This window comes from Canis lupus, chromosome 10, assembly GCF_003254725.2.
Source record: "Canis lupus dingo isolate Sandy chromosome 10, ASM325472v2, whole genome shotgun sequence".
Lineage (NCBI taxonomy): Eukaryota > Metazoa > Chordata > Mammalia > Carnivora > Canidae > Canis > Canis lupus.
In genome coordinates this window covers 28,721,764-29,007,075 of record NC_064252.1, presented here as the reverse complement: position 1 = coordinate 29,007,075, position 285,312 = coordinate 28,721,764, and the positions used below count along the sequence as shown (strand labels likewise).

At 50.2% G+C, this 285,312-nt stretch overlaps 4 protein-coding genes, 3 long non-coding RNA genes and 1 pseudogene across 36 annotated transcripts in view; 2 read left to right on the top strand and 6 right to left on the bottom strand.

The window, feature by feature from the left end:
* RBFOX2 (RNA binding fox-1 homolog 2) overlaps window positions 1-25,265 on the bottom strand; it is a 273,967-nt gene extending 248,702 nt beyond the window's left edge. The window contains 1 exon segment of the mRNA XM_025461198.3: window positions 24,998-25,265. Coding sequence (XP_025316983.1) covers window positions 24,998-25,186 — 189 coding nt within the window. The 5' untranslated portion in view covers window positions 25,187-25,265.
* Window positions 25,266-28,026: 2,761 nt separating this feature from the next.
* LOC112674989 (uncharacterized) lies at window positions 28,027-33,172 on the top strand. The gene is made up of 4 exons (XR_003145698.3): window positions 28,027-29,018; window positions 30,117-30,255; window positions 32,708-32,938; window positions 33,029-33,172. It is a non-coding gene; the product is annotated as an uncharacterized LOC112674989 (long non-coding RNA).
* A 62,797-nt stretch (window positions 33,173-95,969) lies between these two features.
* LOC112668674 (apolipoprotein L2-like) lies at window positions 95,970-119,624 on the bottom strand. Of its 29 annotated transcripts, none has more exons than XM_049115822.1 (8): window positions 118,838-119,041; window positions 117,484-117,549; window positions 114,567-114,605; window positions 114,328-114,391; window positions 113,950-113,992; window positions 101,550-101,664; window positions 100,435-100,561; window positions 95,970-97,243 (listed from the first exon to the last, which is right to left on the bottom strand). In XM_049115822.1, exons 6-8 carry the CDS (start codon window positions 101,578-101,580, stop codon window positions 96,418-96,420), a joined length of 984 nt encoding a protein of 327 aa, XP_048971779.1. In that variant the 5' UTR covers window positions 101,581-101,664; window positions 113,950-113,992; window positions 114,328-114,391; window positions 114,567-114,605; window positions 117,484-117,549; window positions 118,838-119,041; the 3' UTR covers window positions 95,970-96,417. The 29 variants fall into 29 exon arrangements, with proteins under 29 accessions (XP_048971779.1, XP_048971778.1, XP_048971783.1 ...); XM_049115821.1 differs by lacking the exon at window positions 113,950-113,992 and adding an exon at window positions 101,844-101,886; XM_035696459.2 differs by lacking the exons at window positions 95,970-97,243; window positions 100,435-100,561; window positions 101,550-101,664; window positions 118,838-119,041 and adding exons at window positions 107,564-109,768; window positions 112,586-112,718; window positions 113,656-113,770; window positions 119,487-119,617.
* Window positions 119,625-122,908: 3,284 nt separating this feature from the next.
* Window positions 122,909-214,653, bottom strand: MYH9 (myosin heavy chain 9). The gene is made up of 41 exons (XM_025461089.3): window positions 214,405-214,653; window positions 181,903-182,254; window positions 176,823-176,979; window positions 163,305-163,332; window positions 162,408-162,501; window positions 158,239-158,331; window positions 157,748-157,811; window positions 156,911-157,009; window positions 156,424-156,567; window positions 155,579-155,674; window positions 154,419-154,537; window positions 152,395-152,547; window positions 151,300-151,473; window positions 149,325-149,498; window positions 147,156-147,270; window positions 145,087-145,280; window positions 144,622-144,743; window positions 143,717-143,786; window positions 142,138-142,298; window positions 141,178-141,286; window positions 139,618-139,749; window positions 139,013-139,219; window positions 138,387-138,524; window positions 137,294-137,417; window positions 135,525-135,696; window positions 134,593-134,805; window positions 134,178-134,322; window positions 133,491-133,697; window positions 133,148-133,252; window positions 132,791-132,943; window positions 131,457-131,705; window positions 129,944-130,156; window positions 129,581-129,793; window positions 129,116-129,277; window positions 127,814-127,942; window positions 126,784-126,872; window positions 126,568-126,691; window positions 126,135-126,343; window positions 125,463-125,571; window positions 125,204-125,376; window positions 122,909-124,464 (listed from the first exon to the last, which is right to left on the bottom strand). The coding sequence occupies exons 2-41, from the start codon at window positions 182,233-182,235 to the stop codon at window positions 124,347-124,349; spliced, it is 5,883 nt and encodes a 1,960-aa protein (XP_025316874.1). The 5' UTR covers window positions 182,236-182,254; window positions 214,405-214,653; the 3' UTR covers window positions 122,909-124,346.
* Window positions 214,654-234,641: 19,988 nt separating this feature from the next.
* On the bottom strand, window positions 234,642-238,867 carry LOC112668661 (uncharacterized). Its single transcript, XR_007413753.1, has 2 exons — window positions 238,336-238,867; window positions 234,642-235,408 (listed from the first exon to the last, which is right to left on the bottom strand). It is a non-coding gene; the product is annotated as an uncharacterized LOC112668661 (long non-coding RNA).
* Window positions 238,868-240,550: 1,683 nt separating this feature from the next.
* Window positions 240,551-240,966, top strand: LOC112674983 (BET1 homolog; annotated as a pseudogene).
* Window positions 240,967-259,243: 18,277 nt separating this feature from the next.
* Window positions 259,244-260,463, bottom strand: LOC112674982 (uncharacterized). Its single transcript, XR_003145694.3, has 3 exons — window positions 260,249-260,463; window positions 259,945-260,002; window positions 259,244-259,588 (listed from the first exon to the last, which is right to left on the bottom strand). It is a non-coding gene; the product is annotated as an uncharacterized LOC112674982 (long non-coding RNA).
* A 24,646-nt stretch (window positions 260,464-285,109) lies between these two features.
* The window catches only part of TXN2 (thioredoxin 2), a 12,977-nt gene continuing 12,774 nt past the window's right edge, over window positions 285,110-285,312 (bottom strand). For both annotated transcript variants that reach the window (XM_049115817.1, XM_049115816.1), the window contains one exon: window positions 285,110-285,312. This exon is cut by the window's right edge. The gene's annotated coding sequence lies outside the window, so the exon portion shown is untranslated.

The following is a 285,312-nucleotide window of genomic DNA, read 5'->3' as shown; positions in this document are numbered from 1 at the left end:
CTTCTCCCTCTGCCTGTGTCTCTGCCTCTCTGTGTGTGTGTGTCTCTCATGAGTAAATGAATAAAATCTTGAAAAGAAAAGAAAAAAGAAAAGAAAAGAAAAGAAAAGAGAAGAAGAAGAAGAAGAAGAAGAAGAAGAAGAAGAAGAAGAAGAAGAAGAAGAAGAAGAAGAAGAAGAAGAAGAAGAAGAAGAAGAAGAAGAAGAAGAAGAAGAAGAAGAAGAAGAAGAAGAAGAAGAAGAAGAAGAAGAAGAAGAAGAAGAAGAAGAAGAAGAAGAAGAAGAAGAAGAAGAAGAAGAAGAAGAAGAAGAAGAAGAAGAATGTTAAAACCTGTACACGAGGGATCCCTGGGTGGCGCAGCGGTTTGGCGCCTGCCTTTGGCCCAGGGCGCGATCCTGGAGACCCGGGATCGAATCCCACATTGGGCCCCCGGTGCATGGAGCCTGCTTCTCCCTCTGCCTGTGTCTCTGCCTCTCTCTCTCTCTCTGTGACTATCATGAATAAATAAATAAAAATTAAAAAAAAAAAAAACCTGTACACGATATTTAAACACAGAATTTAAACCTGGAAAGCGACTGATTCTAGACAATAAATCAGTATTAAAATAACAATTCTAACACACACTAGGATGCAAGGAGTTCAAAGCGTCTGGCTTTAAGTATTATGTATGTGCAGCATGAAGAAGACTGAAGCTTTAACTTTTGCACTTTAGGATTTGTGCCAATTCACAATCTGTATTACATTCATCTTTATTCTAAGAAGGAAGGGAAATGGAGGGAAGGAGGAACAGAGGAAGAAGGAATGAACAAAGGCATCCAAAATGTGTTTGGCCTCCTATGATACGAAAAATGTATTCCACTCGGGGGGTCTCAGTGGCCACCTTCCTGTGTCTGTTTTCCCCTGCTTTTCCTCCATCTTTTCTAGGGCTGTTTTGGGTTTTGTTCACAGTCTTGGTTTCTCTCTTCACCGTTCTCTGTGCCTTTTGCCTGCCTTCCTTCCATGTCTGCCTGCCAACCTCTTTATCTCTTTCCCTATCCCTGCTGCCAACTTCGTATCTCCACACTACACAAAGTAAATTTCACTCTAAAGCAAACAAATGCTGTAACTGAAAGTTCCTTACAATGTTACATATCATCTGATCTGATCCTTCCAGTGTAGGAAACTGAGGCTCTGAGAAATTCCATCATTTGCCTGATATCACCAAACTAATAAATAGAACTGAGACTATACTCTAGGTTGTTCCATTAAAATACTAATAGAAAGTTATTTACAAATCTCAGAGTGGAGGAGGTCTTTCCCAAGGAAAAAAAAAGATCCAAAAATTTGAAAATACCTTATATATTCAACTATATTCCAAAATATATGCAAGCATATACATATACTTATATGCTACAAACAAATTCAAAGGACAAATGACAAAAATGAATGGAAAATTTTGCAACATGAACAAGAGCGAATTTCCTTAATTCGTAAAAGTTCTTATCAATTAAAAAAATTCTTTCGAACCTGAGTTCATGACAAAGAAATACAAATGAATTTGAGACATATAAAAAAAGATCCCCTTATATTACAGATATACAAAAGATCAAGATACCATTTTTCACTTAGACTGCTGAAAATCGAAGCATGGAAACAGTTTACCAAGAGAACAGGAAAAAGTCACTCTACTTTGCCATTCAGAGGAATATACAATTTTGGAGGTTGCTTGGCAAGACCTATCAAAAATTTAAATGTACCTGCCCTTAGAAACTAACAATTTGGGCAGACTGGGTGGCTCAGTGGTTTAGCGCCACCTTCAGCCCAAGGCATGATCCTGGAAACCCGAGATCGAATCCCACGTCAGGCTCCCTGCATGGAGCCTGCTTCTCCCTCTGCTTATATCTCTGCCTCTCTCTCTGTGCCTCTCATGAATAAATAAATAAAATCTTAAAAAAAAAAAAAAAAGAAACCAACAATTCCACTTCTTAGACTCTGTCCTCATGCACCTATGTGCACAGAAGAACACATATACAACCAGCACTGCTTATAGTAGCAAAAGACTGGAAACCTAAATGTCTAGCAACAGGAATGTTTAAACAAATCATGATTAATTTAAAAAAAAAAATTTCTATGGAATACTATGTGGTCATTTCAAAAGAATGAAGTTGATCTGCATAAACTGAAACAAAATGTTTCCTAAGACATTCTGTTCAGTGAAAAACAGAGAGCCTTTAGGTATATAAAGGGGTACGCATCTCTAAGTACATACATAAACAGAATTCCTCTAGAACATAACAGAAACTACCAAGGCTTCTATCACACCAACTCCCAAAGGAACTCTAGGACTCTTCCAGTTCTGTAAAAAGCTCCTACATTAGTAAGTTCTTCTTGATTGCTAACCTGCAATAACTTTCTTCAAAAGACTTGTTCCCTAATACCCCTCCCTGAACTCTTGAACCCTATATAATGAAATTCTGTTCCTTCATAAACCCTTCTTTGCCCGTGTACCAGCTCATCACCTTGTCCACGTGCCCCACCCTTTCACACCTCTACAGTTTTGAATTTTTCTTCACTCTCTCAGTATTTCTCTATACTAACTCATTTTCCCCATAAACATATCCCACAGCCTTCCAAAACCTAAGGGCCATTACTAGGACTTGGCATTCTCTCTGCTCTCCCCACTGCTACTTTTCTATCAATTCATTTCATTCATTATTCATCAAACATTTACTGAGTGACAACTGTATACCATATGTAAGCCAAAAAGAGAAACCTAATACCTGGTCCCCGTTTTAAGAAACATGCAGCCTAGAGCAATGTTCTAAAGCAAACCTCTTGGCATAGCATATATGAGAAAGAAAAATAGACAGGGTAGGCACTCTGTGTTCAACTGCACATCTCAAACTGACAGCTCAGGCTACTTCTAGAGATGGAACAGAGATTGCAGGTGGTGGTCAAAGTCACCACTGGCTTTACATGTTTGTTTCTGGTTTTTTATTTGTAAGAATATATTTGCATATTATAATTTAAAATAAACTTTAAAAACGAAGTGATATCTAACTAATCTTTATGTTCCTAATGCCTATCTAGAAAGCTACATGGCACATAAGTGGAGCTACATACATGATCTCTTAAATAAAAGAACAAACGGATGTGCAGAGTTCTACAGAGCAGAGTGGAAGGAAGGAGAAATAACCATATTCTGTTACCTTTAATCAACGAAGTTAATGCAGGGTGTCTCTCTACCTCAGCACTACTGACATCTTGGATTAGATCACTCTTCATGAGGCAGCTGCCCTAGGTAGTTCAGGGTGTAAAAGCAGCACCCCTGCCTCTACCCACCAGACACTAGCAGCACTACGACAGCCACAAAAATAAAAAATGTCTCCAGACACCACCAAATGTTCCCTGGTGGGCAAAACCTAAGTTGAAAACAACCAAGTTGATGCTTATACATCATTCTATTTCCTGAACTGTCATGACGTTCTGTCAATCTGACCAATGATTCCAATGCTTAGTCCTCAGTAGTGTGAGTACTCAGGCTGACAACCCTTCCAAAGCCTCCAAGTTCTTCAACCTATTTATTTCCAGCGGGCTTTCCTCCACAGTATCACCCAGCTGGTAACTATTCCTTAGGAATCATCACTACCCAAACTCTCCCAACATCAAGACCTCAAATTCGTATCACAAGCCCCTGTCCTTTTTCTCCCACCCTCTTCCTGCACCTGGACCACATGTTTGTTCCAGCTTCCCCCTGCCCAGCCCAGGGTACTGTACACTTGGCTACACTTGTGGGCTTCTCAGTAGGTTCTGATAAAGTTAAGAAACCATCAGAACCACCTCAATCCACGTTGGCACTTAACTGAGACTTAGTAATCCTTTTATTCCACTTTTTGATGAATTCTCGCTACCCTAGAACAGCACCTACTTCTAAAATTTCTCTCCTCTCCTCAAAATGTCAAGGACATCCTGCCTGCAGGTTACTTTTCTTCCCAAACTGAAGAAAGGCGGTCCTCTGACTTGAGCTTTAATCACCTTGCCTTGGCCTTACCTCCTACACATTCGGTGCTCAATAAACAGGTGTTAAATTTAGGAAGGAAAAACATCATGGCTTTATATTGGCTCTATTTAAAAGAGTGGTTTTTATGAGAAAAAAAGAAAAGCTCTAAATATCATTCTAATTCAAGATTTTATTCTACAATTCTAAGCAACCTCAAGGAAAGTCAACACGCCTTTCCAGGTTCTTAAGCTATTCCCACCAAACAACGGCACATACTGCTGCTGCAAAAGGATCCTCTGGGTAATCAGTAAAGCACAGAATGAAAAATAAAATATAGGCTCCAATGATACCTGACCATACAACAAATAAAAAGTGCTGCCCAGAAGTGTAAGTGACTCTCAGTTCCATGAGTCAGTGAGATGCAGAGAAGTACCTGAAGGGGCTAAAAGAGCATCAATGGCAATCCCACAGGCTAAAGACCTGTCCCTTGGTTCTGGTTCTCTGTGAACAACAACCAATATTCTCTGAGAGCACAACTGCTCTGCAGCAGGAAACAAGGGCTTTAAATAATTAATCAGCATAAGGAACTGTATAATATCTTGAGAATTAAATGTCCCATTTCCACCCACCCTCATGCCTTCCATATGCACAAGTTTACCATCAGAAGAAACAGGCAGCATTAATGTTCCACTTAAAGACTCTCCAGGTCCCTACCAAATTCAAGGCATAACACTTTCCACCAGTTTTTGTCCCATGAGATGATTATGGAATAAGGAGCTTGGCAAAAGCTTTGGCAAAACAGAGCCAATCATTTCTCAAGACATATTCTAAACTTTTTTCTTGACCCTCAGGCTTATGGTAGCTTAGACAAGTATCTTAAAAGCATTTCTAGTCAGCCATTTTTGGAAACTTGGGAGCAAAATTATTTTTAGCTAATAAAGTTTATTTCAATCCCTCCCTCATAACTCAGAAGCATCTAACCAGGTTTGGTTCAAGCTTTCCAGAATAATTTTTCTTTGGGTGAATTCAAAGCATAAGATATTTCAGCTTCAGAGGAGAAACTCTCCTTAAGAGGCACTAACAACCAAAATGCACTAATATATGATATGAAAAAACAGAACAAAACAAAAATCACTTGCCTACCTGCCACCTACCCTGGCATACTAGGAGATTAAGCACATTAACATTCATAAAATTTTTTGAGCACCTCTGATGGACAAAACATTGTTGGTACAGCATTCCAAGCTATGAAGAGGAAAATGCCTGCCTGCATGGCAGAAAGTACGTCACATAAACTTAAATATAATGAAAGGGAACACTTCGGGTTCAAGCTGTTTCCATGTAGCACTCAAACCGTGATTCCAAACAGGGAGAAGGCCTCTTCAAAGATGAAGACAGCTGCAGAAAAATAAGGACTTCTGCTAGAAGACAGCTCAACTAAATACATACAACATAACCAAATACAGGTTTGCTTTGTTCTCTTTTGTTTTTCTTTGATGAACAGTGTCACTATTCCACCTACCATGAGGTTATATTCCTCGAGCCGTGGGATAATCCAATCACCATTATCATTACATCAACTTTGAGAACAACGGTATATGATTGCAAGGGGACAGCTGTCTCTGGGTGAACTAACCACCACAGACACTTTGGGAAAACCCATGTCCTCATGCCCTCCATTCCAACCCCACTGATCCACCTGCAGTTCCTCTCGCACCTCATCCATGCACATACTGCTCCCTCTCCTCTCCCTGCCTAGCCCCTACTCACTCACTCAATCCTCAGCAACAGCTCCTGCAGAATGTTCTTGCTGGGCCAATGCCACCCAGCTGGATAGGAATCACTCTGTTATGCTCCCACAGAAACACTGCACTCATTCCTATCAGGGTACAGAAGATTCTCTATTACCATCAGGTTAGGTCTGGAATGAAAGGCTGTTCTTAAGTCCACTAGTTCATAAAATTCCAATGTGAAAAAATCTACAGAACCCCCTAGGTATACATCTAGTGAGGAAACATTTCTTAAGAAAACTGGCTTAAGGTAAGGGTTCTAACTTGTTTTATTTCTTTTCAACTCATTTTATGATTTTCCCTTGCCTCTTTAGAACTGTCCGCATTGTTAAATAATTCAACCTATACACGTATTCAACACCTATCATTTCTCACATGACTTACATTTGTAATCCTGTCTACATTTATCCATCCCTTCATATCAGCATTTATTATAATCAGAGGATTTAGCCTTACAGAATAAGACACAGATAATAAATATAAGCATGGGTAACACCCTATATGTTAATAAACAATGTGACAAACAAAATGAAAATGATCGTGTGCCAGCACTATTGTTTTTTCTGTGGTAAGAAAATCTGGCACATTTGCTCTAACACATGACTTCATTTTTCTATGAAAATTAGCAAAGTCAAGTATTGTAAGTAAAATAGCTCCTATACTTACAACTCTATATCATTTTAATAAATTAATTTTTAAAATAATACAAGTATGTAATGCAAAACTCAAAAGACACAAAAGGCTACTACAATAACTAAGTTTTCACCTATATACCTACTTCTCTGTCACTCAGTAACTCTCCCTAGAGGCAACCCACTATCTGAATCTTGTGTTTCCTGGCAAAGAGAGTCTGTATGTACAAGAATATATGCTTTTCTTATTTACACAACAGTAGCATACTATACTTTTCTGCAACTTGCATTTCTACAGGGATGTATTTGAGTCTTCTAATGTTTGTTCATGTGAAGCTGTTCTGATTCTTTGTAACGGCTACATGATATTCCATTCTACGAATGTATCTTATTTTAGTTCACCGATTTCCTGTCAAAGAGCGGTTTGTTTTGTTCAACTATTTGCTACTGCAAGTAACGTTGTAATGTATATTCTCATATACAGATGCAGAAATATCTGTTGGATAAATTCCTAGAAATAGAGCTGCTGAGTCAAAGAATACATGCATTTTATGTTTTAGCAGATACTGCAAAACAGCTTCTCATGGAGGGTATGTGGTTTTTCACACACCCCCCCCCCCTGCGGAAAGATGAGTACCCATTTGTCTGCCTACACACTTAGCTATACATTGTGTTTCACAGGTTCCATTATAACATTCCTTTAACTCTGTAACCCCACAGTCCAATGTTGTTGAATGAAAGACCAAGCAAAAGAGCAGCGGCTTTGGGAGCACCTGACTGGATGAGGCAGTGGAGTGTGTGACTCTTGACCTTAGGGTAGTGAGTTCGAACCTCATGTTGGCCATAGAAATTACTTTTAAAAAGAGGGGGAAGGGGCTTTTACACAATGAGAGGTTTACCTTTTTTTAAGATTTTATTTATTTGAGAGAGAGAGAGAGATAGATCATAAGTGGGGGAGGGGCAGAAGAAAAGGGAGAGGGAGAAGTGGACTCTCCCCTGAACATGGAGCCTGACAAGGTACTCCATCCCAGGATCCTAAGATCATGACCTAAGACAGATGCTTAAAGTCAGATGCTTAACCAACTGAGTCACCCATGCACCCCAAAGTTTACCTTTATTATAAGGAACGATGAAAGTTATTTACACATCAGTAATGTTTCCCTTTTGGGGGGGTGGTGGTAAGAAAGGATGGATAGACGGATGGATTCTGATCTAAAGTGGTTTCTCCTCGGGCACCTGGGTGGCTCAGTGGTTGAGCGTCTGCCTTCGGCTCAGGTCGTGGTCCCGGGGTCCCGGGATCGAGTCCCACGTTGGGCTCCCTGCAGGAGCCTGCTTCTCTCTCTGCCTGTGTCTCTGCCTCTCTCTATCTCTGTCTCTCATGAACAAATAAATAAACTTTAAATAAAAATAAAAAATAAAATGGTTTCTCCTCTGAAAGTTTTTTTAAAAGCAGGAAATACCTGCCTGAAATAAGTATTGTCCTACCTTAAAGAAATACAGCCTATCTTCAAAATTTCAAGAAAGCAGAGGGACTCCAATGCAACTCCCAAAGGAACAGTAAGATTCCTTCTTTCAAACTACCATGGGATCCTGAAGCTCCTCACATTAATATTTTTTTACACAATTCTCAAAAAAAATGGACTCTCGTTGTGTATTGTACACAATCACAAGGTTGGTTAACATTTTTCATTCATTTGTTTCTGTACAGTACCTGGCATAGTTAGTGCTAAAAATCTTTCAGAGGATACAATAACTACTGAACTCTGCACTGCCCCTGGTCAGTATGTGTTTGCCTTGGTCTCTGGTACCCCTGCTTGGTGCCTCAACCACCACTACCAACAGGTAACACAGTGTTTACCATGGACCAGGCACTCTTCTAAACACATTTTAGTATTCGCTCATTTAATATTCACAACAACTTTGCCAGGTAGAAACTATGTTCCCTATGTTACAGATAAACAACTGAAGCAACGAGGAGGTAAGTAATTTGCCCAAAGGACACACAGATAAGTAGCTATAGAGATCATCTTCATCTAAGCAGTCTGATACCCATGGCTTTTAACCCAATATTTTAATACAGTGTGATAATTGCTCCAATAGAGTTGTACACAGAGTATACGTGCCCAAAGTACTAGGCTTTGACATACGTAGTCAGTGTATACCTCTATCAGAGCAATTATCACATGACATGAAAATTATCTGTGTAGACATCTACTTCCCCACCGCAAATTCATGTCTTAGTTGTCACTGCGCCTAGCACTACCAGACTCCAGTCTTTAACTGAGTTTTAAGTTAAGAGATTGGATAACAAAATACCAGTTCTATTCCTTGGGCTTGTACTTCATATTTTTAACATTGGTGCTTCTGTTCCTGTGTCACCATTTTCTAAGACCCATCTCTTCAAAAGGCAAGATCTGCTTCTCAAATTGCACTATTTCCCTAGAGATGTTGGCCAGACCCCTCAGACTGCCTTAGGCACATTCTTGGGAGTCCTGAAACACCAGAGAGACCCACACCACCATTCCTGCTGAGGAAGGCACTGGCAATACGGCTCCCACCCCCCGGCAGCCACCAGCATGGATCAGTGGCTGTTATCAGGAACGTGGAGTAACTTGAGCCACCTGCCAACCCATCTCTCAACTGCTAAGACAGGCGCTTTCTGCTATCGAGTTGCACAAATGCCTGGAAACCTTACACCAGGTGTGAAGGAAGAAGCAATAGGGGAAACACCACAGCATCTGGTGCCCCACCTGCTTCCATTCACTGCATGGGGCCAAAGACTGAGCAGGATTCACTCACTCATGGCAAAGCCTTGGGACCATAAGGACTGTTCGGTGAGATTAGCATCACCATATAATGGAGGTCAGCATCCATCTAGAGTGCAAGACACATCCCCACTGGCCTCATTCTCCAAACAGCTAAAATGCTACTTCCTCTCTAATATCTTTGTAAAGACCAAGTTCCACTGCAGAAGCTAACTCCAAAAAGTACAGTTTTACTTCATACCTTTAAATGCAGAAATCTCTAAAGGTTAACGTAGCTAGAGTCAAGCCTAAGCATGCAATCCTTAATGCTACGTCTGAATCAGAATCCACTGTCTAGTAAACAAAAGAAAAATATTCTGTGTTTGTTGAACCCTATCTATTTATTTACTCTGCACCAAGTCTCAGTGCCAGAGTGGTCATATCCCAAGGATGTAGAGTATCCCCTTGGTCCTGGGCTTTCCACAAACACAGGGGGGTTAAGTGAAACCAACAACAATTATGGCTGCTGAGACACAAACACCTACTAGGAACTAAACCTTCCTTTCTCACAATTCAACACCAGACTTGGTTCACTGAACTGCCTCCTGACAGCAATGACATTCAATCAAAATAAACTGGACATTCTGTGTGTCTGGTATAGATGTGTCTGGTATAGAAGATGTCATACTGAATAAAATCACATTCCAGTAAGATACTATGTGCAATGACTCAAGGCAGATCCTGAGTATCATTACTAACTCAATGACAAATAGGATATCTGAACCAAGGGCCCTTCTTGCACAAAAAGACAGGGTCAGGAGCAGCTGACTGGGACAGGGGTAGGCTGAGGATGCCTATCTTTTGCCCAAACATCTTCAAAGGTATCATCAGTCAGAGATCTGTAGGGCATTCACATAAAAGAATTGAGATGCAGATTAGGTCTCCGAAAATAAAAACCTGAAACATTAAAAAAAAAGAATGAAAATTAGGTCTCTGACTCTGTGATTCCATGAAATGCAGACTCCCACTTTATGAGGTCCTATGCCAATCAGGGTCATCCCTACCAGAGACGTTTATTTTTTTATTTTTTTTCAGAGACGTTTAGACATAGCTATCTCAGTAGCCCATGATAGATAGATCCTAATTCCAGAAACCTAACAAATTTTTTTAAAAAATCTACACACTGCTATGATCTCCAAATACAGAGGAAAGCAAAGTATAGAAAATATGCATATTAATAACCATTTGAGATTTTGAAAGGGAATAGAGAAAATACTATCTAGGTACTACTTCTGAAAGGATACTCAGACAACTAACCATGCTGGTTCCCTCCAAGGAGAAAACTAGGTAGTTGGGGAAAGGCAGAGACTTTTTACTTTTTTGTGTATTTTTAATCATTCACCATGTGATTATATGCTTAAAAAATAAATGGTAAGTGGGGGGCAGGGAAGACGACTCCACATAAGAAACCCTCAGAGAAACCATAGCAGGATACTAAGAAAGACTAAGAAATGAAAGATTCTACTTAGACCTAAAGCCAAAGGTTTGAGCCTACTGCTCACTGTTATACACGCTCTCTGAGCCTGAAATAACTGAAGTGAGCACATCATCTCCCTTACCTGACTGAAGCAGGGAGCTGGTCAGATAACTCCCAGATGCCTTCAGCTCTCATTTCATACCTACCCACCATTATCAATCCATTGATTTATCTATTGCTGATCTATTATCTGATCAATAGTAAAATTAGAGATGGGATACTTTGAGGCAAAAAACAAGCAAACAATAACAAATTACCATACACAGAGCAACTAATTATCCTACTGAATCTCCCCCAAATATGAACTACTGGAAAGTGAGACAAACACATGAAGCATCTAACACAATGCTTGGCACATACAAGTACACACTAAATTTTAGCAAAATCCCAATTCAAAACAAGGCTACTTTCTGTGCTTGGTGCAGTAGCAGCAGGCACACCATCAACAGGCAGACCCCACACCAGCAACTTCGTGGACCTGTCTGTGCCATGCGGCAGAAATACTCCTGGTTGGCACCAAGGACCACACGTCCATCAAGAGGAACGTGGCAAGGCTGACAAGGTCACAGGCAGGCTCCACAGCCAGTTCAAAACCTATGCTATCTGTGGGGCCATTTACAGGATGGGTGAGTCAGATGACTCCATCCTCTGACCGGCCAAGGCCAATGGCATTGTTTCAAAGAACTTCTGACTGGAAAGAATCATGGATGTGGAATATTTGTCATTAATAAATAGCAAAATTGGAAGGAAAAAAAACCCACTGGGTAGATGCAAATTACTAAAGAAACTGGGGATCAGTGTTGACTTCTACATTAATCAACTGTTAGGTAATGGACAAAATGCTTTCAATATTAAATATATGTCTCATGAAAACACTGAAGTTCATGTTTACTATTCAATCTTTCTCAATCATACCCTTCGGTCTTAGGGGCACAAGGCCCAAAGAACAGGCACTGAATAAAGAGCCATTAAAGCTGGCAGAAGCATCAGTCTGGCTGCTTCCTAGTCATGAGCTTAGAGAAGTTTATCTTTGCCATCTGAAAAATGGGAAAAAGAATCATCTATCTTTTGGGTTGGTTGTAGGGAATAAACAAGAACTGTATCAAAGCATTTTATAAACTATAAAACATAATACAAACTTAATTATTGTATATTACATGCAATCTTAGTCACCAAGCTCCAAATCCAGAGACGGCGATTACAGAAAAAGCAACAAAAATTATTAGAAAGACTTTTACAAATTCCTATAAAGACTGATTTATTTTTTCAACAAATACTCACAGGGTTTTTATTATAATACCTCTCTGACAGTTATGGAGAAGCCAGAGATACAAAGACTAAGAGACTGTTCCTGCTTTTAAAGAAAGTCCAGGGGAGCCTGGGTGGCTCTGTCAGTTAAACATCTGACTCTTCATTCCGGCTCAGGTCATCTCAGGGTCCTGGGATCAAGCCCCATGTGTGGCCGGCTCCATGCTCAGTGGAGAATGTACTTGAAATTCTCTCTCTCCTTCTCCCTCTGCCCCTCCCTCCCATGCTTTCTTTCTCTATCTCTAAAAAATAAATAAATCTTAAAAAAAAAAAAAAAAAACAATTGGGGTACAAGAAAATAAGGCTTGGTAATTATAATAAAAATAGCTATTATATATTGAACATCTATTATGTCATACCCTGAACTAATAAAAAGCACATTATACACATCATCTTTTTTTTTTAAGATTTTATTTATTTAAGAGAGAATGTACACAAGAGAGCACAAGCAAGGTGAGGAGCAGAGGGAGAAGCAGACTCCCCACTGAGCAGGGAGCCTGATGTAGGGCTCGATCCCAGGACTCCGGGATCATGCCTTGAACCAAAGGCAGATGCTTAACTGACTGAGCCGCCCAGGCACCCCTACAGCATCTCTTTTAATTCTTACACTAATCCTATAGTATGTTTCACAAGGGAAGAAGCTGAGGCTTAGAAAGTTTAAATAACTTAGCCAAGATCATACAGCTGTGATATGGAAAAGCCAGAGCTCCACCTCAGCTCTGTCTGCAAGCCCATTCCATTATTTATAATCTTGGAGTGGGGAAAAAGTTTTTTTAAGCAGGACACACACCCCAGAACCCATTCATGAAAACGCTACTAGACCGTGTTACATTTAAAAAAAAAAAAAAAGTTAACCTTGGGGCACGTGGCTAGCTCTGTCAGTAGAGCATGCAACTCTTGATCTCGAAGTTGTGAGTTCAAGCAGCCCCACGCTGGGTGTAGAGATTACTTAAAAATAAAAAATTTAAAAATAAAAATAATTTTTTTAATCTTAAAAAAACAAAAAATAACTTCTGGTAGTCAGTGAAAATAGCAGTGTGAACAAGCAGGCAGAGAGTTTGCTAGCATCTGTGTGGAAAAAAAGGAGAGGAATAACACAAGAAACCAACAACGGGGGGTTATTTGTTTAATGAAGAGGTACAGAATACTTGAGGAACCCAGCTCTTCAATAAATACATTCTTGTAAATTTAGAGCTGCATCTGCTTGTGAAAATTAAAATGTGATAGTTCAAATTTTGTTTAACTCTATTCCAAAGTTACTTGATTCTCCTCTTCTCAGCACAATGACACCTATCTCCCATGTCTCAAAGAGCAATCAATGGAAAACAGCTTGGGACACTCTGAATTACAAGTTCCTCACCTAAAACAGGATACTGGACCAGTTAGGCTTTTCTCTTATATTGGAATTAATACTTTTTTTTTAACTGAAGTATAGTTGACAAGTTGTTTAGGTTTCTTCAAACTCTAGGATAAGGTTAAGCCAAACAAGTATTTACTATTTGCCTAAAACTAACACTGAAAAAACAATTCATAGTGAAGCTCAAATTCAGTAAGGGTAAATGGTCCCTACACAAGCCCAAGAAAAAAACACAAAGGTTTCCTGAAAGAGGCTTCCCAAGAAGGATAACACTTATCCAAACTACTCCTAGAGAAACAGAAATGTGAAGTAAGCATAAAGGAAAACTGCACATACACACAGATAACATGGGTATCTGTTCATCACAGCATTTTTACACAGCTGACAAAAATCACTAATGGTCCATGATAAGCACCTTTCTGAAAGACTTCTGCTGTATGTATGCAAAATTCCAAAGTTAACCAATGGATCTCCAACGCTGTAAAACACAGATCAAAGCAAAAACGCTGCAGCAAAAAGATCTATTTGGAATCACAACAAGCAGCTAGAGACCTATAACACCAAGTAGAGGAATCAAAAAATATGTCTATAATGCATATAAGCAGTATAGATAGAGTAACTTCTAAGCCCCCACATAGACCTTTTAAATATGACCAGCAACACTTCAAAGTCCAGGATGATATCAAAATCAGCCAAATCAACTTACTCAAAGTCACAAGTCAGACTATGACCTCAAATATTAATACAACACACAAAACACACAGCAAGCCCTGCATGTCGGGATGGCACAGACTGACATATATAAAATGGCCCACATCGGTGACAGCTGCGTAGCACCTCTCCCCATTCTTCAAACAAGTCTGCCCTGGCTTTCTCACAGAGATACACAGCAGTGTTAAGACCAGAGACAAGCTTTCAAAACAGGCCCTACCAACTCCCAGTAAGCCTTGCCAAAGCTCCCACTGTGAGAGGCAGCCATTGTGGAGACTTCCTGAAGTTCCAACAAAGTCCTCAAACCCATTGTGCCGGCTATTGACAGGGACAGTGTTCCTGCCAGTCTGTATGAGGTGCAAACCAATGAGTTAAGCTTTGTGGACGCTGGGAACCACTACAAAACGTCTTCCAATTTTGCCAGGTTTTGCTTTGAAATCGCACAATCCCACCATCCCATCCCCTGGAAACCAAGAAATAGCAGGTGAAAGCTGTCAAAGCCACATATTCAGCACATTAGGGGACAAGACAGTCTGAGTAGGGGATAAGCAATCCCATCTGCAGACTCTTTTGTAAAGGACTGGGTTGGGGGGACTAAGAAACAATTCCTGCCCTTTACCCAAAAAAATTGTTTTTACTTTTTTTTTAACCCGAAATTATTACCCACCCACCTCAGAATTTTTGTGGAGTACTGAACTGCAGAAGGAAAAGAAAGGAAAATAAAACTTAAGGCTGTAAATGTAACTGTATAAAAATCCCCAGGGGAATATGACCTATGAAACTAAGCTCCATGCACAAGGGCTAACTATGCAGCTGCTTTTCTACTTGCCTAACCATCCAAGATAAATAAAGCAGGCTCATGGAAGCCCACCAACTTCCAGGAAAATGGAACCAAAGTCCTCCTGACTCAGGACAAACCACATACCCCGAAGTAAGGCCCTAAATGAAATCCACACAGGTCTGTTTTGGAAATCATTCTGGCTGGCAGCAATTAACACCCCCTCCTCCCAACAGCTGCCAATATGCAGAGGAAAAACCTGCTCAAAATAAAGCAAATGGAAGAACTTCCCATGAGCCTCTGCTCCAAAAGTGTTCCAACTCAAGCAGTAGCTGGGGCCCACATTCAAACTCCAGAGTGTCCAGGTCTGCACTTCCTCTAGTTCTACTAGTAGCATTTCTGCCCACCACCCACCACCTCCCCTAGTAAAACCCCATCACTAAGAGATTCCCATAACAACTTTGCCCATCCTTCATGATAAATCATGCCTTGCTGTGATATTTATGATTAGGATCCGACAAAATCAATTCAGCCAAAAAGAAAAATAAACAGTATGCCTCCTCAGAAACCACATGCCTGGAATAAAATATCCAATACTCAGTGCAAAATCTCTTTTCCTCAGCAGAGGAGAAACCAAGGAACCAGCCTTCACATGGGAAAAATCCCACATACCAAGGTATTATCTGAGGACTTAGATCCCTAAAAAACCCAAGTATTATGGTTGAACACACCCAAGTATTATGGGAAGTCTAAACTTCAAAGGCTGTTTCCACCCTTGGGAAGATGAGTTTCTAAGCAGTTACTCAACCATTATCATTTAGCAATTCAAAATTGTCATCTACTTCATAAGCAATATTTATCATGTGTCGCATGCCTGGAATCCCCAGCTGAAATTTCTGGATGCCACGTATGTGCAGGACACGTCAGAAGGAAGTGATATTACTGGGCACTCTCCCTTTCATTCCCTTCTTAGAACCTGCTTACCTCAGAATGCAAAAAGCCAGAGACATTATAAAGTATATCCAGTCACCTGTAAAGGGGCCCCAACTAAACTAGTAAGAGAAGTCTCAAGGCTGGAGAACAGGCAAGGATTAGACAGACAGAAGCACCAATCAGAAGCTGACAGGGAAGGAGGCAGGGAGAACAAGGGACAAGGAGAGATGATTCCTGTAAAATAAATTTATGAGTCTGTTTCCAAGGTTGTGGTTTAAAAGAACTGTATCAAGCTTCCTCGTTTTCAAGCACATCCAATGAGTGATCTGAAAAACAGCAGGCATTTTGTAAGGTGTCTCAGTTGGTATTTTTCCCATATCCACAAAAAAAAGCTGTAATAGCTTATGAAATTCATTGGTTGAGAAGGGAAAGGTTAAGGTCCACAGTTGATCAAATGGGCTTAGTCCCAAATGGTGGCAATATCTCTGAACTGCAACACTCCAGAATCTCTCAGCAGCACTGTAAAAGGCAGATCAACAGACTACTCCAATGAACCGGAACAGGTTAGCTCTAATTGCTCCTCACTTGTGTGGTTCCTCTCTTTTCCTTAACCACACCATCACAAAGGTGCTTTTTACACATACACATGTGCACTCAATTAATATCTGAGCACAGGAAACTAAACATTAGGTTGCCATGCCCACCCAACACATTCAACAGTTAAATTCCACACCAGCTTCTGTTTTCAAAGACCCCTTTCTCACCTTTAACCCTGATATCAATGGAAAGATCAGGTACTATTCACAAATCCCACAACACCCAGTCTTCACAAGAGCTGGAAAGCAGACCAAGAGCCAGACCCCCCAGGGAAAATCTGGAGAAACAATTAAAGCCATCTGCAGGCCCTACTGAGGATCAGAAAGACCAAGTTCAATTCAACAAGAATGATAGTTTCTTGACTACTGGGTCACAGACACAGCGCTAAATCCTACGGATCCCAAAGGATCCCTTGAGTATTGGTGGACCGGCAGACATTTGAACAAATGGTAAAGCAAAATGTCCTGAAAGAGCTATGGACCCAGAGTTTTAGAAACTGGCAGGAATGCAGGAGGGGATGGGAGCAGACACAAAAGGCAGCCTGGAGGAGTCAATAACCCAACTGACTCTTGAAGACTAAGCCTTACAGATGAGAGAGAGAGAGAGACGTTGAGGCAAGAATGTCAGGTAGAAAAAACAGAAACCAAAGCACAGATGTATGAATGAGCCCACGTGGCACAGCATGCTTAGAAAACTAGAAGCCCAATAACACAGACTCAGGAGTAGACTGCAGAAAATTCGATGAGGCTACAAAAGACAGGCAGAAATTAGGCCAGAAGGAGCCCAAGGGAGAGAATGGACTTTATCTGGAAGTCCAAGATGAGTTATCAAGGGTTTTTAAGCTCTTTTAGGTGGATGATTCTTAGTAGGCTGCAGGCAGGTTGGAAGAGACCACAAGAGACAAAGGCATCCCAGCTCTATTTCCACAAACCAGAATGAGAGCAAAAAGCGCCATCTATTTGATGTAATATACTTTAACTAGCAAACCCTGTACCTTTTGCAACACAACCGACATTTTCACCTACTCCTGCATCCCCGGTACCATCCAAACAGCCAGCACATATGTCAGGCACATTCCCAGGAGAGATCTTACAGGTTCCAGGAAATGTCCACATGCTCAGTGCAGGCATTGTGATAACTCACTAGCTCTTTTAGTGCTTAGCAAAGAAGCAAACCTCTCCTCTTCCTCCTCTAACTAGAAAGCCCACAACAACCAGGCCCATTCACCTCCTCCACCCAGATGACGAGCAAATTCAGTTCAACACACTGTTCATCTCTAGTAGTCCCCAACTCTGACACTTAATCAATCAGAAACGCATTAACCACTCCATGCTGATCAAGCAGTAAGCAGGAACTCAGAGTGCTGTACAGCATGTTATAAGGGAGGCAAGGGATAAACAGTTACTGCTGGGCTTTAGACACTTTAAATCATCTCAGTTACTCATTACGGCAGCTCATTAGAGTATGTATTAATTCTCCTAGTTCACAGATGTGTAATCAGAAGCTCAGATGTTAGACATCTTACCAAAGGTCATTCGTCTGCTAAGTGGAAGAGCCAGGAGTCAAACCCAAAAATGAGAAACTCTAAATAGTGTTTCTTTCACTACCCTATACTTCAAATATACACAGATATTAGATATAATTGTATACATTAAGGTTGATCATAATAATAGTAGTAACAACATTTCCTCTTTAAAACTGAGAGGGGACCCATACCGTACAATGTCAGATCGATGCCAGATTCACTCAAAATAGTCATAATTAAGTGATCACAACTGGAATCCTTAAGTGATTCTAAAAAAGATTATTAGTGAGCATTAGTGACCCAAAAATGTTCAGACTCAAATAATCAAAGCAACTTGGCTATACTCCAGAGAAATATATCAAATCCTCTATAACTTTCCCCTCAGAGTCCCTATGACAACATCTGAAAAAAACTCATGGCTGATAGCTCACTTGTGCTCTCTCCTGAGTAAGTGATTTCCCAAACGACTTTACCCACCCAAATTACAGAAATATGTCCAGGATTCACATGGCAGTTCTGATCCGATTTGACCCAACCGTGGCTCAAGCAGCTTTGCACTACCCTCCTAACTAGATCAGCGCCAACCAATGGGTTTATTCAAGCTGATCTGTGATGGATTAGATAATGAAACCTTAGCCATGTAAGCTGCCTGCTTGTACTGGGGCTGTAGGGGAGAAGAATAAGAAATTCAATACTCCTAGGGGCCACCTAAAACACCGAGTGCACTTGCCATCCCTCACTCCATCTGTTTGCTCATCCAATTACTGCCATTTCCTTCCCATCATCCCTGATGCTCTTCCCTCCGGTCTTTGAAGGAAGTACGCATAGGCACCAGAATAAAGGCGTTTACTATGCTTTACAAATGCATATCAACAAAAATTCAAGCAAAGCCATTCACTAAAATGACTGTCTTTACTGTTTCCACAAATTATGAAAGCCTGGCATCAAACTGACGGCCTGAGAGATGTCAAACTGGAGCTGTGCTGGCAACATTCTTGTTTACACGAAGTGGTGTCGTGAGTGTTTCTCCCCAATCCTGTAATCTTGAGGCCTGTCTGCACCAGTCTGTTTTATACCAAAATGAAAGTTAAATCTCTAGTTAGCTTCTGTTGTGTTCACATGTCAGAGTGAGAGAGAAAAAAACATGACAAGGTAGCTACAAAATAGGAGAGGGAGTTGGGAGACAAATTCGACTCAGGCTAATCTCGTGAGTCACCCTAAAGAATAGTCCTACTTTGAATGCAGATCTGTCCTTCTCCTTCTCAAAGACATTCCATGTGTTACGTTCACAGGCTTCATTGTGTGGCTTGAAAACAATCAGTAATTTTTAAAGTGACTGTGCCTCAGTTTCTCCATCTACAGTATTCGTGGCTCTTGTGTATTATTGGCCGAATGTCTGTGGCCCTGCAAAATTATTATGTTGAAGCTCTAGCCGACAGTGTGATGGTATTTGGGCAGGAGAAGGGGCCTTTGGGAGGTGATAGGGTGTTGGTATCAAGGGTAGGACCCCCATGACAGGATTAGTACCCTTATAAGAAGAGGAAGAAAAGAGATCTCTCTGTGTCCAGGAGCATACATCCAGAAAAGGCCATGTGAGCACAGCAAGAAGCCAGGAAGAGAGCCCCTCAACAGATAGCAAATCTGCCAGCACCCTGATCTTGGACTTCTAGCCTTCAAAATTTTAAGAAATAAATTTCTGTTGTTTAAGCCACCCAGACTTTGGTTATTTTGTTATGGTGTTTGAGGAGACTAAGACAAGGAGAAATGAAAAATTCAATTTCTGTGAGACATCAATCATGAAATTACTGGGAAGAAAAGCACATTATTGGAGCACCTGGGTGGCTCAGCTGGTGAAGCGTCTGCCTATGGCTTGGGTCATGATCCCAGTGTTCTGGGATGGAGCCCCACGGCAGGCTCTCTGCTCAGCGGGAAGCTTGCCTCTCCTTTCCCTCTGCCCCCACCAGTGCTCTAGTGCCGTCTCTCTAAGAAATAAATATTAAAAAAAAAAAAAGAAAGCACATTATTTTTATAGCTCTACTCATATGGTAGCACCATGTACAGCATCAGCAGCAAACACCCAACAGAAGTCCAATGAGACATCCACCTAGGAGAAAAGAAACCCAGAAACAAGCAAATAGAAAGACAGACTATTACAAGGGATGTAGCAACACATAGCAATCATAGGCTACCTGGAACCCCTGCCCTAAGACCAGGAAGAAAGCTTTCCTACTACCAGAATCAACCACTAATATGAACTACGGCCAAGTCCATTTCACTATACCAGATTTATGATTCAATGGTCAGAAGCAGTTAGCTGGCCATATAATAATCACACACCAATATTTTACTGACATAAAGAATTTTGCTGAAAGCTGTCAGAAATAATTAAGGTGCTCCTTGCCTTATTTATACAGCAGCTAAATTCCTAGAAAGTTACACAAAACTGTATTTTTGTTCGTCAGATTGTTTACAGTCACTACAAGAGCTGACCGAAAGCATTCACTCACCAGTATGTTTTATAAAGCCCAAGTTTCACACATATCAGACTTGCTTACATAGTGAAATGATATACCTATACCTATACCCGTAACTCATTTAGCTTTCCACCAGGCTGGAGTACAGTATTTCCAGCACCCTCTTTAACGACTAACCACATTTCTCAAATCACATTTCAATTTTCAGGTTGAATGTCTCTTCCCTCCCCCCACCCCCCCTCAGGGTTCTCTATTCCTATACTGTTTCCAGAGCTGTACTAACTCCTCTTCTGTCCACATAAAGCTTCTGAAAACTGCCCTTGAAAAGTACAATCCTTCCTCTCTCCCTCATGGTTCCTACTTAGCAGAATGATTATAACATAAGCACCACAGGCTCTCTCATGTCCTCTCTACCCCACTTTGGGAAGTAATGATTTACTCCCAAAGCTTCCTGGCCGTAACTCAACAGAGTCCAGCTTTGGAATCTACAGCCTCAAGTTGTAGTTACATTTAGTAAGCAGCCTTGGAAATTTAACCCCAGTAAAGGACTTCTTTCTTTAAAAAAAAAAAAAATAAATAATAATAATAATAATAATAATAATCCTTTGACACTCAGAAGATTCAGGAATTTCATAAACGAACTCTCACCTCTGAATTCCATGACTTTTTCCATCCCTTAATCATTAGTAAAACATAAATTTCAACTTCACAAGGCGCCGAGCACTTACTATGTACCCAAAACAAAAGATAGAACAAAGAAAATATAGTTCCCGTCTTCTAGAAGCTTACAGTCTCACTAGGGAAATAAGAATAAAACAAGGGACAACACAAGATGATGCATAATTAAGCATCAATGCAACAGGAGGCCAGAGGAGAGCCTGACTGGTGTGAACTAAGTCATGAGGTAAGGCTTCCTGGAAGGAGCTATGGCTCAAGATATGGCCTCAGAAAAATTCCATTTGTGTTAAACTATAAGAAAAAAAATATACTATTTTTTTCACATACACCATATACTAAAAGGGTTGGCTACTCTAGGTTTTTTTTTTTTTTAATTTTATTTATTTATTCATGATAGTCACAGAGAGAGAGAGAGAGAGGCAGAGACACAGGCAGAGGGAGAAGCAGGCTCCATGCACCAGGAGCCCGACGTGGGATTCGATCCCAGGCCTCCAGGATCGCGCCCAGGGCCAAAGGCAGGCGCCAAACCGCTGCGCCACCCAGGGATCCCTACTCTAGGTTTTTTTTTTTTTTTTTTTTTTTTAATTTATGATAGTCACAGAGAGAGAGAGAGAAGGCACAGACACAGGCAGAGGGAGAAGCAGGCTCCATGCACCGGGAGCCAGACGTGGGATTCGATCCCGGGTCTCCAGGATCGCGCCCTGGGCCAAAGGCAGGCGCCAAACCGCTGCGCCACCCAGGGATCCCTACTCTAGGTTTTTTAAGTGTGTATCTGTATTGGGCCTATAGGCATTTCCACACAGCCACAATCACCTTCTAAGACTACCTTTCCCCTGCTCCTCCTGCTCCAGCTCCACTCGCCTCTTCTTCTCAAGTGCACTTCTTTCTCAATGGCCCTGCACCCACAGTTCCTCCACCTGGACCCCTTCCCATCAAGTATCTGAATGGTCCATCCCCTCCCTTCACTTCATTCTAAACCCACCTATCAGAGAGGCCTTCCCTGACCATCTTCTTCACTCTCCATCCCTCCCTCTGCTTTATTTTACTATTTGGCACTTACCACCCCATAATAACAGTTGTTGATTTGTTTACTGTCTCTTTCCACGAGATTATTATTACATGAGAGCAGAGTCTTTGTTTATTGCCGTGTGTCCTAGGCTCTAAAAAAGAGCCTGGCACATAGCAGCTGCTCAATAAACATTAGTTAAATGAGTATTAAATATCAATATTAGCTAAATGAGTATTAAATAATAATTATTAGGGGATCCCTGGGTGGCGCAGCGGTTTGGCGCCTGCCTTTGGCCTAGGGTGCGATCCTGGAGATGCGGGATCGAATCCCACGTCGGGCTCCCGGTGCATGGAGCCTGCTTCTCTCTCTGCCTGTGTCTCTGCCTCTCTCTCTCTCTCTCTCTCTCTCTCTCTGTGACTGTCATAAATAAATAAAAAAATTTTTAAAAATAAATAAATAAATAATAATAATTATTATTATTATCACAATGATATAGCAAAGTGCTACAAGTGTGGGTCACTGAGTGTTAGATTCTATCTTTTCAGGAACATTACTTCTCCTTTACTCAGATTATACCTCAAATTTCAGCCTTCCCATAAAGCCTCCCTTGACCATTTCAGCAGGAATGACCTTCCCCTTCATCTAGCACAAATCCTCTGCATACTTTGGCTCTAAATTATGCAATGACTTGTAACATGCATCCACTCTAGGGTATCTCTGCTCCTGTTCCTCTGAAACTTACACACATACACACAAAACCACACATACACCCACACACGTGCACTCTTTTTTTTTTTGTCACCCAGTTTTGTCTTCTCCACCCAGACTAGAAACACCAAGTACACCTTCAGGTCAAGGAATCTGATGCCCTTTTTTTTTTTTTTAAGAGATAATTTAGAAATCATCGTGTACAAGCCTTTTCTTTTACAACTAAGGACACAGAGCCCCCCCCCCCCCAAAAAAAAGCAGGGATTTTCCCGAAGTGTACAGCTAGTTGAAGGCAGAGGGCTAGATTAATGATGATCTGAACACCTGTGTGACATGGTGTGTCAGAACTACAGCAATGATAATGCATGACCTGAAAAATAAAGATCCACAAATGCACAGAGTGAAAAAAAGATTCTCTGTGTGATAGTTCTAAGTTGCCCATTTGTACCCAAAGAGTCTAATCCAACTCCTTCCTCTGCATACTCCAAAGTCCCTATGTGATGCTCCATTTCCAGATACTACTATCCTTAGCCAGTTTGAAGCCAACCAGCAAATAATGGGCCCCACGGGGAAAGGAGAGGAAAGGGAGGGGGGAGCCTTAGAGTTAACAGTGATTGACAGAAACAATGAATGAATACAGACCCACACGAATGTAGGCACACACCAAGCGGAGGCGGTGCTCACCAGCACCCACATCCAGTCACCCCTTCTGATGAGCTCACGTTAATCCACCTCACCTGAAGTCTCCCCACGTTCCTTGATATTTTTTCCATGGCCCTGAGCTTTTACTTCTCACAATCCCTCTGCCTGACACAGTTCTGATGGAGAACAAAAGCAGGCAAACAAAACAAAAGAATTCAAAAACAAACAGCAAGAGGGTCACTTTATCCAAATCAACACAAGTAACTGAGCGGCCTCTGCAGAGGAGACCCGTAAGCACACAGCAAACATGCCAGGCTCAAATACAGCTCGGTCTCTAACACAGGAAGTCAGGCAGAGCCTTGAAAAGCAGGGAGCAGAGCACAGGAAGTCTTTTAGCACTGCAGGGATTTCCAAGAGTGGTGTAATGGAGAGAGCACAGGAATAGGAATTAGAAGAGGAGGCTTCTAGTTCTAGTTTTGCTACAAGCTAACTGGGTGGCCTTAGGCAAGTCACTAGTCTTCTCTGGACCTCTGACTCCCCATCTACAAAATGTGGTGGCTAAAACATTTTGAGGCTTGGACACTCCCCCCCCCCAAAAAAAAAAAAAAAAAAAACACACAAAGAGGAAAACTATTGACTTCCCCCGCACACACCAAAAAGTGCACGTAAACTGTTCTGCCTAAGAGTCTTCCGAGCCCATCCAGGTCAAGAACTTCTGGAAAAGATGATGTCTCTGGTCCCTTCCATCTCTAACATTCTATGATTCTAAGAGAATTAGGCAGATGTGTAAACAACGGGTAGGTGAGCTCCACCATTTCACAGCGAGTGTATTCAGAACAGAGACCAGATCCTAAAAGGTCCGAAGGCTTTAGCTCTTGCTGGAACTACGGAGTCAACTGACACCACTACGTTTCCCGCTCCCTCCGCGATCAGCCAGCTTGTCCTTGAGTCCACAACTCCGAACCCGGTCTCCCAACGGCCCTAGGAGTCTTGTCCGGCGCCCCGGGACGTTGGGCAGCGGCCGGGGGTCCTCGCCCGCGCAGGAAGCGACTGGCGTGGCGAGGCGGGGCGAGGCGGGGCGAGGCGAGGCGGGGCGAGGCGGGCGCGCTCGGCTCGGGGCTGCGGACCCCGGCGGCACGGTGCCCACCCACCGCCCGGCTGCCCGCGCCTCTCGCCGCCCACGAGCTGAGCCGCATCCCCGGGCCCTCGAGGAGCCTGGTCGCCTCCGCGGCCCTGCCCCGGCCCCGGCCCCGGCCCCGGCCCCGGCCCGCGTGCGCCGAGCGCTGCCCGAGAGCTACTTGTCGGGAGGCTGCCCGGCCCTCGACGCCCCGCGGCGGCCCCCTGGGCAACTGAGCCAGGACCCCCGGCTCCCACTGCAGCCCGAGGAGCCCTGGAAGGGGCCGAGACATGGAACCCGCCTCGACCGTGCTCGATCCCCGCCAGAACCCGCTCGGCCGCCGGGCCCCGCACCCCCCGCACCCCCGCCCCGCCCCGCCCCGCCGCCGCAGGCCCCGCCGGCCGCCTCCCACCTCCACGCGGCCCCCCGCGCCCCGCCGTCCCGGCCCCGCCGTCCCGGGGCGCCGTCCCGCGCGGTCACCTGCATCCCGCCGCCGCCGCCGTCGGCCGCCGCCTCCTCGGTGCGCGGCCGCTTGCTCAGGCCGGGCTCGGCTCCGTCTCCTCCCCCTCCGGGCACCGGCAGCTCCAGCTCCGACTCCCGCTTCATCCCCCGGGCAGCGGCGCCGGGCCCGAGCTGCGGCGGCTGCTGCGGCTGGGCGCCTTCCGCCATCCGCCCGCGCCCCCCTCGCCTCCGGGAGCCGGGCGACCCGCGACAGGCCACCTCCCCCTGGGCCTCGGCCCCGACTGTCGCGACAGGCGGGCGCGCGCCTCCCCGCCCCCGCGTGCGTGCGTGTGCGTGCGCGCGGGCCCGGCGCCCCTCGGCGGCTGGCGGCGCGGGGCTCGGCGGCTCGGGGCTCGGCGGCTCGGGGCTCGGCGCTCGGCGCTCGGCGGCTCGGCGGCTCGCGGCTCGGCGCTCGCGGCTCCGCGCTCGGGGCTCCGCGCTCGCACACGCGCCCCCGGCCCGGCCCGGCCCGGCCCCCCGCGCCCCGCCTCTCGCACTCACGGAGCTCGCCCGCCGGCCCGCGCCCGCTCCTTCACACCGCCCCTCGCCACCCGCCGGGCCGGGACGAGCTGACTGGCCGGGAGCCGCCGACCCGCCACTGTGGCAGCCCCGGGAAGGCGGGCGCAGAGAAAGGAGGAGGGAGGGACCGAGCGCTGGGACTGCAGCCCGCGCGGGAGGCCGTGGCGGGGCGGGGGCGCCGGCGGCAGCGGCGGCGGCGGCGGCGGCGGCGGCGGCGGGGGCGGGGCCAGCGCCCCTCGGCAATCTCCGCCGCCTCCGCTCCGGGCGTCCGAGGGAGGCCGGGAGGAGATCGGGGGAGCTCGGGAATCTCCGGCCCGGGCGACGGCCAGTCCTGGAGGCGCCGTGCCGCGGGCGTGCCGGCCCGCGCGGGGGGGCGGGGCCTGCGCCGGGGGGCGGGGCCACGGCCCGGGGGGCGGGGCCACGGCCCGGGGGGCGGGGCTTGAGGGGCCGAGCGCCCGGGAGGGCGGGCGGTGCGGAGCGGTGACCTGAGTCCGCCCAGGTAGCCGCCTTGGTTCCGGGCCGGGAAGGAGGCGCTGCGTGGAGGAGGAGGGCTCGCTGAAGAAAGGGATCTCGACTCGGAAGGTCCAGGAATGAAGCCACCGCTCCAGGGCTCTCTGCGGTTCTGAAACACTTTAAGAATTACTGTTATCGCTTTCTGGTCATCGTAATAACACCCGGTGCCCGTAAGAGCTTTACAGCGACGCCGGGGTGGCTCAGCGGGTGAGCGCCTGCCTTCGGCGCAGGGCGTGACCCCGGATCCCAAGATCGAGTCCTGCCTCGGGCTCTCCGTAGCAAGCCCGCTTCTCCCGCTGCCTGTGTCTCTGCCTCTCTCTTTCTCTCTCCCTCTCTGTGTGTCTCTCATGAATAAATAAATAAAAGTCTTTAAAGAGAGAGAGCTTTACAGTTCGCACCAGGTGTCCACAGACCCTTTCAAAGCTGTTGGTATAAGCAGAGTAAATACCAGGATCTCCATTTCATTGATGATGGACCTAAAGCTTAGTTAAGTCCTGTATCTAAATACTGGCGGATCCAGAGCTCAGGCACCAGATCATATTCTCCTCCTCTGCGCCTTGCTGTCTGTGCAACACTTTATTGCTTCTCAGCCTTGTGCGATTGGAGATAAATGTGCAATAGTTTTTCTATCCTACCAGACTGTAAGGACCAAGAGGGCATCTACTTCCTCTGAGTTCCACCTATGCTCTGTACATTATAGGGGTATGGTGATGCTTTGTGAATGACCTGGATTCTGCTAACTAGCTTAACCAACTTATTTCATCTCTTTGGACCCCCACTCCACCATTTGTAAAATGAGGAGATGGTTTGGATCAGTGGTTGGCAACCAGGGCGATTTTGCCCCTTCTCCTCCGTCCCAGGACATTTGTCAACATCTGGAGACATATTTGTTTGTTACAACGGAGGGATGACGGGAGTGATCCTGATAATCTAGTGGGTAGAGAGGCCAGGAACACTGTGCAATATGCTGCTGTGAACAGTTATCCAGCCCAAAATGTCAGTAATATTGAGGTGGAGAAACCCTACGTTAGATGATTTGTAAGGTCATTTCCATTTGGGCCTATGATTTGTCCTTTGAACTTGGGTTTAATCTGGCCGGTTCTGAAATAGTACAGTGGTAAAGATCCCTGCTTTGGAGTCAGACCAACACAAATTTGAATCCAAGCTTCACCACCTACTATGCTTGTGATGCTGAGCCAGTGATGACTTAAGAATTTCTATACAGAAGGGATTTAGGGCCCGCACATTGCTTGGAAAGGAGGACTAAAGGGATTGTCTTGAAGCAGAGTTTTCAGAGCAAGCACATTTTTTTTTAACCTAAGCTGTGTTATAGATCATCAATAAAAATAGCCAAATTTTAGCTCTGCCACTTATAAGTCATGTTTGCATTGTAAAAACTGCCTAGCCTCTCTATGCCTCACTTTCTTCATCCAAAAATTAAGAATACTAATAGTACCTCCCTCAAGGGATTATTGTGAGGCTTAAAGGAGTTATCACACATTAAGAACTTCAAACAAATTGCCCCAAAGTAAGTACTCAATGTTAGCTATTATTATTATTACTATTACCATGATCATTTTATTCACATTTTAAATGAGAGTGAAAAAAGTTCATGATCAAGATCAAAGACTATCAGTATCACTACTATGGGTTTTTTAATTTACATAAGATAGTTTCTTTGTGGCTGCTAGAGATTAAGCTAGGCAGACCGAGTTCCCCAAATCACCCCTTGGTGCAACCGCTGTGTTGGGCAAATCATTTTCATCAAGCCTTATATTCCTTGTTTGTAAGATGACAATAACAGTCGCAATGTTGTTCTAAGGATTAAATGAGACAAAATAGAGCACTTAGCACAGTGCCTAACATATAGTGACTGCTTAACAAGCAGTAAATATTTATCATCCAATTTGTTTAGTGATTGTAAGCTACTGGCCAGGGGCCCACGGGGCTGGAAAGAGAAGCCCAGCATCTCTTAATACTGCTACTTGGGCAGTATTAAATATTCCATTAAACTGGAAATCCAAATGCCTATGGCCTGTTCTTGAGCTGAGATAGGCAACCTCAACCTAAGTCAAGGATCCCTATTGGCAATACCCCCCACAGCTGATGGGGCTTGAGCCTGTCCAACTAAGTGTTATAGCTCTGAAGAAAAATTAGGATATTTCATGGCCTGTGGAACAACTTTTTTTTTTTTTTTTTTTTTAACATAGGGACAAGTGGTTGGCTTTCTGAAAATTTTACCTTCCAAACTGGCTTCTTAAAAATTCTCATTCCCTCTCTACCTGCCTTGCCAAAGTACTGGAATCTAAATGATGCTAGATCCTTCCTGGCCTGTTCCATGACCCAGCAAGAAATGAGATTAGTGTTATTCAAGTAGCACACACGTCCCTAAGAAAAAGAGTGGTGTAGTATAGGAATGTTTGAATGACCAGACAGAACAAAGAGAAATTGGACCCTGCCCTGTAAATAAGCATTTAGGGAGAGAGAGACTAGAAGCCTGTAACTAGTAGAAGAGGCCAGAGGCGCCTACAGTGACACAAAGACCAGATTCATTTCTTGCATATACGTCTACAGCTACCTGTTTGGAAACAGATTATAAAACATTACAGAGGATGAGGACAATTAAAGAATCTTTTCCTGGAAAGAATTTTTAGCTGCAGAAACTACTAAAGTCCTAACATTTGTTCATTTATCCATTTAACAAATATGGGCAAGAGTCTAGGATACCAAGATGAGCAGAATTGATTCCTGATATCAAGGAGCTCACATGCTGGGGAAGAAGGGATGAACAAACAGAAAGACAACTGTAACACATCATGATAAGGAAGTCCTCTCTCACAGCAGTCAAGGATATGGTCTCTGGTATCAAACAGACATAGATTGGCATCTGCCTTGGCCACATATCTGAACTTGGACAAGATCCTTGGCGTCTCAGATGCCAAGTTTCTTCATTTCTGTGACAAGCATGGTAGGTCCTAATCCAATATCCATCCTCCTCTCCTTACTTACTAGCAGAACTCCAACTTTGTTCAGAGCAAAAATCTGCTTAGCTTTAAAAAAGGAAAGAAAAAAAAAAAAGTTGAATTCTCAGGCTCCTGCTAGCTAAGGGTGACCATGTAACACCACTCCGGCCAGTGAAATGTAGGTAAGGGATGGTGTCCCTTCCCAACTAAGAAGACAAAGCCTCAAAAAGAAAAAAAAAAAGAAAAAAAAGGGTTCTTTGCCCTTCATCCTTTGCTGTTTACCCTTCCTTCTTCCTGGAACACAAATTGGAAAACAGCAGATGTCTTATCTCCACAGTGACAAAAGCCACATGCTAAGAATATTATGGACCTGCCATAGCACCCTTAGCCCATCTACCTCTAATTTATTATTATTTGAGCAGAGTAAGTTCCTGTTTGGTTAAGCCACTGTGAACAGGTTGCTACCTGCAGCCAAACTTAACTCCCAATTCATATAATCTATAAACTGAGAATAATAATAGTATCTCCCACCCCCCCCCCCGGGGTTCTTTTGAGCATTAAATAATGCATGCAAAGCACTTAACATGACACCTGACTCATAGATACACTCAGTAAATGGTAACTTAGACCTCTTTACTACTATTATTCCCCCTTATTATCCTTATTAATATGATTAATATATGTGCCAGCAGCTCTAGGAGCATATAGGAAGATGGAACTCCTCCTGCCTGGGGGAGGGAGGATAAGCTTCATTGAGAATGTTATGTTTCATGTGAGTCTTTAAAAGTGAGGAGGAGTTTTCCCAGGATATGGGTTCTGATCAAAAATAAGCAAATTCTTTTGTATCTGCAAGGGCTTAAGAGGGATGAGGTACTGTTCACCAAGAGAAACATTTGTCTAGAAGGTAACAGCACTGAAATTGGGGTCATATCACTGGGAGGAGAGTCAGTACTGGCCATGGTCCTCACATTGAGACTGGAAGAGCTAGGTCGATGCCCCAGCTAAGTGGGTGCCTAAGCCCCTAGCCGCAGGGCTATTGTGGGGCCACAGGAAATGTGTAGTCCCCCCACCCTTATCTGTGGCTTTGCCTTCCACCATTTCAGGTACCCACGACCTGGAAGCAGAGGATCCCTTTTCTCATAACTTGTCAGATGCTACATTGCAACGCCTGCATCATTCAAACTTCACCACACTTCATCTCATTGTAGTGGCATGTTATCATTTCCCATCACTACAAGAAGGGTGAGTACAGGACAATAAGATATTTTGAGAGAGAGAGAGAGAGACTACAGTCATATAACTTGTATTATACTTATTGTATAATTTTTCTATTTTATTTTTATTGTTATTAATCTCTTACCAGGCCTGATTTAGAAATTAAACTTTATTGTAGATGTGTACTAATAGAAAAAGTATATATAGTATACAGAGAGTTCAGTACTAGCCACAGTTTCAAGCATCCACTGGGGGTCTTGGAAAGTATCTCCAGTGCATAAGGGGGGACTGCTGTAAGATGTCTTATGAAAGGTCTAATCAAATGCCAGTTATTGTAAACCCAGTACTCGGGTTACCGACAACGGTCAGACAAGTTGGTGGTCTAAATCTTTGTTATTTGTAAACTCTTTGAGAATAGGAGCCTTTTCTTAATCCCTTACTTGATTTCTGCGTCCCTAGCCCTGAGCATAGAGCTTGGCACGAACATGTGGCTATTCCAACAATCCTGAAAATATTTAAAAAAACCCAGCCTTAGCTCTCACATCCCCCCTGAAAGAACATATAAAGACCCAGAGCAGAGCAGATGATCTTAGAAGCGCTGCCTTAACCATGCAGTCTTCTAAATAAAGACAGAGGCTGGGGCCTGAGTCCTTCCCCAAAATTTATCATCTCTCTAATCAGGGAGAGAAGGGTAGATATAAATAGAAGAGAGTATTTTCTACTCCAAAGCTTTCTTTTCCCAAAAAAGAAAGGCGGAGAATACCCTTGATAATTCATCGGCCAGAGGAAGCGAAAGCAGCTCCTGCCATGTGGCTGGCCGATCTGGGAGCAGATACAGAGCCTAATGAGAAACTGAGTTCAGCAAAAGAGGGACGTGTGATGTTTAGGCCTCATTAGGACTATCAAACCAGCCTTTCTGACACAAACGCCGCTATTGACTTTGACCTCACTTCCCTACCTCCCTCAGCTCATGGCATTATTGAACCTGGGTTTTTCCTATAGGCCAGAACCTTGCCAACCCTTTTGCCCTTCACATAATGTGTTTGTCTGGTTTCTATTTCTGTAGTTTGATGAAGGATGATAGCAGGGTATTGAGTTGCTGTTTTTCATTTAGTGCAGTCACCATGCTCACCCTGCCCCTACCCCCACCCTGCTCTCAAGTCGGGCTTCCATTGTCTGTTTTGTGCTCTGTCCTAGGTTTGTATTGCTTTCTTACAGAGTGGGGAAAGACATTTTATTTTATTTCCCAGGCCCTAGTATACATAACCTCATGGATCCATCTTTCCCGTGGAGATGTAAGGTGTTTTGAGATTGGGAATGATCTCAGGAGGGAAAGATAGGGAGGGTTCAGCTATTCACAGAGCCCCTGACATGCGCTGGGCCCTGAACTAGGGGCATTTTTTTTTTTCTTTTTTTTTTTTTTTTTTTGGTATTTAAGCCTCACAACACATTCTTGATGCAGGTAGTATTACATCTCATTTTACAGATGAGAAAACTGAGATCCAGAGAGGTATAAGGACAGACTCAAGGTCACACCTGATGGTTGGTGCCAAAGGTCCCCATACTCCAAGTCCACTGCCCCTCCCAAGCCTCCCCATGTCTCTGTGGATGTTTTAGGGTAGTTTAGTTTGGGTGAGTACAAATCTTCTAAGGAAGAGGGAACAGAAAAGTCTTAACTTTTTGTTCTCTGAGACAGAACTTAACTGTCATGATCCTACCTTCCACCTGAGCATTAGCCCCTGGCCCTCTGTTTCGTTGTCCCTACCAGCACCTACTCAGGTGTCTTTCTCCAGGTCCCTATCTGCCATCTACCTTGATCCTGCTGGCCTCCACTGAGCTGCCTTGTCTGCTCTTCCAGAGTGCCGCTGACCTAGAGCCTCTCCAGGAAAGGCTCTGTCTGAGGCTTCGCACCTCTGCTAAGGTCACAGAAAACTCTAATTGTTCCCACACTGCTCTGGGGTCTTGGGAACCTCTGAGAGGCTGTCTCTGGCCTCTGCTCTGTAGACACCCTGAGGAGGCATCAGTACTCCTCATACCCTTGTTGCAAATGTGTCCCCCCATCCAGGGTCTCTGATGGGGACAGCAGGCATAGACCTCCTCTCCCTACAGAGTCACACCCACATAGAGCTCTGTGTCTCTGTGTCCTCCCTGGGGCTCCTTCGAGGAGGAGGTAAGAGACAGAGATCCTCAAAAGATGCAGCTCTGTTCCCCTTGACAGCTCACCTCTCAACTCAGCCCTTGCTACCTCTGTTCTCCTGGGAGAGGAGGCAACGCTGGTCCCGGCTGATTCTGATTCTGGGGAAAATCTCTAGGTTGCATGGAGCATTGATTGCATGATCAGAGTCATGGAAGGGTTAGACTATGGGAGTTCAAGAGACCAGACTTTTGAAACACAGAGACTTTTTATCTCAAGCCATGTGTTTCAAAAGTCTATTTTGAAATTCAAAAGCTCGGTCCTGACTCTTCTTTCTCTTTACAGTTCCACTGTAACAGTCTTACTCCTGAAAGAAAGAGAAGGTGTGAATAGTGGGAGGTACCTGCAGAAGGAGGAAGAGAGAACATGAGCTAACATTTCAAAGGCAAAAAAAAAAAAAAAAAAAAAAGGCAAAGACCATCCCTGCACTGTTTCCTCTTTCTGCCAACACAGGGAGACAGTGCCTAGCCTCCTCTGCAGTTGGGATGGAGACGTGTGCCAACATCCTGGCCAACGGTATGTGAGTAAAAGTGATAGAGGCCACTTATAGGCCTGGCCCCTGAAAACATCCCTGCTGACCCTCTGGCTCTCTTTCCCCCTATGCAGTAGCTGTGGAGGTCACCAGCTAAAGACAGTGACATCACAAGAGGGAAGGAGCCTGGGTGCATGAGTTGTCAACTGGAGGAGAACTGCTTATATAAGACACTGCCTTGCCAGCAACAGACAAGAAAGAAATAAAGCTGAATTGTGTTAAGCCACTGAAGTTTGGGCCGTGTGTGTGTCTGTGTATATTTTATAGCAGGTTATATACTACTTACTCTGAGAAAATACCTAAATATTGTTCTATCTCATAATGAATGTTTAAAAGATCAGAGATTAGGAATCAGAAGTGTAACCATTTTGATTAAAGCCTATGAAATTAAAGGTGCGTAAAATGACACCAATTTGAAGAAAATACTAAGTATTATCTTTGGATAACATTCAAAGCCTGATGTCAAAGGAGAGTGATGAGAAAGGAAACAAGAACAAACATCTCCATAATACCTGCCATACCGAGATGTTTTTTAAGTAATGATTGAATGAATACAGCATCCCTTAACTTATCAACTCTGGTTTAAGCCCAGGAAGTTGACTCTTGTAGGTTTTATGGGGAAGAACAAAGGAGGTAGAGATGAAGAAAAGAGAAGAAAAGGAAAAAACAGTGAAAGGCAAGGTAGAAATAGGCGTGTTCCTCTCCCTGTTCCCATTTTTCTGACTTAACAGTGCTTTCAGCCAGAACCCCTGTGATGTTGCCCTCTGCGCGCTCACAGAGTAAACACACAAGTAAAGTTGTCATTGCCATTTGTTATTGATGTTAATGTACAATATGAAGCTGAGGGGCGCCTGGGGGGCTCAGTGGTTGAGAATCTGCCTTTGGCTCAGGTCATGATCCCAGGGTCCTGGGATGGAGCTCCACGCTAAGCAGGGAGCCTGCTTCTCCCTCTCCCTCTGCTATTCCCCCTGCGTGTGCTCTCTTGCTCTGTCAAATGAATAAAATCTTAAAACAAAAAACAAAATGAAGCTGAGCATGAAAAATGCCACAGTGCAAGGCAGGCAAAAGCCAGTAAGGTGGAAAAAGCCTTTGGGGAGGAGAGGGTGAGAGGCAGAGGGAGAAGGAGAGAAAGACTCTTAAGCAGGCTCCATGCCCAGCCCAGAGCCTAATGCCAGGCTCCATCTCAGGACCCTGAGATCATGACTTGAGCTGAAACCAAGAGTCAGATGCTCAACCAACTGAGCCACCTAGCCATCCCAAAAAAAAAAAGCCATTTTATTCGTGGAACCATGCAGAGACTTTGGGGGCTAACAGGGGCTCACTAAATAGCACCTCTCTTCTCTATCAGGTCAGGAACCAATTTAAAGATGGACACAAGAGACAGACAGAGGAAATAAAAATGTTTGATTTATTACTGATAAACACAAGGTTTGAGTGTACAGCCAAAGGGATGTGCTGTGAATCTCCACTTCTGAATGAGACATGCTCAACCACCAAGCCACAGGCATAGCTGGAAAACCACAAGCTGTCCCTGCAGGGACAGACCCCTCGCTGCATGGGGTACACAGCTAATCAGAAACCCCTGCTCTCAGGGTCAAGCAGATCTGAAGAAAGAGTAAGGACGGTGCTGAGCCAAGCCACGTCCAGTTTTTCTTCCCTAGTCCCCAATCAGATAAATCACTCCTTCTATTAGGAGCCAGCTAAGGTATGTGGCAGGAGGCAATATCTCTAAATTCTCGGTGGCTTACAACCACGAAGATTTCTTGTTCATATATCCATTGTGGGCTGGCAGTATGTTGTCTTCACTCTGAGACCCAGGGTGATGGGCTGTTCTGTGTCTTGGTCATTACTGTTCTGTGGCAGAGGGAAGAGAGGAGGGCAGTGGGCCCCATGAAGGAAAAGGCACACCCGTATTCTCTCATTCCATCGGCCAAAGCAAGTTATGTGGCCAAGCCTGCCCTCAATAGCTCGGGGATGTTTAATCCTTCTGAAGGGAGCGGCAATAAATTTTTTTAATAAGAATATAATGACTACATTCCTTCTCCCTTGGGGAAACTGAAGACGTGGGATTCATTTTTCCCAATCTGCACCCAAAGGCCAAAAGAGAAGTAGCAGATGCTGTTGTGGCCTACCTTGAAAGTCACCTGTGGGTTCTGCTGACAATTCCCACACATTCCACACTTGTCACTTGCTCCCTAACTGGAAAGAAGGGCTTTCTTTGGTTGCAGGAATATGCCTGCCTCATTGAGCCAGGATTTCCAGGAGCACCCCTTAGCCAAGGGCACCCCTTAACCAAGGAGAAACAGAAGTTGGTGTATAAAGTTCCCATCTTCCTCATCTCTTTGTAGGACAATTTTGAGGTATTTCTACACAATCCCTCAAAGCATCCACAATGGGAGTGAGTCCCAGTGGCCTACAATGTTAATTTGCTCATAAACGTGCCTTTTTCTCTCCTTTTTTTCTTAAAGATTTTTTTATTTATTTATTCATGAAAGACAGAGAGAGAGAGGGAGAGAGAGAGGCAGAGACACAGGCAGAAGGAGAAGCAGGCTCCATGCAGGGAGCCCAATGCGGGACTCGATCCCAGGTCTCCAGGATCAAGCCCTGGGCTGAAGGCAGCACTAAACTGCTGAGCCACCTGGGCTGCCCCTCTCCTTCTTCTTCCCTGTCTTCCTTCCCTGCTGCTTCACTGTGCTTCCTGGGGTCATGACCCAAATAAACCACTGCACTCAAATCCCTGGGTCAGGATCTGTTTTGAAAAAAAAACCCAACTGAAACAGGGAGGGATGTTCCTCCTATGAGAAACCTATTTCCTAATCTCTCATGGTTCTCCAGCAGTTCTTCTGCCTACTTAGGTTCACAGCACAAAACACAGCATGGATGCAAAACTAGTCTTGAGCAATAACTGACACCTACCTTCCTTTCTTCCAGAACAGCCACCTCCCAGTGATATACCCAAATGACCAATGTTAAGGGAAAGAGGAGAGGCACCGCTATGTGTTCTCTGGGCCTTCTAGAAAATGTGGAATGGTTCCTTCAACACATACGTGCGAGTCGACAAGAAAGGTGATGTTGCAGACATGAAGGGAATGGGCACTATTCAAAAGGAATGCCCAACCCCTGTTACCATGGCGAAACAGGAAGGGTCTTCGATGTCACCCAGCATGCTTCTGGCATTGTAGTAAGCATACTAAGGGCAAGATTTCTGCTAAGAGAATTGGTGTCTATATTGAGCATATTAAGTGTTCTAAGAGCCGAGAGAGCTCCCTGAAATGTGGGAAGGAAAATTATCAGAAGAAAAGAAGGAAGCCAAAGAGAAAGGTACGTGCACTCAACTCAAGAGCCAGCTTACCCACCCAGGGAAGTATGCTTTGTAAGAACCAACAGAAAGGATTCTGAGCCACTGCTGAGACTCTTCCTGATGAATTCATGGCTTAATAAGTGTGAATACGTATTTACATATGTACATCTATAACCAACCAACCAACTTCCAGACTATAGAAATAAATAAAATAATTAACATTTGCATACCAAGCACTCTCTTTTTTTCCCCTAAGATTTTATTTATTCATGAGAGACATAGAGAGAGAGGCAGAGACATAGGCAGAGGGAAAAACAGGCTCCCCACTGAGCAGGGAGCCTGATGCGGGACTCGATCCCAGGATCCCAGATCACCACCTGAGCCAAAGGCAGATGCTCAACCACTTAGCCATCCAGGTGCCCCACCAAGCACTCTCCTAAACTGAATCTCTCTTATTTATTCTCAAAATAACCAAGTAAGGTTGGTATCATATTATCATCCTCAATTTTGTGGATAAGCCAAGTGGGGCTCAGAGAGGAGTCTCCTCCAGGCACTGCCACGTTTTGGCCGTCCAGTGCCAGCTCCTCTAGCTCTTGTGGGGAGGCTTCTGGCTTCTTGTCAAACCACCTTGACTCTGTGGCCATCTCAGCTGGTGTCAGCCAGCCACTGCCTTAGACATCCTGGTGCCTCTCTTTCTTTCCAGCCTGTCATTTAGGATTTCTCAACTGTCCCTCCATATCCATCATCATGTCTCGTACACAGTTCATTCACATTCAACAAACGCTGAGCGGCTTCTAAGAGGCAGGATTACTGTAAGTGCCAGAGACATGAGGGTACAGAGGACAGACCAGATCCTTGCTCCCATAGAGCTTATATTCGAGTGGGGGGAGAGACAGAAAATAAACAGTAATAATGTTGGATAGTGGTAGAATCAGAAAAGGATGACGGGATTGAGGGACAGTGGGGAGTTAGGGTTTTGTTTTGTTTTTTATTCATAGACACAGAGAGAGGCAGAGACACAGGCAGAGGGAGAAGCAGGCTCCATGCAGGGAGCCCGACGTGGGACTCGATCCAGGGTCTCCAGGATCACACCCCGGGCTGCAGGCGGTGCCAAACCACTGTGCCACCAGGGCTGCCCGGGGAGCTAGGTTTGATTAGGAGAACAGAAAAGGCATCTTCTCTGAGAAGGTCACTTTGAAGCTAAGAGCTCAATGACAAGAAGGTGCCAGTCATGGAAAGAGTTGGAGGGAGACTAGTCCATGCAGAGAGAACAGCAGATGGAAAGGCCTTCAAGGGAATACCGGCTTGAGGAGATAAAACTAGGAGGGTGTTAATAATAACACTGGGCTTCGGCGGTGTACATCTGTCAGAGGCAGGCACGCTGGAGTTCCATGCCTTGAAGAGTCAATCCAATCACAGCTCCTTACCCCCCACCTACATGAGCTGATTCTCTCTCGACACTGCTTGGAATGTGGAATCTGTTCCACTCCCAACTTTGGTGAGATGAATTGCTTCTTTATGACCCCACGACAGCACTGTGGCCCGTGCCACTGGCATGGCACCGCAGGTCTGCATCAGCTGTCTGCCTCCCTCCTAGACGAGGGGTTCTCAGGGAGCTGGAATCCCTCTCCCTCTCTCTCTCCTACTCTAACCTTTGGAAATGTGCAGGACACAGGGCGGATGTGCTAAGCATGCTCCCTTAGCACTCGGCAGCAGTTCCGGCGAAGCGTTTCACACGTTGTTCCTTATTAGCATGTCTGTCTTCCCCTCCAGCTGTACATCCAGGCGCAAACTCAAATGCCCACAGAGTCAGGCAGGGAGTGTAGGACTGCACAAGTGATGACGGCTGGGGAAGAAATGGAAAGCTAATTTTCATATAATGTCAGAAATGTAGATTTTTATGTGAAATCTCCAGATATTTAAATGCTGGCAACTAATTATTTGGAAAAGTTAACTGAGCTCTCAAGTGCATTTTAACTGCATTTACGATAAAATACATTCTAAGTGCATTTTATCCATACTGGTATTCTCAGTGTCCCACATAACAAATGACAAAGAATCACTGCTCAATAACATTTGTTGAATGAATGAATAAATGAAATAAACTTTATGGGAATTAATCATATCAGCTCTTCTCACTGGAGTCTATCTAAGGCTTAAATTGTCAGGACTTGGCTTAGCCGAAATTGGATTCCAGATGAAATGTAGGGTGGACTTCATTTTCATCATTACGTCGTGTGATGGGATTCCAGTTTGTTTTTCTTATTGCTCCACTATCCCAAATGACTCCAGTGGCCCTGGGGTTTTCTGGGCAGGAGATCAAATGTCTTCAAAGCAGGCTCAGCTGGGTTGATACACTCATCAGACAGACAACTCAGGAGTAAGTGCTTAGAATTCTACATTAGTAGAACCATAGAAGGTTAACACTGGAAGCACTCTTAGCCATCTCCTATGGACTAGCCTCTAGCTGGGTAGCCCCAATTAGCTGATGAAGAAACTGATTTGCAAAGCAAGGCACCCAAAGTCATGTGACAGCACCCCCCCCACCCCCGCCCCCAAGTCATGTCTCCTCCCTGCACTGATCGCTTTGGTTCTGCTCAGAAGAGGCCATATGCACTCATCTCTCATCATTGCTAAGGCAGTGAGCAGCAGCCTTTGGGAGAAACACCCACATGTGTCAGAAAGCCCTCCAGACTGGTTAAGAAAGTAGGCTGGCTACACACTCTTGGACTAACACCAGGACTACTGCCCTGAAAGGGTTTCCAGAGAAACAGAATTAGGTTGAGCACAAATCTTCTACTATCAGAAGTCCTTCTGGGCTTCTGGAGACGTGCTTCAAGGGGAGGGGCTGGGTCTTTCTTATTTGTGTATCACCAACAGCTCCTGGCAGAAGGCTTTCTGCAGAGCAGGCACCGAGTTATGTATTTGTTGAGTAGTGCTTGCTATGTGCTGGTCATCGTGCTAAACAGTGGTTCTCAAAGTAGAGTCCCAGGCACTCCTGGAGGCTCCTCAGGCCCTTTCCAGGGCTCACCAAGGTCAAAACTATCTTCATAACAATACTGAATGTGACTTCACCTTTTTTCACTCTCATTCTCTCACAACTGTATGTGGAGTTTTCCAGAGGCTACCTAATGTCTGTGTGCTTTTGAGTCTTGTGTTTTGACATTTTCTCAGTTTTAGTTTCAGACATGGAAAATGTCAATAGATACAACACACATAAGCAAGAGTTTTTTGAAGTCTTCAATAATATTTAAAAGCATAAAATGGGCCTCGGAACAAAAATTTTGAGACCCACTATTAGAAGGTTATGAGTATCATAAGAAAAAAGAAAAGTAAATCAGGATAGAAGAATTGGAAGAGTCCGAGGATGAGGGGCAAGTGATGGAGGCAGGGAAGTGGTGATGGGAAGAGGAGGGGCAGCTTACAATACCAAATAAGGTGATACAATTAAGAAATAAACCTATAAACAAATATCTAATTTCCCTGCGTTGCCTTTAAAATCCCTTCATTGGGCAGCCCAGGTGGATCAGCGGTTTAGCGCCGCCTTCAGCCCAGGGCCTGATCCTGGAGACCCAGGATCGAGTCCCACATCAGGCTCCCTGCATGGTAGAGCCTGCTTCTCCCTCTGTCTGTGTCTCTGCCTCTCTCCCTCTCTCTCTCTCTCTGTGTCTTCATGAATAAATAAATAAAACCTTTAAAAAAATAAAATCCCTTCATTTATCGTAAACTTAAAATTTTTATTGCAGGCAGCTGGGTGGCTCAGTAGTTGAGCATCTTCCTTCAGCTCAGGGCATGATCCCGGGGTCCTGGAATTGAGTCCTTCATGGGGCTCCCTGGAGGGAGTCTGCTTCTCCCTCTGTCCGTCTCTGCCTCGTGTGTGTGTGTGTGTGTGTGTGTGTGTGTCATGAATAAATAAATTAAATCTTAAAAAAAAAAAAAAGATATTGGTTAAAAGGGCACCTGGATAGCTCAGTTAAGTATCTGCCTTCAGCTCAGGTCTTGATCTCAGGATCTTGGGATTGAGCCCCATGTTGGGCTCCCCACTGAGCAGGGAGTCTCCTTCTCCTCTCCATCTGCCAGGTGCTCCACTCATGCTCTCAGTCTCTCTCTCAAACAAACAAATAAATAAATAAATAAATAAATAAATAAATAAATAAGAAATTGGTTAAGAAATAAGATTACTTCTTCTGGTAGCTTAAAAACTCCACCCTGAGAGGTGCCTGGGTGGCTCAGCCAGTTAAGCATCTGCCTTAAGCTCAGGTCATGATCCCGGGATCCTGGGATCGAGTCCCGGGTCAGGCTCTCTGCTCAGCAGAGAGTCTGCTTCTCCCCCTCCCTCTTCCCCTGCTCGTGCTCTCTTGCTCTCTCCCTCTCTCAAATAAATAAATAAAATCTTAAAAAAAAAATCCCACCCGGAGCCCCTACAAGACAGCATTGCTCTCCTCACAGAGGTAAGCCCTAGTCTGAATCTTAAGTATTCCCTCCCACTTCTTGGCAATCCTCCATCTGCATGTGGCTATGTGTTTATCCGTAAATACATTGTTTACTTTTGCAAAAGTGGGAAGCAAGCTCAAGCCAATGTAGGGAAAGGGTAGTATTGCTACTAATAGACGAAATCTCCCAGGAGACAATGACCTGGACTCAGGGTGGGATAGCAATGTGGCTCCTTATTCACAAGGGCAGCTTCCAGGGAAGTCAGTGGGTGTTACCAGGGCATCTGAAAGGGCTGTAGGGTTAGCCATGACAGAAATGCATTCACAGGGAGACAGTGACTCTATTGGTTTTGTTTTTGCCTTGCTTCTCAGCTCCACCACCTCTCTCCAGGCCTTGGGAATGGGTCGAAGCTGTATACCCTCACGCAATTGTAACACTCTCAGAGAACCACTGGAAGAACAGAAATTCCTCAACTTCTGGCCAAAGCAACTCTGATCTAGAAAACACTTGGCGTTCTGCTTATCCAGGCTTTCTCTTCTTCAAGCTAGGACCCTGCCGATAATGCCCCAAACACATGTCTGTATGCTGAGGCCCAGGACTCTAGATGGCTTGAACTGGTTGCTCTGAGTCTGAGGCATGACTGTCACTCTCTCATGTGATAGGTCTCCTGTTTACTGAACCCACATCTTCCCACTTAGTGGCTGACATTCTCTGTTTTGGTGGGGCTTATCCTGCAGTAGCTTTCTGAGGAAAGTTGCACTGGAAAGTATTTGGGGATTTTAGATAGCTGAAGATGTTTTTGTCAAACTTACATAACTGGCTTATACCTTCACTGAGAATAGAATTCCAGATTAAAGACTATTTTCATTCAGACTTTTGAAGGCACTAGGCCATCCTCTAGCCCTGAGAGTTGTTATGAGACATCTGGAGCTGTTCTGTTTTTTGTTTTGTTTTGTTTTGTTTTCCCTCTGGAAGATGTCAAATCTTGTCTTCCTCGGTATTTTGGAATTTTAGTGATGCACCTTGATTTGGGTCTGTGTTCATCCATCACAGGACACAGGGCCCTTGGGTTTGGAAACTTGCATTCTGCAGAATTTGTTGAGATTTTCCCAAGTGATCCCCTCCTCTCCACTTTCCCTGCCCTCTTCTTCTGGAGCCCCTGCTAATCTGCTATTGGATCCCCAGTCCGGACTTCCACTCATCGTGTTTGTTTCTGGCTTCCACGTCTTTGTCTAAATTCTCAGGTGTTTCTCCAACTTGATCTTCCAGCTCTTTTACTATTTTTTTTTTAAAGATTTTATTCATTTATTTGACAGTGAGAGAGCACAAGCAGGGGGAGCATCAGGCAGAGGGAGAGGGAGAAGCAGGCTCCCCACCGAGCAGACAGCCCGATGTGGGACTCGATTCCAGGACTCCAGGATCATGACCTAGGTGCTTAGCCAACTGAGCCGCCCAGGTGCCCCTCTTTTACTATTTTTATCTCAACACACTTATCTTTAATTTCTAAAGCTTTTCCTAAACCTTTGAATGTTTTATAAAGCTCTCCTATTTTTGTTTTGGTTCAGGGATGCAATAATCTTTTCTCATCTCCCTGATGGCATGATGCTTTAAAAACAAAAACAAAAACAAAAACCCACCTCCCAGCACCTGGGTGGCTCAGTTGGTTAAGCATCTGCCTTCACCTCAGGTGATGGTCCCAGGGTCCCGGGATTGAGCCCTGCATCAGGTTACCCTGTTCCAGGGGGAATCTGCTTCTCCCTCTCCCCCTGCCTTATACTTCCCCTGCTTGTGCTCTCTCTCTGTGTCAAATAAATAAAATCTGGAGTGCCTATGTAGCCCAGTGGGTTGGACATCTGCCTTCAGCTCAGGTCATGATCCTGGGGTCCTGGGATTGGCCCTGCATTGGGCTCCCTGCTTAGTGGGGAGTCTGCTTCTGCCTCTTCCACTGCCTGCAGCTCTCCCTGCTTCTGCTCTCTCTCTCTGTCAAATGGATAAATAAAATCTCTTAAAAAAATAAGTAAATAAAATCTTAAAAAACAAACCACCACCACCAACAACAATAACAACAAAAAACCTCCCTGTGTCTGTTTGTCCCAGGATACTTTTATCCTGTTTGCTTTGGTGTCTCTCTTCAATGTTCAAGTTGTGCCCAGACATGAAGTATTCCTTAGCCCAGCTGTCAATGAAATATGAAAAAGCTAATGGGAAGCTTTGAGCACATGAAGGACAGTCTACTTGGAGCTTCGTAGCAGGGTAATCTGGGGGTGCTATTTGTTGGGAAATCCAGTATGTCAGTGTTTCTAAGTTGTTCCTTTCAGCCAGACATCTTCCAACTCCCTTCCTGGAGGGTAAGGCTTTGGCTGCCAGAGTTCTAGGCACCAACTGAGGGGGACGGGGGCGGGGGTGGTGGCAGTGAGGGTGTGGTGTTTCCACATTCGGCAGTGACCTACATATGGTTCCTTTATTCCTCATTTTCTGGGCCATACCCTGTCCTTGCTGTGCTGAGTGTCCCCCAGTCTGTTCCATCCTCTCCTGAAAAGAATCTTCCAGGCTTCTCCCAGTGTGGAGGAGGACCAGTTGCAGGCGAATGTGGGGGATTGTTGGGTGGAAGAGGGGGTCGAGGACCTAACTGCTTCCTAGAGAGCATGCTCAGTTCTTCTTACTTTAGCACTGGCCTCCAACCCCCACCCTTACTCACAGAGGGGACCTGGTGCTGCCAGTTTCTTTGTCTTGGGCTGAGTCCGCTGTGTAAATCAGGTCTGTGCTCAGCCCTTCCCACGGCTGCTTTTCTTGGCTTTCCCAGGCCTGCCAAGTGAGTTACCACTCTGCATCTCCTCTTGTGGCTGTGGTTTCCCATCCTGTTTTCTTGACATTGTGGGGTTTTGTTTTGATTTTTTTTTTTTTTTTCAATCCTTCTTCCAGAAGTCCTAGTGGGGTTTCGGGAAGGAGCAAAATTAGATGCCTACAGCCAATCTGTCACTGTAACCTGAACATTACCCTCGAATGCCGAGATCCAATCTGCTCCGTAAGATGTGATGTGGGAGTTCTCCACGGAGTTATGGAAAATTCAGAAAATCAACTTATCCCACAGAGTTTGCTGCATGTGACCACACACCAGGCGCTCTGCTGAAATCTGGGAACACAGATGTGTTTGGGATATGATATCCATCATCACAGATATCAATCAAGCAGAAGAGGTGGACATGCTCAGGAGAACAAAATACAAGTCCACAGTCCCTCATTCCAAATCCTCGAGGATCAATGGGTTTTGGATTTCAGAATTTATCAGATTTTGGAAAGATAATAATAATACCACTGTTCTCATAACACCTCCGTGGGCCTGTAGGAATACTTGGGAATTAAATGCCCTTATAGGGCAGCCCCAGTGGCTCAGCCGCTTAACGCCGCCGACAGCCCAGGGCGTGATCTTGGAGACCCGGGATCGAGTCCCGCATCGGGCTCCCTGCATGGAGCCTGCTTCTCCCTGTGCCTGTGTCTCTGCCTCTTTCTCTCTCTCTCTCTCCTCTCTGTGTATTCTCATGAATAAATAAATAAAATCTTTTTTAAAAATGCCCTTATATTACTGCAGTGACATGTATGGATATTCACATTAAATACAGTTAAAAAAAAAAGACTATAAATAGCCTCACGTCCATGTAGAACGGGTTTTAAAACCAAATGATTTAACAAACCACAGTTCAGTTTGCCGTTTGGGGATTTCTGAATTGTTGAGAAGGCCCTATGAACCTCTATGGCATATCAAGTTTTTTTTTTTTTTCTTTTTTAAGATTTCATTCATTTATTGGTGAGAGACACACAGAGAGAGGCAGAGACACAGGCAGCGGGAGAAGCAGGCTCCCTGTGGGGAGCGAGATGCAGGACTAGATCCCCGGACCCTGGGATCACACCCTGAGCGGAAGGCAGATGCTCAACCGCAGAGCCACCTAGGCATCTTGCATGTTAAATTCTATATAAATGAAGTTTGTACAAAGTACTGTGGGTAGAGACTGGAGGGAGACAGGGCATTATTACCTAACACATTATTTGCCTTTTATTTTTTTTTAATTTATTTATTTATAATAGTCACACACAGAGAGAGAGAGAGTGAGAGGCAGAGGGAGAAGCAGGCTCCATGCACCGGGAGCCCGACATGGGACTCGATCCTGGGTCTCCGGGATCGCACCCTGGGCCAAACCGCTGCGCCACCCAGGGATCTCCTTATTTGCCTTTTAAAAACCTTATTGACAGATGCAATGATACAAAAGCAATGTTGAGTAAAACTCTTGGCCCCTTAGCAGGAAGCAAGTCACCAAACTGTAGAAGTACCCTGTCTTAGTCTTCTGCTTAGCCTTATCACCACTGGGTGTGTTATGGATTTATATTTGTTTCCTTGTTTGTGTATTTTATGCTCCCCTTCGGTACCATGTATGCTCTCTGAAAGCAGAGATGCTTGAGGTCTTTATCTTCAATACTGAGAATGAAGCTTGGCCCAGAGTAGACATTCAATATTTATTTGTTGAACAAATGAATGAATGAACGAATAAATGATCTGACATCTACCTAAGTTTTTATTTAGAAAAAAAAAAAAACAAAAAAACTTTGGACACTACTAATCTCTGGATGAGATGACCTGTGGGTGACACATTTCTTAATGGTATTTGTTACAATAGCTAACATTTGCTGAGCCTTTATTGTATACTGAAATAAATATTTTTCAGGTTTTCTCTCATTAATCTTTCCAGCAATCTATAACATAGACACCATTATCTCCATTTTACAGATGAGGAAACTGAGGCACAGAGATTAAGTTGCCCAAAATCATACACCTCATTAGTGTCAGGGCAAGAGTTGAACCAAGTGGCTTGGCCCTGTAGTCCACATTCTTAACCACTCTGCCATGCTAAGTAGATCTAGGAAAACCATAAACATCTCATAGGAGGGGGTTAGGCCATCATCTGTAAGGTGTTTCCAATTCTATGGATCTATAACCTGGAGATTCTATCTACAATTTTTATTGATTAATTGACTACTTAATTTATATATAAATATATATCACAAATTAAATAAATACACATTTCTTTAACTTCTATATTTATATGTAAATTATTTATTTATTCAACAATTATTTATCAGCTGTCCACAACATGCCAGGTACTGTGCTAGGCACTTCACGTACCTCTTCTGTAATCCTAAGAGGTGGGTTTTATGAGGCCCATCTTAAAGATGAGAAAACTGAGGCTGGTAGAACTTAAATCAGGGTCAAGATGGTATCAGCAGAAACAAGATTCCAAACATGGCCTCAGGCCTACTTGTTTCCCAATCTCAGGCTCCTTCCCTGAGCCCAGCCTGCCTCTCTTCAAGCATGGAGGAGGCCTTGCGGGTCCGATTTTCATGAGGGACTGATGAACTCATTGAGGGGCCTGTAGGACCGCCTCTTGACCGCCCAGGCAGGACTCTGCAGTCTGAGGGCGCCAGCCTCCTCCAGGAGCCCTGGCTGGGGAGTTAGTAAAGGGAATTCTTTTTTTTTTTTTTTTTTTTAAGATTTACTTTATTTATTCATGAGAGAGAGAGAGAGGAGAGACACAGGCAGAGGGAGAAGTGGCTCCCTGCAGGGAGCCCGATGGGACTGGATCCCAGGACGCCGGGATCACGATCTCAGCTGAAGGCAGACGCGCAACCACTGAGCACGCAGGGACCCCAAAGGGAAGAATAGTTAACAAAGCCCCAGGAGGTGCCACTTTTGAACTCGATCCTCTCCTTTCCCTCCAGCTTGCGGTGGCCTGGGTCCATCCCAGAGAGGATGCCTCATGAGCACAAGGCCAGGCTGAGTGACGCGCAGGTGATGGACCTGGCAGGGAGGGACCCTGCGGCCTCACAGGGGCTGCTTTCCCATCAGGCACCCCAGGGGGTCTGGAGAGGCTAAATAAAGCTCCCTCGGCTCCTGGGGGAGAGGGACACAGGCACCATCAGACCTAAGGACGCTAATTCAGGGACTAAATTGAAGGGGGCAGAGGTAACCACAGCGGGCGCCCAGGAACGCGCAGCTCCTCCTCCCCGGTCCCCGCCCCGGGAAACCGGGCAGGGCCACGTGACTGGCGTCCTCCAGGCTGGCAGGGCAGATGAAGTCACGGCCGCGGCCCCACCCTGAGTCCCAGACTCCCGCGGTCCGCACCCAGCCCGCTGCAGGAAGGGCGGCGTGTCCCGCGGGCGCAGCGCAGCGCAGGGCGCCCCCTGGAGGCGCGCGGCTGCGGACACGGGTGCTGGCACCCGCTTCCCGGCTGCGGCCCCCCCACCCAGGGAGCCCCCCAGGAGTCTTGGGGTGAGCGCAGAAGGACGCCTCTCCCGTGTGCTGCTGCTCTGCGTCCCGCCGCGGAGCGGCCTGCGTCCCAGCCGAGTATTTCCCCGTGTTGCTCCCCGCATTCCTCTGGGGGCGCGCAGCGCCGGAGCGCTTGGCGGGGGCGGGGGGCGCTGTGTGCCTCGAGGTCCTCTGTCCTGGCCACCGGGGGTCCTCTGTCCTGGCCACCCGGGGGTCCTCTGTCCTGGTCACCCCGGGGTCCTCTGTCCTGGCCCCCCGGGGTCCTCTGTCCTGGCCACCGGGGGTCCTCTGTCCTGGTCACCCCGGGGTCCTCTGTCCTGGTCACCCGGGGGTCCTCTGTCCTGGCCATCCGTGGTCCTCTGTCCTGGCCCCCCGGGTGTCCTCTGTCCTGGCCATCCGGGTCCTCTGTCCTGGTCACCCGGGGGTCCTCTGTCCTGGCCACCGGGCGTCCTCTGTCCTGGTCATCCGGGGTCCTATGTCCTGGCCATCCGGGGTCCTCTGTCCTGGCCACTCACCTGGCGGCCTCGTAATGCACTCAGAACCATCTGGTAAGGTTGGAGATCTGAGAGCAGTCATCCCAGCGAGGCCAGCAGGCCCCAGAGCTCCGGAATCCGGCAGGGCGCCGGCGCAGGCTGAGACAATATTTACCCCACCTTCTGTGTCAGCCACTGTTCTAAGTCCTTGCAACGTGTTCTTGCCCAGTTGGTCCTCATGACAAGCACAGGAGGCAGATACCATTATTACCCCCCTGAGTCAGGCATGTGGAGGTTAGGTAACCTGCCGGGTGCCCCGCAGCTAGTGATGGCAGAGCCGGATTCGGATCCAGACTCTCTGGCCCCGCAGCCCCTGCTCCTGTCCGCCACAGGGTGCTGGGTTGTGAGGAGGCTGTGAAGAGGGGGCCCTCTGGCCCTAGACACCCCAAGGGGCTGGGTGGAGAGGACGCCGGAGATGGGGATTGGTGATGGCGATGCTCAGGTGTCTGCGTCAATTTGGGTAGACTGTAGCCCCCAGTGACTCAGGCCAACACCAGGTGTTGCTGTGAAGGTACTACATAGATGTGATTAGTCTATAATCAGTTTACTTTAAGTAAGGGAGATTATTCTAGATAATCTGAGTGAGTCTGATTCAATCAGTTGAAAGGCTTTCCAAGCAGAACTGAAGGGCCTCTAAAGAAATTCCACCTGTGGATGGCAGTTCCAAGTTGAGAGTTCCAACCTTACTGACAACCTACAGATTTTGGACTCACCTCCCACAAGGCCAGCTCCCACAATTGCATAAGCTGATGCCTTGCAACACGCTGCAACAAGTTGATGCCTAGTATATCCTGTGACTCTGTTTCTCCAGGTGAATGCTGACAGATGACCCAAGACCAGGCAGGTGACACCCCTCCCTAGAACTTGGTTCAATGTAAGTCCCTTCCAGTGGCTAGCCATCTCCCCCACCTCTACCCCAGGGAGAGTAGGAAAATCCTCAGTTGACTCAGCTAAGTTTCCATCATCCAAAGGAGTGGAGAATCGATAAAGAAATTCAGTTCTGACATTGAAAAATGAAGAAAGAGGCATTTTGCACTACCAAATTGATGGGCTAAGTAGATTCACACCTACTACACCATTTTAACACCCTATACCTACTTTAGGGTGCAACACAGACACAATAACGCTAGCCAAACCATAAAAATAAGAATAATAACTACCTTGTAGTAAGGGATTCTCGAGTGTCTGGTATCGTGCTTTACTTACATCATCCATCTAGTCCTCACAACTACCTTGTGAAGGAGAGGTGGTTATTAGATCCAGAAGGGTGAATGACCGCCCCAATGTTCCAGGGCTGGTGAGTGAGAGTCAGGATTCAAGACCTGGCCTATTTGCTTCCAGAGCTGTGCTTTACTGACTGCTGTACTGGTCTCTGGCCCCAAATGACTGGAACTCTCCCTTCAGATCCACCATTTCTCCTTCAAAGTTCCCAGAGACTCAAGTGTGCGCTCCTCTGCCACCACAACAGACCTCTTCTCCCTCCTGGCATTTGTTTTGTGTTCTTTGATCACCCTTAGAACCCACCAGGAGACTCCCAGACTCTACCACTGTCTCTGGTCCAGGCTGAAGATTGCTGCTGTGTCTCACGACTGGTCACCACAGCTGCCCCATTGGTTTCCAGCAGTCCCATCCAACTGTCATCCTTCCTTATTTTCCCATGGCTAGGAGCATGTCCATAATTACCAAAAGGGGGTGCCTGGGTGGCTCAGTGATTGAACATCTGCCTTCAGCTCAGATCGTGATCCTGGGGTCCTGGAATCGAGTCCTGCATTAGGATCCCTGCAGGGAGCCTGCTTCTCCCTCTGCCTATGTCTCTGCTCTCTCTCTGTCTCATGAATAAATAAATAAAATCTTTTAAAAATTTACCAAAAGGCAGAGACCACCCTAAATGTCCACCAGCTGATGAATGGGGAAAATGTGGTATATCCTACCATGGACTATTCAGCCACAAGAAGGAATGCAGTGTTGACCCGTGCTACAACATGGATAAACCTCAAAAACATCACAGTGAGTGAAAGAGACCAGACACAAATGTCACCTATTGTATGTTTCCCTTTATGTGAAATATCCAGAAAAGCTAAATCTACAGGGACTGAAAACAAATGAGTGGTTGCCGGGGACCAGGAGGAAGGTGGAAATGAGGAGAGACTGCTTAATGGGCACAAGGTGTCCTCTGGGGGGCAGTGGAAATGTTTTGGAACTAGACACAGATGGTGGTCATCACACAACACTGTGAATGTACTAAATGCCATTGAATTGTACATCTTAAAAATGGTTAATATTATGTTATGTGAAATTTGTCTCAATAAGAATAAAACACCCACACATAACTAAGTGCTAAGTCATCCACATATGACCAGTCATATTGCTTTTGCATCAGACTGACACTTGTCATCATGTCAAAAAAATATTGGTCATGATGTCCCTAGGAACTTGGTTCAAGAGCCTGTGGCTGAGGGCAGCCCTGGTGGCGCAGCGGTTTAGCACCGCCTGCAGCCTAGGGCATGATCCTGGAGACCCTGGATCGAGTCCCACATCAGGCTTTCCGCATGGAGCTTGCTTCTCCCTCTGCCTGGGTCTCTGCCTCTCATTCTCTCTCTGTGTCTCTATTAATAAATAAATAAAATCTTAAAATAAAAAAGAAGATCCTGTGGCTGCGGCTGGGCCAGCAGGTGACTTGACAGCATCACCCTGGTCCTCCCGAAGTTCCCCTGTCCCTCTGGTCCCCCTGGGTCTTCCCTGGCAGGTGGAGAAAACTGTTCCTCTGAGACACTTCTCCCACCTGCTACCTGCTGGGGGACGGGGGAGATTAGAGGGCCATTAGGGCTTTTCCTCGCAAGTAACAGAAACACGTGCTAGCTGATTGAGCAGAAAAGGAGCTTCTAAAAAGAATATTAACTCGCAGAATCAGTTGAGGAGCTAGTGGACCCGGATCGAGGCTCTGCCTCCAGGATCAATGCCTGGAAACGACCGTAGAAACAGCTGGATGACCAAAATACCACCACCACTGTGGCTCCTCTAGAACATTTCTGAACCAAGAACTTGGCCCTAAACTGAGGGCCCGTGGCCACCCTCACCACACTGAGCCTCCTTCCCTGGTTCTCACTTCCTTATCCAAGTCTTTCCTGGGCATCTGATTGGTGGAGCCGGGTCACACACAGGTGCTTTGACTTCAAGGAAGCCTGGACAGCCGACATTCCCATGTTCCACGGGAACCATGGGGAGATGGGAATTTCTCAAATATAACAAAATGTTGAAAATGTGGTGGGCATACAGAAAACAGGACAAATAGCTGATACGGTATCTATCATTCTTCAAGTGCTTGAAGGACCATATGGCAGCCCTAGCTCATTTGACCTTGTCTCTCTCATGAGGAACTTGGAACTTCTGCAGACACTCAGCCTGGCCAGCTCTGATTTGTGACTGTCCAGAACCTTTAAACCTGCCCTCAACCCCTCCCCCAGACATGTAGGCCTCATGGGGCTGTGAGGCAGAAAATCCATCCACCCCTAGTTAGGGGGGCAGGTAAGTAACTCTGACCCTATCAACCACTGCATTCTATTTTGCAACAACAGTGATTGGTCTAAGGAAGGCCTATGATCAGAACGGTGCCATTTCAAATTTTCCTTGGGATTGATAGGGTGATATATGTGTCAGAGGGAGGTGGAGAAGCTCTCTTTTGCCATGGAATTGTTAAGCTAGGAGGAAATTTATTGATTACGGCTGGGGTCATCTTCCCTTGCCCCATGAAAGAAATTATATTCAGAAGAAAAATCTGGGGGCACCTAGGTGGCTTAGCAGTTGACCGTCTGTCTGCCTTTACTTTTGGCTCAGATTGTGATCCTGGGGTCCTGGGACAGAGTCTCACATCGGGCTCCCTGCAGGGAGCCTGCTTCTCCCTCTGCCTCTGTCTCTGCCTCTCTCTGTGTCTCCCATGACTAAATAAAATCTTTAAAAAAGAAAAGAAAAATCTGCCTGTGTGAAAGAGGGATGGTGAGACAGCCAGGAAAATTCTGTTTCATTTCCTGGATCCAGCTAAGCCTGAAGCCATTCCATCTCTGGTCTTTAATTACAGGAGCCAATAAGTTATTGGCTTTATACAGCTTCAGTTAGTTAGGAGTTGGATTTCTCTCATAACTGAGTCTGTAATAAGCCACCCACTCTCTAGTAGGAAATTAGCTATGAAATATTTTCTCAATTAGTTCATTTGACAGTGAATTTTAAAGTAAGGAGGGAGCTTTAACAATAAAAGATAGGAAGTATTGTTATTCAAATTTTACATAGAAGAAATTTTGGGCTCAGAGAGGTTGAGGCACTTGCCCCAGTTCATACAGGTCATTGTGTGCTGGCTTGGATTTGAACTCAGTTCCACCTGCCTGTAAGTTCTAGAATTCCAGAGCCCAATTTTATTTTCAGAACTAATTCCATTCTTCATAGTTTTCTGCAAACCTTGGTATACTCAGGCCTTTCAAAGCCAGTTCTCTCCTCCTGATAACAGAATAACTGCAATAGTTTATAGGATATTCCTAGGTGTTTTCATTTTCAAAATGTGTAAAGGCCAAGCTATAAAGCTTTGAAGGAGAACTTTCTGATTGTGGATGTGGGGGACTCAGAGCTCCGGGAACCTTGATCCTCATACTCACACTTATGGGAAACCCTGACCCTCTGAGAGGCCTTTCCCTAGCTAGAATGCCTTTTTTTTTTTTTTTTTAAGATTCTATGTATTTCTTCAGGAGAGACACACACAGAGAGGCAGAGACACAGGCAGATGGATACAGGACTCGATCCCAGGACCCTGGGATCATGCCCTGAGCTGAAGGCAGATGCTCAACCACTGAGCCACCCAGGCATGCTAGAATGCTTTTTTGTCTGGGAAACCCAAGGATTTCTGGCCGGTAGGGGCTGCCATATTAACATGTCTTTGGAGCCCTGTGTCCTTCATGGGACCTACCATTTGGGCACAGCCTCTTCCAAGTCGAAATGCTCACCAAACCAGGTCAGCACCTGGAGGTCAGTTACTGCGGAAAGAAATGTGATGGAGAAGAGTCATGGGAACGCGTGCTCATTGAGCACAGGCCAGTGACAGCAAATCGAGTTCCTCTTCAGCCTCAGCTTCACTCAGGCGCTGACCAGAACGCCGAGGCAACATCCAAGCTCCGCGGGTAATGAGCGTGGCCACCAACCAGCTCCCTGCCCTTCCTGGCCCGAGCCAGGCGCTCTGCATCCTTAGCCCCCCCTTCTCATTGCAGCCTCTGGGGTGCGAGTTCCTTGTTTCGCTTTCTAGAGGAGAGAACGAGTTCAGAGAGGATATTACTCGCTGGGTAAAAGCTGCTAAGTGGAGGATTCTTTAATATGAAAATAAATAAACACACTCGCACGTTACTTGTCATTTACCTTCGACACGCAAGACGCCGTGCTGAGCCTGATGTGTGTGAGGTCATCTTCGCTCGTTTCCCAAAGGCCTGGTGAGGCGATCTGCCGGTTTGCAGGTGAGGGAACCCCAGAGCTGAGCATCCAAGTGTGGGGCCCGGTGTCCGCAGCTAACAGGTCGCCAAGCGGGGGTGGAAGCTAAGTGTGTCCAAGACTAAGGACCGCTTCTAACTCCTGCTCCACGGCCGCTTATCTTCACCGTGAGTTGCCGTGTGAGTCTGGGGAGGGAAAGCGATTGGCAAATGATGACCACGGAAGCTGGTCTAAGCACTTCTGGAGAGGCCTTCTAGCACCTCCCTTCTGCCAGGGGCACGTGATGGGGCTTCCTTCCACACAGCAGGCTTATTCAGAGCAGGGCTGGCCCATCCCTTGTGGCAGCCAGCCTTCTTGAGGTATCTGGGGCTCCCTGTCCCGCATGGGAGGGCGGGGGGCGGGGGGAGGTGGAGGTCAGCCTCCAGCCCCTCAGCCCCACCTGTTCCCATCTGGGGGCGTCAGAGGCATACAGAACTTTCTGCACAGGAAGGATGCCTTGGGAAAAATCCTCGGGAGTTTTGTATCCAAACCACGAGGCAGCTTGGCAGTGTGACAGAAGTGTTGCCATTGCGCCTGGCCAAGTGACATGAGACAACAGAGACTTCCCCATCTGGAAAGCAAGGAGGCTGACCTAGGTGACACCCCAGTGACTTACTTAGTTGCTCTCAGTTGTCTACAATGGCTGAGTCCACAGGTGGTTTCTGCGGCCTCTCTCAGACCCTGCTCATCCTCTCTCTCTCTCTCTCTCTCCCCCCCCCCCAGCTAGTAATTTTTCCAACATCTTATTAAGAGTATTTTCAAACAAACAGCACAATTGAATCCATTTTAAGGGAGCTCCCATACACCCACCTGCGAGGTCCCACCCCGTTCTCTTAGCTTGTTTTCGGGTGACTACTGAGGCAGAAGCCTCCCACCACCGCACCTCGAGGACACGCTGGTGGGGTTCAGTTTGAACCCCCTCTTCCTCCTGTGCCCTTCACGCACCCTCCTCATTCTGAACTCCTTCCTCTGCCGGTGGCCACCTCTCTAGCCATACCCATGTCTGTGCCCTGCTGTGGTCACCGGGGACGGGACCCCCAGCGCCTTTCTCAGAGGACCTCAGAGAGGGAAGGACCTTCCCAGATGGGAGGTGACGTTTCAGGAGGTCACTTAGTGCCAGGCATTTGCTGTGTGCTTTTCTAACACTTCTCCCCCCGGAGATGTGGAAGTGACACACAATGATGTAGAAACTTGGGGGAATTCCACAGAAGTGTCATGAAAAACCTTAAAATCATCGGTGAGCCCGCAGAGTGAAGTAGCTGGCATTTATTGAGTGCCTACTGTGTGCCGGGCATCATGTTGCCGGTATATCCTCAGCAACCATACCCAGCACGAAGATGGTTATCATCATCTGGACATCCCAGCTGGGGAATCAGGCACAGAGAAGGTAGGCGGTTTACTCCCATCCACACAGCTAGGAAGGGACGCGACTGGGATTGACACCCCTCCTGGTTCTAGTTAGTACGAGCTTTGCATCACCAGCCTCCACTGCGTCCCCGAGTCCCGTGATCCACGACTCAGGTATTTTCTGTGCAGCATCATTCGAACATGCCCCTCGATATTTCTTTTAATAAAATCGAGATCCTGTTATTTTCCCACCTGTTTTTTTTTTCCACTTAAAATATTTAACCATCTCCAAATAAGCCCGTGAAATGAACTAGGCCAGGCACCATTCTAAGTGCTCTATAAGTAATTACCATCTGTACAGCAACCTATGGGGCGCGTACTCATTAGATCTGGTTTGCGAGGGAAACCCAGGCACAGAGAGGTGAAGTAAGTTGCCCCAAGTCACATGGCTAGCAGGTGCCAGAGCCTGTGAACAAACCCAGCAGTGTGGCTCCAATGTCTGGGCTCTTACCATGGATACTATCTTTTTGTATCAGTCTCAGTCCCATCGTGCCTGACCATGCCCCTTTGCAAACGCCATCTAGTTTGACTAACAGAATTTCTGAGGCTGGACGTGCCAAGAACAGTGTATTAGCTTCCTTGCTGCATGACAACTCGCTCCAAAACAAAACACATTTATTATCTCATGGTTTCTGTGGACCACAGTCCACAGTCCCCCTAAGGCCACCTGCGGCAGGATCCCCTTCTAAGCCCCCTCAGGACCAGGATCCGTTGGAGAGAGGACCTCAGTTCCTTGCATGTTGGTTCTCCCTGGGGCAGCTCATGACACAGCTGCGGGCTTCATCAAGGGCAGCAGTGGGAGAGAGAGCATGCCAGCAAGACAGAAGTCACACTTTTAGAAATTATTATTGATTTTCTTATCATTGTGCTAAAATATGCATCACACAAGATTGACCATTTTAACCATTTTTAAGGATACAGTTTTGTGGCATGAAGCACATCCGTAATATTGCACAACCATCACCACCACCCATCCCTAGAAGTTTTTCGTCTTCTCAAACAGAAACTCTGGCCCCATTAAATAGTAACTTTCCATTCCTCCCTCCCGCAGCTCCTGGCAACCTCTGTTCTACTTTCTAGCTCTATGAATTTGACTTCTCTAGAAGTCTTAGAAATGGAACCAGGCAATACTTGTATTTTTGTGGCTGATCTATTTCACTTACCATCATGTCTTCATGGTTCATCCACATTATAGCAGGTGTCAGAACTTCCTCCTTTTTAGAGCTGAATAATATTCCATTATATGGATTGACCCCATTGTATTTATCCATTCATCTGTCATGGGTTGATGGGTGGCTTCTGCCTCTTGGCTATTGTGAATAAGGCTGCTGTGAACATGGGTGTGCAAATATCTGTTGGAGTCTCTGCTTTTGGTTCCTTTGGATATATACCTAGAGGTGGAATTGCTGGGTCATAAGGTAGTCCTATATTTAACTTTTTGAGGAACCGCCCTACGGTTTTCCACACTTGGCTGCACCATTTTACATTCTCACCAACAAGGCACAAGGGTTCTAGTTTCTCTACATCCTTGCCAACACTTGTTTCTTGTTTCATTTTTGGTTTTATAGTGGCCATCCCAATGAGTGTGATGTGGTATTTCATTAAAGGTATCCCTTTTATAGCCTCACCTCAGAAATTACATCACATCAATTTTGCTGTATTCTATCTATAAGAAACAAGTGGCTAAGTTTAGCCCACACTCAAGAGTGGATAGTATGGAGGGCCTCAATAGCGGGAGGCAGGGATCATTGGAGCTATTTTAGAAGGCTGCCTATCACAAATGTCATAATTATTCTGTTTTTGTATTTTTTATTACTTTATTTTATTTATTTATTCATGAGAGGCAGAGACATAGAAAGGAGGAGAAGCAGGTTCCCTACAGGGAGCTTGATGTGGGATTCAATCCTAGGACCCCAGGATCACAACCTGAGCTAAAGGCAGACACTCAACCACGGAGCCACCCAGGTGTCCCATGTATTTTTTATTACTTTAAATGTAAGGCAGCATATTATTAGATTTAGCACCATTGTGTAATGGCAAATATATGGGCTTTGTGGCTAGAAAGATCAGAATTTGGGCAGCCCCCGTGGCGCAGCAGTTTGGCACCACCTGCAGCCTGGGGTGTGATCCTGGAGACCCGGGATCGGGTCCCACGTCAGGCTCCCTGGATGGAGCCTGCTTCTCCTTCTGCCTGTGTCTCTGCCTCTGTGTGTGTGTGTGTGTGTGTATGAATAAATAAATAAATAAATAAATAAATAAATAAATAAATAAATAAAATCTTAAAAAAAAAGAAAGATCAGAATTTGAACCCTTGATCCTTGTCTTCCCTGCTGTGTGACCTTGAGAAGTTACTGGACCCCTCTAAGTCTTGGTTTTCTTTGTTAAATGGGAAGAAAAATATCTGCCTTGAAAGATTATTGCAAGAATTAAATAAACTAATGTATGTCATATACCCTACACTTTGTAGGATCTCAACAAACTGTATCTCACCATCACCATCACCATCACTCTCACCCTCACCATCACCCTCACCCTCACCCTCACCCTCACCCTCACCATCACCATCACCATCACCATCACCATCACCATCACCATCACCATCACCATCATCACCGTCATCACCACTGTGGCAAGAACAAGGGAGTCAAAATTGTGCAGTGGTTTTCCATCAGGGTGTCCTTACAGGCATCACCGCCAGGTGGCAGCTGTTGTCAGGCTGGGTATTAACCTCCCCTCGTTGGTACCAGATAAAGATGTGTGTCTAGTAATAGCTAAGGATTATTTTGGGCAGGCTGAGCATATGAAAAAACGTAATATCACAATCTCTACCTACATTGGGATTAAGATATTACTTCATTGTCCTTCCGTGAGCTTGTGTTCTGTTCCTCTGTGGCTCCCGCCTCCTGCAGAGGACAGCCTTCCCCACACCCGTCTGGCTTGATTGGCTCCTGCCAGCCCCTTTATGTGCAGTTCTCAAAGCTTCCTCAAGCCTCTCTGCCTTTGCTTGAGCTTCCTCCGCTTTTGTTCCATTTATGTCACGTGTCACCTTCCTCTAGAAGCTTACGCTGCTCCTGCTGCTCCCATTCTACTCATGTCAAGTCTGACATCGTTCTAGAAGCCTTTCTTGACCTCCCCACCCAGACCCCAGGTAGCAAAGGCTCCATCATCCAGGCTTTCCCCAGTCACAGCCCTTGACTCCACCCAGTGTAATCTCTGATCTGTGGTCACAGGACCTGGGACTCAGTAGGATATGTGGGCAGATAATCATTCTGTAAATGTTTATCAAGCTCCGTCTCTATGGCAGGCATTAGGTGCTAGGGACCTGCTGGGGAACTTTCTTTGGATAAATAAACCAGAATCCTGAAATATAGAGCCTCTGCTGGAAGGATCCTCAGACCTTGAGCAATCAGAAGAAGCTTGTACCTCTCTTCAGTTCTTAATAGAGTTGCCGGGTAAAATACAGGATGCCCATTTAAACTCAAATTTCAGAAAAACGACAGATTACTTTCTAATATTAATACATCTGGCTCAATATTAAGATGTATTAAATAATAATGTAAATAATAAATTAAATAATAGCTCCTAAATGTTGCAAATGACATGAAAATACTAAAAATTATTTGTTGTTTTTCTGAAATTCAGACTTCAGCGGGCATGGTGGGGTTTTGCTCTTTTGGTATTCAGTTTGGTTTCTAACAAATCTGGTGAAACGCCTTGTTTGTGGGGAGGCAGTACAACATTGGGATGTGGCTACATTTCCACAAAAAGCCCGTGTGGCACAAGCCTGGAACCTAAGGTATTTTGAAGTTTAATGGACTATTATGTTTTTAGCCAGAAATCCCTCTTTCCAGATGATTGTATGTTTTCTGACCCTGAGGGATCTCTCCTTAGAATTTACACACCCACTCCAGAAACATTTAAGACCAAAAGCTTTGGTCTTTTTTTTTTTTAAGATTTTATTTTTTTATTAATGAGAGACACACAGACACAGGCAGAGGGAGAAGCAGGCTCCACACAGGGAGCCCTGCATGGGACTCGATCCTAGGTCCCCAGGATCACACCCTGGGCTGAAGGTGGCGCTAAACCACTGAGCCACCAGGGCTGCCCAAAAGCTTTGGTCTTAAAGCAGTCATGACAGGGCGTGAGGGCCGGATGGGGCTTGGAAGGGAGGGTTCTTTCTTTGTTACGCTTAGGTTTAAACTCCACTCAGTCTTGGTCTTTGGTGATGGGGGCCAGTACATTACTTCTCCTCTGGCCTTGAAGGCTGCATCCCAAGCACACTGCCCACTGCCCTGAATTCACAGACGCATTGAGCCAGTCAGAGGCTCCTCAGAGAATGCACACAAATGTCCCGGGCAGGTGGACTGGCTGCTGACTCTGGACACTCCCTCAGGGCACTGCAGGGGAAACAGTGCTGCACCCGAATCCGAGTTCTGACTCTGCCACCTGCCAATTGGAAGACACTCGTTCTAGTCATGCGCTGGAACACCTGGGTGGCTTAATGGTTGGGTATCTACTTTTGGCTCAGGGCGTGATCCTGGGGTCCTGGGATGGAGTCCTGCATCAGGCTCCCCGAAGGGAACTTGCTTCTCCCCCTGCCTGTGTCTCTGCCCCTCTCTCTGTGTGTCTTGTGAATAAATAAATAAAATCCTAAAAAAATACTAAAATTAAATTAAAAAAATAAAGTTACACACTAATCTATTAATGGGCTATTAGACTCCATGCTAGGGACCAGGGTATGAATAAATGCTAATGAGACATTCCTCTTAGCCTTAAGTCCCAGAAGTGAACTAACATGGCACAGTTCACTTTACCTCGTTGAGCCTGTTTCTAATCTGTAAATATTTAATCTGTAAAATGGGGCACGTAATAGGGACTTACAACCTATCACCTAAAACCCCTGGTGCCAAATATCCTCTTCCATTCAGAAGTGGGATTTGTTTCCTTTCCCCTTGAGTCTGAGCTGGGCTATGACTGCTTTGACCAACAGAACGTGGCAAATGTGACAATGCCTTTGTGTGGACTTCCAGCTCTGCCTTGTTCTCGTGGCGCATGAGTCACCATGTGAAAGTTTGGCTTCCCTACTGGGGAGACCACCTGGAAAGAACCTGAAACTACAGGGCAAGGAAAAGGACCTCAACTGAGCCCAGCCATCCAGACGCCCTCGCCCAGGTGCCAGACGTAGGCGTGAAGCTACTCTCCAGCCCCGCTCAGCCACCAGCTAGAGGCCACCATGTGACCACTGTTGATACCATGTGAAGCAGAAGACTCACCCAGCTGAGCCTTGCCCCAATTCCTCCCCCAAATACCATGAGACATAACAAACCGGTGGTTGTTTTAAGTCAATGAGTTTTGAGGTCATCTGTTGCACAGCAGTAGAAAGCTGGAGCTGCTGGCAGCTCAAGCTGCCACCTATATGCTGGAGCCTGGTTCCAGGAAGGAACAGTAGGGCAGGAGAAAGAACAGTAGAAAGAGCCAGGGAAGATTATGAAAGTAAAAAAGGAATATGCCCTTTAGCCCAGAAATGTCATTTCTAGGAATCCATCCTCCTGAAATATTTGCACGTGTGCTTGTTAGGATTCTACGGGATGGTTCCCTGCAATGGTATTTGCGGTCAGGAACACCGGGAGGCAACCTGGGTGTTGTCCACCAATGGGAGGACTAAATAAATCAGGACACATCTAAACCATGGGACAGTAAGGAAGTATTTTATTTTATTTATTTATTTGGGAGAAAGAGAAAGGGAGAGAAAGATAACAAGTAGGGGGAGGAGCAGAGGGAAAGGGACAAGCAGACTCCCCCTGAGAGTGGAGCCCGACACAGGACTCAATCCCATGACCCAAGACCACAACACTGAGTCGAAATCAAGAGTCAGATGCCCAACCGACTGAGCCACCCAGGTGCCCGTGTAAGGAGGTATTTTCAAAGAATGGCATAGATCTGTGTGTACTGATAAGGAAAGGCCAGCTGAGTCATGAGACATAGATCAACAAATTGTTGAGGGGAACAAGGCAGGTTACAGAATGGTGTAACATTATAAAATATATTTCTGTGTATATATACAGATGTAGTTACTCTGTATATCTATACCTACACCTGTACCCAGCTCCAGTTGCAGTCCCATCCTCTAGGAGGACGCTGTAGTAGACACTTGTTGCTTCTGCTCGTTCAGAGACATTCATTCTGGTGTCTTCTGGAAACAGCACCCAGATTCCCTTTTGAGAACTGCTTTTTCCCCACATTCTGTCCTGATGGTTTGGGTTTGACTCTATTCCTCCCACAGTTGCCAGAGCTGGAGCATGGATATCAGGCCTGGACAAGCAGGAACCAGCTTTTCTCGGCCACGGCGATGGTTCCGGACAACCAAGCTTGTCCGATCACAAGTCAGGCCTGGAGCAGATACTACAAAGTTGTCCATCTTCCCTGGGGAGGTCTGATTCTGGGGTGTAGAGCCTCAGTGATTGAAGAGAAACCACTAGAGATGTCTCTTCAGACCGTGGTGTCCTCCTGAGGCTGCAGCTCGGCTTCTGACCCTGGAGCCCTGGGGTTTCCAAATTGAGCAAACTGACATCATTCCAATGAACACCATCCCTGCCTGCCCTCGCCAGGGCTGGTACCTTGAAACCTAAACACCTTCATGGATCCAGAGGCTCGCAGTATTTTCATCGTGGTCACCTCTGAGGAGTGAGAATTAAGAGGCTCTTCAGTTATCTCTCCATACTATTCATAAGTTTTGATTAGCATATACTACTTTCATAATTCAAAAGTACGTTGTGAAGACATTGGTCTGGGGATGTCTTTTTCAGCTCACTCCCTCTCAGTTCCCATCTTCCCGGCTTCCTTTAAACAGGTCTCCTTGGTTGCAAGTTATGTAAAGCAAATCAAGATGGACTATAAATTTTTAATAACGGCTTTATTGAGATATAATTCACATACCATAAAATTTGTCCTTTTAAAGGGCACAATTCAGTGGTTTTAGTACAGCCACGGAGCTGTGCAACCAGCACCCATTCTAACTTCAGAACATTCTTGTCGTCTCAGAAAGCTCAGGGCCCATCAGCAGTCTCTCTCTACCACTGATCTGTTCCCTGTCTCTGTACAATCCACCTCCTCTGGCTGTTCCACATACATTCACTGAATGACATGACATGATCTTCTGAGCCTGGCTTCTTCCACTTAGCATCATGTTTTTCAGGTTCATCTGTGTTGGAGCAGATGCCAGTCAGTGCTTCATTCCTTCTTTTGTTTTTGTGTAGTTTTTAAAACTTTTTTTTTTTTTACGATGTGTACATTTACGATGGTAAAATGTGCACAGGACTTACCATTTTAACCATTTTTGAATGTGCAGGCCAGTGGCATTAAGCACATTTACACCGTTGTGCAACCATCACCACCACCCACCTCCAGGATGTTTTCATCATCCTATATTGAAATTCTCTTCCTCTTAAAGGACAGCTCCCACTCCTCCCCCAGCCCCTGATGAGCACAGTTCTAGTTTCTGATCTATGCACTTGGCTATTCCATGGACCCCATATAAGTGGCATCATACAGTAAATATTGTTATATGTTCCATACAAGTCGAATTATATATATTATAATATTATGTATATATGTGTGTACTTTTGTGTCTGGCTTAATTCACTTAACATAATGTCTTCCAGGTTCATCCATTTCATCCATGTTGCAGCTTTATCAGGATCTTGTTGCTTTTTTTTCTTAAGAGAGGGACACACAGAGTGCACAAGAGCAGGGTGGGGGTAGGGCAGAGGGTGAAGGAGAGAGAGAATCTCAAGCAGGCTCCATACCCAGCACCAAACCCTACGCAGGGCTTGATCTCACGATCCTGAGATCATGACTTGAGCTGAAACCAAGAGTTAGACACTTGACCAACTGAGCCATCCAGGCACGCCAGGATTTGCTTTTTAAGGCAAAATACTATTCCATCATAAGGGTAGACCATATTTTATTTATTCATTCATCAGTTGATGGACAGTTCGGTTGTTTCCATCTTTTGGCTGCTGAGGATAATGGTGTCGTGCATATTGACGTACAAGTTTTTGTGTGCACATATGTTTTTGTTTCTCTTGGGTTTACATCTAGAATTGCTGAGTCATATGGGAAACCGCCCATTTGAGTTTTTGAACAACTGCCAAACTGCTTGCTAAACCAGCCATATCATTTTACATTCCCACCAATAACATAAGAGGGTTCCAAATTCTCATCTTCACCAATGCTTGTTATTGTTCATCTTTTTTAATGAAGTATTATCTCCTCGTGGTCTTGATTTGCACTTCCCTAATGTGTAGTGACACTCTGCGTCTTTCCATGTGCATGTTGGCCATTTTCTGGTATACCATTTTAATTTCTTTGTCAGGATTTTTTGGGGGGTATATTTTTCAAGATTTGGGGTGAGAGTTACTCTGAGGATTGTAATTAACATCCTAACTTAAAACAATCTAGCTCAGATTAGTATTAACTGAATTTTAATAGTATACAAAACTGCTCTGGCGTGACTCTGTTCTTTCTCCTCCTTTGTGCTAAAATGGTCATACGAACTACATCTTTATGCGTTATAAGTCTGTCAGCACAGTTTTCTAGATATTGCTTTATGCAGTTATCTTTTAAATCAGACAGGAGAAGAAAAGAGTGTAACAAAAAAACACATATAAACTGCCTCTTCTATTTACCTTTCCTGGTGCACTCCTTACTCAAATCTGCTCTTGGGTACCTCTAGTGAAATTTTCATTTCAGTTATTATACTTTTCAACTCCATAATTTCTATTTAGTTCTTTTAAAAATATAATTTCTTTTTAAAAATTTATTTATAATTGCTATACCAAACATGGGGCTCAAACTCATGACCCTGAGATCAAGAGTCACCTGCTGCTCTGACTGAGCCAGCCAGGCACCTCTTATAAATATAGTTTCTATCTCTTCAGTGGATACTGTGAGATAGCATCCTCATAGTTCCCTTTAATCTTTAGGCATGGTTTTCTTTAGAGCTTTGAGCATATTTATAATAGCTGATTTAAAACTGACAGTAACTCCAACATCCAGGCTTCCCCAGGGACAGTTTCTATTACCTGCCTTTTTTCCTAGTAGGGGCGAGACTTTCCTGTTGGTTGGTTGATTGGTTGGTTTGCAAGTCTCATACCTGTTTTATTGGGGCACCTGGCTGGCTCAGGCTGAGAAGCATGCGACTCTTGATCTCGGGGTAGTGAGTTCGAGCCCCATATTTGTTGTTGGATTGTTGCGTTTGCTGTTGTTTGTTTAGTGACCCTCCTGGCCTAATTCTGTCTATATTCTTTGTTATGTGCAGCCACTGAAGTGTCTGCTAGCTAGTTAGCCTAGTAGCTACAAGGGGTCAGCTAATGATTAGAGATTTCCTTAAATGCTTTAAAACAAGTCTTCTATCCTTTGCTGAGGGCTCTCTGCTGTGTCTGTTGGGTGTGCCTTCAATGCTCCAGCAGGTAGTTTACAACTGCCTTAGTATCCACTTGCTGGTTGGTCGGCCAGAGAGGGGCTTGGTGGGGAGGGGAGGTGCTTGAAGGCAGGACCCCTGTCACATTATCTCTGTATTGGTAAGGGCTAGGATAGCGACTGGTACAGAGTAAGTAATCATTGCATGTCTGAATGAATGATGGTCCCATATTTGAATTGTGGTTTTCAATTTACAAACTGTTTTCTCATGATCAGATTCCATATGGTGGATTTAATTCAGCAATATTTCCTGCTCATTAACAACATGACGATCAGTGTGTCAAGTGTCAAGGGTGGAAATATAAAGAAGACAAAACCTTGCTTTGGAAGATATTTTCAGGCTAGCGCAAGACACCAGATACACGTACATATACAAAACAAATAGTAATGTGGAGTATAGATTCCATGAGAGTGGCCACATCTCTGTCTTGTGCTATTCTATAATTGCAGAGCATGCAACAGCATCTGGTACTTAGATATTCGTGGCACATTAAACGATGCCACAATTTCTTGTATATTCCTTCTACTGAGGGGTGGGGTGGGGTCTATGTTCCTCTTCCTTGGGTTGGGTGGGCTTTGTGACCACTTTGACCAGTAGAAGACAGCAGAAGTTGTACTGTGCTCATTTCTGCACCTAAATCTTAAGAGACCATCTGTTTCCATGTTGTGTTTCTTGGAACACACACTCTTGAAACTCAGCTTTTCTGTTAGAAGGAAACTCAAGTAGCCCTATGGAGATGCCCACACGTAGAAGAACTAGTAGGTGCCCCAGGCAACAGCCTACACAAACTTATTAGCCATGTGACTAAGACATCTTGGAAATGGATCTTCCAGCCCCAGCTGAGTCACCCTGTACGCTGAGAGCAGACATGGGCTGTCCTACTTAGCCCTGACTAAACTCAAGTCTCAAAGAGTTCAAGGCACTGGGGTTTGGGGATGGAATGTTATACAGAACTAGACACAACAGCATTCAATAAGTAGTTGTTGGCTGCCTGATTGTTGACAATCTGTGATTGTCAAGAGGGGTAATGCACGTCATCACATTTAATCTTTTCAACAATGCTGTTGATGAAGCAACCTTCCCAAGATTATACAGCGGGTAAATGGTAGTACTGGGAATAGACCTCTAAATGTTTCTGATGTCAACACTAGATTTCCACATTTGCACTACACCATGCTACCTCTCTCTAGAGAACTGGAATGAGGTTCGCTAGCCACCAAGGGGGAATTAGATCTGTAGGGGTTGGACTGATCAAGAAAGGCTTTATGGAGATGGAGCTTGAGCTAATTCTTGAAGAATGAGGAGGAATTATCCAGGTAAGAAAGAAAATCAATGGTGTTCCAGGGAAGGATAACAATATGAGAATGGTTCTCGTGCAGCTGAGCCCTCATGGCTTGTGTCCCATGGATTATTTGGGGTTGTCTAACTTGATGTTTGGAAATGTGAAACAACCATTTTATAAACTTTATGGATACTAGGGGTCAGGAACTTGGACAGGGCACAGCAGGGACTGCTTGCTTCTGTCCTACCATGTTTGGGACCTCAGCTGGGAAGATTCAAAAGCTGGGAGTGACTTGGCTGGTAAGGTCTGGAATCATCTAGATATGGCTTCACTCACGTGTGGGGCAGCTGATGCCGCCTGGCAGCTGGGATGTCAGCTGAGCTGCACACGGCCTCTCCATGTGGACAAATTTGTCTTCCTCAGAGCATGATGGCTGGGTTTCAAGTGTGAACGTCCCCAAAAGAGCAAGGTAGAAGTGAAAGGCATTTTAACAACTCAGCCTCAGAAGCCAGAAGGTGGTGGAGTTGATCTTAAAACATTCAGCAATAGTTTGAAAAATTATCTTTCTTGAGGGTTGGATCAATGTAGTAGACTGTGCACATGTTTTTACTGCTACTTTCATCATCAATCCCTAGCAATGACAGAAAAGAAATATTTAAGAAGAGTAGACTCATAACAGAACTCGAAAACTGAGTGGAGGCAGCCCCGGTGGCCCAGCTGTTTCATGCCACCTTTGGCCCAGAGTGTGATCCTGGAGACCCGGGATCCAGTGCCACGTCAAGCTCCCTGCATGGAGCCTGCTTCTCTCCCTGTGTCTCTGCCTCTCTCTCTCTGTCATGAATAAATAAATAAAATCTTAAAAAAAAAAAAAAAGAAAAAGAAAACTGAATGTACCACCTACTGATGTTGAAGAATCTCAGAAGGACAGAGAACATATAGAACTGATTTGGGCGGCCCAAATCACACAGAACCACAGCCCAAAACATGTGCCGAAGAGGAAGGCTGTGAGTCGTGGGAGTTCAAGTCATGGACAATGGATTTGAGGAGCAGGATGAGGTCTTGAGGTCATCATCAGGGTGGTTGTTTGAAAACAGACATCTAGGGCAGCCCTGGTGGCGCAGCGGTTTAGTGCCGCCTGCAGCCCGGGGTGTGATCCTGGAGACCCAGGATCGAGTCCCACATCGGGCTTCCTGCATGGAGCCTGCTTCTCCCTCTGCCTGTGTCTCTGCCTCTCTCTTGCTTTCTCTGACTGAATAAATAAATCTTAAAAAAGGAAAGAAAAGAAAAGAAAACAGACATCTAGAATGGTAGACAGTGGACCCTGTCCTTTGCCCAGCAGCAGGCAGCAAAGGCACTAGGCCCCAGGCCAGAGCAATGTGTCCAGGACTTGGGTGGGAAAGCAAGAGACAGGGAAGAGCCCCAGATAGCAGTAGAAGTTAGGAACAATCTGAGGCCCCCTACTCCCAAAAGATAGCTTCTAGAACAGACCCCCATACTTTTTCTCTTCCTCACCATTAGCCCCAGTCATGCAACAAATTTTCCTGAAATCAGTAAAAGTAAAATCATTAAAGGGAAGCACCAGGCTCTGCAGAAGAGGGACCAGCATTCAAGGAAATACCAAGAAGTTTAATAGAAGTTGTTAAATGTCCTCGGAGGAAAATGAGATGAATAATGCACCCATGAAACAAGACGTAGTCGATGCCCTGTCCATGTCCCCTCATCTTTCTACTTTGGTTCACCATACCTACATTTATTTGCCTGAGAATTTTTTCCTCTTTTAACCTCCATAGATATCTTTGCGTGGCATGCTTGAAGTGCTGAGGAATTAATACCCGCTCTACTAGAAGCAGCCCTCAACCAATGACCAATGGGTGTCGGTATAAATACGCCAGCTCCTTCACCCCTTGGGTAGAGTAGCTCTGAGATGCATGTTCACATGGCCTTCCAGAGCTCACTGGCACACCCCTCATTGGCTGCTTTCCCTTCCCCATCACACCTTCCCACTCCCCTTCAGGTAGTTTCTGATATCATCCCCCAAATAAGCCACTTTTCCTCAAATCCTTTTTTTTTAGGGTTTTTCTTATTGGAGAACCCAAACTAAGCCTGAGAAACAGGCAGTTATGAAAAAGGAATGGGGAGAGGGACTGGAGAACATAATGAGCATAGAAGGGTAAAGAACTAGGACGGTATGGGAATTATGAAAAAAGTTGTCACATGGACAATAGATCCAGAGACTCCCATACCTGACTTAAAGAAGAGAAATAATTCAAAGGAAGAAATAATCCAAGAAATAATAAGAGGAAAAATTCCTCAGGCTGGAAAAAACTCATAAATCTTCAGATTGGATGGTCCATGAGTGAACAGCAACTCATGCTGATGAAATCTGCAAACACCAAGGGAAAGTTCTAAAAGCTTTTAGAGGTAAAAAGCAGATTACCTACAAAGAAACAAATTTGGGGGTCCCTGGGTGGTTGAGCATCCAACTTGTGATTCCAGCTCAGGTCACAATCTCAGGGTCATGAGATTGAGTCCCGCGTTGTGTTCTATGCTGGGCATAGAGCTTGCTTAAGATTCTCTCCCTCTCCTTCTGCCCCTCCACTTTTCTCTCTCTCTCTAAAAAAAAAAAAAAAAAAGAAAAGAAAAGAAAAGAAAAAGAAAAAGAAAAAAGAAAGAAAAGAAAAGAAAGGAAAGAAAAGTTATGAAGAGGAGAGGGGAGAAGACTGGAAGAAAGAAGAGAAGAGAAAAGAAGAAAAGAGAAAGAAGGGCAGCCCCAGTGGCGCAGCGGCTTAGCGCCGCCTGCAGCCCAGGGTGTGATCCTAGAGACCCTGGATGGAGTCCCACGTCAGGCTCCCTGCATGGAGCCTGCTTCTCCCTCTGCCTGTGTCTCTGCCTCTCTCTCTCTCTCTGCATCTCTATGAATAAATAAATAAATAAAATCTTTAAAAAAAAAAGAAAAGAGAAAGAAGAGAAAAGAAAGTTTCAATAGGGCCATAAATCCCATCAGCCACACGAGGGCTGAAGGACCATGGGACTATCTCTTCTCAGTTCCGTGGGAAAGTATTTGGAACTTAGAATCCTGCGCCTAGCTAAAAATCACTTATATGAAAGGGGAAAATAAAGACATTTATAAACATGCCAAAGCCCAGACCCAGAGTCACTTTCAATCAACAGGAAAATGAAGCCAAGAGCAAGGTTTGTAGTGCAGAAAGCAGGGGGCTGAGCTCTGACCCTTCTCGGGGACTCTCTCCCCTCGGACCTCCATGCGCTGCAGCTGGAGCCCAGGGACCTTGCCCACCTCTGACTTCTCCCTCTGATGATTGCCTGGACGCCGCTGCCTTGACCTTTAAGGGCGCACTGGCCCGGGGGAGTGCCCTGAGCCGCAGCAAACCATTTTGCTGTGGCACTGCAACCTCGAAGCTCCTGCCTAGATTAGGAACCCTGCATAGCCAGGGCCATATCGTCTACGTAACGTGTCAGTATTGGCTGATCTTTACCAGCTCTGTCTCTCTCCTTTCACACATGATAGGGTCTCTGCTGCTGCCAGCCTCCCCTTCCCCATCTGAGCTGCTCGAAAAACCTGCTCCAAATTCAGTCTGCTGGAGTTTCTCCTCTCAGCCTCCCCTCCATCTGCCTTTCAGCCTCCTTCCCCTCCCCCTCCCCCCTTCTCCCCAGCTTCTGCACTTGCCTGGGTGTTCTGGACTCAATCTCCTGATCCGTATAATCAGAGCCAAGGAGGTGGAGGGCTTATCAAGACCCCGCCATGTGCCAGGCAGTGGTCGAAGCCCTTCGTGTGGATCAATGAACTCCCTTCTCGTAGCTTGTCCTATGGAATGAGAGCTATTATTCATCCCATTCTTTCAGATGGGGAAAGCAAGGCACAGAGAGGGGAGTAGCTTGCTTGGAGGCTCACAGCAGCTGATAGCTAGAGCTAGGCTTCTACCTTGGCGGTCTTGCTCTTAACCATAATGAATTTCTGGGGCACTGCTCTGAACCTTTGCCAACCAGTAAATGCCCAGAGATTGAAAAATTTGTGGGATGTACTCAGGATGGGAAAGAACAACAGAGCAGAACTACAGGATTAGGATTGGAGTTAATGGAGGGCACCTGGGTGGCTCAGCAGTTGAGCATCTGGCTTCAGCTCAGGTCATGATCCCAGGGTCCTGGGATCGAGTCCCACATTGGGCTCCCCGCAGGGAGCCCGCTTCTCCCTCTATGTCTCTGTCTCTCTCTGTGTGTCTCTCATGAATAAATAAAAATCTTAAAAAAACAAAGGATTGGAGTTAATGGGAGATAGCAAGTGGAAATGAGTTTGGAAGGCAGGGCACGCACAGAATGGTCATATGTGACGTGAGACATGTAGGTAGTTGTAGAGTTTGCAAAGGCTATCTGGGTGGGCCTTTCACACTCCAGCTGATCCAGGTAGCGATACTCGGAGAGTTGGGTTCAAGAGGATCATCACTTTTGACCTTTTACAGATGATGAGTCTGATGCTTAGAGAGGTTAAGTGACTTGCTCAAGGCCACACAGCCAAGTAATGGCAGAGCAGAGGCACTTGAACAGTAGAGCCACCTGACTCCAGGCACAAATAACTAGAGCGTGAGGTCCTGATGGTTGGTACAAAATGCCAGTCAGTGCTTCAGCCATATTTGTTAACTGATTCTCTGCAGTTATAAAACATGTTGTTTCTATTAATATATCTACTATTTGTCCTCTGGACAAAGACAAGTAATATTCTTGGTTTGGGTTCCACAAGGGAAGGATTTCCTCCTCCACCCATTCAAGTCCAAAAATTGCTGCCCCTGCAGCTGCCCAGCCCTCGCCAAACAATCCAAGTTTGGAACGGAGACCAGGCAGGAGGGGAGGAGCAGAGGGAAGGGAACAGGAAACCAGGAGAACTTTTATTTTCCATGATGTAGGAGTGACCTCCACCCGTTTTCATCAGAAATTTTTAAGATGCTTTACATCTTTTTTTTTTTTTTTCCCCAGTTACTTGGCTGTTAGGGTAGATGGGAGGGGAGGAGGGAGGCAGGATGGTAGAGATCAAGGCAAGGGCCCACCTCGCCTCTAAACACTGCAGAACACTTGTGTTTTCACAGAGATGTTGCTGGAAACAAACAGGGACCTGTGGCCCCCTGGAGCCAGCCCCCAGAGCATACCTCGGTCTTCTTCCCCTCCTGGCTGTGGGGCAAGGACCCTGTGAAGGATGGCCTCGGGGACCTAGCGGCTTCCCTGCCCCAGTCCCTTCTGATCACACTGGAATGTCCCTTCAGCTAGCTTCCCTGCCACCCCGTGTCCCCCCGTCCTTGCCTGGCCCTGGGGAGGCCAAGGTGAATGCCACCTGGTCTCTGTTCTTGAGGATCTCACCACTGACGAGGGAGCCACACGTACGTGTCATGCCTCTAATCCAGAGCATGCGTGAAGCAGGGGCTCCCGGGGCTCTGTGGGGGACAAGAAGCTAGGACCGTACTACAGGACAAAGACTGGTGCTGTTGACCAGCGCCGGAACCACGGCTCCATGGCTTCCTCTCTCTGTGACCCTGGCAGGACTTCTCTAGGTTTCAGATCCCCCTGCTGTGAAATGGGGACACGGCACCACTCACCTCGCAGGGCTGTTGAAAGGAGAAGTAGCATCGCGGGGACAGTGCAGCCCTCAGCTCTCAGAGCAGAAAGTGGGATCTTGGGAGGAGGCCCCTGGAAAGGCGGCGGTGGAGGGATGGGGGCTGAGGTCCCTAGCAGGAGGGGGGCTGGAAGCCAACAGAAGCAGCCCCCTCCCCGGTGCCTGAGAGTCCGAGCAAAGGTTCAGCAGGGAGGAGAGGTAGGACAGGCCCAGAGGGAAGGGGATTGGGGCCAGGGCCCACGTGTGTTGGAGAGCCCGTGCACCTGTCTCTGGATCCAAACTGGACCCACCCGGGCCCAGGCAGGTAGCTTCCTGCCGGGTTGGGAAATTATTTTGCCCTGGGATTTTACTGCCTGGGGGGGTGTTTTTAGGGTCCAGTTCCGTTACCAATATTCCTGCAACAGATGTGGAGGAGGCAGACACGGATTGCACGGTCTCCATTGGGGAGCAGGGAGGGGACAGGGGAGGGACAGAGTCAGCTGCCAGTTCTGGAACCATCCCTGGGGTCCTCTTGTGCGGCCATCGCCTCTCCTCTCCCTGGGCATGCCACTGAGGACAACGTCGGGGTCCGTAAGAGGTGCCCATGTGAGAAGGCCTGCACCCTGAATCCTAGAGTGCCAGGGCTGGGACAGCACCCTGCTCAGCCCACCCACTGTACAAGGAAGGAAGAGAGGAAGGAGCACCTGAGGTCACATGCTCCACCTCGCTGGCAGGTCCCCACCGAGAGCCGATGTCATCGTGTTCTGCTGTGGATAGAGAGAGCCAGCCACCTGCTGCCGCCCCCCAGCACGTTGGCTGTGATCGGACACCTCACCTTTCAGGAGTTTGCTACACTAATAACAATGCTGAGCCACACAATGGGGAATATTATCTTCCCCCATTTTCCTGATGAAGGAATCAAAGTTCAGAGGGGCTGGATGACCTCTCCAAGGTCACAGCGTGGGGACCCAGATTGTTTTGCTGCAGGGACTATGTCCATCCCACTAGCTCAGGAAGTCCTCAGAGCAGTGCCACCGTGCTCCAACCTTAGAATTTTGCTGCCTTTGAAAGCAGCTCAAATCCCAGCAGGCATCCGAGAGTGTCGCTTCAGTATGGCAGGTGCAGGCGTCTGTGCCTTCCCTTGGATTTCTGCTACCTCTTATGTCCCAGCAGTGCCCAGGTGGATTGATTTAGGTTAAAACGTTGGATTTATGTAACATCTTGTAATGCAGGGAACAAACTCAGGCTCATGGTTGCAGATCTGTGTTTGAGTCCTGTCTTTGCCTTCTGGTACCGAATGATCTTGCTTAGATCAATCACGAAACGTGGAGGGTTTTTGGACCAAGTAATAAAAGTCCATGTCACAAAAGTCAGAAGTGTATAAACTGAAAAACAAACTTCTCTCTCAGCCTGCTCCTAGCTCCTTGGCATCTTGTCCCAGAGGCAATCGCTTATTTCCCTGCATCTTGCAAAGATGCTCAATGAACGTGCAGGCATTTTGTGCTCAATTGTAAGATGAAGGCTACAGTTACTTTAAGGAGCGAGGTCTCAGTGAGCGCTCAGGTTTCATGCCCGATAGGAAGCCAAAAAGATTGTGCCGCCTTCGATCTGCCTTCTGTGGTCCCTCCTGGCCTTCTGCTTCCTGAGAGCAAAGGTGTGGTGGACCTGGAGGAAGCAGGGAGAGTCAAAGGGTCAAAATGCCTGTTCTTTATCCTCAAATGGATCAGCAAAAATATTAATGGTAATAATGCAACTAGTAATGAGGAGCGACAAAATGTTAACCAATGATGATTCTCGGGTAATGGCACACATGAATTTACAGCACCCTTCTTTCAACTTTTCTGCAAGCTTGAACAGTTTTTCCAAATGGAAACTTAGGGGGAAAAACAAGAGATGACTTAGGAAACCAGGAAATCTAAGTCCGGGCAGCCAAGAGCAGGAGTGGAATAAAAGCCTGAGTGGTTGGCAGCTGCTCAGGGCGGGCGTGACATGCCGGGAAGGCGGTGGGGTGTGGGCCAGCTAGGAGGCCAGCCAGCCGGTGCCAAAACTCTGCAGTGAATCCATCTCTTGGTCCTGAACCGCAGCCAGGGGGAGGCTGAGCAGGGTCATGTCATGGTTTTAATGCGTATTTCCCATTTTCTAATGGTGTTTGTTGGCCATTGTCTCGGAATTCCTGTTCATGCCTTGTGTCTGTCTCTCCATTAGGTTGTTTTTTCCTTAATGGTTTGAATAATTCCCCCTACAGTCTCGATAATAATCCTATGTAACATATGTGTTGAAAATATCTTCATCTAGGTTGTAGAGGTTTTTTTGTTTTGTTTTGTTTTGTTTTGTTTTTTCACTCCTTTAGTGGTACCTTTTGAAGAATTTTTTTTGAAAGATTTTTATTTCTATATTTGAAAGAGAGCATGAGCAGGGGGGAGGGACAGAGGGAGATGGAGAAGGAGACTCTCTGCTGAGCAGGGGCCCTGATGTGGGGCTTCACCTCAGGACCCTGGGGTCATGACTAGAGCCGAAGACAGACGCTTAACCGACTGAGCCACCTAGGTGCTCCTTGAGGAATTTTAATATAGTGAAATTTATGAATCTTCTTTCTTGAATGTTTTGTGTCTTTTATTTTTTTAAGAAATCCTTCCCTGGAGTACCTCGGTGACTCAATTGGTTAAGCACCCGACTCTTGATTTTGGCTCGGGTCATGACCTCAGGGTTGTAAGATGGAGCCATGTGTTGGGCTCTGTGCTCAGAGGGGAGTCAGCTTGAGATTGTCTCTATTCCTTTCCCTCTGCCTCTCCTCACACTCTCACACATACACATTCTCTCTTTCAGATAAATCAACAAAAAGAAGGAAAGAGGGGATCCCTGGGTGGCTCAGCGGTTTGGCGCCTGCCTTTGGTCCAGAGCGTGGTCCTGGGATCTGGGATCGAGTCCCGTGCTGGGCTCCCAGCATGGAGCCTGCTTCTCCCTCTGCCTGTGTCTCTGCCTCTCTCTCTCTCTCTCTCTGAATATCATGAATAAATAAAATAAAAATCTTAAAAAAAAAGAAGGAAAGAAAGAAATCTTTCCCTACCCCAAGGTCATAGAGATACTATCCTTTTTTTTATCTTAAAAGTCTTGGTGTTTTGCCGTTCATATTTATATCTGGAATTGATTTTATTATGGTGTGAGGTAGCGATCCGTTCTCACTTTAAAAAAAATTTTTATTTCTTAATTTGAGAGAGAGAGAGAGAGAGAGAGCTGGTGTGCATGGTGGGGGGAGGAGGGCAGAGGGAGAAAGAGACAGACCCTGTGTGACCCTGAGATCATGACCTGAGCCAAAATTAAGAGTCAGATTCCCAGCCAACTGAGCCACCCAGGTGTCCCTTTTGTTCTCATTGTTTTTTCCTTTGTCTCCTCACCCTTGTTTGCAGACCTGCTGGAAAATAGACTCATGCTGGAGACACCAACCCAGGGCAGCTTCCAGCAATGAGGAGAGGGAAAACTCATAAGTGGTCCTGGTGCAAAGTCTAATGTTGACACCTTCTGACCACACACAGTAGCCAGAGGCAGTCTTTAGGTGAAGGTACAGGGAGGGAGGAGGACTTTAGTAAAGAATGGAAGACCCACGCAGGAGGGGTTGTGGTGTCAGTAACCAGGGTGATCCTGTAGTGGCCCTAGACACTCAAGGCAGTTGAGGAATTAAACTTCTCTCCAGAGGGAGCCAGGAGTCAGAGGGGACAACACTGGTCTGAGCAGAGACCCCAGCCCTCTCTTTCCTGTTCCTCCTCCAGCTGAGCACTGCCTGGACTTATAGGCTCTCAGCCTCAACAAAGCACCCGCCCCCTCCCACTGACCCCCCTTGCCCTGGGCCTGAGCTCCCCTAGACTGCAGTGTGGAGCATAGAGAAGTGCCTGATGAGGAGTCAGAGACACACAAGTGGGAGGGGGCCTATCACTTCCTGCAGAAGCAAGCCCAGACCTCTCACTGCATGTGGCACAAAAACCACACTGCCTGCGTGAGCATTAGTGCTGCCCAGTTGGTAGGATGACCTGGGGACCAACAGTACCCCTGGGCCATCCTGCAGAGGGGATTTTTTTTTTTTTTTTTTGCAAAGGGGATTCTAATGACAATCTACCCAAGCAGGTTATCGTGAGGCCTGAGGATAATGACGCAAACAGTTGGTGCTCAGTACACAACGGAAATTCATCATTTGCATGCAGCTACAGAGCTGATAATCAAGCCCATGACAATTTATCTCCTGTGGCTCCATCCATTTCTGCGATGCTGAGCCACTCCTGTGTGTTGTGACCATCTATCTTGGGGTCTGCTTAGATACATCATGGCCCATCCATAGGTTGGAACAGCATGTAGTCATTCAAAGGAAGAGAATCCACGTGAACCAACTGATTAAAAAATATGGTCCAGGGCAGCCCCAGTGGCTCAGTGGTTTGGCTACAGCCCAGGACCTGATCCTGGAGACCCAGGATCAAGTCCCATGTCGGGCTCCCTGCGTGGAGCCTGCTTCTCCCTCTGCCTGTGTCTCTGCCTCTCTCTGCGTGTCTCTCATGAATAAATAAATAAAGTTTAAAAAAAATATGGTCCAGATATGCTACTAATTGGAAAAGGCGAGATCAGGAGCTGTGTAAAGGAGGATGCTAACATGCCATACTTGAAAGCACATTGCTCAGCACACACATGTGCTGGTGTATGCGTGGGGGCCTCCAGTAGCACACGTTCCTTTTGGGGAAAGGGCCCAGCAGAGCCGGCCTTTACTTTTCTTTTCTCCTCTTTCTGCATGATTGACATTCCCTATCAACATGGATGCGGGGCGAGTGATTCTGCAGTGGCCTTGGGTCTCAGTGCTTTTCATGGATGGGCTCCACATCATCGCCTCACCACAAGCAAGCTCTATTGCTGTCCCCACTTTACAGGTAAATGAAGCAAGGCGCAGAGAGATTGAGTAACCTGCTGAAGGACACACAGCAAATCAGGAGTGGAGCTGGGATTCAAATCCAGACAGTGAAGTTCCAGGGTCTCCACTTGCTATGTGACATTATTTCTTAATGTATTCTTTATCTGTTTGAAAAAGTCACACCATATTTCCGTTTGGAGAGAAAGAGAGAGAATCTTGAGCAGGCTACACACTGAGTGCGGAACCCAACAGGGGGCTCAGTCTCATGCCCCTGAGATCATGACCAAGCCAAAATCAAGAGTCAGACATTTAACCAACTGTGCCACTCAGGCGCCCCTCAGGCCATTTTAAAATTCTATATGCATGTGTGTGTATTTTTTAAATAGAAACAACAAATGCTCTATGATGAATTGTTTCATAATCTGTATTTTTTAAAATTCCAGTCACTATACAGCACTATATTATTTTCAGGTGTACAATGTGGTACGTACTCTATCATTCTTCTTGTCTGTTCTTTTCAGGCCTGACCACAGCCTGATGGGAGGCACAGGAGAGGGAAGGACATGACTTTGGGAGTCAGATGATGTCCATCCTCATCTCTGCTCTGTGTGAATTGTGGCAGGATCCTGGCCAGGCCCCTTCCCCTGCCTGACCTCAGCCTCCATCTGTAGAGCGAGGATGACCCTGAAGCCAGTGACCTCCACAGGCCCTCCTGCTCAAGGATTCTCTGGCTTTCTCTGGTCTATTTTTGCCTGACACCTCTCCCAGGGGCCTGTGGGCCTGAGCTAGTTTCCCTGGCTGGCCCCGATCCAGGCAGCTCAGGTGGAGAGCGCCAAGCTAATGAGGCCAAGGTCATGGGCCAGTTAGTGGCTCTTGGAGAAAACCGTGGCTCTGCAGCCAGAACACAGCTCCCCCATCAGTCACTGGGCTGGGGGCGGGTGGGGGGGAGATGATGAGAGCAAAGCTGGCTCCTGCAAGTCATCACTTCCAGTAGGAGCCACTGGGAGCCCAGGTCCCATTGCCCTTTGTGACTGTACTCAGCATGCTTGTCTCCCAATCACACTGAGAAGCTGGGAGTATATGGGGGTGGGGGTGGGGGGTGGGGGTGGGGAGAAGACTAGATGGTTTATTGAGTGCATCCCCTGCCTGCAAGCAGACTCACACCACATTAAGCCAAGAAGATCAGCTCATTTTTTTAAAGCTACAGCAGAGGGTACCCACATCCCCCCAGGGCTCCCCGCTGCAGGACTTTCCTTTCCTTTTCTATGGGGGCGAGGTAGGGAAGAGCTTCCTCTTTTATGTTATTACCTGCTGGGAGTACCAGTCTTCTCTGTTTTGTTCACAGCAGCAGCCTTGGCACCTAGATCAGTGCCTGGCATGCATGCAGTAAAAGCTCGATATATATTGTTTGAGTGAGTCAATTCACCTTTGTCCCAGGAAGAGGCTGTGTGCTGCATTAGGAAGGACACAGCATCACCAGGGGGTTCTTCTTGGTTTCCAATGAGGGTGGGCAAGCTTGACACTCAGAGAAAAACTATGTAAAAGCTCTAGGGAGAAGGAATTTAATTCTTTTAGAGTGAGTCACACACCCCCCCCCCCAATTTGAACATTTTGCAAATTTGAATTTTCTTATTCCAGATTTTTCATTTCAGTTCACTGAATGTCTATTATTAATGATGCTATATTATTAATTTTTAAGATATTTATTTATTTATTTGAGAGACAGCATGTGGGGAGCAGGAGAGGGAGAGAAAGAGGCAGGCTCTCCACTGAGCAGGGATGTGGGGTTCCACTTTAGGACCCTAAGATCAGGACCTGAGCCAAAGGCAGACACTTAACGGACTCAGCCACCCAGGTGCCCCTTCTTAATCCTTAGTTGAGTTCTTACCATCAGCCAGGCTTTGGGCTAAGCACCTAAGAAGGGTTGATTCATTTAGTTTTCATAATAACTATATGAGATGGACACTGCCATCATTCCCATTTTACAGATGAAAAATTGAGGCAGACAGAGGTTAAGTCATTTGCTAAAACCTACATGGATAATGAGTTGTGGAGCTTGGAGTCCAAGTCCAGAGCTCACACTCCTAATCACTGCTAATGCTGCTCTTCAGGATCCCCTTTGCGTGCAAATATCTGTCGATGAGGTGCTGGTGCTTAAAACATGAAGGAGGTTTTCAACAGGTAAACGGTAAAGGAACTGGTAACCCGCTCCTGGAATCCGCTCTGTAGGCAAAGGGGCAGACGACAGATACTAATGGGCCAACTGAACGACTTTCCTGAGAACCTTGCGGAATGTGAAAAGGCAATCTCCCAAAGTGTCCTACTGTGCGATCCCGTTTATACAAAGGATTTGCAAGAACAACATTCTGGAAATGAAGACTAGATCAGCAATGTCCAGGTGAAGGAGGGGCGGAGGTGGGCGGGGAAGTGGGCGTGGCTATCAGAGCAATTGGAGGGCTCCCTGCCGACACATGAGAAAATGCTCCCCATCACTTGCCATCAGGGAAATACAAATCAAAACCACAGTGAGATACCACCTCACACCAGTGAGAATGGGGAAAATTAACAAAACAGGAAGCAACAAATGTTGGAGAGGATGCGGAGAAAGGGGAACCCTCCTGCACTGTCGGTGGGAATGTGACCTGGTGCAGCCACTGGGGAAAACTGTGTGGAGGTTCCTTAAAGAGTTAAAAATAGAGCTTCCCTAGACCCAGCAACTGCACAGCTGGAGACTTACCCCAAAGATACAGATGCAGTGAAACGGTAGGACACCTGCACCCCGATGTTTATAGCAGCAATGGAAGGGTTCTATCTTGTCTGTAGCAACGTCAACATCCTGCTTGTGATGATGTTGAAGACCAGGGAAAGAGGCCGCATTTGCTACAATAAACTACAACTGGCAGACTCTAACCTCAAAGTAGAAACCTGGCTGGTTGTGTGCTAAATGCATGAGTGTGTTTGCATCTATAACATTTAAATGGTTAACTAACCACTGGGACGCCTGGGTGGCCAGTTGGTTAACCAGCTGACTCTTGGTTTGGGCACAGGGTCGTGAGATCAAGCCCTGCACTGGGTTCCACACTCAGCATGGAGCCTGTTTAAGTCTCTCTGCCCCTTCCCCTGCTGACTCTCTGGCAAATAAATAATCTTTAAAAATAAATAAGTGTTTTATTTATTTACCAAGTTGGGGCACTTGGGTAGCTCAGTTGGTTAAGCATCAGACTCTTAATTTGGGCTCAGGTCATGATCTCAGGTCTGTGAGACTGGACTCCATACTGGGTGTCTTGTCTCTCTCCCTCTCAAAAAAAAAAAAAAAAAAAAAGGTCCATGAACTATCTTTATATTATTTTGTGCAACTCTAAAATAAAAGGTTTAATTTAAAAAAAAAAAAGAATGAAACATGCTTCTGCCTTTGAGGAGTCTAGAGTCTCAGGCCCCACCTGACATGTCCAGGTCACTTCCATGTGTCAGAGTATGGAGGATAGAGCTCGGCCTGTGAGGACAAGTAGGGTAATCCCGTACAGGCAGAGAGGAGCTGAGTCCTCAAACATTAGCAGGTCAGGGGTGAGAGGAAGGACGTCGGAGGCAGGCAGGACCACAGGGGCAAGTGGGATGCTTGGGTCTTCTCTTCCCTAAGCCAGCCCTAGGTGAAAATATCTCAGACTGCATCCCTGCAAAAATGCAAACTGCCAGCTATTATCTAACTTGCAGTGGAAACATTTTAAATGATGAACAAAATTGTCCTCTTAAAATTTGTCTTCAAGCTTTGGTGCCTGCCACCACTTATCTGGTGAGGAGCCCAATTAGAGGAGAAAACAAATGGAGATCCCCTTGTCAGACATCTCACCAGAGAGCCAGAGGCTTTGTTCAGCCGTCGAGATCATCTTTCATGTCCAATTTAGTAAAAAGGCAGATGTTCATGTTTTTCCTGTTAAGAGATCATTTCTTTTTAAAATGCATGGGTTAAAAAAATAATAATAAAATAAAATGCATGGGTTTTTTTTCTTGATAGACTTAGTCTGCATTATATATATACTTTATATACAGTCCACATATATACAGTGGAAAGCCCGAGCGTTACGGGGTCAAAGGACCCTGCATTTCATCTCAATTCTCCCACTTACTACCTATGGTCTTGATCTCCAGTCAAGAATCTGAGTCCCTGGGTCTCTACGATGAGACTAATTATACTCAACAGGCCAACAATACCGAATTCTAGGGCTATGGTGGGAATTCAGGAGAAAACATTTGCCAAAGAACCTGGCAGTAATACCTGAGTTGTAGTAAGTGCTCACCAGGTGATAGTCAGTGTTGCTAATTGTAATTCTAGCTTACGTAAGAAATTAAAGATATGCACTTTTCATGGTGCTCTACAGATAGCACTGTGATTCCCAGGGGGCTTTGCCATATCAGCCCCGATAGTGGAGCTGATCCTATAGCTGATCCAACAACCCCCAAACCTTGCGGGTTTACAACAATAGAGTATACTTTTTTTTTTTTTTTTAAGTAGGCTCCATGCCCAGTGCGGAGCCAGAGGGCTTGAACTCACAAACCCTGAGATCAAGCCCTTAGCGCCTGAGCCCCCCAGCCCTCCAGCCCTCCAGCGTTTACTTCTTGCTCATACCACATGGCCATCTGAGGCAGGTGCAGCCCTGCTCCTGTGATCCACCCCCCACCCCGCCCCAGCCGGCCTCTGAACACTGCTGCTCGTCATGGGAGAGCAAACAGTTCTTACAGCAACAGTAAATGCCATGGCTCAGAAATGACACACGTTATTTCCATTCAGAGCTCATTGGTCAGAACTCATCACACATTCGCACCTGTACCGCCAGGAGGACAGAAGAATCAATCTGTCTTGTGTCCAGAAGGGAGGGAACCGGAGGGTGCAGCCCCCAGCCCTGGCGCGGTGCAGGATTGCTGCCTGCGTGAAGGGGTGGCCGCTGGGGTGGTGGGTGACGCAGGAGACAGAGGGCTGCGATCCTAGGACCCTAGGCCCTTGTGCAGGGCTGAGGCCAGGGGAGCGCCTTTCTCAGCTGCACGCGACCCGGACAGACCCGACCCATTCTGTTCTGCAGGCCACCCCGCCGGCCCCACTAGTTGGTGGGAGTCCCAGGCTCTCGACTTGGGTGCTGAGGCCGTGGGGAGCCTGCTTCCCTGGCCCCCAGTTCATGGGCAAAACAGGCACAAAGCAGTATCTTCAGCTCCACCCCTCCTGCCCCATTGGAGCCCAGGGCCTATGCTTCTAATAGTTTGGGGGAGCCCCCAGGCAGCCAGTGTCTCTGGGTGCTCTTTTCCTGCACACCCCCCCCCCCCCCCCCCCCCCCGTGCCAGCCATCAGCCCCTCCCTGCTCTGGCTGTGCCTCTCCTGTCAGTGCTGACGTCAAAGGCAGGAGCTCAGCCCTCATTGTCCTCTGAGGTCCCTGGGGGTTGTAGCTCCAACAGCAGCCGTGCCTATGCGGACAGTGCCACCTCCCGTCCCCTTGGAGGCTGCTCATGGTGTCTTGTGCCCCCAATGCCCCAAATCTCATGCATGTGCGGGGCAGCCCTTGCCAGAAGATTCACCAGAAGCTGAATCAGGGCAGCCAGAGCAGGCCCTCTCTCAGAGGGATGGCCTCAGGCCCTCCTTTGTCTCCCTCCCAGCCACAGGCCAGGGCAGTGGCCTGAGCACGCTCACTTCCACTTCCTTGCCCCTCCTCCTCAACCCTTGATTCCCCAGACTGAGTCAAGGCCCCAGTATAAGATTCCCCTAAAATTGGATCGGCAGGTAATGCTGGCCAAGCCCGGGCAAAGAGACCCACTGGCCCAAAGCTCTTCCAAACAGCAAACAAACTCTTCCCATTGCTCGTGTGAATTCACACCTTGCTCCTGACCAAGCTGCTCACAGATTCCTTTGTGGCCTTCAGTGGACAGATGCAGGCCTGTCAGACCCATTGGCTTCAGTGAGAAAACTTCTGGGGGCTTCCAGTTTGCCCAGCGAGCTGGCGTGGCTACACGTATACGTTGACCCGAGTGGCTGGGGAAGCAGCCTTCTTTGTTTTCCGTGGCTGACACACCTTCCTTGCATCAAGGGGAGCAGACCTCTCCTTGCCCTCATCCGGGGCCAAGGAAGGCAAAACCAAGGTTCCAGGCAGGGCAGTTTCCCAACAGGCCCGTCCTCCTTCAGGAGCTGGCTGTTACCTAGCACTACCTCCAATGTATAAAAGAACATCAAGGAAACTCAGTAGCAGTACACGTGTCAGGAGCAAGTAGATAAATTAGGATCCACTCTTACCACGGATACCAATGCCCAGAGGAAACACATGCCCACAGCTGCTGCCTTCTTGGGTCACCTGGCCATGCAGGTGGTCTGGGCTCCCATGTACAGCACTCCCCCCTCCAGGAGTATGGGGGCGTGGAAAGAGCAATCAGATTCAAATTCAGATTTGAATCCAGGCTCTCCTACCTTGCACCAGGTACCTAAACTTCCTATGCCTCAGTTTCTCCATTTGTCAACAGGGGCAATAATCTGGTTTGCAAAGGGTTATTTCGTGAAGCTCCTCCTCCCCCTGACCCCACGCCCTCAGGATCACTGACCAGGGAGGTGTGGCTGTTATCATCCACGGAGATTCCAGTCCCCAATCTGAAGACCTGATTTACTGAGTTATAACCACACCCCCCGCCCGTATCCAAAATATACCTGATAAGGAAACAGATCGCACGGAAGAAGTTGGCCGACCCCACCCTCAGCCTCTCCCCTCGGCTGGCCAACTCCGAGGAAGCCCATGTCCAGACCTGCTGGGGCCTCCTCTGGTCGCTCGGGTCGCGGGCCTAACTGGCTGTGGGGCCAGAGTTCCTTCTCTCCACTCTGGGTGCACCTCCCGCCACTCCTGCTGCAGCCGCACACGCAAGGCACGCCAGCTCTGGGCATGCGGCCTGGAGTACAGGAGGCTCGGCGAATACAGTACCGACTTCTGTTGTTGCTTTGTTTTTACTCAAATACCTCTAGTAGGAGGATATCTGTATACCAGCTTTTTCTAGCACGTTACCATTTTGAAACAAATCTGGGGCAGGGTTTCCCACAATCCAACAGAAAAACTTGGCAAATGCTGACAATCCGCAGGACACACACACTTTTTCTTCTCCCATCGCCCCCAGACCTGAAGAGCTTCCAGCTGCCCTCTTCTGTGAGGGTTGTGGCTGGGGTAGCACCTGCAAGAACCTCCGAGCTTTCCGTGACGTTAACTCTTGTACGAAGCTGTGAGTGCCAATGAGGAAGCTGTGAAGTCATTTCCCACCATATTGCAATGATGGGTTAATGAAGAAAGCTACACTTGGATCTGATTCTCTTTTTCTTTCTTTCCTTCTTTCTTTTTTTTTTTTTTTCCAGAGAAAGAGCTCTAGAGCATGTGTGGGAGTGGAGGGGGTGCAGAGGGAGAGAGAATCATAAGGTGCCATGTTCAGCATGGAGCTGGACGCAGAGCTCAGTCTCACGACCCTGAGATCATGACCTGAGCCAAAATCAAAAGTCAGACACTCAACTGACTGAGCCACCCAGGTGCCCGGATCTGACTTTCATTTGGATGAAAATAGTCTCTATTACAAGCAACAGTTCCCCAGGACTTACTCCTTGAAGGAAGGATCAGAAACTCCTGGGCTCGAGGCTGCCAAGCATTGACTAGTTGTGGTGACAGGTACACATGATGACAGAGGTTTAAATGAGGAGGGATTTTCATCAGGATGACTATGGTTTGGGCTAGTGTTCCAGCTACAAAGCCACACAGGTTTTGAGGGGTCTTTCTCAACCTAGCTTTTGCATGAGCCCAATTAGCTGTGGTTTAGGATCTTGCAACATGTATGGTGTCAGAGCAGAGACAGCTGTCCTGATTGTCATGTTGAATGCCATCTACCTACCTGCATGCCTCCAGGTGTTAGTTTAGAACATTCCTTCTACCAGGACACTTGATTCCATCACCTGGAAAGACCTAGGCCATCCTCCAAAGCCTAACCTGCTTGGAAAAACTTTCTTGAGTCCTCTGTGGCAGAGTTGACTGTCACCAGTCAGTGCTTCCCTGGTACCTGTGATTGCTGTAATCTAGCCTCATGCCTCTTTCCTTGTCTGTCTCCTTCTGCTGGACTCTGGTGACTAGACTATGGTTTTCCCTCATGCATCTATGTTCCCAGTGTCCTATGCAAGGTCTAGACTTGAGTAGGCAGAGGTGAATAGTTTTGGAATAAAAGTGGAAATCAAAAAGCATAAGTTGGTGCCCACGATGTTTGGATGGACACAGAGCCTGGATTTTCTGCAGCAGCTTATCTCTGCTTGACTGCATATCCTTACCTGGAAACAGGGGGAGCCAGGAGTGGTAAGTATCACAGTAACTTGGAAGGCCCTCAGGAAGGAAAGCAAATCTTGCTTCTGCCCAATGGCTGTGGAGAACAGGAGTCAGCTCTTGAAGGCTTCGCATGCTAAGGTCTTTACGAGCAGTTTTGAATTTAAGTCTCACATCCACTCGACATTTTCTCAATTAAGAAATCAAAGCTCAGAGAGGAGAACAAATTACCCAAGACCTCAGAGACACAGAGAGAAGTAAAAATCCATGTCTGACCCCAAAGATAGTCTTAATTATTCTGATTTATCTCCAAAAGGAAGTGAGTAGGAGTGGAGCTAGAATACAGAGGCCCAGGTTCACTCTCACTATAAGAGTTTGTTTTACCAGGATAAACATCATGGGGTACCCTGGACCCTTAATAGTCTGTGAAGAGACAGAAGAGAGATGAATATTATTATATCAGAAGAGCACAATGCAGTTTGAAACTTACTTTTTTTTATCATATACTTTTTTAAAAAAATAATTTTATTTATTCATGAGAGACATAGAGAGGCAGAGACACAGGCAGAGAGAGAAGCAAGCTCCATGCAGGGAGCCCGATATGGGACTCGATCCCGGGACTCCAGGATCACGCCCTGGGCCAAAGGCAGATATTCAACCGCTGAACCACCCAGGCGTCCCTATCATATACTTTTGTGTAAAGACAAAATTACCTCCTTATGTATAGAGGGAAATTGAGGCAAGCTCAGGGGCAGTGGTTTGCTCAACATCACACAGCAAGTCCTCAAAGGACCTAAAGCTCAAAAATAACTTCAATTAAGTTCCTAACAAATGGACTCTCCAGCAGATAACAACCATATACTCTGGACAGAGTACAAAACAACTACTTCAGGGCTCAGCAGAGCGAACAAAACTAGGAAGATTTTGAGAGGGGTCAGAATGAATTAAGTGATGAGCAAAGAGTGAGTTCTCCATTTTTGCAGCTTTCCCTTGAAAGCAGATGTAATTTGGCACAACTCAAAGTGACTAAAACTCTGATAGAAAGCCTTCCATCTTTCTGGAAAAATTAAAACCAGAGAACAAAACCCAGGACAACCATGAATGCTGGAGAGTGCCAGCAAATTGTTAAAGGAGAAAGCCAAAGAAGGGAAAACAGTAGACTTAAGTCCAAACATATGAATAACTACAGTGTATGTTAATAAACTAAATACTCCAATAAAAGGCATAGATTATCAGAATAGATGGGAAAGCAACATGCAACCATGTGCTGTTTGTAATTTACAGATTATAAACAAATATATGTAAATAATAAATGTAAAGACACAGATAGGTTGAAAGTAAATGGATGGTAAAATACATACCATGCAGACTGTCACCATTAGAAAGCAGGAATGGCTATCTTAATATCAGATAACATAGACTTCAAGACAAGTATATCACCAGACATAACAAGGGGAATCTCATAATGATGAAAGGGTCAATTCATTTGGAAGACATGATAATAAAAATTTTTGTATGCATCTATAAAAGAGCTTCAAAATATATGATGCAAAAATTAGAAATAAAGGAGAGAGAGAAAGTTCCAACTGGCAGTTAGAAAATTTAACATCCTCCTTCTTAACAGTTGGTAGACAAGTAAATAAAAAATCAATATTCATAGAGAATCTGAACAACACTATTAATTATTTTGATATATACAGTGATATATACAGAATCCTGCACACAACAACTGCTGATTACATATTCTTTTTTTTTAATTTTTATTTATTTATGATAGTCACACACACAGAGAGAGAGAGAGAGGCAGAGACACAGGCAGAGGGAGAAGCAGGCTCCATGCACCAGGAGCCCGACATGGGATTCGATCCCGGGTCTCCAGGATCGCGCCCTGGGCCAAAGGCAGGCGCCAAACTGCTGCGCCACCCAGGGATCCCTGATTACATATTCTTTTCTGGAGCACATGGTATAGTCACCAAAGTATACCATTTTCTGGTCCATTAAGTGAGTATCAATACATTTAAGGGATTTAAATCATGCAGACAATGTTCTCTAACCACAACTGAATTATATTCAAAATCAATAAGAATAAGATATCTAGGAGAATCCCAAATATTTGGAAATAAAAATATTAACTTCTAAATAATCCATAGGTCAAAGAAGAATTCTCAAGGGAAACTTAAAAAACATCCAATTGAACTGAATTAAAATGAAGAGTTGGTGTATAAAAATTGGTGGGATGTTCCAAAAGCAGTGTTTAGGGGAATATTTATAGTGATGATAGGCTCCCAAATATGTTCATGTCCTAATCCCTGGAACTGTGACTATTGCCTCATATGACAAAATGGACTTTGCCAATGTGATTAAGGTAAGGATCCTGAATAAAAAGATTGGTTTGTGGCAGCCCGGGTGGCTCAGTGGTTTAGTGCCGCCTTCAGCCTAGGGCCTGATCCTGGAGACTGGGGATCGAGTCCCACATCGGGCTCCCTGCGAGGAGCCTGCTTCTCCCTCTGCCTGTATCTCTGCCTCTTTCTCTCTGTGTCTCTCATGAATAAATAAATAAAATCCTTTTTTTTTTTAAAGAAAGATTGGTTTGAATTATCTGAATGGGCACAAAATTAATCACAAGTGCCCTTATAAGAGGGAGGAAGGAGGAGATTTGTCTACAGAAGAGAAAGCAGGAAATATATGTTGATTAAAGCAAGAGGTTGAAGTCATGCAAGGAAAGGGTCATGAGGCAAGGAATGCTGGTGCTTCTAGAAGCTAGAAAAGATAAGAAAACAGATTCACGTCTAAAGCCTCCCAAAAGAATCAGTCCTGCTTATACCTTGATGTTAACCTGGCAAAACTGATTTCAGACTTCTGATCTCTGGAACTGTAAAAAAATACATTTGCTGTGTTAAGCCATCAAGTTTCTGGTAACTTGTTAGAGGTAACAGAAGACTAATGCAACAGCTTTAAATGTGTATATTAGAAAAGAAGAAAAGTCTAAAATCAAAGGTTTCAAGTTCTAGACCTAAGGTTCTAGATCAAAACCTAGAATGATAGATCAAGAAGCTAGAAAAAGAAAGAAAATTAAACTCAAAATAAGCAGAAGGGAGATGATGAAGATGGGAGCACAAATCAATAAAATAGAAAGAAGATCAACACAGAGAAAATTAACAAAACCAAAAGCTAGTTCTTTATTTGTTTTCTTCTTTCCCTTTTAGAGAGAGAGCAGGAGTGTGTGTGCATGCGCATGTGTGACCTGGGAGGCGGGGAGGGAACAAGAGAATCTTAAGCAGGTTCCATGCCCAGCGCGGAGCCCAGTGTGGGGCTCAATCTCATGACCCTGAGATCACGATCTGAGCTGAAATCAAGAGTTGGATGCTTAACTGGCTGAGCTACCCAGGTACCCTCAAAAGTTAGTTCTTAAAAAAAAAAAAAAAGCACCAGAATTAATGAACTCCTAGCTAGATTGATCAGAAATAAAAGAGAAAGAGAACATGCATTACCAATATTGAGAATGAAATGAGTTTATCATTATAGATTCTACAGATATTAAAAGGACAGCAAGAGAATATAATGAAAAACTTTATGCCACAAATTTGACAACTTAGATGAAGTGGGAAAATACTTAGAAGAATTCAACTTACTAAAATTGACACAATATGAAATAGAAAATATTGGAGTACCTGGCTGGCTTAGTTGGTAGAATGTATGACTCTTGACCTCTGTCAAACCCCATGTTGGGTGTAGAGATTACTTTAAAAATGATAATAAAATCTTAAAAAAATACAAAGAAACATTCTATTTACAATAGTGCCAATAACACTTGGCCGGATGAGCACTGGGTGTTATGCTATATGTTGGCAAATTGAACTCCAATTAAAAAAATAAAAAAAACAATAGTGCCAATAACCATTAAAGTCTTAGGTATAAGTTTAAAAAAATCATATGAGACCTCTTCACCAAAAACTACAGAACATTGCTGAGAGCAATTAGACAAGACTTAAGTGAATATAGACATATAACATGTCAAGGACTGGAAGACTCAATATTGCTACCACAACAGCTTTCCCTAAATTGATCTGCAGAGTCAATGTAATACCCATCCAAATCCTAGTACACATTTTTGGTAGAAACCAAGAGGCTGATTCTAAAATGTATATGGAAATGCAAGTGATCTGGAGTGGCCAAAGCAATTTAAAAAAGAACAAAGTTGGATGTCTTACATTATTTGAGCATATGACTCGCTTAAGCTATAGAAAACAAGACAGTGAGGTATTAGCAAAAGGACAGCCATATAAGTTAATGGGACAGATTGGAGAATCCAGAAGTAGACCCAAATACATGTGATCAATTGATTTTTGGCAGAGGAGTAAAGGCTGTTCACTAGAGAAGAAGTCTCTTTAACAAACAGTACTGGAACAATTGGATATGCATGTGACACAAATGGTCATTAGTCTTTATCTCACGTCATACACAAAGCTTAACTTGAAATGGATCAAAAAGCTAAATGCAAAAGCCCTAACTTAACACCTGCAGAAGAAAATATGGGAGAAAGTAATTGTAACTTTGGGGCTAGGCAGTGATTTCTTGAATTAAGACTCAAAAAGCATGGACCATAAAAGAAAAAAGTTGATAAATTGTATTTTATCAAAATGAAAACTTTCAATTTTCAAAAAACATTAAGAAAGGGAAAGACAAGTCCCAGAACAGGAGAAAATATTCTCAGCACACATATCTGCCAAATGACTTATATCTAGAATATACTAAAAATTATTTTTTTAAAAAAAGATTAAAAATAAATAAATAAAAATTAAAAATTAAAAAAAGATTCTATTTTATTTTTTTGAGAGAGAGCACGAGAGGGTGAGGGGAAGAGGGAGAAGCAGCCTCTCTGCTGAGCAGGAAGCCAAACAAGAGACTTGATTCCAGGACCCTGAGATCATGACCTGAGCCCTGGCAGGTGCTTAACCAACTGAGCCACCTAGGCGCCCCATACTAAAAATTCTTACAACTCAATAACAAGACTACAACTCAATTTTTAAAGAGGGCAATAGATTTATTTTTATTTATTTACTTGAAAGAGAAAGAATACAAGCAGGGGGAGAGGCAGAGAGGGAGGGGAAGCAGACCCCCTGCCTGTTGCAATACTAGATTGCACGCCACTGAGATCGTGACCTGAGCCAAAACCAAGAGTCAGATGTTTAGCTTCACCGACTGAGCCATCCAGGCTAAGTGGGCAATAAAGATAAACAGACACTTCATAAAAAAAGATACAGGAATGGTTCATAAACATATGATAAGATGACTGACATCATTACCATAAATGCAAATTAAAACATCAGTGAGGGGCACCTGGGTGGCTCAGTTGGTTGAATGTCTGCCTTCAGCTCAGGTTATGGCCCTGGGGTCCTGGGATTGAGCCCCGAGTTGGGCTCTCCGCTCAGTGGGGAGCCTGTTTGTACTTCTCCCTCTCCCTCTACTGCTCCCCCTGCCTGTGCTCTCTCTATGTCAAATAAATAAATAAAAGATTTTAAAAAATCCATCAGCAAGACACCACTACACGCCCATGGGAATGGCTACAGTGAAAAAGACGGCCAATTCTAAGTTCTGGTGAGGATACAAAGCAACCAGAACTCTCATAAACTATTCGTGTGAGTATAAAATGTACAACCGGCCTGGAAAACTACTTGGCACATTCTTCAAAGGGTAAGTATGCACCTACCATACAGCCACTCTCAGCACATACCCAAGAAAAATGAAAACATGCCCATGCAAGACTAGTACAGAGCAGTCTTGTTCACAATTGCCTCATATTAGAAACAGCCTAGGGTGCCTGGTTGGCTCTGTGGGTGGAGCATGTGACTCTTGAACTTGGGGTCATGACTTTGAGCCCCATGTTGGGAGTAGAGATTACTTAAAAATGGAATATTAGAGAAAAAGAAAAGAAACAACCCAAGTGTCTGTCAACAGGATAAGCAAAATGTAGTATATCCATACATATCACTCGGCAATTTTAAAAAATGAACTACCAGGGCGTCTGGATGACTTGGTCAGTTGAGATCGGACTCTTGGTTTCAGCTCAGGTCATGATCTCAGGGTCCTGAGACGGAGCCCCACGTCAGGCTCCCTGCTCAGTGGGGAGTCTTCTTCTCCCTCTCCCTCTGCCCCTCCCTGCCACTCCCTCACTCCCTCACTCCCTCACTCTCTCTCTCTCTCTCTCAAATGAATAAATAAAATCTTTTTTAAAAATGAACTACCAATACACACAACAATGTGAATAAATCTCAAAAGCATTATGCTGGGAAAAAGAAGAATACGTACAAACATATACTATATTATTCCATTGATACAGAATTTCAGAAAATACTACGTAATTTTATTTATATACAATTCTAGGAAATTATATATAGTATATACATGCAATATATATAAGTCACTGTAGCGACAAAATGTCCATAGGGGTTGCCTGGGGCCGGCAGAGAAATGGACCAGAAACAGGAATCTTTTGGGGTCATATACATGTTCCATGTCTTGATTGTGCCTGCGGTTTCATCTGCTAAAGTTCTTTTTTGTTTGTTCGTTTGTTTCCACTGCATTTATTACTAACATAAAAAAATGTTAAAAAGAAAAAAAATTCATTCTCAGTTCTCCAACGGCTCTCATCCTTCCCCCTTGCCCACACAACTCCTGACCCATTTCCTCAGGGCCAGTGCAAAACTGAACCTGTTCACTGTCGTTTTCACAGAAAACAACCAGTGCCAGGGATGTAGGGAAGAAGATTAGATGAGGGCGACAGTACTGTCCAGGTTCCCAAGGGTAGGCTGGGTGGAGATTCACAGAATTCAGACGAAAGGGCTGGTGGCCTCGCAATGACATACTCTAACTAAAGTGGCCTGGAGAGGAGATAGGATAGCCCGTAAGAGGCTTTAGAGGACATCTCATAGGCTTGTGTCAAACCCCAAAAAACCGACACCAGGAGGATGGGGAGACCAGGGAGGCAGTCTTGCGGAAAGTTTCACAATTCTCCCATGTTGGGAGGTGTGGAAAGTCTAGAGGGTATCAAGAGCCTCACTCATTTTGGCAGGAAAACTTACTCCAGTGTTGGGAAGTCATAATGATGCCACGGACACCGAGAGAGGCTACGTACGAGGGGATGCATGGTTTCACAAAGCACAGTGATCACAGACCAGAGCGGTGGGGACCATGCTACTGACGCAGGATCTACAACACCCAAAAGCAGGGAGAGTGGCCTTTCAGGGAGTGACTCTGCACCAGTCATCCGTCCTTGACCCCAGGTCAACCTGGTGAGTTTCACGGAGCAACTGGCAACTTTGGGGGTAGGATTTGTTACATAAAGAGGACTTAAAACAAGCAGCTAGAAGAAGGGAATGGTAGGAAACTGCTCCAGGGCTCTTAGGAATGGAGGGCAGTACTGGGGGCAGTACCGAGAGCTGGGTGGACAGATGCACAAGAAACAGCACCAGAGGGCAGCCCCGGTGGCGCAGCAGTTTAGCGCCACCTTCAGCCCAGGGTGTGATCCTGGAGACCCTGAATCGAGTCCCACGTCGGGCTCCCTGCATGGAGCCTGCTTCTCCCTCTGCCTGTGTGTCTGCCTCTCTCTCTCTCTATGTCTCTATGAATAAATAAATAAAATCTTTAAAAAAAAAATAAAAAGAAAGAAAGAAACAGAACCAGAGAGGTTTCCTGTTCAGTGGTCAATCGGCGAAGGGGAAGAGGATCCAGGAGGCAGTTGAAGAGAGCAAAGGTGGGGTCCTGAAGGCGAGTCTCTGGAGGCTGGATTGGAAGAAAGCCCACATTCTGGGCACGTGATGAAACACAACTCTGGACCCCAAATGGGGGAGGTGGGTGTCACTGACTGAGGGTGGTGGGTGGAACAGCCTCACAGTAGCCGTCACAGGGCCACAGGGAAATATATGGCCGCAGGGTCAGAGGGCCCCTTCCAGCCTGGATGGGAAGGCACGGTCTCACAGAGGAGGTCCACTGACGCCTGGGTGGTAGAAGGCACGGAGGTCCTCATATCGACAGTGGCCCTTTTTGGCAAAGTGTCGGCAGACAAGGAGGTTGGATTTGTCTTCTGTAACTTGGAGGCCGTCCTTGGGCGGGCAGGTATTTTTGATAAGAGACCAACTTTTGAGCCTTCGGGGATTTCTCTGCTCTTTGTGAAAGCCTCCTCTGGAAGGACCCCCATGGCCTGGTCCAGAAAAAGGAGGTTCAGTATTGGCCCCCCACCAGCCACAACCATATGGGTCACACCTGGGGCCCAGGCCTCCCTGAATTGGGCCTCTACCCCTGGGAGAGGGTAGGAGGCTCAGCTCATCTGCTAAAATTCTTGAATTGTGCACTGGAATTAGATGTAGTTTATCATATGTAAAATTTGACCTCAATACTGTTGATAGAAAACAAACCAACCAGTCCTCTCTCTGTTACACACATTCCATTTGGGTCCCATTGCCTGCAGCGGGTCAGGGGTGGGGAGTGCACAGGATGACCCTGGTCCCTGCAGCAGGAGCGGGAGCACATAGAACAGTGCATGAGGCTATGCTGCGTCAAGGCTATGCCAGAGGAAGCCCGTGGGATTGTGGGAGCCCAGAGGAAGAGCATCAGGATCACCCGGAGGGTCTGGAGAGGTCTAGGGAAGAAGTCACTCTGTGTCGAGGGAGTCATGAAGGATAAGCAGGAGGTGGCCACTGCGGGAAGGGCCAGGATGCAGAGGAACCGAGGAGGAATGTCCCAGGGGACGTGGAGGAAGCTGCCAGGATTTCAGGGTTGCTGGGGCACTAGGGGTGAGGGAGGCACAGGGACGGGATGAACATGGAGAGGGCATGGTTGGGAACCCCTACCCTCCTCTTGCACTGTGCACACATGAGTGCTCCCTTGGTTTCTGAACTCCAGAGAGGGCAGGAACTTATATGATCTCTGTGTCCCCAGAACCTTGCAAGTACCAGGCACACAGAGGGGAGGGATGTCAACAAGTGTTTGACAAATGAATGATGAAATGAATGAATGAATGAATGAATGAATGAATGAGGGGCTTGCCTTGCAGATCCACTTCTTTGGCCCCATTCTGTGGTCTCCTGCCAGTGTTGACACTGAAGCTCACCCCTCCTTAGGTTCTTCTGGGGACCATGCTTTCTCCTGGTTCTTCTGTCATTGGCTAGACAGGTCTGTCACCCTGGGGACAAAGGCAGCTATGGGAGGGATGCAGGTCCCATTTGGACGCCACCTCAATGTTCATGTGAGACGAGGCTCTGGAAGCAGACGAATCTGAAGATTACTTGGGAGAGACCAGTAGACTGTGGAATTCAAGAACAAGGTATAGTGAAGGGGAAGAGGGTGGAACGCCAGTCAGGAGGCCAGTGCACCCCATGGGCCGCCCCTTCCCAAAGCCACCCTTCCCTGGGCCTTGGAGCTTCCAGGCCTGGGGAACCCATGTGGCTTCTGTGGCAACATTCTCTTCAGCAGCCTCCCTCCCTGGAGAGGCGAGACAAGCCTCTGACAGCCTCTGCTCTCAGATCGGTCCCTGCAGGGACCCCAGGGGCTCCAGGATCACACCCTAAGCCATAGTCAGAAGCTCAACCACTGAGTCCCCCAAATACCCCCTAATCTCTTTTTTAAAAAAATTTTATTTACTTATTCATGAGAGACAGAGAGAGAGAGAGAGAGAGAATGAGAGAGAGAGGCAGAGGGAGAAGCAGGCTCCACGCAGGGAGCCCGATGCGGGACTCGATCCTGGGTCTCCAGGATCACGCCCTGGGCTGAAGGCGGCGCTAAACCGCTGAGCCACCTGGGCTGTCCAAACCCTGTCTTTTAAACCAATCTAATTCCTTCCTAATCCTCTGAGTAACCAGATTCCTACAATCCAGACTCCTAAGGGCCTTTTCAATTCTTAGCTGCTGGGTTTTCTCAAGACTACTGAGATCTTTTGCTACTTGAAGGATAGTCGGGATGTCATAGCACCTGAATGATTAGGGCCCACATGCTCCTGGTTGCTTCAGCGATAGAGCCCATCAGTCCCTAGGGTCCAGCGTCCTGTGGCTGAGGCTGGCACATCCCCGTGCATCCCTGTGATGGGGGAGGGACGGTTCCTGGGTCCCACGGTCTTTGATCTGAGAGGTCGGCCCCACCCAGGGCCCTCCCTGCAGCAGGATGACATTCAGAGAATGCCAAGAACAGAATTTGGGGTGGCTGGTCTATTGCTCCTAGCAGTACCCCACGCCATCCAAAGGCCTCAAGCCTCGCACTCTGAAAACTCTACTTTGCATGGAACACAGCAGAGGTTATGGCCTCTAACGGGATGGATAAAGGATGGTGAGAAAAATAAGAAGCCGTGGAGCAGAGCATTTTTCCACTCACCAAAGAGGAGTTATTCGGAAGCCTACTACCTGCTTTGTGTGGAGCCTCCAATAAACGGACGAGGCTCTTTTCTCTCTGGATGGACGCCTGCCTTGGCCCAGGCCTGGCTGCTGCAGCTTCACTACCTGGGGCCCTGGGATCCCCACGTGACTCCTTGGGCCCCAAATCCTAGGTGGTCGTTTGCATCTTCTCAGCCTAACACACCCTCCCATACATGGGGGGATTTGGGTGAGGCTGGTTCCTTGAATTCCTCAAGGCACACCACCTCCTTTCTTCAACTTCCTGTTGTGCTCCCCAGACACAGAAGAGCAATAGGCACGTGGAAAGAAATTAAGGGCTAGATTCTTTACGCCGGGGACATCTCCCATGCATCCTTCTCTTTAATCCCAAGGCAGAAAATCCCTGGTCATGAATCCTAGGTGACAATTGGACCAGAAAACTAGGTGAGGGGCAGCCCTGGTGGCTCAGTGGTTTAGCGCCGCCTGCAGCCTGGAGCGTGATCCTGGAGTCCTGGGATCGAGTCCCACGTCGGGCTCCCTGCGTGGAACCTGCTTCTCCCTCTGCCTCTCTCTCTCTCTCTCTCTAGTAAATAAATAAAATCTTAAAAAAAAAAAAGAAAGAAAAGAAAAGAAAACTAGGTGAGGCTTTTCTTGCCTTCCCCCGAGATCTAAAGGCTGGGCTTGGCCGGTGAAGCCATAGGACAACTGTTTATCCAACCAGCCACAAGGGTGGCCAGGAGCCCCCTCACCAGGGCTCCTTTCGGGGACAGACCAGACACAAGGCAGGATGACTGACCCAGAGAAAGTCAGGTGGGTGGAGTCTGGGAAAGAAAGAGGGAAGAGAGACTCACGTGACCCTGTGGTGCTTGGCAATCCAAGAGGAAGGGAGTGAGGATGAAGTCTGCGGCCCCCAAGGCTCGGGCCTCCTGCCCACCAGGAAAACACAGCCATGTGTCCCTTCAGTCCCAGGTTCTGGACACAGGCTGAGGGACACGCCTGTGCTCAACCCGACGCCAGCCGGGTGCAAGCTTCCCCGGGTGTCCCACTGGGGCCAGCAGGGTGCCGGGGTCTTGGGAAAATAACCAGATGGGGGCGGGGGGAGCCCAGTGAGCAAGCAGGATGAGCCAGGGAGGACATGCTCCCCAGATCCCAGGACACAAGCCCCGGGGAGGGGAAGTCAGGCCTCCAGAGCCCAGGCGAGCGCAGGTGCATGGTCCTGTCCCCAAGCAGTCTGGGGAGGTCGAGGCGGGGAGGCCGCCGGGTCCCCGGTACTCGGCCCCCACCCCCAGCGGGGAGGCTGAGGCTCAGACACGAGGGGTCTCAGCCCCAAGCTGGTTGACCTCCACCTACCACAAGGTTCCTGGACATCTGCTGGCACCTGCTCTCCCTTTTCTATCCACCCCCTACCCCGCGCTCTTCTCTTTCTTTCTTCCCCCCCCCCCCAAATCACCAGGGCTCCAAACACCACCTTGAGAATTTCATTGGAACTTCATTGGTGTCTCAGAGCACCCGGCCCCGAAGAGCCCCGGCAACTCGCCAAACGTTCCCCGCCCTTCTGCCATCGTCCCCACCGCCAGCATCGTCCCCACTGCCACCATTGTCCCCACCGCCACCATCGTCCCCACCACCACCATCGTGAGGAGGTCGCCGCCTAACGAAGGTCAGTCGACTGAGGCGGGAAAGAGTCCGTTCCTGGGGAGGGTGGGCAGAGGAGCACTTCTCGCAGATTCCAACCATTCTCGCTTGAGTATTCGGGCCTCGCTGCGTGTTCCTGCGCGCCCCTCTTTCCCCACATCCCCCGTGTCCTCTTTGGTCCATTCCCCTCTCTCTCTGTCCCTCTCTCCTCATTCCAGTCCCATGTCCCTTCCTCCCCGGGACCCCTGCCGCTGCAGTAACCCCACCCTCACTGGGCCCAACTAGCTAAATGCTAAGCTCCTTAACACCCCACCCCCAAACTTTATTTTACCCCCTTTCCCCTCTAATAAAGAGCCTCCACATCATTGTCCCACACACACCCCTGCTCCCTCTCTGCTCGGAGTCATGGAGTCCGGCCCTACTTCAGACTCTCATAGATCTCTTTGAGCAATTCCAACTTTCTATTCGGCTCCTGGGCCTCCTCCCTCATACTTTCAGCTGACCATGTCTTTGCTTCCTCATGCAAATTCCCTGACTTGAACACAAGGCTGACCGCTTCCATCAAAATGAAGAGACCAAGGCTGGCCGTACCTACGACCCGGGCTCCTCTGGCTATTGCCCGAAGAGAGCCTCTAACAACTCTCTTCACCTGTGCCCAACCTAGACCTAAGGCTGTGCTTGCTGTCAGGAAGCCTGCGGCCGCGACTACCGGTTGACAGGTGAAGCGGCCTAGCCTGAGGTTACGAATATCTCTTGCAGCGCGAGCCAGGACTTTCATGCTATCAAGAGCTAAGGAAGAAATACTGGACCAGTTTTCATGCAGAACCTTTGCAACTACCTCCTCTTTATCAAGAGTGGTCTCGGCAGTTGCAGGCGACTCATGTGAGCCTTCCACGATGCTGGTGGTCACCTGGGTAGCATCAGATGCTGCTCCCAGCCCCACTCCAGCTACCAAGGTTTCCGGACTGAGACCCCCTATGACGGGTACCAGACCCAGACCATGAATGCCCAGAGGGCCAGTCGCAGCACCAGTGGAGCTGGCTACTATATTGGTGATGGTGCAGCCCTCGTGGACCTGGTCAACCTCATCTGCACACTCACGGAGCCTTTTTATGTACCCCTCAAGCTCCACTTTCACCTGGGGAAACACATTCAAAAACTTCTCCCTAGCCTGGCCTTCATCTTCAATATCCATGTCTCCTTCCAGGTCATTCAGACCTTCACGTAGCGCATCGGCGTCTTCCCTGTAACAGCAAAAGTCAGGTGATGAAGAAAAGCTGATCTGTCAAAGGGGCTTGATTCCATCTGTCCTACATAAACCACAGAACTTTCATTAGAAATCAAATGGGATAGAATTTTACAAATGTAAAGAATTTTTCTTGAATGCAACTTTTTTTTTTTAATGCAACTTCTTAAATGCATTCAACATGAGCAGTGTTCCATAGTACACAGTCAATAGGGAGAAAAGGTGTCCATGTCATGTTAATGCTCTTGAGTGTTGGGTATTTGAGGAAGATAGCTCCTCATCAAGGAAAGGTCAGCACAGCTAGTGTCAGTGTTTGTAGACTGGGAACTCTGTAGATGAACATAGGGAAGTGGGGTGGGAGCAGAAAAACCTTTGCTGGGAAAATCTTCGTATGTGCTGAAGGATTAGCCTCACTCTCAGACCCAGCCCTTTGCCTTTGGCACTGGGAGGTGAGCTCTAGGCCGCACCTAGGGTGTCAAGGGTTCTAGAGTGATGATAGGACTGTCTTGCTTGGCCTGGGCCTCAAGCTGCTGGACAGCCTGACAAGAAAATGTATGATGGGGGCTTTTGGGTCATGTGCAGGGTCATGACCTATGGAAGAACTAGAAGATAAAGATATTAGTGAGACCTCCAGCAGGAGCTGGAGACCACAGGTCAGCCATGCAGGCAGCATGGGTTTGAGCCCCATAAAACTCTGTATACTGAGGCTCAGGATGAAAAAGACTCTTTCCCTGACCAAACATTATTTGGGCTCTTCTGAGCCCTCTTCTTAACTAGGCTTTGACCTTAGTCTTCTGTGCTCTGTCCTTGACAACCTGTAGTGCCCAGTTTTAGCAACAACCCTGTTGGATCAGGTTAGAAAGAATCCTCTACCTTCATGTCTTCTCTTAGTGATTGCTCATCCCCTGCCCCTGAACTTTTCCTTGGCTATAAATCCCTAGGTGTCTTCACTGTATTCCAAGGCGAGCCGATCTCTCTCCCTTACTACATTCTCAATGCCTGCAACTGAATTAAGTCTTCTTTATCATATTAATAAGTGTCATGATATGGTTTACTTTCATACCTTGAGCTTCGCTGGTGGGCATTGCTTCATGGGCTATTGTCACACACTGAATACTGGACAGTAATGCTTCCCGCAGACAATTAAAGCTTTGCATTGACACCCTCCTGGACACTGCCCCAAGTGTCTCTTTCTTCGGTTGATGATAACCCATACCCTGCCCTTTGACACAGCATTACCGAGAGTAACAGCTCTCAGTGAGTTCTACGAGTGCTCCCAAAGAAGCATTCAATCTCAGGTGGTGGGGAACCCCACTCCCCAGTTACCAGTTGGTTTCAAAGTAAGAGTAATGTTAGGGAAATCTCTCAGAATTTACAGTGTAGCTCACTGTGGGCACTTGGAATTCACAAGAGAAAACCAACAAACGCTCAGAGCAAGATGGGACCTTAATGATCATTTTGTTGTGCACTTGCTGTCTCTGAAAAGCATGATGTCCTCTGCTGGGGCCCAGCCACTGCCCCAACTGACTGAGAGGCAGCACACCCGCTACCCTGGTTCCCCTCAGACTCTCCAGCTCACATCACAGACCTCTGACCCAGCACCCCCCGACCTCACAGGTGTCACCAACCTAATTCACACCCCAGCTGGTGACAGATTCGCATGCATGCCCACCAAGACCATGTGCAACTTGACAAAATCTCTTAAAGATACAAGAGAGCTTGAGAACCTTCTATCTGAAGCACTAAGCCAGAAAAGACCTACCTTTGGGCAAGCTGGTGGAGGAAGTACTTTCTTCTTTGGTGGGTACTTCTGAGTTTCCTCTTTGGTGGGCACTTTGGTGTCCTCAATGAGGACAGAATTGGCAAATGCCCCTCAGGTGCTGGAAGTTGTCACATAGCCACACTGACTCCCACTGGCCTGACTCTGCTCTATGTAGAGGACAAGACACTTCCAAATGGTAATCAATACTCCCAACTCCCAGGCAAGGCATAGAGGAAACACCTTCTTATGGCATCAGATGCCTGGGGGGAGGAGATCAAAGAAGAGAGAAGAGAAATGTCCCTTCTCCCTCTCACAAAAGCTCTGTTTGGTCCAAGGCCTCCTCGAGTTTTGTCCTCTAGAGCTTCACCCAGTCCTAGCCCTGCTGCCCAACCCTACCTGGTCCTCCAACCTAGACACCCCTTGTCCATCCTGACAGCCAGCTCTGCCCTGGTCCAAGCCTCCTGGGCCATCAGATGGGATGACATCTCTTGGATCCTCAACTTTGTTTTTTTTTTTTTTTTTTAAGATTTTATTTATTTATTTATTTATTTATTTATTTATTTATTTGAGAGAGAGAGAGAAAGAGAGAGAAAGAAAGAGAGAGAGAGGCAGGCAGAGACACAGGCAGAGGGAGAAGCAGGCTCCATGCAGGGAGCCGGATGTGGGACTTGATCCTGGGACTCCAGGATCACACCCTGGGCTGAAGGCAGCGCTAAACCATTGAGCCACCCAGGCTGCCCGGATCCTCAACTTTGACCTTGCAATTCACACTGAGACCTTTACCACAATCTTATCAGATTCAATTCGAGCTTCCATTAAACAAATAATAAATCTGAGACTCCAAGACATACAGACCCAGAGAACCCACTAGGACTGGGCAGAGATAGAGTCAGGATCCAACCCATCTCAGTCCAATTCAACCCAAGCCTCTCCATCTTGTGGGCCAGCAGAATCTGGTATGTTCATTAAATCCTTTGACTGGGGGGTGGGGGTGGGGGTGGGGAAAGGCTCTAGTCTGAATCCACAGGGCACAGACTGATCTGTCAGTGTTTCTGGCGTGTCCCAGAGCAATTCCTGCTTAGCCCTCATCTCCAGGAAGAAGACCCATGGCCCTGTCTTTTCCCAGCAATCTTCTAAAAAGTTAACATCAATTGAGCACCTACTATGCATCAGTCACTATGTTCAGCATTTTACCTGCATTATATTAGTTTCCTTGTGATAAAATTGAACAGATGAGGAGATCAAGGAAGAGCTAGGTCTGCTTTAGGTTAAGGCCCAAGGTCGTACAACCTGCCCTCAGCCAATGTCATTGAAGACGTTTCCCTATGGAATGTTGAGAGGAACATACTCAACCCCAACCCCAGGATACTGCTGTGCAGAGATTGGGGTGTCCATCCTGGGACATTCCCGGGGGGGGAGGGGGTTACCTGGACAATGAGGTCTCAGCCACAAATTTCTCCCAGGTTTCATGGTTAATCAGCAGGAAGTGCAGTACCTCTCGATTCACCGTGTCCTGGAAATACTCAATAGCATCCTCAATAAAACTTTTGTTCTCTAGATGGATAGAAAAAAAAATGAAAGGTCGTATAGTTTTTTTCTTTTTCCTGTTTCACTAAGGGAGACAGGAAACTTGGACTTAGCTGGAGGAACCCACAGTGTTAAATCTGAGTATTTATGAACTGATTGGCGGAAGAGGGATAAGAGAGAGCTGGCATAGGGAGAGGTATTGAGATCAATAGAATCAGTTCCTGCTCCACTTTCATATCAGATAAACAGGTGCTTATGGTAGGGACACAGGGCAAGTGCCCTAATATAGCCATCGGGGTGGGGAATGCTGGGAGAGAGGAGGTAAGTAACAGGTTCCAGGTCAAGAGGAGAGTAACAATACTTAGGGAGGACATCCAGTGTAGCAGGTACTGGCTCAAACCACATAAACACAGTATATTTGATCCTCATAACAACATAAGGAAACATCCACATTTATAGATAAGGTTAAGTAAGGCACCCAGGTCACACAGGTGGGTTGTGGCAAAGACCCGACTGGGGGCCTGGTCGGTGTCCCACTGACCCTCACAGAGCAGTCAGGCTGGCAGCAGGGTGAGAGCTGGAGGGAATGGCCTCTGTTGCAAAGCCAGTCATCCTGAGCCATGCCGGAGGCTTGACCAGGGCAAGAGGGCAGGAGAGGCCTCCAAGGTTGCCAGTCTATCTCCCCTCCCACCCTGCTTCAGGACCCATTCATTCTCCCTCCTTTCTTCTCTGTTGTCCCCCCCACACACACACACTCCTCCGCATCCTGTGTGCTATCCTGGCCTCACTTCTGAGTCATTTGAAGGATAGCAAGGGGAGGGAGAAAATGGGCATCTAGGTCATGACTCTGAGAAGGCAGGAGGGAAGTGTCCCTACAGACCTTGTGGTGGGGACTCCCCTTGACCCCTCTTGGGGGCTCAATGACACTCTCAAGGGACTGACTCCTCTGTAGGTTAACTCAGCTGGAGGCATCCCCGCAATACCAAGCATCATCCAGAAAGTGGAAGGTGACTACCTGGAGAGAGTTCACGGCCTTCCGAGGTCATGGTGCCAGCAGTGGGATCTGAGGAGTTTCCCTACAGTTGTGTCTGTGTCTCAGCTGGAAGGAAGTATTGCAGAAGAGATTCAGCCTTGGGGAAGAGAGAAGAAATGGTGGGGTCAAATGTGAGCCAGCTGTGGCAACAGGGAGCAGCCAGGGTCCAGGCCTCTGGTGGCTCCCTCTGGGATGGCCACAAATGCCAAAATGGACTTAATCCCATGTGTTTCTCCACTGGCCTTGGCTGGCTGCTACTTAAGGAAGGTTCCTCACCTCACTCCAACTCACTCCCAAGCCAAGTCAGAGTCCTGTCCTCCTGTTGGGGCACAAGGAGAAGATAATCAGACAAGGAGACTGCCATCTGAGAAGCTACGGAAGCAATAAAACCAAACACAGAAGAAAAGATGGAAGACATGTTCTGGAGTTCCTTGAGGTCAAGAACATGTGTGTTTCCTAACTGATAATAGCTAATATTGATCCACTATCTAGGACAGGCGGGGCTTCTTATGTGATCCCTCACTGAATAGCCACATGCACTCCATAAGGTGGGTGCTCTTGTGGCTCCCACTTTAAAGTGGAAGAAACCATCACCTGCTCCTTCCCCTGCCAGGATGCCTTCCCCCCCTTCCTCACCTGGTCAAAGTTTACCTGTGCTTAGAGGTCCCCGGCCCAAACTCCTCCTCCCCTGCCGGCTTCCCTGCACCCCCCGACTGACTCTCTGGGCTCCCCTTGAATGTGTGCTCTCCTGACTGCAGTCCTTCTCTTGTGTGTTCTCCTCCCTGAACTCTGATGTGCTCTAAGAAGAGACAAAAGCTGAGCAGGCACCAAACATGACAGATCCTATGAATCAAATTGAAAAGACTGAAACCAAGATTTTAAGAGACGTGAACAAAGAATCTCCAGGGAAGGGACTCACCCAGGGTCACACAGCCTCCGGGGGTGGGCAGGGTAGACGCAAAGACCAGGCCTTCTGATGCAGGTGTTTGGCTAGAAATGTGACTTTAACCATCCAAAGGCTTCTAGGTTTTTCTCTGCTGTTACATCCAAACGCGTAAACACAGAGATCTAAGCTCACACCCTTATCGTCATCCCCATGAGTCTACAGTTTGGTGTTTTTAGACTATGAAGCCCAGACCGCCTCGCTATGATGACTCAGCCTTTCTTACCCTGGCCCTTCTCTTCCTTCTGATGGGGACACTCAGTCCGACCTCTTCTCTTCCTGCCCCATGATGTGAGAACAGAGGGTCCGGCGTGAGGTGATGTAGTAAAAGACATTAGGGTTCAGGGCCATGTTCAAGAAAGAATTCATCAGATGTCTTTGGTGCAAAAAGGTGGTTTTATTAAAGAACAGGGACAGGCCCCGTGGGCAGGAAGACCTGCCCCAAGGTCATGAGGAATGGCCCCTTATAGACTTTCAAGTTGAGAGGGGGTTAGGGAGAGTGTGAATCTCTAAGGAATCCGGGAACCAAGATTTCTAGGACCTTGACGGGGCTAGTGACTATTGGGAGAAGGTCATTTTTTACTGTCTAATAAACCCTTAGTCATGAGACCTTCAGATGTATATCGGTGGGTTATATGCTTGGGGGATGATTGCCAATGAGTATCTTGAGGGTAGAGATAAAGCAAATTTCTAAAGAAATTTTTGTATGTTAAAGTAGACTCACAGGATTCTGGGGATCAGGCTAGGATTGCCTTTTGCCCTTAGCAAACTGTCAATATTGAGGTAGTTGTGTCCCTAGAGGAAGGTCACTCTGCCTGTTTCAAGGACTTGTCAGTGGTCTGTAGGGCGTAAGCATATTTCATAATTCCTCTGCTGCCTTTATTCCCACATCATTCCCCCCTGAACACTTGTGACCCTTAAATCTTTAATGTTGCTGAGAGTGGAAGGGTCATCTTCCCTAACTTCCTCCTCTGATTAGAAGAAGCACAGATGGGATCCCTGGGTGGCGCAGCGGTTTAGCGCCTGCCTTTGGCCCAGGGCGCGATCCTGGAGAGCCAGGATCGAATCCCACGTCAGGCTCCCGGTGCACGGAGCCTGCTTCTCCTTCTGCCTGTGTCTCTGCCTCTCTCTCTCTCTCTCTCTCTCTCTCTCTCTCTTTGTGTGTGTGACTATCATAAATAAATAAAAAATTTAAAAAAAAAAAGAAGAGGCACAGACATGGCCCCACCTATGGGTCGACCGTGCTCAGTTGGGGCTCTTATAGATACTGGGGTTACAGAAGACAGAGGCAGCTGAATCCATGTGTGAATCCACATGTGTGGATCTTTCTGAGTGGAAAGGATCACCCGTTGGCTTGAAATTATGGCAGCGAAGGTGTCTCGGCACCACGTGGAGAGACGTGGGAGAAAACAGCAAAACATGATTAGTATAACACAAAGAAAGAGAAGGCCAAAGAAGACTCCTCTGATAGTTGACAAAAGTCCTTCTCTAGTCTATGTGTTTAACCAATCGTTAAAGGAAAGAAGAGGGATCCCTGGGTGGCGCAGCGGTTTAGCGCCTGCCTTTGGCCCAGGGCGCGATCCTGGAGACCCGGGATCGAATCCCACGTCGGGCTCCCAGGGCATGGAGCCTGCTTCTCCCTCTGCCTGTGTCTCTGCCTCTCTCTCTCTCTCTCTCTCTCTCTCTGACTATCATAAATAAAAATTAAAAAAAAAATAAAGGAAAGAAGAATCCTTTAAAGCACCAATTTGAGTATACACGTTGCTTAGAAACCCAGATATGTGGTAATCTGGAACATACCCAGAGCGTTTTGTTTTTATGATAGCACAGAGCACCCAGTTAAACATGTAGTGCTGCTCTATTTTGTAAAACTGCTTTATGCATTTGTGTTACCCCAGTATTTAGTGGAGAAATGCTCTTTTGAGTATCACTTAGGGCTTTGACCGTGAACTTACTAAGAGCTTCTGTGTGCCATACGCCACTGTCCAGTCCCAAAGAGGCAACAAAGTTGGATGCGAGGTGGTTATACCAATGAGACACAGAATGTGTCCACCATTGTCTTAAATTTGGAAGGTCGACTGGCTTGGTAATGGTTTTAATAATGCATCTGTGCATCCAGGCAAAACCCTGAGTACAGTGGCCTATCCAGCCATGGGGAAAGCCATGGACACAAGTTAGGGCCACAAGGACATTGGGTCCCATTAGGAGACAATCATCTAATTCTGGGCCTCCCTTAACTGCAGTCAAGATATCAAGGGCGATTCAGGCTTGGAGGGCCACCTTTTGAATTGAAGTAATAAAAGAGGTCAGCTGTCACTTTGTAAGGACCAAGGGAGTCCAGATCCAGGGACAATTTCTCTTAGTTTTTTTGTTGCCTCCAAGGTCTTTTTTTTTTTAACCCAAATCAGTAGCCTGGTATAAACCCTGTATTACCTTCCTTGGTTATATTTGGGTATAATGATTTTTCTTTATTATTACCAACTCAGTCTTGTGGCATTTCCTTGTCTGAATAGCCTGGACTTACAGACTTTATTAGAGGTAAGAGTGGTAAAAGACTTAATGTTGTTTATTTTGTGCTGTCTGCTTGGCTGCATGGTGAATTGTTCCCTTTAGAATCTCATTCCTTTGGATATCCTTTGAGGTGAATTACAGGTACTTCCTTAGGTAGGAGTAGCCTTAAGAAGAGTAATAATTTCAAGTCCTTATTTGTTTGGGGATAATGGCTTGATAATAATCCCCTTTTCTTCCAAACGGCTCCGTGAGCATGTAGGACTAGGAAAGCATATTTGGAGTCAGTACAGATATTAATTTTTAAGACTTTGGCAATTACAAAGCATGAGTGAGCACTATAACATACCCAGCTATTCTCACTCCATTTTCCACAAAACTATTGCCACCAGAAAACCGACTGTTGTCTGTTGGAGAATCTTTGGGGAATCTTTAAACTCTGGTTGACTAAAATACACAAGGTCACTAACTTCTGAATAGTTGTGCTCTCTGGAACTATGATAGTCAGGCCAGGCATAAGGTAGCTGGTTTAGCATACGTTTGACACGTGTCAAGTGCTATTTCAGGTATGACTATAAGCACAGCCTGGTATTCAAGAAGTTGGCCTCTCATCATCTATTGGTAGCCTTTGGTCTCTATGACACTCTGGAACCAATGTGAAGTCATTCCACTCAGGGACTGTCCCATAGTGACCTTTGAGGCTCCTTTTACCAGGAGACCTGTTGTATGCTTGGCTAAAATCTTTGTTTGCAATTATACATCAACAGAGGTGGTTCTAGGATAAACGTGATTAAGGGGTAATACCATCAAGAAGCCCTCTTTTATGTGAGATCCAACTTTAACAAGATACTAATATAAGGAATCAAAGGCAAATGGGAGAAGGCTGGTCTCAAGGGATATGGGCATCCCCAAGTGCATCATCCAATCCAATCACAAAGTGGGGTCATCCGTTATCTCCACAAACCCACACTTAGCCCCACAGTTTGGGTATGCTGTGGCTTTTAGGGAGGGATTTTGTCATCCCAGCCACACAAAATTGGTCAAGGTGCTAGTTGAGTTATACAGTCGTTGGGGACCCAATCCTATTTTCCAGTTGTTTAAATGATCATATACCCATGGGGTCCTGTTATTCCCACGGAATAAAAAGCATGAAGATTGTCTCTATGAGCTTCTGTGGCAATTTCTCTGAAGTTTACCTCAAGTTGTCGGGCTTAGGCAAACAACATTAAAAGACATTTAGAAGTAGAATTTAACATCCACAAAGGTGGGTTATCGAAACATCATTTTTCTCTCTGAAATAACCCTAATTTCTAGAGATAGCCAAATCACGACTCATTTATTTGAAAAACAAGTCCAGTTTTAACAAACTTGGAATCATTATTTGCATAAGCTCAGCAAGAACAACCATTGATCGTATAGACCCTTAAACCTGTTTTTCTGGAACATTTTATAAGGAATCTCTAGCTTGAACTTTTAGTAGCCTCTCCAGGCAGAAGCCAAGTCAAGCACTCGCCTCCAGCATGCCTGCAATACCTGTAGATGTGGGCAGATTGCTCTTCATCAGGTCCCCAGTTATCCTGAGGTTCTTGTACCTGCCAGGAGATGACGACATTCTTTACTCACCTGGTGAGGCTGCTGGGAACTCTGTAACAGGTATCAGGCCAACTGTTCCAAGGGGCTTTGTGGCTTTATGCACGTCTCTCTCAAATATGACATTCCAATTAAAGCCTTGGTAAAATAACCAATGTTTCCAATGCTCTCCTATTACAGAGAGAACAGATTCTTATTGAACTTATGCAAATTACTGTGATTGTCATGGAAGAAAGAATACTCACTGAGACCTTTTGATTATCAGAGGGTTTAGGTCGACAGAAAAGTTAAACGCTTCAATTTGTTCATAAGTGAATGCTTTATCAAATTTCTGTAAGTCATAGGTATCTTACTTAAGACTTTCCTTATTCTGGAAGCACAGACATGAGAGAACCAGCAGTGTTTCAAACAGAAGTCACAAAACCACACTCTTCTACTTAGTTCATTTAGTCCCATGTTACTAGTTCTTGTTTAATTCGAATGCAGCTTTTTAGTTAGTTCTGGAAATTCTTACCCATTCAGTTTTATGATCTTAAAGATATCGCATACCTGTATTCGTCCTAAAAATCCTTTATATGAACCTCCTTCAGGATGAGACACGGTTGACCTTGGCCCCAAGTTGACCTCAATCTACCACAAGGTTCCTTGACCCGCTGCTGACATCTGCTCTCTCTTTTCTAACCCCCCCCCCCCAACCCATGCTTTTTTTTTTTTTTCCAGATCACCACGGTTCCAACACCACCTTTAGAATTTCATTGGTCTCTCAGTGCACCTGGCCCCCCAAAGCACCAGCAACTTGCCAAATGTTCCCCCACCCTTCTGCCATCGTCCCCACCGCCACCATCATGAGGAAGTCGTCATCTAATGGTCAGTCGACTGGAAGACAAAGGTGAATTGAGGCAGGAAAGAGTCCATTCTTTTTTATATATATAATTTTTTATTTAAATTCAATTTAGTTAGCATATAGTACATTATTCGTCTCAGGGGTAGAGTTTCATGACTCATCAGTGGCATATAATACCCAGTGCTCATTCCATCACGTGCCCTCCTTAATGCCTATTACTCAGTTACCCCCCCACCCCCCACCTCCCCTCCAGAGACTCTCAGTTTGTTTCCCAGAGTTAAGGGTCTCTTATGGTTTGTCTCCCTCCTTGTTTTCCTCTTATTTTATTTTTCTTTCCCTTTCCCTATGTTCACCTGTTTTCTATCTTAAATTCTACTTATGAGTGAAATCATGTGGTATTTGTCTTTCTCTGATTAACTTATTTCACTTAGCACAATACCCTCTAGTTCCATCCATGTTATTGCAAATGGTAAGATTTCATTCTTTTTTGATGGCTGAGTAGTATTCCATTGTGTGTATCTACACATCTTTATCCACTCATCTGTTGATAGACCTCTGGCCTCTTTTCAGTGTTGGACTATTGTGGACATTGCTGCTATGAATATTGGGGTGGAAGCCTGGGTGTCTCAGTCAGTTAAACATCTGCCTTCAGCTCAGGTCATAATCTCAGGGTCCTGGGATTGAGCCCTGAGCTGGGTTTCCTGCTCATGGAGGAGTCCGCTTGGCCCCCTCTCTCAGCTCCTCCCCACCCTTCCCATGGCCTCTCTCCAATAAGTAACATCTTTGAAAAATAAAATAAATAAATATCGGGGTGCACATGCCCTTTGAATCACTATGTTTGTATCATCTGGATTAATACCTAGCACTGTAATTACTGGGTCATAAGGTAGCTCTATTTTTAACTTTTTGAGGAACCTCTACATTGTTTTCCAGTGCAGCTGCCCCAGCTTGCATTGCCACCAGCAGCATCAGAGGTTTTCCCATTCTCTACATCCTTGTCAGCATCTGTTGTGCCCTGATTTGTTCAGGCCATTCTGACCAGGGGGAGTAGAATCTCATCACGGTTTTGGATTTGTAGGAAAGAGTCCACTCCTGCCAGTGCGTCACCACGGGGAGGGTGGGCAGAGGAGCACTTCTCGCATATTCCAACCATTCTTGCTTGAGTATTCCTGGCCTCGCTGCTTGTTCCTGCGTGCCCCTCTTTCCCCACGTCCCCCGTGTCCTCTTTGGTCCATTCTCCTCACTCTCTCCATCCCTGTCTCCTCATTCCAGCCCCATGTCCCTTCCTCCCTGGGACCCCCCCCCAAAAAAAACTGAATAAACCCCGCCGTCACTGGGCCCAACTAACCTAATGCTAAACTCTGGAACGCCCCCCCCAAATGTTATTTTGCCCCCCTCCCCTTCTAATAAAGTCCCTCTACGTCTTTGTCCCACTCTCGCCCCTGCTCTGTCCCTGCTCGGAGGTCATGGAGTCGGCCCTACATGAGACTCTCATAGAGCCGTGTGAGCAATTCCAACTTTCTCTCCAGCTCCTGGGCCTGCTGCCTCAGCACTTCAGCTAACTCTGCCCTTGCCCCCTCATGCAAGTGCCTTGACTCTTTTACAAGGCTGGCCACATCCATCAGAAGGAACACACCTGAGCTAGCCATGCCCAGAAACCGGATTCCTTTGGTCATTGCCAGAGCAGTACCTCCAAAAGCTTTCTGCACCAGATTGCCACTTCGAACTGAGACACTCCTACCTGTCATGAGGCGCCTGGCCTTGTCTACCAGGTGAGGTTGGACTGTGGCTACCTTCTTGGCACTATTATTCTTTGCAATTTTTTTCAGATTTCTAATGACAGATCCTAAAGAAAGAATTTTGAGTATGGTGTTCTGCAGATCCAATCCAACTCTGTCCCCTTGATCAATACCAGACACCAGGTCACTGGCTTCAGCTCTTGCAGACGATGTGTTTGAGTATTCCACAAGGCTGGTGGACATGTGAGTCACAGTAGCTGCAACTCCCAGCATCGATCCAGTTGTCAAGAGTGTCAGACTGAACCCTGCTGTTACAGGTGCCAGACCCAGACCAAGGACGCCCAGGAGGCCAGACGCAGCACCGGTGGAACTCGCTACCATGTTGGAGATGGTGCAGCGCTTGTGGACCTTGTCAACCTCATCTGCAAGCCTACGGAGCTTTCTTATGCGTTTCTCAAGCTCCACTTTCAACTGGGGAAACACATTCAAAAAAGTCTCCCTAGCCAGGTCTTCGTCTTCCATATCCATGTGTCCTGTCAGGTCATTCAAACCTTCACGTAGTATGTCAGCCTCCTCCCTGAAACAGCGAAGGTCTAGTGAGTAAGAAAGACTGATCTGTCAAATGGGCTTGATTTGATCTATCCTACGTAAACCACAGAAAATGTTTACTAGAAATCGAACGGAAAAGAATTTTACAAATGGAATGAACTGTTTCTGCAGTGTTAAAAACATTCTTCCCATTGCTCATGTTCCGTAAGACACAGTCAGGTCGGGGAAAAATAAGTCCGTGTCATCTGAAGATGCTCTTACTTGGTGGGTATTTGAGGAAGATGCCTCTAGAGTCAAGGTCAGGTCAGCTGGTCAGTGCCACAGTGTTTGTAGACTGGGAACTCAGTAGATGAACACAGGGAAGTGGGGTGGGAGCAGAAAAACTTTTGTTGGGAGGCTCTTCATGTGTACTGAAGGATTAACCTTACCCACAGAGGCCTGCCCTTTGCCTTTGGCACTGGAGGTGAGCTCTAGGCCCTACCTAGGATGTCAAGGCTGCTAGAATGATGATGCCTGGGCCTCAGGCTACTGGACAGCCTGACAAGACGATGTATGATGAAGGCGTTGGGTCATGTGCTGTCAGTTCTGATCTATGGAAGAACTAGAAACTAAAAGCGTTAGTGTGACCTCTAAGTGGAGCTGGAGATCACCAGGTGGCCATGCAGGGAGCATGGGACTGACCCCCAATAAAAGTCTATACCCTGAGCCTCAGGTTGAAAAAGACTCTCTCCATGAACAAACATTACTCAGGCTCTTCTGAGCCCTCTGCCTGACTAGGCCTTGCCGTTGGTCTTCTGTGCTCTGTCCTTAACAGCCTGGAGTGCCCAGTCTTTGCAAGAACCATGATGGATCAGGTTAGTAAGAATCCCCCCACCTTCATGTCTCCTCTTAGTGATTATTCATCCCCAGGCCCCATCCTGCTCCTTGACTAAATCCCTAACTATCTTGCTGTAGTCCCAGTTAAGCCAGATCTCACTGTCCTATGACAAACACTCTCTGGACACCTACAACATGAATTAAGTCTTCTTTACCATTTTAATAAGTGTCACGATAATTGTTTACTTTCACACCGAGAGCTTCCCTGCTGGGCAATGCTCCACATGCCATTGTTACACACTGAATACAGGACAGTAATGCATCCTGAGGACAATTGAAGCTTTGCACTGGAAACCCTCCAGGCCTCTGCCCCAAGTGTCTCTTTCCTTGGCTGAAGGTAACCTGTATCCTGCCCTGTGACACAGCATTACCGAGAGTGACAGCTCTCAGTGAGCTCTACAAGTGCTTCCAGAGACTCATCCAATCTCCGGTGGTTTGGGGAACCCCACTGCCACAATTACCAGTTGATGCCAAAAGTAAGGGCAATTGTAGGGAGAGTGCTCTCAGACTTTACAGTGTAGCTCACTGTGGAACTTGGAATTAAAGAAAAAAAAAAAAAAACCCTCAGAGCAAGAAGGGATCTTAATGATCATTTTGCTTGGCACCTGCTCTCATCCCAAGCATGATGTCCTCTGCTGGGGCCCAGCCACTGCCCCAACTGACTGAGAGGCAGCACACCTGCTCCCTGGTTCCCTCAGTCTCTGCAGCGCACATCACTGACCCTCGACCCAGCACCCAGCACACCCGACCTCATAGGTGTCACCAACTTAATTCACACCTTAGCTGGTGACAGCTTCGCATGCATGTCCACCAAGACCATGTGCAACTTGACAAAGAGATCTTGAGAACCTTCTATCTGAAGCACTAAGCCAGAAAAGACCTGCCTTTGAGCAAGCTGGTGGAGGAAGTACTTTCCTCTTTGGTGGGCACTTCTGAGTCTCAGAATCCCTCAATGAGGACAGAATTGGCAAATGCCCCTCTGGAGCTGGAAGCTGTCACATAGCCACACTACCTCCCACTGGCCTGGCTCTGCTCTATGTAGATGACAAGAGCTTCCAACTGGTAGTCAATACTCCCAAACTCCCAGGCAAGGCATAGAGGAAACACCTTCCTATAGCCGCGGATGCCTGGCGGGAGGAGATCAAAGAAGCAAGAGGAAAAAGGTCCCCTCTCCCTCTCACAACACCTCTGCTAGGTCCAGGGCCTCCTCAAGTTTTGTGCCCTAGAGCTTCACCCAGGCCCCGCCCTGCTGCCCAATCCTACCTGGTCCTCCAACCTAGAACCCCTTGTCCATCCTGACCACCAGCAGGAACTGATCCAAGCCTCCTGGGCTTTTGGACGGGATGACTGCCTTTGGATCCTCACCTTTGACCTTGCAATTCACACTGAGACCTTTACCACAATCTTACCAGATTCAATTCCAGCTTCCATTGAATCAATGGCAAATCTGAAACTCCAAGCCATACAGACCCAGAGACCCCCAGGACTGGGCAAAGATAGAATCAGGATCCAACCCAGTTCAGTCCAATTCCAGTTTCTCCACAGACTGATGTGTCAGTATTCTTCTGAATTGTCCCAGAGGAAGTCCTGTTAAGCCCTCATCTCATGGAAGAAGACCCATGGCCCCTGACTTCTCCCAGTAATCCTCTGAAAAGTTAACATTGAGTACCTACTATGTGTCAGTCACTATGCTAAGTAATTTACATGCATTATCTTAGTTTCTTCAGGATAAAATTGAACAGTTGAAGAGACCAAGGCAGAGATAGTTCTACTTTATGTTAAGCTCCAAGGTCACATAACCTGCCCTCTACAGGTTTCCCTTCTCAATCCGAGGCCATTCACTGCCAGTGAATATCATGGAAGACATATTCCTTATGGATTGTTGAGAGGGAACATACTCAACCTCCACCCCAGGATGCTGCCAATCAGAGATCGGGGTGACCATTGTGGGGCATCCCTGAGGTGTTACCTGGGCAATGAGGCAACAGCCACAGCCACAAATCTCTCCCAGGCTTCATGGTCGTTCAATAGGTGATGCAGTACTTCTGGGCTCACGGTGTTCTGGAAATACGCAATAGCGTCCTCAAGAAAACTTTCGTTCTCTAGATGGAAAGAAAGAATGAAGGGTTGTTTAGTTTTTTTCTTTTTCCTGTTACACTAAGAGAGAGAGAAAACCAGGGCGTAGCTGGAGGGAAACCACAGCTTTAAAGCTATGTATTTATGGATAAAGGAGGGAAGAGCTGAGAACTGGCCTAGGCAGGGGTACTGAGATCAAAGAATCAGTTCCTGCTCTGCTTTCAATACTGATTAGCAGATGCTTAGTTGGGACACAGGGCAAGTGCCCTAATATAGCCGTCAGGGTGGGGAATGCTGGGAGAGAGGAGGTAAGTAACAGGTTCCAGGTCAAGAGGAGAGTAACAATACTTAGGGAGGACATCCAGTGTAGCAGGTACTGGCCCAAACCACATAAACACAGTATATTTGATCCTCAGAAACATCCACATTTATAGATAAGGTTAAGTAAGGCACCCAGGTCACACAGGTGGGTTGTGGCAAAGACCCGACTGGGGGTCTGGTCGGTGTCCCACTGACCCTCACAGAGCAGTCAGGCTGGCAGCAGGGTGAGAGCTGGAGGGAATGGCCTCTGTTGCAAAGCCCCCAGTCATCCTGAGCCATGCCGGAGGCTTGACCAGGGCAAGAGGGCAGGAGAGGCCTCCAAGGTTGCTGGTCTACCTCCCCTTGCACCCTACCTCAGGACCCCCTCTTTCTCTTTCTGCTGTCACCCATGTCTTTGGGCTGTCCTTGCCTTACTTCTGGGTCATTGGAAGGACAGCAGGGGGAGGGAGAGAAAGTGATCATCTCAGCCAAGACCCTGAGAAGGCAGGAGGGAAGGGTTCCTGCGACCCTGTGGTGGGGACTCCCCTTGACCCCTCTTGGGGGCTCGATGACACACTCAAGGGACTGACTCCTCTGTAGGTTAACTCAGCTGGAGGCATCCCCGCAATACCAAGCATCATCCAGAAAGTGGAAGGTGACTACCTGGAGAGAGTTCACGGCCTTCCGAGGTCATGGTGCCAGCAGTGGGATCTGAGGAGTTTCCCTACAGTTGTGTCTGTGTCTCAGCTGGAAGGAAGTATTGCAGAAGAGATTCAGCCTTGGGGAAGAGAGAAGAAATGGTGGGGTCAAATGTGAGCCAGCTGTGGCAACAGGGAGCAGCCAGGGTCCAGGCCTCTGGTGGTTCCCTCTGGGATGGCCACAAATGCCAAAATGGACTTAATCCCATGTGTTTCTCCACTGGCCTTGGCTGGCTGCTACTTAAGGAAGGTTCCTCACCTCACTCCAACTCACTCCCAAGCCAAGTCAGAGTCCTGTCCTCCTGTTGGGGCACAAGGAGAAGATAATCAGACAAGGAGACTGCCATCTGAAAAGCTACGGAAACAATAAAACCAAACACAGAAGAAAAGATGGGAAGACATGTTCTGGAAGTTCCTTGAGGTCAAGAACATGTGTGTTTCCTAATTGATAATAGCTAATATTGATCCACTATCTAGGACAGGCAGGGCTCCTTACTTCAACAACAGCAACAACCAAAAATAAGCTGGACTAAGTAAAATTTTAAAAAAATGACATCAAAAGAATTTTGTAATTTCAATATAATTTCATAAATAAATAAATAAATAAATAAAATAAAATAAAAATAATTTTTTAAACCTTGAATCAGTGTCCTCAGGGAGATCAGAAAGGTGTTTTCTTCATAAAATGAGAGCAGGATGCACTGAAAAGCGGGAAAAAAAAAATTAATGGGACCAAAAAAGAGATCTTGGGTATTAAAAAGTGACCAACAAACTAAAGAAGTCTAAGGAAAGGTTGCAAAGGCTAAGGAAAACTTCCAGAAAGTGAAATGAAAATGTGAAAAAATAAATGGAACTAAAGGGGGAATGACAAGTTACCTTTTGAGGTCTTTTCTTAGAAAATCACTTGAGGAAGAGCTGCAGGAACAAAAAGTTTGTGTGCTTATGGGGGAAGTTGACGGTACTAACCAAGACCGAAAGATGTGAGGGATCCAGGAAACAGGAAACAGAACATAGGGAGAAAGGAATCCAAGGAATACAGCGGGGCATGCAGCAAGCCTAGAGAACAACCAGCCCAGGATGGAATAAGAAGTGAATAGTTCTGTGGGGAAAGGGGACTTGACCTAATACCTCACATAATGCACAGTTGTAAAGAAATTGAGGAAATGTTGAACGCAACACGGCAAGGTGCAAAAACAAAGGCAACTAGAAAATTAGGAAAAACTAAAGCTGTGCAAGGAAGCATGTGCAACTGTATTTCACAAGTTACCTCTACAGTAAACAATACTGAAAACAACACAAAGATGTAAACAATCTTGTTTGCTCTTTCACTTTAAGAACACAAGAGACTATTAAATAAGAGAACTAAATGCCCTCGTTGCCAATCAACATGCACCTAAAGTACAATAGCAGAAGCTGAGAGGTGAAGCATGAGGAGAGGAGAAGGATTAACATCCTCATTTCACAGAGTGCGGAGTCCAAAAATCTTGAGTGCAATTGAGAGGCTAAGAAATAAAGACATAAGAAAAAAAGGAAAAAGAAACAAAGGTGTAAATAAATTGCGACCACTAGAAAGGTTTCTCTTTTTTTCTTTGTTTTTCTTTCCTTTTTTTTTTTTTTTTTACTAGAAAGGTTTCTAATAGAGGATATAATATTAGGGCTATATTATTAGGAGAAGGTGGAAAAGTGTGTAAAAGAAAGTATAAAAATAAGTGAAACTCTTCTCTGTCCTGGTAAGAAAGAACTTTTAAATATCACAATTTAAAAATCACATTTTAAAAATCAAGGGAAAGAGATTAGCTCTAGTGGTTGAGGACTACCTGCATTGCGCCAGGCACTGTTCTAAATGCTCTGTGTGAATTAACTCACATACTAGTTCTCACCATGACTCTGTAAGAAAAGGAACCGAAGCTCTGAAAGGTTAAATAATTTAGCCAAGCAGCCGGCTAGTGCCAGAGCCGGGACTCAAATCCAGACTTCCTGTCTCCCGGAGCCGACTCTTGCACCTATTCTGTTTCCAGTGTAAGAATATCACTTAAAGATCTTGATGAACCACGTAAAGAAAAAGCAAAAAATTAAAAGCGCCTGTGTTTCACTGGGAAGGTGGGTGGGCATATGGGTAAAAACAAGTCCGTGAGTAGAGAGGGAATCTGTACTCTCCAGGAGTGGCCCTGGTGGCTTCAGGCTGAGGGGCACTGACCAGAAGGCCGTGGGTGGACCCTGTGTCAGGACAGGAGCAAAGCAGAAACACAGCTGTCGGGTGATCAGGGCAGGTCCAGCGAGGGGGGCACACGGCTCCCAGCAGGTCCCTCTCTCTGTCTCCAAGCCACTGTGGCTCTGCTCGCGTCCTGCCACCCATGCACGGCCAGCTCTTTGCTCTCAGCTCTGGCCTTCACAACGCATTGGTTCTCCTGGCCTTGCTGCGTCCTGCCCACCAGGTCCCACACACCTCCACGCTCCTCCAAGGCCACTGACCACCCCCTCCGCCTGCTGCCGCTCGTCTCTGGGCCTGGACATCAGGGACGAGTTTACTGGTCATCTTTGCAGCAAGGGCTGGCTCTCCGGCCCAGCCTCGGCCAACAAGATGCAAGGGGACCTCAGCTTAGGGGGGGTCCCTTGACCCTGGAGAGGGGGGAGAGGGCAAGGCAGCCAAATGACACCACGAAGCCCAAGGACCAAGAGAAGAAGGAGGAGAACCCGGGGTGACACCAGACGTTTGCCAGAGGTCCATCCGTCCCGTCTTCTGCTATTCTCGGCCTGGCCCTGCCCTCGGCCTGGGCCTCAGCTGGCCTTGGAGGCCGGACCGTGCTCCCTCCTGCTTGCTTAGTACCCGGGGTCCTCGGCCAGCCTGCGGAAAGCTCAGTTCCCGGCAAGGCCGTCAGGAGGAGGAGGAGGGAACCCGACTGCACGGCCCGGACAGGACAGGGGCCCCCCCGGCCCCACCGGCTCTGTCTAAGCTCCAAGGCAGCAGGACCGAGATCCTCACACAGCATCGCCCTGCAAGTGGCTGCGGCCCCTGCTCCGGGGCAGGAAGGGGAAGAGGAGCCGGAATCAGCCTCACACCCCTTGGCCTGGCCCCGGGCCCCCACCCGCGCACCCCTGTGTTCCTCTCTGCTCCCCACCTGCACGTCGCCTCCGTCCAGGCACCCCACGCACCCCTCCTTCCGGCTTCTATTTTTCTTTTTAATTTTTATTTTAAGGAGGCTGCAAGCCCAACGGGGAGCTTGAACTCACCACCCTGAGATCAAGAGTCGCAGGCTCGACCTGCCCCGGCCTTGCTTCTGATCACACCTCAGCCTCCAGGCCTTGGCTTAGGCCGCTCCTTCCGCCCCGGGATTCCGTCCCCCACCTCCCTCACCAGGTCAGGGTTTGGAGCCCCCCTCTCTGCGCTGAGAGGCCCAGGAGCCCGACCTCCTCCTCCCCTGCCGGTTTCCCCCACTGACTGACCCTCCGGGTTCCCCTGAATATAAGCTAGAGAGAAAACGCTACAAATGTCCTGGAAGAAATATTAAAAGAAAAAAATAATGTCAAGTTGGGGAATCGTTCCTAGTCAAGATGGAAATCCCGGATGCAATAAAGGGAAAGTTTCAGTGATCTGACCTGTTAAAAATTGAAAATTGCAAAGGGCACCATGAACACAGTCAGCACAGCGAGAGGCCAGGAGGTACTAGCCAGGATCTGAGAGCAGAAGAGCTGAGCGGGCCCCAAACACGACAGATCCTATGAATCAGCGTGAAGAGACTGAAGCCAAGTTTTGAAGGGACGTGAACAAAGAATCTCCAGGGAAGGGACTCACCCAGGGTCACACAGTCTCCGAGGGCGGGCGGGCGCACGGGAACACCAGGGCTTCCGATGCAGGGGTCTGAGGAGGAAAGTGACTTTAACCATCCAAAGGCCTCTAGGTTTGTCTCTGCCGGCGGAGACACACAGATCTAAGCTCACACCCTTAGAGTGGTGCCCACAGGTCTACACTTCGGCGTTTTCAGATTACGAAGTCCACCGGCCTCTGCTGCGACCACAGACCCTTAACACCCGCCTCCACCTTCTTTCTTTCTTTCTTTCTTTCTTTCTTTCTTTCTTTCTTTCTTTCTTTCTTTCTTTCTTTCTTTCTTTTCTTTCTTTCTTTCTTTATCTTTCTTTCTTTCTTTCTTTCTTTCTTTCTTTCTTTCTTTCTTTCTTTCTTTTTCTCTCTTTCACTTTTAGTATTTATTCATGCGTGACACAGAGAGGCAGAGACAGAGGCAGAGGGAGAAGATGAGGGGCTCCTTCCCAGGCCCCCGGGATCATGACCTGAGCCAAAGGCAGACACTCAACCACTGAGCCACACAGGTGCCCCTCTGGCTCTTTTTTTTTTTTTTTTAAGAAGTTATTTATGATTTGAGAGAGAGGACAGCGAGCAAGCAGCAGGGCTAGTGACAGAGGGAGAGGGAGAAGCAGGCTCCCCTCTGAGCAGGGAGGATGTGGGGCTCCATGCAAGGACCCTAGGATCATGATCTGAGCCAACCAGGCCCCGCCCCCCTCTTTCTGATGGGGACACACAGGCCTCTCCTCTCTTCCTGCCCCACAGAACACGGTAGAGAGGGCCCAGTCGGGGGGGTGGGGGGAGCAAAGCCCGGCCACCCCCCTGCTCTGTCCCCAGGTCACGGTCACCCCACTGTGGGCAGTCACTCCCCCTCAGGTTCCCTGCAGGCCTTCAGAGACAATGTGGGCGACACAAGGACCCCAAATCCTGGTACCTCAAGACAACCCACCCGAGCCTTTGCACCCCACAGAACTCCTTTGCTGGTCAGCCTGGCAGCAGCGCCCTGGGGACGCTCCAGAGGCTCTGACTCCCCTCCCCTCCTCCACCTCCTCTGCTTCCTCCCAATTCCCCAAAGACATGAGCCTCCGGACCTGGCCCTGCCCTCTCGGCCTCGAGGGCCGTCTGGAACCCTCTGGAACCCGGGCTGAGCACTGTCCCCTCCCTCTCTACTGTTTGGGGGCTCAGGGGGAGGGGGGAAGCTATCAGATGAGCGAACCCGGGTTCCAATCCGGGATATGTCCCTGCTTAGCTTAGAGCCTGGGCTGGAGCTCCAGGTCACAAGGATCCTTTCCTTATAGAGTGGCTTGGAGGGGGAGCCGCCGGGCCGGGCCCCAGCCCCCCAGCTTACCAAGGGCTCTTCATCACACTCGGCCCACCACGTCCAGCTGGTCTCAGCCGTGGGGACCCAGTCGCCGCTGGGCGTCTTGTGGGAACCACACGGCTGGGCCCAAAGAGAGCAGGGCCCCGATGGGAAACGGAAACCCCCACTGCTCGTGGTGAACCAATGACACCCAGGCTCATCCGGAGCCCGTCCTCCCTGGGCAGTCCCCGGCCGCCACAGGAGCAACCGCGCCCCTGACACCCCCACCCCCCACCCCACAAGCGTCCCCCTCCACCCTGTGGGTTCCTGCCCAGCCCCCTCCTCCCTGTCCTCCCACCCCACGTCCCCCCACGCCCGCCTTATTCTCCTTCCTGCCCCAACTTGCCGGATGCTCCCTGCGCACCTACCACTTCACAGCCACAAAAGGCCACACCCACGTGGCTCCTAGGCACCCGGTACCCAGATCCCGCTGCAGGAGCACCTGCTTCTGCCACCCGGAACAATCGGGCTCATACATCAAAGCCCAAATCTAGCATCACCGCCTCTGAGAAGCCCTCCGCACCGGCCTGGCAAAGTCCACGGTCCCTTACTCTGCTCCCATGGGCCCTGGGGGAGGGCTTAGCTCCCCGGCTCGGCCACCAGGTCCCGGTCTTCGCGCCACCACCGCGGATCTAACCTGGTGTCTCTAGACTTGTCCCTGATGTCAGGGACACCCCAGCAGGCCCATCCTTGGTGGCCGAGTGCTGTTTGCTCGGGTGCAGACCTTGTGGGAGAGGAAATGAGGGTAAGGCTGTTTTCTCAAAAAAAAAAAAAAAAAAAAAAAAGGCTGTTTTCTCTCCACCTATTTCCACTTGATGTAAGATCTCTTTCTCTTTCTCTTTCTCTCTTCCAGGAAAGCTAGTGTTTCTAGGAAACAGAAACAGCCAGCGAGGCCTCCTTCCCACTGGGAAGGCAGATGCCCAACAGCAGAGTCACGCAGGCGTCCCTTAGCCACTATGTCTAAAACAAAGCAGCATCATGGGTGGGTGGGAGGTGGGCAGCTCGGCTCCTTCCCTAGCACAGTGTTTATGGAGATGGCTCTCTTTCAAGGGGATCCAACAGCAACGAAAACCTAAATCACGGTTATGCTCCGTTACAAAAAAGGGAGGCACCTGGCCAGCTCAGTCCATGGAGCTGGCCACTCTTGGTCTCAGGGTCATGAATTCGAGCACCATGGTGGCTGTGGACATTACTAAAAGTAATTTTATACTTAAAATCCCCAAAACCAAAGAATAACAATGATGGTGGTGCTGGCCACAAAACATTGTGAAAGTATTTAATGTTACTGAAGTGTTGGGCGCCTGGGGGTTCAGTGGTTGAGCGTCTGCCTTTGGCTCAGGGTGTACCCCGGCGTTCTGGGATCGAGTCCCTCATCGGGCTCCTCGCAGGGAGCCTGCTTCTCCCTCTGCCTGTGTCTCTCCCTCTCTCTGTGTCTCATGAATAAATAAATAAAAATTTAAAAAGAACACTACTGACGTGTATGCTGAACAATGGCTACGACGGGAATGCGGTGGTGTGCATATTTTACCACCATAAAAAAATCGGAGGGAAAAAGCCAGTCACCAAAGAACAAATACTGGATGATTCTACTCATATGAGGTACCTAGCACCCTAAAGTAATTAAACTCCTAAAGACAGCACAGCAGTGGTTGCCGGGGGGTGACCAGGGGACAGGGGCCTAATGTTGAGTGGGGATGGAGTTTCAGTTTGGGAAGATCAAAAAAGTTCTGTAAGTGGACAGTGGTGATGGTCACAGAACAGTGTGAATATGCCTAATGCACTGAACCGGACACTTAAAATTGGTTAAAATGGTGGGGTTTCTGGGTGGCTCAGCAGGTTAAGTGGCCAAATAACTCTTGGTTTCGACTCAGGTCACGATCTTAGAGTCGTGCAATCGCCCTCTGCCTTGTTTTCAGAGAAGAGTCAGCTTGGAGATTCTCTCCCTCTGCCCTTCCCTCTGCTAATGCTCTGTTTCTTTCTCTCAAATGGAGGAATGGATCTTTAAACAAAAAATTTTTTAATTAAAAAAAAATGGTTAAAATGGTGAGCACCGACATCTGGCAACATGCACAGATCTAGAGGATATGATGCTAAGTCAGTCAGTTAGAGAAAGATGAATGCCATATGATTCCACTCATCTGTGGAATTTAAGAAACAATACAAATGAACAAAGAAAAAAGAAACAAAAATGAACTCCAGACTCTTTTTTAATGTTTCAAGATTTTATTTAAGTCAGACTCTTAAACACAGAGAAGACACACTGGTGGTTGCAGGAGGGAGTCGGGCAGGTGTATGGGGGGACAGGGGAACAGGATGAGGAGAGCACTTGTCATGATGAGCACTGAGTAACGTACAGAACTGGATTTCTGTATTATACACCTGAAACTAATGTAACACTGCATATTAACTATACTGGAATTCAAATTTTTAAAGTTAATTAATTTTTTAAAAGAACGCACTTCTTGTGATGCATGTTGAGAAACAGAAAAAATTGTTTCATCATATTGTGCACCTGAAACGCATATAAGACTGTATATTAACTACTTGAATTAAAACAAAATAAGAAACGAAAAATAATAAATCCCTAAGAAGCTCAACCTTGGTGGAAAGAAATAAGAGCACCGGACTCCTCCACGAGGGCTGTGCATGTAGGGATTTTACCCTCTGCTGTCAAGAAAAAGAAAGAAGATCCCTCCCTGCCCAGCCCCGACGCGCTACCCACCACTGGCGGCCAGTGAGCAACCGCACAGACCTTGAACTCCTTTTCTTCCCCATGGAGCTTGTGTTCCCAACAACCCTCCCGGATTTCCTCCAAAAAGGGAATAAAAGCTACCTCGCCTTTGTCTCTCCTGACTTGCCATGGTTTGTTCTGAACTGCCATTCCTCTGCTGTTCTCGAATAAACTCATTTTGCTGGTAAAATGGCCCTTTTATTTTTAAGGTTGACAGCCCAGAGGGAGAGAAATCCTTAAAACCCTCAAGTATTCTAAAAATGTGGTTTTCAGCCCTAAGTTCTCCCTGTTGGCTGGAGATGAGTCACAAAACTTCCAATACCACGAGAACTGGCTGCTGGATCTCAGCCGGCCAGCGGGTGCGCCCGACAGTCTGAGTCCCCAGTGGCCGGGCCGCAGGGGGTGGGGGCTAGGGCTGGCTGGGCCCATGTTGGCCCGCAGCCCCTGGCGCGGGTGTCAGGTGCTCCTGACCCAGCTCCTCACCTCCAGGGGGTCGGAGAAGCTGCCCTGAAGTGCTTCTGTCAGGGCGCCGTAGGCCCAAACCCCGCTGTGTCCAGGTCTCCCTTCCACGAGTGGTGGAGACTTCAGGGCATCACACAGCCCTGCTCAAATGCCACCCCCCCCCCCCCCAGCTTCTCACCACACCTCGGTTTCCTTGCTTTTGGAAAGCGTACATACCTGACCGTGGTACTGAGGGGATGAAGAGAGGAAGGGATGAACTGTGCTCGGCACACAGTAGGTGCTTAATAAGAATTGCAATTTCCTGAGCACTCACTGTGTAGCTCAGGCACTGAGCAGTCCCAGTATCTGCATGACCTCCGTCCGTCTTCCCAGCACACCCTTGAGGGGCGTCTGCTGTCCCGGTCACCTCCATCTTCAGACGAGGACACACACGGACTTGAGAATCTAGTCCTTTCCCCCAGATCATGAAGCTGCCCGTCACCGACTCCCTTGGTCCTGCTCGTCCAGAACTCAGCTCCAGAGGAACCTCCAGAGAGCAGGCTTTGTCTGACAGCGAAGGAAGCTCCTGGAACTCAGCACCTAGGTCCGTGTCCCTAACCCCAGTCAAGCACACGTAGGTACTCAGTAACTGAAGTCAGCAGAAGTTTCCAGGAGATCCTCTTAGCGCCCTTGCCCCGGGCCCAGCCTGCCTTTTGAGCTTACCCTTCCCTGCACAACCACCGCCCCTCATCCAAGCCTGTGCCTCAGCCATGTTGCACTTCCAGAAGCTTCCAGAAGATGCACAAAGTAGGTGCCCGCTGCAGAAGCCCAGCACAGTCCCATCCAGGCCACCTGCTTGGACACACAGACACCACCAGACACAGGGCTCGTAGCACATGGTTCTCTTTATTGTGACGCTCAGTGGAAAACATCTGTAAACCAGCTTACTGTAGTGGTGACAGCTGTAACACATGCTAAGGCACTTTTATTATATAAAAAAGGGGTGGGGCTGGGAGCTCCGTTCACTCCTTTGTGACAGCAACTGGGACCTGAATTCAGAGCTTTTTAGCCATATGTAGCTTTCATATATCATCATGACTTCAGTTGGTTTTTCTTTAAAAAAAAAATGCCTTCTTTGCTATAAGTAAGTCTAAATGCAGCATATACAAAACAGTTAGGAATACAGGTAAATTCAGCAACCAGTGTAGACCAGTGTAGGACAAGCTACTCTCTTCTAAACATGGTTCCAAAGGAAAGGCAGTGATAAAGACTTGGAATTTTATCATTTATTATAAGGGGAGGGAAACTTTTTTTTTTCCTTTCAAACACAACCGTGCAGATGACAGATTTTTAAACCATACCGAGTCCTCGGTGCGGATAGTCTACACTCGGGCCCCAGTCTCTGAGTAGGTACAAGGTCATGCGGGAGGGCCACTGGCCCTTTGCAATGCTCTGGCTGTCAGACTCGGGACAAGTCCCTTAACCATTAAATATATTTGGTCCCCAAGAACGTTGGGAGAAGCCACTGCTGGCCTTTCCAGCTTGGCCCTGAGGCCCTGTCTGCTAGGCCTGGCCCCGCTGTGGCAGGGGCAGGCTGCCCTCGGCAAAGGAGGGAAGGGGGTCGTCATTGCACTTGAGACACTTTAGAAACAGGAGGGGACAGTGGCGCTGCCCAGAGCAGGTGGGGAGGAACGACTCTCCTTCCCCGCCCCCCGCAGTCTGTGCCCCGCACAGAGGTGGCAGCCCTGGGCCTGCTCTTCCCCAATCACCCAGGGCCCACGGGAGTTGGGGGGGCCAATGGGGCGGAGGTTGTGAGGTCGCCGTGTGTGATTGCCAACAGCAAAGGAGGAGGGGGAGCTGGTGGCGGAGGTGGGGGAAGGTGACAACTCTCCTGGGGTGTCGGGCTATCAAAACTTCTTAGTCTGAAGAAAAATAGATTCGTAGAAAACTCTTTGCCCCTCCCCGGTGGCCTGCCCTCCTTGCCTCGCCATCTTGTGCTTTTTTGGCAAGAGAGGGCCAAAGATCCTGCTGGTCACTCTGTTCCCAGGCCAGTGGCCCAAGACTCTGACTCTTTGGTATCAGGTTCTGGGGGTAGGAGGGGAGCAGGAGGGGGCTGCAGCAGAGAAAGCCGAACGCCCTGGAAAGGCCTGGGGTGGGGAGCGGGCAGGGAGGCACAGGCCTGAGGTCCCCCGGCCTGGTGGGACTGGGTGAGGAGGTCATAGTCACAGCAGTCCCAAGAAGGTGGACGGGGTGCTGCGGGGCTGGAATGGGGAGGCGGAGTCGTCTGTCGGTCTGTCCATCCGTCTTGGGCAGCCGGAGGAGAGGTTACTCGGCAGCTTTGGCCTCAGCCCCGTCCGCCTTGCCGTCCACCTCCTCGTCTGAGCAGTCGCCAGCACCTTTCCGGGCCACCCGGCGGGGCACAACAAACGGCAGGTCCCCTCGCCTGGGGGCAGAGGCACAGCGTCAGCAAGGTCGCTAGGGTGGCCGAGTACCGCTCACACACTTCAAAGCCATCTTTAGAGGGACACGAGGCCCAGATATCCGACAGGGCCTCAGGCTCCCTGGCTTCCCACTTTACCCCAGAACACGGGTGCACAGACGTCACCTTTCATACAGATGCTCAAATGGCATACAAAATGAGGTGAACCCAAGAGGTCACCGAGTGACCATCCTGTAAGCACATCCCAGCACCTTCTCCTGATCACGCATAAGAAAGTTAATATTCGTTGTGGGCCAGAATGTTGGAGAGAAGTGAGAATCCTGGAGAAAAAGACCCTCTGCCTCCCCCACTTGAACTTCTTCAGTGGACCCGCTCCTCAGGAGCCACACCGCAGCCCCCCAGGGGCGCAGGCCTGGATGGTCAGGGCCCTGGGCCACACCCAGCCCATGCATGCCAGGGACCGGCAGGCCACCTCGGGCCACCACTGGGGCGAAACACCCAGCCTGGACACCTTGTGAGGTTTGGAGCTACCAGGCCAAGTGTGCAGGCAAGATGGGGACAAAGGACCCCAAGAGCCGCCGTGCACCCGGAAAGCCGGGGAGCGGTCCAGCCGCGGAGGACAGCGCAGCATGGGGCGCCTGGCCACTGACCGCCAGGGCACAGATAGAACCAACTCTGGAAGCTTTGTCCACAGTGCACCCTTCAGAGCCCACGGGCTTCGGGGAGGGGAGGCAGGGCTCACCTGAGCTTGTTCTTGAGGGAGCTGACCTCGCGGTTCATGGCATCGGCGGTCTCGGTGGCGTCCTCCAGCTCGCGCTGCAGCTTCCGGCGGGAGGCGTTGGCCCGCTGGGCCTCCTCCTCGGCCTCCTCCAGCTGCCGCTTGAGCTGCTTCAGGCGGGTGGATGCCTTGTCGGCCTGCAGAGACAGGCGGCCGGCGGCCCCGGTTAGGGACGGGGGCGCGGGACGGTCCCGGGGCCCCACCGCTCGGTGTGCACACACACCTGGTCCTTGAACTGCTCGGCGTTCCTCCGCTCGTCGTCCACCTGCAGCAGCACGTCCTTGAGCTTCTTCTCGGCCCGACGCACCTGCTTGCAAGCTGCCTGGCGCTCCCTGCGAGGCACAGACGAGGCGGCTCAGGGACCCTCCTTCACAGGGTCCGGCTACCTGCCAGCAGCCGGATGAGCTGTCCTTAGGCCTCGCTGGCATCTCCCCACCTGGAGGCTCTGAGGCTGAGGCAGGCGCTCGTCACTGAGCACCCACGACCGTCGGTCTACGGGAGGCATGGTGACCAGCTCCATTTCACAGATGAGCAAACGGGCTCAAGGAGGGAGGGGCACAGTCCCAAGAGCATGTATGTGGCAAGGAGAGGGAAAACTGAGATTTGGGGCCCGGGGCAACCTGCCCATTACCACCAAAGAAGCCTCAGTCTTACTGAGCCTGCAGACTGGCTGCCCGATGGGACAGGAACCCTCACCTCTGCTGATTCAGCCCCCAGGGACGGTCACCAAAGCCCCCAACCGCAGAGGTGGGCCGTGGGCTCCTCCGCGAACTCCGTGAAGCCCAGTGGAAGGGACGAGGGCAGGTCAGGAGGGGACATGGGCCCCGGGACTTGGGATTCAGGCAGGCACAGAGCACCCTGCAGGATGTTGCAGGTGATGGGCAGGAACACCTACTTGGTCTCGTTGTCCAGCTGCTCCTCCAGCTGTGCGATCTTGGCCTCGAGGGCAGTGATGGAAGCTTTGTACTTGGACTTGACGGTACCCTCCATCTCCTGCAGCTTGACCTTGAGCTCCTTGTTCTGGCGCTCCAGCTGCTGCCGCGCGTTCTCGTTCTTCTGGGCGTGGCTGCGCTCGAGGTTCAGGTCGGTGTTGATCTGGTCGATCTGTGGGAAAGAGGGCAGGTGACCTCGAGGAAGGCCGGGCACGGGGGGCAGGGAGCACGATGGGGCAGAGGTGGGGCCGCTGGGTCCCACAGAGCCCCAAGCTCTGGGCCCTCCCAGGGTAGGGAGCCCTGCCACATCCAGGGTCCAGAGAGGGAAACCAAGGGAGGCTGTTGCAGGTGCCAGGATGCGCTGGGAGGGGCGCCCAGGGGCCCGACCCCGCCCACCTGCAGGTTGGCCTTCTTCAGCCGATCGTTGACCAGCTCCGTGTTGCCCTGCTCCTCCTCCAGCTCCTCCTCCAGCTGGGCAATGCGGGCCTCCAAGCGCCGCTTCTCCTCCAATGCCAGAGCTCTGGGTGAGGCAGGGAGGCAGAGTGAGACGGGGCCTGTCCCGGAGGAGGGGCGCCCCCCACCCTCAGCTGAACACGCCACGCCACGGCTCACCCCTTGCCGCTGCTGTTGGCGATCTCGTCTGCCAGCTCGTCCCGCTCCTGCTGGGCCTGGCGCTTGGCACGCTCGGCAGCTGCCAGTTCCTGCCACGAGAACCCAGACCATGACCTGCTGGGGCCGCCCACCTGAGGCCCCGCAAGCCCCCTCCCCCGTTCCTGGCACTCTACAGCACCATGCTCCCCAAGCCCCCCAAGCCCTGGCCCTTCCTCTCGAAACCTCTCCCAGGTCTGCCTCCTCCATGAAGCCCTTCCTCATCAGCTCCTCTGATTCCTTCCACTGAGGCCACAGCTTAGGCACCACATGTTTGCAGAGCCCCTAGATCTAAGTGTGGGAACCAAGTCATGTGCTGGGGATGTAGACATAAATAAAAAACCGTTCTTCCCTGACGGGAGGCTGGTCCCTCTGCATCCCAGGGAGACCAGAAGTCAGAGGAACGAGGCAGGGATGGGAGTTAGGGCAAGAGCACGGGGCCTCTGAAAGTCAGGTGGGTAAGGTGGTCTCAAGAGAGACCCACACATGACCTCAGAGGGAGGGATCACCTCAGGCCAGGCAGGTGAGAATGGACTAGGACAGGCCTGGACACCCAGCCCAGCCAGGAGCACCGGGTGGCCAGTCAGCTCACACTGTAGACCACCTAGGGCGGAGGGGAGGCTTCTGGGATATGGCTCACAGGTGACCGACAAGGCAGTGCGGGTCTGGGAAGGTTCCCCCTTGACAGGAGCCAACGCCCAACAGGAGGTGGTGATTATCACAAAGCCTCATTTCACGCAAGGGAGCTGGCCCCAAATGGCGACAATTTAATTCACACAGCGTTTTAATCACACCAGGGAGCCCAGCTACTTAATGAAACCCTGCAGGGAATTGTTTCACGAAGCCAAAACCACCCCCAACCCACTGCTGGAGTCAGGCTAGTTCGCTGCCAGCTGCGCTGGGTGGCCCAGGCTGGCTGGGTGGAGGCCCTGGGTGGCGGCTCTGGGCTGCCCCCTGCTGGTGACCCCGAGTGCCCCCCTGAGGCCCGGCCCACCTCCTGCAGCTGGATCATCTCGGCCTCCATGCTCTTCATCTTCTTCTCGTTCTCCTTGGCCTGAGCCAGGATCTCCTCACGGGAGGCACGCGTGTCATCCAGTTCCCGCACGCAGTCCTTCATCTGGGCCTGGGGTGCAAGGACAGGCTTGACACCCTCACCACGGCCACCGCCCCTCTCAGGGATGCCCCACCCCTAGAACTTCAGGCGGCCCTGCAGCCCGGAGCCATGTTCAACCGACTTGGCGGTAAAAGGGCAAAATAATAAAGACAGTCGTCTCTTTTACCCTGTGCCATTTTCACATGATTTTGACCATCAGGATTTACCAAGCACACCTCTGGCAGCGTTAACGTCGCTGGCTACGCCTTAGCCCAAGCTGCAACTTGGGCCACACTTTCTACAACTGGCTGTTGACCCGAATGCGGCACTCTGACACCATTCCCGGGACACCTGCCACTCTAGGTCAATGCCCACCTGCCGGATCAGCCCCCACTACAGGGTAGAAACGCGTCTCCTCTGTTCTTCTCCCATGATTCGTTTTAACTCTAAAGATCTTGCTCAAATAGGGTTTTTTTCCCTCTTCTGCAGATAAATCCCAAATTGAGATTCCCTGGGCCACAAGGCAGCAGATAGAATTGCCACCAGCAACAACCCTAGGACCTCACCAATGGCCCCGACTACATTCTTCCCGTGGCTGCTCTTCTGGGTACGATGTGGTTTCGATGTGGTTTCTTAGGATTTTTATCTTTAATGCTTATCTTGATGAACACTGAGTTCAGACATACTGACACATCAGTGCATCGTATGCCTGAAACTCATAAATAACACTGTATGTTAACTACGCTAAAATCATTATTAAAGTACAAGAAGGAATACATGAATAGACAAGACTTGTGATTTTTAATCCTTGATGAGGTGAGAGTCTCCCAAGTATGTGTCCTGTGCTCTGGGCTGCACGTGGGGTTCTGTGCTCAGCTCAGAAGCTTCACTCACTGTCCACCAAGACTGGATCAGGTCGGGAGCCAAGGCTCTCTCTGGTTTACTCTGGAAACCCGCCACCAACTGACTACCTCCCTAACGTCACTGTGTTTCGAGGTTTCCATAGCTTTGTTTCCTTGTTTACTAGACACACAGTCAATGATCTCAGAGCAGCTTTGCTTCTGTTTTGCTTCCCCTCAACCCCAGGGCCACAGTCTCCATCTGCGAGATAGGGCTAAGGGCACCCCATCTGTCCGCGGAGAGGGGAGGGTGGCACCTCTCAGCATGTCCCGGCCACCATGCTGCTGGCCCAGCCGACCTCACCTGCAGCTTCCGCAGCTGCTTGATGGCCTCGTCTCGGTTCTTGTTGGCTGAGTCGATGTGGGCCTCCAGGTCCTTCAGATCCATCTCCAGCTTCTTGCGAGCAGCCACAGCCATCGAGCGCTGCTTCTTCTCGTCCTCCAGCTCAGCCTCCATCTCCCGCACCTGGGGCACATGCCAACAGCTTGGGAGGCTGCACCCAAACTCAGACCCAGGCCCGCTCTGAGCCCGGGTGGGCTACACAGGGCCTCTGGGGGCCCATGAAGGTTACTGGCCTTAAGGAGAGGGTCCCTGAACACTGAGACAGAAGACTGGAACATAAGGACAGGGGAGGAGTGGACAAGGAGCCCCCAACACAGCCCAGGGAAAGGGGAGACGGGGAGGGGGAGGGAGCTGTCCCCAGCATGCCCCTGCCCAGAGCCGTTCTCAGCCTTGTTCCAGGGAAGGGCAGTGGGAGGGCCTCCACACCTGTCTGACCAGCTGCTTCTTCTTCTCCTCACTCTGCTCGTCGCGGCCCTGCAGGTCCCGCTCGAACTGGGCCTTCATGGCCTGCAGGTTGACCTCCAGCCGCAGCTTGGCGTCCTCGGTGGCCTGCAGTTCATCCTCCAGCTCCTCTAGCTGGGTCTTCATCTCCTCCACCTGCTGCTCCAGAGCCCGCTTGGACTTCTCCAGCTCGTGGACCTGCCACCCCAACCACCAAGGAAGGCTGAGTCAGGAGCAGACGGACAAGGTCCCCAAGGTCCCTGACCTCAGGGTTTGCTCGGCCCCTAGTCCCTTGTGACTTCCCCACTCAGGTCCCTCTGGAACCCTGGCGGCTGACATGGTACTCACGCTCTTGCCGACGTCGTCCTTGGAGCTCATGAGGTCCTCCATCTCAGTGCGGAACTGCTTATTGAGCCGCTCCAGCTCCGCCTTCTGCTCCATGGCCTCCTCCAGGGCCCGGGCCAGCGACAGCGCCTTGGTCTCCTTCTCCCGGGCCTCTGCCTCGGCCCGGTCACGCTCCTCCGCATACTTGGCAGAGATGGTCTTCTCCTCGGCCAGTAGCTGGGGAAGAGGAGGTCACTGTGAGCATGCTGACCTCAGGTGGGCTAAGCACCCGGACCCAAAACTCCTTGGGGAATGAGCATCCTAAGTGCTGGTCTGAGGGGAGGGGAGCACAAAGAGCCGCCACAAGGCCATCACCCAGGGTACCCAGCGGGCTCCAAGTGGGGCACATGTAGTCCAGTGTGTCCTCGTAACCAGACAAGGTGATCTCTGTCAGCACACTGTGAGGTCTGTTTAGTTTGGATTATTGGAGAATCATGATTCTGTACGTCACATGGCGACCCTTCCAATGAAAACCCACAGGAAGCATGACACAAGAAAGGCCCTGTTCTCCTGAACAACCACTTGGTGTTTCCTTTAAAACCCATGTGGAAAACAAAAAAAACAAAACATGTGAATCGGGACGCCTGGGTGGCTCAGCCGTTGGGAGCCTGCCTTCGGCTTAGGTTGTGATCCCGGGATCTAGAATCAAGTCCCGCATTGGGCTTCCTGCGAGGAGTCTGCTTCTCCCTCTGCCTAGGTCTCTGTCTTTCATGAATAAATAAATGAACCTAAATAAATAAATAAATAAGTACATACATACATATGTGAATCTGGTTGCTTAGAGGCCCCACCTGCAGCCCGCATCAGAGATGCCCATTTACGTTCAAGTTCTCAGGTGTTCACTCTCCGTGCGGGCCCACCATGGCCAGACCTCGTCTCCCCATCTCCCCAGTCCCTCTTGTCCAGGTACCTCTTTATTCCCCAAGGCCCTTAAAGGGCCAGGTCATGAATGCTCTAGACTTTGCTGGACTCTGCTGCAGAAGCACGGAAGCAGGCAGAGACAGCCGCAAAGAGGGGAGCATGATGGAATCCAGCACAGGAGCACAGGGCTGCACTCGGCTGGTTTTGCCGACCCCTAATTTATTCTATTTTTCTATCCTACCCCACAATCTGGGTCTCTGAAAGCTGCCTCAGACCTTGTGGAATGAGGTGGAGGTATGCCAGATAAATAAAAATCCTACATAATGGGGGTATCTGGCTGGCTCAGTTGGTAGGACATGCACCATCTTGGCCTTGGAGTTGTGAGTTCAAGCCCCATGTTGAGGGTAGAGAAAAAGAAAAAAGGCGGGGGGCGCGGGGGGGGGGGCAGAGGGAATTCTACATACGAATAAAACTGGTTCCATAGAAACGATCTGAAAGATGGTAAGAAATGGGAAAGAGGAAGAGATGCCCTGCCCTGAGGGGGACCCCTGTGTGCCTGCCCCGTGGCCTGTGCCAGGTGGGAAATGAACGGTGGGGGGGTGCCTGGGGCCCACACCTGGTCAAACTTCTTCTGCTTCTTCTCCAGGTTGGAGGCAGTCTGGCGCTGGTGGTCCAGGTCCACGAGCAGGTCGTCCAGCTCCTGCTGCAGCCGCGTCTTCGTCTTCTCCAGCTTGTCGTAGGCAGCCACCTTCTCCTCATAGCGCTGGCCCAGCCCCTCCAGGTCCTTCTGGAGCTTCCTCTTCGCTTCTTCCGCGGTCTCCAGGCACCCCACGCCATCCTCCATCTTTTTCTTCATGTCCGTCACCTGGGCAGGAGTGTGGAGTTAGGGAGACAGCCCCGTGCCCCAGGGCAGTGGCAGCTGGCCTACACCCCACGAGTGGAGGCCCAGGCACGGGGATGCCCCTCTTCCATGGAGGCAAGAGAAATGGGGTTTCTGCAGAGGGTGTCTGCCCAGTGCATGCAGCCCCGGGGAAGGCCTCTCAGTCGAGACATACACCAAGCCTCTTGTTTCTTGTTTTACAGACAAGCCCAGAGAGGGGAGCCTCCTCCATCGGCCTCTGCCCAGGGACAAAATCTGTCTGCTGCGGAGGCAGGAGCTCTGGGGGGACCCACCCCGCAACCCCTCTTGGCACCCACAGACAAAACTGCCTTGACGCACACACACGGGCTACCCCCACCCAGACTGAACACGGACTATGGGCCACCCCCAGGAGGTGGTGTAGATCTTCTGGCCCGGCAAGGAGAACCCAAGACAGGATGTGCAAAACAGGGCTCTTGATCTATTTCTGGTTGCAGACCCTCTGGGAGTCTGGAAAGAAACTATAGTTTTAATAGGCATAAAATGCATAGGATCAGCAAGTAAACCAATACAGGAAAATGCAGCTGACGGCGGTGGTGCTGGCATGACTTCCTGCCTACATTGGCGATACAAGAAAATGCTACACATCCGTCAGGTTGGTGGAAATACAGACCTGATTATCTCCTCCATCTAAGCTGACAGACCCCTGAATTCTACCTGGGGACCCTGGCTAGGAGCTCCAGCTGGAGAGGGCAGGAGGTCCTGCAGGAGGACACCCAGCTTGGGGCAGGCCTGGGCCTCCTCTGCCCCTCAGGCCTCCCCTGCTATGTCCCAGGCGCCCCCTGCCTCCTGGGCCCCCTCTGTCCTCTGGGTCTCCCCTGTCCCCCGGACCCCCCCTACCCCCGGGCCCCCCTTATCTCCCAGGCCCCCTCTGTCCCCCGGGCCTCCTCAGTCCCCCAGGCCTCCTCCTGTCCCCTGGCTCTCCCCTGCCCCCCTGGACCTCCTCTGTCCCCCCCTGGGCAGACAGGTGCCCAGCAGGAACTCCCCAGCCTGCAGCACCCGAGTCATCTGGGTGGCACGCCGATAAGAACCTGGGCATGGAGGGTGGCGATCTGCTTCTCCAGGTTCCGCTTAGCCTCCTCCTCCTCTTCCAGCTGCTCCTTGAAGGAGTTCTTCTCATCCTCCATCTGCTTCAGCTTGGTGCTCAGGCTCAGCTTTTGCCGGTTCTCCTCCTGGAGCAGCTCCTACACCAAGGATGAGGGGGCCGTGTGTGCTCAGGAGGCGCAGGGTCAGACCCATGTGGGCCCCACACCCCCAATGGGAGGGAGGAGCTGATCCCTTGGATCCGGGCGACAGCTGAATTCCTGGTGGGGGCGGGGGGTGGAAGACCCCATGGATACAGGGAAAGACAGGGCATCGGAGGAGCTGGGACCCGCTGCCACCTTTACCTGTGTGTCCTGAAGCTGGGACTCCAGAGCAGAGAAGTCCTTGGTGAGTTTGCTGGACTTGCTGTCAGACTGGGTGAGGAGACCCATCACATTGTCCAGCTCAACCTGTGGCATGTGGGGGAGAGATGGGACAGGAGGGACAAGGCACATGATTGCTCTGGCACCACCTCAGCAGTCAGGCAAAGGGGAACTGCACCCCGAATGCTTTGCTGACAAGCCAGTTTGGGGGGGGGGGGGAGAGAGAGAGAGAGAGAGAGAGAGGTGCACAGGCGGGGGAAGCCCTGGAGATCTGGGCCAAGGCCGAGGAGCCACAGGCAGGAACTCCCGGCCATGGAGGCCTCACCTGCAGCTTGGTGACCTTGTCCGCCAGCTCTGTGCGCACTCGCTCCCCCTCGGTGAACTTGACCTGCAGTTCCTGCAGCTGGGCCTCAGCCTTCTTCCGCTTGTGCTCAGAGTCCCCTTTGCCCTGCTGCAGGACCTTCACCTCGTTGGCCAGCTCCCCTCGCTCGTTCTCCAGGGTCTGCTTCGCCTTCTCCAAGTTGGCTTTCACCTGGTGGGGACACAAGCCAAGATGTGGGAAGGGGCGTCTGTGTCCGGGCAGAAGGCTGGTCCTCCTTCCAGCGCTGGGAGAGCTGTGAGCTCCAGATCCAGAATGTGCTCTCAGCGAGCCTGCTGGCAGGCCAGTTCAGGGATGGTGTGCTGGCAAGAGCCCTGGACCCGGGAGCGCAGGCCTGACCCACACTCATCACTCGGCTGAGCGTGACACGTGGCCTGGGTCCTCACCTCTAGAACGATCCCTGCCCAGCCTCCTTCACGTTCAAGTGTAAAACGTAATCATCACTGACGCTAGGACTTTAGCAGTGTTAGAAGATGAAGGAAATTATAGTTGCTGGGAGTCAGGCTTCCAGTAAAGCCTCTGAAATTTGACATTCTGGCTAATAACATAACGATCTTCCAGAAAATATAAAAGTGGCATTTATAGAGTCCACCCGACATTCCCATTCTATTGGTCCTGGGGGAGCCCACGCACCCGTTTCGTCTGCTCCAGCTGCTCGGCCAGCTCCTCCACGGCCTGAGAATGCTTCTGCCTCATCTCCTGGATCTGGGCCTCGTGGGTCCTGGCCTCTTCCTCGAGGGTCTTCTTCAGGATGTTCACCTCCTGTTCGCGTTTGGACCTGGAGAGAAGCACAGAAGGGCCTCAGAGCGGAGGCCCGGGGCCGGGCGTGCTGCCGGGCTCTCCCTCCCGTGTGTCTCGGCTGTGCGTCTCCAACCCACACTCGCATACCCACTTTGCGGAGGAATCGGGGCCCTTTCAGCCTGAGAGCCCACCCTGGCCTCACTCGAACTCCAAGCCAGCTTCCTCGACGGGCCTCCCACTCCCGACCGACCTCTGCCTCCCACGCGCCCCCGCCTCAGGGACTTGGCCACTTGGCCGCATGGCACACCTGAGCTCCTGCTGGGCAGCCGTCGAGTCCAGAGTGTCCTCCAGCTCCGTTTTCAGCGCCTCCAACTCTTCCCCAAGGTCCCGCTTCTGCTTCTCAGCTTTATTCCTAGAAGCTCGCTCAGATTCCAGGTCTTCCTGGAGCTCGGAAATCTGCGATTCCAGCTCTCGGATCTTCTTCAGGGCCATGTTCTTCTGGGTGGCTTCCTCCTCCACTCTGCCAGAGAGACCAGCAATATCAGGGGAGGCTCTTCCCACCCAGAGAGCAGAGGGTGCAGAAAAGGCTTCAGAGAAGAGCAGCCACCGCCGCTTCTGGAAGCCATAACCATGCCCTCAGGTGCTCCTCTCCGCAAAAACATCTAAAGCTTCCAGGAGATTTAAGAGCAAAACCACTTTGAGAACTGGAAAACCTCATAGGGGAGCCACGTCATTTTCCAAACTGAAATTCGGTGCTCTGAACATGAGGAGAAGAAAAACTAAATATTAAGTGAAAATGAAATAAAATGCTAGAGTCCATCATTCCAGCAACTAAGGAAAAAATACGAAGGTGCCAGAGACGCTCTCTGGGTGATGACCACCTGTTGGTGCAGGTTCGTTCGCAGCAGCCAGTGGGCCCCCCCGGACTGGGATGTGATAGTGGGGGATGGACAGGGGTGTATAGGAATTCTCTGCACCTTCTGCTCAATTTTGTTGTGTATCTAAAACTAATCTTTTTTTTTTTTTTTCCCCAAGCACATCTGTAGTCAGAAAGTTTAAAAATGCATGAAAGACCTATGGTGCTTGGGTGATGTTGTGGGTGACTTCTGGGGGGGTTGCAAATAAATGACAACAAAGGAGCCACACGGGTGCTCTTGGTGGACAGGACAGGTCTTGCTGTGCAGCGGCTCCGAGGGCAAGGAGTGCTGGCCCCACCATGGGCTGAAGCGAGGCCCTCACCTGGCCAAGGCGGCCTGCAGCTCCTCCTCTTTCTTGGCCAGCTGCATCTTGAGCTCGGCAATCTGAGCCTGCAGCTCGGCGATCTGGTCATTGAGGTCGGTGGAGTCCCCCTCTAGCTTCCGACGGGTCTTTTCCAGCTCCTGACGCTGCTTCTCCTCTCTTCGGAGGCGCTCTGAGGAGGGAGCCCGGGGAGATCAACAGAGCCCTCAGTGCCCACTGATTCTTTTTCCGTTCTTGTTTTTCATTCTTATGTAAAATACTGAGTTTTTGTTATAACCCACGTGAGCCTTAAAGGATAACGATATGAAGATACTCGTACCCAACGCCCGGATGAAAGAAAGCACATCCCTGAGCTCCCACATCCGAGGTCACCCCAAACCCCGTTGACCTGCCCCGCCAGGGACCTATGCTCCCCTGCAGGTCGTGTTCACAGCCCCCTTTAAGGCTGCACCAGGTTTGCCTCCCTAAAAACCAGCTTTAGTTTTGCATGAACTTAAATTATGTAAAGAAAGTCCTGCATGAATTCTATACGGTCGGCGTGGGGTGTGGGTCAGGGTCCAATGTCTGGCTTTATGATTTCCACTAGGACATCCCTCAGGTAATCCCTTGACCTTGCTGTGGGGCATCTGAGTAACAAGGATGAGGAGACAACCCGCGCCATTAGGTCGTGAGGCTCATGGGCATGAGTATCTGCAAGCACTCACCACAACCCCTGACGCCGTGTGTGTGTGTGTGTGTGTGTGCGCGCGCACGCGCGCGAGGAAGCGCGCATGCACATGGCTCACTTGGGCTATTCCACATCTTTGTTAACACTCATCAGGGTCAAACTAAGACCCTGTGTGTTCGCCTGCCCAGTGGCTATGCCCTCCTGGACCTGGATGACATCGTGTTTCAGACTGTTCCCGGGTGGAGGGAGATGACGGGCAAGGCCTCTGCCAGCACCTCGAGTCCCCTTGCCACCCTGTCTCACCACATCCCCCAAACGTGAGGGGGGCAGGCGGGGCTGGGCAAACCCTCCTGGTGGTCAGCCTGGACAGTCTGGGCCCGACATGTGCAGGGAGTCAACAGCTGCCTTGGACACGCCAGGTGGCCCCACATCTCTGCTGAGGGAGCACTGGTTTCTGGAATGAGCTCGGAGCCCCCACAGCACTCTACTCTCTCCTCTCCCTCTGCTGTCTACACCTCTCAAGAGGCAGGGGCAGGAAGTCCTCAGATAGACCCAGACCTGCATGCTACCCCGTCCTCCTCCCGGGACTCAGGGAGACAAAGGCACAACGGGTCACCTGGCCTGAGTCAAGCAATGGCCTGTCGCGGCATCTGTCCAGCACAGCAGAGCACGCATGGTGTGTCTGTATGCATGACTCAGTTTAGTCCCCACGGATGCCCGTTCCGTGTGCCCCCTTAGAGGGAAGAGAAACCAAAGCCCACAGAGATTATGGGATAGCTGTAAGATGACCCAGAGCTGGGCTCAGACCTACGACCTCTTAGCAAGTGAATCTTGTGCAACTCATGACACAGACAGTAGAGAAATGCCAGTGTTCTGAGAGCCCTTCACGTTGGGGGACATTCCTTCCCAGTCCTGCCAGTGCCTGGAGGCCCAGACCCCGTGGGGACCAGAGCTGTCGCTGCGGTTTTCAGGGCAGTGGCTGGGGGGTGCAGACAGTGAACCCGAGACCAGTGCAGTGCTCCTGATCCTGGCAGCCGGGCCCACGAGGGCGCTGGAGCAGCGATGCCTCGGTTCCCAGGTCAGATGGCTGTTACCCTCTTACCTTCCAGGTCGGTGATCATCGCCTCATGTTTGTTCTTGAGCTTCGCGAGGCTCTTTGATTTCTCCTCCTCTTCCATGAGGTTGGTGGTAAACTCGGCTATTCTGTCTTCCAGAAGCTTCTTCTCCTGGGGGGGGGGGGGGGGCAAGGGTGGATCAGAGCTTAAAGTCAGTTGGGCACAGAACACTTCAGCTCTCTTCAAAGTATGACTTACCCAGAAATTTAGGATTAAACCAAGGAGAGGGCATTGGTTTAATACTTCAGATTCATTAGGATTTTCTGGATCAAAGGATAACCTTGAAAGATCACTAGCACCCGTGAAATAGCTGGATAAGCTTCCTTAGGATATACAAATGTGGTTGCTATGTCACCCCTTTGGGCTCAGGTAAGAAAGGCGTCCAGCCAGCATCGGCAAGGGGGTGGCTCGACGCTCTGTACCTAGCACTCATCCCCTGGGTAGGCTGGGATCTCTGCCTTCCTCATCTCCCCAAGCACCCAGGCTGCTCTCCCCACTTTCTGCTGTGTGGCCATCACTGGAGTCGTAATCTCAGCGAGGTTCCCAACAAGGCTGACTACACAGGTGACAGCACGGGGATCTCGGTCTCGTGTCACAGAGTCCACAGGCAGGCATCCTGTTGCTTCAACCCCCACCACATGCTCGGGACTGAGGATGGCCTTCTGACCCTGTCTTTCCTTCTCTGACACGACTCTGGGCTTTTATCTGCTCAGAAGCAGACTCTGACAGGGACCCGACTTGGCTCTAAGAGGAGCAGTCAGTACCCTGGGGATAGTTGGAGGAGAGCACCTGCCCCTCAACAGTAAGCCACCACGGTGCCCAGAGCCGCTGGTGACGGACGTGCAGAACCTCGCAGGTGGCTCAGCTACAAGTCTCAGGAGCCTGTGGAGAGCTTCGCTAAGAAGGCCAGACCTTTCCCTCGGGCCCCACTCAGCGGACACATGCCTTCGAATAGGATGCTGGTGCTCAGAGGCCACGGACACCCAGGAAAACCATGGCAGGCGGGAGAGGGAGGGTGGTGGTGGGCCCATACCCTGCCTGCGCCCAGCCACCAGCGCTCCGCAGCACCACGGGCCTCACCTTGGCCAGTTTGCAGTTCTGGTCTTCCATGATGATCTGGTCTTCCTCCAGCTTCTTCAGCTTGGCCTCAGTGGTCACCTTCTCCAGCTGTAGCTTCTGGCGCGCGCTCTCCTCCTCCTCCAGCTGCTCCTCCAGTTCCTACCATGGAGTCGGGGAGACCGTGAGGGGCGCAGACCACAGAGACCCCGCCTCGGGACCCAGACCTGGCCCCACCCCGTTGAGGGGTTCAGTCTTCCAAACTGAGGCCAGAGCACAAAGGACGCCAAGACCCCGGACCCATCGTGTGCTCGGCTTGTTATGAGGGGCTTCCTTGAGCAAGCTGCCCACCAGAGGCATGGGCAGAAGGCAGAGCTGCTCGCCCTGGCTCCCGGGACTGGCCGCGGTGAGGACAGAGAGAGGGAAGTTAGTTAAAGTGGCTTTGGTGCTCTTCTGACGGTGCTCGCAGAGGTCTGAGCCCGTGGGAGAAATCACTGCCCCCAGAGAGCAGCTCTAACAGGCAGCCCAAGCAAACAGAAGAGGGGCCGTCCATGGCCCTGGGATTTCTGCGTTTCCTCCGGCTCCGGGGGCACACACCTCCCTGCACCCCATCCCCTTTGCCCCTCCTTGCAGGGAGGGAAGGGGCTCACTTGGATGTTCTGCTGCATTTTCTTCTTCTCTGCCTGCAGGTGCTGGCAGCGCTCCTCCTCCTCCTCTACCCTGGCCTCCAGGTCATGGCAAATCTCTTCCAGCTCCTGCTTCTTGGCGGTCAGACGGGCCCGTAGCTCCTCAGCCTCAGCACACAGCTCTGTTTCTGCCTGGAGCTGCTCCTGCAGCTGCAGCTTCTCTGCCATGAGCTGCCAAGAACACGTGAGCAGCGTGAGCCCCCGCATGCTCCTCAGGCCCCAGCAGTGCGGAGAACCCCTCACTCGGCCTTCCATGGTGAGACCGTCCCAATGAGACCAGTTCCCATCTCTCATGTTCTTGATCTTCACCACTACCCAGCAAGCTGGGCACCGCCATCGCCAGGAACAGGCTCATAAGGCTAACCCAACACTCAGGAGCTTTCCGCCACACCGGGGGCCTCCCTACATCACAGGACCCCGAATGGGGCCTGCAGGGAGGTGAGCTGCTGATACAGTGACAGCAAAACCTGGCTATCAACTCCAAACACGCCCCGCCCGCTGGTGGCCAGCAGGTGGCGGCACCTGGAGCAGCCGCCCCAACTCCCTGGGCAGAGCCTGCTGACACCTACCTGGGACTGCAGCGTCTCCATCTCCGTGAGCCTGTTCTCTGCAGCCAGCTGCTTCTCGCGGACCTTCACCAGCTCCTCCTCCTTGGCCATCATCTCCTCCTCCTGCCGGCTCACCTGCAGCAGTGGCTTGACCTAGAAGAGACGGAGGTAGACGATAACCATTCGGGCCAGCAGTCCCCTCACCTGTGCCCAACGTAAGCCCGAGGGAGTGACGGACACCCAGACACGCTGTGGGGAGGAGGCACACACTCAGACCATCTTTCTGGAGATGGATTCAGTGCTATGCTGCTAAGCACGGGTCAGAGAGAGGACCCCGTGTGTGCATGAAGATGTGCAGGGCGGCATTGTTTACAACGGTGAAATACTGGGAATAAGAGAAAGAAACACCGCGGGAAAGGTCACCAGATAAAATCGGAAACGGCTCCAGGGAACGACATGCTAACTTTTAAAAGATGATGCTCGTGGGGATCCCTGGGTGGCACAGCGGTTTGGCGCCTGCCTTTGGCCCAGGGCGCGATCCTGGAGACACAGGATCGGATCCCACATCGGGCTCCCGGTACATGGAGCCTGCTTATGTCTCTGCCTCTCTCTCACTCTCTCTCTCTCTGTGACTATCATAAATAAATAAAAATTAGGGGATCCCTGGGTGGCGCAGCGGTTTAGCGCCTGCCTTTGGCCCAGAGCGTGATCCTGGAGACCCGGGATCGAGTCCCACGTTGGGCTCCCGGTGCATGGAGCCTGCTTCTCCCTCTGCCTGTGTCTCTGCCTCTCTCTCTCTCTCTGTATGACTATCATAAATAAGTAAATGAATAAATGAATGAATGAATAAATAAATAAATAAATAAAAATTGAAAATTAAAAAAAATAAAAAAATAAAAGATGATGCTCGTGAAGGAATTTTAAATGGAAAATACAAACACAACTGTTTATGCAAGTCAGAGCTCAGCTAGGTAAGAACGCATACGGTTTACAGAGCGGAGATTTAAAAGGAGTAAAGACGGGGGATAACATGGAAACATCTACCAGACGCCAGCGCTGGTTCAGCGCTGGCTGAACGGATCACACGGAAAGTTTTATTTTCTTCTTTATACTTTTTGTTACCCTGCCTTTCACCAACTGCCAGAAATTATTTACTACAGACAAAAGCAGCCTGAATGACTTTTGTGATGAAGGGATGGGGGGGTGGGGAGAGAGGCAAGGGAGCAGAAGGCCTGTCCAGCTGTGTGCAGGTTCTGACCCACCGCCCTGCGGCTCCCTGGGAGGACTGAGCCCCCAGCATATGGGGCCCCAGCAGCCAGGGCCCTCACACCCTGGGAGCTGCTCTGAGCCTGATGGCAGGCTGCGACCCTCCACGCCACATGCTCTAGACCCCGGGGGGCAGGCCCAGCTCAGGCTCACACCGGCAGGCTGCAGGGCGGTGGGTGAGAGGCAGAGTGCTGCTCCCAGGGCCCTGGGGCCTGCAGAGGCCAGTGTGAGGCCTGCCTGTCCCCTCCACCACATCAGAGGCCGTCACAGCGCTCGTAGGGCTGTGGTGTGGGAGGGGCCCCTTCCAGAACCCACCTTGGTGAAGAGCCTCCACCACTGCCAGTTCCGCAGCTTCAGGTAAGCGGCGCAGTTCCTCTGCAGGACTTTCATGGCTGTCAGTTGCTGCTGCCGCTTGGCAAAGGCCCTGGGGAGAGGGACACAGTCAGGGCAGGGGACCACAGACCTCCAGCAGACCGGAGGTTTTTTCAGGGGAGCCTAACCCTTCCTGCCTGAGACACCTCAAAACAGAAGCATAGGGAAGGAGCCTGGCCTTGGGGTTGAGTCCTGTGGGTGCCCCCGTAGAGGGTGACAAGGACCTAGGTCACCAGGCCACTTTCCTTCACCAAGGGGCAAGTGAGTTCTTGAACTAACGAGTTCTGCATTGAGTATGACACTGGTCATTAAAGAGAGGCAGTGACTTCAGCTTTCCAGCCTCCTGCCACTCGCTATCGGGGGCCTCTGATACAGGGGGACAGGGGGATGTCAGCAGCCAATGTCCTGCAAAGGTGGGCTTAATGTGTCAGCTTGGGGGGCTTTGGGATCAATGAAGGCTCCGCTTGCCCAAACACCACAAAGCCATGCTATGTCTCCCAGGGCTCCCAGCTCACACCGGAACATTCGGCCCCGAGCACAGACACGGGTTCAGGAGGCCAGCATGCAGCTGCCGCGCCCACTGACTGCTGCAGGTGAGTCCCTCTCTCAAACAAATTGCTTGGGACTCAAGGACGGTCTCCTGCCCCAGGAGCACAGGCGACTCGGGGGACAGCCAGGCTCCAGGCATCATCCTCACACGAGGGACATGCTGAGGAATACTGGTAAGCAGGCCTGTGTGGGGCAGGCAAATCAGGCACTGAGTCACCCCCTTCCCAGCCTCAGGCATAAATCCAGAAAGCAGGGGGCAGGGAGCTCCTCCTGGGCGCCCCTCAGACAGACCACCGACTGGTGCCACAGCCCTGTACAGCAGGAAAGCCGGGAAGGGTCCCTTTAGGAACTCACTTCCTGGCCAGGTAGCCCCTGCAGCAGGCCTGGAACCCGATAATGACGTCTGTGATCTTCAGGTCCCGCTCCTCCTCCAGGTGGGCCAGCACGCCGGCCCGGAAGAAGACCTTGCTCTGGCCGATGCGGTACAGATTGCTGTCCAGCTCCAGGGCTTTGATCTAGACGGGAGCAGAGCGATGCATCACACAGCGGAAACACACAGAACCTCCACACTAATGGGACCTAAAGGTCTTCCCTCCTTCCACCTCTCGCCTCCACGCTCTGCAATCACAGCCTACAAATGCCCAGCTGGGCCACTTTCCACCCAGAGGTGGCCGAGCGTCATCATTATTGTCACGACGAGGACATGCTCCAGTTCAGGCCAAGCCCAGGACCAAATGCTGATTAGGTGACCTGGGGCTGTGCTTCCTCAGCTAGAAAATGGGAATAATGCTTTCTTTAATTAGAAGTGAAGAAATCAAGCAACTAACAGAGCCTCCTCCCCAATACAGCTGTGAGAAATGAATAGGAGGGCACAGAGCTTGGCACAGGGCGTACTGTGTACACAACAGATCTGCGTGCTCGTTACCATCACTGTGTGGTTTGGGTACAGGATGGGCTCTCTCTACCTGGGAGAGGATTCAGAACAAGCTTTGAAAAGGGAGGAGTGGGATCCAAGGGAGCTTGGGGCCCCCATACAGTCCCGGTAACCGTGGAAGAGGCCCCGGGAGGGGCCAGCACAGGCATCTTCCCTCCCTGTCTGAGGGAGGGACACCCCTCACTAGGACAGCCACTAACCATGTCTCCTGGAGAAAGGGTGGCCCACGCACCCTCCCTGGTCATGCCCTGCTTCCCCCCAGGCTGGTGAGCCCTGGACAGAGGGAGTGGTCTCCTCCCTCCTCATCCCCACCTCCCAATCACCTAATGCAAGGCTTTCCACATAGTAGGTATCAAATCCCTTCTTCCCTTTCCTTTTTCTGCCAATCCCCCAGCTTATCCTCTCTCCTTTTTGGAAAAGAATGCAGAATAAAGACCACGGAAGGCAGTGGCCACTAACCCTGGCCCTGTTAGGAACAGTGTGACACCCATATAATGGGAAATAGGACAGGGTGGGATCCAGCCCCAGCTTGGCCACTGAGTCACTGTGGGCCACCATTCATTCTAACAGAGGTCAGAGTGCTGCTGCATGTCAGGCACTGCTCCAGGGGCCGAGAGGAAATGTCCAGAAGCGGGCACTGCAGGGGCTAGGGGCAGCTGCCGTGCTCCGGGCCTGCTGCCCTGGTGCCGACCATACGGGGCACAACGACCAGAGGAAACGTGAGCCAGAAAGCATGAGAATGTGCCCCAAAGGAAGGCACCAGCTCACAACAGTACCCTGCCATGGCCACAGAGCATGTCCTCCACCCTGCCCACATGCCACGCGACCATCCCAGCATCCCAGTGCCGAGGGGGCCTATGGCTCGAGACACCCTGCAGATTCAGGACTGGAGCATCAGCAGGTCGACAGGGCACAGGCATCATCCAGGTACATGGATGTGGGTGCCCACCTGCCAAAGGTCTACCCCTAGAGGGAGGCAGAGGCAGCAGCTCTACTCACCATGAGCACACACGCCTGCTTCCCATCCATGAAGCCCTTAGGAATGGAATTTGGTGTCAAGATCTCATATCTGAGGGAAAAAAAAAAAAGGAGAAAAGCCTGGTCAGTCTACCCCTTGCTTGTATTCCAAGTGGCCTGGGACGCACAGGAGAGAGGAGAACTGTCCCTCCAGGACAGCCCATGTAGGATCCTCCTCCCAAAGTCTCCCAAGGAAGGAAAATGTTCGGTAAATCCCACCCTGCTCTTTCCTTAGACTGAATGACCCAGAAAGGCTGCGTTGTTTTCCAGAAAGTGAATGGAAACTCACATTGGACCGTTTGGATCACACTGGACCGTTTGGGTCACTCGGACCTTGTGAGTCACATTGGACCATTTGGGTCACTCAGGGGTGAGCTTTAGGTTGGCCTCACCGACTGCTCATGGCCCGGGATGGCCACACTCCCCATTCCCCCCAGGTGCTGCAGAGACTGCTAACAGGTGGGATGGTCACAGAGTCAGAGGGCTGCATGGCGCCAGCAACTGGCACTAAGCGTGGTTATTACATGAATGGGACCGTGTCACCCATGCCCCTCTCTGCATACATGGCCAGGAGCCACAGTGCCCTGAGATCTGCATTTCTATGAAGCTCCTCTGGCACCCCACTTTCTGGCTGATTCCTCTTTAATGCCTCTTCCAAGATCCTCTAACAGTAGCAAACAGGGCTAGGCCCCCTGGTTGCTAGGCATGACAGCCAGCTAGGTAATTTCTGCTTCGGTAATAAAATGGGGAGATCCTTTCTCAAACAGAGGGTGGCAGACAGCAGGGATGGGAGGAGCCAGCCGGACCTCAGCTCCATAGGGATGAGGAAACTGCTCCCTCAAGCAAGTGCCCTGCACCGGATGAGGCAGGCTACAGGCCCCGCTCACCTCTGCCGGAACTCCTGGAAGACCACCCTGTTGGGGAAGCCCTGGCGGCAGATCCGGATGCCCTCGAGGACCCCGTTGCAGCGCAGCTGGTCCAGCACCAAATGCGGATCCAGTTTGCCAGCCTGGAGACAAAAATACACACATGTGGTCTTAAATCTGTGCCTAGGATTGACGGAGAAGGGTGGGGCAGGCCCCTGCGGACTCAGCAGGTAAAAGCCCCCAGGAGAGGGGTCACTGCAGCCCACAGGTTTGGACAGCCAAGTTTCCTGACTGTGGACCGGGAAAGGCTCCAGTCAGGTAGTGCACCCCAGCCGGAAGACAGGCTACCACTGCAGCCTATCTGCTAAGAGTGCCTTGTGCTGACCCGCAGAGGGTCTCCCCCGAGGCTCACGTGTCGGGGGGGGGCGGTGGGGAGGAATCAATCACTTCTGCTCAGGGAGACAGACAGGGGCCCAGCACCCGCACCTTCTTCTCGTGGTTGGGGATGATGCAGCGGACAAAGTTGGGGTTGGTGTTCCTCAGCGTGGCCATCAGCTTGGCCAGCTGTTCCTTGTAGAGCTGGCCCACGGTCCGGAACATGCCCTTCCGCGTTTTAAAGGCCCCGGGCAGCGCCGTCTCAGACATGCCAGCCACCTGGTCCAGGCCGATGATGCGGTCCACTGCAAAGACCACCCGAAAAGCACATGAATGCCCAGTGGGCCTGGAGGGGGGTGGAGGGACAGGAAAGAAACAGACACCCAGACAAGAGGAGGAGAGACCACAGGACAGCAAAACCATTTCTACTTGGAATCTACACAGATGGCTAGGATCAACTCCAAACGCTCAGCAAACTTGTCTTTGTGAACAGGAGGCAGGAAAGGGTTTGGAGAGCCTGGAAAGCCACAGTGGGGTGGGAGGGTGCGCGGGGAGTTCATATTGCACATCTTCAGCCCTACTCAAGCTCTTACTGCCAAACAGATGTACTAAAGTGGCAACACTATTTCAGAATAGCAAGGGGGCTATTCCACTAGGCTGGCTCTAAGGAGGTGTTAAAATCTGATCTACAAAATCCTGTAGTAGTTTCCTAGTCCCATTTAAAAAAAAAAAAAAAATCAATATCCTGAATTCCCACTGACCTTTACCTAAGAGCAGTAGGAGTTAGAAAGTAAGAGCTGTACAGCTACCTATTAGGACTCTGGATGATTCCCTTACCATTTGGAAGCCTGCCTGTGCAGAGCCCCTAAATCAGGGACTTAGAGCAGCACATGGCATCAGAACAGAGGCCCCAAGAACCAGCACTTGTCACAATGAATATTCTGAAGTCTGTACACCCCCCCTTCCTGCTCTTGTGTCTTGCTTGGGCTCCTAGCGCATGGGTCTTTATCATCTCAAACACCCTCCGAGGACATAGCCCTTGCGCCATGGCACCTGCCCAGAGCAATGAGGAACCCTTTCCTCAGGGGTGAAAGCAAAGTAACAAGCAAACCCAACCAAAGTGGCTGGTGATTTGAAGTCAGTTTTAAGCAAAAGCCAATATTCAATCTAAAGCCTTCCACTACTGGATGTAAAAGCTAAGAATTCTGTGACAAAGTCACAAAGTTTCCTATTCCTTTGTGACCAGACCTCTAGGATTTGTCTGAAGACAGCAAAAAGAACAGGTGCTCAGGACAGAAGCCGGGAGTGAGGATAGACCTGCTGAACCGGTCAATAAAAATGGGAGGCACTTTTGACCTCACGCACCCGGGGCACATTTCACTGGCTACTGAAGGTGTCCTGAGAGTGGGTGGCTGGCAAAGGCCACTCAGGTTGCCCAGAGAAGGTCGAATGTGCCCCATGATAACTGGCCGTTTCATGTGAGCATGTCCTGCCCCCCAGAGGCCCAGCCTAGAAGGAACAGGCCCTTGCTGGCAGCGCCAAACAAAAGCAGATGCTATTTTAGTTTTAGCTTTTGGGTGCAAATACACACAGCAGGGCGCACGACACCTAAACCTCATGCTGAGACACCCACAGCCATTCAAGCAGCAAAACAGTGCTGCCTCCCCGGGGTGGAGCTCTGAGGAGGATATGAATGTGTACACTGGGCTTTGTGGGGGTTTTCCCCCTCTCTCAGATCTCTATACAGATCGAGGTCGACAGCCTGCCCACAGGCCAGAGGCAGACCAGGGAAAGGGGCAGTTGGGCAGGAAGAGCCAACAGGTAAGAAGACTCCACAGAAGCGTGCCTCACACAGCCCTGGATGCATCACACACAAGGGACAGCACTCCGGGGGGCCAGTCACCTGGTTCTAGGTGGAGAATGGGAAAGCGTTGATAGAAATAGGCTCTCTGAGTGCTCTGCATCTCTGCAACAGAGAGGTCAAAGCAAAACCAGGCAGAGGGAAAGGAGGAACCAACAGAAGCAAGGAAGAAGAACTCCCGAGCAGCAGCCTGCCGAGGAGGGGCAGGCCACCTGCACCACGAGGCTCTGGGCTGCCGGGCCGTTCCCGGAGGTGGAGGCTGGAGGCCCAGCCCTCGTCCAGGGCGGGAAGAGGCCCGCCGCGGCCAGGGGGCACGTACCATCCTTCCACAGCTCCGAGACGAACTTGTCTGATGACTGGTGCAGAAGCGTGGCGATGTTGTCGTTCAGGGGGTCCATGTTCTTCATCAGCCACTCGTCGGCTTTGTAGTCCACCTGCAAGGGTTGGGGGCCCAAGTCACAGGTTGCCCTGGAGACACAAGCTCTCACCCAAGTGCTCCGGAAAACAGCTGGCCCCCATGGGTGGCAGGGTTTAAAAACACGGACACCCCTTGACCTGGTATTTTCTTCCTCAACAAAGAAGTGAGTAGCAAGGGCGGTTGGTCGTCAACAGGACATTCCCCGCAGTGGGATGTGGAACAGCAAATAAAACTAGACATGACACAGATAGCCAGCAATGGGGGATTGGCTGAGAAGTGTTATGTTGCAACCTTTGATAGAATAGCTGGTTTTTAATATTTTTAAGGTAATATAAAAAAAAAAAAAATCCTGGCAGGACATAACCAAAATCTTATAGTATTTCTTTTTAGTAACAGGAAATGGATTTTTGTTTTATCTTTTCAGGATGTGTGAGTTTCCCCTGAGCTTGTATTCTTATCTTTTCTGAAATACATTCTTAATAACTAATCCATTGCACTTTTACTGCAGAACTGCCTCAGCCTCCCTCAGTGCAGAGCTGATCACTGTTTTGGGGCCGATGCTCCTCTACAGCCCCTTTTGGAGGCTCTCGCACATGTGCACTGCTGTGGATGATGGGTTGTGTGATGCTGGCTTCTTGTTACCTCCTGGGAGGTGAACAAAGGCCCAGAGACAGCGCCTTGGCAACCTGGCCATAGCCAGCATGCTTGTCCTTTTAGCTGCTGCCCTGCAGCCCAAGCGTGCACACACAAGGCCAGTTTCGTTTGGGCTCGCCCCCAATGGGTTTTCAGGTGTGCCCATCTTTTTTGCATTATAAATAATACTGCAATAAAAGCCCTGTGAGTGGCTCTGTACATGCATTTCTAACAGAGACAGATGTGGAAATGCAGGCTCAGGGACATTATATTAGGTAACTATAGAAACAAGGTTGTTCGGATTTTTTTGTGTTTTTAATGGTTTTTATTTTATCTTATCTTATCTTATTTTATTTTAATTTATTTTATTTATTTTATTTATTTTATTTTAATGGGTATTTTTAAAGTCAAGAGTTGTGTGCTTCAGCAGCCATAGGAACCAGACAAGCTACATAGAAGAGGCCGGGCAGTGCGGGGCCACAAGAGCAGCAGGTGGGGACCAGGTGTGGCTCGGCAGCAGCTGTGAAAGCTCACAGTTCGCCTCGCCTGATTCATCACACGTTCTGGCCGCGAGTGTCAGGAGCTTTGAGCAAGGAACACAGAACTTGCTGCAACCAGCTTGATTCCCAGTACAGACCTTTATGGACTCGGGATACCCCTCTTCGGTTAGCAAGGAGAGCGATTTTGCCATTTTGTGGCTGGTCAAACTTGGCCATGAACAAAGCTGTCACCCAGAGTGGTGGCTCTCAACCAGGGTGACGGTGCCCGCCTCGTGTTTAGCGATGCCTAGGGACCTTTTTGTCTCATCTAGGGAGAGTGCTACTGACCTCTGGTGGGTAGAAGCCATGAGTGCTGCTGAACAATGCACATGACAGTCCGGGGACACTGCAGATGGTATAGCCCATGGTGTGAGGAGCGCAGAGGCTAAGCAGCCTTGCCCTAGACTGCTGACCTGTGCCGAGCACTGGGCTTCACAAGCTTATTTAGGACACCTAACACTGCCCAGCGGCAGTTACTTATTTTCCAGATGAGGTGATCAAGGCTCAGAGAGATTAACTGGTCCAAAGTCACGCCACTTATGAGTGGCAGGGTTCTAGTTCAAACTCCAGTGTCTGCCTTAGCACAAATGTCACTTCCACACCCGGAAAATGCCACTAATGATGGGACACCTGACTAGCAGTCTGAGTACCTTACAGGACTGCTGCAAGCCCTAAGTACAATGGTGCACAGGACAGTGCTCTCGCAGGTGTGAGAGCCACATGAATGCAAATTCCTGCCACCAGGCACACCACTGGAGGCATCAAGAGATAAGCACTGTCCTTGCCAGCCGCCCCCCTCGGGCTGCCCAGTTCCTAGGCCTAGACAGCATCATCTCTGCTCCCCCCCACCCCCCCGGAAGGGCCAGCCGGCGCCTTCCCGCCCACGTGCTTGCCTCACCTTGCCTGCATAGTGGATGATGCAGAAATCGGCTTTGTCCTTCAGCTGCTTGGGCTTCTGGAACTTGGGGTGGGTGCCCTGCTCCTGCACCACCTTCTCCACGAAGCTCTTGTCAGTGGCTTTGGGGAACCAGCATTCCTCATCCAGCAAGGCCAGGATGCCAGGGGGCCCTGCCTGGGAAAAACACAGCATCACACAGGTGAGCACGACCTGGGGAACCCACCCCACACCTACCCTCACAAGAAGCCAGAGGTTAATATTCAGAATCCCCAGAATCTCAGCAAACGGTAGGTGGCACTTGTCACCAAAGGCAGCTGGTAAAAAAAGCATTAGCAGAACTCAAGAATTCTAGTCTGGGGGGTCTGGCCAGCTCAGCTGGTGGGGCACACAACTTTGACTTCAGGGTCATGAGTTCGAGCCCCACATTGGGCATAGAGCCTACTTAAAAATAAAAGGTAGTTCTAGTTTAAAAAGAAACTTCTGGGGTCTCAGCTGTGGCTGACACACCTTAACCAGATGATCCATCACCAAATTTCTCCAGCTTTGTTGCACTGGAAATCCCCTGGGAGGTCTGACAGATGTGGGCCACGGCCCCCATGCCCAGGGGCTGTCCTCAACAGGCACCTCTGTCCCTGGAGCCACTGAGACACTGCCCCACATGCTGTGTCTGTCCCACTATGTGGTGAAATGTGACACTTCAGTCAAGTCCTCCAAGGAAGCCCCCACAGCCCCAGAAGCACACTGAATTGATAAGAAAGCCAATTAAAATGCTGTGGGGCCTAGCCAAGAAGACTCTGAGCCAGATGGGATCTTATTCATTGGAAAACTTAACTGAGGGGGCACCTGGGTGGCTCAGTGATTGAGCTCAGGGCATGTTCCCAGGGTCCTGGGATTGAGTCCCACATCGGGCAGGGAACCTGCTTCTCCCTCTGCCTGTGTCTCTGCCTCCTTCTGTGTGTCTCATGAATAAATAAATAAAATCTTAGAGGGAAAAAAAAAAGGAAAACTCAACTGATTTAAGAGAAGCTCACCATAGAAGTAAATTGCTTAATGTTAGGATCACCAGTCATTTCAACCCCTGCCCCCTGCCTTAACTAACACTTCCAAGTGCCCAAACTTCTTCCTAGATCTTCCAACTAATTGGCATTTTGGTATAATTCTGGTTGTACCCATTTTCAGCAGCTCAGGACTCTGGGAAGACGTGAGTTCAGTGCTTTAACTCAATCAAGAGATAACCCAGGGGCACCTGGGTGGCTTAGTGGTTGAGTGCCTGCCTTTGGCTCAGGGTGTGATCCCAGGGTCCTGGGATCAAGTCCCACACTGGTCTCCCCAGAGGGAACCTGCTTCTCCCTCTTCTTATGTATCTGCCTCTCTCTCTCATGAATAAATAAAATCTTTAAAAGAGAGAGAGAGATAACCTAGAAAAAGAAAGGGCACACCCTGTCCAACCTAAAACACAAGATGACCCCAACCACATCTGGCAAGACCTTTCGCTATGAAGTGAAGGCAAAGGAGAAGGCTCCTTGGCTACCGCCACCCACCAACAGCCAATGCTGGGGGACGGCAGCTCTGGCACCGAGTTAGTCCTAAGGGGAACAGACCACGCACGCCTCAGCACTTGTACACCCTGGCTCTGCACAATGCCACGCTGCAAAAGCACCTGGGATAGGATGCTATGACACAGACGCATGCCTGTTTCTTTAAGACAAAGAAAGGCCTGTTGAGCCCACCCATCAGGTAAACACTGGGTGGTCTTGAGACTGAAGACGGGATCCTTGGGCATCAGCCACAGCCTCACCTGGCCAGCAGCTGGGTGAGGCCCTCAGGCACCAGATCTGAGCCCGCGGGCTTATTCCTGCAGGTGGCACCCACAGGGAGGGGGCCCAGACACAGCCCCCCATCGGTGCCCCCCCCCCGACACTCAGTGTCCCGAGGGGACGAGTGACAAGCCAGGTCTGACAGGTCTGGCTCTTACTGGCTTCTCGATGAGGTCGATGCAGGGCTGCAGGTCAAGGCCAAAGTCGATGAAGTTCCACTCGATGCCCTCACGCTGGTACTCCTCCTGCTCCAGGATGAACATGGTGTGGTTGAAGAGCTGCTGCAGCTTCTCGTTGGTGTAGTTGATGCAGAGCTGCTCGAAGGAGTTCAGCTGCAGGGAGAGAGGACTGTCAGAGAGGGGCCCACTCTCCTGCCACGACGCCGTGGCCCTCCTCGGGCAGCTCGGTGCTGGCCCTGGGGAGCCCCAGTGGGCAGGCACCTTCCCTTACCAAACCCAGAGCAGGGGCTCCTGCTTTCTGGGGCCCAAGGACCTTTCTAGCTGCTTGGGAAAGCTTCTCTCAGAACAAAGTTTGAAAATGAATAAACTAGATTGACTGATGACAAAGGAAAGGATGCTAAAATATAATCATCAAATTACTGTGCCATACGAATAGATCATGCTTCCTTATTAAAAAGCACGAGCTGCGGGCCTTGTAACTTCCAGAAGTTTGAGGCAGATGAGTGTAAATGACATCAGAACATCTCTACAACTGCTATGCATGAAAAGCATCTGATTTCCACTAGAGACAGACCCCAAGCACTCCTGGGGCAACTGCAGTTTGTATATTTTGCTCAACTCACAGCTGAAAATAAATGTGCCACATCAATGAGATGTTAGTGAAAAATAAGAGGTCATTTCCACCCCCACCGAGTTCATGATCTCTCTAAAACCTGCCACAGACCCCAGGTTAAGAACCTCAGATCTCCTGCAACTATCATTTTTCCCAGGCCTTGGGTCTTCATGGGCAGAGACAGTGTCTTGTCCCAACGCTCAATAATAGTCGCTGGAAGAGTAAATCTCAGAAAGCACCTGCCCAGGAAGGCTCCCCTCCCAGGACACCCAGTAAAAGGTCCCATTGTTTCTAGCACTGCTGGTTGGGAATGGGCATGAAGCCCCAGAGGGGCCTTGAGCTTAAAATATGCCCAAGTGAGGTGTCCTGTCTCCACATGAGGGAGGAGGTGGCCCACTGAGATTGCCATGGGGCCACAGGAAAGAAGATTCCTAGCCCCAAGAGCTAGGAGAGGAGCTCACATCAAAGATCTCGAAGCCAGCGATGTCCAGGATCCCGATGAAAGAGGCACCCTGCCTCTTGGTCTTGTCCAGAGCCTTGTTAATGCGCAGCACCAGCCAGCGGAACATTCGCTCATAGGTGGCCTTGGCCAAGGCCTCGATGGCAAAGTCAGCCTGGGGTGGGGGGAGACAGGGAACACACCCAGGAGAACAGAATGTCAGATGCAGGTGCTTTTAAACTTTGTAACCCAAAATAAATAAATAAATAAATAAAATAAAATAAAATAAAATAAACTTTGTAACCCTTTGCTCCAGTAACCCCCCCTGTGGGGGGACCTTCCCCCAGAGACAGCTCTAAGGACAGGGTAAAAACGCTTCGAACACAAGTATATTCACTGCAGTGTCATTTATAATGACCTAAAATTTAAACAACTTCTATGCCCAACAATATAGGCATAGCATTAAGTACTTAGATACAAAAAAATTTTTAAGATAAAGAGACATACTGTGGTAAACTACAGAAGAAATGATGAAACATACGAGGTTTCCTTCAAATAACAGGTGTGGGAGGTGGGGGACTAAGATTAATGATGAGCCAAGACCTGCCAGGAGTCAGTTAACTCTTGAAGCTGCCTGTGCAACAGGCACGTGGGGCTCATTTCTATTTTGCCAATGTTGGAATAGTTCCATGATTTTAGAAAAAGCCAGGGCAACAACTAAATTTTAGGAAAAAAAAGCCTCAGGGTGCGAGGGTGGCTCAGTCGGTTGAGAGTCTGATGCTTGATCTCAGCTCAGGTCTTGATCTTGGTTGTGAGTTCAAGCCCCACATTGGGCTCCACGTTGGGCATGGAGTCTACTTAAAAATAAATAAATAAGTAAAACAAAAATGTAAAAAAAAAAAAAAAAGTAAGTAAAGAACCTTGTAGGCGCCAAACTGCTGTGCCACCCAGGGATCCCAAAGAACCTTGTAGGAAATAAATATCCCACAACGGTCACTGGCTAGGACTGTGACAAATTTTTTTCCCTTTTTCTAGCTTCTTTTTGTATTTTCTGAACCTTGAAGTGTTCATGTAGAAGTTTCGTAACAGAAAGATAAAAGTTCTTTAATTATTAGAGAACTGAAGAGTTGATAATAACTACATGCACTGTCTTTAGAAAACAGTGTCCCTGGGACACCTGGGTGGCTCAGTGGTTGAGCGTGTCTGCCTTCGGCTTGGGGAGTGATCCCGGAGTCCCAGGATTGAGTCCCACATCGGGCTCCCTGCATAGAGCCTGCTTCTCCCTCTGCCTGTGTCTCTGCCTCTCTCTCTCTCATGAATAAATAAATAAAATCTTTAAAAAAAAAAACAAAAAAGTGTCCCTGGCTGTGGTGGGACAGCATTGCCTGTGGGCCACCAGCCACCAGCATGGGGCACTGTGGACAGCACCCTTAGGAAAAGGGACTAATCAAGATGAACTTTGAAGTATATTTGAGAGGTGGGATTAGCACCTTAAAAACACCCACCACCAGTGGCAACAGAGGGGCCTGGCGAGGAGAGGGGACCCAGCTCCTGGGGGAGTCAGGGTCCCTGGTGAGGGTGCAGCTGAGGCAGGATGCTGATTTCACCACACACAACAGGACAGCAGGCGGCGGAGAGGCAGCTGCTTGGCACAGGCCCGAGGGTAGGGATGCCGCCGTCCTGGCCCCAGAATGAGCTGTGCTAAGACAAGCAGCAAGTTCTCGCTTCACCCTGTACCAGCACAGGACGTGCCCCACAGTCGCCGACCAGCCAGTCTTGACGTCGACTCCATGCAACGGGACACCACATACATGTGGCCCTTCCCTAGCCTGCAGTCTCGGGTAGCATCCTGACTCCCAGGGCCAGTTTCCTCGTGTTCCTGCTGCAGGTAAATGCCACCCTGCTCCCCGAGCTGCTGTGGGGACTGGAAGAGGGCCCCCGGCCAGGTGCCTATCACTGCAGCGGCCCAGAGTGGGCCCAAAACCGGCTGCTGTGGCCAGCGACCCTGTAAAGGAGGCAGCCCGACTCCCCGGCCAGAGAGCCTACCTGTTCCTTTGTCTGCGCCTTCTGGACGTAGTCCCGTCCCACCTTGATGCGCGGCGTGAGGATGCCTCGGGTGAAATCCGTCACGTTGATCCCCAGCAGGTGGGACACTTTCTGGGCAGCTGCGATTTTTCAAAGAGTAAGAAAGGGAGGGATGAGAAGTTTTAATTAAACCCAAGAGATGGGCACCTGGGTGGCTTAGTGGTTGAGTGTCTGTCTTTTTCTCAGGTCATGATCCTGGGTTCCTGGGATTGAGTCCTGCATGGGGATCCCTGCAGGGAGCCTGCTTCTCCCTCTGCCTGTGTCTCTGCCTCTCTCTCTGTCTCTCTCATGAATAAATAAAATCTCAAAAAAAGAGAGAGAGAGAGAGAGAGAATGAGTCCCTCTGCTTAGCTGAGAGGTGGTAACCGAGAGGTCACTACTAGGACAACTGGCTCCAGGCCCTTCCTCAGCAGGGTGCAGAGTGCCCAGCTCCCCGCTCAGACCCCATGGCCATGGCACAGCAGCAGCCACTATCCTCACCAGGGCAGGGAGGCATGTGTCCTCGCTGGGGGCCCGGGCTGCTTCCTCTGCCCATCCTTGGCCACAGGGTGAGTGTGGAAGTGGGCCCTACCCGCAAACAGGATGAGAGGAGCAGCCCTGCCACCCCACCCGCAGTGCTAGGAGGCGCAACAGCACACATCCCACGGAAATAGCTTTTATGGTTCAAACACGCATGCATTACTATGGCTGATGGCTCAAATGGAGTTCCCTGCAGTGACTCAAGGGAGCGGCAGTGGCCGAGGAGCAGGTGTGGCGATGGCAGTGTTTCGTGGTCCTAACGTGTTCATGGGTAAGGCACGCGCGAAGATGCAGCAACAGCAGGAATCACTGTTTCACTAACTGGGACAACTGGTTTGGCCTCCAGAGAGAGAGGGAAACCCTGGTCCACACAATCAAGGGCTTTTCTAATTTGTCCTGATGCTTACTCCCTGATGCAGCACCAGAGTCACGTTCCTGTATGTTTTACTAAAAAAAAAAAAAATTACAGAGCATAGCCAGCCATAAATACACATAAAATGAAGAAGAAAGAACTGACTGGACTTCCTACAAGACTTCTCCTGAGCGAATCCAAGCCCAGACCCCGGGCCCTGTGTTCCAGGTGATGGGACCACAGGCGTTACCTGTGTTGTCGGGCATGGACGCCTGGTCGGTGTTACGTTCCTTCTTGAAGACGATGTTGCCGAGCTGGAGAACCCCTGAGATGACTCGCAACAAGCCTTCGGGGGGCAATTAAAGGTAGGGATTTGAGTAAGCCCCTGGGTGAGGGCAATCACTCCCCCAGGGGCCCTTGGACATGTGGAGGGCCCAGCCACCCCAGAAAGCTCACTACCAGAGCCTTGGGCAGCCCTATGCTTAGACCCGAGCTCTGTTAAAACTCCCAAAACTTCTAAATCTGGACCAAGAACATGCCTCTGACCTAAAGGGCCCACTGGTTATTTTTGCAAATGAAGTTTTATCAGACAAAAACTGTGCCCACCATTTACGTACTATCTGTGGCTCAGCCAAGGTGGTTCCAACCCTCACGTTAAGAACAGGGTGTATTCCCTTTCTCCCCCAGTCTTTTAAAAAATGAAGCCAAGAGGCCTCTTTACCCTCTTTCTGGAGAAACAGGAAGACACAGGCATGTTCCACACTTGACCAATGCAAAGATCCCAGCCCTGGCCCCTTTCAATCCTCCACTGAGATGAAGCAGAGATGTTCCTCTTTCAGCAAATGGCAAGCCCTGGAGCAGGAGGCCCAGGCCCTGAGCAGTGAAGCACCTGACCTTACTCCCCGTGTTATCGCTGGGAGCAAATAACCCTGGAACTCTGATCTGAGGTACCATTTCCTCCTGGCCTCTAGAGGACTCTGAGTCAGAGCCAACAGGAAGCTCTCCCCAGGCTGATCAGCTGCCCCAACGCCTCCAATGGCGCAATGACCAGTCTCCCACCTCCCCTCCCTCACCCCAGAAGGGCCAGCTCTGTACCCATTTGTTCTTCTTCTGGGATGCCCATAATCCTCATGGCCTCCATGGTCTCCTGGAACATGTCCTTGTCCTGCTGCCCAGGGATGGTGACATGCCCATTGGACAGGAAGCGGTATTTGTTGTATGGCTCCAACAGGAGATCAGCTGAAAGGGGTGGAGGGCAAAGATGGGGTCGGTGAGGTGCTGCAACCAGGGTTCTAGTCAGCACTGACTGTGACCTCAAAGGTTTTGGAACATGGGAAGCACCCCTGAGGCCTGAGCTATCCCAGAACTACAGAGTAGCCAGTCTCTCTGGGAGACTGACCCCTGGGAACGTCAGGGCCCCGTGATTCACAGAGGCACACTCCACCGCCCTGGCTTTTCTCTGGCGTGCTCAGCACAGAAGGCCAAGGCATCGGAAGGTGCCTGGCACTTTCACTCCCCGACTACAGTGTGGCCCGACTGGGGCCAGCAGCCCATGTGCCAGGTTGCTGGGCTCACTACTCACTCTTCAGGTGCTCTCCAGCCCCAGACAGGAGGTAATAGAAGATGTGGAAGGTCCGCTCCTCCTTGGCTTGGCGGATAGCACGTGATTTCTCCAGAAGATCTTTGCAAACGTTAAGGAGCTGTGTAAGCAGGAGGGAAGGCAACTTTCCGCTTTCCCCACCCCCATCAAAACGAACTGAGGAACGCCTGAGTGGCTCAATGGTTAAGCACATCTGCCTCCAGCTCAGGGTATGATCCTGGAGTACGGGGATCAAGTCCCACATCAGGCTCCCTGGATGGAGCCTGCTTCTCCCTCTGCCTGTGTCTCTGCCTCTCTCTTTCTGTGTCTCTCATGAATAAATAAATAAAATCTTTTTAAATATAAATAAATAAATAAATAACCAACTGAACCTCATGAGGCAGCAAAGGGCAAAACAAAACAAAAGCAAACTATCTTGACGCTCCTTCCGGGGAGGATAGCCTGTCAAACAGCAGCTCTGACACTCGGGAGCCCTGCCTATTTAAATAGCCCCTGCCCATGAGGGGATAGAGACCAGAATATTCTTGCCAGTGAGACTATAAGGCCTACGTCCAGGAGACATAAAGTAGCACCCACTCAAAATCTGCCCCTCTGGGAACCTCTTCATCATCCCATCTCTTCCAAAGTACAACTCCGTCCTGCCACTAACGAAAAACTTGAGCTCAGGGTTGGGTGTTCAATGAGCTTCTCCTGGTACCCTTGCCAATGCCACAGGTGAGGCGTCCCAACAGGCCCATAAGCAGGGGAGGACAAGAGCTGGAAGCGGCCGCTTCCCTCCCCACCAGACCCAGGATTCCTGTGGCAATCAACCAAGGATACAAGTCTCAATGTTGGCTCCAACGATATAGCCATTGACATCAAAGTTGATGCGAATGAATTTGCCCTAAAAAAGACAGAGGAAGCGATCAGAGGCCAGAGGCCAAGGGAGAAAATCAGGAGACCACCCACCTCGGAGGCCAGGGACCCTGCGCCCCGCACTGCAGAGGTACTCAGGACTCCCAGGGCCACGCTGCTTAGAGCCCGGCCCGCACATGGTCAAGAGGGCCCACGTTCCCCACAGAGGTGCAGAGATGTTCTCTCTCCTCGAGCTGGCCCTGGCTTCTAACCCGCTGCAGCCTACAACAGGACAATCCGTGGGACTGGCAGGTAACTCCCCACTGCTTTCTGCACTGCTGGGTTGAAGAAGCCACTTATACAGGCCTGCCCCGACTGGAGCGTGACCCAGCCCACTCCATGCAACAGGCCGGGGAAGGCAATAGGCGCTAAAGCTGGGGATGGGTGCACTGGCCCCGCAACTGGCCGCTACTCACAAATCGTGAGGAGTTGTCATTCTTCACAGTCTTGGCGTTCCCAAAGGCCTCCAGGATGGGGTTGGCCTGCAGCAGCTGCCTCTCCAACTCACCCTACAAGGGAACCCAGACATGCAACTGAAGTCTGGGCAGCGGCATGGGCTGTCACGCCTGCTCTGTCAGGCAGAGGGGACACTGGCAGAGCCATGTCTACGACCCATGTGCCGGGAACAGAGGCTTCCAGATGGGCCCTGGCCACACCGGCCCCGGCCTCACCCCAAGTCACTCGAGAGCAGCCTTCCCGCCAGGCCTTTGGAAATCTTCAGTGGCTCCGACTTACTTCCCAGGACTGACCAAGTAGTGTCCCTAGAAAGGGAAGGTGGGTGGCTCTCCCGGCTCTAGGAACCTGGCACAACGGCCCAGACTGCCAGGGAGGACGTGTTGGGAAGCAGCCTGAGAGTCAAGGAGAGGCACCGTTTCTTCTCCTGGACAGAGTCCCTACCCTCTAGGACAATGGCTCCGCTCTGCCCTGCTTGCCGCTGGGCCCCACCCAATACCCGACAACACTTCTCTTCCTTTTTACAGGACAAGGAGAAAACCAGCTCCAGAAAAGACACCAGCTCATTTCATCCGTGTCCCACTAAACTCTGTCTTTTCCTTGCTGGACCCTGGCCTGCCACCCTCCAAGCCTGCTGCCAGCATGTCAGGTGTCCAAGCAGGTGGCCGACAAGGCCCACTACGGGCTTCGAACCGCCTATCGCTAACACGGACGAACTCTACTGTGGTCTTATGAGACTCCATGGTTGACAAAACACCCCCTTCTACCTCCTATCCTGGGTCCTCATGATGCTCAGGGTGATAAACAAGGTGGTCCCAGTTCCCGGAAAAGAAAACAGGTCGAGGGAGAGGGCATGATTTGCCCGAGGTCACCCAGCTGTCAACCAGCACCGTGGGTACCAAGTCTTCTATCGAGCACCTGTTGGTCCCGGCCGTAGCCCCCACCCTGTACAGCCCTGCTCAGGCTCTCCTCTGTCAGGTTAGATCAATTCTAGAAGCAGCCATCACCTTCCCAGAAGGCCTGGTAATAACCGACACTGGCTGAAGAAAACTCGGCTCTCATTCACCTTAATACCTGGATCCTCTCTAGGGGGAAAGAACATCGCACAAGGGCTAGGCTGGCTTTTGTATTTATTAGCAAGGCTGGACCCCGGCCAGGACTTTACGGGAACGGCTGCCTGTGAGTGATGAAAAGGAAAACTGGTAGTAGCAGGAGCTCCCAGGAGAGTCGTGACAGCCTTCCAGGCACACCTGCTGCAGACAAGACTTGTCTGCTGAGCTCTGAGCCAGAGACGGGAAGGGGCCCGAGTGGGCCCTCCTCCTCCAACTGCTGTCCTCAGCCAGGGCTCCCCACAGGGGTCTGGGGATCTTCTGTTTTCACACCACAGAGATGAATGAAGGAAGGTCAGCAGAGCCACAGTGAAGGGCAGGGGTCCCTGTGTGCTTGGCACCAGCAATCCCAGGACACTGGGCTTCCACCCACAGGGCTTGGGTGGGTCTGCAAAGCCTGCGAAGCCAGCCGATGGAGCCTGATTTGGATGAGCGCTGCTCCCCCACCCACTAAAACGTTCCTCTCGAAGCACAGGCCAGGCTGCCAGGCTGGCTGAGCCACTCCCATTCCTATTTCCACAGACTGGGAGCATGGTCCCCACCAGAGCCTGCCGCCAGTTCCTATTTGAAAGCAGAGCTAAAGTCTGTTTTGGGACCCCACACTGTTGCCGTGGAACGTGGGACCACCTGGCCATCTAGGGAGTGGCGACGTCGGGCTCCAGAGCCAGGCTCCATGCAAACAGTGGTGAAGGCCAACCTATGGGTTCTTCCTTATTGACCCATAACTGGGCACGGGAGAGACCTTTATTTTTCAATAAAATCTGCACACTATGACATTAGAAGGGTCTGTTGGCAGTGTATGCTCATAAGATATGGAATTACCCATCCAGTTTATGAAAGGCTTCACTGGGTGGTGTTTCTGCCAGTGGCTTCCAAACTAGCACATAAAAAAGAGAGGGAGGAAGGGGAGGGGGAGCCAAAGGTCACTGCCCAGGCTACAGAAGTCTACCTGGAAAGTCCCTTCCCCCAAGCTGTGCCTTGCCAGGCTGCAGCTCTGGCCAAAGCCTGGCCTTCCCATGGCAAGGTGAGATTTGGGACATTCCAGTGAGTAGTCTCGGGACAAGCAACTGGGTCAATGCAAGGGAGAGCTCTCGCCCAGTGTATGCCATGATAGGTTCCAGAATACGAGAGCCACAAACCAAGTTTGAGCATCTTGGGCCCCAGCTGTGTGCAGAAAATCACTGTACGGATTCAGGCAATAAATCAACCCAACTGTCAATGGCCTTTACAACTGAGAGCCTGAGCAGTAATCGGAAGCCAGAGGCAACCTATTCAATCTCCCGGCTGGGGACAGAGTGCCTGTCACAGGCTACGACCTGAGACATAGAATGTGACAAGTTTGCTCCCACTTATCACCCCATCCCCAGCACACAGTCTTCTCCAAGCGGGGTGCCAGGGGCCAGTCGGCCCCTCTGCAGCGGGAGCCCCATGGGTCTCCATTCTTGCTCTGTAACTGTGGTCCCATCTCCCATCCTCCAGGGCAGGGACTCCAAGGTCACCCTCCAGAGACCCAGGAGCATGTGAGGCATTTAATAAATAGCTGGAAGATGAATCTGACTGCAAATTCTGAGAAGGAAAACCACAGCTAGGGGACTCCTAACCTCACAGTCCTGTGTTTAAAATAGGCCTCCTAAAAAGAATGGAAAATGGAGGTTGGAGAGAGAGAGCAAGAGAAATTTTATTGGTTTCTAAATATAACCCCTGACACCCCACGGAAAAAGATTCAGAATGTCTTGAGGAGTTTGGCATATGAAAAGTTACTTTTGGTTCAGTTCCAGAAGACTGTACTCATTAGGACATTCTGCAGGACACACCCCAGGTCTGCATGCAAAGAGACACACACCGCTACTTACTGACACGCTGTACACAGCTCCCCAGTAAGGGGGAGCCACAGAGAGACGGCGCAGGTACCCCCGATGGCTTGAGGGGACACCGTGGGCACTTAGACTTCACAAGGAAGCTTAAGAGTGTGTGCTTAGGAGAAAGAGAGAGAGCACCACACGGGCATGCTTTTGACCGATCACCCTGAGCCCTGGGAAGCTCCAGTGTGGGGCCTTCTGGGCGCAGCTCCTGACAGGCACACTGGTGGCGGGTGGGGGGCCAGCCATCTCCATCTGGTCCGGACACTGACCACGTGGGGCTCCAGGGGAGCAGATGCCCGTTCCACTGTGCCCCCTCCCCCCGGTCGGGGTTCTGCACGGGGCCTTATGGCTGCCGCGCGCGTGGGAACAGTGGGACTGGCCAGAGCTTCTGAGAACAGCTTCCGGGACAAGGCCCATACCCGCTCTGCAGGAGCTGACATTTCAGAGTGCACAAGAGGTCACCGTGTGTCACACACCCCCCTCCGCCCAAGACAGTCAGTGAGCCGAGCCTACAAGAACAGGTCTAGCCGCAGAAAGTGACAATGGTGTGGAGTGAAAAGCTGCTCAGGAAAAAAAATACATAATTCAAGGGCACACGATGGGCAGAACACGCATTCCCGGTGCAGAACGTGCAGTAAACGTGCAAGCTCACCTAGCGAGGACACTGCTGAGTTCGACCATAATCCATCAAGAGGGAGGGGGAGAAAAAGGGAAGTGAGATGACTTTCCAGTTGCCCTTCCTCTCTTCACTGGGGGAATGTCCACCCAGAGGCATTTCAACAGCGGGGGAAGAGAAGTGGGGATGCAAATGCAGGCCTGCCCGAGAGGCTTCGGGTCTCCATCAACTTGAGAACCAAGTTTTGGGATCTCTCTTCTGACCTCAGGGGTAGGAGGTCACACAGCAATTAGCTGCAGACCCCGGGAGGGCTGCTTCGCAAAACCCAGTGCTCTCCCGTTTCCAAAGCAACTCAGAAAGTTAGGAGGCTGGGGGAGAAGCGGACTGGCTACCACCGGACCCACTCCCAAGACGGCCACGCTGCAGCCGCCGGGAGAGTGGGACCAGCCTCTGCTCCAATTCCCAAAACGCTCCAAACCACAGCTCGTTAAATGCTCTTCCTCAGGAGGATCGGGCGCCTCCATGGGAGGAAGGCCCGCACTCACCTGATCCTTCTTGCTCTTGTGTGAGGAGGCCACGTGCGCCAGATACTGAATGACTTTCTTGGTGTTTTCTGTCTTGCCAGCTCCAGACTCACCCCTGCCGAGACAGCCACGAAAGTTCTCAGGGGAGACACGGCCAAATCCCCAAAGTCTGTCCCTTGCCCAACGTACCGCGCTCCACTATCTCCCACTTGCTGGCTATTAGTGGGGGACCCAACAACACCTAGCGGCGGGAAAGGGAAGATCTTGGCAGATGAATGCTGGGTTCTGGGATCCTCACTCTGGCCGCTTCCCATGGCCCTCGGGCAGCCGGACAGCAGTACAATCAAACACATTGCCTGCCCTGGTCACTTGGCAGCCCTCGTGTCCACAAGTCTCAGGCATCAGTTTTAGGTAGCTATTGACTCAGAGGCCAAAGGCACTTATACATGTCCCTTCGAAACCCCTTGAAGGAATGTTCTGTGCCATCAGCTCCCCCAGCAACAGGGTTTATTTATCTCCTTGTTCGGTTCAGAGGAGGGCAAGCAGCCCCAGTGTCTGCTGCAAAGCAGGTAAAGAAAGCCACTGTTCAGAGCCAGAAGGAATGTGTTCTGGAGGGGCCAGTCAGTTCCCAACTGTGCTTTGCTGAGAAGACTCCTGCCTCTCCCTGATACGAACCTCCCCGCACTGGGAACTGGCTCCTCCGAGGAGGGTGAGTCAGTCTTTGACCCTGAAATAAAGCTCATCCGTGCTGGGGGGCTGCCAAGAGCAAACTTACTACCTCAATTAAGACATATCCCTTGGGGAAGGAGTGGGGGCTTGACGGGGAATGTTACCCATTGGTCTGGGTTGGGGTAGGAGCCCTCAGAGTCAGAACAAATTGGGGTGACATAGGCCCCACCCCCAGGCAGAAACACTTACGTGCACAAAATGGACTGGTCCTCTCGGTCTGAAACAAAGGAAACATCACGTTAACTTCTACGGGATACAAAAGCCTCCCCCTTGGGCTTCCAAAGAGCGGCCCGTTTCACAGAAGCAGAAAGCCTTGACTACCACCCTTTGCGGAGGGTCCCGCACACCAGCCGGTGACACCCACCCAATGCCTCATTGGATGAGGGAGGGACATGGGCAGGTGGCAGGAGCTCAGACTGCCCACCCTCGCGCCTGCCCCACCCCTAAGAGGCCCCCTCCCAGGAAGCTCCCCGGGAATCTGCTGCACTGAGTATTGAGGGGTGGGGTATGCTCTGAACTGGGGCCGGGGACCCGTGTGCTCTGAACTGGGGCGGGGGTCCTTTGTGCTGTGAACTGGGGCGGGGGGGCCCCGTGTGCTCTGAACTGGGGCAGGGGAGACGTGTGTGCTCTGAACTGGGGCGGGGGGCCCTGTGTGCTCTGAACTGGGGTGGGCGCCACAGGGAGAGGAGGCCTGTGCAGGTGTGGGAAGTACCATCCCGACCTCACTCAAACAAGGATCACAGGTGAAGCGGCTGGGTGCGGGCTGGGGTAGACAAGGCTGGCTTTGCAGTGCATCGGCCCTCGGGGTGCGTGGGCCCCCCAGACACATTGATGGGTGCCCAGAGCCCCAGGCCCTTCGTGTGATGGGGAGGAGAGCACACATGCACGAAGCCCCCACGGTGTCTGGCACATGGGGGCCGTGACGCTGGTGCAGGGGCCGCATGGAAGGAACAAGATCACAGCTTCCGACTGGCCTCTGGGACAAGCTGGGTCTCGAGGCCCAACTGTTGGGATCTTTCAGCAACAGTCTCCAGCTGCACCTCAGTGAGCAAGGAAGGATATAAACAGCCCACTCCCCTCGCTGCTGCAAGAACAGTAACATCCACACTCTGCAAGCGAAGTTTGACAGAAATGCTTGCAGGTGTTTGGGCTGACCTGGTTCAGTGCCGGGGGGGGGGGGGGGGGGTGCAATTTTAAAGCAACAACTGAGAAGACAAACTTATTTTTTTCCCTCTTCATCCCACCCCATGTCATACCCTCAACTCCTTGGGGTCAAACCAGCCAAATCCTGGACCAGGCCACTTACTAATATTTGAGCTGCAGTGAGGCATTTCAACCTCATGTCTCAGTTTCCTTATCTATAGAGTAAATATGCTACTAGCTCCCTGGCAAGTTTAGCTTGGAAAACAGAAGTAACAGATGAAAAGAACCCGGCAAGGAAACAATGAACTCCACACATGGCTGCGGTTTACTTCTCCGTCATGAAGTCTCCACGATGGGTGGTGGTGGCACTGTCAGGGCAGTGGGAGTACTAGTCGAGGAGTCATAGGAGTACTAGTCGAGCAGTAACAGAAGAGTACTAGCTGAGGAGTAATAGGGAAGTAGCGGGTACTAGTCGAGGAATAACAGAAGACTAGTCAAGTAGTAATAGAGAAGTGCTAGCTGAGGAGTAACAGAAGAATGCTAGTGGAGGAGTGATAGAGGACTACTGGTCAAGCAGGAACAGAGGAATAGGAGCTAAAGAGTAATAGAGGAGTACTAACTGAAGGATAAGAGAGGAGTGCTAGCCAAGGAGTAATAAGCACTACTCAAGGAGTAATAGAAGACTACTAGCTGTGGAGTAATAGAGGAGGACTAGTCACTGTTAGCATTAGAGGTACTGCATGAAACCCAACGTTGGGGACCTGGAAGGACACCTGGAAGGACACGCTTACTAGCTGCCCCTGGCCGGCCAGGCCCTGCAGAATGGAACAATGGGGAGTGACTCATGGCTCCCTGTGTGCACAGCCTCAGGAGACGGATTTAGCCATTCAACACCAACAGAAAGCACTCAGCTGGGTCACCTGCTGGGTCACTTTCCTGGTCGCCAGGAAAGCCTCCAATGTGCCCACCTCAGCAAGCACAGGGGGCTGGGCATTCCTACCATCTCTGCCCCCATCTGACGGTCACTCGGGGCGGCGGGGGGGCGGGGGGGGAGAGGACATTCAGAACAAGAGGCAAATATGAGCCACACACCCGACACCAGTGGCAGCTGCTCCCATCCTCCCCCCAAGAAATCCACGGTGCAGGGGTGCAAGGGAACTCAGCCAGGCACCCTCATGCACGTACCGCACACCCAGCTCACCACTGTGGAACTGCCCAGAGCAGGCAACCTTGCTTCCCCACTCCCGGCCCCTGTCTCCACATTCCCACAAAACAGAGACCAGGTGGCCAGGGTTGCAGGAGCCTCCACAGCATCTTCATAAGACAGATGGGACGAGGCAGGGGCTGAGGGCTGGAAGACGGGGCAGTCACCATCACCTGCCCCCCCTCCAAAGACACTGTGGCAATTGGCACGGTCTGGAATGCGCAGGGCTGTGATCCCTGGGCCTGGCCTCCCCCGCTGCCCACCCCCCACCACCCCACCCCACCGCCCCGCGCCAGCCCCAGCTGCAGGCATGTTTAGTCACTGCTCCACAAGTGGGCAAGAATGTACCTGCACGTTCTGGCAAGCTGTAAGGCAGCAGCAGCCGATGCTACCATAAAAGGAAACATTCCCATCCCTTCCAGAAGGAACCGTTTTCCCAGGGCTGTCCAGGCCCCGTCCCTGGGATGGCTGGAATTCCTCTAATTGTGTGAGGAGGAGTCAGATGCTGGGCTGCTGAACAACAGGAAGCAGAGCCCCACAAACACACACATACACACACACACACACACACAGACGTGGACAAGCTGCACGAGGACGCAGAGACAAAGATGCGCATGAGCACAGGCAACACACATGAGCACATACAAGCACACATGTAAACACGGACACGTGGCGGGGGCACGCAGGAGCCTGCGCACCTGCACGTCAGTACATACACAGAGGCCTGCATGCGTTTCAATTTCCAAACTGAGACCCAAATTCTATGCAATTTACATCCACCCCACCACCACCACTCCCTCTGCTCCTGACCTTTCACCTCCAATCCCTGAAGCATGACTATCGACACAACCCAAAAGGATACACGCCCATACTTTCATTTTACACTTTAAAGAAGCGTCAGTTCACTTTGCCAGAATATTCTTGTGGGCAAATGCTTTTGCAGGGGAAAATTGATGGAGGCCCCTCTCATCACCTCAGCTCTTATCCCCACTGCTTGGCACCCCAAATCCACCTGTCTACAGTGAAGGACACCGTGGCCCCGTGAGTCTGGAAAGGCCCGTTCAGTTCTTACAGTGAGTCTGGGTCCGTCATCTTGTGGCCTCACCACAACCTGAGAGTGAATAAGGCAGGCACCGTCCCTGTTGTACGTGTCTCTTCTCACAGTGCTTCTGGGCTTGCTCCTGAGCTCTGAAGCAACTGTTCCCGGTACTGAATGGTCAAAATTCTCAGCCGCCAACAAGCTCTCTGCCTCAGTTTACTCTGCCACACTCCAGTGCATTCCAGCGGGGACCCTCCCGAACACCCACTCCCTCAGCCCCTCCCCACACGGTCACCTCACGGCACACACACTCCAGGGCTCAGTCTGCTCTGTTGTGACTGAAGTCCTCCTTTGGGCCTATGAGACTGAAGGCTTGTTTGAAAATGCCCTTCCTTCCGCCACACCAGGAGACAGACAGCCAGACAGGAACCTCATGGCCCAGAACCATGGAGGACACCCACCAGAGACAACTCAGTTCTGGGAAACGGGTTCCTTCCTGGAATGAAGGCATGTTAGCCTGCCAGAGGCCCCAAACCCATCCTGCCTGGTCCCTAACTTGGTGGGAGTTGAGTAGAGACAGGACACGAATCTCTCTATGGTGATTTTCAACTCTTTAAGAGAAGCAGCAGCCTTGCCTCAGATACAATCTTCTCGAATTCCTCATTTGAAGAACAGGAGATGAACACCAGAGCTGCCTGCATAATGGAGACAGGGTTCATCAGAGCACCCTTAGCAGACCACTGTCCAGGCATGCAGAGCAGTGCCAGAAGAGAGAGGACAGAGATTCCCACTCTGCACTCCCCATGGAGATGCCTGGCCCCTTGACCTCTCAGAACCAGAGGCCAGGGCATCACCAGCAGGGCTGTTCTAAGGACTGAATGACATCGGTGCCTGAAGCATGCAGAACAGCCCAGGTGCCTGGAAACATTGTCCTTAATAACCCCAGGCCTTTTGCACCTCCAGAGCTCTGCACTGTGCACCATCCCCCAAACAACAACAAAAAGGTTTTAAGTTACATGTTCAGCGATGAGGCCATTCCCTCTCCTGATTTTATTTTAAACCCCAAGCCCCCAGAGACCTTTCGGAGCTGATGGACATCCAATGCAGACAGGTGTTTCCAACCAGCTCAGAAGGCCCAACGCAGGTGGGAGGAGGGGAAACCTGACCACAGGTCTCTCACCCCAGGTACAGACGTATGCTAGGGGCTTTATTTATCGTTCACTTCCTCAGCAAGAGGAGCTGCTGATTCTTGTCCATAAAAGGCCACAAGGCTCGCAGAGTGGTGACATCAGCCCCAACAGGAAGTACAGAAGGAAGAGACCGGGCCTGGTCCACCAACAGCCGCTGCCGGGACTGACTCATCAAACTCGGAGATAAAACCTCTCGGGCCTCCTGCGGACCTGCTCTTGGAGGCACACCTGGATGAGCACTGTGCCCTCAGGATCTGTCTTCAGGCCAACCAGGCTTGATCAATGGCCGTGGGCCAAGAAAAAGGGAAAGCAAAGGGCAGGTTCAGGTTGGCTGACACACCTGCGTGGGGTGAGGCTGACGGGGTGACGCACGACCAACAGGCCTACACTTTCCATCACCCTGGGGTCGCTCACTGGGCTAACTCTTGCTCCTTGTCGCCTGGGACAGGAAGCATCAGGCTGCCCAGGGCAAATCCCTGGGCTCCAGAGTCAGTTCTCCCCAGACTCCCATGAGCGTCAGGATCTCATGGGCCAAAACGCAAAGTCTTTCACCAGGTTCAAACTGTGGAAAGACCTGTGGGTTCAAGCTCAGAACTCAGGGGGCTGGGAAGGCCCGGGGCCACCAGCACTCCTGCCCCAGGCTGCAATGAAAGAGCTGTCCACTCTCTCAGAAGTGTTGGGGGCCTTATAAACTCATCTGGGACTCTGCCCAGAGCCAGCCCCATTCACGAGCTTGGGCTATAGGCACCTGGGGACAAGTAGGGAGGTGAGAACAGTAGGTACAGCTGGCGCTCCATGTTGGCACAGGCTGCACACCGACGCCAAGCCCCAGGCCCCCTGGGTCATGGAGCCTCTGGCAGCCTGCTTGCGGAGCCACCCACTGCCCCTGGCTCCTGAGCACGCAGCGTGGTTGCCAGCAATGTCCTCTCTAAGGCACAAAGGTAGGCCCAGACCAGGGAGATGCTGGCTCAGCAGCAACCCCAGCAGGAACACAGCTGGACTTGGCCCAGAGTCTCCACCCACACCCTCCCCCAGGTGAGGCCGTGTGTGAACCCCACTGAGGCGGCCCACGTCTCTAGTCCCAGGAGGCCAAGAGGCGGAGAACAGGCACCTCCCCCAGCAGGCACCCTCGATAATTAGAAAGAAGCCCCAGGGGCTACACTTACAACTTTCATTATGGTAGAGGGCAGGCGAGGTCCCAAACAAGCCCTCTCTCAGCCAAAATGCACCCAGCCACTCACACAAGCCGAGCTGAGCTGCCGAGCTCCCGGTACGCAGGGACACCTGCCAGGAACCACTGCTGGCTGCTCAGACACCTTGTCCATGGGCAGGGCTGGGAGTGAGAACGTTCTCTGTGTGGGGCTGCTGCTGAGACAGCTCAGACAGGTTTGTCAGGGTGGAGGGAAATTCAAAAGTCACATGTGAGTGCAGACAGCCCACAGCAAACACCACTGGGATGCTCAGAGAGACCAGACCTGGAGGTCGGTCTGCTTTGCTCTTGAACCACATTCCCCTTGGGGAGCAATAGGAAAGAGAGAGGGCACCTGGGTGGCTCAGCGGTTGAGCGTCTGCCTTCAGCTCAGGGTGTCATCCTGGGGTCCTGGGATTGAGCCCTGTATTGGGCTCCCCACAAAGAGCCTGCTTCTGCCTCTGCCTGTCTCTGCCTCTCTCTGTGTGTGTCTCATGAAAGATAAAATCTTAAAAATAAAAAAAGGAGTCCCAGCGGAGTCCCAGACAAGCCCCAGTCCACAGCTCTGCAGAGCGTAGGAAGGAAGACCAACAGGACACTGAGAACAAGGTGGACAGTACCAGGCAAAGCTCTGGCTTTGCGAAATGCCCTTGGGATGAGTTTCATCAGGCTTGTTGGAGAATGGCAGGAACATCTGTGCCAGGAGGTGAACAGTAATGGCACGGAGAGACACATCCTAAAGAAGCCAGGCGCTCCCGTCGCCTTGACGAGGGTCGATCAAATGAAATGAACAGTGTGTTGGTAACTGCTAGGCGAGAATTTGCTCCCAGGGCACAACCTCTGTCCTTGGCTTTCAGCTTAGACCTTGGCCCTGCTGTATTTGTGGACTGGCTTCAGGGTGGAGACCAGATCTTCATCGAGTCACAAAGTCTGGCTGGCATGACATGCAGGGCCCCGGTCAGTATTGACTGTCGCCCAAAGGAGCACCAAGGGTCCTCAGAGTTTTCTGCAAAGGGGGACACTGGGCCAACAGCCTTGGTCCAGACCAGAAGAATTTTACAGAAGCCACTTAAAGAATCCTTACTTTCATGCCTGCAGACTTTGAGCACTGACTTTTCTCTTTAGACAATTAGTCCTGTTCTCATCTGACAGCTTAATTCCAGAAATCGGGCAGGGGGAAGGAAAGCAACCCTTTATTCTGAACACACCAACATTCAGTCCTGACCTATTGGAACACGGCTCTGCTGGAGTCTCAGAGCCAGAACCTGAGAGAACAGGAAAAACGGCGGTAAGCAGGGTTCACAGGCAGCCTGGGAGGAGCACGTCCAGGGGGCATTAAGAGCACAAAGCGGCTCAGCCATTACTGATTGTGCAGGTGACTTCTGGTTGTTTGGGGGTGAGGGGTGGTAACAGAGATGCCACGTCTTCGACCACCCTCAAAATTTCAGTTCCTGAAGAGCGCTTCATGCTTGTCCCCCACTTCAGGTGGCCTGGTGCAAAGCACAGCAGGCCTACTGGGTTGAAATTAAAAAACCAAACAGAAAAGTAAGCCAAAATAAAGCTGAATCCTTGAAAAGGATCCGTGAGCCACAGATTCCTCTTCTAGAAAGAAGATTTTACAGAAATGAGACTGGCAGGCATGACCACATCATAACTAAGCAGCCTCGTTCCAAGGAGCAGGCTTTGCTTCTGGGGGCCTAGCAGGGCAGTGGTCCGGGTTCTGCTGGGCCCAGGGCTAGGGTCACAGGCCCCCCACCCCGGGTCCCCACCACACATGGCCAGAGGATCCCTTCAGTGTCACTCAAGGGCTGCCTCCCAAGGGCACGTCGTTCCCCTGAGGCCCCCCCTGAAGCCACGTGGGCCCACGGACGTCCTGCAGCCTGCTTGGGGCCGCAGACGAGACGGGACAAGTCCGAGGCCGCGTCTGCCTGCGCACGCCCGTGTGCTACGCGGCCCTGCAGGGAGGCGCCTCTGACAAGTCACTTCCTGTGTGTGCTGCCACCCGGAGCCCCGGCTCTCACGGGCCTCCTGGAGATGAAGAAGTCCGCCTGGAGGAAGCATTTGGTTATCACCTGCATTAAGCGAGTGGGAGCGTGGAGGGAAGGAATGCAGTGCAGGGAGGGCAGGGGCGGTTCGATCAAGAGGCTGCATTTCCAGGCGCTCCCCACTACCTTCCAGGGGGCGCTCGTTATGGCCCGGCACCGTCCACACACACCTTGGGTCATCCCTGCAATAACCCTCCAAGGAAGTAGGCGTCACTAAGCCAAGAGGCCACAGGGCAAGGAAGGCTCAGTGAAAGTGGCCCCCTAGTCCACAGGGACCGACAGAGCCAGGCCCCGACCCAAATCCAGTGCAAACCCAGCTCGCTCTTCCTCACACACGTCTTGCTCCCAAGGCAAGTTGCTCCTCAGGCTGAGGCTTACAGAGGCCCAGCAAACTGGTGCCGGTGACTTTACTTGTGGAGGAGCTGGGTCATTGGCCAAAGCCCCTCACACTTTGCCCCAGCCCCCGGGCTAGGTGGGGCTCCCTGCCCGGGGCTCGCTTGCTCTCTCTCTCGAGTTCATCTCCCTGCCTCTCAGGACCTCCTCCCGTTGGGCCAGGCCTGGTGAGCACACAGTGACCATGTGCGGCCGGGAGCGCGCCCCTCTGGGGTGGGCCAACGCGGCACCCGCGGCCTCCACGGCACAGACGGGCACTCGGGGCCTGGCTCCGGACCTCCCCGCAGACAGCGGGCCCTTTGTGTGCGGCGGCGGCGGGCAGGGCTCGCTGGCAGGGCCCGAGCCTCCTGGCGGGTGCATTCCTGCTCAAGTGGAGTCATCACATCTGTGGCTGCCTCAGCCGCCGGTCCTGGTGAGTGTGCTCGCAGTCATGCTTCACTGTACCCTTGAAGCATTTCCCCAGCGCCTCACCCACACCGTGCTTCCCACCCTCAAGAAGGCCTTGGAAAGCAGACAGCTCCCCAGAAGCAACTGGCAGGGAGAATGTGCAGAGGGAGTGAGGGCCTGCAGCCAGCCGGCGGGCCAGCAGTCCTCCAGACACAGCCAGAGGACCTGGGGCAGCAGCCCCAGGGGACAGGCACCAGGGTGGCAATCGGGAGACCGTGGTTTCTGGGGCTGACTCTGCGGGCCCTGGACAGGGCAAGTAGATCTTTATTTCTGGCCCGAAGCCTTCGGATGTGAGGCTAGTGCTAGAACTCTACCCCTTGTTTGCCCTCAAAGGTTAGTCAACCAACTGACAGAACGTGGACACGCAGTGGACACCGGGCCACTGCTTGGTGACCAGCCGCTTCCGGCGCAGCTTCCACCGAGCAGCAGGGGTGGGACTAGCACAGAGTCAAGGGTTAAATAGTTCTCAGATTAGGTTAGGCCTGGAATGAAAGCAGACCCTGCTGCCACTCCCCCAGAAATGCTGGGAGCTCATTAAAATACCATGAAGTCACCGAAAGTGAACCAAACCTGGCATTTTACCTAATCAACATTGAGGTTTTCTGCTAGTCTCGCTGGGGAGAGAACAGTGCGCAAGTCGGATTCTTCAGTGGGTGGGTTCTCCTTTCAGAACCCACATACACCCTTACCCCCAGAGGGAGACCCTGGAAGGCCAGGTCCCAGAGGAAGCCAGGAGCGCCATTTCCCAACCAGGTCACACCTTTTATAGACCATGCGCTGCTCCTGCCCTGGGACACACCCCCACGCCCCACAGGGCTGCCGCTGCCCAGAGAGGGACAGCCACACAGAGTTCATGCCCATCCTCAGTGTGCCTTTACAGAATCCCAAGGAACGGTTCAATCCCCAAGGCAGGAAGACCCATTACTGGCCAGGACAACAAATTAACCAAAGGGAAAAGCCAGGGTTGGAAGGGTAAACCAACCAAGTTACCACGGGACTTTAATTAAACCCAAGGTTGAGGATTAAAACAAACAAAACTGCCAGGCACGTCTGGGCTGCCCTGGAACCGCTTATTGACACATACCTGCCAGCCTTTCCACAGGATCCGACCTCTGCAGTGCCTTCCCCGCCACCCCTGGCCTCAGTGGCCACACCTTCCCCTCAACTCGCAAGACACCTGACACCTGCTGAAGCCATGCTGGCACCAGGTGTAGGTAGCAGCTTGTCTTGTCATATAGCCATGGCCCCAGATGTCTGGGTACAAACACGTCTCATCCCTCCCCCTGGACTGCCAGGGCCTCCAGTGCCAGAATAATGTACTAGACCTCTTGGTATTCTGGCACTTTCTATGTCCTATCTCCATGGACTCCTCCAGCGCGCCAATGCTGCCATGCCCCATCCCGTGCCCATGGCAGACAGCACTAATCTATCCCAACATTCCTTGGCTTTGAGTCTTGGATCTTTGACATGCCAGGCCCAGAGGTACTACTGATCCACAGGAGTCGATACTCAATAAAAATAATCTGCAGTGCTTGGTCCAGTGGTGCTCAAGTGGGGGCACTTCAGCCCACCCCTGCCCACCTTGGGAAATTTGGTAGCAAGGTCTGCAGACATTTCTGGTTGTCACCAGAAGAAGGAGGGAGCTGCTGGCATCTAGTAGGTAGAGGCCAGGTTGCTGCTAAATATCCTACAATGCATAGAACAAGCCCCCCACACCCAAGGGAGGATTCTCCGGCCCCAAAGCCAAAGTCCGCCAAGTTTGAGAAACCCTGGCTTACTTAGTCTGATACACGCGCAGAGTGACCATATGATTTATCATCCAAACTGGGCAGCTTTTCAAAGTGAAAAATGAATACTAATACTAACTACAGGACAAGCGGCACTCATCAGGACTCACAGATGAAAGACAGGGAGGCCCCAGGAACAGGCAAAAGGAGCTCATCTCATAAAAGTCCCCAGACAAAGACACCAACTACCTTATTTGGCAGAGTAAGTGCTAGTATGCCATAAGCCACAGGCAGCTCAGGGAGGAAACCCTTTTCTAGTTCCCGTTTAGAGAAAAAGCAAAAAAGGAACTAACTGTGCTTTTTAAGAGGTGAGGGGCAGAGAACACCCCTGTTCTCCCCACAGAGCCTGTGCTAAGAAGCATCCTAACAGCCACTGACCCTGAAGCATCACTGTCCACACCTGACTTAGGGCGACAACCACAACTCCTCTCAAGAACTTTCTTTGCTTAGTGAACCACCTTATCCTTAACAGGAGAGCCAACTTCTCTTAAATAACTTCCTCTCTGCTCCAAGGGAAAAAAAACCTGTTGCTAAGTGCTTTGCAGGTCAGCTGTAAACAACGAGAAGGGATTTGGAAATGTTCTCAGTAGGTCCCCACGGAGGCTAATGGCTGCACCAAGTCCGGCATTCATGAAGGAGGGGAGGGAAAGGCTCGCAGGCTGAAGGTCAGAGATTACAGGGACCCAGCACCCCCACAGATTATTAAAAAGAGGCACCAGCACCTCTGGCTTCCTGGGTCCAGAATGGATTTCCATCCCTGGTCTCCAAAGAATGAAACACCTTCCCGCTTGCTCTCATAATTTGGGGAGCTCATGGCTTCCTGTCAAGGCCATTCCGCTATGGCCAAGACTCTCTGGTCAACACAAAGGAAAGCTCCAGCCTTCTGCAGATCGCTCTCTTTATTTCAATGACCTCCAACCTACAGAGCTGACTTTTGGCCCTTTAAATGTTTTTGTCGTTGGATAAAAATTGGTCAAATCTCTTCAAGAAGGAGTCATGCAGACTGTCGGAAGAAAGGCTGGGAGTCCAGTTCCCAGAACTCCAGCCGCTGTTGTCACGCTCTGCATCATGACATTGTTCTTGCGATAATGGCTTGCCTGACAGTCAAGGAAGCCGATGTGCTAGAAAACCATTCAAATCCAGGATCCAAGGATGGGAACATGCCCTAATTCAGCAGCACAGGGCTCAGGAAGACTCCAGGGTGAATTTGCACCGGGCCAATTAGCACAGCTAGGAGAAAACTGACTCATAACCTCTAGAGACACAGACTCAGGGTCTTCTGGAATCTCACAGAATGTTCTCCAACCAGATTGCTTTAGTTAGCACTTTGAAACACACATCCTACTTTAAAACTAAAGGGCTGGCTTCCTCCAGAAATTTTCATAGACATAAACATAAGCCAAAGGCTAGGCCCAACTTGTACGTCCTGCATAATTCATCAAGCTTGGCAATGAAATGCCTTCCCCACAACACCGTGCAGAACGAGACAGACTTGCTCACTGTCCCTTCAAACCGCTACACCAGGGACTGACTCTGCTAATACAACAAGGTTCTCTACCACCACTGCCCAGCTTCACTGCAATTTTAAAGAAAAAAAAATATGCACATGTACGAGGATTTGGAAAACCACTATCGATATGAAGTCATGAGAATTCAGCCCTGCCTGGAAGTTGGGCTTGACTGGGAATTACACGAAATGCCACCACATGCCAAGCATTCAGCTGAGCTCAAGAATATATAGGTGACATGGGCCCTGTCCATGTCTAGGAGAGAAAACCAAATGTGTAAACACCTAAGTCAAAGTATCACTAAATCAAAAAAAAAAAATAAAAAATAAAAAATAAAAAAAACAAAGTATCACTAAATCTAGCCCAGATATCCTCCCTGGAAGGCAGGAAAGCTTTAGTCTTATGTTTAACAAGAGATTAGGGACCTGCCAGGCATTGCAAGTAGTTGGCATGGGCAAGGTGGCTGGACGCAGGAAGGCCCGGGAGAAAAATGTAAGCAGGTCCATGTGGCAGGAAAGTCAGAGGAAGGCAGGAAGCCAATTACAAGGGCGCTGTTTGTGGCTAGTGGGTTCTGGGGTTACCTCTGGGGCCATGAGGAGCCTTTTCGAGTTTTTTTCAAGATTTCAAATCAAGGAGTTTGATCAGATTTGCATTCTAGAAAGATGACCCTCTGCTGAAAGTAGAGGGAGGGCTCTAAAAGTGAAGGTTAAGAGGTCACAGCAACAGTGCAGGCGAAAACCGTTGGGAGGCCATAACTGAGGTCATGGCCACAGGATAAAAGAGGGGCAAGGCGGTGAGAAATATGGAAGGAGATTAAATCTATAGGCAGTGCTAATGGACCCGAGAAAAGGAGGTAGAAAGAGAGCAGAGAGGGGAGGAACAGCCAGGTTCCGGACCTGGGTGGCTGGAGAAACGGCAGCCCGAAGCAAAGGGAGCTGCTGAGTCCCAGTCCTCAGCCAGAATGTGCTGGCAAAGCCATTCGAGCGGATGTGTCCAGCATCCAGAGGAATACAGGAGCGAGCGATGAGGCCCTAAGGGGCACCAATGCGCAGAGGCAAGAGAGGGGCAGGAGAGAACCATGCAGAGGGCCAGGCACCGATTTGGAGAACCAGAAAGAGGGTCACACAGGAAGGAAGGGCTTTCCAAAGGACTGGTCAAGATTGTCCAACGCTGGGGAGAGGTTAGGTAAGAGAAGAACACATGAGTACCGTGGATTTAGCAATGCAGAAGGGAGGGTAACCTTTGTCGGACAATCTGCAGAAGGGGTGAGGGAGGCCTGTGGAGCAGGCACTTCCTCTACAAAGCTCCACTATGATCAGAGAGACAGCAGAGACAAACCAGAGGAGGTGCAGAACCCAGGAGAGATTTGGTGTCTGTTTCTTAATGATAGGAAAAACTCAAGCATGTTTCTCGACCATGGGGAAGGAGCAAGAAGAAAAGATATGAAAAGCCAGGAGGAAAGGGAGTAACTGGTAGAAGAAGGGGCCTGGAAGTGAGGAGACTGGCACAGAGTCTGGACAAGAATGAGAAATAGCAATAATTAGGAATTGTATTTTTTTAAAGCTTCTAGAACACTCTCTCAACATATAAACACGTCCTTTGATAGCCATTGACCTTGGTTCTCACACACCAGCTCAGAGGTCTCCATAATGCACGGCGCCACCACCAGATCACTGTGACACTGAATGTGAATGAGCACCTGCAACGGTGTCCATGAGGCTGCAGGTGAAGACTCAGCCACCAGGAAGGCCGAGGCACTCACCTTGCATCATACTCCTGTAGGCGGTGTCTGTGATGGCATAGATGTGGGGGGGCATCTCATGCCTCTTCTTGCCCTTGTACATTTCCACGATCTCTTCGGAGTAGATGGGCAGGTTCTTATAAGGATTGATGACCACACAGAACAGGCCTGAATAGGTCTAAAGAAAAGAGGAGCAAACAGAAATGGGTTAGGAAGTCTTGGTTCTTGATAGCGTGCAAACTTCTGTGGCAAAGTTCCTGCCAACAAGGGCCGGGAGTCAGGCTGACGTGAAAGCACCCCCTACAGCCCCTCGCTCCCTGTGCCCTGCCCTGCTGCAGGTGTAGCGGCGCCCACCACCAGCTCTGCGTGTTGGGTGAGGGTCCTCCCTCAACTGCGTGATCGCTGTCAGCTTTGCATGCCAACAAGCTGGTGCCTCGGGCGAGATCCGCACACAGCAAGACAGTAGAAATCCGGTTACAAAACTCAGATCCGAGGACAGTAAGAGATGTGTCTGTCATCGTGAGAGGCAGAGAGAAAAGGATTCAGCTGCAGCAAGCAAACTGCAGAAACACCAAGTGTTCTGCCCTGAAGGCCTCTCATGAAGATATTCAAGCCTCAACTTCTCCAGCACTGAGAAAAACTCATGGCCCACCCCACCCAACCAGATCTTCTGTGGGAGAGGACATATTACAGACAGCTCTCTCCCTCAAATCTTCTGGAGACATTCACATGGCAATCCCTCAAAAACTCAAAGATCATTTCCCCGTCCCCTGTGAGCCTTCTCCAAGACGCGAGTCTCCTCTGAAGGGGAGCCCACTTAGCCAACACCCTTGATGTGAGGCACCCCAAAACACACCCACCCAGTACTCCAAGGCTGATCTGACCAGGTTAAAAAATCAGACCCCAGGGTCAGATGTCCTGAGTTCCAATCCCAGCAAGGCAAGTTTCTTAACCTCTCTCCCTTCCGTTTTTCAATCTCCAAAATGGGGACAGACCCTCGGCTGCCTCACAGAGTAGTTATCAGGATTGACACAGCACCCAGCACAGCGCTGTGAGCAGGTCAGGAGAGCAGATGCCAGCGGCAACCATCTAGACAGATCTTCCTTCAGTGTCTTATGGTCAATTCACATTAATTTGTGACTACTCTTTCCCTAATAACCTGCTTCTTTTTCTTCCAAGATCCTTCTTCCTGGCCGAAGAAGAAGAAGAAGAAGAAGAAGAAGAAGAAGAAGAAGAAGAAGAAGAAGAAGAAAAGAGACCCCTCACAAGCTGGGCAAGACTCCTGAGACCACCCAGGTGGCAGGTGTTCATCTGGGGGGTGCAGCTGTCTTTAACCCTCCAGAGCAACCCAAGCACCCTCTTCTGAGGACAATGCACCAAAGGACCGGAAGCAGCCGCGCAAAGCCAAGATTCACACACACCTATGGCCCTTGACTCTGTGGAGTGACAGCTGAGGGTCAGGAGGCAGTTCAAGGCAGAGCTGGGAGCAGCCCTGGCTCTCCTGCCACCACCAGTGCAGAGCATCCTGGTCAGGGGCCAGTTCTCTGCACCCGTGTCTTTCTGTTTGCGTCATGATATCACCTCACTGTCTGGGGCTGTGCCCCTCAATCCTACAGCAGCCAACACCTAAGGGCGCTGTGCTATGGGCCAACCCGGCCCCCTCCAGCCCCGGCCTCCCTAGTCCTGTCCAAACAGAAGATGGATCTAGTGGCTGAACCTAAAGACAGGTTCCACACAGGAACCAGTCGGGAGGACAAAGGCCCTTCCCAGCCTGGGCCAAGAGCAATGGCACTTGGACTTTGCAAGCAGAAGTTAAACACAGGAAGCAGAACTGGGGAGGGACCCAGTAACCTACAGCGGCCTGCGTGCAGAAGAGCAGCCAAGTTTGCAAATGACCAAGTGTGTTTGGCTGCCTCTTCTGTTTGGAGGCGGGGACTCGGGGCTCTCTGCTTTTCTTTCTTCCTGGGATAATCGGTCATTTGCCTTCCCTCCAACTACTTTTTCACGAGGGACGGGGGAAAGCTCCAAGGCAAAGCAGTCTGCACGTGGTGCTGGCCACCTGCAGCGCGGGTTATCACAGGCAGATGAGAGAAAAGCGGGAGACTTCTGGTTTTTCCCTGGGGGGCAGGGATGAAGAGGAAGGCGGTCAGGGAGCAGTGAGGTCATCCCAGGAGCTCAGAAACAATTGAGCTCTGTTTCTGGGGTTTGAGAAAACCCACACTCTAGGAAATCAGCCCGATGAAAGCCAAGGACACATGGCCACACTTTTAGGGTGTGCCTCGGAGCCAGATGTTTGCAAACAGCTGTCTGTGACAGCAAAAGGGGACTGGGGGTTCCTGGGACCAGGCTTTCTGACAGCTGGGTGGGCAGATGGTCCTGCGGATGGTTCTCTTTGCAGAGCTCCAAAGGTCTCTGGGCTAATCTCATCAAACCAGCAGGTGTGAGCCCTACAGCCCAGGTGGGAAGATGGAGACCTGCCGGCGAGCCTCCCTCTGGATGCTCCTGGAGGTGCGGACAGAGAGCAAGTGGCTCTCTCCCCCACGGCCACGCCAGGGAGCTGCTCCATTCACGGGCCACAGAGGCTCTTTGTGATCGGCCGCCCCCTATCCCAGAGCTCACCCCCCGGGGAAACAGGCAGAGCAGCTGTGGGCCAGGATTAGCCACGCCGCCCACAACACCAGGCAAACCCGCTGCACAAAGGCTCCCGGGTCGCAATTTGGAACGACGTGTGCAGAGAGGTGGACCATGAATGAGGCGGTGGCCCCCTGCCCAGCGGCTTTGATCCCCCCCGCAGCTCTGCACCTGCTGGGGTCCCCATTAGGGCAATTGCAGAGACAATCGACTTCCCTTATGGGGAGGATGCTTAGGAAGGGGGCTGGTGTGAGGCAGGAGGAACGGCGCAGGAGGGGACAGATGCAGGAGTTCGGGCCTCCAACCAGAGTTCTGCCTCTCGAGGACAACCCACGCTTTCAGAGGAAAGATGAAGCAACTAACAGTGAACACACTTTAGTACTATTTCCCTTTGTGGGAGAGCAGACCGTGGGCAGCCAGCCAGTAGCGGCAAGCGCAGGCCCCCCCGATGAGCGTCAGGCTCACCAAATCCCTCGCAGGACAAAGGTGAACAGAGACACCAGTGAAGGCCTCACAGAGGACCAGCTGCCTTCACTAAGAGAGCCCAGGCCCTGCCATGAACCAGGTGCAGGCTGGCACTTGCACACTTCTCACCAGCGAAGAAGTGAGGCTCGTGGTAGCCATGGTGTGTGGTGGGGAAAGGATCTGAACCGGGTCCTGGAGGCTCCAACTCTCACGCCGTTAATCACTCTGCTTCCCTAAGCAAAGCCCACGTCGGCTTAGGGACCCACCAGGATGGGTACAATGAGCGATGGAGGCTGCCCAGGGGGCATCCCACTCCCAGATGATGGGACTCAGCTCCCAGCGGGCACAACAGACAAGCAATGCTTCCTTAAAGGTCCCTAGTCTTTCTGCAAGCCTCCAATTCTGAATTTCAGTGGTCAAGATCCCTAGGGACAGAGGCTTTGAATTCTGTCCATACAATGTTCTTATGAAGAAAGAGGCAGCCAGGCTGAGGGTCAAGATACCTGAGCTCCAGTCTCAGGCTGTATGACTCTGTGCTGGGCTCTGGCCCTCTCTGGGCCTCAGCTTTCCCCACTTGCCATATGAGCAGATAGGACTAAGCTGGTTTATAAAAAAGGACTTCCAGGAGGACCATTCTGTGTATGTCCTCACTGGTGGGTCCTGACTAATCAGGCTCATCCCCCAAAGGGTAGTCATCAATGGCAAGAGATTAAGAACCTCCCTATCATAAACCAATTTAGCAATCAGCAAGGAAACACAGCTCTGGCATGCTATCTGGCCCAATCAGGAGCTCTGGGCAACCCAGGATGGTCCATGGCTCCACAGAGGACTTTGGCACATTGCAGGGCACTCGGAAGTCCCTGACCAGTGTGCTGGGGAAGTGCCCTACGGAAACGTGTGCTGAAGTCACCCTCAGATTATAGAGAAAATAAAATGGCTTACTGAGGGGGCCACTTACCATCCTTGAGCCCAGCATGTCCTTTATTTACATATGTGATCATCAACAAAGCCCCAGATCCAAGGCTTGGTCTCCCCACCAAAAGGGTTATAAGACTCTCGAGATGTTTTCTTCCTCCAATTCAAACACATTTTGAGAACTGTTTTTATTCAGCTCCAAGACTGAGAAGGCCAAGGTGAACGTAACAACATATTCAAACAAAGAGCTATTTTAGGAATAATAAGAGCCAGATATCTCTTCCCTACCTGAGACAAAACTAGAAGGAAATACCTTGGAACTGAACAGAAGAAAGAAGGAACTAGAAAGAACTCTGTGGCCCTAGGACCATAAGATCTTGGAGCCTATTACACAGGAGATGGGGCAACGCCCCTCCTCTGATGTTTTCTAAAGCGGTGACAAGCGGTCTTTCTGCGAAGGTGGCCCCGCTGGACAGAAGACAGAGAAAGGGCTGCTCCTTGTCCTCTGCAGGCTCCGGGCCTTACACACGTGCCGTTCTCAGATGCTAAGCCTGCTACGGCACCAGAACTAATGTGCCACATGGGCTGTAGGTGCAAGCCTCGCTCCTGATGCTCGTCTCTGCCCAAAACACATTCCCCGGGGAAATAAGGCACGCCGCTAGGCCTCTACGAAGAACAAGATGGCAGAGAGTCCCAAAAAGAGCCTGGGCAAGCGGGGAGGGGGAAGGGGACCAGGTGGTGCAGGAGGACAAGGTGGGAAACCAGGACACGGCATTCCCTCGGTTTTGAAAGAACTACCCTTCCTACCTCCACCAAGCCTGAGGAACAAGGCCCAAGGGTGGGCACAGCCCACCCACACCGTGATACACTCCTCCCTCCAGGCGACCTAAAACAGGCGTCCTGGTGTGATCTCAGCTACGCAGAGAAAAGCTAAAACAGAACACTCCATTAGGACACCCGCAGGCCAAGGTTCGAGGTCGTCACCCCAGCTTTCCTCAAGTCCCCTACTCCCCCAGGGCACCAGCGCCAGGCCAATGAGGGTGAAGGGACAGAGCCAGACCTCCCACCCCGGGCCCCAGGCCCCACTTACGTAGATGAGCCCTGAGTAGTAGCGTTCCTTGAGGTTGTGCAACACGGAGGCTTCGTTGAGGCACGTGAGCTCCGCCATGTCCTCCACCTTGGAGAACTTGGGTGGGTTCATCTTCTGGATGTCATCCTTGTTCACCTTCACCTTCTTCCCGTTCTCCACCAGCTCCACGATGGCCTCCTCGCCCACCTCCTCCTTGAGGCTGGCGGGCTCAAAGCCGCTCTTGTCGGAAGGCACCCATACCAGCTTCTTAGCAGCCCAGTCGGCCTGGGCCAGCGGGTTATTGATGAAGTTTTTATCCACATAGAGATACTTATCGGCAGCTTGCTGCGCCATGGTGACTCACAGCCAGGACCTACAGCAGACACAAGGACAGAACGTCAGACACAGGGACCTCAGCTGCACGAGGCCCGCTAGAGCCCTCTTATCAGCACTGGAGTAGAACAAAACTTGTCAAACCAGGCTGCACAGCTTCCAGAACTTTCCCGCTCTCCATTTTTGAGAAAAAGATGCCCGTGATTGAAAAAACAAGTTGTCATTAGAGCCTCTGTAAGAAAATCATGGTAAGGCAGATCCTAGGATCCATCCACAATCACACAGATCTATTAACTCCCGTGGTGCCGAATGACAAGCCTTAGTTGAGTTGCACAAACAGATGGAACTATGGTCACTATGCTACATGCACTGAGGCAGAAAAGAGACCACGCAATTTAAGAGCACTTCCAACAAAAGCAAGTTTCTAATTAGCCCTCCCAAAAAGGGCAACAAGCTACAAACCGCGCATAGCGGAAGTTGCCAGTTTAAAAAACTTTTTATTTCAGAGTCAACGAAGAGCGGAAAAAACCACCACCACCACCACCACAACACACCAATATGTTGCCAAGAGATGATAAGTCCACCTTGAGAATACAGCCAAAGAAATAAGGCTTGAGGAAAAGAAGTCAGGCTCCAGGAAACATCATGAGCAGTAAGAGTGCTTCCCTTCTGGGGCACTAATGCGAAGGCAGCCTTCACAATCCATGTCTCGGAGAACATGTGTGTTTGCTTTTTTTCAAAACTCATTTGCAAAATAAAGATGAAATAATAATCCCTTACACCTGTGTGGTTTAATGGTTTATGAAACTGCTTTCACACGCACTTGGCCACCTGGAAAGATCCTCATCCTAACTCTGTACGGTAGGGGGGCACCTGGGTGGCTCAATAGTTGAGTGTCTGGCTTTGGCTCAGGGTGTGATCCCAGGTCCTGGGATCAAGTCCCAAATCAGGCTCCCTGTGGGGCACCTGCCTCTCCCTCTGCCTATGTCTCTACCTCTGTGTCTCTCACGACACATAAATAAAATCTTAAAAACAAACAAACAACTCTATAGGGTAAGAAAGATGTGTGCTTCATCCCATTTTACAGACAAGGAAACGGAGCTCGCTGGAGGAACCTTGAGGTCCCCCTGGGCAGACTGGTCCCATGGCCTTTCCACAGGATAACCACAGTGCTTATTCCTGCTCAAAGGCTCAGGCTAGGACCTGCTGGGAGGACAGCTGGTTTAGGTAAACAGAACACAGGACTTAGAAACTGTGGTCTGAGACAGAGCCAGCTCACAGCCACCGGAGGAGCATCCCAGAAGCTCACAGCCCAGTTCACAACACAGGAAGGCCTTTTCCTTATGAGGTCAAGGTCCCTTCCCCAGGCCCAGGAAGCCAGGAGGACCCCAGATCCAAATCCAGAGTTACCTGGGCTTTCACACTTCTAGATCCCAACAGGGACCTGGATGCCAATGAGGCTAGAGATTTGGGAGGGAGAGAACAAAAGGAAAAGTCTGGGCCGCCCAGGCCTTCTTATCTGGGCTCATTAAATGCTTTCCAGATCAAGACTAAGGGGCTCCTCTGGACATGCTCCAGGAAAGGGGTTGTTTTCCAGGAAATCTGCTCGCTCGCCACCCCCACCCCCCACAGGAGGGAAGGCAAGTCCATGGAACAGAGCCTGGCAGCCTCCCCAGCAACCTCAGCCAGTGGCTCTGTTTATATTCCCAGCCAAGCAAACCCTCACAGACCCTCTTAGGGGACCAGGGGTATCATCCACCTGCAAGGACCACTCCCTGAAAGAAAGCAGGGCCCAGAGTCAGACAGCAGTCCACAAGGCAGGAAGGGATGGCCTGGCTTCATCTGTGTGGGGCTGGGGTCTCAGGAGGCTGCAGTCCCCAAGCCATGCCAGCTGACTTCCGACTGTCCAGGCTCCCACACCCGCCAGGCCATCCAAGCAAATCAAAGGCTTCCCTCTGCCAGAGTACATATCAGCTGTCCTCTCCCTCTCTGCCATCCAGCTGACCACTAACTAGCCAGGCAGCCTCAAGTCTTAGGACCCAGGCTCTCGAAATCAATCTCTCCAACAAGCCACTGTCCTGGTTGAGGACTTGGAACGATCACACAGCACAGGGCTTCACAGGCTGTTGGTTCTGAACCTTTCTGCAAACTTCAAGCCTGAAATGGACAATCTCCCATCAACATGCAAAAAGGGATTCACTTGAACGCTGTCCCCCAAAATCCTAAGTCACTGCTGGTTAAGAGTTCTAGAGAAGACACCTGAGGATATCACATGCTCTTTACGAGATCCCTCCAAGAGGAAGGAAAGGGGATAGTCATTAGGTAACCTACCAACATCAAGCTCTCTTAACCATCAATCACCCTGCAAAAGATCTTTTATTATCCTCAATTTATAAATGAGAAAACAGGCTCAGAGAGGGCAAGGTACTTGCCCAGAGTCACCCAGTCCAGTCATGGGGTAGGGCTCTAACCCAGATCCGCCTGCCCCTGCCCACCCCACCCCACTCTAGGCTCTTCCTAGCACACTTGTGCTGGGGTCCCTCAGATGAAGTCAGACTGGCATGGGAGCCAGGTCAAACTGTCGATGCAGTGAGTGGGACATGGGATGTGTGGGGGAATACATCCCACAGTACTCAAAAGATGAGTTTGATCGGGCAGGCAGGGAAGCTGACTGAGTCTTCCCAGTGTGGCCAGTTCAGAAAGCAGAGCACAGTGGAATTTTAACGTTCTCACTCCCGTGGCCAACTACTGTCCATGACAGCAGCCCATCAGTGATGGCACAAGGACTTCTGGCCTCTGCAGACTCACTTCATCCCAGCAACACCAGCCCTGGTAGAACCAATACAAAGAAACCATCTGGTGGCCTGGCACCTCGGCAGCACACAGATTCCCTCCGGGCTGCAGGCCCTGGGCACTCAGCCTACCCTGGAAATCCAGGTAAGCCGCTCAGCCAGCTCTTCGGTGGGGGTACACTGGAGGGTGTGAACGTGGCAGCTGCTCTCAGGGCACAACTCCACCTGGCTCCTCGTTCTACCTTCAGGCCTGTCTACCTGTGATGAGACCTGGAGTCTGTACTTCCTGTAAGGAGGGGGGCTCATCCTGGGTCTCCTCAGAGCGGGACCAACAGAGAGGGCTGCCCCCCCTGCCTACAGGGGTGCCAAGACCCCCGTGCATGGTCTAATGTCCAAGGAGTCTTCCTCTCTGAGCGGAACTTCCATTTCGCTCGCCTGAGCACTGTTTGGCCAGGCCAAGGACAGAGCTATTTGGTGTCAGCAGCTCTGCTGGAATGACGTGGGTTAGCAGCAGTGCCAAGATCAATACATGGGTTGGACAAAGGGGGGGGGGGGCACGGAGGTCACCATAAACAATGGGGTTTATTAAAGCCCTCTCACCAGCACAAACAGGAACATCCACACTCAGTGACAGCCCCAGTGTCCACCTGAGTCAGACGAAGACCCCAGGGCCTTAGCGGCCGCTGACCCATGCACACCCAGTAGGACTGCCAGCGATGCAGATGGAGTAGGCTGTCACTGCTGAAAGCTCTTAGAAATGAAAAGGAGTGTCAAAGAAGGGATGCTAGGGAGGAACAGCCACATCTCCTCTCCCTGGCCTGAGACCACGCTAAAGGGCCTCTCCTGACACTCTGTACAAAATAAGATGAAATCAGAGAGGGAGGCAAACCATGAGAGACTCTTAACTCTGGGAAACTGAGGGTCACTGTGGGGTAGGAATGGGGGTCGGGGTAACTGGGTGACGGGCATAAAGGAGGGCGTTATATGCAACTGATGAATCACTGACTCTACCTCTGAAACTAATAATATATTGTATGTTAATTAATTGAATTTAAATAAAAGTTTTTTTAACTACACATAAGTTTTCAAAATGAAAGAAAAATATCCCCATAAATTCCTAAGACCCTCCCCCTAAAAATCAATTTTCTCTCTTTTTTTTAATGGTCTTTATAGTCTTTATTCATAGAAACACTTGAGATTTTTTTTTTTTTAAGGTTTTATTTATTCATGAGAGAGAGAGAGGCAGAGTCACAGACAGAGGGAGAAGCAGGCTCCATGCAGGGAGCCTGACATGGGACTCGATCCTGGGTCTCTAGGATCACACCCTGGGCTGCGGGCCCTAAACCGCTGCGCCACCAGGGCTACCCAACACTTGAGATTTTTAATTGCAGGCAGAGTGTAGAGTTTCACATTGTGGATTCTTCCTATTTATTATGACCATTTGGGGATCCCTGGGTGGCGCAGCGGTTTGGCGCCTGCCTTTGGCCCAGGGCGCAATCCTGGAGACCCGGGATCGAATCCCATGTCGGGTTCTGGTGCATGGAGCCTGCTTTTCCCTCTGCCTGTGTCTCTGCCTCTCTCTCTCTCTCTCTGTGACTATCATAAATAAATAAAAAAGTTAAAAAAATAAAAAAATAAAAAAAGAATATATAAAAATATTATGACCATTTGTTTCCCCAGAAGGCCACAGTTTGCTTGCTGATCATTTTTATCCAAACACTTCACTTTACGGCTGACAACACAGAGGCTCTAAAAAGGAAGGGATCCCTTGGGATCCCTGGGTGGCACAGCGGTTTGGTGCCTGCCTTTGGCCCAGGGCGCGATCCTGGAGGCCCGGGATCGAATCCCACGTCGGGCTCCCGGTGCATGGAGCCTGCTTCTCCCTCTGCCTGTGTCTCTGCTTCTCTCTCTCTCTCTCTCTCTGACTATCATAAATAAATAAATAAATAATATTTTAAAAAATAAAAAAATAAAAAAATAAAAAATAAAAAGGAAGGGATCCCACTCAGCCACACACGTGGGAAGCGAGAACTAGAATTCAGGACTCTTGACTCCAAGGCCTCCTTGGGAGACACTTTTAATGGCTGCATAATATTCCACAGTGATGTGGTTTTGGTTTTTTTTTTTTTTTAGACCACCACTTACTAGGTTTTTTCCTTATATGGTAGGCCACCTTGAGATAAATTTCCAGAAGTGCAGTTATTGGAACAAAGGAGCATCCAGACACTTTTATGGCCTTGAGAAGTATTATCAAAATGCTTTAAAAAAAAAAAATGCTTTCCAGAAGGGTTGACTGGGGTGCACGGCCACATGAGCAGCCTGCCCATGTGGCAGCAACCACACCAGCTCTAGGAAAACCCTCTGCAGGAAAAAGCTTGGGGGAACAGATTAGGGACCCTCAGGAAATTCTGGAAATTTGCGGGACTCACAGCCAGCAAGGAGTTAAGGCAAAAGAAGGCAGCTTTCCCCACTGGAAGATCAGATCCGGTGGAGGCCGGCCCTTTCCACACCAGCTTCCTGCGGGTGCCAGTCCAACTCCAAGAAACCCAAGTAGTTGCCTTTTTAGGCCATAATCGGGAGGACATAACCAGAGGCTAAATTAGGACTCTCAGGAAATGATGAAACTGAAAGTAAATAGGTTGACCAAAAATCTCTGCTTTCAACCCAAAATGTAATTCCTTGATTGTCTGCCTTCTCCCCTCCCCCCCTACAACCCCTGCCCCCTAAAACATCCATGTGGACCTTTTACTCCTTTCTGTTTTCCCAAGGACCCTTCTTTCTCTCTCTCTCTCCCAGCTTCCCACCCTTTAGCTTGGTTCTTTTACGGAGTTTTGTGCTTGTTTGGAAAAGAAACAGCTAGCGCCTTAAAGACAGAATTTATTCGCCTGAAGACAAATCACTGGTCCAAACACTGAGTTTGTCCGTTACGGGGGGTCTATGTAAAGTCTTCCGTAGCCACGTTCTGGGCCTGGAGCTTCCCACCCTGTCACTAAGGCTACCCTGTACGAGGGCCTGCCAAGAAGCCCTCTACTTCCTCCATCCCCACAGGTGAGGGCACCGAGGCCCACACAGGTCCTAAAACCCAGGTTCAAACTCCGACCCACTGCGCTTCCCCCTCAGCTTCCTTCCCCAGGAGCTCTCTGATACTCTCTGGAGAGAAAACACCCCGAGCATCCCCTGGTTAATGAAGCAAAGCAGGGCCGCTGACACTAATTGTGCCAACGTGAAGCTGCAGGCCTCGCCTGCTGGGGCTGCTTAGGACCAGGGACTGCACACTCCCATCTTAGATCGCTGGTGCTGAAAGAAAGGTCAGGGGTCTGTCTGACCTTGGGTGAGCCATTTCCGTTCTCTGAGCCAAGGTTCCAGTTCAGAGACCCAGTGGCCCCAACCCAGACACCAGGAGTCTGTTCCAGCATGGTCACCAATGCTTGCGAGTAGGTTCCTCCGATTGTTTCTTTATCCCCAGCCCCACCCAGAGAGCACAGCTGAACATGTCCTCCTCCTTTCTTCCTAGAACCACTGCTTTTGAGTCAAGGAAATTATCAATGTGCCTGAGTTCCACTGTTAGGAAGGCTCTATGAAGGCAGCTGCTGAAGTAATAGAATTTGTCAAACCTCTGACATTTACTTATTCAATGAACAAGTGCATACGGAGGGTCTATGCGCAAAAATACTGTGACAAAGATACAAAAGACCCAAGGAGCTTATAACATAGTGGGATGACACTCATGCCACTAAAGTCCCAATCTGGACAGTGCAGTCTGGACAAGCAAAACCAGGCAAACTCCTTGGTTTTTGTCCTGTGCACAGCTGCATGATGGGTGCCCAATACATAGATCTACCATATGCAGACGAAGCACTTGTTCTGTGGCCGTGGGCACGTGCCACCTCTCTGGCCCATCTGTAATGCGGGCAGCATTACATACTGGTAATCCTGGTAATATGCCACCAGGAGCATTTATGTGTCTCCTCTCTCTGTCTCTCTTTTCCTCTCTCTTGAGGCTGTTTCATTCAATGTATAGTTATTAAATGTGCACAAGGAGATGGGACCCCCGTCACTGTGGAGGGGTAGACCATGTAACCAGCCAGCTCCAACACAAGACTCAATGAAGAAAGAAAAAGGGACAAGTAATGCACTGCGGAAACACAGAGGAAGGGGTAAGTCAATGGAAAACTCAAAGCAGCAGGAACTTCATGGAAGGGATGGGGTGTAAACTGGGTCCCAGAAGATGGAAAGGGTGCTGGTGGGGGTGGGGGAGAGGTGGTAGCAGGCCGAGGGAGAAGAGGGGGCAGTTCTTCATAAACTACGTGATGATGTGATCTGATATGATTGGCTGAGGCAGGGCTGTGAACACCTGGGGCCTCCTAATCTTTTGCTGTGGGGGCTCTCCTGTGTATTGTGGGATATTTAGCAGCATCTCTGGCCTCTCTCCCCACCATCTCCAGCTGTGACTGTCCCTGTTAATACACTGTTATGTTAAGGGATCTGACCTGAATCCACTACTGGACTGTACTCTAAAGATTCCTAAATATCCCAATTTAAAACAAAAAAAAACCTCAGGCAAAGGAGGCTGATGTGCCTCCTCCAGCAGGGCCCGTAACTCCAGAACCTCCAACACAGCTGTTTGGCTGGTGATTCACATGTAAGTTCACCAGCGTGAAGGGGTCCAGGTGATTCATGGAAGGCAGGCAGCAGCCACACTGTGTGGGGGGTGGGGAGGCGCTCCTCTGGCTGTGCTGGTTCATGCCATATTCTGGAATTCCATCAAACGCCATTTATTCAAAGTTCTTTTTTTTTTTTTAAGATTTTACTTATTTGGAACAGAGAAAGAGAGAGAAAGAGCATGTGCACAAGCTAGGGGAGCAGCAAGCAGAGGGAGAGGGAGAAGCAGGCTCCCCATAGAGCAGGGAGCCTGAGGTGGGGCTTGATCCCAGGACCCTGGGATCATGACTTGAGCTGAAGGCCAACGCTCAACCAACTGAGCCCACCAACCAGGTGCCCCTATTGAAAGGTTTTGATAAATCAGGATTAGTCCCAGGGAGGATACCCAGATAAATGTATCCCACCCAGAAATCTCCTGCAAACCCCCTCAAACATATCTGAGTGCCTACCAGTCGATGTCTCCACCCAGAGAACCCACAAGCACCATCACACCTGAACTCCCCCAAACCTGCACTCCTTCTGGGTCTCCATCTCTGCAAAAGACACCTGGTCACCCAAGACCATCACTGTAAACTCCTCTCTGGTGGATTAGCAAAACCCTCTGTCAATCCCATGGCCAGTGCCCGGCTCCAGCTAGACTACACAACAGCCCCCTTCCTGGCCTTCCTTCTGCAGAGTCTTCTACCTCCTTCTAATCCATACCCCTTGCTGCTTCAGGAGGACTCAGCAGCTCCATTTCTTGTGCATGCTATATCCTATTTTATTGCCTATTTTATTGATAATTACTCGCCAGTTTGAAATGGTTCAATGACTCCACATCTTCTCCAGAATAAAATCTAATCATCTTTGAATGTCGAGGAGGTCCTGTGTGACCCTGCCCTTCCTCATAACCGAGTCCTGTTCACAGCCTCCTCTGCACCTCTCTCAAATCTCAACTCCAACACCCTCCGCTGTAAGGCCCTCCCTGTAAGGCCCTCCCGGATGGCTACAAAAGGACTTCCCGTGAGTAATCAAACAGCTGAACTGCCATTATCTGCAGTTTCATCTGAGCACAGGAGGCAGTCTCATTCATGGATTTCGAATGTCTAGCACAATGCCTGACCCCAGTTCATGCTCAGTTCAAGTTTCCTGAACGAAATGAATGTATGAGCAACAAGGAAAAGAGAAAGAAGGAGTAGTGAGAAAGGTTTCTAGGAAGCTGGAAAGTCGCCTTGAACTGTGCAGAGGGCCAGAGGGTTAGTTGACGGGAACGGAGACCCAAGCTGGCAGCACGCTCAAGAGTCACGGCCACTTACCTAAATTGTTACAAAACCCAGCTCATTGAAGGACTAGTTCTTCTTTCTGTCCCCAAAACAAGAAGGCAAAGAAAGCACAGTAAGGCTTTCAATCCACAAAGAGAAATAGGAGTGAAGATTATTTACTGGTCCTCAAGAAGCTTTGCATAAGGTTGAATAAAATCATCTGTTTTCTGGAACCTTCTGACACCTCCTGACTAACCAAGGTAGAGGCACCCACCATCTACCACCAGACACACCAGAAAGGACCTGGGCCGATGTGGCATGGCTTTTACCCTTGTCAGGACTCATGAAAAGGCCTCAGGCCACCCTTCCTGCCTCTCAGCACTTGGCCTGCATCTGCTAATAAGCAAGTACTGCAGACACTTATCTTTGGTACCAACTCTCAACAGACAGATGGAACTTGGAAAAAAACCACTGCGATGTGGAGCACCAATTCTGCAAATCCCAAGATAAGCCTGTAATGTGCTGTAAGATAATGGAATGGGTGTGACTTCAGAGTCACATGGACCTGGGTTTGAATCTCGCACTCAATTCCTATAATCTTGAAGCTGTTCAATACCGCAATTTCTTAGCTTTGGAGTGAAGACAAAATCTGTATCAGAGGAGCTGTAACTCAAATTGACAGGAAAGACTCAGACACTGAATAAGAACTTCTGGATCTCGTCCTCCTGACCTAATTAATCCTAATCCTTCTCTAGAAGGACACCTGGGGCCTATGAAAAGTTTCTAGGAGTTTGGTGACTCCTTCTCCAGATTACATGAATACAAGGAGAACAACATGGCACAGTGTGACCTCTCCCAGCTGGGAATTTAGCATGAAGGAAGAGGGCTGAATGGCCAAAGAGGTTGGAAACCTGCCTTTCCGTGGCCCTTGTGCAGTCATGATGCCCACAAAATGCTCTGCAGTCAAGGAAACCCGCTTCACTTTGTCCAATCAGGTTAAGCACCCTGGGATATCCTGCAGGAGAACTGCTCCTCAGCGCTGGCCTGGGAAGTGCTGGTCTGGTGGGATGTGCATGAAGCCTTGGGCAGAAGAGCTAAATTTGAGTCTGGCTTGGCACAGACCAGCTGCTTGGCTATCAGGCTTGACCAAGATAGCGGACCACAGGAGCCAGCCTACATAAACACCAGAGCCATTAGAACAGTCAGCTCCAGGGAGGAGTCTGGCATCCTGTCACCCAGGGCTCACCTTATAGTAGTCGCCCACCCTATGGTGCTGGGTCTCCCAGGGATGAGGAGGAGGGGAGAGGGAGGGGGAGGAGGAGGGGGAGGGTCCTCCCAGAGCCCATGAGGCAGAAGCTGCTGAAGACTGGGAGGTTGCCCCCCTCCACCCCGCTTCTCCCCACCTCAGGAATGCTGTCTGCTTACAGAAGAAGCTAGGACTTGTTGCCATTAGCAGTATTCCAACCCAAGCCTGTGTTGATGCTTAGCAGATAAGAAAAGAGACCAGAGACAGGCCAGAGAGGAATTTAGCACCAGAGCCCCAGAACCCACCCCCTTTGCCCTTCCCTCCTCAGAGGCCACATGGAGGGGCTTCCCAGGATTCCTCAAGAGCCCAGGAACACAGAAATGGTCACATTAGCCTGACTACAGAAGGCAGGGCCTGGGGTCACTTTGAATTTGCCCTGTACCCAACACAATCAGACCATCACAAATGACACTAGAGGGACTAAAGGGACTAGAGGGACACCTGGTGCCTCAGTCAGTTGACCAGCCAACTTCTCGTTTCAGCTCAGGCTCAGGTTGTGATCTCGGAGTCCTGGGATAGAGCTCAGCTCAGCAGGGAGTCTGCTTGAGGATTCTCTCCCCAACTCCTTCTGCCCCTCCTCCTCCCTGCGCGTGTTTGTGCACACACACTCTTTCTCTCCCTCTCTTAAAAAAAAAAAAAAAAAAGACACAAGAATTTGGTGCATAGATTCCCTCCCTCCTTCGAGGTAAGGACAGAAGAGAGAGGGAGGGGGAGGGAGGAGCTGGGGCTGGAGGGGATAAGCAGAGCAGCTCACCCAGGATCTTATCACCCACATTGAAGAATGTGGATTTTAGTTGAGGGACAAGGGGAGGCCACCTGGGGTGGGGGGAGGGTGATATCACTGGATTTGTATTTTAAATAGATCACCCTCTCTGACTCACTTGGAGGGGACAGGAGAAGTGAAGAGCTGCAAAGCGGCCTGGACGACCCAGGAGTGGACTTGCAATCTAAGAGAGGGGAGTCTCAGGACGGGGCTAGGGGGGACACTGGTTAAATGCCACAAGATGAGGACAAATGAAGGCACAGGTGTCACCCTGTGATACTACTGCAAACAGTCAAGCTCAGGCCTCAGGGAGAAGCAGGAGTCAATGCCCACCACAGGCATTTCCTCCAAAGTAAGAAGTAACCTGGCATCCCAGGGCCTCTCCAGCCTAAGTGTCTTGGGCATAGATCTCAGGCATCACATGTCATTCAGACCAAAGTGCCTAAATGGGTCTCCCCCACTAAGATCCCATCCCTGTCTTCTGGGCTATAAGATACTTTCTTAACTAATGAATCAATCAACCAGTGGGGGCAGAAGGCAGAGCGAGAAGACGCCCCGTTGTCATTCCATTCAAGAATTCTGACACTGAGCATGCCCATCCTGCCTAAAGAACAAGAACCTCGTGACCTTTAGGACCCAACCAATTCCTGTACCCAACACCTCCCAACTGTCCTTCCAGCCCCCCCCCCTTCCCCTGCCAGACACTCTCCATTCTAGACATGGCTCCCTAGCGGAGAGCCTGTGCTCCGTGGCCAGCTCTCCCATCACCTGGGTAGACTTCCCTAACACCCCAGTACATTACTCATCTAACTCCCTCCCCTCTCCAGACCTGATGCCAGCATAACCTCCTTATACCAGAAGCACTGCTTCTCTGCCTGTTTTCCCATCAGCCCTCAGACTCCTTGAAGGCAGGGACTGTCCCCCACACCCCGACCCCACACGCAGGTGCTGACTGAGCCCAGGGATCACAGAGAGGGTCGTCAGTTAGTGCTTGTGGAAGTGAACCAAACTGTCCAAGATGCTTGGGTTCATGGCTCACGGTGTGTCTTCTTGGCTGCCCAAGAGAACAACCATTCCAAAGGAAACCCTCCTAAACCCTGCTGTCTAATGTTGAGGGGGTGGGGCACATTAGCAACAGGTTATGCAGCTTTCACTCAATGGGAAGAGGCCGGGTGGAGAGGCGGAGAGGCCTCCGGCTGAATCTGCAGTAAGTCACCTGCACTGGACCCTCGACTTTGCTTTTAATTGGTTCAATATTTGCGTAGTGAAATCACACACGGGCCTCACCTCCTCCGTGATGAGCTTTCACTCAGCCGCCCTTTGGTTCTGCTGATAGGATGGTTTTTCTCTCCTCAAGCATGTGAGCAGTTTGCTAGAACCCAATGCAGAAAAATAACCATACTGAAAAGATCTAATTATACGGCTGCTGTCTCAATGGGAAAGTGCAGCATGCTGGGTTTCCTTTTTTTTTTTTTTTTTTTTAAGATTTTATTTATTTATTCATGAGAGATACAGAGAGAAAGGCAGAGACACAGGCAGAGAGAGAGAAGCAGGCCCCATGCAGGGAGCCCGATGCGGGACTCGATCCTGGGTCTCCAGGATCTCGCCCTGGGCCGGAGGCAGGCGCCAAACCGCTGAGCCACCCAGGTGTCCTCATGCTGGGTTTCCTGAGTCCACATCATGACAAGCAGGGAAATGCAACCTGAGATGAGAAACTAAAGACAATTTCTGAAGACCACTCTGCCCAGGACCCACCAGGCCTACAGCAGCTTGTTATTCTGAGTGATGTTTAAATAATACAAAAAGAAAAAAAAAAACACACAAAACAAAACACACACACACAGAAAAGCCCCGAGTAGCGTAGCCACTACCACCAACAACCATCCCAATGCTATTCCTGCTGGGAACCCTATCCCAGGCACCGGTGGGTCCCCGAGGCCCAGCACATGTAAGTGCTGAATAATACTAATGAACCGGAGTAATGGGGAAGGTTCCAGCTTCCCAAAAGGTTCGAAGTCCAGGGGTCAAACACCATAGACTCTCTGCCACCCATTCTCAAAGTGCCTAATGATAAGACCAATAACCCTGCACCTTATTGTCCAAACTGAAGTGACTTCTAGTGTGGTTCGCCTCCCCCTTGAGCAGGCAAAGCAGCAGAGGCTCAGAACAGATGGCCTCCAGGATCACATCACCTTCCTCCTCCTCCTCCTCCACATCCAACCTTCCAGCTAAATGTGATGTTCATTTGTTTCTAAGAGACATATGACCAGCCGAGGTCAACACAAACTTCCTGAATTGATTAAGTAGTCATTTAAGTCAACTCTGATAATGAGCTTCATCACTGAAAGGGAGACAGCCCTTCCAAATAGTGATAACTTATTCATGACCTTCCCAGAAGGCGTCTTAGAAGGATCTCAACTCAGGAGGCAGCCAGACTGGCCCTAGAATTCCAGACCCATTCACTTCCAGACCCACCACTTAAACAGAACAAACTTTGCCCAGTTGCCTTGGCCCCCTGGGCCTTAATTTCTTCTGGGCTTATAAAAGGGAAGTGCTATCAGCTTCCCCGCCCCCAGGACAGCTGTGAGTACGAGAGAGCATGTGGGGGTGCAGCCCCCACCAGGTCTAGCTGACAGTCCCAGTTCTGCAGCATGGTCGGGGCACTGCTCAACTCATAGAACTATTGTGAGGCTCACAATGGGCTAACGGAGGAGCCGTGCTTGGTGGCGCCCCGGGGCCTGCAGGCCCCTCTCTCCACAATCTTTGCCTCTTCTCTCAAGAAGTCTGTGTCACCACTGAGTCCATAATGACTCAGTCGCAAGCTCTGCCCTCACACAGCCCACTTCGGGGGGTTTTGAAGTCACATCCTGCCTAGCCTAACTCAACATGATTTATTCCACCCCAGGAATGTAGCTCATTTCCCAGAATTTTGTAAAGAACTTTCAAGAGTTTGATCTTGCAAGGGACTCCATTTACAGGCTCAGCTGGAGTGGAGGAGGAGATTTCGTTCAGCTCAGACCTGTAGGCGGGAACCACACAAAGTCAGGGCTGAAAGGGGCCCCCAGATCTCATCCTGGAGTGCCAACATTTTTTTTAAATCTCAACCCACAGCTTAAGAAAAAAAGAGAGAGAGAGAGAATTTAATTTAAAGGCTTTTAATCCCAAATACACACAAACAGGTCAAACAAAAGCTCCATAACATGATATATACATGCTATTCTTGGTATTTTCCATTTGAGTCTATTTTATTTCGTGTCTAAAAACACTGGTTGCCGCCTATGAAAGTAATTTCACCACCCACCAACAAGGTTTCCTTTCAGTTGACAGTCTGAAAAATGCCAATCTGACACAACTGTCACTGGGTAGAGGCAGCTCGGACTGGTCCAGTGACCAGACCACAAGTGACCCAAGACCACAAGTTAGGTCAGGCAGAAGCTGGAGCCCAAAGCCAAGCGAGGCTCGGTGAGGGTCAAACCTGCAGCAGGTAGGATGGCAGTCACCTGACATGTGTCAGATACATTCATCGCCCACTGCTCCATCCCCTGATCCTGACAAGCTCAGTAAAGCTCTGGCATGCATCCTGTGGCTCTGCCCTATTCTTGCTCCTCATCCTCCCCCTTAAAAAGAAAAAAAAAAAAAAAAAAAAGACACTCAGAGGTTCAGGCAGGTGAAGCAAACTGCAAGGATGTGGGCATTTAGGAAACATCCTTTGAGGACCTGGAGCCCAGGGGGGCAAACGTGCAAGGACAGGGTTCCCTTGGTATGCGGAATCCCAAAAAATCCAATCCACTACAATCAGAACATCACCCCTCCAGCCCTAGCTAGTTGCCCAGAAGTGATAGGATAGTAACAGGTTTTTTTTAATATATTTTTTTAAGATTTTATTTTTTTATTCATGAGAAACACAGAGAGAGAGACAGAGACATAGGCAGAGGGAGAAGCAGGCTCCATGCAGGGAGCCTGATGTGGGACTCGATCCCGGGTCTCCAGGATCATGCCCTGGGCCGAAGGCAGGCACCAAACCACTGAGCCACCAGGGATCCCCCGATATTAACAGTTTAATGCAAGAAAGATCGCTATCCTATAGAGATGAGCTCAGAGAGGTGCTCTCTGCATATTTATATCCCTGGGGTAGCATAACCTAACCCTGTAATGAACAGACCCTCATGTCTGTTAATAGCCTGTCGATGGCATTTGTTCACACACACACACACACACACACACGTGTGTGCACATACACACTCTATAAGCAGGAAACCCAAAGTTCTCTCTAGATCATTGGTTCTGAGCACTTTCAGCCAGTAAGGACCCCTTTGGGAACTGGATGAAGGCAGTGAACCCCATGCATGCCACCTTACAGAGCTCACCGAGACCCCCCACGTACAGTTCATCAGTTACAATTTCAAAGGCAAAAGGACCCTCAAGTGACCTCCTTCTCCACCAAGGCAACATGAAAGACCTGAGAGGATCCTCTTTCTTCATTACCCTCCAGAGGCATAATCAGGATCTCACAGAAGAGGTCAGAGGGGGCAAAAGACAAACTGCAGGGCAGCCTGGGTGGCTCAGCGGTTTAGCACCTGCCTTCAGCCCAGGGTGTGATCCTGGAGACCCGGGATCAAGTCCCACGTCGGGCTCCCTGCATGGAACCTGCTTCTCCCTCTGCCTGTGTCTCTGCCTCTGCCTCTCTCTCTCCCTATGTCTCTCATGAATAAATAAATAAAAAATCTTAAAAAAAAAAAAAAGACAAACTGCAGTCAGGACAAGCCAATAGTGAAAGTTGGCACGAAAAGTGGAGGAGTCAGGATGGTGGGGCAGGAGGCCATTTCCCCTGAGCTGCTCTGGATCACCTTGGACTGCAGGAACAAGAAATCCAAACCTATACAGCCAACAGTCTCTTCTCCCTACATCTCCATCACTTTGGGACTATTCATGAGTTTGCCAGCAGATGCCAGCCCGGGGCACATGGCAGCCTGGAGGACAGAGCCAAACCCTCCCAAGAAACTAGGGTAGACAAGCAGCATCCCAGAGCCTTTGGCCTCCGGGCGGAGCAGGGGGATAAATCACTTGAATACTAGTCACACCGTGAAGATACAAACACACATATTGGGGCACCCGGGTGGCTCAGTGGCTTAACATCTGCCTTTGGCTCAGGGCGTGATCCTGGGGTCCTGGGATCAAGTCCCACATCAGGTTTCCTGCAGGGAGCCTGCTTCTCCCTCTGCCTATGTCTCCGTCTCTTTCTCTCATGAATAAATAAAATCTTAAGAAAAAAAAACCCACATATGTCCCACTTTATGGAAAACTTCAATTACTAGAGAAGGCTAATAATCAATCCCTAGAGAAGGCTGGCCAACCCAGCTGTCCTTGAGCAGGGAGCCTGGCTGCGGGGATGACCTCAGCATGTCCTTCACCAGAAACCTGGCTGCTGCTTATTTTACCACCCACCAAGAACTGCTCCTCTGCCCAGGCCGTGGTCTGGTTCCAAAGGGGTCAAGGCTAAGCTGTGCGCTGGAAGGAAAGCACAGCAGCCCCCGCCCCACATAGCTGCCAGACTGGGAACGAACCCACCCCACGGGGTGCACACACGCAAACTGGTACACACACCGATGCAGGCACACCTGTGTGCATATGCACCCCAGGGATGCGGCACCAGGGCAGAACATGACGCTTCTGGAATCAGGCCACCCTGACTCCAGCGTCACAGTCTCCACTCACAGGTCGAGGGAATGTCTGGGGATGTTATTTCAGTGCCCCGAACCTCCCTTCTCTTCATCTGTAAAATGGGCGCTCAGAGGGCCCACGTCCCAGGACTGCGCTGGCAAATAATAACTGCCACTAGCACTTGGTTCTGAGATCTCGCCAATCGGCAAGGCGACCCTGGGTGGTAGGTTGTAGCCATATCCTGTTTTGCACAAGAGGAAACTGATGCCCAGAATATTGAAATGCCTCACTCTAGGACACACAGGTAGTAGCACCTGGTGTCTGCGCCCTAGAGGTCTGCCTCCTGGGCCTCCTGGCCGGCTCACCGCTTCACTCACCCTCTGAGCAGGTGCTGAGCAGCAAACACCTGAAGTCTGTAAAGAGCACAGAGGGATCAGCAGGAAGGGGAAGGAGCCCAAGTGACCCACCACCTGTCCCGCCACACGCCGCAGAAGGGGCAGCCCAGTTTCCCTGGCAAACTTCTTTTTGACCTGACTTCCCCCCACCCCTCCCAGCTGTCCCCTTCAGATCCCACTAGCGAGCTTGGAATTTAGAGCACCCACTGGAGTTGTCAGAGACTTCCAACCACAACCAATTCGGAATGTCCCAGGTCCAGGAGCACAAAAGGCTGCCTGGTAAAGCCCCCGGAAGAGCTCTGAATCCTGCCCCTGATCTTTGCTCAGGTCCACACAGAGTATCACATTCTTCAGATTCTTGTTTGAAAGCCAGAAGGGGGGGAGGGGAGAGGCCTCCACTATGTCAACCTAAGGATAATTAGAGCCTCTGACTTGTTTTAAAGGGGAAGAGAGCCATCCTTTCCCAGCTTCTCTTGAATACACTGGCCTGCCAAGGTGTGTGATACTGCAATAGTCCGCACATAAGGGGCTTCGCATCCTGGAAGCGTCCTCACTTAGAAGAGACCAAGGCTCCAGTGCACTCGGCTATTAGGTGGTGGGGAGGGATGCTGCTAGATCCTCAGTCTCACCCTCAGAGGCCACTGTCCACTCCTTCTCTGACACAAGGCTTGAAGTACTAACCAGAAAGTCAGCAGAACTAACTCCAGGTGGTTTGGAGGAAGGAACTGAGACAGTTGGAGTTGAGAAGTCACAACACTGATGGGGTCCTATAAATGCCACAGTGCCCAGTGGCCAGTAATTAATCCCATAATGAGGCAGTTTTCATAAGCACTTGGCGCAACACAGCCACCTCCTCCTCACCCTGGCAAAGGCAGGAAACAGTCAGTGGGCAGCAGGCCCAGCTCTGGGCAGAAGACAGACTGAGAGCAGGGTACTGTGGGCTAGCAGGCGGCTTGGAGGCGGTGGCACTGGGAAACGGAGGGAGAAAAGCTAGTTTCCCCCACAGGAACCAGGCTGACCAGACCTCACACATCTGGCTGTGCATCCCCACCTGCTGCCGTGTCTCAGAAGGATAGGGAGGCTGTATACCTGGGCCCACAAGCCAGCGAGGCGGCACTGGGCCTCGTGACTCTAAGGCTATGTACAAAAGCACAAACTACGAACCCCCAACTTCACAAACATAGCCTGCCCCTCGCCCCTATTGAAGGGGTTCATTGGGATGAGAAGGCAGGAGAGGCAATGAAAGCAGACATGGAACATGTAGGAGCAGGGGAGGATTGAGCTCTCTCACTGGCTACCTGGGGCTCGGCACTTAGGTTCTTTGAGTCTCAGTTTTCCTAGCTATAAAATGGGAGCACTGAGGTGCCTGGGTAGTTCAGTCCATTAAGCATATGCCTTCAGCTCAGGTCTGATCCCAGAGTCCTGGGATCAAGCCCCACATCACCCCACATTGGGCTTCCTGCTCAGTGGGGAGCCTGCCTCTCCATCACCCTGTGCCTGCCACTCCCCCTGCCTGTGTTCTCTCCGTGTCAAATAAATAAATGAAGTTAAAAAAAAAAAAAAAAAAAAAAAAAAACCAGGAACAATATTACCACCCTCATGGGATTGGGAGACTTTCATTGCAACAACCTGAATGTGACTTCAAACTTTATCATGATAGAAAAAACTGATCACAATAGGTTTTTGAACCTATTGGATAAGTGGATAAAAGCAGGTATAAGACACTGGCACTGTGCTGGACAAACAGTATATAAATAGGAGTACCCGGTTGGCTCCATCCGTAGAGCACAGGACACGATCTCAGGGTTCTGAGTTCAAGGCCCACACTGCACATAGAGCTTACTTTGAAGAAAAAAATTTTTTTTGAAAAATTGTTTAATTTATATATAAGATCAAACATATAAACAATAGAGCCAAACTTTACTGAGCATCAAAGTCCTCTATGGGGACTCTCATTTTCCTCATTCCACACACAAGGAAAACAGGAGCAGGAAGGGTACATGGCTTGCCAAGGTCAAAGAGCTGGCAGGTGAGAAGATCAGGATCAGGACAAAGGGTCCTGCCTATTACACATTATGAGACGTACACACATCACAATGGTTAAGACTCAGGGCTCAAAGAAATAAGCTTTCTACCCAAGGTCATGCAGAGCTAAGTGCTGGAGCAGATGCTAAGCCAGCACACTCAGTAGAATGAATATATTGACCCGTTTCTCAAGCATACACTAAGTGCCGACTGTAGGCGAGGCCCCATATAAGGGTCCCAGGAGCAACACCTCTAATGGGAAGAGCAAGACCTGAAAGCAGACCAGCTCAGAGAAGTGCCAAGGAGTCCCGGGTCCAGGGAGGTGTTGACACGGCAAAGGAAGCAGTATCTCGCAGCATCTAGGATTTTACACTTAATTCTACAAACTGTTACCCGTCACTTGTGTAAAAACAATTTTTATGGCTCATCAGAGGGGAGAAGCCATCTTCCAAGAAGGACTGGTCAACAAGTAGGGGGTGAGGGGTACAATCACCCCGGAAGGAAGGCAGAGCAACCTGGAAAGAACACGAACCCGGCTACCCTGGACCTTGATCACAGTGGAATTGGCAGCAGAGAGGAGGAAGCAGGGTAGAAGGGAAAGGTGCCCTGGTGAACGAGGGGCAGGGAGCAGACAGGTGAGGGTACGGGGACCCACGGTGGGCAGGCATCCTGGAAGACTCTCAGTCCCTTCCTACGTTAGCGACTCCAAGGACACCCACATGGGTTCTACTAGCCACACTTTACAGAGGAGGAAACCGTGGCTTGGAGCAGTGACATAAACACCTGGGGAAATCCAGAAAAGTCCCTTGCACCTGGAAGAATGGAATAATCCAGGACTGCCCTGGATTACTGGAGAGACCGCTACTGACACACTGACACACACACACACCCTCTCTCTTCTCCCGATGCAGACAGACCTGTGTCCCACACCTCCCTAAATGCACCTGTTGAGGCTTTAACCCCAGGACCCCCAAATGGGACTGTCGTACGTGATGGGCCCTAACAGAGGTGATGAAGGTAAAATGAGAGCATTTGGGTGGGCTCCCCAATCTGACCGGTGTCCTAATAAGTGGAGGACAGGAGCCACAGCCACCAGGGATGCCCGTGCATGGAAGGCAGCTGGCTGCAAACCAAGGAGAGAGGCCTCGGAGGAAACCGAGGTGCTTGCACCTCGCTGGTGGACCCCCAGCCTCCCAGCCTCCAGGGCTCGGGAGAGAGAGTCCTCTTGACCACGCTGGCCTGGGGGACTCCGTGCACACCCTCACCTGAGCTGCTTGCCTTGCTGCTGCCTGGTTCGCACCCCTCTAGAATGTAAACCACAGACTCTGGTTGTTTCATCCAGACATGCGCCTGGCACCTAGGCAGTCTCCAGCAAACCCCCAGGAATTATACATATTTTTTTTTAATTTTTATTTATTTATGATAGTCACAGAGAGAGAGAGGAGGCAGAGACACAGGCAGAGGGAGAAGCAGGCTCCATGCACCGGGAACCCAACATGGGATTCGATCCCGGGTATCCGGGATCGTGCCCTGGGCCAAAGGCAGGCGCCAAACCGCTGCGCCACCCAGGGATCCCGGAATTATACATATTTTAATGAACAAATAAACTGGGTGAAAATAACCCACCTGCTGCTTCCAGAGTCACCCACTCCCTTACCCACAGCCTGCCGACTCCTGCTTTATCTAACTCACTAGTCCGTGTACCCACCTCCCCCTCTTCTGATATAGGAGCTGGCATGTAACTGCAGATGGTATAATTACCAAGACAACCTCTAGCGTATATCCATCACCCAGCAGTAGTGTAAAGTAGGGGATGGGAGAGAATCTATCAAGTGCTGCAATCTCCTAGCTCATGTTTTCTTCTTATTACCAATTTCCAGTCAATATGTAAAAAATAAAATAAGATGAGGTTAAGGCATTGGTTTTCCTTGGTTTGGGGTTTTTTTGAGTGTGCGTTCAATGGGTGGCATTGAGGACCTGACAACTGGGACAGAAAGTGTCCTTGTCCAACATGAGCTCCGGGCAGCCGGGTACTGATCCAGGCTGCAGGGGGGCTCAGGGTGATGGACAAAGCCTGAGACACCAACAGGACAGGAAGTGCCCCAGTGACCCCTCCTATCCCCACCCCATGGGGTGGGTGACAAGCCTGTGGCTCCTTTCTGAATAAAGGATCTCTCTCCTGACCTCCAGGCTCCCTGGAGCCAGGGCTGAGGGACAGGAACAGGGACAGTGCAGGGCTGGAAGAGGCAAGGAACACCAAACCAGAGCAAAGGCATTACATTCCAGGTTCTAGACCCTTGACCATGTGTATCTTCTCCCAGCAAGCCCAGCTCCCAAAGAACTCCCTTACCATTACAAACACCTATCTGCTCCAAAGGGGCCACTAGGATTCTGAAACTTTCTCTTCACAACAAAACTAAACTGTTGCCACTTGTTGCTACAATCCTGCACCTTCCCTGGGCAGCAGGAGCCACAGCAGAGCCCCAGTGGCCTACTGGATGTTTCTGAGACCACCCCTGCCTCTCTCTGTGACTCAGTCCGCAGGGGATGGGGTGGGTGAGAAAGATCTCCCAGTAGGGCCAGGGGGCTATGTCCCCAGCCCCCCTGTGGACGAGACCCCTTGGAGCCTCTGCCCCTCACTTCCTCCGAGTGTTTTCCAGCCCAGGCCTGTGAACTGCATCAGCCATTCAGATCTTCCTCCACTGAGCCCAGAAAGATCTCCCAGGTCCTCATTCCTAAGCTGTGCCACCACTAAAACCAAAGTGGTCTTCCATCTATTCAAACTGGGCACCCGAGCTGCCATTTCCTCCCGGGCTCACTTCTCTATCACAACCCACAACACTAGAGGGAAGTGCTTTTTCCCCCGGGGTCCAGAAGTGAGCCCTTTGAGGGCAGGGCCTATGACATCTCACGCATCTGCATTCTCATCTACCTCCTAGCCACCAGCAGTTTCTGCCCTAGTACGCCCAGGGGAGCAGCTGCTGAATGAATTTCCAAAGGGTCAGGGTGGCCTGGGTGGCTCAGCGGTTTAGCGCCGCCTTCAGCCCAGAGCGTGATCTCGGGGTCCTGGGATCGAGTCCCATGTTAGGCTCCCTGCATGGAGCCTGCTTCTCCCTCTGCCTGTGTCTCTGCCTCTCTCTCTGTGTCTCTCATGAATAAATAAAATAAAATCTTTTTTTTTTTTTTTTTTTTTTTTTAATTTATGATAGGCACACAGTGAGAGAGAGAGAGGCAGAGACACAGGCAGAGGGAGAAGCAGGCTCCATGCACCGGGAGCCCGATGTGGGATTCGATCCCGGGTCTCCAGGATCGCGCCCTGGGCCAAAGGCAGGCGCCAAACCGCTGCGCCACCCAGGGATCCCAATAAAATAAAATCTTTAAAAAAAGGAGGTCACTAAAAGCCATGGAACTTTCTGACAATGTAAATAATGGTTCTTCCCCTTTGTGGCATAGCCATTAAAATAATACCTGTGGAGACTGCTGGAAGACAGGAAACTTTACAATACTGAACACATGACATTACCTGTCCCCCTGTCACTTGTACACTGTGCATGCCTGTGTACAGACAGGGACCCCAGGGAGAAGCAAGCGGTGGATGCGGTGAGGGGCAAATCTGCTTCCGGTCAGCTTTGTTATTATACTGTTTGTGCCATAAACACCCGCCCTCATTTTACTTCAAAAAGGAAACTAATTCCAGCAACAGTTTCATCTTTCTCAACACTCCATGAAAACCTTCATCCCCCTAGTCCTTCAGCTGGGGACAAGCTGACCACACAACCAGAGGACCCAGGCAGACTGCCCAGCAGCCACCCAGAGGCTAAGGATCCGGGAGTGGAAGGCTGCACTCTCACATTTCGCAGAAAATGGCACACGGAAGTAGATCTTAATGGGCCCTGTGAGCTACGGAGGGGGCTGGGAGTGGGGCTGGGGCCCGGTGCTCCTCAAAGGAGAGGAAATCCTTTACCACCTGAGCAAGAATGCTCCCTGGACATTCCATGCCACGTCCCTACCTGCAATCAGCTCGGAGGCCGCTTCCTCCCAGAAGCCTTCCCAGAGGCCCCTGGGCCCTCTTCCCTGGGAGGCCATCCACTTCTGGAAACAAGGGCCCCACCTCCTTCTCCTTCATCTCCATAGTCCCATTACCCAGCCCAGTGCCTGGCATAGAGTAAGCTCTGAGGAGTGATACCTGAATGATGCAGGTCAGATAAACAAATGAAGAAGGAAAGAAAGAATGCACGTTTGCAAATGGGTTGAGGTCAAGAAGAGCCCACTAGTCAAGATGGCAGCAGGCCCTCTGGCTGGTTGGCTCTCCAGGGAAGACCAGCGAGGGCCCAGCTAACAGCAGCAGGCACGGCGGCCAGGATTCACGCTGCTCAGCCATGGTTTGTCACCTGCCCTCCCTTCGCACCAACCACATACATTTGAAGAATGGCCAGATGAGGTTAAAGGTGACGTCAGTAGCCAAGACAAAGCTACAGAACCAGCAACCCCACTCTGAACAGCCATTCACACTGTGGGATGGAGGCCCTGTTCTGCAGCAGCCCAAAGCTCTGCTCCTCTCATTGATTCTTGGCCACTTGTGCCAGTGGACGCCTTGGGATCAGCCCAACCTCTCACTGTCAAGTGAGGAAACACAAGTTCAGGAGTGAAGGACATCTATAAAGTCACACAGGGGTCTGCAATCAGTGCTGGAATCTGAATACCTGCTCAGTCTCCTCATCTGTAAAATGGAGCTAATTTCAGGACAACTGGGTGGCTCAGTGGTTGAGCATGTGCCTTCAGCTCAGGATGTAATCCCAGATCCTGAGACTGAGTCCCACGTCAGGCTCCCTGCAGGGAGCGTCTGCCTGCGTCTCTGCCTCTCTCTGTGTGTCTCTCATGAATAAATAAATAAATCTTTTTAAAAAATGGGTAATTTCTTACCTCATCGGAAATGAGGTAAAAATTAAATGATTCATGTAAAAGCACCAGCACTGTGCCTAGCACACAGCAAGTGCTCAGAAGAATGTAACTATTAGTACTCCTACTATCAGCACAGCTGGGACTTCAACCCAGACATCCTGATTCTCAGGCCAAAGTCCTTCCAAAGGAGCCTCTTCCTTCTTTCCCAGCCCACATTTCCCATCTTCCCGCCCCCAGCCCCGCCCCCTGGCAATCCTAGCCTCCAGGGGACTGGCTCAAGATGCTCAGAAATCCCCAGTCACTCAGGGTGCCCGGGCCTGCCTCTTGTGACAAGTCTCTCCCCAGTGTCCCAACCTCCTATCAGAGGGGAAGACTCCTGAGGATAGAGCTGGGCTCTGCCCTCCACCCACACTGAAGCCTCACCAAACCCAGCACAGTGAAGGCCATGCAGCAGCAGGCCCAAGGAGTGTTTTCACGACTGAGATTTGCCCAAGAAATTTGGCATCAACACCCTCATACCCAATAGCTGCTCTTAAAAATTAAAAATAGATGAAAACTGGGGGCACCCGGCTTGCTCACTCAGTTTAGCGTCTGACCCTCAGATCTCAGCTCACATCTGGATCCCAGGGTTGTGAGTTCAAGACTCATGTTGGGCTCCATGCTAGGCAGGCATGGAGCCTACTTTAAAAAACAAGAGACAAAACAAAAAAACAGACAAAAACTTTAAAATGACTCCCTGCCACCACTTCTCTTACTCCAGAGATTTCCAGACAAGTGCCTGAGCATGTGCATCTGTCAAGGAGAGAGATGAGTAAATGGCATGCTAAAGCACTAGCGGCCTGGGCCTCCTGTCCCCAGGCTTACAGGCAAAGGCCGCAGTGAGTCCAAACACTTGATACAACTAGGAGCCACCTCTGCACCAGGCACCGAGTGAGAACCGGGATCTAGACTTGAGGAAAGACCCCTGCCTCTGACCTCCAGGTCCCCTGACCTCCTCAGTCGGGTGGCTTCTAACATCTTCTCCCCCATCCCAGACCAGTTGGATTAAGTCACCCAAACCAGTCCCAATGCGGGTCTTTATGTTTATCAGACAGGAAGCTCCTTCTCCAGCCCAGTGACTTCATGCAAAACACAGGAAATTCGGTGGCTTTTGAACACAGGCAGCTCTAAATAAAGGAGCCTCTACGGCTCTGTAACAGCCTTTGTAAAAAAAAAAAAAAAAAAAAAAAAAGGCTTCATTAACACAGCTCAGATCAGTGTGACAAGGTGAACTGTACCATGTGTATGAAGGATGCAAAGGAAGTGACCGTTGACAAGCTCAGCATCTGACGCACATCTTCTGGCAGGTTCCAATGCCATCCTCACCCCCACACTTTGTTATCAAGGGACAGACTTGTGGGACTAATTTAAAATCTTTAGGGGATCCCTGGGTGGCGCAGCGGTTTGGCGCCTGCCTTTGGCCCAGGGCGTGATCCTGGAGCCCCGGGATCGAATCCCACATCGGGCTCCCGGTGCATGGAGCCCGCTTCTCCCTCTGCCTGTGTCTCTGCCTCTCTCTCTCTCTATGTCTATCATGAATGAATAAATAAAATCTTAAAAAAAAATAAAATAAAATCTTTAAAACCTGACCACATATTTCCTCCGGCTCAGGGGGGGACAGGTGATGTTGGTGAGAACATGAAAGAGGGGGGAGGAAAGAACTGGACTGGACTGGACTAAAGATACTTTACGTATCTTCACATGTAAATTACAAGCCTGAAAAAGCAGGCATCTCCTTGTTGCTGGTGGGGAAACTGAGGCAGTGGTCCTTTAGCTGCTGGAGAAAAGGCGAGGGGCTGCTCCCAAAGCCCTTCTTTTGTTCCCTCCACCATGAGTTTCGTATTGAAAATACAAGAAGTCGATCACCTCGGTCATTCAAGGACTTAAAACGACCAGCAATGAGGAGCGGCTAAGGGACAGGGGAAAGGCGGGGCGGCCCTCCGATCGGCCCACCCTGCTGCCTGGCGCCTCCCCATGTGAAATATTGATTTTTCGAGCTGTGGGAACTTTCAGCTGAAGGCGCCCTGTCCAACTGGAAGCAGTTCAGAGAAACCGAGAACACTTCCCACCCAGCGTCCTAACCGTGGCGCCCCTCCCCTCCAAGAAAGAGAAAGACCAAGGGTGTGGAAGAGCAGACTCTTGAGAGATTAAAGGAGCTAAGTATGTGTTGCTTGGCTAAACGGTGCATAAAGGCCAAGGAAGGGAAGATAACACTTTAAAAACACTTTTAAAACGAGGCCACGTGATTTCGAGAGAAAGGCGCTGAGTGAAACCAGGAGCCCCACGGCTTTCTACCAACTCACAGAACGAGCTTTGGGCAAACGGCTCCTTCTCTGATGGGGTGGGGGGGGGGGTGAAATTATCCCTAAGATCCCCTCCGGCGCACACATCCTACGATTCCAAGGAAATTCCGACGGAGGGTTTTCACTGTCGTTCGTTTTCTCTTTTAAGCAGGCCACCAGGTGGAATGAACGGGTCAAATGAAAGGGACAAGTCTCCAAGGGGCAAAGTCCCGGAACCGAGAGAATGCCCGTGGAGGGGGTGGGAGAGAAGACCCCCACCCAGGAGGCCCCCTTCTCCTCGGGGTGGGGCGGCCTGTAAGGCCCCTGAGACCGAGGGCCCGAGAGGCACCCGGGAAGCCGCCGGAGGGCGGGGAGGGCGGGTCGAGCCGCTACACCTCCCACTTCCCTCCAGGCCTCGCCCAACCTGCCCGGGCAGGAAGCCACACCCTTCGGTGGCAACTTCCGGGAGGCCCGGGAGGCTCCCTCCAGCCACTCAGGGAGGGATCCCGGTGGAGCAGCTGGAGTCGAAGGGCCGCAGTCAGGCCCCAGACACTCCCGGGAAGGCCTCACCCTCAGCCAAAGGCCATCCGAGGGCCCCTCTGGGCCCACCTGCGCGGGCCGGGTGCTGTGTCCCAGTCTGGGTGCTGAATCACCTCAGGCTTGGGAAACTAGAGGGCAGGATGGGGCCTGAGAGGTGCCAACAGAAGCCCGCCTCAGTTACTTTTTAAAGAGACACACATCAGGGGCAAGAGGGCAGCTCCTCTCCTGCTCCCCAAATATCTGGTGCCTTCACAGCACAAGGTGAGGACAGGGGGTAGGATACCAGCCAGCATCCAGCCTTCAAACCATCTGCCCACGTGGTGGCAGGCCCATTTTAGACTCAGGCTCATTTTGTGCACTCATGTGTGACTCATGCCATTCCTCCAGGAGGCCCAGAGGCTGCCAGGCAGGGGACACCGGCCTGTCCGAGACCCCGATGGGGGGTCTTCTGCTGGCTTTGCCACAGAAAAACGCCAACTCGGTGGTGAGCAGTGCTGGCAGCTTCTCCAGGACCCACAGCATCCAAGGCTAAGACAGTCTTTCTTGAGAAGGCGATCAAGCCCTCCAATTCAAAACACCCTTTTGATCCCATTTTCTCAAGAACTTGGGCTTTTCCAGTTATTAATACGTTAAAGCCACAGGCCAGAGGCCGGAGGGACAACTGGGGATGGAAGGGGAAGGATCGCTCTAGTCATTACAGTGACCCCGAGTTTTAAAAAGTGAATCCAAAAAAAAAAAAAAATGTGAATCCAAGCGAATAAAGGTCTGGGTTAGCCCTATGGTCAGAATGGGCTTCCCAGGAAAGAACAGCATATGATTTGGAGTCAGGGGAATTGTGGGAAGCCTGGCAAAAGGGTATCCCGAAATACTTTCCAGACACACACTGCGGGCTTCCTTTTCTCTTACAGAAAAGAAAAAGCAATCATCTATCATTTCCCAGAATATGAGGGAGTGGATCAGAATAGGCGTTTGTTTAAGGGGGTTACTCTGGCAATATGATGTCACGGGGAAGAAAACAGGACCCAAAACGTTCCAGCCACGAGAGCAAGTCAGTCCATTTCCGAGACCCCTCCTCCTTCCTTGCACACAACAGGCACTCATTATGAAATTGGGAATCAAGAGCAATGCGTTTTGAAGTTGAAGCCCACAAGACTGGCCAAAGACCCCTTAGTTTCCACAGGTAATAAAACTAAAAAGGCATGTGATGCTCACTCCCACTCCTGCTTCCTGGGCCCTCCTCCCCTTCTGGAAGCAGCCACAATCCCCAGCATCTCAGTATCTTTCCATGCAGAGCCCAGGCGACATACTAGGTTTTACATACTACTTCGCCCCTAGTTCTTTCCACTTGCAACGTATCTTGCAGAGTGCACCCTATAACTACTCACAGATCGGCCTCATTTTCCCAGGGGCTACACTGCAGGATCCCCACTGTAGAGCTGTGCCATGATTTATCTGACCCTTCTGATGGACAGTTTGCTTGTTTCCTGTCTTTTTTTATGACAATGCTGTAAAGAATATCCTCAGACACTTCCTCTTGCATATCTGAGCTTATCTGTGGGTTGAATTCCTAGAAATTAGAGGGACTATGCTTTGGCAGACATTGCCAAACTACCTTTAAAAAGAGAGTTCTCACAATTTATGCTCCCACCGGTAGGGCATGAGAGCGTGCCCTCAACACGGGGGCATCTCGGAGAAATGAAAACTGATTTTGCCTGTTTCCCGGGCACTCTTGTGTTTACCTGGTGGGCACATAAAGTGGCATGATGTCTTTGTAGGATGGCAGGGCCCTTTCTATCAAAATCAAATTGTCCCCCAACCAGAGCCAGAGACCAGGTCTCCAGACCCCAGGGTCCTATGCTCTTTCCAAGTCACCCCTTGGCTCTACCCTGGACTTCCTGGACCATGGGAAACCATATTTTAGAACTAAAACCGGGGGCAGCCCGGGTGGCTCAGTGGTTTGGCGCCCGCCTTCAGCCCGGGGCGTGATCCTGGAGTACAGGGATCGAGTCCCGCGTCGGGCTCCCTGCATGGAGCCTGCTTCTTCCTCTGCCTGTGTCTCTGCCTCTCTCTCTCTCTCTCTGTGTGTGTCTCTCATGAGTAAATAAATTAAATCTTTAAAAAAAAAAAAAAAAAAGTAGAACTAAAACCGGAGAGAGTTTGTACACCTTCTGTCTGGGCCAGACCCTGAAATGGGGCTACTGAGCACAAGCTTGTCACAGAGTGCATCCAAAAGCAGCAGCGGATGGGCCCCCCGACCCACCTGGGCTTCACAGCCCGCAAGCACTGCATGCACGTTTGCACACACATAACCACTCCTTTTGAGAAAGCAGAAAGAGCCCTGAGCAGAAGCAAGGAACACCACCTACCCTTCCCTCCCCTGTGTCCCTGCCTGAGGACCCAGGTTGAGACCTGTTATTCACATATTTTCTTAAAACTGACAGAGCCACTATCTATCAGGCCCTTTACACACCTGATTTCTTTTAGTTCTCACACCTAATCCCTCAGGGTAGGTATTCATTCCCATATTACAGATGAGGGCATTGAGGCTCAGGGAGGTTATGTGACTTGCCTAAGATCATAGAGCTAATTAAGTGGCAGGGTCAGGATTTGAAGCCTGGCTCGCTGCAAAGCTCCTGAGCCCACTCTTCCTAACTCTAAGAATGGCATTCTGTGAGTCCCAGGAGCACAGTCACTTCCCAGGTGGCAACCAGGGCTCCATTCTGTTGTCACCAGAGGACTGGAGCCCAGGAGTTCAGTGCAGCAGGGGTTAAGGCCAAGAGGCAGTGACTCTCTGGAGCTGCACGGGGGAAAGTGCACTTCCTGCCCCTGCGGGCAGAGATGCTGTTTTATGCTCAGCAAATTAGGACGTTTGTTTAATTAAGACGACACACAGATTTTGTTATTCTAAATATTTTTGGAACATGATGCTTGGGAGGAAGCTGTCAAGGCACGGGGTTTTTTTTTTTTCCCCCTTTGCTTTGGGTTTCTTTCTCCCCCTTCCAAAGAAGGGTAAGGCCAGGCTCAGAGGAAAACAACAGCCAACCCCTCCCCTCCTTTTGAAATAAAGATGTCAAGCTGGTAAGGGCTGTCTTAAGTACTTTATTGAAGGATTAGCTAGAAGAGGAAGTGAAGAAAGCACAGTTAGCCTGGTTTCTAGCAATACCCTCCCAGGCTACACAACAATGCTGCATTTTCTAAGTGTGCTTTTCTCCTTCTAAAAAGCTAACAGATCCTTGTTTTGTTTTTTCTGGAGCAGAAACAGGCAAAAGGCAGCCTGTGATTAACATGCATCCTTCATCCTGCAAGAGGGAAGTTGTCCCATCTCCAACCCCTTAGGTTAAAAAGTTAAAAAAAAAAAAATTTGAAAACCAGAGAGCTAGGACCCTGATCCCCTCTTTCCTCTCCCTTCATGTGCCCTTCAGGGAAGCAGCCCCACAGAAGGCACCTCTGGAGCTGAGCGGCCCTTCCCTGCACAGAGCCTGCCAATCCAGGCACCTGGATCTGCCCACAGGCACTGCCGAGGCTTGCTGAGTGTGAAAAGTAGAGCTCTTTGGTATCACCCGGCAGCCAAGTTGGGGGCACAGTGACTCTCAAATTACACTAAGCCAATCTCTTGATTGCTCAGTTATGCACTAAATGAGGCCTTCCTTTCCAACACTGAAGGCCTGCCTCAGTTTGCCAGATCGGCAGCCAGATCAGCAGTCAGCTCAGGCAGCGAGCTCCTTCGGAGGCAGCTTCCCTCTTGCCCCCCCCCCCCCCCCCCCCCCCCCCGGACAGAAGTGGTGGCCCCTCTCGGAATTCCTCGAGTCCTTTGAGTCCTTTGTCTCCGGCATGCTTGGGATACTCATCACAGGCTGCCTTTGTATTTTGATCATTCAGACACTATTTCCCCTGAAGGACTGTAAACTCCTGGAGGGCAGAAGCTTCTGGGATCTCCGCACAGTGGGCTGGCTCCCTTCTCCCAGTCCCCATGACTCACAGTACCTTTCCGAGGACCATGTCATCTTCACCTCACATTAGAGTCATCTACAGATTTGTCTCAGCGTTCCCTAAGTGCTCGAAGGCAGGGGCCAGGTCTTACTCAACCTCACACCCCTCCACCACCTGGCACAGAGCAGCCAGTTAAATATTTGCTCAATTACACATCTGTGTACCCTCCCCCTGCACCCAGCAGCCTTGAATATAAATTGACTAATATTATTAATCCAGCGATTGTCTAAACAGGCCTTAAAGCAGCCTCCCTCCTACCAAAAGGGGAATAAACCACCAGGTGGTTATCAGGCAGGTCTCAGTGGAGTCAGAAATGGCCAGTGTTGCAGGAAGCAGCTAAGGCTCTCTTCCCCTTCAACAGTTACTCAACAGTTACTTTGAGGTCCTCTTAAACCCAGAAAAGGATGCAGTGAACCAGGAGTTGTTGCGCCTCCCCACTGCCCAGCGGGGAGAGCCGCCGGGCTCCACGACCTACCAGGACCTGGGACTTCCCGGGAACCTTTCTCCCCACACTGGCTGGGTGGGGCCACAGACTGGGGCACGGACCTCACCCAGCCCCCACCTCCAGGCAGCCGCCAACCTGGTCCTGGAGGTCACGGCGTGGTTACAAACGACTGGGCTCCTTGCGGGGATTGGGGGGGGGGCGGTGCAGTCCAGCCCCGGGTGTGGTCCCAGGACAGGATGGAGGGAGGCCCCCCCCCCCGCACCCAGCACGGAGAAGTGGGGAAGGCAGGTAACAACCCCGGATCTGGCCCAAACGGGGACGATGCACGAGCGCAGGCGGGGTCCCGAGCGGCAGGGCCCAGCTCCCAGCCCCCGCCCGCGCGGGGCGGCCCAGGTGCGGCGGAGTCAGGTGCGCTGCGGCGGCCCGCGCGGAGGGCTGCGGGCATTCCGGGGCCCTCCTGCCGGGGCGGGGTGCGGGGGGCTGCCCGGGGAGTCCCTCCCGCCCCGCCGGGCCCCGGGCCCCACGCACCGCCGCACGGCCCCCGGCCCCCGCCCCCGCCCCGCCCGCCGATCGCGGCGGGCGAATGAGGAAGTCGGCAGCGGAGGGCGGAAACCGAGCCGAGAGCAATGTCTGCGGCAGGACGGTCCGATTCTGACTCAGGCGGCCGCCCTGACAGCTGCCAAACGGTCCCCGCCGGCCCGTTACCTCCGTCCGGAGGCGCCGGCTGACTTCCAGGGGAGCCGCTGCCCCGACCCCCACCCACGCCCCTCGGCCCGGCCCAGCCACAGCGGCGCGCGGAAGGGGTTAAGAAGTTTGCCCAACTTGGGCACTCGGCGGGGCGAGGGCGGGGCGTGCCCGGGCCGCAGGGGAGGTCGAGGCTGCGGCGCCCCGCCGGGGGGGGGGGGGGGGGGGCGGGCTCCCGGGAGCGCCGGCCCAAGCCTTCCCGGGCTCCCGAGGCCGCGGCTCCGGCGGCGCCCTCCGCGGGCGGAGCAGGGGGTCCCGCGGCCCCTCCCGGAAGGATGCGGTGCGCCCGCCCGGCCGCGCCGGGGCCGAGAGCCACACGGCAGGCTCGCCCCGGACGCCGCGCGCCTCGTCGCCCCCACCCCGCCCCCGCCCGGGGCGGGACCGGCCGGCGGGGCTCGCTCACCTGAACCTGGATCCGCGCCGGGGAACGGGCGCCGCTTCTCCCGAAAGGGCTTCCTCGAGCGCGCGGGCGACGGCGGGGTGGGGCGAGCGCGCGAGGCCGGAGCTGCAGCAGGTCAGTCTCGCTCAGCCTTCCGTGCCCTGCCCGGGAACCGCGGTGATCTGCGCGCCTCACCGCACCCAGCTCGGCTCCTCGCCGCCTCCCCGCCCCGCCCTTGCAGCCGCCCGCCTATTCCAGCCCCGCGCCGGCTCCGGGGCGGAGCCTGGGGGCCCGACACCGCCCCCCGAGCCGCCTCGCCCACTCCAGTCCGTCCCCGGTCTTGATGGACAGGCCTCTTGGCCTGTAGGAAGGAGGGTGGGCGGGGCCTCCGGGGCCGGCGGGGTGGGGCACTCACCCTCCCCATCCGCCCCCACCTCCACCCGCTCCACCTTCCTCCGCGCTTCCTAGGCGGGAGCCCCGCCCCCGTGGGGCGGGCCCGACGGACAGCCCGGTTCCAGGGGGAGGATTGACACGCAGAGCGTCCAATCAGGAGGAGGAGGAGGCGGCTCGCGGAGGACTCGGGCTGGGGATTTGGTGCCTTGCCGGGCCGGGCGAGGCCGGGCGGGAGCCGGCGGGGAAGGTCCGCGGCGCTGACGCCCCGCCCCTCGAGCTGTTTTCCCGGTCCCATGTCATCCTACCAGAAGCACAGATATTAAGTACCATATATGGGAAAAGTGCTATTTTACATAATTATGATGGCCCGTGGGGGCGGGCGTGGACTCAGCCCGGGATCCGCTGCGGGCGCCCTGAGTTCGATTCCCGACCCTCTCTTTGGGTGGGCACGCCGGGGTCCCCCAGCCTCCGGACCTTCCTCGGACCGTTCCCGGGGTGCATTTCCAAGTCTCTCTACCTGCACGCGATTAACTCGCACACTTCCCTTAAGACCTTTGTTACCAGTGTTTTCTTCTGTGTTCTTTTTTTTTTTTTTTTTTTTTTTTTTTTTCAGGTAGGCAAAGAGCCACTCCTTTTGGTTACTGCCCACTACACGAGGATAAAACCTTTTATATTAAAACTTGTTTTTAATTTTTTTAGGGACGCCTGGCTGGTTCAGACCGTAGAGCATGAGACTCTTGATCTAGGGATTGTGAGTTCAAAGCCCACATTGGACTTAGAGCTTACTAAGATATTGTTTGTTTGTTTGTTTGTTTTTAAGATTTTATTTATTTATTCATGAGAGACACTGAGAGACAGAGACAGGTAGAGGGAGAAAGAAGCAGGCTCCCTGTGTGAACCTGATGTGGGACTCCACCCCAAGACCCCCTGGATCAGAACCTAAGCTGAAGGCAGATGCTCAACCACTGAACCAGCCAGGTGCCCCTAAAAAAATTTGTTTTTTAACTTAAAAAGATGTTTATACTTATCTTTAATCCACCTAGAATTTAAGTTGGTTATGGAATGAGGGAGAAATACAATACAATTTCCCCAATGGCCGGTTGTCCATTCCTTATTCATCACCTTTCTAATTTTTATATGCTCAGACATGCTTCTGAGTTGTATCCATTGATCTTTTTTGTGTATTCCTGTGCTATTTCCAAAATACTTTAATGATGGTAGCTTTATAATACATTTTATATCTAAGGGGCCAAATTTCTCATAACACTTCCCTTTCGGAATGTTCTATCTATCATGACTAACCTATAACTTCAGAAAATATGTATGATGTGAAAGTAAAAGAGCACTGGGGAAAAAAATTTGCAGCCCTAATAATTACTACCAACAATATACAAAGAGTTCTCAGTCACTAAGAAAAATCCTAAGTATTCCAAAATAAAAATGGCCAAAAAAGGAATAGACAAGTAAGAAAGAGAAACATAAATGGCCAATAATCATGGGGGGAAAAAGGTAAGTTACTAGAAATGCAAACAAAGAAATGCAAACAAAATATCATGAGATACCATTTTTCAACCAAATTTTTTTTAATTAAAAGAATAAAAATGCCCACTGTTGGACAGGCTTAGAGAGAGATACAGATGGGAGAGTAAATTGATCAATTTTCTCTGAGAATTCACCACAAAAAAATAATTGGAAAAGTGCACAGATAGTGGTTTAAAAGGTATTCCTTGGGATCCCTGGGTGGCGCAGTGGTTTGGTGCCTGCCTTTGGCCCAGGGCGCGATCCTGGAGACCCGGGATCGAATCCCACGTCGGGCTCCCGGAGCATGGAGCCTGCTTCTCCCTCTGCCTGTGTCTCTGCCTCTCTCTCTCTCTCTCTGTGTGACTATCATAAATAAATAAAAAAATTAAAAAAAAATAAATAAATAAACATTTAAAAAAATAAAAAAATAAAAGGTATTCCTTTCAACATGGTTTAGAGTCACTAAATATTAGAAACAAAAAAATAATAATAAAAAAATAAAAAATAAAAAACAAAACAAAAAAATATTAGAAACAAATGTGAAAAAAAAGAAACAAATGTGTAATATGAGACTGATTGAATAAATGTTGATATATCTATGTTTTAGATATACCCAAAAAGTCACTAAAATTTTATTTAGATTTGTATTTACTGTTTTAAAATATACTAAGTAGGGATGCCTGAGTGGTTCAGTGGTTGAACATCTGCCTTCAGCCCAGGGCATGATCCCAGGGTCCTGGGATCGAGTCCCACATCAGGCTTCCCAGTGGGAGCCTGCTTCTCCCTCTGCCTGTGTCTCTGCCTCTCTCTCTCTCTCTGTGTCTTTCATGAATAAATAAATTTTTAAAAATCTTTACAATATACTAAGCAAGGAAAAGCAAATTGTAAAATGCTATTATAGCAGAATTTCATTTATTTTTGTGCAGTGTTTGTATATCTCTCTGGTGTGTGTGCATGCATGCCTATATAGAGGCAGAAAATGAAGTTTAAAAGGCATTGTAGGGGGATCCCTGGGTGGCTCAGCGGTTTAGCACCTGCCTTTGGCCCAGGGTGCGGTCCTGGAGTCCCAGGATCGAGTCCCACGTTGGGCTCCCTGCATGGAGCCTGCTTCTCCCTCTGCCTGTGTCTCTGCCTCTCTCTCTCTCTATGTCTATCATGAATAAATAAAAAAAATAAAATTTAAAAAAATAAAATAAAAGGCATTGTATTAAAGTGTAAATAAGATTTATGTCTTGGTAGAAGGATTGTGACTAATTTTTTTCTTCTGCTTATCTGTGTTTCTAACACATGTATCACTTGCATAATTTATCAAAAGTAGGAGAAAATGACTCGCTTAGATGTCACCTCTTCTAAAATGTCTTCCCTGACCCTGCAGGCCAGTTAGGTGCCTATCCTTTGTATAATCACATCATCTTTCCCTTATCTCTTTCGCACACTAGATTTTAATCCTCCATCCACTGGCTGTTTCCTCTGCCCAGGCTGGAAGCTGCCTGAGAACACATAGGGCTGTGCCTTCTTTGTCTCTGTGGACCTGGAGCTAAACAGCCTGGCATAAAATGACTATTTAGTGAATACCTGAGGAGGATTCAGCATCTGTTTCCTTATCTGTAAAATGAATATAATCACGGGATATGCTTTAGCCCCAAGAAGTGTTGCGAAGACCACAGGAGACCCAGACCTCAAGTTGTTTTCTAAACTGTTAAGTAGGGCCACCTGGGTGGCTCAGTGGGTTAAACATCTGACTCTTGATTTTGGCTCAGGTTATGATCTCAAGGTTATGAGGTCGGAGCCCAGCATCAGGCTCTGTGCCTAGGTGTGGAGCCTGATTAAAATTCTCTTCCTCTCTCTCTCTCTCTGCCCCTCCCACCCTTCCTCTCTAAAACAAAAACAAAATAAGTCAGTTGCTAAGTAGTATGCACTTACGGGTAGAGCATTATTGATAATGTTCATTTCCATTTTCCTCATATCTCCAGCCTCCTGGCACCACCTTCTCCAGGGAACTGAGGTCGCTAAGAAGATGGAAGGCCTCTAATGGCCAGGTCCTGAATTCTCTCCTCCCTATCCACTAGCCTAGATGCTTCCTCAACTCAGGAAATCCTCCCCCGGCAATCCAGCCTGGTAACTCCTCCTCTATCTCCCAAGAACCTATATCCTTGATAAATTTTAGGAAAATATTTCATCTATTTTGTCTAAGAACTAAAATAACATTATGATTAGTATAGAAAATATTAAAAAGAGAAAATTTGAATCACCCACACACTTACTACCACATTATCGCAACTATTAACAAACCTTGTGGCTGGCTTCCTTCAAATCTGTATACACACACATACATATTTGCATAAAATTGAGAGGTCCACATATACACATGGTCACTTGATATATTACCAAGGTGCCACTGCAAATAACTGAAGAGAAGATGGTCTTTTAATAAATGGTGCTGGGTCAATTGCATATCTACATGTGGAACCATGAATCTTGACCCCTACCCTCACACCATTTATGGAAATAGTTCAGGATACATCACAGTCCTGAATATAAAAAGCAGATAGCATGGGGATCCCTGGGTGGCTCAGCGATTTGGCACCTGCCTTCAGCCCAGGGCTTCATCCTGGAGTCCCAGGATCGAGTCCCGTCTCGGGCTCGCTGCATGGAGCCTGCTTTTCCCTCTGTCTGTGTCTGCCTCTCTCTCTCTCTCTCTCTGTGTGTCTCATGAATAAATAAATAAAATCTATATAAAAAAAAAAGCAGATAACAAAAATTCTAGAAGAAGGCATAGGAGAATTTCTCCATGACCTTGAAATAGGCAAAAATTTCTTAAGATAAAAAGTATAAACAATAAGAAAATGTTAAATTGACCTTAATTAAAATTAAGAACTTTTGGGGTGCCCGGGTGGCTCATTCGGTTAAGAGTCTGCCTTCAGCTGAGATCATGATCCCGGGGTCCTGGGATAAAGCCCTGTGTCAGGCTTCCTGCTCAGTGGAGAGTCTACTTCTTCCTCTGCTCCTCCTCCTGCTTGTGTTCTCTCCTGTCAAATAAATAAATAACATAATTTTTATTATTTTTTAAAGATTTTATTCATTTATTCATGAAAGACACACACACACAGAGACAGAGACACAGCCCGAGGGAGACGCAGGCTCCATGCAGGAAGCCCAACGTGGGACTTGATCCCGGGACTCCAGGATCATGCCCTGGGCCGAAGGCAGATGCCAAACCGCTAAGTCAGCCAGGGATCCCCAATAAAATCTTTAAAAAAATATTCGGGGACCCCAGGTGGCTCAACGGTTGAGCGTCTGCCTGCCTTTGGCTCAGGGCTTGATCCCAGAGTTCTGGGATCGAGTCTCACATCGGGCTTCCTGCATGGGGCCTGCTTCTCCCTCTACCTGTGTCTCTGCCTCTCTGTCTGTGACTGTCATGAATAAATAAATAAAATCTTTAAAAAAAGTTCATAGCAGCTTAAAATAGCCAAAAACTAGGGGGAGAAAAGTATATCAACAGTAAGAAGAATATATGGATTCTGTTCATTCAATGCACTAACACAGGGAAGGAAAGAACAAAGTAGGGTTAACATGTAAAAAAATCCGAATGTCCATGAACTGATGAAGGAAAGAACTAAATGTAGCATCTTCATATAACGGAATATTGCCTGCTACAACATGGATGAGCCTTAAAAATATGCTAAATGAAAGTAGCCCGTCACAAAAGAGCACATATTGTATAACTTCATGTATATGAAACATCCAGAACAGGCAAATCTATAGAGATGGAAAACAGATTAGTGGTTGCCAAAGGCTGGGGAAAGGAAGAAATGAGAAGTTACTGCTAATGGCTAGGAGGGTTGGGTTTTTCAGAGTACTTTTTTGTTTCTTTGTTTTTTTGAGGCAATGAAAATGTTCCGAAATTGGATTGTGGTGATGGTTGCACACTCTGTGACTATGCTAAAAGCCTACTGAATTGCATACTTCAAAGAGCTGGGGTTTTTTGGTGGGTTTTCCTGTTGTCGTTTTGTTTGTTTGTTTGTTTGTTTGTTTGTTTTGATTTGATTTTAGACAGAAAGAGAGAGTGTGAGCAGGGGAGGAGCAGAGGGAGAAGGAGAGAAGCTCCTGCAGACTCTGTACTGAGGGCAGAGCCCAACACAGGGCTTGATCCCCAGACCCTGAGGTCATGACCTGAGCTGAAACCAAGAGTCAGATGCTTAACAGACTGAGCCACCCAGGTGCCCCCTGAATTTTATACTTTATGTATTTATGTGTGTATGTATTTATTTTTACATAAGCTCCATGCCTGATGTGGAATTTGAACTCACAACACTGAGATCAAGAGTCACAGCTTCTACCAGCTGACCCAGCCAGGCTCCTTCTCCCCACTCTATAAAAAAAAAAAAAGACTACATTTATTTGTTCATGAGAGACACAGAGAGAGGCAGAGACACAGGCAAAGGGAGAAGCAGGCTCCCTACAGGGAACCTGATGTGGGACTTGATCCCAGGACCCCGGGATCATGCCCTGAATCGAAGGCAGACGCTCAACCACTAAGCCACCCAGGTGCCCCGATATGTGACATATCTCAATCATGCTGTTGTTTTGTTGTTTTTAATGAATGAATCTCACAGACATACTGTTGAGTAAGAGTTTAGATAAGAAAATAAAAGCTAGGGGATCCCTGGGTGGCTCCGCGATCATGGAGTCCTGGAATCGAGTCCCTCATCAGGCTCCCTGCATGGAGCCTGCTGCCTGTGTCTCTGCCTCTCTCTCTCTCTGTGTCTCTCATGAATAAATAAATAAATAAATAAATAAATAAATAAATAAATAAAATATTTTAAAAATAAAATAAAATAATAAAAGCTACCGTGTGAGTCCATTTATGTGAAGTTCTAAAATAGGCAAAATCAATCTCTAGTGACAGAAACCAGAATGGAGGTTCCCGCTGCAGAGTTTGTGAATGGAAGGGGCCCACAGAGCCTTATGGAGTATCGGAATGTTCTATATCTTGATGTGGTTGGTGATTACTTTGGGTTTACACCTGTAAAATTTATTGATTTGTACACTTAAGAGTTGTGTGCTAGGCTTACTATAAATTATATTTCAATAAAAAGGAAAACAATAAAATAAAATTGGAGCAAAATCTAAATAATCGGTAAAGATGGATACAGTATGAGAGTCCTTTGTACTACTCTTGTGATTTTCTATATTTCATTTTTTTAAAGAGTTTATTTATTTATTCATGAGAGAGAAAGAGGCAGAGACACAGGCAGAAGGAGAAGCAGGCTCCATGCAGGGAGCCCGACGTGGGACTCGATCCCGGGTCTCCAGGATCACACCCTGGGCCAAAGGCAGCGCTAAACTGCTGAGCCACCAGGGGCTGTCCTTATCTTTTTTTTTTTTTTTAAGACAGAAAACAGACTCCCTCCCTGAACAGGGAGCCTAATATGGGCGCTTGAACTCACAATCCTGAGATGAAGACCTGAGCTGAGATCAAGAGTCAGACACTTAATTGACTGAGCCACCCAGGTGCCCCTCTGTAAGTTTTTTAATTACATAAAATTAAAAGTTACAAATAACGTAAAGAATTACAATTTGAATTATACTCTATATATGGTTTTGTATTCCTGCTAATTATTTTTCTCCTCAACATCTTGGCAGCTCACCCACCTACAAGCATACTTTGGATTCCTCTGTCTTAAAAGCAAACCAGAAAATGGACTGTTACCTAAAATATACAAAGAATTCTTAAAACTCAATAATAAGAGGATGACATGATTAAAAAATGGGCCAAAGAACTTAACAGACACCTCACCAAAGTAGAAACACAGATGGCAAAAAAACATATGAAAAGTGCCATCATGTCATCAGGGCAATGCCAATTAAAATGAATTCTTACTACATACCTACTAGAATGGCCAAATTCTAGAATACTCAAAATACCAAATGCTGGCAAAGATGTGGAACAATAGGAACCCTCATTGATTGCTGGAAGGAATGCAAAGCTGCTTTGGAACGCAGTTTTTGGCAATTTCTTACACAACTAAACACACTCTTGGGGAGCCTGGAGGCTCTGTTAAGCATCTGCCTTCAGCTCAGGTCATGGTCCCAGCGTCGAATCAAGCCCCGCATTGGCCTCCCTGCTCAGTAGGGAATCTGTATCTCCCTCTCCCTCTCTTGCATGCTCTCTCTCTCTCTCAAATAAATAAATAAATAAATAAATAAATAAATAAATAAATATTAAAACAACAACAACAATAAAAAACTAAGCATACTCTTACCATAAGATCCAGTAGAGAAAAAGATGTTTACCGCAGCCTTATTCGTAATTGCCAAAACCTGAAAAAAAACCAAGATGTAGGTGAATGGACAATGGTACACCCAGACAATGGAATATTACTCATCACTAAAAAGAAATAAGCTATTGAGTCATGAACAGACATGGAGGAAACTTAAATGCATATCACTAATTGAAAGAAGCCAGTCTGAAAAGGCTACATTCTGTGGGATTCCAACTATATGACATTCTGAAAAAGACAAAACTGTCAAGATAATAAACAGATCCATGTTTGCCAGGGGCTGGGGGAGGGAGGGATGAATACACAGCCCAGACAATTCACAGGGCAGTGAAATACTGTCTGGTGCTCCAGTGGTGGATACATTCCATGTTCCCCCTCCCTCTCAACACCGATTTCTCCAGAGCGTGAGTGGTCTGCATCAGGCCCTCAGATCTCTCACCTGCTCTCACTCACCTTCAGCCCCTCCTCTCTCTAAACTCCTCAGAGATCACGAAAGCTGCATGTCTCACCCAGGTCTCACCTTCCTAGACAGCATTTGAAACTAATCAACATCCCCTCCCACCAACAGAGACTTTCTGGAAACTTCCCAGAGGGACCCATCACCTTCCTTGTTCTTCCTTCCACAAGGGCTGGCGCCTCTACCCCACAGCCAGGGTGGACACTCAGCTTGAAGGCACAAGGTTTGGGCTGGGTCTGTTTATTAAAGAAGGTGTTTCATCCAGCTAGCTGGTACCTGTGTAATTCCTGTTATTCAGTGGAGTTTTTTTGCGTTTTTTTAAGAATTATTTATTTACTTAATTAATTCCTACACCCAACATGGGGCTTGAACTCATGACCCTGAGATCAAGACCTGAGCTGAGATCAAGAGTCAGATGCTTAACCGATAGAACCCCCCAGGTGCCCTTTGATCAGTGGTTTCAATAACGGCTCCACCAGAGGCTCACATTTATTCTTTTACCATGTTCCGGGCACTCTGCTAAATGCTTTATTTAAGGCTTAGCTCAGTTAATCCTCACAATCACTGTGAGGGTAGATACAAACATCATCCCCATTTTACAGATAAGGAAGCGGAGGCTCAGGCCAGTTGGTTGGCTTGGGAAATTCAGGCACCTACTAAGCGGTAGAGGTGGGGAGTAGCCCCCGGTCTGTGGAACATCAGCTCTCCTCCTCCCCCCCCTCCATCTGTGCCCTCTGTCCTGGGGCTCCTAACCAACCCCCCTACTTTCACATATCATCTCTGATGGGAACAACTTCCACATCCATACCTCCAACCCCAGCCTTATCCTGACATTGGGTCTATTTTTTTATTTGTTTTTATTGGGGCACCTGGGTGGCTCAGTGGTTGAGCATCTGCCTTTGGCTCAGGTCATGATCCTGGGGTCCTGAGATCGAGTCCCACATCGGGCTCCCTGCATGGAGCCTGCTTCTCCCTCTGCCTGTGTCTCTGTCTCTGCCTCTCTCTGTGTGTCTCTCATGAAAATAAGTAAAATCTTAAAAAAAAAAAAAAAAAAAAGGCAGTAGAAATAGCTCTTCCTTTTTTTTTTTTTTTTTTTTAGATCTTCCATTTTGAATTCTTTGGGGTATGTACTCGGAAATAGAATTGCTTGATCACATGGTCACTCTACTTTTTTGGGGGGGGCTGTATTCACCACAGTGTTTTCCACAGTGGCTGTACCACTTTACCTTCCCAGCGGTGCACAAGGACTTCAGGCTCTCCACATCCTCCCAACAATTGCTATTTCCTGGTATCTTTTTCCATAATGAAAAGATGTATTTTCAACAAAGGAGATATGTACAACAGGAAAATAGTTGAGATTTTTCTGGGGCTTTTTTTTTTTTCTGGGGCTTTTTTGACTGTAGCCATCCTAATCGATGTGAAGTGGTACCTCATCGTTTGGATTGGCATCTCCCTAAAGATGTGTGATGTTGAGCATCATTTCATGGACTTATTGGCCATTTGTATGTCTTGTTTGGAGAAACATCTACTCACATCCTTAGCTCATTTTGGTGTTAACAGTTGTCTACAAGTTCTAGATATTAATCCTATACCAGATACATGATTTGGGACACCTAGGTGGCTCAGTGGCTGGAGCATCTGCCTTCAGCTCAGGTCATGATCCCTGAGATCCTGGGATCCAGCCCCATGTTGGGCTCCCTCTCTCTCTGCCTGCCACTCTCTCTGCTTGTGTTCTCTTTCTCTCTCTCTCTCAAGTGAGAGAGAGAGAGAGAGTATAAGCGAGGTGAGGGACAGAGGGAGAAGCAGACTCCCCACTGAGCAAGGAGCCTGATGCAAGGCTCAATCTCAGGACTCTGGGATCATGACCTGAGCCGAAGGCAGATGCTTCACCAACTAAGCCACCCAGGTGCCCCATAAGTAAAATACTTTATAAAAAAATTGTAAGATTTGTAAGTATTTTCTCTCAGGCTGTGGGTTGCCTTTTTACTCTATTGATAGTAGATTCTGATGCACAAAGATTTTTGACTTTCATCAAGTTTAATTTGTCTATTTATTTTAAAGATTTTATTTATTTATTCATGAGAGACACAGAGAGGGAGAGGCAGCAACACAGGCAGAGGGAGAAGCAGGCTCCCTGCAAGGAGCCCAACCTGGGACTCGATCCAAGGACCCCGGGATCATCCCTGGGCTGAAGGCAGGCGCTCAGCTGCTGAGCCGCTGAGCCACTGAGCCACCCAGGGATCCCCTAATTTGCCTACGTTTTTGTTGCATGTGTTTTTCAATCTTTTTATCTTAACCAACATTATTTTTTAATACTAGAACAATACATCCTAGACAGACAAAATACCTTGGGATGGATATATAAGAAGTGAGTGACACGAGGGGTTTTCTTTGAATTGGGTGGCTAGGAAATTGGGGTGGAAGATTTTTCATTGAAAAACCCTTTTATGGGATCCCTGGGTGGCGCAGCGGTTTGGCGCCTGCCTTTGGCCCGGGGCTGATCCTGGAGACCCGGGATCGAATCCCACATCGGGCTCCTGGTGCATGGAGCCTGCTTCTCCCTCTGCCTGTGTCTCTGCCTCTCTGTCTCTCTCTGTGTGACTATCATGAATATATAAATAAAATCTTTAAAAAAAAAAAAAAAAGAAAAACCCTTTTATATCTCTTACGTTTAGACTCATTTAAATGTATTATCTATTTATAAATCAAATTTAAATATAAAAACAGGGCATGAGCCTGAGTGTCTCAATGGTTGAGCCGCTGCCTTCAGCTCAGATTGTGATCCCGGGGTCCTGGGATCCAGTTCCACATCGGGCTCCCTGCAGGGAGCCTGCTTCTCCCTCTGCTTGTGTCTCTCATGAATAAATAAATAAAATATTTTTAAAAATTAGAAAACATGCTACACATTAACATCTACATATAAAATAAAACAAACTCATTTTTTAAGTTACAAAATATTTTTAAAAACACAGAAAAATTTCTAGATCACCTATAGTTCTCTTACCCAGGTGCTTCCCTCTTGTTCAGTGTCTAATGATGAACTCCCACCATCCTGGTTCTTGCCAAACCTGTCTGTGCGCCTGGCTTCCAGCTCTGCTCACATTTCCAGCCTCTCCATGCCAACCAGGCCCAAACCCAGAGGCCTCCCCTGTCCTCCCTCTTCCCTAGAAGCCTGCAGGCATCCCTAGACCATCTTTCCCAGGCTTCCTTTCCTTCTCCCTGGACTCTCACTGCCTTCTGTCACTTGCCCTTCCTTCCTCCCCTCTAGACAATGACCTTACCATCATCTGTCTCCTCCCTCTCCCCCTCCCCCATATTTTCCACATCCTGACTTGATTGTTGTGAAACACAGCTATAAGCATCAGCTCAGCCCAGCCTTACTGAGCTCTTGTGTGCGGGCACAGTGGACACAGAAGCACTTGGCACAGAGATTGGCTTATTACATCCTCATCTCAGTCCTTTGATGTGGGTACTATTTTTCTCTCCCATTTCCCAGATGAGAAAACTGAGGCACAGAGGAGTCAAATAATTTGCTTAAGACTACACTGGATCTCTCAGATGCTAATAACATTGTAATTACTATTTGTTCATTACTCTCAACAACCCAATTTTTTTTTTCCTCCTCATTTTACAGAGGAGAAAACCAGAGCACAGAATGTTAAGGAACTTGATCAAAGTATTTGGGCCAATAGGTGGCAAGGCTGGGGTTTGAACTCAGATGTTCTGGCTGCACGAAAATCCCAAACCTCTCACCTGGCTGACTGCCCTGGCCCTCAAAGACCCAAGAAGGCATCCTGCTGCTTCTCCAGCCTTCAAGAACCTTCCTAGTGCTTTCTGTGTGACGCCCAAACCGCTAGCCTGGTGGCCTGGGCCCCGTGTGTCCTCCCACCTCCCGGTGAGCCCTGTCTCTCCCTGGTCCTCTGCAGGGTCCTCTACCCCGAGCCGCGGCCGTTCCCTGCACTCTGAACCAGCCGCTGCCACGCTGCTGTTCTCATTTCTTTTCTGCCAACTCTGGCCCCGGGGCCCCCTCCCACCTTCAGGACCCCAGGTCCCTAGGGGGAGGTGACTTCTCCCTCCACAAACCTACCGCATGTTTGCATCTCTCTGAGGGCGCCTCTTCCTTTCTGTCCCGTGTCTGTCTTGTGCCATCTGGATCAGAATCCATGGTCTGGGGCCCCTGGGTGGCTCAGTCTGCCTTGGGCTCAGGGCGTGATCCCGGGATTCTGGGATCGAGTCCCACATCAGGCTCCCTGCGAGGAGCCTGCTTCTCCCTCTGCCTGTGTCTCTGCCTCTCTCTCTCTCTCTCTCTCTCTCTGTGTCTCTCATGAATGAATAAATAAAATCCTAAAAAGAAAAAAAAAAGAAAGAAAGAAAGAAAGAAAGAAAGAAAGAAAGAAAGAAAGAAAGAAAGAAAGAAAGAAAAAGAATCCAGGCTCTGCCACTTACTGAACCTGTCTGTGCCTCAGTGTCCTCATTTGTAAAATGAAGATGATAGATGATAGTCATTGCTAAGCTGGGCTGTGTGTGAGAATAAAGAGGATCTGTGTCAAGCACCCACAGCACCATGCAGGGTGAGTGCCAGAGGGGTGCTATTATGATGATGATTGCCTGTTTTCCTAGCTTATCTCCACTAGGAGATATTCCCTGAGGGATTATTATTTGCCAGGCCCCATGGCAGGGGTGGCAGGGGTGGCAGGGGTGGGGGCTGACAACCCGAGATCAACAAGGGCTGACAGGATGGCCCAGTAGTTGTGGCCAAGCCACCACACTGTAGAGTGCCGGGGGGGGGTGGGGGGGGGAAGGGTGGCTTCTGGGGGACAGGGGAGGTGTTCAGCACAGGCAGAAAAAATGGGCACAAGGCCCAGTGGGGAGAAGACACAGACTGTGCGGGACCCTGAGCGGCCCAGTGTTGGGGTGAGAACAGCCAAGGGGCAGGGGGTGTCAGGAGTGGCAGGGGCCTGCTACAGAAAGCGGGGGTCTGGCACCAGACGCATGGCAGCAGCATCCTCACCTGGGAGCTTCTTAAATGCAGGGTCTCAGTACCCAGCCCAGACCCACTAGAACCCAAACTGCATGGTCAAAAGCCCCACCCCACCCCACCCACCCCCGCGGTGGTTCACATCGTGACCTGAGCGGAAGGCAGACACTTGCACTGAGCCACCCAGGTGCCCCCCCCCTACGATTTATATCTTCAGTCTAGGCTCCACCAGCCTAGGGGGCTCCAGGTCTTCACTCAAAGGTCTACACAACCCCCTTTCTCTTGAGTCTTTCTTTGAGTGTGATGAGTCCCTCAGGGGGCCCCTCAGACCCTCCCCATGGGGCAGATGGCCTCCCCCGAGCTCCCACCGCACCCTGGGCTTGCTTCGGCCATGGGTCCCTCATGCCCTCAGCTTGCCTGCCTCCGGACAAGGAGGCCAGGAGCTTCTGAAGGGCAGATCAGTGCTTTGTGCTTCTATCCCCAGGACCTGGTGTGGTTAAATGTTTGTGGAGTGAATGAACAAATAAATAAGCTAATAAGATTAAAATAAGAATATATGTGAAAGCAGCACACAAAAGCTGGGAAATACAATTATCCATTTGTGTATGGTATTTTCTCACAGATGGGTGCTGGAGAATAAATAACCACGCTTCTGGGTTTTGGGGTTCTTTGGGGTTTTTTGACAGCTTTATTGAGATATAACTCACATACCATACATTTTACTCAAAGTATACAGTTGGTTCAGTGGTTTTTTTCAGTACGTTCACAGGGTTATGCAACCATCACCACTGTTTAATTCCAGAACATTTTGATCACTCAGAAAAGAAAAAGAACCCATATCCATTAGCAGCCAGTCCCCATTTCCCCCCTACCTTCCCCCTCAGCCTTAGGCAACCATTCTATTGTCTGTCTGTCTATCTTTGCCTATTCTGCACATTTCACATGAATGGAATCATGCAGTCTGTGGTCTTTTGTGTCTGGCCTCTCTCACTTGCCATGAGTCTTCAAGGGTCATGCCTGCTGTAGTCCACATCAGGCCCTTATTCTTTCCTGTTGGTGAGTGACACCCCACACTCTGTCCCCCCCACCCCACTGTGTGTCCTTCACAAAGGTACACAGCATTTAGCTTGTGCAGCAACATTTTCATCCCATCTCATTGCCTCTTGATATGTTGGAGGAGGGCGGTACTCATCCCCATTTTGCAGATGAGTACAGTGAGGCTAGAGGGAGCACTTGTGACTTTGCCAGAGACCACAGTCTGTTCACCAGCAGTCATGACTCGAAGTCCTTCTGTGTGCCCTGCTCTCTCCCTCCACAATCCAGACTATAGCATGTGGCTCTTCTTCCCTCAATAACCCATTGTTCCTGGTGTCCACAGTGTCCTATGGCCACCAGGCCTTGGGCACACGGAAGTTGGGTGTGTGCTCAACAGTTTTAAGCCTTTATTTCATCTGGGTTTAGAAGCCAAAGGTCCACCCTCTCCCTAGCCTCAGAGCAAACAGGCCATTTCTCCATCCTGGGTGTGGATGGTGAGGACACAGCCAGAGGAGACGGTGCTCCAGAGGAGATGGTGTTCCAGGAGTCCTGGATCTCAGTCCACCCTGCCTGAGAGGGACCTGTCATACCTGCCCCAGTGTCACCCAGACCTCTCCATGGCCCCTTCCTTCTGCTTGCCACACCCCACCCTCCCCAGCCAGGAGGGCCTTAGCAGCACTTAGCACACTGGGATGTGATGTGTTTTACGTCTGCTCCCCCCAAACCTGGGAGCTCCAGACATGAAGAGTCCTCATCATTTCTGTAACACAGAAAGTGGCACTTAGTAGGAACCGGGCCAGTATTGGTGGGATGGATGGATGCATCTTCCCATGTTTCAATATCAGTGCCTACAAGGGGCACCTGGCTGGCTCAGTCAGCAGAGCATGAGACTCTTGATCTTGGGCACAGGAGTTTGAGCTCCATGTGGGGTGTAGAGATTACTTAAAAAAAAAAAAAGTAATAATAATAGTGCCTCCAATCTATTGCGTGCTTACCACAAGACATTTTATCCTGACAAGCAACCCTCTAATGTGGTATCTAATCTTTTCACAGAAAAGACAAAGTTGACAGGCCCGAGATCACAGACAGCAAGAGACAGACCTGGGATTTAAATCTAGACCTATTTAGGGAGCCTAGGGGTAAGCATCCAATTCTTGATATCGGCTCAGGTCACGATCTCAGGGTCCCCAAGTTGGGCTCAGCTCCGCACACAGCAGGGAGTCTGCTTAAGATTCTCACTCTCCCTCTTTATAAGTTTTTATTTACTTCTTTATTTTTAAGATTTTATTTATTTATTCATGAGAGACACAGAGAGAGAGGCAGAGACATAGGCAGAGGGAAAAGCAGGCTCCCTGTGGGGATCCCGATGTGGGACTCGATCCCAGGACCCCGGGATCATGACCTGAGCTGAAGGCAGACACTCAACCACTGAGCCACCCAGGTGCCCAAATAAATAAATCTTTAAAAACAAACAAACAAACAAACAAACAAACAAACCTAGGCCTATTTATCTCTCATCTATTTTTCACCACCAGCAGGTCCCCTCAAAGGGCAAGTGGGAATTTAGAATCAGGTTTTGGGAGTGGACGGTTTATTTTGTTTATTTAGAGATTTATGTATTTATTTGAAAGAGAGAAAGAGTGAGCACTGGAACATGGGGGAGGGGAGAGCAGTGCAGAAGCAGAGGGAGTAGGAGAGAAGCAGATGCCTTGCTGAGTTGGAGTCTGAGATGGGGCTGGATCCCAGGGCCCAGGCACCCCGGGAATGGATGATTTTTTTTTTTTTTTTTAAAGGAAGACAAGGTTACCCAAAGCTTCTGAAATTTTACTCACCTGTGATCTCTGCTACGAGATGGAGATTGTACTTCAGGTATCAAGAGAGAGACCAGCTCAGAGGGGTTAAGTGACTACCAAAACACACAGCTCAGGGGGAGGACTGGAGCTCAAGGCCAGACTGCCTGTTTCCAGGAGCAGGCTCGCTTCAGTACACCACAGTCACTGAACATTTATTCCACTTGGTGTTGCTCATATGGAAGTCTCAGTTTCCACTGAGCAGCTTTAAAAGTAGGTGAATAAATTCAAAGCATGGAGAAATCAGCAGAACCCTCGTACATTGCTGGTGGGATTGTGAGAAGGTACAGCCACTTTGCAAAACAGAGTGGCCTAGCTCCTGATTCTACTAAACAGTTACCATCTGATCTAGAAATTCCACTTCTAGGATTCTACCTAGAAGAAATGGAAACGTATGTCCATACAATCACTTGTCACAGCAGCATTATTCATAATAGCCCCCCCCAAAAAGGGAAACTCAAATGTCCATGAACTGATGAATGGATAAGCAAAATGTGGCCTATCCATACAATGGGAAGTTATTTGACAGTAAAAAGGAATGAAATTCGGACACATGTTACAACATGAAGGAACCCTTCCTTCCTTTATGTGAAGGACGCTAGTCACAGAGGACCACGTATTGTATAATCCAATTTATATGAAATGTCCAGAATAGGCAAATCTACAGAGTCAGAAAATAGATGAGTGGTTGCCAGGGGCTGAGCGGAGGAGGGAACAGGGAGTGACTGCTAATGGGTATGGGGTTTCTTTTGGGGATGACGAAAATGTCCTGGAATTTGATAGTGGTGATGGTTGCACAGCTCTGCGACTATACTAAAAACCACGGAACTGTACACTTTAAAAGGGTGAATTTTATGGTATGTGAATTATATCTCAATAAAGCTGTTATAAAAAGAATACAAATAAATAAAAATGAAGTGACCTTTGCCTTTCCCAGGTATCTGAAGGTGAGAACCGCCAGCCGGTGTGCTCACCCCACGCCCATGCTGTGACGGGGCATGGCCTCCTCTGAGCACCCAGCCTGTACCCCCTGAAGCTAACTTTGGCATGTTTGACTTGTGGGAGTGTCCCTCAGCCTCTCTTCCCTGCAAGGGTGCATTTGACATTTGGCCTCATTTTACTTCTGTGCGGCAAAGGACTTTATGGTCCTAATGCATCCCTTGCTGGGAGATCAGGCCACGTGGTGCCACTTCCATCCCAACATGGGGAAGGCATCTTGGCAGCCCAGCCCAGCTGGGTGGCGATGGAATCAGGCTGACATCACAGGATTTCAGCCATTTGGGGTAAATGCAGCTTGGACACCCCATGCTAAGTCGGCCAGAACAGAAAGACAAGCATGTGGGATCTGACACCCAGACATCTGAGTTTGAATCTCTGCCCTACCATCTACTAGCTGGGTGGTCCTGAGCATCCTCTTAACTGCCTGGGGCCTCCAAATGTTGCTCCTTTGAAAAACCAAAGGGGATGCTTTCAACTTCACAGTTGAAAACACTGAAGGGTTCCTGGCTATCTACATTTTGGGTTGTCTATTGAGCCCAGTGGCCTTAGCGTCCCGGGGGAGCTGGTTAGAAAGGCAGACTCTCGGGGCCCCGGGCTTCACCCCTGAAATCAGAATCTACACCTTAACATCAGGCCCAGGGGATTCATATGAAGGTAAAATCTGAGAAGCACTCGTGAGAATTCAATGAGACAAGGCAGGTGAAAACCTGGCACAAACTGGGTGCCACACACATGGATGTTAGTGTTTTATTGTTATTTAGGAAGAGGGCTGGCCTGAGCTCCCAACTGTCACTTCCTCGCTGTATGATTTTTTTTTAAGATTTTATTTATTTATTCATGAGAGACACAGAGAGAGAGAGGCAGAGACACAGGCAGAGGGAGAAGCAGGCTCCATGTGGTTTGCCCGATGTGGGACTCGATCCCAGGACCCCGGGATCACACCCTGAGCTGAAGGCAGACGCTCAACCGCTGAGCCACCCACTCATCCCCTGGCCGTGGGATCTTAAGCCAGGCACTTGACCACTCTGGGGCCTTGGTGTTTCCCTGTTTCCCTGCCCCTTCTCACCAGAGTGGTTTGGTGGAGTTCATCTGATATAACTTGTGGGAAAGTGCTTTAAAAATGCGAGGGCTGTATGTGTACACAGTTATCTTGGCCCATGTGGAGAGAGTGACTCGCAAGATTCTGGAGATAAGAGATTTGAAGCACTAGCCAGAGGGGCAAAGACCCGGGAAAGCAGACAAGAGCTCTGGCCCTCTAGAAACCCCTCCACCTTGAAGTCATTGGATCAAAGGAAACGGGGACAAAACCACAAAATGCTGTCAAGCAAGATAGGGAGGTAGGGCAAGATAGGGAGGTAGCGGCAAGGTAAGGTGCAGGCTCCCAGCTGGGGCCTCCTTGCAAATGGGGCACAGGTATGAAGCCTCAGGTAGTGTGGGTGGCAGAGGACAGAGGTAGCCCCTCCCGTAGATGCCAATGTCTGATTTAGCTGGTCTCCAGGGGGCTGGAGATTCCTCCCCTGCTTACATACAGCCCCTCTCTCAGGGGGGCTAGCACACAGGATGTGCCAGGATGTGTTTTCTGAGAACCCTGCACATACTCGCTCCCGAAATCCTCACAACAGGTAAGATCTCTGTCAATGCCCCACAGTACAAATGAGGCCATGGAAGCACAAAGAGGTTAAGTGACTTGCCCGACACCACAGAACTAATAAGGGGCCAAGCCAGGCTTTTTTTTTCTTTTTTTTTCTTTTTTTCAAGTCCAGGCCATCTGGCTCCAGAGCCCCTTTCGGAGCAATGCTTCAACTGCATTGCAAAATAAGAGACTACTTTTTAGAGCAGTTTTAGATTCACAGAAAAATTGGAGATTTCCCATATAATCCTTCCCACGTGCACAGTTTCCTCCTGCCAGAGTGGTTGTGATGTTATTTATAAAAATGCACATATTTGGTCATTCAGGTAACAAAATATATTTCTCATATTTGCTCTTGGTCAGGTTCCAGTCTCATAGCTCCTAAAACCCTTGGAATCTCCTAAGTGTTGACAGCCACAAAAGTGTCTTTTGTTATGTTAATGGTGACTTTTGGAAAGCACCCGAGGGTGGGCCTGGGAGGGGAGGGATGCTGGAGGCTGAATGGGGAAGCTAATGGCTGATGACCTAATCAGCTGTGCCTTTGTAATGAGGCCTCCATAAAAACCCAAGAGGATGGGTTTCAAAGAACTCCTGGTTGGTGAACATAGTGATTCCGAGAGTGATATGGAAGCTCCGTACCCTTCAGTAGGCACACCTCGCACCCCCTATGCGTCTCTTCACTCTGGCTGTTCTCCAGTTATATAGCTTTTTATAAGAAACCGGTGATCTAGTGAATAAACAGGTTTCCTGAGGTCTACGAGCAGCTTTAGCAAATTAATGGAATCCAGGACGGGGAGGGGGTATCTCTCGAACCTCTGATCTAGATCCCATGGGTCAGAAGCACAGGTGACAACCTGAACTTGTGGTTGGCATCTGAAGCGGGGGTGGAGGAGAGGGATAGTCTTGTAGGATTGAGCCCTTCACCTGTGGAATCCAACCTTGTCTCCAGGTAGAATTGAGTTGAATTATAGGGCACTCAGCTGGTGTCTGGAGCTTTGCTTGTTGATGTGTGGGGAACCCCCCCCCCCACCCGCCAAATACACACACACACATACTGACCTGATGACCAGAACCCTTTTTTTTTCTTTTAAGATTTTATTTATTTATTCATGACAGAGAGAGAGAGAGAGGCAGAGACACAAGCAGAGGGAGAAGCAAGCTCCATGCAGGGAGCCCCACGTGGGACTTGATCCCAGGACCTGAGTCGAAGGCAGACGCTCAACCGCTGAGCCACCTAGGTGTCTCAGACCAGAACCCTTGTAACACGGAATGAACCTACACTGACACATCATGGTCACCCAGAGTCCATGGTTTACATTAGCGCTCACTCTTGGGGCTGCACATTCTGGGGGTTTGGACAAACGTATAATAACCTGATTCCATCATTATAGTATCATACAGAATCTTCCCATTTCCTTAAAAATCCTGTGTGCTCTATTCAGCCCTTCCTCTTCCGTCCCCACCCCTGCAACCACTGATGTTTTTTTAGTCTTCATAGTTTTGTCTTTTCTAGTTGTCACATAGTTGGAATCATACAGTATGTATGTAGCCTCTTCAGATCAGCTTCTTTCACTTAGTAAAATGCACCGAAAGTTTCTCCATGTCTTTTCATGGCTTGGTAACACTTTTTTTTTTTTTGGTGCTAAATAATAGTCAATTATCTGGATATACCACCGTGTATCTGTTCACCTGCTAAAAGACATCTTGGCTGCTTCCAGCTTTTGGCAATTATGGATAAAGCTGCTGTGAACATCTATGTGCAGAATTTTGTTTGGACAAGGGTTTTCACTTTTACCGTGTTTTAGCCTGGAGATGGAGATGGTTGGTTGGAGGCTGGCCTGAGGTCCATGTAGCCCAGAGATCAGGACTAGATGTGGTCTTCTAGAACCAGAAGAAGAAAAAGAAAGAGGAGACGATGAAAGAGGAGGAGGAGGAGGAGAACTATTAAAACTGTAGTCCTACTTATCAGTCCAGTAAGGAGGTCTGAGGAATCAGGGTCACTGAGCAATTTCAGGTCTGCTGCCTAATTGGTTATGTTCCCGTAACAGCCCTCATTGCAGAGCAGTACGTGCTGGATACTGCAGCAGGTGCTTTACCATGGCCATGTCCAAAACAGCGTTCTTAGAGTTTTTGTTTCTTTACCCTCAAACCACCATATTTTATAGTACAAATATACTCATAAAAATGAAACAGGTTTCCCCAAAAATACTGTAATATCTTCTAATCTATTTCATTGTTTAAAATGCTGGTCATGACATTGACTTCATGGCACATTAATGGAATTTTATTGACAGTGTAGCTTTTGGCATGTGATTGAACCTCCATAAGCCACCAGACATACCTCAAAATGTTGTCCTGAGTAGTAAGTGAGATAAGGTATGTGAAAAGTTTAACACAGGATTCTTTAACACAGATGAGGGCCCAATCCAGGGTTGAACCCCAAGCCGGTTCTCCTTCCCACAATTCCATGCTGCCTCTCTAGAAGAGCCAAACTCACTGGGTATGGCTTCCAAAGGTTGTGCTACTGATTAGAGCTGTCATTTGGATAGAGACCAGGTTCACCACTTCTGGCAAATATAAGAAGCTGTCCTCACGCTCTCCTGGACCAGTGACCATCTTCTCTCCCCTCTCCACTGTCCGATTTATCTTATTTATTTACTTTCTATTATTTGTAAGTAATCTCTACACCCAACATGGGGCTCAAATCTACAACCTCAAAATCAAGAGTCCCACGCTCCACGGACTGAGTCACCCAGGCACTCCTCCATTGTCCAATTTAATTCAACATCCATTTGCTGGGCAGACTGGATGCATAGCTATTCCTCCTTCCTCTTCCTCAGTCTGAAACTCCAGCTACTGCACGGTGCCCTCCTTACTTTTTCAGATTGCTCCTAAAATGTCACCTCCACACAACCATCCCTAAACCACTAATCCAAATGAGGATCGGTATCCTGTCTACAGTAGCCCCTGTTTCCTGTTTTAGTTTTTTTCCAAGCGTTGTCACCACCTACCCAATGATAGAGTGTGTTGGTTTATCCATTAAACTCTTCGTCTTCACTAAAACATAAGTCAGGAGAGCAGGAATTCAGAGAGTTGGTTCCCCGGTCTATCCCCAATACCTAGACTAGCTGCTGGTGCAGAGCAGGGGCTCAATAAATGTTTGTTGAATCAATAAATGACACTGAGCCAAAGCCTGGGTGGTAGGATGATGAAACAAGGGGGACCGTGGGGGGCTGTGTGGGTGGACATTTTGACAATTGTGCTTGGACAAGTACAAACCAAGTGCCTGGAAGCACAGAGGAGGCAGAGATCAGCTCAGGATAAGGGAGGGGATGGAGTGATCCCAGAGGCTGGGTAGATCTTCAAAGATGGAGGTGTAAGGAGAGTGTCTGTGTGAAGGCAAAGTGGGGACAGAAAGGTGGGTTGGGCACAGAGACCAATCTATGGGGCTATAGCTTTGGCTTTTCAGAGTTGATGGGCAGGTGGGAAGAGGCTAGAGCAGTTGCAGAGGGCTTTGAATGCCAGGCTAAGAAGTTTGGCATTCCCAAGTCTCTTACAGTGTCCTAAGAAGATCTCTCCAGGGATCCCTGGGTGGCGCAGCGGTTTGGCGCCTGCCTTTGGCCCAGGGCGCGATCCTGGAGACCCGGGATCGAATCCCACGTCGGGCTTCCGGTGCATGGAGCCTGCTTCTCCCTCTGCCTGTGTCTCTGCCTCTCTCTCTCTCTCTCTCTCACTGTGTGCCTATCATAAATAAATAAAAAATTTAAAAAAAAAAAAAAAAAAGAAGATCTCTCCAGGGGCAGCTGGGTGGCTCAGTCAGTTAAGCATGCCACTCTTGATCTCAGGATTGTGAGATCAAGCCCAGGCTGAGTGTGGAGCCTACTTTTAAAGGGGGGGAGGGGCACCTGAGTGGTTTGGTGGTTGAGCGTCTCTGTCTGCCTTGGGCTCAGGTCGTGACGGGGGTGGGGAGGTGGGGGGGGAGGTTGTGGGATTGTCCTGCATAGGGTTTCCCCACAGGGAGTCTGCTTCTCCCTCTGCCTGTGTCTCTGCCTCTCTCTCTTTGTGTGTCTCTCATGAGTAAATAAATAAAATCTTTAAAAGAAAAAAAAGATCGATCCATTTATCTGTATCTACACCTGTATATCTATGTCTGCACACACGTGGAACACATTTATATATGTACACCCTATGAGAACCTACTAAAACATAAAATTTAAATACATATGTACAATTTTAAGTTAAATATACAATTTAAAATAATACATATTTTTCATTTTATTTTAAAAATAATTTTGATCTTGGGACACCTGAGTGGCTCAGCAGTTGAGCGTCTGCCTTTGGCTCAGGGCATAATCCCGGAGTACTGGGATCGAGTCCCACATCGGGCTTCCTGCATGGAGCCTGCTTCTCCCTCTGCTTGTGTCTCTGTGTCTCTCGTGAATAAATAAATAAAATCTTAAATAATAATAATAATAATAATAATTATTATTATTATTATTATTATTTTGGTCTTCTTTTAGTTATTTTTTTAGGTAGTCTCTACCCCCAGTGTGAGGCTCGAACTACAACCAGGAGATCAAGACTCCCGTGGTCTACCGACTCAGTCAGCGGGCGTCCCCCCAAAAGAATATATGCACATATTTTTAAAATTATGTTTAAAATAAATAAATAAATAAAAATAAAATTATGTTTTAATAAACTCCCACGGTCCACAGTTGGGGCTTAAAGGCTTCAGGTTGGAAACCTCCCTCCCGCCCCCGCCCTTCCCCGCCTCACCCCCCCCAGCACGTCCCCCAGAAGTAACCGACCTCGCTCTGCTTTGCGAAGGTCCCGCAGATGCACGTTTCCGGGAGGCCGCGCTTTGCGAAGCGGCTGCGTGGAGTGTAGGCGGTCCACGCCGCGGCCGCTGCGGGCGTCGGGCCCCGGGAGGCGGCCAGGTGGCCCTCCGGCCCCGCCCCGGTCCTGCGCTCCGCCCCTGCAGGTGTTGGTGGGGCCCGCCCACCGCGGCCGCAGGAGCCAATCGGGCACGTTATGCAAATCGCATCGAGTTCGGCTCCTCCAGGTCGGCGGTCCAGACCCAGCGCTGAGAAGGCTGGAAAATCGTGGCCGAAAGAGCTTGGAAACGGCGGGAGCTGGAGAATTGGGTGTGGGTGGGGGTGGGCCGCAGGGACGTAGAGGGCACTGACGTCGAGGCTTGAAGGACAGCCAGAGGTCGTTCCTCCCGGGCTCGGGGCTGCCCCGGCCCGCCCTGCGCGTCCTTCCCGCCAGGTGCTCACGGAGGCGCTGCTGCGAAATCACTCCCGGCGGACGCGGCCCCGTCGGAGGCAGGTCCAAGGCCTGGCTCCCCGGGGGGGGGGGGGGCCAGGCCCCAGGGAGCAGCGGAGCCCTGCAGCCCTCCTGCCTGTGCCGCTGGCTCGCCGCGTGCCTCTGGGCAACCCCGCCAGCTTGCGAGGGCCTCAGCCTCCCCACCTGGAAAATGGGAGTGATGACACCACGCTCCTAGCGACAACGACAGGATCAGTGGGCTAGTGGAGTGACACCGCGGGAGATTCTGATCTCCGCAAGCCAGGGGCGCCTGGGGGGCTCGGCGGTTGAGCAGGTGCCTTCCGCTCAGGTCGTGACCCCGGGGTCCTGGGATCAAGTCCCTGCATAGGGCTCCCCGCAGCGAGCCTGCTTCTCCCTCTGCCTGTGTCTCTGCCTCTCTGTGTGTCTCTTATGAATAAATAAATAAAATCTTAAAAAAAAAAAAAAAAAAAAGCCTGATCTCTGCAAACCATGGTGCTTGACCATTAGAAGAGTATCACTTGGACGTTAGACCAGATGACCCGTTCCTGGTTTTCCCAGATTATTTGTGGTGTGACCTTGGGCAGGTCACTTTACCTCTCTGACTCTAACTTTCTTTGACTCTAAAGTAAAAAAATTCCAAGGGCCATCATTAATGGCTTAATGAATTAAGGTTTAAAAGGCGCTTGGCACAGGGCCAAGCCACAGTTCCTAGAACCACATGTCTAATGTTGGCCCTGGCTCTGCCTTTTATTCTCTGTGTGACCTTGCACATGTTACTTTATCTGTCCAAAGGTCAGTTTCCTCTCCTGTGATATACCAAGTTTATAGGATCATTGTGGACAATGGGAGGATGGTGTGTGGAGAGTGCCCACTATATGCCCAACACACAACACATTTTGATAAACAGTACCTATTATTACTAGCAAGTTTTTCTTTCTTCGTTTTTAGAGAATGGGGAGGGGTAGAGGGAGACAGAGAAGAATAAGCAGGCTCTATGAACAGCATGGACTGACCCAGGGCTCCCTCTCACAATCCTGAGAGCATGACCTGAGCCAAAATCAAGAGTCAAATGCTTAACCACCTGAGCCACCCACATACTGTACCAGCAGATTTTCCTTTATTTTTTTTTTAATTTTTATTTATGATAGTCACACAGAGAGAGAGAGGCAGAGACATAGGCAGAGGGAGAAGCAGGCTCCATGGACCAGGAGCCCGACATGGGATTTGATCCCGGGTCTCCAGGATCGTGCCCTGGGCCTAAGGCAGGCGCCAAACCACTGCGCCACCCAGGGATCCCTTAATTTTTATTTATTTATGATAGTCACACAGAGAGAGAGAGAGAGGCAGAGACACAGGCAGAGGGAGAAGCAGGCTCCATGCACCAGGAGCCCGATGTGGGATTTGATCCCTGGGCCAAAGGCAGGACAGCTAAACCGCTGCACCACCCAGGGATCCCCGGGTTTTCCTTTAAATGTCCCTAGATTCTATTTCCAGAACCGAGGGCCTGGGAGATAAGGGTGAGAGAACAAGACTTGCTTCTCACTGTACATCCTCCTGTGTCATTTGACTTATATCACAGTAATGCATCATTTAAAAAAAAACATATAAAATTGAAACTAAAAAGGGAAATACAATTAATCGTGTAAATGTAATAAATAATGCAAATCAAAACAATGAATTAAAATTAAGTCTCTAGTAAAACTAGAGACTCCAGTGATGTCGTGGCACTTTGGGGAAAGAAGCTGGTGATTCTCTGGGCCCCGGTACTGAAGACGCCGTCCGGGGTCCCCTGGCCCCTTCCTACCCACCCCTCCATCTGCTTTTTTCTTCCCTACTCTGGCAGGATGAGGCGTGCAGGCCTGGGTGAAGGAGAACCTCCTGGCAACTATGGGAACTATGGCTATGCTAACAGTGGTTATAGTGTCTGTGAAGAGGAAATGAGAGACTCACTGAAAGTCTCAGAAGCAAAGTAACTGCTATAAAATCTCTTTCCATTGAAACAGGCCATGAGGTTAAACATCAAAATAAATTATTAGCTGAAATGGATTCACAGTTTGATTCTACAACTGGATTTCTAGGTAAAACTATGGGAAAACTGAAGATTTTATCTAGAGGGAGCCAAACAAAGCTGCTCTGCTAGATGATGCTGTTTTCATTGTCTTTTTCAGTCATTTATTGGATTATTAAACTGAGGTGATGCAAGTAAGTGTGAGTTTGGAATTTGTTCCAATTTAACTGCAGTACCACTTTGGTGAAAAAAAAAATCAGCATCAAAACAGTCCTAATTTTCAAATATTATGACTTTTTCCATTGAGGATTGCTGAATGTTACTTGTTTTGTAAATCCCCTTAGATAACACAGTGCTTAAAAAAAAAAAAAAGATAACACAGTGCTCCTTGAATACTGTTGCTTAATGGCCCATTTTTTGCCCCTATTTCCAGGGGTATTAAGGTGGCCTGAAGTCACTGTGGCCCTAATAACTCTTTTTCCTGTTGTTCGCTGTCAAATTAAATAGCCATACAAAACGCTTCTGTTAGCATAAATGTAGGTTTATGTTCCATGTGAAGAAGCTTAGTGGGAAAATAACAGAATCCCTGGAGAGCCTGGTGCTGAACTCTTGAGGTAGTGAACAAGTTTGTGATGGAATGGTATATGTATTTTCCTAATTGTCATCAACCCTGATACTGTACTCCCCTTTCCTCCTGTATTTGGTTAAAATTGTAGGCTGATTTCCTTTTACCTACAGCTTTCCTCTAAAATTCTATGACATGACTCCTCTTTCCCCTCTGCCCATGACCTCATCCTTCACTAAAGCTTGTTACTTTGGCACATTTCCTGTAGGGCCCAAAACAAATGTATACCAGTCCAGTTGTTGTTTTATATTAACTTTATACATACCATTGACTTGGCATATAATGATAGTCACACAGAGAGAGAGAGAGAGGCAGAGACTCTTTTATGATTTTAGCTACTTAGGTAGGCCATTTGCTTGTCATTTGTGACAGAATAATGTGAAGCCAAAGTCATTGCTCAGCTCTGAATGGAAATAAAATTAACTGCCTCTGCTGTATTATGTGTTCAAAATAGATATTGAAAGTACTCGGACATTGGACTTGGGGTTAAATTGCTTTAATCTATATGTTTATAGAAAGGAAAACAAAGATGGATAGAAAGAAATACTAAGATGTTCTTAAATACTCTGTATTGTTACCATTTGGAATTTGCCCATTAATGGGCTCTAAAAATAAAATTTTTAACGAAAAAAAATGTAAAACTAATTTTTAACCTCATGAGTAGAGGTCTTGTCTGAGATGAGAAGCCCAAATGTGAAGAATAACCTCATGTCCACAGATCCCAGAGTTTACCACGGAAAGGCAGAGTCATGATTATTTTCTAAGATCAGTGGGAAAATTTCCAAACCCCAGCCAGGGGTCACCTCTGAGAGGAGTGACCATGCCTTGGTGTAAACATCCCCAAAGCTACTCTGAGGTCATGTTCCAAGGAGGGAGATGACCTGCATTTCCCTGAGCATCACAGGTATGCAGGACTCAGGGTGAGTCATTCCTCCCACCGGGCTTGCCCTCCAACCCCAATAAGGATGGATACCTCATTAGGGAGTATTAGCGTTCCCCCAACCCCAGGGCCTTACATGGGTACCGACTAGCCATGAGATGTGCAGCCAATCCACACCCACACTTCTCCAACTGTCCTGGGATGCCTGGGCCTTGGACGGCCCTCCTTTTCTTCCTCCACTGGAGGCCACGGGTCTCAACTGACTACCACCACTCTGCCCCGAGGGCTCCCATTCAGCTGGAAAGAGGCAGGAAGGAAGAGCATCATGGCCCATGCTCACTCTCCCTCCTGTGTCCCCTGGCCCATCTGGACTGTGTGTGGCAGGGACCTTGAAGCTCAGGTTCTGTTTACAAATTACTCATCAAGGCGAGGGAGAGGACATAGACCTTCACCTGCCTCATCCGGGAAGGGACACAGGAAATTTTAACTTCCGGCCTATTGGCCGGAGCCAGTTGTGGGCTCTGCCCATGGGGAAGGGTATGGGCCAGCGCTGGGGAGGGTCTGGGAGATTTGGTAAGCGTCGCTGTGGCTGCCACAGTCCTTCTGCTCAACCTTTATTTGTTTATTTTTAAAAAAAGATTTTATGTATTTATTCATGAGAGACACAGAGAGAGGGGCAGAGACACAGGCAGAGGGAGAAGCAGCCTCCCTACGGGGAGCCCGATGTGGGATTCGATCCCAAGACCCCAGGATCACGCCCTGAGCCGAAGGCAGATGCCCTACCACTGGGCTACCCAGGCATCCCTCTGCTCAACCTTTAGAGCAACATTAATTAACTTTAGAACCAGAGGACACTACAGTGGGAGGGACCTCAGGAGTCATCTCACCCTGTGACTTCTAACACATCAGAAATCTTTGGGTTGTTGTCAAAAATGCAGAGTCCTTGGTCCTACCCCAGGACTCCTGAATCAGAACAATCTAACATGGCACCAGGGAAACTACATTTTTAAAAGCTTACCAGGTAACTCTAGCAGCAGCCAGATTTGTGACTCACTAATAGGAGCCTATTCTTCTTTTACAGATGAGGGAACAGGCTCAGAAAGGGACTGTGACTTTCTCAGGACTACACAGGGAGTGAATGCTGGAGCTTGGACCAGAGTATGGGCTTCCAGGCCAGGGCTTTTACCACCTGTCTCTATCTGCCGTGGCTTCTTTGTTTTGTTTTGTTTTTAAAGATTTTATTTTTTTATTCATGAGAGACACACAGAGAGAGGCAGAGAGACACAGGCAGAGGAAGAAGCAGGTTCCCCACCAAGCAGGAAGCCCAGTGGGGGACTCAATCCCAGGACCCTGGGATCATGACCTGAGCCAAAGGCAGACGCTCAACCACTGAGTCACCCAGGTGCCCCTGCTTCAGCTTCTAATAATAGTGCCTCAGTTCTCCTTTGGGGGTCACCAGTCACCTTTTCTCAGTTTCCCAGGTTCAAGTGGGGCTGACCCACTTCCCAAGTCTGAAGTGGGCCCATGACTCAGACCTGACCCATCAGAAGCTCAGGATATGTTGAGTTGGATTTGAGATCGAGCCTGGGAGGTGGGAGATAGCCCCAGGATGATGGCTGGAACTATGCAGAGAAAGTTCTCTTTGCACCGAGGTGCTAACTGGTTTGATGGGAGACTGGCTAGCCAGTGGGTGGCCGTCTGCTTCATGTAGGGAGAGCCCATCTGAAAATAAGCCCTAAATGGAGGAAGGCAGGGCTGAGGGACAGAGAGGGACCGACGGCGTCATCTTGTACCTGCACCCAGTTCTCCTGGACTTTTCCCTGTGTGAGCCAGTAAATTCCCTCTGGGTTCCCTGAGGTTGGCCTCTGCCCTGCAAAGGGCTGGGGGCCTGAGCACTGGGGTCCAATAGCACCACTGGTCAGGAGATGAGCATCTACTGAGGGTCATCTATGGAGCGTCAAGTGTGAGATGCTGATTGTGCCCCTCGTGAGCCCGGGACACTGGACCAACCCACAGGCAGAGCAAGTGGTGCCCAAGGCAGGGTTCTAGGTGGGCTGCGCTGACATCCGGGTCTCATTGGCTGCCCTCCCTGGCGGTTAAGCAGGGGAAGCATAACTATCTCTGAATGATGAAGAAAGCTAAGAGCAGAGAGATAAGGCCACTTGCCCAAGGTCACACAGGAAATGACAGAGCTGAGACTTAGCCCAGATGTTTCCATGATCAGCCAGAGTGCTCGGCACCCCCTTGGGCTGCTCCTCAGGGTTCTGCACTGCCTGGAGGTGGAACCCACATCTGCTGAGCACCTGCCGCAGCCCAGGCCCTCTGTGGTTTGCTCACGTTCCACACACAGGGTACCGAGGGTATGATGGGGATCACGACTCCGTGTGACAGTTGGTCAAATAAGGCAGAGGGCAGCTCACAAACTGCACTGAGGCCGTAGGGCCGGAGCATCAGGGTCAGATTCGGGGCCGGAGAGCCTGGCTCTGGAGCAGTTAGTTGGTGGCCAGAAGGTGACCTCACTCTGTGCTCCACCACAGCAAGCAGACAGGAGCTTCTCTACCCCATGAGAGTGGCTGGAAAGAAACCAGTATCTATGTGGGGTGTGCAGGATGCACAGGAGCCCCTTCTATTTTTTTTTAATATTTTATTTATTTATTCATGAGAGACACAGAGAGAGGCAGAGACACAGGCAGAGGGAGAAGCAGGCTCCTTGCAGGGAGCCCGAAGCAGGACGTCGACCCTGGGACTCCAGGACCATGCCCTGGGCTGAAGGCAGATGCTCAACTGCTGAGCCTCCCAGGCATTCCACAGCAGCCCCTTCCAGAACTGATCACATAGACTTCCCTGAAATGGGCCCCGGCCCAAGTCCCACTGCAGGGAGGCCTCACAGAATGGCCTGAGAAGCTGGTGGGGTTTCTGCTGAGGCAGGAAACGTGGTTAGGAGTGCTCTCCGAACTTCTGTATATACCTCACGGAACTGAAAGCAGGGTCTCAAAGAGATATTTGCACACCTCTGTCTCTAGCAGCCTTATCCACATTGGCCAAAAGGGGGAAGCACCCCAGAGCCCCTCGACAATGGAGGGATAAACAAGATGTGCTCTACTCGCACTGGAATCTCATCCAGCCTTGAAGACGAAGAAAATACTGACACAGGCTATCGCATGGATGAACCTGGAAGTTGTTCTACTCAGGGAAATGAGCCAGTCATGAAAGGATAAATACCTACCTTAATTTTTTTAAAAGGTTTTATTTATTTATTCATGAGAGACCCAGAGAGAGAGACACACACACAGGCAGAGGGAGAAGCAGGCTCCATGCAGGGAGCCCGATGTGGGACTCGATCCCAGGACCCCGGGATCAAGACCTGAGCTGAAGTCAGATGCTCAACCGCTGAGCCACCCAGGGGCCCCAAATACGTACCTTATGATTCTACTTCTGTGAAGTACCTAGAGGAGTCAGCTTCATAGAGACAGAGAATAAAATGCCACATGGGGCACCTCATGGGCTCATGGTTAAGCGTCTGACACCCCATCTCAGCTCAGATCTTGATCTCAGGGTCCTGGGATGGAGTCCCACGTCCAGCTTCCATGCCCAGGGTCTGCCTCTCCTTCTCCCTCTGCTCCTCCCCCTGCTCGTGTGCATTTGCTCTCTCTCTCTCTCTCAACTAAATAAATAAAATATTTTTTTAAAAAAGTGTCTCTCTCTCTCTCTTTTTTTTTTTTTTTTTTAAGTGACAGCTTCATTTCAAACCGTAGCTCTGCCACTCATGAGCTATGTGACCTTGGGCAAGTTTCTTTCCCTTTCTGTGCCTCAGTTTCCTTACTTGTGAAATGAAAATAGTAAGAGCACCTTAGTCAGTAAAAGGATGGTGGGGTTTCGATGCTTCCATACCAGCGAAGTTGCTCAGAGCAGCACCTGGAACCAAACAAGCACTCAACGGTGTTGGCCAGCGTTATGTTCATGCTGGTCCCTGGAGCCAGGAAAGGAAAATAATGAGTCTTTCTTCTCTAGTCTCCCAGTTACTTTCCTTAAGTTCCGCCAACCTAAGGACACTGAACTGTCTGCGCTTCAAGCCACAGGGTTGGCTCACAGGAAAGACGAGCGTCATGGCCACCCACTGAGAGGCTTCAGTGCTGCCCTGCCACCTGCTGCTGTGCAGCTTTGGGCCATTTCACTGACCTCTCTGTGCCACATTGTCCTCACCCAAGAAACGGGTGAACTACTCCCCATCTCACAGGTGGAAGTGAGGATTAGGAGAAGGAACAAAAGTGCTCGGGCCTAGCCCCCAGTAGGCACCAGCACAATCCACCCCCTTCTTCTCCCACTAATGCACAGCCAGGGGCCAGGGCGGTGTGTCCCCTCACTTCTCGGGCTGTTGCTGGTTTGTAAAGGACCCGAGAAGTGTTGTCTCCGAGAACTTCAGTCCCTGTGACCAGGATGAGAGCCATTAACAAAAGGCCACCAGCCCTCCGAGATTTTCAGAAGAGCTCTTGTCTTCCTTTTAGGGCCACAGATGGGGGTCAAGGAGATGGCCAGGGCGATAGATAAAGAGGAAGCAAAAATAAAACGAAAGAAGTGTTTACTCTGAGATGAAAGTGCATTGCTAAACCCTAACCGCAGGGACTTTTGTACAGATACCACATGGCGGGGATGCTCTAGAATGTCCCAAGCTGCAATGGCAATTGCAAGACGGCCGGGCCGGGCTGGGCCGGGCCAAGGAGGCAGGACCGGGCCAAGGAGGCAGGACCGGGACTCCTCAGGAGCAGCCCTGCCAGGCGCCCTGGCGTCTTCAGGCCCCAGTGCCGTGATCTCTTGCAGTGGAGCCCCCCGGCCTGAGCCATCCGCTACTCTCGCCTCTCCCCCTCCTCTGGGGACCCCTCTGCCCATCTGGGCGTCTTTGCCTCCCACTTTCCTTGGTTTTGCTAACTCCAACTCATCCTTCAAAACTGTGTTTAGACACCAGGTCTGCTGGTGCACCGACCCCGCCCCACGCCCAGACCCTCACAACCCCCCAGGCCCATCTCTATGGTGATGACTCTCCCAGGCACATGGGTTATCCCTACACTTGCTTCTCTGCCCTATGAAGCTGCAAGCACTTAAGGGCAGACGTCAAGGACGTGGACTTGGAGCCAGACAGCCCTGGACTGAACCCCGCTTCTGGCTCTGTGACCTTGGGTGGATGAATGAATCTCCTCTGCCTCCCACTCCCTTCTGTGTCTGTGCCAACCACGCACCCTAGAGCTGGGGATATAACCATGGGATGGGTCTGGGCACCCATTTGGCCAAGTGGGAGACACACGTGAGCTGACGCTCCATTGATCACCTGATCTCCCCAAAGGCCCTTGCTCCGACTGGTGGATCATCGTGATGCTCTGGGTCTCCTGGAGTTCATGTCGGTGCAGAGCCAGAAAAGTCTGATGATTTCCTTTCTCTAACGTGCACTCTGGTAAATGGCTGCAAGTGCCCTTGGGGAATCCTGGGAGAAGCTGTAGAGGGTAAGTTGATTTGTTTTTAATCTGTCTCTCTTGTCTCTCTCTCTTTTCTTGAATATTTTATTTATTTATTCATGAGAGACACAGAGAGAGAGGAGAGAGAGAGAGAGCGGCAGAGACACAGGCAGAGGGAGAAGCAGGCTCCATGAGGGGAGCCAGATGCGGGACGTGATCCGGGGTCTCCAGGATCACGCCCTGGGCCGAAGGCAGTGCTAAACCACTGAGCCAGCTGGGCTGCCCCCTCTCTCTCTCTTTTCACAGAGCTCCATTTGAAATCAGACTCAGTTACTTTATTTATTCTTTACTTTCCGTTTGGTATATGTGTGCTGTGTCCATTTTTCTTTTCAGTCCTAAATTGGCTAAATTTCTTCTCCTGCTGGAGATATGACACGCCCAATTTTCAATGGCCCACACTGCTTTTTTTTTTTCATTATTATCTTTTAAATTTTAATTCTAGGGACAACTTAACATACAGTGTTATATTAGTGTCTGGTGTACAATGTAGTGATTCAACACTTCATACAACAGCCCATGCTCATCCTAAGTGTGACCTTAATCCCTATCACTCGTTTCCCCAATTCCCCCACCCACCTTCCCTACCAGTGACCACCAGTTTGTTCTCTGTAGTTAAAGGTCTGTTTTTTAGTTTGTCTCTTTTTTTCTTTGCTCCTTTTTTTTTTTTTTTAAGATTTTATTTATTTATTTGAGAGAGAGTAAGAGAGCATGGGGGGTGCGGAGATCAGAGGAAGAAGTAGACTCCTTGACAAGTAGGGAGCCAGACTTGGGACACTGAGCCTGACCTGACCCATGACCTGAGCTGAAGGCAGATGCCCAACTGACTGAGCCACCCAGGCACCCCCATTTACTCTTTCTTAAATTCCACATTCGAGTGAAATCATACAGTATCTGTCTTTCCCTGACTTATTTCACTTAGCGTTACATTCTGTAGCTCCATCCACATCATTGCAAACGGTAAGATTTCATTCTTTTAATTGCTGAGTAATATTCCACTGTAGATACACACCATATCTGCTTTATCCATTCATCAGTCGATGGACACTTGGGCTGCTTCCATAGTTTGGCTATTATAAATAATGCTGCTCTAAACATAGGGGTGAAGAGGGTGACTTTTTGGCAGTGCAGTGGGGCCCCTCCTCAAGAACCAGTTCCCCTTTATTCAGGGTGTCTAAACCGATTCATAAACGGGTTCAAGTCCAAGAACTGATTGAGGGCGGTGACTTTGTTTTGGTCAACCAAGCTAGTCTCTGTTCACTTGATAAAAAAGTCTTCCACTTCTTTAGACCAAATACAAATTCAGTAGCCCCTCCCTCCATTTCTTTTCTGGGGACACCAGGATCGACTAGCCAATGTCGTTAGTCTTTGTGAGGTTAGACGGGTGTAAGAGGGTTGATGTAAGCAAAGTGCTAGAATGAAGCCTGCCATGCTGTATGCAAAAATAGAGAGGCTTTTGGGGATCCCTGGGTGGCTCAGTGGTTTGGCGCCTGCCTTCAGTCCGGGGCGTGGTCCTGGAGTCCTGGGATCGCGTCCCGGGATCGAGTCCCACGTCCGGCTCCCTGCGTGGAGCTTGCTTCTCCCTCTGCCTGTGTCTCTGCCTCTCTCTCTCTCTCTCTCTCACTCATGGAAAAATAAATAAAATCTTAAAAAAAAAATAGAGAGGCTTTTTTAAAAAAAGAGATTTATTTATTTATTTTGGAGAGAGAGAGAGAGCAGGGGAAGGGGCGGAGGAAGGGGGAGAGGGAAAATCTTAAGCAGATTCCATGCTGAGCCCAGAGCCCAATGTAGGACTTGAACTCACAACCCTGAGATCAAGACCCTACCAAAACCGAGTCAGATGCTTAACCACCTGCACCCCCAGGCACCCCAGTAGAAGAGCTTTGATCACTGTCATCCCTCTTGGAGCTCCTATGCCCCACAGCAAGCAGGCACTAGATAAATTATTCAAAAAGGCCAGAAAGGAGTCCTCTTGGCACATAAGCAGTGTTCCCCTATGATTCGGGTAAGACTGGAGGTCCTCAGGCATCCACCACCAGCCTCTCTGTATGGGGCCGAGGAGATTTCCAGGAAAGAACTCACTGGAAGCTAGAGTCCAAGGCGGAGGGTTGGTTTGAGGGTTGACCAACAGCAGAGGGGAGTATTTTAAACACAGAGCAGAGCAGCCTGAGGTGTGACCCTCAGGTGATCTCCCCCGGGCTTAGTTGTTTGTTGACGAGTATAGTCCTTTGTTTTTATCCTGCTTCTAAGAAACTCTATCTACAGAGAGTTGAGTAGACCTGTCTGCAAGGTATAGCAACGATCTTTGGTGGTTTACGCAAGATTCTTTTCTTATTTATTTTATGCTTTCCTTCCTCCTTGGTTCCCATTCATCTTTCCCAAACATGCGTGAATCTTGCAAATTTTCTTTTAAGGATTTCTTGTATGTGTTTTATTATTTTTTTCCTTGCATGTGTTTTAATTTTCAAAAATTCAGTCTCACTCTGGAGCACCTGCGCGGTGCAGTCAGTTGAGCATCCAACTCTCGGTTTCGGCTCAGGGCCTGCTTCAGGTCCTGGGATCGAGCCCCATTTCAGGTTCAGCGCTGAGCATCCAGTCTTCTTTTTTCTGCCCCTCCCCATCCACCTCTGTGCCTGCTTGTGCTCTCTCTCTGTCTCTGTCTCTCAAAAAAAGAACTCTTTTTAAAAAATCAAATCCAAAAATAAAATTAAATTAAAAAATAAAAAAATAAAATCCTTCTCTGTTTACTACTTTGAGATCCATCTCTCTGTGTTGCTGTATGCACGTCCTCCTGTTCCTTGTTGCTGCTCCAACTTCCCTAGAACGGATCTGAGACAGCCCGGATTCTCTGAGGGATTTTTATGAGTGTTTCTCCAGATTACCCCGGGGTGGGATTTCTGGGTTATGGAAATCTGGCATTGCCCAGATTTGGTTTTGCCAGCTACTGCCTGGTTGCTTTCCAGGACAGCTGTGCCAGTGCACATGTCTGCAACCGGGCTTGAGACCACTCATCTCCCCACGTTGTTACCACCTCTTCAGGGTACTGACCTCTCTCACTGCTGATGCGTGTGAAGTGGTATCCCACTGTTTTAACCATTTTAATGGCTGTCTTCCCTCCCGGATTGTGTGTCTATGAGGATGGCGGGTCCACACAGAAGGTACGTCTGTGTCCTTAGCATTCTGCTCAGTGCCTGCCACACGAGGTAATTCAATTATCCCTTGAAGGGATGAGCAATGACTCTCCCGAGCCCCCCTCCTGAGCTCAAGCTTGACTCCTGGGGAGGAAAGACATGACCATGAGTGAGTAAAATGGAAGAGCTGATCTACTAAGGCCTCAGAAAGCCACTGGTCAAGGGGAGTTCCCTAGGGACTCCCAGGCGCAGCTGGAGGGAATGTAAAGGAGTGGACGTTCCCACAGAGCCAGGGAAAGGGACTGGGTTGCAGACTGGGTGTCTGTGTTCATCCAGAAGGGCTCTGCCGAGATCAGGGGAGACAGGCAGGAGCTGCCAGGCAGAAGGGGCCCCCTGCCCACCACCACCGAGCAGACTTGCATATCAAAGGGAAACAGAACCGCTGCTGCCAGGTGGTGGTTGGACCAAATGGGCCTTGCTCACACGTTATTATAATGATGATTATTAAAATTTGGGAGGGGGGCACCTGGGTGGCTCAGCGGTTGAGCACCTGCCCCTGGCTCAGGGCGTGATCCACGGTCTCAGGATCCAGTTCCACATCAGGCTCCCTGCATGGAGCCTGTTTCTCCCTCTGCCTATGTCTCTGCCTCTCTCTCTCTCTCTGTGTCTTTAATGAATAAATAAATAAAATCTTAAAAAATAAAATAAAATAAAATTCGGGAGAAAGGGTACCTTTCTCCAGGTGGCTCAGTCAGTTGAGCACGCGATTCTTGATTTCGGCTCAGGTCATGATCTCAGGGTCATGGGATGGAGACCCATGTTGGGCTCCGAGAGTGGCCGGGAGTCTGCTTGAGATTCTCTCTCTCCCTCTCCCCCTTCCCTCTCTCTCTCAAATAAATAAATAAAATCTTTTTAGAAAATTGGGATAAAATGAAAGCCACATGCCTCTGAACTATTCCAAGCAGAAGTGGTGTTTGCACAGAAGCAATGGCTGTCCAGGGTCTGGAAGATACTTTTCTGAGGCTGGCAGCCTCAGTTTCTCATAAAATCTTTAAAAAAAAAATGAATAAAATGTATAAAAAATAAAATAAAAATGGTTTTAAGAAGCTTTCAGGTGAAGGTGTTGTGCTCTTAGCCCATCCTTTGAGCAGGGAAAAGAATGGGGGCAATTGGTAGGACAGGGATGGGGGTGAGATTTGGTTGCCCATCCTGCTTCCTAGACTGCCAGGATCTGAGTGATGGGAGAGTCAGGAGCAGAAGCTGTCTTGCCCTCACCTCGCCTCCCAGAGATCAAGGAGCTGAGGGGCTGGGGACGCAAAGCTCGCTGCTTCAGCAAAGGGACAGTATTGGTTAAAGGGTGGACCAGGCTGCTGTCACAGAGCAGAAAACCCCGTTGCTTCAATAAGACAGAGATGTGTTTCTCTCTCACGTAACAGTCCAGGGAGGTGGTCCATCGCCGCAGGGCAGCTCCCCAGTGCTGGGCGCCCAGGCTCCTTCTATTTTGTAGCTCAGCCATGCCCTTAGCCACAAAACTGCAATTCATCTGTCATTCCAGGCAGAGGGAGGAGCGAGAGAGGGGACTGACGCATTCCTTTCCTATTAAGGACATGTGGTGGCCAGCCTCCAAGACTGTCTCCATGATCCCTGCCTCTTGCATTGTTCTTTCCCACACCAAATAGGGATGACTGTGTAACCAATAGGATATATATATATATATATTTTTTTTTTAAGATTTTATTTATTTATTCATGAGAGACAGAGAGAGGCAGAGACACAGGCAGAGGGAGAAGCAGCCTCCCTGCGGGGAATCTGGTGCAGGATTCGATCCCCGATTCCAGGATCACGCCCTGAGCTGAAGGCAGTAGCCCAACCACTGAGCCACCCAGGTGCCCCTATATATATATATATATATTTTTTTTTTTAAGAATTTATTTATAAAAAAAAGAAAAAAAGACTTTATTTATACATTTGAGAGAGAGGGAAAGAGTGAACATGAGTGGGAGAAGGGGCAGAGAGAGAAGCAGGCTCCCTGCTGAGCCAGGATCCCAATTCTGGACCCATTTCAGGACCCAATTCAGATCCCAGTTCAGGACCCAATTCAGGACCCAATTCAGGATCCAGAGATCATGACCCGAACTGAAGGCAGATGCTTAACCAACTCAGCCCCCCAGGCCCCTCAGTGGGTATTCTGGAAAAGACAGAGTGTGCCTCCCGAGGCTAGGTTATAGAAGAGATTGCAGCTTCTGCTTTGCTCTGTCGTGGGTCGCTCATGCTGGGGGAAGCCACCTGCAAAGTCCGGAGAACACTCCTGCCCTGCGACCGGCCCACACGGTCGGGGCCTGAGGCCTCCCCCAGGCGTGAACCTGGGGCCCGGGAAGGAGCCGCGGGGATGACCGGTGGTCCCAGCCCCGAGCAGCCTGCAGAGACCCAGACCCGGTGGACACCTTGCGGGGACTTCCTAAGAGTTGCTGAGTCACTCAGCTGAGCCATTCCTAAATTCCTGACCCCCCGCAGCTGTGTGAGATCCTAAGTGTCTATTGTTTCAAGCTGCCAAGTGTGGGAAAACCTGTTACTCAATACTAGGCAACTCCCACAGGTCAGGCTCAGAAGCCTGGGCCTCAGATTCATTCAAGTCTGTTGGCCTCCACCCAGCCTCCTGGCCACGTGTAGCTGCAAGGGAGTCTGGGAAATGTAGTCTTCAGTTGGGCAGCTATGTGGCTAAAATTTCAATGACCCAGGTCCTTAATCACACCTGCAAGGTCCCTTTTGCCATATAGGGTAACATATTCACAGGCTCCAGGGATTAGGACATGAACGTCTTCGGGAGCCAATATTCTGTCTCTGTGATGCAGAAGCTTGGACAGGACTGCTCACAGCAGCTTTGTTCGTCACAGCCTCAGAATGGCCAAATATGCTCAATGGATGAATGGTCTAAAAAAACTGTGGTACTTCAGGGGCACCCGGGTGGCTCAGTGGTTGAGTATCTGCCTTCAGCTCAGGGCATGATCCTGGGGTCCTGGGATCGAGTCCCGCATCAGGCTCACCACAGGGAGCCTGCTCATGTCACAGGTTTTCGAAGTGTTATGTGTAACAGCGAAGCCTTACGTGTAACAGCGAAGCCTTTTGCTCTGACGCAGACACGGGTAGCTCCCAGTACTGTGGTGGGCCCTCGGGCTGACCTCTGCCAGCACCCGCGCCACCTCGCTGAGGGCTCTATCCGCGCTCGGGGGAGGCTGGAACGCCCTCTGACATTGCGCATCCCTTTGGGCCCGATGACAGGGTGGGGCGTGTTCTGCTTGGGCTCCCAGAGGTGCCCTGGCCTCCGGTGGACACTGGCTTGACGGCACCTGCTTTGTCGCTTGGCAGGCCTTCCTTGTCTCACTGTCCCCTGTCCCTTACCTACAGTGCCTGGGAACATGATCCAAGCACATGACTTGTATTCAAATGCTTGTCTCAGGATCCACTCTGCTTCCTTCCAACCACGTTAGAATCCCCAAATGCTACGCCCGCAGTCCTGTGGGGCAGGAGGTCAGCGACGGCCATGCCCTGCGGGGGCGCCCCAGAGCCCTCCTATATTTTCATAAGGAAGGGAGTCCATAGGGTAGCACAGGGGAGAGGAAACCTCATGAACCGAGATGCCAGGAGGGAGCCTGAGACGATCACTTGCTGTCCCCTCCTCTGGGCTCACCCAGTCACTCGGGAGCTGTTCTTTGTGTATCTTTCCTTTTCACTCGAGACCATGTTCCTCCTTTGACCAAGAAAGTCACCCAAAAAGGATTGTGGTCACTTTCTTATCGGGCCTGTGGTGGGGACGGGGGACAAATGTCAGACCTTTCCCCAGCTCCTGTGGCCCCTGGCAGACACCAGAGCCCCACTGGAGGTCACCACTGGGCACCCCCCAAACCCTGAGCCAGATGAAGGAACCTCAGCCCAGTGTCCTGAGGGTAGGGCCCAATGGGAAGCTGGGTAGCATGGTCGTAGGAGAGTGCACTGGAGGGGGAGTCCAGTGCCTGCCCTTGTAGTTTGTCCTTCCGAACTTTAGTCTCTTTAACAGCATCCACACACTGGGATCCTGGGCAGGGGGTGTGAAAGTTCCTCGTAGACCACAAACCATAAGCAGTTGTACTATTCAGCCACCAGTTATCCTTCTAGCAAGGGCAAAGCCCTCCTTCCACACTGTGTGCCAGCAGTAGGCACAGGGCCTGCCACGTGGGAGGGGCTCAGTAAATGCTGGCTGAATTAATTAGTTGGTGAATGAATGAGAGCTGGGATAGGGCATCCAGTTTGACAATTCCATCCAACCAAGTATCACTAATGGGCCTACTATGTGCCGGTTGCTGGGCAGGAATCGTGAATAAATCAAGAATAACAAGATGGGATTTCGGGACACCTGGGTGGCTCAGCGGTTGTGCATCTGCCTTAGGCTCAGGGGGTGATCCTGGGGTCCTGGGACCAAGTCCCACATCGGGTTCCCTGCAGGGAGCCCGCTTCTCCCTCTGCCTGTGTCTCTGCCTCTCTCTGTGTCTCTCATAAATAAATAAATAAATAAAATCTTAAACAAAAACAACCAAGATGGGATTTCTTACCCTTAAAAGCTGATCGCACAAGAGGGCACAACCTCTGGTGGAGGCCCATGTGTGCTTTCCTGCGTATCCTCTATCTCACTGGAAGCTCAACCCTAGGTCACTGCTCAGGCAGTCAGTGGTGACTGAACTCTAAGGCAGCCCCAAGACCCCTCCTCCTGGGGTTCACACCCTTGTGTAATCGTGCTACCATTTGCCGCTAACCAACCGAGTGAGGCAAACGTGATAGGATGAGAGAGATTACGTGTAGGTGGCTCCATTATTCACACTCGTCTTATGAGGAGGCTCTGTCTCCCTGGCTGGCTTTGATGGGGCAGAGAGCCACGTTGGGGGGACCAGGTGGTCAGTGGGAGAGAGGCTTCCCCCTGACAACCAGCAGGGAATCGAGGCCCTCAGTCTGACAACAGAAAGGAACTGCATTCTGCTAACGATGGTGGGAACTCAGAATTTGACTCTTCCCCGGCCAAGCCTCAGATGAGACTGGTAGCCTCACCCAGCACTCAAGCTCGCAATTGTGCTGTGCCCATATTCCAGCCCACAGAAACTGCAAGATCATAAATGTGTGTTGTTTTAAGCCTCTGAGATTGTGGTTATTTGTTACGCAGTGATAGATAACTAATACATCCTTCCTTCTTCCTGAAATGCCCTCTTCCCTAGTTACCACCTGCTCTGTCTTTGGGGGAGAAGGTGCATATTGTTTTTTGCCCCCTCAGAATCCCATTCTTCCTCTGATAACACAGCCCAACTTCTGTGCTGGGAGCCCCCTCTGTCCTATGGTCAGTCCATTTCGTTCATGTGGGGCTGACTCCACTCTCTAGCTCCAGAGTTTGACACATGACCTTGAATCAAGCCAATCAGAATTCTCCATTTGCATGCTGATAGGTGGTAGGTTCAAGGTTGAGCAAGCATTCCAAGCTGGTGCATTCCGAGTTAACCCTGGACTTCTCAGTTTGCTACACTGATACTTTAGCTTTGTGGGCAATTGGTGTCACCTTGCAGAAAGAACCCACTTCTGAATGGATCCAATAGGAGGAAAACAGAGGTAGACATGGATGGAGACAAAGCGTTCATGATATCGCTCACCTGAGTACCTGGATCCAGCCATGCCTGAAACTAGTAATCTACCCTTGGACATTCCACTCATGTGAGTGAATAGATTTTGTTGTTTCTTTAACCCAATCGAGTCAAGTTCCTGTCATTTGGAAAAGAGAAAGTCTTGATTAATATACTCATCTCTACAGGTATAGTTCAAAAACCTCCTTCCTCCAGAAAGCCTTCCCTACCTACCTCAGTAGCTTCTGCACACACTATACCACTCTCCCAACTTAGCCTTTTGCTTTATCCTCTCCTGTTGTTCTTTTTTTTTTTTTTTTTTTTTTTTTTTAGTTTTTATTTATTTGAGAGGGAAAGAAAGGGTGAGAGCATGAGCAGGGGAGGGGCACAGGGAGGAGCAGACTCCCCGCTGAGCAGGAAGCCCAAGGCGGGGCTCGATCCCAGGACCCTGGGATATGACCTGAGCTGAAGGCAGACGCTTAACGGACTGAGCCACCCAAGAGTCCCTCTGCTATTGTTCTTTAGAGTCTTGAGTGTGAGTCGGGATACTCCAGCAAGATTTGAAGCACTTCTTTTAAAAACTTTTTTTTTTTTAAAGATTTTACTTATTTATTCATGAGAGACACACACAGAGAGAGGCAGAGACACAGGCAGAGGGAGAAGCAGGCTCCATGCAGGGAGCCCGATGTGGGACTCGATCCTGGGACTCGATCCTGGGACTCCAGGATCACACCCTGAGCCAAAGGCAGGCACTAAACCGCTGAGCCACCCAGGGATTCCTCCCTGAAGCACTTTTTAAAAACCTTTCTCTTGGGGCACTTGAGTGTCTCAGTGATTGAGCATCTGCCTTCGGCTCAGGTCATGATCCTGGGGTCCCGGATTGAGTCCCATATGAGGCTCCCTGTAGGGAGCCTGCTTCTCCCTCTGCCTATGTCTCTGCTTCTCTATCTCTCATGAATAAATAAATAAAATATTTTAATAAATAAAAATAAATTAAAAAATAAAAACCTTTCTCTTGTGCCAAGCACATAGCATGTACTAAAACAAAACAAAGCCAATCCAAACCAAAGACTACCTTTTGGGCCCAAATGCCCAAAAGCCGAAGAAAGCCTGCGGGTCCAGGAAGCACAGGTGTCTCTCTGGGCCTCCTGCCCAGTGTGTTTCTCTTTGTCTAGGTCTCTTTCTCGGCCTCCCACTCGCCATTTTGTCTCTGGGTGTCTAACTTGCTCTCCCTCTCCTGTCTCTGGGACTCTCTCCTCTTGCGTCTTCCTCTGTGCATCTGACTCCCTCTCTCCCAGCAAGCTCTGCCTCGCTCCCCTCTGCCCTGTCCCTCCTTCTCTCCCTGTTCCCCCTTCCTCTCTCCTCTCCCCCCTCCCTCCACCCCTCCCTGCCCTCTGCTCCCCTGGAGCTCAGGCAGAGACCCAGCTGGCCTGGAGGCAGCACCAGGCTCCCCAGGGGCCCCGCAGGAAGCGCAGTTTCCCCTCTGACCCTGTCAGCTGGCGCAGGGGATGCAGCTTCCCTCCCACTCTGAGCCTCCCTGGGGCTCAGGATGGAGCAGCTCACTTTTGAGGAGGACAGCCTTCACCTGGACAGTGGAGGGCGAGCAGGGGCGGAGAACCCCACGTTCACTGGCCACCTCCTGGGTGCTGGCACCGCACCGGTTGCTGTGGTGGGGGAGAGGGGGAAGCGTCACAGGCCGCAGTCCAGTCCCCTTCCTGGAAGACAGCAGGGTACATAGGGCAAGGGGCTGGGGGACCGGGGTTGGCCAGAACTGAAGCCTGGCGGGGGGTGGCGGAGGGGAGGGGGAGAACTGTCTCTGCGCGGAGGCAGGGGCCTCCAGCCCAGTCCAGAAGGATAAGAACCACCCCCATGAATTCACAGGCCATAAGGGTACTTTTACATCCACTGGGTGACTCTTGGGAGACGCAGTGTGCCGTGTCAGCATCCAGGGGGCGGAGGTGGAGGCCTAGTTTCTGACTCCATTTCCACCTTGCTGCACGTGTGACCTTGGACACGTCACATGACCTCTCCTGGCCTGCTTCTTCATGTATGAAGTGGGTGTAAAGGGTCTGCCCATCGCGGTGATGCAGAGCCCATGGGAAACTAAAGATGCTGGAGCCTGTGAAGGAACGAGCAGGGGACCGGGAGCCCGGCTTGAAGCCCCACACACTGAGGATCTCAGGGATGCAGAGGTGGGGAGTCTGGCACCGACCTCTCTGCGCAACATCAAGGAGCCACTGGGCTCCGTCCCTTCTGGAGGCTCTGGGGGGCAGCGTGCTCCTTGTCCCCTTTCTGGCTTCCAGACGCTGCAGGCTTTGCTTGGCTCCCAGCCCCTCCCTCCATCCTCTGGACCACTCTGCTGGAGCCACAGCTCCCTCTCCCCTGTTTAAGGGCCCACCAAGGTAATCAGGATGATCTCCCGATTTTAAGGGCAACTAATTCGCAAACTTAATTACAGCCTCAAGTCCCCTTTGTGTGGCACCTAACTGGTCGCAAGTTCCAGGGAGCAGAACGTCCTCATGACCATCTTTGGGGGGCATTTTTCTGTTCACCACATCCTGGAAGGGGGACGGTTTGTTTGTTTGTTTGTTTATGAATGTGTGTGTATTTAAAGATGTTTATTTATTTATTCATGAGAGACACACACAGAGAGAGAGGCAGAGACACAGGCAGAGGGAGAAGCAGGCTCCATGCAGGGAGCCCGACGCGGGACTCGATCCCCGGGATCAGGCCCTGAGCCGAAGCAGATGCTCAACCACTGAGCCACCCAGGCGTCCGTGCAGAGGATTTAGAGTGAGCTCTACCTTCAGAAGAATCTATAATCTGGGGGCGGGGAGGGGGCAGGGCACATCATACCCCGAAGCAGGGGGGTGATGGAGAGGCAGGGTAAGGGGTGGCAGGAATGACTTCTTGGTGGCTGATTAGGTCCCCAATGTGCCAGGGTCCTTCCTGTCGCCTTACTGCCAGGAGGGCTTTGCAAATGGGCTGATCCTGTGGGTTTCAGTGCATTTATTCATAGCAAACCATTCCTCCAAGGGCACCCTCCCCGGAAGGTCCCCGGACGGGACATGTGGAAACGGAAACTCCTCACTCTGGCCTCTGAGGCCCTTCCCAACCTGGCCCCTGCCAACCCATCCAGGCTCCCCACTCTCTGTGGTCTACCCCATTTTCCCCACTGCAGCCCCACCACCTTGGTAGATAAGGCTGTTCACTCCCCCCTTCTGGGCCTTTCCTTCTCCTCCTCCCTCCCCTGAGGCCCTGGGCCTAGTGTTCCCAAGCAGGGACTCTCAAATCCCAATACTGACCCCTGCACTTATGTGCTGGGCGCCCTTGGACAAGTTACTTACCCTCTCTGGGCTTCTGGGCTCAGCCTTCTGCTCTGTGACATGGTATGTGATAGATCGTCTAGTGGAACCGGGCGTGAGGAGTAAATAGGAGATCCCAGAGCAGCAGCCCCCCCCCCCCCCCGCCCCGGCCCCCACATATGCTCCAAGCTCACTATGGACTCAGGTCACAACACAGGTGTGGGGACTCACAGAGGGGTCCTCAGATACCCCACGTCTCCCTCCCCTGCCCCCGCCTCCCTCCCTGAACCACAACCGTGTAGGAGAAGCCCCTCAGCGCCAGGCTGGGCATCAGGGGGAGACTCACGGGAATCAGGCGGGAGCCCAGATGACAGGAGTCCAGCCTCCAGGGCGGGAAGCCCCAGGAATTTGTTCTCCAACATTCCTGCCCCCAGGGTGAGGGAGCAGGGCCTCAGCCCACCAGCCCCTAGAGGGCTCAGATCTGACTTGAGAGGCCTGGGAGGCTCATCTGCAGGCGCTGCCGCAGCAGCCCAGGACAGGGGCGTGGGGGGGGTGGGGGTGTCTGGGTTCACACTTAATTTTGCTCCTCTGGGTCTGGCCCGGTGCTGAGGGAGAGGAATGGCCCCTGGTCTCTTGACTCAGGAATGCGGAGCATTTCTTACCACTTAGAAGGAAGAGGTCAAGGCCTCCTATCCCAAGCTCTAGAAGGATCCAAATTGTTTGCTGAAACCACAGCCAGCCCAGGAGAGGTTAAGGGGAAAGGGAGGTCTGGGGGGGGTGGGGGGCAGAGATCCCAGCTCAGCTTGCCCCCCGAGGGGTGGGGCATGCCCTTGAAAAGGACAGTTTTGGGGGGGACAGAGGTGGGAACAGAACTCTCCCCCTCCCACACCTCACTGGCTCTCCAGGGGTGTGGGCAAGTCATGTGGGTGGGCTGCCCCCCGCCCCGCGCTTCCGCGCCCCCAGGCACCCCACCTCCTAGCCTGGCCCCCACTCCCTCCTTTCCTCTGGTCTCAGATCTTCTTTGTCAAAGGATGCCTTGTCTTCTGGCCCCTTTTGGCCAGGCCTAGTCTCCTGTGGCCTTGCTTTTCCAGAGCCTATGGGCCTGCTCGCTCCCCAGAGACCCCCACCCCCACCCCAAGCCAGGCCCTGCTCTTCCCTCCCACCTGGACCCTCCCCAGCTCTGCCCTCCATCCCTTCCAACCCCTGTATTTGTTCTGCTGCCTCTGGGAACTGCACCCCGGCCCCACCCCACCCCTGTTGAGGGGCACCTGACCTTCCAGACCATTCTTGAGACAGCTCTCCTGCCCACCACGACTTCATTCTGAGTGGTCTCCCAATATGGACCCCAGAAGGCCAATTTCCCTTGACTCCTGTTGGCCTCAGGCTTCAACCAGAGAAAGAGAACCAATAGGATACCTATGTATTGAATGATTGGTTGATTAATTGATTGTAAGGCTTATGAAATGGTGGCAGCTGGCTAGGCAGATCCAAAATCTGCAAGGCAGGCCTCAGGAATGGCAGGCAGGACTTTTTTCCCTCTCCAGAGCCTTAACAAACCCATACCTGCAAAGTTCCTTTTGCCATATAAGGTAACATATTCACAGGTATCCAGGATAAGAATTTATTTTTATTTATTTTAGGGAGAAAGAGAGTGTGTGCTCATGAGATCAGGGGAGGCAGAGGGGGGGAGGGGGGTGCAGAGGGAGAGAAATTCAAGCAGACTCCCTGCTGAGCGCAGAGCCCGACTCCAGGCTCCATCCCAGGACCCTGACATCATGACCCCAGTCGAAATCAAGAGTCAGACGCTCAACCAACTGAGCCCCTCAGGCACCTCAGGTGTCTGGGGTTAGGACATGGCCATCATTGGGGGGCCACCATGCTGCCCACCGTAGCACACACCGCCGCCGCCCGCCCCAGGCCACCACCCTGCCCATTCCTTCACCATCTCAGTTTTTCACGTGGTGCACATACGGCTGAGCCTGTGCGGGGGCGCTGGGGGCACAGAGGGGGGCAGCCTGTGGCCCTCCCCACCAGGGAGGCCACAGTCGGAGGCCAAGGCAGCCACACAAACAGATGGTTGTGGTATAGAGTGATTTTGTGACAAGGTAGGGGTCAGATCTGAGAAGGGAGGAAGGGAAGACTGGCTTATACTCAGGGGCCAGGGTGTCTGCTGGGGCCTCTCATCCAGGGGGCCTCCCCGCAGGGGTCAGTGGGGACACTGCTGTGCCTGGCTAGCAATCCTAGCTCCCTGCGCTGGGAGTCACTGCGACCCTTTATGGCAGGAGGAGAGGGAATCGCGTTATGTTAAAACAAACACAGGGGCACCTGGGGAGCTCAGTGGTTGAGCGTCTGCCTTTGGTTCAGGGCGTGATCCCGGGGTCCTGGGATCGAGTCCCACATCGGGCTCCCTGCATGGAGCCTGCTTCTCCCTCTGCCTGTGTCTCTGCTTCTCTCTGTGTCTCTCATGAATAAATAAAATCTGTAAAAATAAATAAATAAAACAAACACCGATCTGCTAAGGAGTGGATGCAAAATTCACAAGGTTTCTTAAGCAAACAGTGGAGACCTGAAGGTGAGTGATCGACCTTCCCCTTCTACCTTCCAGTGTCCCCCACCCCCCGAAGACGCTGTGCTGGGTTTGACGGGCTAGAAGGGCCCAGCTGGGCCTGGACTGGGAGTACTGGGCTGTGTCCCTCCTACCACCTGGGAGAGAGGCCCAGCCAGCTTCTCCAGGCCTGGTGCACACCTGAGCGCAGGGCGGGGCCAGGTGGGGGCCTGGGCTCCTCCTTCCCCTTTGGCTCCAGGGCTCCCCTCTCTTCTTCCCCAGCTTTCTCCAGCTGCTGGAGGACTCTCAAGTGCTGGGGACTCGAGAGAGAGCCAGGGGGCCTGTAAAAGCAGACCATGTGGGCAAAGCCAGGCTCCAACCACAGAAGCGAGTAGACAGGGCAAGTCTCCTTTCCACTCCTGTCACGTTGGGGTAACTCCCTGCCCTCCTTCCGGGCCAAAGGCCACAGGCTTGGGAAAAATCCTGCCTTCAGTTACAAAGCTCCAGTTACTTATTTTAACCTCCTGCTGCAATTAACCATAGCTGCAGCCCTTCGAGAAAAATCTCCAGGAAAACGGCGACTCTATCTGCCTCTTCTTCCCCAGTGTCCCCAGTGTCCCCTACAGGGTCTAGCACATGGTGGGGACACATTAAATACCCCCTCTCTTCCTTCCTTCTTTCCAACAATGCGTATTAATCAGTCTACTGTATGATGGGTGGACACTAGGCTGAGACTTCAGCACACCTGTCTTCACCGGACAGCTGAGGAAAGGGAGACTTGGGTTAAGTGACTTGCCCACGGTCACGCACCAGGTAACTTGTAGTAACTGAACCACTCAGTTCTTCGACCAGACATTCCCCCCTTGACAAAGTATCCGAGTGTGGAAGGAGGAAGGGAAGGAAGGGGGGCCTGCTGGGGAGGTGGCCAGAGCAGCAGGGGATAAGCCGGAGACCTGGGCCTGGGCAGGCTCCTGGTGATCATCCAAGGTCAAGTGAGGGACCAGACAGAGTTTGGTTTTCATCCTAAGGGCCACAGGGACCGGAAGTTTGTTCCAGCTTTGGGCCCTTATAAAACCAAAGTGGCCTTGGGGAAGGGCTTGTCACAAGTTCTGTTTTCCACCTGAAAAAATGGCCCAGGTATGTAGATACGTGCTCACAATCCCGGTGGAAAGGGTTTGTGCCTTGGAGTCAAAGATATCTGGGTTGAAATCCCAACACTGCTACTTCACAGCTGGGGCATCTCCGCAAAAGAAATCACTTATTCTTTTTCTTTTCTTTCTTTTCTTTTCTTTTCTTTTCTTTTCTTTTTTCTTTTCTTTTTCTTTTTTTTTTCTTTTCTTTCTTTTCTTCTTTCTTTTCTTTTCTTTCTTTTCTTTTCTTTCTTTTCTTCTTTTCTTTTCTTTCTTTTCTTTTCTCTTCTTTTCTTTCTTTTCTTTCTTTCTTTCTTTCTTTCTTTTCTTTCTTTCTTTTCTTTCTTCTTTTTTTTAAAAAATATTTTATTTATTTATTCATGAGAGTCAGAGAGCAGAGAGGCAGAGACACAGGCAGAGGGAGAAGCAGGCTCCCTGTGGGGAGCCCGATGCAGGGACCGATCCGGGGACTCCAGGACCAGGCCCTGAGCTGAAGGCAGACACTAAACCGCTGAGCCACCCAGGCATCCCCTCCTGCTTTTTTGTAAAGATTTTCTTTAAAAAAAAGGTAATCTCGATACCCCCTTTTTAAAAAGACTTTCTTTAAAAAAAGGTAATCTCGACCCCCCCCCTTTTTTGTAAAGATTTTCTTTAAAAAAAGGTAATCTCGGGGATCCCTGGGTGGCTCAGCGGTTTAGTGCCTGCCTTCGGCTCAGGGCCTGGTCCTGGAGTCCCCGGATCAGTCCCTGAATCGGGCTCCCCACAGGGAGCCTGCTTCTCCCTCTGCCTGTGTCTCTGCCTCTCTGCTCTCTGACTCTCATGAATAAATAGATTTTTAAAAATCTAAAAAAAAAAAATTATTAAAAAAAAAAGGAATTCCCATGAAATACAGCAAGAGGAGCCAGATTTGGCAAATGGAATTATGGAATGCCTGGTTAAATTTGAATTTCAGATTAAAAAACAAATAGCTTTTTTTTTTTTTTTAGTAGAAGTATGTCCCAAATATTGTATGAAACAAACTTATACTAAAAAGCTATTTGTTCTTTTTCTTTTTTTAAGGTTTTATTTATTTATTCATGAAAGACACACAGAGAGAGGCAGAGACACAGGCAGAGGGAGAAGCAGGATCACTGTGGGGAGCCCAATGTGGGACTCGATCCCAGGACCCTGGGATCACGCCCTGAGCCAAAGGCAGATGCTCAACTGCTGAGCCACCCAGGCATCCCCCAAAAAAGCCATTTGTTCTTCATCTGAAGTTCAAGTAATTCAAATTTAACTGAGCATCCTGCAGTTTATCTGGCAACCCTAAACACAGACAAATTAAAAAAAAAACAAGGAGGCTCTTTATGTGCCAATATGAAATGTTCTCAAGGACGAGTTCAGGGTAGAAGCAAAGCGAAGAGCAGCTGATATGCGTCTCTGTCTTAGCAAGGGAAGAAAAGAATACAGGAAGGTTGTATGCAGAAGCCCCTGGAAACACCGGCCTTCTGGGGAGAGGACCTGGGTGGCGAGAATGGGAGGAAGAAAGACTTCACTGTGTCCCCTTTGTACCTTTTGAATTTTGTCCGATGTGAATTTTTTATCCAGGTAAATAAATAAATAAATAAATAAATAAATAACATAATCAGGCGGTTTTGCCCTGACCTAGCTCCCCGCACCCTTAACCTCCCGCATTCTAGAAATACTCCAGGGCTTGTGTTATCCTTATCAAAATTCCTTTAGGCCTTTGGACCCGTCTCAGCCTGTCTGCAGCATCCCCCGGCCTGCAGAAGAGGAGTGAGTCACAGCCACCCCCAGCCAGCTGGTTGCCAGCTGTAGGCCTTGCTGGGGAAGAGCCTTCCAGCTGTGGCCCCCATCCCTGCAAAGACTCTGGTGTTCCTTTCTTCTCTCTCTTTCTCTTCCCTTAGACTATAACTCAAGTGAATTCAACCCCCCATTATTGGGTGTGCCAGGCACTGTTCTAGGAACGAGTCTGAAAGGGAGGGATGACGAGAGCCAGGTGTGGGGGTGGGAGGAGCAATTCTGTATGTGTGTTGCAGGGAGGTGGCATCTGGAAAGGCTTCCTGGAGGAGATGGCACCTTGAAAGAAAAGTGCTGGGTAGCCCTGGTGGCACAGCTGTTTGGTGCTGCCTGCAGTCTGGGGTGTGATCCTGGGGTCCCGGGATCGAGTCCCATGTCGGGCTCCCTGCATGGAGCCTGCTTCTCCCTCTGAATAAATAAATAAAATTTAAAAAAAATAAAAAAATAAAAAATAAAAATAAATAAAATAAATAAAAGAAAGAAAGAAAGAAAGAAAGAAAGAAAGAAAGAAAGAAAGAAAGAAAGAAAGAAAGAAAGAAAGAAAGAAAAGTGCTCTCCTGGGCAATGCCAAGATCTTTGGGAATTTACCAGCCGGTCTTTTTTTTTTTTTTTTTTTTTTTTAAGATTTATTTATTTATTCATGAAAAATTCAGAGAGAGAGGCAGAGACACAGGCAGAGGGAGAAGCAGGCTCCCCCCCAGGGAGCTCGATGTGGGACTCAATCTCAGATCCCAGGATCACTCCCCAAGCCAAAGGCAGAAGCTCAACTGCTGAGCCAGCCAGGCGTCCCTATCAGCAGGTCTTTCTTGAGGAAAGGGTGCATGGAGCTCAGTGCTAAGTGGCAGGCTGAAGGCCCAACGAGAAGTCACAGACACAGGGCCCTTCCCTCCAAGAACTTAGTCATTCGGGGGAGAAAATAGCACATCTCATAGGAGGCTGCGAGACAACTCAGCAGGATGTGCTTCATCACCGTATCTGGGAGGACAGGCCCGGTTGCGGGGGAATCCGGGGGACAGTTACGAAGCGAGTGTGGGAAGGGCCTTCACACATTCCTACATCTCACTCGTCTTTCAGGCAAGGCCTCAGGCCCAGAGAGGGACAGGGAATTGTGCAGGTCCCATCACGAGTGGGCGGCAAAGCCAGGACTGCCCACAGGGCTGAGAGCCCAGGCCGGCATCAGGGAGGGCTTCCAGAAGCAGGGATGCTAGACACTGTGACCCCAGCATTCCTCTGGCAGGTGGCACAGATGGGTGGTACAAGGCATTGTCCCAGGGAGAGACCTGCCTAACCTGGGTGACTCTGCCCTGGTCGGGCTCAGCTCAGCGCCACCCGCCAGAGCAATCTAGACAGGAAAGGGCCATTTGATAAAGGTTATCTCATGTAACCATTTCTGTGGAACTCCACGTAGGAATCATGCCCATTTGCAGGAAAGCAGATGAAGGTGTAGGGCAATGAAGTGACTTGCCCAAGGTCGCTAGGCTGTGATGACCATGACCCAGCCATAAGCAGTGCCCTGTGCTGTTGCCACAGGACCATTCTGTCTGCACCTGGGAAATCCATAGCCCTCCCATCAACAGACATCACAGACACACACACACACACACACACACACACACACGGTTCCTCCGGGCACGCCTGACAAGGTGCTAAAACCCCACCAGGAACTGCTTTCCTCCTGCTTACCACAAACACCTGCTTAAAAGGAGCAGATAACCCCTGAAGGCCCTATCAGCTATTTATACTCGAGTATAAATTGGTTATCAGACTCTGAAACTGGAGCTGAATGTAGAGCCCTGCCCCAAATGACACACGACAGGTGAAGAGGGAGAGGTCCCTGGGCTTGGGTTGCGCCCTGGGAGTGGCTGGGTGGAGTTTTCCCTGAAGGACCTGGGTGTCGGGCACTGTGTCCAGGTGGCACCATGAAGGGAGGCGCCCAAGGGTGGAGGTGCATGGTGATGTGGAAAGAACACCAGCCTTGCTCAGGTTCCAACCTGCGCTGTACCACCTCCTACCTGCACCGTCTGAGGTCAGCCACTCACCTGCCTGGGCCTCACAACCGACTGCACCGGTGCAGTGGGGATACTTCTCGCAGGTGGGGGTGCATGAGAAAGTGCTCCATACTGGGGAGCATTGGAATGCCCTGGAGGGTCCCTAAAAACCCAGACTGGGACACCTGGGCGGCTCAGTGGTTGAACGTCTGCCTTCAGCTCAGGGCATGATCCTGGAGACCTGGGATCAAGTCCCTCATCAGGCTCCCTGCATGGAGCCTGCTTCCCCCTCTGCCTGTGTCTCTGCCTCTCTCTGTGTGTCTCTCATGAATAAATAGTCTCATAAATAAATAAATAAATAAATAAATAAATAAATAAATAAATAAATAAATAAAACCCAGGACTGCAGGGCCCCAGCCCAGAATATTTGTTTCAGTTAGTCTGGGGAGAGGCCTAAAACTAACTAACTAACTAACTAATCTGTCCTAATGTTCCCAGGTAGCTCCGATGCTGCTTGTGCTGGTATCTGTCTCTATAAAAATCAGGTGATTGCTCTGAAAGCCCAGAGATTGCAGGGGGGCGGGGAGGAGGAGAGACACAGCAGAGCCTAGAAAGACCTTCAGTGCAAACTTGGCATTTGGCAGGGATTTCATAGACCAGCGCCTCGGTTGGACCGAGGGTGCCCGGGAGGAAGAGAAGAGGTGGCCCACAGGGCCAGGCTCAGGTCGGGATGCTGCTGAGCTCTCTCCAAGGACTGCTCCCGTGACGATCTCCACTAAGTGCATGACGGCCAGTGCTTCTTTCTGTGCCAGGCGCTCTGGCCAGTGCCTCGCGTGGATTGTCTCACATGATCTTCCCCACGAGTCTGTGATGTAAGTTGTCAACACCCCATTTCACAGGTAGGGAACCTGTGGCAGCAAATGATGCCCCACTGCAGAGGTGGCCGTGTTCCATGCCCCAGGTCCTACGAACACTTACCTTGCATGGCAAAGACCTTTGTCGGTGTGATTCTGATCCGGGTCTCTGGCTGGGGAGGTTCTTCACTCTGGATGATCCAAGTCAGCTGAAGGACTCACGGAGGCCCTCATCGCAGGGAGGCAAAAGGTCACTGCCTTAGTCCATGCCGGCTGCCAAAACAAACACCACTGGCTGGGGGCTTATAAACACCAGAGAGTTATTTCTCACAGTGCTGGGGGCTGGAAGTCTGGGATCAGGGTGGCAGCAGGATCATTTTCTGCTAAAGTTTCCTCTCCCCAGTTCACAGATGACACCTGCTCGCTGCGTCCCCACCTGGTGGGAGGGGTGACAGAGCTCACTGGAGCCTCTTTTAGGAGGGCACTTATCCCATTCAGGAGGGCTCTGCTTCCTAACCTAAGCCCCTCCCCAAAGGCCCCTCGCCTCCAGATACCATCATCTTTGTGGGTTAGCATTTCAACAAATGATTTGGGGGTGGGGCAGCAACATTCAGACCTCAGCAGTGGGAGTCGGAAAGGAGGTGTGAAAAAAAAAAGGAGGTGTGACAATGGAAGGTGAGGTTGGAGACGTGAAGGGTGGAGGGTCTCTAGGAGCCAGACGAGGCAAAGCTCTGCTGCTCACCTGGAGCCTCTAGAAAGTACAACCCTGTGGACACTCTGATTTTAGCTTCATCAGATTCATCCTGGACTTCTGACCCCCATCATTGTAAGAAAAAAAAATTTGCCTTGTGAGGCACCTGGGTGGCTTAGTGGTTGAGCATCTGCCTGGGGCTCAGGTCGTGATCCCAGGGTTCTGAGATCGAGTCCTACATTGGGCTCCCCACAGGGAGCCTGCTTCTCCCTCTGCCTGTGTCTCTGCCTCTCTCTCTGTGTCTCTCATGAAGAGACAGAGGGCGAAGCAGACCCCATGCAAGGAGCCTGACATGGGACTCGATCCTGGGACTCCAGGATCATGCCCTGGGTCGAAGGCAGGTGTCAAACCCCTGAGCCACCCAGGGATCCCCTAAATCAAATTTTTAAAAAAATTTTTGCCTTGTTTTGTGGCACTAAATTTGTGGTAGTTTATCACAGGAGTCATGGAAATTTCATCCCAAAGCAGGGGCTCAGGAGGATGCAGCGATAAGACTCCAATGCAGTCTTGCTGTCTACAGGAGCGGTGCTCAGACTCCTAACCACAAAGTTGACTAAACAGCCAACCAGGGTCAAGAATCGAAGGCACCAATGTCATTTGCCCCCGCGGAGCAGAAATGACCCTGAGCGTGAGCATGGGAGGATTCTGCTGTTGTCATGATGTCAGAAGAATCTTTACGGGAAAGAGGGTGTTTGGGGCCAGGCAGGGCAATTCCAGCTGATGAGAACTGGCCGCCCGGAGCTCTGGGCGGAGCAGTGTCTTGAGGCTGAACCCAGGTCCTGGGAATGTGTGCGGTGGTCGATTGCTGATGCCTGTCCGGGCCTCGCCTCGCCCGGGGCTGAGCCGCAGTGTGTGCATCTGAGTTAAATGGGTTCCCCAGGGCTGGCCCTGGGTCTGACTCATCTTTTTACTCCCAGGGCCTAGCAATGTGCCTGAAACAAGGCAAACCCTCAATAAATATGTGGAGGAGGGAGGGGGAGAGGGAAGAAGGGGCAGGGAAGGCAGAGAAAGAGGCGTGTGTTCTCGGGAGGCCCAGTGGGTAGAGGAGAGAGCTTCTGATTCCCCCCACCTTTGTTCTGTTCACAGCAATCCCTTCCTTCGAGGGATCCCCCCACCTCATTGCATCTGGTGACGGCAGCGCTGCCGATCACCAGGCCCTGCCCCTCCTCGCCTCATCTCCCCTGGGGCAGGTCTGGACTCAAGCCAGGCAACAGGACTCTGGTTCCCAGAATCGGAGCCCTGATGAGAGACACCGGGGAGGAGGGAGCGTCTGACGGCCACATCCTGGAAAGGTGGTCCATAAACTCAACCAGTGAAGAGGAAGTGGTGGAACTGGGCCAGAACCCTGGTCTGTGAGACGCCTCGAGCCTGAGCTTAGACGCTCCTAGCTTTAAAGTCACCTCTTGCAGGACGGCCAGCGGAGGGCACAGAAGCACCCCACGGGGTGCAGGCATCCTGCAGTGGCAGCACCAGTGTGTTCCAACGAATGCCTCCACCTCTCAAGTTTAGTTATTCGGAGTCAGTTTCTGTGAAACTGAAGGACCCCAACCTTGTACAGTCTTTCTAGAAGGAGTAGCTGGCCGATCATCAGAGCTACTCCCCTTGGGAGAACCTCCTTAGTTGGAGACTTGGAGAAAAGAGAAGTTCCTCTTCCCCCAGATTCATGTGTTGGAGCCCGAGGGGATGGGGTGGGATGGGATTTAGAGGTGGGGCCTTCAGGAAGTTGAGGTTGAGCCCGGGTGGTGGGATTACTGCCCTCTGGATGAGAGGGAGGACACTAGTGAGGATACAAGACAACAACCGGGTGTGAACCAGGAAGAGGCCTTCACCCAGGACCCAACCTTGCTGGCACCCTGATCTTGGACTTCCAACCTCCCAGTCCCGAGGGCCTGGTACAGCGGCCTGCCCTGAGACACGCGGCTGGGGGCCACTTGGTGGGAATGCTGTGGAGTCAGGTGGGGAATGAATGGGAGGGAGGCAGGGAGCCCTGTGGCCGGTGAGCTGGAGGTAGGCTCCCTCTGTACTGGCTGGGGGCCTGACCAAGTCCCTTTGCTCTGGGAGCCTCAGGAAGGCCCTGAAAATTATTTATCTCGTTGGGTCTCTGCATTGTCACATAGAGACAATGCAGGTGAAGCCCTTAGCATACGTCCAGGCTTCTCTCCTCTCCCCGGTACTCACTTCATGCAGAGTAACACTAGATTAGTAGACCTGTGCAGCATTAGTGTGTGCCCGCAGGTCACCCAGCAGGTCAGCAGGGGCTGGGGCTTGAACCCAGGCACTTACTATCAATCGCCCGGATATTAACCGGTATCCATTCTGCCCCTCTTAGGCAGAGACCCAAATTCTCCCACTGTAAAACCCCTTGATTGCAGACGCAGGGTCTCAAATCCTGCCCCGAGAAGCGTGTGGTCTAGTTAGGGAGGAGATGCCCATGTGGAAAAGGAAAGTGAATTGAGAAGGCAAATCGTGCATGGCCAGAGCCCAAGGAGCCAGGAAGCCCAGTGGGAGGAGGGCCCTTCTGCCTGGATTTCAGGCCATATCCACTGTCTCCAGAAAGAAAGGACTAGAAGCCACCACCCTAATCCTGAGGCCCCGGGGGAAGCAGCAAGTTCCTGGGAGAAGACAGGTTCCCACAGGCTTTATCTCCCCTGTCACTCCTCCAGGCAGCTCTGGCTCAGGGAGGGGGGGTCTTCTCTTATCTCGGGGTGGGGGAGGGCAGGCTCCCCCCAACATAGGAGAGGAGAAGGGAGGCAGCTCAGGCTCAGAGCTGGAAGGGCTCCAGGGTCTCGCCTGGTCCTGTTCCCTCGTTCTGCAGCCCAGATAGCCCCCCGGGCAGGGGCCACAGAGAGAAGGTGGCAGAAGCAGAGTGAGACGCAGGTCTCCCAGGCGGGGGCCTTGCAAGACACCTGCTCCCAGCCAGGACATTTCTCCAAGCTCCTTCCCGAGCCGCCTTTCCCTTTCCACACACCCTCAACCTACCACAGTGAAAAGAAGGGAAAAAAAAAAAAAAAAAAAGAAAAGAAGGGGCCTGCATTTGGGGCCGGGAGACCTGAGTCTCTGGGACTCACTCCAGGGCTAACTCCTGTGTGAACTTGGGTGACTTTCCTCCCCTCTGGGCCTCAGTGTCTACAAATATAGAATGAGAGGGTCGGACTCCATTTTGAAGCTTCCTCTGGCTCCAGTGTCCTGAGGGCCAGGAGTTATGAGTTGGGGCCACCCCCCTAGCACAGGTCTCCCCCATATCCCCAGAGGCCTCAGAAATCCCAGATGGAAGAGGAATTTAGCAGGAAGCTTGGCTAGGGGAGGGGCTCCGGCCCCTGTATTCACCCTCTGCTAAGCCAAAGTGAGGGCCTGCAGACAAGGTGGATGGCACAAGGAAGAGACCAGAAGGGAGAACTGACCCCTGGTGACCGCACGGAGCCCAGCGCCCAACTGGGGCCTCCACCACCCCTCCTCCCCATCCCATCCCCCGGGGCCAGCGGCATCCTAAGCCAGCCCGTCAGGGGAACCAAAGGCCAAGTGGACACTTCTGAGAGTGGAGGTCAGGGCGGGAGGGTGTGTGTCAACAGGTTGGGGAAAATGTGGTGGGTTGTTCTTCTCATTTGGATCTCAGACCCACCTGGGAGCTCCACCCGGGAGCATCCAGCAGCCATAGGATCCTGATGGGGGGTGGGATGGGCACCTCCTCCCGGGATATGGAGGAGGCTGGGGGACCCGGCCCGCCCTCTGGGGCTGCTTTACAGGTGAAAGTAGCTGTGGAGTGAAAGAGCCTCTCTAAGGCTGAGTTTAAATTCTTTTTTTTTTTTTTTTTAATATTTTATTTATTTCCGAGAAAGAGGGAGAATACAAGTGGGGGAGGTAGGGGGAGAGGCAGAGCAAGAGGGAGAAGCAGAGCAGGGAGCCCAACATGGGGCTCGACCCCAGGACTCTGGGATCATGACCTGAGCAAAAGCAGTTGCTCCACCGACTGACCCAGGTGCCCCAGGAGTTTAAATTATTTATGAATCTAAAAGGGCCTCTCGACTACTCCTAGACCCTTTGGCAGGACGCTTGGATCCATGGTTTTCAACGTGCAGGTCAAAGTGCAAGTAGACCTTGAAGTTAATTTGGTGAGTCATACTCAGAATTTCATAATAATAATGATGATGATTAAAAAAAACACACAAGAGAAACCATCAGAGTGAATGCTGGTAGCAAACTGTCCCATGATATGCCTGTTTCAATTTTGCACGTTGCGCCAGGTTGTGACGTGATGTGGATCTTACTGTAGGTCCGTTGGGCGGTCAGGAAACTCTGAAAAGCCACTGTCTTAGATGATGATGCGCCCTTCGTTCTCCAGCGCGAGGAAAGTGAGCGGGCACGCAGGGTCCTTCCTGTGGGGCCCCAACCTACCCACTTTGGCTCTTGCTCCCACACCCATCCAAAGGCTCGGCCACACCCAGCTAGGGCCCCACCCCAGCAACTGCACCAGCTCACACCTCTCTGCTTCCTTCCAAGTTCCTTTTCCTTCAGCCCGAAGCCCAATCCCACCTTCTCTCAAGGAGGCCCTGTTAACATGACACTCCCTCTGGCAGTTGTCCCCACAGAGGGCCAGGCAGGATGACCCATTCCTGGTTGGCTGCCCCACAGTCTGCCAGCACAGAGCTCACCCTCTGTCAATCAACTGGTTCACATTAGGGGCTTGGCGCACTCTGATTTTTTTTTTTTAAGATTTTACTTATTTATTCGTGGGAGACATAGGGAGAGAGAGGGGGGCAGGGAGAGAGAGAGAGAGAGAGAGAGAGAGAGGCAGAGACACAGGCAGAGGGAGAAGAAGGCTCCCTGCAGGGATCCCGATGTGGGACTCGATCCCAGGACTTCAGGATTACACCCTGGGCCCAAGGCAGACGCTCAACCGCTGATTGGGACCCAGGCGTCCCATGCACTCTGATTTAATGGATGAATGAACGAATTGAATGAAGGCTGAACTGCTCTGGGGTGCGGTCCCGGTGCGGAGGCTAGCTGCTATAATAGTAGGCCCACCACTGCTGTGCACCTACTAGGCACCGTGCGCCCCAGCTACTGGCGACACCACGCCAACCAGACCAAAGTGACTTTCCCCGAGGAGCTCGTCCAGTGTTAGAGACAGGCATGTCCATTACCACCCCGATATGATGGGAGCCCCCAATAAGGATATATGCAAGGGGCCCCATGTTCCCAGTGACGCTGTATCAGCAAAGACTACCCCAGGGCAAGGTGGGGTGAGTGGGGATCTTCCTGGCAGAAGGCAAAAACTCTCTTGGTACTTCCTAAGTCCTTTACAGCACAGGACACTTTAAAAACTGTTTTCACACTTATTTCTTCAACTCCCCCACTAACCGGTGAATGCCGGGAGGACGCGGAGGACACGGAGGACACGCAGGACCACGGCTGCTGAGCTCCTCACCGCTACTGAGCTCTTTCTGCTGCTGAATCCCCAACCCCAACGCATTCAATATTTACTTAATGAATATTCAGGAAGCTGCAAATAGCTCAGGTTAAGAGTAAAGTGGAAGGAAGCAGTGCTAGGAAAAGGCACTGAGAGGTCTGTGGGCCCCAGACCCCGGAAGGCACACCAGTGCTGCTAAGGTCTGGGTCTTTGTCCCTGGGCACCGGGGAGCCCTGGAGGGATTTCAGCAGTCTAGAAAATTCCTTTGGCTCTAGTGTGCAGGGCAGGGGGCTGCAGCCCAGGTGGGCAGTGGAGAAAGCAAATACAGAAATAACCCAGGCGAGGAGACTTGAGTCTAGAGGCAGCCAGGCTGGGGCGCACTGGTGTGGAATTTGCGTGCGGCAGGTGCTCCCTGGGACGCCCTGGGACGCCCGGAGCCAGGCTCCGAGATCTGGCCCCCACTAACCGCCACTCCACCGGTGGGAGGGAGAGGCCCCAGTTCCCTCCTGCAGCACCACGCAGCTCCTGCGGTCCCTGCCAAACTCCAGGCACTGTTAGCCTGCTCCGAAGCCTTGCCTCTGCACTCTTGGTACTCTTCTTCTTTCTACAAATCCGCTCCTATTTAACGCATTTATTTATGAACATTAGATGAATGTTGTACTATCATTCTCTATGCCCTTGTGTGCATTTCTGCACATTTTCATACTAAAAACAATGTGTGAATATTATGTCGCTACCATGTATAGAAAGCCAAGTGCCATAAAGAGTAATTCTAAACTCTCGATGGAAACTCTGAAATCACCCAAACAAGTCGTGTTATTAAATTTACCCAGCTCCTATCTCCTGCCCGGGACCTCCCAGTCTGAGGCCTGTCTCTCCTTTGCTAAAAAGCGAATCTGCTCAGGGGATGTTAGAGACGTTTTAACAAGACTCTCCTTGGCCCTAACCAGGATTTACAGAAAACTGAAAACTAAATGCTTTTAAAAACCGCTTCTAAGCCCCCTGACACTGGCAAACAAGACCAGTAATGAGGCCGAACTCCTAGGGGTAAGGGTCTCACTTCTCCCCCTTCAGGGCTCGATTATTTATCAACTCCACCCCAAATGGCTGAAAACCACGAACTCATATTAACGCATTTAGTGCTCACTCCGACCCTGAGGAATCAGCCACTATGTCCCCATTTTACAGATGAGAAAACAGAGGCACAGAAGAATTAACTTGCCCCTTGCGCACAAAGCCAGTAAGCAACCAAGCTAAATGGAACCCAGTCGTGTGGCTGCAAGTCCTGCTCCTACTAAGCCACATACCACGCAAGCTGGCTGCAAGCTGGCTGGGCGATTAGCTTTGGAAAAGCCGAGTCTAATGCTTGGCATTTAGCAGGCACCCGGTTGGGGGGGGCGGGTCCGGAAGAGAGGATGATCTTCCTCCCACCCCACCCCGGCCTGCGGGAAGCCCACCTCCCCGCCCCCAGTCCGGGCCTCCCAATGCCCCAGCTGGCGGCGCGCGGGGGCGCAGGTGCGCGGTCCCCCCCGCAGGAGGGCGCTGGGAGGCGCGGCCCCGGGGGGTGGGGGGTCCCGGCGGGCGGCGCCGGGCTCGCCGTGTAAGGGCAGGCGCTGTATAAGGGCGCCCCTCGCGCTGGCCCCGCCCCAGTCCCGACTGCCTGGGGTGGACCTTCCTAGCGAGGCGGGGCCCGGCCAGTGATGCCCCGGGGTCCCCGAGGTCCCTGTGGGGTCCCCGCCGCCGCCGCGAGGCTGAGACTGCGCGGTGCAGCCCTGCGGGGCTGCCCCTGACCCGGCGCGGCCAAGCTCCGCAGCAGGTGCTGGGGGAGCAGGACCCTTGGCGGGACTTAGGGCCCTGGGGAGCCTCGCGGGCGGAGGGTGCGCCTCCAGGCCGCCTGCCCCACGTGGCACCTTCCCGGATGGGGCTTAGAGCGCCTCTGCAGCCCCAAGCGCAGCTCTGCGAGGCACAGGCGCGCGGCCTTAAAAGCAACAGGCAGTGTCCAGCGCGAGTCAGGGGCGTGCGCCTGGCCTCCACTCTTCTCCCTTCCAGCTCTCCTCAGCCCCGAGCCTTTTGTTTTTTATTATTATTATTTTTTTAATTTTTATTTATTTATGATAGTCACACACAGAGAGAGAGAGAGAGAGAGAGGCAGAGACACAGGCAGAGGGAGAAGCAGGCTCCATGCACCGGGAGCCCGATGTGGGATTCGATCCCGGGTCTCCAGGATCACGCCCTGGGCCAAAGGCAGGCGCCAAACCGCTGCGCCACCCAGGGATCCCTCCCCGAGCCTTTTAAAACACGATGTGTCCCGTCGCTCTTTTTTGACCTCTGCTCTACTTTACAACCTCCCAGTCGTCTACAGGACAAGTACGAACCCTTTAAAAAAAAACAATTATTTATTTGAGATAGAGAGCCCAGCAGGGAGTGGGGGCAGAGGGAGAGGGAGGCTGGATCCAGGACTCGGGGATCTTGACCTGAGCCAAAGGCAGACACTTAGCCCACTGAGCCACCCAGGCGCCCAGGTATGAACCCCACCTCAGTGTGCAGGCCCCTGTGAACTGGCAGTTCCCTGGAGGCATCACGCTATTCCATGCTTCCCAACCTTTGCACCCACTTTTCCCTTCTAGAAAGCCCTTTTTCCTTGCGCACACGGAGACATACACTCATCCTTCAAAAAGATGCCTCTTAATGCCCTCTCTCTGACTTTTGTGCTGATTCCTTCATCTTTTTAGCCTCAGTTTGTTCATATGCAAAATGGGGAAAAATAATCTTGCCCTCACTGAGTTATTGTGAGGGTCCAATGGGTTAATGCCTGTAGAACGTTCGAGACAATGCTTGGCACCTAGTAGCTGCTCATGAAAATGTGTTGCCAAACAAATTCTTCTTACCATGTTCTCATGCCACAGGCATGCGCCCTGAGTTCCGTGGGCTCAGGGCTCTGCGTCCCATCCGTGCCTGGCACGTAGTGGGTGCCCATTAGCCTTTGGCAGGAAATGAGTGAATAATAGGCGGTGGGAGGCGGGGGGAAGGAGGAGGAGATTCCCTCACCAGATCAGCCAACACTAACAGTGAGAAAACAACCCTTACACGTGCTGGGAGGTCACACATTCCAACTTTCCCCCCACAGGCTTCTGGGAACTTCATGTGAAGGACGTTGGATGCCCGTTGTCGCTGTGTCCCCCCCCCCTCCCCCGCCACTCACTCTGAGGCCTGCAGAGGGGAAGTGTCTTAGCCATGGGCACCCAGTGAGTGGCAGAGTCAAGACTTGGCCCACTTTTAGCTCTCAAACCCCATGAGTGGTGACAACCTCCTTGAGCACAGGCAAACCAGGATGACTGGTCATCTCAGATCAAATTCCAAAGCCTAGTCTCTGGAGGCCCCCCATCCTCTGCCCCCCTGTGGGACTCCCCCACTGTCCTCAAGCTTTGTAATGAATGTCTTGAAGATACAATGCTTTCCAACCAGAAGTTCTAGGCAGCTTAAAAAAAAAAAATCTGTCTCCTACTTCCCCAAAGTCACTCATGGCATCATGGGGCTGGGGAACGGACGCATCTGAAGGACCCAGACCTGGGCTAGGAGTTCAGGGCACTGACACAGACGGGCTGGCCAGTCCTGGACGAGGCCAGCCCCGCCCTCTGGGGCTCGGGCTCCTGGAGGGAGGCAGTGTGAGGACACATGGCATCGGTCTGGTTTTGGACAGCTGGGGAAGGGAGGGATGCCTCAGTGGGGGTTTCTGAAGAGCCACCACCTCCTGACTTGGCCACTCCCCAGCTGGCCTCAGCACCGCCCTGACCTCCTCCCCTTGCTGGGGCCTGGCTTCCTCAGTCAACCCCGGGGTGGGAGCTGGTCTCTGGGGACTTCGTGCCCTGAGGTTCATGACTTGGGGAGAGCAGAGTTCTGGGAACTGCAGCCTCCAGAGAGGAGGCCTCAGAGGCCAAGCACGGCTGAGTGAGTGAGGGCGCGAGCCTGGCCCTCCTGTGCACACACAGCCTCATCTTCCCAGGCCACCCTGGCCCCGCCTGCCTTCTCCTCCGGGGCCTCATCCAGGGAGGCCAGTTCTCTCTGCCTCCTCCCCAGGGCGCAGGGGGACCAGCACCAGGACAAGGAGGGCCTGGGCCTGGCCCCAGGACAGCCCTCCCTCCCTCCTTTTGCAGGGGAGGAACTTGCTCCTGTGGCCTGAGCACTGCAGCCCTCCAGTTGGCCCAGCTGTGCCTCAGCGGTCAGGGCCAAGCGCCAAGCAGACACCAGGCCCGCTGGGCAGCCGGTCCCCCCCCACAGCCACTGCTCTGCGCAGTCATCCCTGGGCCATGTGGGGTGCTGAGTGGGACCGACAATGTGGAAGCACCGAAGGGAGGGTCTCTCCTGGCTCCAGGGACTCAGCAGGGGCAAGGGACCCCGAGGACCAGTCCCTGCCCCCATCACCTCCTCTAGAAGGAATTGGTCCCCCTGAAGCTCTCTGCTTGCCTCAGGAAAGACCAACCGCAGGACCAGCAATGGGAACCCAGAGCCACTTCTGGATTCTCTCTTCTTGCTTGCTGGTTGACCCCAGGCCAGGCCTCTACTCTCCCTGGGCTTCCATTTCCCTCTTCTCAATCCAGACTTGGTAGCCTTCTTCCCTTCTCTCGACATCACTAGGAGCCCACGAGAAGGAAAACAAATATGGGAAAGAACGTGGGTATCATGAATACGCTTGTTTCATAGGGAGGGAGGTCACAGTGGCTCAGAGACTCAGGCTGATGGCCAAAATCATGTGGAAAGTGGCAGAGGTGCCGGGGTCCAGCTGGGCCTCCTTGGTGAGGAGAGAGGGGCCTCGGCAATGGGGTCTGGGCTGTCGGGTAAGGGTGGGGATCAGACCAGGAGCAGGGCCTGGCAGAGAACGACTCCTTGGGGGGTTACACACTTCATTAATACGTTCATGTTGCAGGGCATGGAAGGCTGCTCAAGGCACAGGTGCAATGGGATGGGCTTGGAGGGGATCCTGGTCACAGGAAGGGCATTTCTCCGAGTCCAGGGGCACCTGCATCCAAATCACTAGGGCTTTAGAAATGCACGTTCTCAGGTCCCACCCCAGACCCAGGACCCATCCCAGACGCATAACCACAACCGGACCCTCATATGAATGGTTGCTTTGGACTCCAGTTCGCAGAAAGGCCAGGATTGGGTGGGCGGGGACAGGGGCTGGAAGTTACTTTATTCTTTTTTTTTTTTTTTAGTTATTTTATTCTTATTCTTTTTTAAAATTGAAGTATAATTGACCAGGGCCTGGAACTTTCTAAGGTAGAGGTGGCCGGAGCTGGGGCAGGTTGGATGACATTCCTGTCGCTCACCCTCCCCTCCCCCAAAGTCAACCAGCAGGTGGGAGGTGCAGGAGCTCGCTCAGAGAGAACCTAGCTCAGGTTTCAGGCCCCGGGGACAGTCCTTCCAGCCTCTCAGTGACAATAAAATGCTCCCTTTGCCCAGAGAAACCTGCATCCATAAAATCCAAAAGAAGAAAGAAGCTCTATGTCCAAACATGGTCAACTGCGTCCAGTCTCATTTATAATGGACGGAAATATTAACTGGAAAATACCTGAATGTGGGACAGTAGGGGAAGGCTAATGGTGTGACCGTCGCTGAGCGGTCTGGGATGTGGGGGAGATGCTGCTAGAGGTCATGGTAAGGCTCTAGGGGAGGGTGAAGAGCAGGGCACCAGTCAGACAGTGGTGGGGACCCCTGGCTCTGCACCTGGGGTCATAACTAAACCATCTGTGCCTCAATTTCCCCATTCATAAACTGGAGCTGATACTGGAATCTACCTCCTAGGGTTTTATGGACGCTGAAGCAATTAATACACAGTGTTAGGACAGTGCCCGCAACCGCGGTGTGTTATTCATTGCTATTAAACCTCTAGGGACGCCTGGGTGGCTCCGTGGTTGAGCATCTGCCTTTGGCTCAGGGCGTGATCCGGGGTCTGGGATCCTGGGAGCCTGCTTCTCCCTCTGCCTGTGTCTCTGCCTCTCTCTGTGTGTCTCATGAAGAAATAAATAAATCTTTAACAAAAAATAAAGGAGGGGAGAGCTAGGATTGGAGCCGGGTCTACGTGACTCCAAGGCCTCCATGGCCGGTCAGTGGGCCCCGCCGGCCGCCTGCCTCCCAGCCTCCGTGCCCGGACAGAGGTGCTTTCCCACCCCTGTGCCTTTGCACCTGCTCTCCCCTCTGCCTGGAATGCCCTTCCCCCTGCTTGCTCTTCAGACTCCCTTCTCGTCAGTTCTTCAAAACAAAACCCGTCTGAGGTAGCCCTTGCAGATCTGCACCCCCTTGAGGACCCGCAATCATTCCGCACTTTTTCGTCATGACGCGCGTGTCCTGTGGCATCCATGCCAGGCCGAGAGAGGCACTCACAGACACCAGCCGGCTGAGGTAGGGGTGAGGTTGTCATGTTGGGACTGGAGAGAACGTTCCAGCCTTAGGAGTAGATCCTGAGGACAGGGAATCTCCTGTCTCTGGCCAGGGGTGGTGATGGGGAAGCAGAGAAGAGAGGCCCAACGTCCCCGCACTTGGCGGGATCCTTTGCCCCCTGGGGACAGCAGTGTGGCAGAGGGGGAGGACGGGGGATTGGGTCAGGCCACCCCGGGCCCATTCTCCGGGTATGCCTTAGGCATGGCACACCACGCCTCTGGGCCTCAGTTTCCTCGTATGTGACCCGGGAAGGACAATGGCTACGTGGGGTGTTAGATTGGGCGGAGCACCTGGCAGTGCGGGCGCCGGGGAGCGATGCTGCGGCGCCTCTGCACCGGGAGCAGCGGACCAGAGACAGACCGCTACCTGCCTCCGTTTCCCAGAACGCTGGGACCAGCTCACCCCCAGTGAGTAATTAGCAGCCGTGCAGCAGCGGGGGGCGTTCCTCGCCCACAGGAGGTGCTCCCGTCAGGGGCTGCGGGTGGCCCGGGGCCCAGGGGCGGGAGCCAGGCCAGAAGGCGCGGGGAACAGAGCGCCCAACTCCGGGTGAATCCCACTGGGCAGTCTCCGCGATGAGGTCGCCACCTCTAGCTCCCCGGGGCCACAGGTGGGATGACGAGACCGAGCCAGCTCCAGAGCGGGAGGGGGTGGCGGCAGGGGTCGGGGCCAGGGCAGGGGGCCCAGCGTAAGACCCACGGCCCGCTACAGCGCCGGCCCAGCCCATGGTGAGCGCCGGGTCCTTATCTCAGGAAACTTGGTGCTTCCTGTTGAAGAGGTGGCTGCGGGGAGGGGAGAGCCAAGCAACCAAGCAAGGGACACTTTCTGAGCCCCGGCTAGGTACCAGAGCGCTTCTGCACGCCTGGCCACGCATCCCCACGTGACCTCATGAGGAGGGGGGTTATGGCCCAGCGTGCAGAGGGGCCACTGAGGCTCAAAGTGGTGAAAAAACCTTGCCCCAAAGGGGAGGCACGCAGAGACTTTAGAGTCAGACACACCGAGTTCAGCGCCGAGCCCTGACACCTGTCAATGCCGGGTCACCGAAGTGCTCTGGGCCTCAGTTTCCTCATCAGGAAAGCGGTGATGGCCAGCCTCGCCTCTCGGGCTTGTTGAGGCCCAGTGAGATGATGCACAGAGCACGCTCCCCGAGAGCTAGCTCCCCGGCGCCTCATTTTGCCGATGTCACCATTGCGCTTCAGAATGGGGGGCAGCGTGCCCAAGGCCACACACCTAGAAGGTGGCACAGTCAGGACTTGAACCCAGACCTGATTCTTCCTGCCCCACTTAGAGCACCGTGCAGTAGCTACAGATGGCCCTTGGCTTCCAGAAGGCCGTCAGGAGGTGGCTGGGGAGCTCAAGTTCCTTGGAAGAACCAGCGGTCCGGGTTTCCTGCAGAGCCGGGCAGCCAGCGCTAGGCCCGGGGTTCAGGGTCACCCCTGCGGCCGGCGTTCCAGGCAGCAGAGAGGAACTGCGGCAACATGCCTGGAAGCCTTGCTGGCCACCTGGCGACCTGCCGGCCACCGGGGCCCCCACATTGTTCTCTGTCCTTCCCAGGCCAGGCCCGCACATTAGGGATTTCCGGCCGCCCTGCCAGAACCGCCTTCACTTTCCGGACGAACTTTCCCCAGGCGTCTGGGGCAGGGGCTGAGCCCCCCCAGGACCCCTGGCCTGGGCAGGGACTGCTGGGAAGGGTGCTGGCAGCAGGGTCAACATCCCCTGGACCCAGCAGGTCCCGGCCCCAGAGCCTGGCCTCTGCAGAGACGCAGCATCCTCTTCACCTCTCCTGGAGCCCGGGAAGAAAGGTTGTGCGACTTTCATTTTAGGGCCGGCTCAAGTCAGGGCACTTGGCCTCGCATCCCTGCCACAAACTTGCTGTGACCTGGGCAAGTCACGCTGCCAGGGCCCTTATGAGGAAGACTGGATGACCCATGGGTCACAGGGTGACACCCTGGCATTACCTCCGGAGTGGCCTGCAGCCCCTTGCTCTGCAAACTTCTTGAGGGCACGGCCAGGTCCGGCCCCATCCTAGGGCTCGGCAGCCCCACTGGCGCTCCTTGATGGTGAGCACGCCCGTTTGCAGTGCATCTTGGCCATTCCAGACATGGCTCCGTCTCAGTCTCCTGCCCTGAGAAATGGGGAGAACTGCCTGGCGAGGAGTGGTGGGGGTCACAGCAGACAACGTACATACAGCGCAACAAATTCAAGCTTCCGTCCTCCACTCGTCTTGGGGCCAATTGGATAAACTTGGCATCAGGAGAATATGGTGTAGAAACGCCCCCCCCCCCGGGAGGTCTTGGGGCCCCGGGGACCTGTGGCCATGCCCCCTTTCCTGGGGGGGTGTCTGTGCCCGAGGAGGCACTCAGAGGGCAGCAATGGGGCCACAATGCAGAGCCAGCAGCGTCCCGGTGAGGTCAGAGGCATGGAATTGGTCAAATGGGATCACCCCGAGGATTCTGTGCTCACAGCCAGTGACTCATGCCACGAACAGCCGCACTGGCAGAGACTGCCAACCTGGGACGGCCGAGGCCACCAGCTTACCTCACCCCACAGCACACCTTTTAAGGACAGGGAGCTCGGGGCAGCGCAGAGGCCCCGCCTCTGGCCCCAGGGCCCTTTGGCAGCCCTTCACTGGCGAGGCCAGACCCCCCACCTGGGTTTAAATCTGGCATCATCACTTTTGAGACATGACCTTGGGTAAGTCCATTTCTCTGAACCGGTTTTTTCACTTGTCATATGGAAATAAGACTTGCCTCACAAGAGAGGAATTAAATGAGGTAATTTTGTGTAGAAAGTGCTTGGCAAAGGGCACCTTTTAAGGAGCGGCGGCGGCGGGTACCTTGGCAGGACCCGGGCTCGGCGTCACAGCACCGTGACCCTGAACTCTGGCCCACCCCTTACTTGCAGGGCGTCTCTGGAAGACACTCAACGTCCGCATCAGCGTCTCTTCGGTCAGGCGAGCCGCCACCGCCTGCTGTGCTGGCCAGCTGTCGGCCTAAGATCGCACGTATGTTTTGTACCACGAGGAAGAGGTGCAGGGACGGCCAGCCTGCCTGGCCTCGGACCCCCGCCCAGCCGCCTGTGCTCCGTGATCTTGCGCGAGGTCCTCAACCTCTGAGAGGGTCTCACGTATAAAAGGGAAGGATGGTGAGGATGCTGACCTTGTGTGGCTGCTGTGGGGTCGGGTGCCTCGAGAGGCCTGGCACCCACTTAGTGCCCTCTGAGAGCTGGCTGCTGTTGCCCATCCTCCCAGAGCTCTCGGCCTCCCTCTAATGCCAGCTGCTGGTTCATCTCCCCTCCGTATGCCTGTGACGGGTCCTGGGTCAGAGGTCTTTCAGGGGCTGCTCTGAGGCAGCCCCACTCCCCACAGCAGCCTTCCCGAGGCGGTGCTGGGGTGGACCCCTCAAAGACCCAGGTATGACACAGGCACTTTTTTTTTTTTTTAATATTTTTTGTATATTTATTTATGATAGTCACACACACAGAGAGAGAGAGAGAGAGGCAGAGACACAGGCAGAGGGAGAAGCAGGCTCCATGCACCGGGAGCCCGATGTGGGATTCAATCCCAGGTCTCCAGGATCGCGCCCTGGGCCAAAGGGAGGCGCCAAACCACTGCGCCACCCAGGGATCCCGACACAGGCACTTTTAATAGGAACATGAGAGTGACTGAGGGCAACGCACCCGGGAGTAGACACGGCACCCCAAGGCTGAGGGCAAGGGTGCCAGGATACCCCTGCTGTCAAACACCTGTGGTCCCTAGGAAGCTGGCACCTCGGCCCCACGAGGGAGATGGGGGTAGGCTCTCTTGGCTGGCAGGCCTGGTATCTTCCTCCTTGGGCCCCAGGGGAGCTGGGAACAAAGTGGGACAGAGCCTGGCTCCGAGGCTGAGGGTTCCTAGGGCACACACAGGAAACACAGCCCAGCTCCCTAGGGGGCCTGGCTCCCACAGGAGTGGCCGTGTGCCTACTGCCTGGTGGAGAAGGAAGCCCCAGAGGTACCAGAGGGATCAGCTGGAGGAGCCCAGGCTTCAGAGGCAACCATACCTGGGTACAAGCCCCGGCTCTGCACTGCACAAGCCTCAGTGTCCCTATCTGCATAAAGGGGACAAGCATCCTCTTGCCCTGCTTGCACATGAAGGTGGTGCCCGGACAGCGGCGACCGTGACAACAGCATCAGTAACAGGAGCGGCTGGTCGAGGGCAAGAGGGTGGCAGAGCCAGAGGACGCAGGGCCAGCAGCCCAGCAGCCTGGGGAGGGGTCGCCCCTCATGCTTCCAGAGCCCAGACAGAACGGAAGCCGCCAACAGTGCAAACCCTAGCTTTATTGGTCCAGGTTGTTCACAGTGAGGCTTCCCAGGGACAGGGGTCTGGGGACACCCCCCTCCCCCTGCCCGTGTGTTCTCTGCCCTGGCACCTGGGAAGAAGGAAGGGACGTGGCTCTGGGGGGTGGTGGCTACAGGGTAATTTAGCGTGGGGCCCAGGGTCTGTTCTTCAGAGCAGGAGGT

What these genes read in the sequence shown, in the direction of transcription:
- LOC112668674 (XM_035696459.2), bottom strand. Translation starts at nt 113,686, where the DNA reads ATGACCTCGGAAGGCCGTGAACTCTCTCCAG. An exon ending in AGGCCGTGAACTCTCTCCAG is followed by an intron (nt 112,719 to 113,655) that starts GTAGTCACCTTC and finishes CTTTCCATCTAG; the next exon opens with AGAACGAAAGTTTTCTTGAG. An exon ending in GCTGTTGCCTCATTGCCCAG is followed by an intron (nt 109,769 to 112,585) that starts GTAACACCTCAG and finishes TCGCTGTTTCAG; the next exon opens with GGAGGAGGCTGACATACTAC.
- MYH9 (XM_025461089.3), bottom strand. Translation starts at nt 182,235, where the DNA reads ATGGCGCAGCAAGCTGCCGATAAGTATCTCTATGTGGATAAAAACTTC. An exon ending in ATGACAACTCCTCACGATTT is followed by an intron (nt 157,812 to 158,238) that starts GTGAGTAGCGGC and finishes TGTCTTTTTTAG; the next exon opens with GGCAAATTCATTCGCATCAA. An exon ending in AGGACGACGTCGGCAAGAGC is followed by an intron (nt 129,794 to 129,943) that starts GTGAGTACCATG and finishes TTGGGGTGGCAG; the next exon opens with GTCCACGAGCTGGAGAAGTC.